This window comes from Centruroides vittatus, unplaced genomic scaffold (assembly GCF_030686945.1).
Source record: "Centruroides vittatus isolate TY-2023 unplaced genomic scaffold, ASM3068694v2 contig_199, whole genome shotgun sequence".
Lineage (NCBI taxonomy): Eukaryota > Metazoa > Arthropoda > Arachnida > Scorpiones > Buthidae > Centruroides > Centruroides vittatus.
The window spans coordinates 1,301,133-1,533,841 of NW_027121224.1; the positions used below are offsets into that span (position 1 = coordinate 1,301,133).

The 232,709-nt window shown below is 30.6% G+C and overlaps 8 protein-coding genes and 1 long non-coding RNA gene across 12 annotated transcripts; 5 read left to right on the plus strand and 4 right to left on the minus strand.

Annotated features, from left to right (window-relative positions):
• The first annotated feature begins 39,638 nt into the window (after positions 1-39,638).
• Positions 39,639-57,253, plus strand: LOC136970487 (large ribosomal subunit protein P1-like). Its single transcript, XM_067264935.1, has 5 exons — positions 39,639-39,832; positions 47,950-48,010; positions 56,769-56,903; positions 57,040-57,093; positions 57,183-57,253. The coding sequence occupies exons 1-5, from the start codon at positions 39,761-39,763 to the stop codon at positions 57,194-57,196; spliced, it is 336 nt and encodes a 111-aa protein (XP_067121036.1). The 5' UTR covers positions 39,639-39,760; the 3' UTR covers positions 57,197-57,253.
• A 12,788-nt stretch (positions 57,254-70,041) lies between these two features.
• Positions 70,042-136,088, minus strand: qtc (quick-to-court). Of its 3 annotated transcripts, XM_067264915.1 has the most exons (6): positions 135,901-136,088; positions 106,468-107,084; positions 92,362-93,002; positions 82,056-82,124; positions 81,515-81,649; positions 70,043-70,747 (listed from the first exon to the last, which is right to left on the minus strand). In XM_067264915.1, the coding sequence occupies exons 2-6, from the start codon at positions 107,044-107,046 to the stop codon at positions 70,399-70,401; spliced, it is 1,773 nt and encodes a 590-aa protein (XP_067121016.1). In that variant the 5' UTR covers positions 107,047-107,084; positions 135,901-136,088; the 3' UTR covers positions 70,043-70,398. The 3 variants fall into 3 exon arrangements, with proteins under 3 accessions (XP_067121018.1, XP_067121016.1, XP_067121017.1); XM_067264916.1 differs by lacking the exon at positions 82,056-82,124 and having other exon boundaries at positions 70,049-70,747; positions 135,901-136,084; XM_067264917.1 differs by lacking the exons at positions 81,515-81,649; positions 82,056-82,124 and having other exon boundaries at positions 70,042-70,747.
• A 6,747-nt stretch (positions 136,089-142,835) lies between these two features.
• LOC136970473 (protein broad-minded-like) lies at positions 142,836-146,664 on the minus strand. The gene has a single exon (XM_067264918.1). It carries the CDS (start codon positions 146,502-146,504, stop codon positions 143,115-143,117), a length of 3,390 nt encoding a protein of 1,129 aa, XP_067121019.1. The 5' UTR covers positions 146,505-146,664; the 3' UTR covers positions 142,836-143,114.
• Positions 146,665-146,820: 156 nt separating this feature from the next.
• Positions 146,821-172,533, plus strand: LOC136970474 (tRNA N6-adenosine threonylcarbamoyltransferase, mitochondrial-like). The gene is made up of 8 exons (XM_067264919.1): positions 146,821-147,139; positions 147,204-147,303; positions 150,297-150,454; positions 152,469-152,598; positions 156,192-156,396; positions 162,872-163,151; positions 163,233-163,301; positions 172,374-172,533. The coding sequence occupies exons 1-8, from the start codon at positions 146,943-146,945 to the stop codon at positions 172,453-172,455; spliced, it is 1,221 nt and encodes a 406-aa protein (XP_067121020.1). The 5' UTR covers positions 146,821-146,942; the 3' UTR covers positions 172,456-172,533.
• A 191-nt stretch (positions 172,534-172,724) lies between these two features.
• Positions 172,725-198,261, minus strand: LOC136970475 (uncharacterized). 2 transcript variants are annotated; one of them, XM_067264921.1, is made up of 8 exons: positions 197,985-198,261; positions 186,355-186,548; positions 185,059-185,266; positions 179,910-180,213; positions 179,496-179,654; positions 176,005-176,090; positions 175,745-175,925; positions 172,725-175,516 (listed from the first exon to the last, which is right to left on the minus strand). In XM_067264921.1, the coding sequence occupies exons 2-8, from the start codon at positions 186,471-186,473 to the stop codon at positions 174,102-174,104; spliced, it is 2,472 nt and encodes an 823-aa protein (XP_067121022.1). In that variant the 5' UTR covers positions 186,474-186,548; positions 197,985-198,261; the 3' UTR covers positions 172,725-174,101. The 2 variants fall into 2 exon arrangements, with proteins under 2 accessions (XP_067121022.1, XP_067121021.1); XM_067264920.1 differs by having other exon boundaries at positions 176,005-176,093.
• Positions 186,996-188,120, minus strand: LOC136970498 (uncharacterized). Its single transcript, XM_067264945.1, has one exon. It carries the CDS (start codon positions 188,118-188,120, stop codon positions 186,996-186,998), a length of 1,125 nt encoding a protein of 374 aa, XP_067121046.1.
• A 13,820-nt stretch (positions 198,262-212,081) lies between the features above and the next one.
• On the plus strand, positions 212,082-212,990 carry LOC136970488 (uncharacterized). Its single transcript, XR_010879992.1, has 2 exons — positions 212,082-212,745; positions 212,818-212,990. It is a non-coding gene; the product is annotated as an uncharacterized lncRNA (long non-coding RNA).
• A 1,990-nt stretch (positions 212,991-214,980) lies between these two features.
• On the plus strand, positions 214,981-216,040 carry LOC136970501 (zinc finger BED domain-containing protein 4-like). The gene has a single exon (XM_067264946.1). The coding sequence runs from the start codon at positions 214,981-214,983 to the stop codon at positions 215,887-215,889; it is 909 nt and encodes a 302-aa protein (XP_067121047.1). The 3' UTR covers positions 215,890-216,040.
• A 6,407-nt stretch (positions 216,041-222,447) lies between these two features.
• LOC136970502 (nucleoporin NUP42-like) lies at positions 222,448-231,419 on the plus strand. The gene is made up of 5 exons (XM_067264947.1): positions 222,448-222,532; positions 227,606-227,864; positions 227,947-228,118; positions 230,788-230,874; positions 231,242-231,419. Exons 1-5 carry the CDS (start codon positions 222,448-222,450, stop codon positions 231,338-231,340), a joined length of 702 nt encoding a protein of 233 aa, XP_067121048.1. The 3' UTR covers positions 231,341-231,419.
• Positions 231,420-232,709: the final 1,290 nt, after the last annotated feature.

Below are 232,709 nucleotides of genomic sequence, written 5' to 3' on the forward strand. Positions count from 1 at the left end.
GCTTGCAAGACAGCTTTCACGGCGAGAATAACTGAATGGTGTAAAGCAGCAAGAGGGCATTGGCGCATGCGCTTTAGAGAGCACCAACTCAGCCGGTTTAGCTGGTGGAAGCTACACACGTGTAACGTTTCCAACGATTCTATCCCTTAGCCACTGTGTAGGGAGCTGTCTGGATAAGTGAATTGTTTAAGATTTAAAAAGTAAAGAGTATTCAATGTTATTTTTATGTACGTTTTTTTGCAAAGTTATATTTAATTATAATTTTCTTTTAATTATATTGTAATTATATTGACAGATTTTCGGACATAAAATCTTTAGAAATTTTATCACTTGTAGATGTTAATAATTTTAATATTATGAAAAACAATTTTTCCAAGCGTGTTTTAATTCTATAAAGTAAGTAAATTTTATGGGAAATTTTTTGATTTATCTAAATTACGTAGTGAATCGTAATATTTATATTCGTGACGTACTAAAACAATTATATGATTTAATATAATTAATTTTTATGGTCCATCTACCAGCGCGTCTATTGAGCGCAGTTTTTCGACCACGAAGCAAATTCATACATTGGCCAGGAACACTCGGTCGGAGGAAAAACTGTGGTCGCTAGCGTTGCTTTCGATAGAAGGAGAGCTTTCAAATACGTTGATGGAGTCGACGACCAGCGACTTGTATGATAAAGTAATTAACAACTTTGCGGAAAATATCGCCGAATAGAGTTAGTTTATAAAAAATTAATAAAACAAGTTTTTCTATTATTGTTTGTATCGTATCAATTTGTATTATATATGTATTATTTGTATTTTAGAACTAAAATACATAAATTGTTTATTTTTGTCATTTCCAGTATTTGTTTAAAACTTTTATGGAAATGTCATGTACCGGACAGATCTGACCTGTCACGAAAGACGCGAAAAAACGGTTAATTTAGAGAAAAATTCATTAGTTTAAAAAAACATAGGTGAAAAGTCGTTTGTAGTCGGACATCCATTGTTTATATCAAACTGCCAGGCAGAAACCATAAATCGCGGAAGGAAGTCGTCCTATGATCGGTGGAAGATCGAATTCGTCTTCGATTTTGACTTTTCTCCCGCTCCAGGTAATAGTCTCGTTACGTTTAGTAACCAGGAACCAACCACTCGGGAAGCGTGATTGAGGGAGAATGGCCAATCAAATGGACGAAAGAAAGAACGGAGATTGATATAATCCCGACAATCGAGGACACTTGGCACTCGGTTAACGTTCCGAATAACCAAAATGCCGTGTGTCAACGCGCAAAAAAAGAAAAAAAATACAATTTCTCGTCTATTGGGCCAACCTGTAACCCGTGCCACTTCGGACTTAGACCGTGTCCCCGACGCCAACAGAGGAAGTCTCCCCGTGCCCTATAGACTTGTCAACGCCACTGTCCAGGGGCCACCTTCGATCGACCATCAAAGAACCACATCGACGCCCAGGACGTCCGAACGGCTGATTGTCCTAAAGCAAACTATTTTGTACATAGTATATGTTTGTTTTATGTTTCTTTTTTATCGGTTTTTGTCAGATACGTCTCTTCCGCCACAACGCACGTACGAATGGGCACTAAGCCATCACTGACGCGCAATTAACTGATTGCCCCGGGAAGTCAGCTTCTTACAGAAACACAGCTTCCCTATCATCAAATGTCACGGCACGCCACTGGTGATTCCATTTCTGTACTTAAAAAGAATATAAGACGCTCAACATGTAGTAAAACAGATTCCATTCGAAATTCATTTTTGCCTTTAGTCTTCATTGGACTCGTTTTCCGATTAGAATGTAGTTATACGCTTTTTTCTGTGCTTTTATACGGTTCCGATGAGTGCGTTGTTGTAATTCACTATTTTTCCAGGAATTTCATATGTCGGTGCTCCGTCTGCATCGGCCAACAAAAGGATATATCAAATAATGTCTTCGCATTACAATAAATTACAAACCTCAAAATACCATCAAATGATTGACAAGAACATGCTATTTCCTCTTCAGCCTCAGTTCTTTATATGCACTATACACTATGTCACTCCCTCTCCACAAATCCATCGTCAATGACCATCCAAATAAAAGGCAAACCACAATATAGGCCTACAAATCTCCTTACACTGTCCTTTACGGGTCAAATAATCTAGCTATTCTCATTTCCGCTACTTTTATATTCAAATCACACTAAAGTTGTTTTCCGTTCTCGGCTTCTAGCTCAAGTTTTTCCTTCGGTTGTTCACTTTTTTGTAAATGGAAGTGAACAACCGAATAGTTTGATTTAAATTTAAATTTGATATTTTTAAACGAAAATCTGGAAAAACTCCAAGTAACCATTACATTAGTCAGACACGAACCCAAAATCAAGTCAGAAGTTAGTGATTTTATACACTTAGTGGACCATTCGTCTTCAATCAATTCGAACACAACCAAGTAATACACCATATTATTCTATTTTCACCAGATTATTCATTATACAAACACAATTCGGAATCAACCCACTATCTCCACTATCAATTTTCATTTTCCACTTCTTACTTTTTTTTTTTTTTTCTCTTAACTCTTTCCGCCCTGTGGGCACTAAGAGGGCCTCTTTTAGTAGGCCCATTATGGGTTCGGCCAGACCCACAATGGGGCGACCGGGTGGTGAGGGACGGGGCCCGACATATCCGAACGGACCACCCCCCGAAAAATTCCTGGGGATTATTCGACCCGTTCGGATTCGATCCCGGGTCCCCCAGAGCAGTAGGCTGCCACCTTTACCGCTCGGCCATCCGGCCGTCCACTTCTTACTTTAGGCGCTCCAGCAATAGAAGGCACGAATTAGTAGCTTTTCTATTACTTTCTAATCGCCGAAAGAACTCCCAGGCAGGAATATAAATTCATGCCTGGGAGTTCTTTCGACATATGAAGTAAATAATCGTCTTCGACCTCATATCTAGACTATCTATATTCCTCTTGTTTCGAAAAATTGACGATTAAATGTTTCCCAAAATAGCAGTCCAATTAGACTTCTTCTTCCTTTCAGAGTTTTATTTAAAGAGCCAACTAACTCAACTAAGATGAAGTCTCTTCCTTGACTTCAAGCCCTCTTCTGTTTTCTCAGTGCTAAGGGTAAATATGGCGATCGGTCAAAAATGACTCCCCAAGATTTTTACATTTTTGGGCTCTTGAAACGTCGAGAAACTAAAAAAAAAGCTGGGATTTCTTCTGTATGTACGGATGTTAGTGTGTGTATGGGCCACGATTTTGTTCACCCTGTTTGAAGCTTAATAACTTCCGTGCATTTTTTCGAATATTTCTGAAATTTTGCAAGGAAGTTTGTTTATTGGGGCGATTAATGCTATTAAAATTTGGTGATTAAAGGTTGAGGTGTGGGGAGATAAAGGGACGTATGTCATATCTCAAGTAGGGTCGAACTTAATGACAATTTTATTCGTTATTAGCATTTACAATTTTTTTATAAAATCCGTCTCTGTCCTCAAAATTAAACTTTTTGCCATTTTATAATAATTAAAATTATAAAAAGTTTTTTAAAATATCATAACAGATGACGCCACTAAACTTCTAAATGTTGCCGGGAAAGTTAAGTAACTCGTTGCTGGAAATTTTTTTATTTTGCAACAATGATAGAATAAAGTTTAGTATGTTTATTTGTGTTTATTTTTTCTTAGTATAAAAATGACTATTTGCTAACTCGTGCTGGCTCGCGATGGTAAATACTAATAAGAAAGTCAAATTTCAGTTCTAATTGCACGTCAATTATGGTAATTCCGTTTTAATATTATAAATATACTGTATTACTTTCCTGGTTGTTATAGAAATACTAGTAGCCTGGGACGCCCCCTAGTGGGCGTTTTAGCAGTATTACAAATTTCTATGAGGCATGTTTAAATGCACTTAATATATGAAAGTTGTGCGCGCTTAATTTTTAAAAGTTTGATGCACTTAATCTTCGTATATATATAACCCATTCAACAGGTGTCCGTCCTTCCTTCCTTCCGTCCGTCCGTCCGTGTCATAAAAGGTTTCTATTATTATATTAAAATATTAGCTTAACTATTTCACTTATTGTTTTATCGTAGCGATTCAAATCGGTTCAAATCTATCCGGTTTTTTCGTTATTCACCCCCTAGTGAACATTACAGGCATTCCGTGACAGTAATAAATTCCTATTACAAATATACTGAATTATTTATATTGTTATATTGACCAAATAATAATGTATTGGCCAAATGAAGAATAATAATTTATATTGTTAATTTAAATAATAATTAAAATTGTTAATTTAATTTGAATGTTTGAAATATGACACACGATAGGGGCGCCTCTAGTGTCGGTTATCAAACGGTTACTGGACGGACGGAAGGACGGACGGACACCTGTTGAATGGGTTATATATATAGATAACAAAGGAAAAGTATGGTAGTATTTTTTCAACCCTCGATTTTTTACATTTCTCCATATTCTGACACTTCAGGAGCCCAAAATATAAAAGGATTTACAAAATTGTGTGAGTGTGTGTGTGTTTTGCGTTACATCTCAGGGCTGAGTGAACCAGAAATTTTAAACACTTAGCAGATTCGTTTCTATATATTGTGAATTGATGGTATTAAATTTTGGTAATTAAAAATTAAGGGGGTGGGAAGATAAAGGGAGATCACGTTTTCATAATGGATAAAATTGTTATCGATTAACCAATGTTGTAATTGTTAATGTTTATGTTAATGAAGCATAATTTTACATTCCTCTTTATTCTTTTCGCTCCGAGAACACTAAGAGATACTCGTCGTGAATTCGGCCGGCCCACTTTAGTATGAAAAATGGGAACGGCCAGATGGTAAGGGATGGGGCCCGATTAGGGTTTCTGAAACGGGATCCCGGGATCCCGGCTGTTTTTTTACCCCGGGAAATTTTTCTCATCCCGGGAAATCCCGCAATTTTTTTAAAAGTTCACTTTTTTCTTATTTTGTGTTAAGATTGAAGAAATTTTACAAATAGAAAGTATAATTAACTCATAAACTGTCAGAATGCCGGAATGCATTTATATTTATTAATTTAAGCCTGCTTATTAGTTTTTTTTGTTTATATGTCTCAAAAATAAATAATTGTTGAACTGCGGGCTTTGTAGTAATCCTCAATTGATACGTTCTGAAGTGATTCCAACAGAGGTTTTAAAAATTTGTATATATATATATATTTACAGAAATTTTGCGAAAAACAATTCCTTACTACCACCTGCAGTGAATTATCTGGCAGAGTGAGAGCTCTGTATTCTCGCGATTATTATGAGCACAATTGCAATTGAATAAAATAACAATGTGGAACGTTTAACCTTTACCATAATACTACACATTCTATCTTTTTCTCCTGGTTTCAATGACCGGCCAAATCCCAATTAATTTCAAATAAGTTATTGCAGCTTTTTTGACAACGCGATTTTCTCGCTCGGTGTTATCGCTGTGCTGTCTCGCGATCATAACACGATAAGAAATTTAATACTTTTGATTCTGATGAAACCGTGTTGTAGTTTACTTTGCTTTTTTACAGACACACTACGGTGACATTATTCAATACTTGGCAGATTATTCATTACTTTATTCAGTTGGGACGCTATTTACAAATTTAATACTTTCAATTTTGCAACAATTAAAATCTATGTTTATTACGTAGCAATACCATTTAGTAATTGTGACCCGAACATTTATTTGGCTATTTTATCAATATTTTTTTAATTATTAAAAACAAAATTATAGACTTCATTACTGTCAATACTAGTTGTTAAATTTAAAAGAAAACATTCCCCCGAGTGCAAAAACAATTTGTTAGTCATTTAACTCACTACTGACAGATAAGGGAGTTTTTGAAAACAAAGTAATAAAACGATTAGCACTTTGTTGTCGTTCAAAGTGGGGGACTAGTAGAATCTATTACTTTCGCGGGAGAAAATAAAAAAAGCTTTACTCCCCTAAAGTTGAAAGATAATACAATCCTGTAAAATTTAACAAATCTGATGTGAATAACTGAAATTAAAATTATTTATAAATTGTGCATATGTCACACTTCCTTTTGTGAATTTGTGAGCTGCGAGTTAACTCAAGGATTTTCCTGTAATCGCCTATTATCTACATTTATACTACGTTATAATTTATAATTTATTTTGTTCGTAACCAATCCCTTTAATCAAGAATGTCAGAATCATTTGTTTGGAAATATTTCGTTAAGGATTTGAAACAAGAATTTGCAACCTGTAATGAATGTAAAACACAGATAAAGTGTAAAGGTTTTTCAACAAGCGGCCTTATCAGACATCTGCGTAACAAGCATAATATTGACAAATTATCTGTCACTAGTACTAAGCGTACAGCCGAGGAAACTGGAGAAACTAGCAGTAAGCGATTAGCCTCTCAACAAACCTTACCATCGCTTTTTATTAAAAAAGAAACGTGTGAAGAAATAGTAACAAAACTTGCGACTTTAGATGGCATCTCTATCAACTCTATTACAAAAAGTGAGTTCATCAGAAAATCATTGACAGACAGAGGATACACTTTACCAAAAAATCCATCAGATGTAATGGATCTCATCCATTCGCATTACAAACAAATCAAACAACGATTATGTTCTGAAATTGATAGCCAAATAAATGGAGGATCAAGGTTTAGTTTATCCTTGGATGAATATACTTCACTAAACAATCGCCGGTATTTAAATATAAACATACACAAAAGTGACGGAACATTTTGGAACTTAGGAATGGTGAAGATTTCCAATGTTCTACCTGCAGAAACTGCTGTCCAAGTAATCAAAGAAAAGTTAAAAGAATTTCACATATCTTTAGAAAAACACGTGGTGGCTTGTGTTACTGATGGTGCAGCTGTAATGGTGAAATTTGGAAGGTTAATTGAATGTGAGCATCAGTTATGTTATGCACACGGAATTCATTTAGCGGTATGTGATGTTTTGTACCAAAAGTCAACCACTTCAGTAGCAGTCCCTCTTTCTGAAGAAATTCAAACTGAAGATGAAGAGCGCAATGACGATATTGAGAAAGATGAAGAAGACTTTAGTTATAGTATTGATTTTGAAAGTGTTTTGTGTGAGCGTTTGGCTGAAGATCCTTTCGATATAGATATTTCATTTGAATTACATGACACACTAGGTAATGAAATCGTCTGTTCTCAAATCATTAATAAGGTTAGAAAAATAGCAAAATTTTTTCGCAAATCACCTTTAAAGAATAACATCTTACAAAAATACGTTGAACAGGAACATGGGAAAAATTTGCACTTATTTCTGGATTCCAAAACCCGATGGAATAGCCTTTTAGCCATGTTAGAGCGATTTATTAAAATAAGATCATCCATATCGAAAGCAATCATTGACTGTAATAAAGATACGGACAATTTTGATCTTGACAAACAAGAAGTTACTGTAATTCGTGACATCGTGGCATCACTGCAGCCATTAAAAGCTGGAGCAGAAAAGCTTGGCAACAGAGGATCGACTTTACTTTCATCGGAAGGTATTTTTTCTTTTATTATAAATGAGTTAAATCAACTAAACACACCTTTTTCAAGAAGACTAAAAGAGTCGTTTATTCGACGCATAGCAGAGAGAAGAAATGTAAAACTGACTGGCCTCATACAATATCTCAATAGTGGAAAGAATTATGGAAAAGTTTCAACTTTCCCAAGTGAAAAAAGTTTGCCAGCCTTACCAACCAAGACTATGTTAATTTTATCAGCAAAACAGATGTTAGATCGTCTTTTTGAAGTATCTACTGATTCTACTTCCGGTGATACAGATCAACTACCAGATGTCGCAAGCTCATCTGCAATGACTTTAGCTGAAAAGCTTGATGCTGCTATCAAAGAAGCTGAGATAGACAGATCAAGAAAAGTGGACAACAAAAGCAGTACTGAAACGCGTCTCGAGAACGAAATAGAAATCTTTGAGGCTACAGGTGAAAAAACACACAACATCTGTCTTCTGTTAAATGCGTTAAAAACGATTCCACCCACATCGATTGAATCAGAAAGGGCATTCTCGGCAGCAGGACTTTTTATTACCAAATTAAGAACCAGATTGAGTGATCGGAGTATCGACCATCTTTGTTTCTTAAAATCTCATTATAAAAATTTACAGTAATATTTGTATTATGTTTTATTTAAATAAAAAATATCATTTTCTAAGTTAGAAGTTTGATCAAAGTTCAGTTTTTTTCTTTAAATTTTTAACTCAATTCGTAGGCAATTTTTGTTATAAGCAGTTTCGAACAAACTTTAACAAATTTTTTTTTATTTGTGAATTTTCTACGTAATTCAAAGGTATTTTTAATACATATTTTACACATCATTATTAATACGATTTTGGAGGTTGTAGAACACTTAAATTACTTTAAAAAATGAAAAATAATGATATCATTCGATTTCAAGATATTTTTTATATTTTAAAAATAATTTATTATATCCCGGGATCCCGGGAAACAGTTCACTTTTATCCCGGAATCCCGGGACAAGCAAAAGACCGGGAAATAAGAAACCCTAGGCCCGATATATTCAGGACTGACCATCCGTGAAAAATTACTAGGAAGTTACTCGCCCGGATTCGATTCAGGATTCCTCAGAGCGATAGGCTAACGTCTCGGGCATTCGTATTCTTGGAGATTACAGTTTAGAATAATTGGCATTTACATGGATCGTCATTTTGATAATTTAAAGTAAATAAAATTTATTATAATCAGATCCCTATTTGAATTGCTAACTCTAATTGGGGATATATAGATTAATCTCTACGGAATTTCGGGACTTTGAGTATATATCTGAACTGAAGGGACCGAGACGAGTTCAACGATACCCTACTTTTGGACCGGAGACGAAAAATAAGGGTGAACTATAGATAGTAATCTATAGTACACCCCTCTAAGTAATCAAAATGAATTATTTTTAATTAAAACCCTTTACCACCGCCATCTTGTTTACGTTTATTTTGTAATCTGTCCTAAAGCAATATAGGTCAGTCAAGCGATATTATTTTAAAAATTCACCAAAAATTAAATTATCATTATATTCATATGAAAAAAAATCACGTACATCTATTAATATCTTTAGTTTTAAATACGATATTTTTCAATACATTTTATTAGAATATTTATTACAACTGACATTTAAACTTGATAATTTGAAACTTTTGCCAAAATTAACATTGTATAATTACCTAGAATTTTGCTGGCACTGAGTCAGAAAGACGTAGAATATTATCTTGTACAACTCTATTTAAAAAGTATTATAATTTTAATAACTAAACTTTTAGTTTATCTTATTAGTATCAAAATTGAATGATTAGCGAGGTTGAGGCCGAAGTTTTAAGCGCGAAAACGTGTACGTCGGACGTTCGGCGCCGCTTTCCTTCAAGCCTAGAAGTTTGACAATGGCGTTTGGAAAGTCAGTGGCGTCGTGCTCGACATTCCGAACGCCATTGTCAGACTTCTAGGCTTACAGGAATGCGGCGCTGAACGTCCGACGTACACGTTTTCGCGCTTAAAACTTCGGCCTCAACCTCGCCAATATAATGTTGTTTCGCATCTTGTTTATACAGTATATTAAATTTCATAAATATTTTCATAAACTTCGCTCAAAGTTTTACGACGCAAATATTTTTTGAGGCTATCTCCACATCTTGTTTATAATATCCGACTTTTAGGCAAAAATAGGTCGAGTTGTAAATGGTTGAAGAGCTGAAGAGCCATTTGTATAGAATCAGTCGTTATTTAAATCATCACATTTTTTATTACCTGGCAAGATTATTACTAATTGATTAAAATGTTTTCAAACGTTCACATTATTCACCATAACTTGCTCATCTGTGTTCGAGTTATTACAAAATTATCTTAAAGAAAAACCTTCACGATCTTTTAAGATTTAAAAATTCAAGTATTTAAGTTTTTGACAATAAAAACGATAACTTTACAGGGGTGAAATTTATAAATTAGGGTCAGTTTTAGTCCAACTGCAGCGTGGTGATGAGGTTAGCGGAGTTCACAGAGTTCTACTATGTTTACTATCCTCAGCTCCGATGCACGTCGAATTATAAATGTACTGGCCACACAACAGCAAAGTTGAACGACATTTAATTTCGAAATTTGATGCCAACGACACGCTGCTCTGCCAGAGTTTGGCTTTGAACCTTGACTTGCTAGCGACCTTGACGGCCGATTGCAGAGACAGAGTTTACGTTTTATTCAGAAGCTGGGAGGGGAAATAATTGTAGAACCGGATGAATTACGAAATGAGATGCCATCGAGTGAGATTTGTTAAATAAAAAAATTTGGTTAGTTAATAAAAATCAAGAAATAATTTTATTACAAAAATTAATTTCCCATCATGAATAAGCAATTTTGTAATTTCTAAAGTGATTCTTAGTTTAAATATTGTTATAAATAATTATGCTAATCGAAATAATCATTTTGATATTTTTCATGATTTTTATAACAATGTCCACGATCTATTTTAGAATATGAAATTCTGTCGAATATATGAAATACCGTATTTATTTTATAATTCAAGTCCGCGAAATTTATTTATCACTCAAATTTTTACAAATAAATAATAACTAATTTCAGTTAAATTTAATTTCGGATGACATGAAATAAAATTACAAGTGAAAAAATCTGAAAAAAGTCACGGTTTGAGTTTTAAAAAACCTTTTACTCGTTTACACTGTACATGCATTTGCTCTAATTACACTTAATCGAAGGGCAAATTAAATAACTAAGTATAAATTAGAATCATTTTAAAAATATTTAAATGAATATATATTAAATTTTCATTCCATATCTAAATATTTTTTGCTATATAATATTTTCTTATTTATTAAATTCAACGAAGGATCCTACAGTATATACAGTAATACAGAAGGAATATACAGTAAACTGTATATTAAACACCAACTGCTGTCCTTCATCAAGCAGTTATTGTACACTGTATACAGAAACACTATTATATAACATTAATATACATCTATATAGTATAGCTTTTACGTATACTATTGATGCGTATCAGTGGTTAATAATAATGCTTACGAAATGATTTCCATCTCATTTGATACTTATTTTTTGATGCATGAAACATTCATCAGAATGACATTTTTATCCCCTTGATATTATATATTTATTATATTAGATTTCTATAAAGAAAATATTTTTTGTTGCACAAACATTTTATAAAGGCCTACTGTAATCTTTTTAACAGAGATGTTTCGAGTTGTTTATTAGAGGGCCGACCGTGACGTAAACAACTGTATAAAAGAATTTAAACATAGGGGTGAATTGGTCCATTGTCACTTTTTGTCTTTGTTAGTATCATCACATGATGCGGTTCCGAATCTTTCTGTTAAAACACTGAACGAATACAAGGAACAAGTGAAAGAAAGACAGAATCAAACAGAGAGAGAAAAGGAAGAAAGATCACGACTGGAAATTAGGAGTAGTAAAAGTGATTATCAGTCGGGATGAGAAGGGGCTGTCATAAATGACGTCACACTGGAAAGGAGGGAGGGGGTTACGACAAGTCCGACAAAGTCGGACAAGGGGGTTGAAATTCAATAAACGTCCGTTTTATTTCATTAAATTTTATACAGTTTATCACTTAATGAATAATAAAATGTATAAAGGTTTCGAGGGGGATCGAGTTTTGTTGGCTGTCCGAAGAGGGGAGGAAGTTATGGAAAATTGGACAAACTAGGACAGTGGGGGGAGGAGTAAAAATTTCAAGAAAACTGCGTATGTAATTTATGGACAGCCTCGAAGAATAGCGATGTAAAGCCTGAAGACAGTTCTCCGTAAGCTTCACAAACGGATAGCAGAGGTGACCGCCCTGCAACGAAGCATTCCTAGAAGACGTTCACCTTGACTATCTTAAACTTAATCTTTCCAGATTTGTACAAATATTTTACGTATTCTTTCTTTTCGACATTAAAATTAGTCGTTAATTTTCACTATTTTCCAATTTTTTTTTTCTTTTTGCAACGCGCTTACTTTTTGGATGAACCAGATTTTTCCTCTTTATATAGTATAATACGAAATGATTTGTTTACGAACGAATGCACATTAAATTCTAAATTATTTTCGTAGTTTAATAACGTTAAGGAAAGTACATCTCATTTATTTACTTAATCCTGTTACCAAAAAAAGATTAAGTAAATAATACCATAACAACTTTTGAAATAAACTGGGTGTATTTGTATTATAAAATACAAATAAATTTAAATTTTGTAAAACAGTTAAATGATAATATTGAATTTATCATAGGAAAATTTTTATCATTTGTAGAGGTAAAACTTCAATTCCAATTTTGTCTAAATTTATTTTTAATATAATACAATAATGGTTTGCCTTGAATTACGCAATTCTGCGTCATATAAAAAGAACAATGCAATGGAATTATTTATACCGCAATGCATCAATTAACAATAATACGAATGACAATGAAAAAAAAAATTTAAAAAACGAGCAATTATTTATTATGACATACCGGGCTGCAATCTTTAATCATATTTTTAATTTACTTCATTTAAAATATATGCTCTCCAACTCAAATTAGTAGTGGCTTCCCCCGTACACCATACGTTTCCTTAACAATAGAGTTATGCCAGTCATCTATATAACACCTTTCGGGGAAAGTTTTGAATTGAAATAACATGACTTCCGGTTTGCATCGGAAGTTCTTATACAATTAATCGGGGCCTCCTGCCTCTAAGGTTTACAAACCTGGTCTCGTCTTTCATCTATCTAATTCCGTTCTCGAGATTAAGGAAAAACAGACGGACGGACATAAGGACAGACAACAGTGGGAATTTATAGGTCTACAATTTTTTCGAGTTATTGCAGCCCAACTAATATGGATTTAACAATAATTTAAGAAATTAAATGAAATTGTCCGCAAAATGTAGTAATTATGAAAGATATAATAAATTTTCTTATGGTTTTTAAACGGGAACATCTTCGAATTTTTAAATTAACTTTGCATGCACTGATGTCAGCTTTATTTAACATAATATTATTATTAAGAATAAATAAGCAAATAATTTTTGTAATAATATAACCTTATTTCAAATTTTTACATAAATTAAATTTATCAATTAAATTTCATACTTATCTATAAGATTAAAAGACTTCTTTTGTATATTTAACTTTTATTAACCAATCTGCTTTAGTAATATAAATATATTGCAATTTATTAAAGTCGAACTTATTGATTTTTTTTATATTTATTCATAAATAAAAAAAATCCGGCAGAGTTGCTTAACTTTCTCGGTAGCATTTAAAACTGCGTGTGTGGCGCCATCTTTTATGACGTTTTATCATTAAACACGTTTTATGTTTTTTTATTATTATAAAATGGCAAAAAGCTTAATTTTGAGGGTAGGGATGGGTTTTATAAAAAAAACTAAATGTTAATAACGAGTAAAATAGTCATTAAGTCCGACCCTACCCGAGATATAACACACGACCCCCTTAATCGCCCCCTCCTTGTAGAACCCTAACCACCAAAATTTAATAGCATCAATCCCCCTAACAAATCTCCCTGCAAAATTTCCCCTAGACAAATCTCCCTGTAAAATTTCAGAAATTTTCGACAAAAAACACAGGAGTTATTAAGCTTGAAGAGGGTGAACAAAACAGGTACACACACACACACACACACACACACACATGTACTGTACATACGTAAATACGTACACACACAAACATACACACATACTAACATCCATACATACAGAAAACAACTTTCCCCCCTTAGCATTTGCGCGATGTTTTAAGGTTTTCTAGGTCCAAAAATGTAAACATCTTGGGGGGTCAATTTTTGACCGATCGCCATACTTTCCCTCTGTATATATAACAGAATGTATATAACAGAATGTATATAACAGAATGTATATAACAGAATGTTATATAACAGAACCGGGAGAGTAAAATCAATAATTTATAACAAATAATTTTATAATTTATTCATAAAACTAAGTAAGTTTTGGGACTGCATCATTAAATTTTATATAATCATGTTACCAAATCCTGATATAAACTTTATAACGTTTTTCTAGTTCTAAACTTTATCGATATAAACGAAAATCGTGAAAATTTAAAACGAAAATAATTAAAATAGATAAATAAAAACTTACAATAGTTCCGATTTCGACACAGGGATAATATAAGCGAATAAAAGAGCTCTTGTTCGAATATCCTGTCATTATATCGATACATCCAACAGTGTAAGGACCCTTTGGCAGGGGAGTGTGCCGTTTCCCTCCATGCTCTAAGCTGGACATCTTTGTCGTACTATATTTAGTATTTACTCGATTCAAATGCTAGTAACAGGCTTTATATCAGAGGATTGAAGGTCACTTTTTGCCGTCAAACTAGCAGCGACTAATGATAAGCAACGTGAATGATATAATTAATTATCATTTAAGATAAGATTTTTAGCATGATTTATATTTATACCAACGTAAAATGGAAAAAATAAAATTATTTTAATAAGTTTAGTATTTATTAATGATCAATGTGCAGACTAAAATCGAAGTAAATAATTATAGCAACACTTTCTAAAATATCGTAATTAAAAAAAAAAAACAATTTCCGGAAAATTCAATAGAACGGTTTGATGGGATACGGTAAAGTCACACACGGATGATATGCTACAGGGGAATGCCTCCCGGGAGGCAGAGATCACCAAACTACGGCCCGCGAGGTCAGCTTACCCGACCAGCTGCCATACTGTGCCACAAATAAGCTAAAATATAATTATTTGTATGGAAATATCATAGATTGTAGATAAACTTACTGTGTAAGAAAAATTAAAATAAGTGTAAGTAAAAATGCCAAAATTAGTCCAATCTTATTTTTGCATCTTACAGTAATATAATTTTTAGGAAAATCAGTGAAATAAAAAATTCGACGACTCTTTGAAACTTTGGATATCAAATCGCTTTTTGTGTAAGTACCTGCAATAAAGTTTCTAAGAAAAGCTCGTAATCGCTTTTCTTAGAAACAACTTACACGAACACGATTGCTGAAACAATCGTCTTCGTGTATTGGTAAATAAATATGTTGGTTGTCTTTATTTTTTGTATGTTCAGTGTTCTGTATTGAACAAAATGGTTAGGCGGCCCGCGCTCGTCATTCTCTGTTATCTGGCACGCTGTGAAAAAAGTTTGGCGACCCCTGTTCTAGGGAAAAATTGGCCTGTGTTTAAGTGTAAAGGGGCCCACACACGTTAAGGAAATCCTTTGAGGAAAACTGTGCAGGCCTGCAATGGCGTAGCGTGGGGGACAAGGGGTGTATCATGCACCGGGCGCCACTCGCAGAGGGGCGCCCAAATGGTCTCCAAGACAAACTATGTGTTTCTGGGGGGAGGGGCGCCAGTTATGTTCACTACGCCACTGCAGGCCTAGCCTTGAGGAATTCCTTTTAGTGTGTGGGGGAAAACTGTACAGTTTCGGCGAACCGTACCGTACAAGCCACCGGAGCAGTGGCGTGCGGTGACATTTGATTGTAGGGAAGCTGGGCCGACCTTGGATAGAATCATTGAAGCGTTATACGCTATTTTGATGTGTAGCATCCACGAGCTAAACCGCGAGGTTCGTACTCTGTAAAGCGCATGCGCGATTGCTTATTATCTGGCTGCTCTACACCATTCAAATATTTTGCACGGGGAAGCTATCCGGTATTCAACAATTCTGAGCTTCCATTGGGAACAGGGCCGGATTTACCAATCCAGGGGCCCTGGGCACAAATTCGGTGGGGGCTCCCCTTTAAGAGTAGGTAAATTTGATGATTTAGAAAATTTACACAAAATACTGTACTTTCAACTAGATTTCAACTAGGAAGTTGTAAATTTCATTTAAAAATAAGGTTATGGTAAACATACATATATTTTATTGTGTAAAACCAATTATTTTAATTTAATTGAAAAATACCTATGTAAATTTTTTCCCGAAATTTTCCGATGTTCCATAGGTTTTTTCCCGGGTTTGGTTTTCTTTGCCTGTGGCCCTCATGATTAGGCCACACTAGGCTATCGCAATAATAGGAAAAAAAAAATTATGTTTAAACATAGTTTTGTGAGGGCCCTGGGCACCGGCCCCAAATGTCCTTATGTAAATCCGGCCCTGATTGGGAATATGCATATATGAATTTATATTCGAATATACAATAGCACTCTTATCATTTTTTTTACATGTATAGAAATTTGTAATAAGATACATAATGCGATTATAATGAAATACTAATTTTAAGTAATTCAAAGTACGTGAAAATATGAAAATAATCGCACAATATGTATTTTAACTCCGCTTTCCTTATATTTTCTAAAATATAAAGAAAGCAGCGTTTCCACAGCTTCCGTGGACGACATGCCACTGCGCCGGAGTAGAGGCTCGGCCGAGGGCTAGCTATCCTTCGAGCTACGTCCCATGCAGTTGATCTTAATAAACCGACCATAATCGTGAACTCTCTGAACAGATAACCTCAAACCATTATTACCAACATCCTCGCCGCCTTATCCTGTAATCATAACCATACCCCGAACATCTACATATGGACTCCCGGGTATGCAGGTATCTCCATTAACGAAGAAGTTGATAAGTTCGCCAAGAGCAATCCCATCTCCACCATTAATACAAATGTCATCTCCCCAGAAGACTTCCTCTTCATCAGCAAACATCCAAAAGAGAAGCTCCTATCCATGGCTGGATAATACATCCGACCCCAGTTACGAAGATCTGGACAGGTATACCTCCATCCTCATCAATAGAGCTCGCACCAACTCTCTCCTCACCAACCACTTCCTGCACAAACAGAATCTTTCCAACCAGGACAAATGTCCCCACTGCCCCTCCAAAACTGATACCTCCCTGCGTAGAGTGGATGAATGTGTCATCTTCGAGGGAATCAGAAATCTCCTTTTGACAACTTCAAACTTTCAAGACAACAACATCAATAAGATTAGAGACGGCCTCGTGAACATTAAAAATAAAACTAGTCTATGTATATTAAAATCCTTTTTCAAAGAATACTCAAAACACTATCGTTACTAGGGAACGTTACTGCTTCATCTATCATCTAATCTACAGCGTCACCAAGTCTGCTGTCCTCATCATGGGAAATACTTCAGTCTTTCATCACCAGGGAGCGCCACCGCTCCATCTGCTAGAACTGTGCTAGACCAAGGTCTGTATAAGAAGGTCAGGACACGCTCCCGTGATTCTATGCGGCAGCGGCCATGTTGGGGCATATCGACAGAGATCACCATACGTGGTTCCTGCGTGAGTCGACTATTATTACGTATATACGTACTCAAAACGTTAAACAATGGGTTATTCTGCGGCACCTAATTGTAAAAGTAAGTCTACCGACCTTCGATTGTTTAGATTTCCTGCAGATAAGCAGAGGAAAGCGAAATGGGTGCAGAACTGCAGACGGGATAAGTGGCAGCCAACTGAACATTCTAAACTGTATGTTATGTATTTTTCTATAGGTACTGTCTGTGAGATGTATACGTGAGCTCATATTAAATTATTTGTTGTTCAGCTTCATTTCGAAGAATCTCAGTTAGAACTGTTAATCTCAACTTTTCTGTCAGTGAGATTACATAGATATGAACAGTACTTTGAATGTAAAAAAACTGTATGGAAGCAAAAGCTCATTTATGCGTACAGGAGGGTCTAATGATGTGTTCACTTGTTTATAATCGATCAGCGCCGCCGTAACTTATCCGTTACAATTCCCAGACACGCACCTGTTATCAAAGAGTTGACCGTTACGATTTGACCGTTACGAGATTGACGGTTGCGATTTGCGCTGATCGATTATAAACAAGTGAACACATCATTAGACCCTCCTGTACTTCTGCTGACTTCCGAAAATGGTGTTTTATTATATTTGTATCTTGTGTGTTTACAGAGAAAAAAGTTATGTCTCAGATAAGCTCTGTTAAAAATATCATCAAGTTGTGTTTAATATTATTCTTTTTGATTAAATTTTATGTAATTAGGAAAATATGACGTTTAAGTCTTTGTAAAGTAAAAAATGTTCATTAAATAAACGTTAGTCCAGTATTTATTTTTTAATGCATTAATATTGTATTGGCAAATGCTTTAAAATAAAATTTAGGATAACTTATCTTATTGCATTACTTTACGAAGTGCTTATATACGTAACTACATCAGTTTTAGCACCTATTTAATCAGTTTTATTCACGACAGCAAATGATGTGGATGATTGTTTCTTTTAAACTATTTGATCGAAAACTTACATAAAATTGGGGTTGCATAATCATCCGAAATTATTATTATAACGTTGACTGGAAATCACTGGATTTATGCAATTTTAGTTTAATTAATGTCGTATAAAACTGACTGCTCGTACAAGTTTGCTTAAAACATGCGACTCAAAATACTCAAAATGGCGGCTCAAGAAGTAGGTCACGCGTGTCCTGACCTTCTTATACAGACATTGTGCTAGACTGGTTCCTTTCAGATGGCAGCGCATAGCCACTCACAATAATTGGTTTAATCATAAGCACTTCGGAGGCCTACCCGGCAAAGGCACTCGGGACTTACTAAGCACCTCATGTTACAACTATATACCCTCCGGAATAAAGGCTACTACATCAACGTTACTATTCTCGATATTTGTAGTGCTTACGATAAAGTCAATCACTCTCTTATTATACAGAAGACCCCCTTTTTTTTAACTCTTTCCGCCCTGTGGGCACTAAGAGGGCCTCTTTTAGTAGGCCCATTATGGGTTCGGCCAGGCCCACAATGGGGCGACCGGGTGGTGAGGGACGGGGCCCCACATATCCGAACGGACCACCCCCCGAAAAATTCCTGGGGATTATTCGACCCGTTCGGATTCGATCCCGGGTCCCCCAGAGCGGTAGGCTGCCACCTTTACCGCTCGGCCATCCGGCCTACGGAAGACCCTAGAAAAAGGTCTAAAAGGCAACTCAATTCTCTGGCTTCAAGACTTCTTGTCCAACAGGCAGATACAAATCAAATGGAGAGGCTACCTCTCCCATAGTAGTACCCAATGCTTAGGAATTCCTCAAGGTAGTGTGATATCCCCCTTCCTGTTTGCCATCTTCATGAATGACATCTTTCAACTAGAAAATGAAAACACTAAAATCTATGTATACGCAGACGATGTTACAGCTGTTACGCATGGTACTGACCCGACTCATTTACACTATAACACGGTCCAATTTCTCACCAATTTTGGCAGATGGGCTCAGAAAAACTCAGTACAGTGCCAGCCACGGAAGTGCACAATCTTGCGCATACCCATCAATATACGCGGCAACCAAGATTTCGTTCTCAATAACCAACAAATCCCAGAGGTCTCTAAAATTAAACTTCTTGGCGTCTACATTACTGCATGTCTAACCTGGAACGCCCACATACAATACATTCGGAACAAGAGCAGAAAGTTACTAAACATCTTTAAAATTTATTGCAACAAAAAATACGGTGGCCAACCAAAGGACATTTTGTGCATCGCCAACAGCACCATCGGCACCCTCCTATCATCGTACGTCATCCCCAGCATCGCAACCTTAACTAAAATCCAAATGGCAATCCTAGAATCCTTACAGATGCAATTCATTAAACTCAGCTACGGTCTCCCTATGACCGCAAACAACATCCTTACCCGCAGAGCAACCAACACCACTACTATAGCATGCCGCTACAGAAAGTATCTTATAAAACATTATAGTTCCTATCTCCAGAAGGCACCGAGGGACAACTTTTCTCGGAAAATTATGCATCTCATCCACAGCAACGAAGGTGCCACCCTTGTGAAAAGTCCTATTATCTATTACATCCGGAACTGGACAAACATGCATAATCAGTGGCGTAGCGTAGTGGGGGCGGCAGGGGCGGCCCGCCCCGGGCGGCACTTTTAGGGGGCGGCAAAATTTCACAATAAATAATAATATCTTGTAAAAATACCTAAATAAGGGGCGGTGAAATCTTCCTCCGCCCCGGACGGCTGACACCCACGCTACGCCACTGTGCATAATATCCCTATCAATAAGCTCACGGCTCAAAACTCTATACTCCCGGACACCACCGTTTTCGACATACATATCGGCGATCTTCCATTCCAGGACTCCTCCCTGCCAAACCCTGTTATTCAATCCACCTTCCACGAGTGGGCAACGGCACAAGACCTCTCTACTTTCCTGGCCACCGACGGTTCCAAAACCGACACGAATGTCACGGCAGCGTTCACCGACTACACCAATATCATCAAAGTCCATTACACCCTGCACCCCGAGACCACCATTTTCACGGCGGAGGGTTTCGCTATCCTATGCGCGTTACAACACGCTACTGAGAATAACAACAACATTACTGTGTGCACGGACTCTCAAGCTATCCTTATCGCCATCAACGCTTACCAGGATAAGTCTTCATCCATCATTTACACCATCATAAATCTCATCAACAGTCGCAACAAAGGTAATCTACGGACGCGTCTCGTATGGACCCCGGCTCATAAAGGGATAACTATAAATGAACAAGCGGACAAACTTGCTAAGAGCCTACCTAATGACACCAAGAAAACCCGTTATATCACTCCGGAGGATTACATCATCATCATAAACACCGAAATCAAACAGCAAATGGACACTGACATAATTTTCCAAGCCACTCAGACTATCACTGGCTCATCATCGGCCGTCACATCCCGGTCATGGATTATACGGACCGATACACTACAATCCTAATACATCGGGCCAGAACCAATTCTCTTATCACTAATTCCTTTCTTCACAAACGTAACGTGATGAATACTGATCGTTGCAGTTTCTGCCCGTCAGAACAAGACACTATGATACATCGGTTGGATAAATGTTATCATTTTGATCCCGTCCGCAAAAAAATTCTAAACAACAACATCAGACGTTGCAATATCTTCAAGATAAGCGATTGTCTAAAATTTACACCCATTGAGATTTGTATACAAAGTATGATCACTTTTTTCACCGTTTACAAGCAGACTTATAAATACTGAGGAAAATAATAGTATCGTCATCTTTCACCACCACCACGGGGCGCAATAGTCCGAGTAACTCATGCCCAACGACTACCTAAAGACCTAAGACTGGTTCCTTTGTTATACTTCCATTGTTACTTAACTAAATATCTGTTAACAATGGGAAATGTTAAGTATAAACAGAACTAATAACTATTATTCTGTTGGGACTCGTGGTGGTCGGATCTGGAACCGTTTTGTCCTGAGCTTGTAGGGTTAGGTCCCGCCACCGAGGTGTCCTTTTTTATTTTTTTTAAATTGTTGTACGTCATTTGTAGTTACATAATTCAGATGTTTCAAGAGCATATAATTTTTAATAGTATAGTACATTTTTTTTCACACACAAACCATTCATATATGTAAATGAGAATGTTTCTTCGCTCTACACTCGTTCGACCAATTGCTACGAAAGTCGGCAGTTAGGTTCACATACGGCTAACTTGATGTCGAATATCGCATTCCAAAATATCTATTGGGTGTCTGTACCTAAACCAACCGATTTCTATCTTCATTCCATTTTCTGGTTTACACGTACGCCATCTATTGGCAGGAAATTTAACAAAACTAAATATAATTTTTATAAAATCCCGAACAACGCCGGGTTTATCTGCTAGTTTATATATAGTTTCGCAAAAACGCGAAAGAATTTTTCGACGAATGGCTAGGGATTTAATGATTTTATCAACATGCTTTGTGAACGTAAGTTTAGAATCGGAAATCACTCCCAAGCCAAAAAAAGATTAATATATTTTGTAAGATTTTTTTTTGGTAACTTTGACCTGTGGGCACTAGGGGTGCCTCTTTAAGCAAGCCTATTATGGGTTCGACCAGGCCCACAAGGGGGCTGCCGGGTGGTGAGGAACGGGGCCCGACATGTCCATATGGACACCCCCGAAAAATCTCCCAGAGTGGTAGGCTGCCACCTTAACCGCTCGGCCATCCGGCCATCTATTTTATAGGATTATCATCAGTGTAGAAAGTGGGTAACGGAGTATTACGAAATAGTGAATAACTCATTATTACAGGTTTTGGGATATTAATTTTAAGAGTAGTATTTTCCACAAGGGAAGTTAAACGATTCCTGTTGGCAGGAAATTTTTAAATCATCAACTGTGAATAACAAATCAGTACTTTTCCCAGTCTTTCGTTTAAAAAATGTGAATGCTCTGCAATGCCCAATGCTATAATTTTATATTTAATGCTATGGTATTTCTAGCATTTTCATCTTTACACCTGATCTGCTCTTTATTTATACAGCTATTTAATTGAAGTCATTCTAGCAACATGACTCTAAAGTTGAATAGTATTTCTGTGTAAGTTGTTACCATGCTATACTGAATTAAGTTTATTACAGATTTGCTTTTCAGGTATAAATGATGACATTAAAATCTTAATATTCTATGCTATTTGTTTTAAGAAGTCTGTTTTTACTACAGAATAAGTTTTTTTTTGAAATGAATAATGTCTTATCTTCAGATCCAGAGCCAAAACCTTACATTCTGGAATCTTTAAACATTAAATTCATACTATTGGTGACTTTGAAATTTCATATTTAAGTTGGGACAATAAATGTATCTTTATTAATTGTCGGAACGTAGTGACGACTAATACTTGACTTCGTGCATTCCTTGTCCGCAGAATAACTCTGGAAAGAGTTGTCCGATCTTGATGAAATTTTCTACGGCGGCTCATCATCACTAAAGGATGAACTGATTAAAATTTCAACTTTCAAAAATGATCCGTTTTTGTAGAACTGGATATAGGTGTTTTTCTTTAGTATTAATCATTTTTGAAAGTTGAAATTTTAATCAGTTCATCCTTGAGTGATGATGAGTCGTCGTGGAAAATTTCATCAAGATCGGACAACTCATTCTAGAGTTATTTTGTTGACAAGGAATGCATGAAGTCAAGTGTTAGTCGCTTCCTGCACGCACGTGTCGAAGCGCCATCTGGTGGTCGGAAAATATGACAAACATTAAAACGGTAATTTTGAAAGGTAAATGTTATCGCTAACTGGACACACAACAAATATAAAGAATCTTTATAGAATAATAAGTTTAAACAAGTCTTCTTTTTAAAACGTGGAGCAGCAGCGATCAATATTGATGGCTTTACGATCCATTCTCTCCTTCGTCTTCCTATCGTTAGTACTAGGGTTTCTTATTTCCCGGTCTTTTGCTTGTCCCGGGATTCCGGGATAAAAGTGAACTGTTTCCCGGGATCCCGGGAAATCCCGGGATATAATAAATTATTTTTAAAATATAAAAAATATCTTGAAATCGAATGATATCATTATTTTTCATTTTTTAAAGTAATTTAAGTGTTCTACAACCTCCAAAATCGTATTAATAATGATGTGTAAAATATGTATTAAAAATACCTTTGAATTACGTAGAAAATTCACAAATAAAAAAAAATTTGTTAAAGTTTGTTCGAAACTGCTTATAACAAAAATTGCCTACGAATTGAGTTAAAAATTTAAAGAAAAAAACTGAACTTTGATCAAACTTCTAACTTAGAAAATGATATTTTTTATTTAAATAAAACATAATACAAATATTACTGTAAATTTTTATAATGAGATTTTAAGAAACAAAGATGGTCGATACTCCGATCACTCAATCTGGTTCTTAATTTGGTAATAAAAAGTCCTGCTGCCGAGAATGCCCTTTCTGATTCAATCGATGTGGGTGGAATCGTTTTTAACGCATTTAACAGAAGACAGATGATGTGTGTTTTTTCACCTGTAGCCTCAAAGATTTCTATTTCGTTCTCGAGACGCGTTTCAGTACTGCTTTTGTTGTCCACTTTTCTTGATCTGTCTATCTCAGCTTCTTTGATAGCAGCATCAAGCTTTTCAGCTAAAGTCATTGCAGATGAGCTTGCGACATCTGGTAGTTGATCTGTATCACCGGAAGTAGAATCAGTAGATACTTCAAAAAGACGATCTAACATCTGTTTTGCTGATAAAATTAACATAGTCTTGGTTGGTAAGGCTGGCAAACTTTTTTCACTTGGGAAAGTTGAAACTTTTCCATAATTCTTTCCACTATTGAGATATTGTATGAGGCCAGTCAGTTTTACATTTCTTCTCTCTGCTATGCGTCGAATAAACGACTCTTTTAGTCTTCTTGAAAAAGGTGTGTTTAGTTGATTTAACTCATTTATAATAAAAGAAAAAATACCTTCCGATGAAAGTAAAGTCGATCCTCTGTTGCCAAGCTTTTCTGCTCCAGCTTTTAATGGCTGCAGTGATGCCACGATGTCACGAATTACAGTAACTTCTTGTTTGTCAAGATCAAAATTGTCCGTATCTTTATTACAGTCAATGATTGCTTTCGATATGGATGATCTTATTTTAATAAATCGCTCTAACATGGCTAAAAGGCTATTCCATCGGGTTTTGGAATCCAGAAATAAGTGCAAATTTTTCCCATGTTCCTGTTCAACGTATTTTTGTAAGATGTTATTCTTTAAAGGTGATTTGCGAAAAAATTTTGCTATTTTTCTAACCTTATTAATGATTTGAGAACAGACTATTTCATTACCTAGTGTGTCATGTAATTCAAATGAAATATCTATATCGAAAGGATCTTCAGCCAAACGCTCACACAAAACACTTTCAAAATCAATACTATAACTAAAGTCTTCTTCATCTTTCTCAATATCATCATTGCGCTCTTCATCTTCAGTTTGAATTTCTTCAGAAAGAGGGACTGCTACTGAAGTGGTTGACTTTTGGTACAAAACATCACATACCGCTAAATGAATTCCGTGTGCATAACATAACTGATGCTCACATTCAATTAACCTTCCAAATTTCACCATTACAGCTGCACCATCAGTAACACAGGCTTAAATTAAATATAAATGCATTCCGGCATTCTGACAGTTTATGAGTTAATTATACTTTCTATTTGTAAAATTTCTTCAATCTTAACACAAAATAAGAAAAAAGTGAACTTTTAAAAAAATTGCGGGATTTCCCGGGATGAGAAAAATTTCCCGGGATATTTCCCGGGGTAAAAAAACAGCCGGGATCCCGGGAACCCGGGATCCCGTTTCAGAAACCCTAGTTAGTACGAAATTTCGATCTCTAAATGGAGAAGCTGCGCAGAGATTCCAAATTGAGATGAAGTCGCTCAAATTCATCATCATCAATGAAATGTCAATGATTGGTGCAAGAATGCTTTACATGATCGAGAGAAGATTGAGAGAGATAAACCCCGGGAAAGATGAGCCTTTTAGTGAATTCTTTATCTATTTGTTTGGTGATTTTCGTCAGCTTCCTCCTGTTAAAGATACTCCTCTCTACTCGAGTGTTTTTTACGATGTAATGTCCCAACAAGGTAGATTCGCATTTGATTCTTTTGAGAAGTTCATTGAACTTAGTAATTCTCATAGACAAAATAGCGCAGATAGTTCCTTCACGGATGTCTTACAACATCTAGCTTCGGGTGATTTCTTTGATACAGATCTGAACATTCTGACGACAAGAAATCAAGCCTATTTATCCAGAGATGAACTTGATCAGTTTCTAACAGCAGCAGAGCTATATCCAACAAACGAGCGAGTTAAACAAAGCAATGAAGACTACTTGCCGTCAACTGGATGCCCTTTTGCTTATATAGCAGGGGTGGGCAAGCAAGAGTTCAGTGGGAGCCAAAATGTAGGTTTTGCAAAATGCATGGGAGCTGCAGTTCTGCACTATCGTGGTGGATAGTATGGTAAGGCCGGAAAGGATAGCACTTTCAGCAAGAGCCGCATGTAACTCAAAAAGAGCCGCACTTGCCCATGCCTGTTATATATCATCTAAAAACACTCCAGATATTGCCCTGCCTTCGTCCAAAGCTGACTCAAGCTCTTGGTCTCTCGGTCCCTCCAAGTTTTTGAATCTCTCAGTTAATGCCAGAATCATTCTGAGAGTCAACTTATGGGTGCAAGGAGGTCTCGTCAATGGTTCACTAGGAACTATACGCTACATTATATATGTTCCAAATGCTCGCCCTCCAACTCTTCTTCTGTTTATTTTAGTGGAATTCGATAGCTATCAGGGACCTTTCATCTATGATGATCTGTTTCCAATAATCCCCATAACACGCACTTTGAACGATGGCAGTATATTGCCATCTCGTAGACAGTTTCTCCTTACCTTAGCATACTTGATGACTATACATAAATCACAGGGATTAACTCTTCCAAAAATCAAAATAGATATAGGGAAAAAAGAAACATCTATTGGTCTTATCTATGTTACATTGAGTACAGTGAAAAAATAACTGACATAGTATTTTTAAAGAGTTACAATAAAGATCGCAATGAGTCAATCTGTAAGTCCAAGGCCTATAGTGAAAGACAGAATTTCATGAGACATTGGCATAGTAATTAATTAATGGCTTATTCTGACCTATTGGATCATTTAAAGGTACAAATATAAATCATATATATTGTTGAGAACGAATGATTCTTTGTTTCTTTTTTCCTCATAATCTAGAAAATAAAGGTGCGAGCAGCTTTGTTCCGACTACACGCTGATGTAGCGTTACTTAACTAGTTATAGAAGGATGCAGATTTTTAATTATGATGATATTTAAAAAATTTATGTATTACATTGAGATTGTTTGTATGATTAATTGATTGTGGATTAATTATGGATTTCATTTCTGAAGATTGTCTTAAAATGTTTTGATTGTTGTTAGGATTTATAAAGTTTTACAATTGTGTTTTATAGTTACACCACCATTATTGCAATGGAAGTTAGCAGCAGAAAAAGCACTACATATGGATGATCCATGGGCTATTTTTTATCTTGACGAATTAGAGACAGAAACTGCAATACATTATTACTACAATGCTTTGAATCAAGATTGGCTGATGGACATTATAAAAGTTAAACCTCTGAAAATTTTCAACTTTAATTTATTTGTCATTTTGATATTTTTATTTAAGAAAATATTTGTAAAACAAACTGATGAGTTTCTCTCTTTCTTCTTTTTTTTCCCTCTGCCCTGCTAATAGCCCTTTGGGCATGGTGCCATTAGACCTACAGATTGTATGTTTTTTTATTTAAAATATTTATTAGAATGTAATTTATTGATCATATTGTAAAGATTAGTATTATTTAGTTTATACTAATTTGTAAGTATTTAATGAAGATTAACTAAACAATTTTTACATAGTTTTGTGCAGATAACCTGTGTTGGCATATACTCCACAGGAAATTGTAACAAAAATGAAAATAATACTTTTGTATCACCCACCCTATTCGCATTTTTCACCGGATGCTCGCCCTCTGGTGTTTAAAAACAAAACTATTCTATCTGGGTCGTTTGATTAATTCTTGTGTATTATCAGCAGTAAATATGAATAACAATAGAAAAAGCAAAGCTTTCTGTTGCGTTACAAATTGCAATTTCAAAGATTTACGGGAGCCTAATATAAGTTTTCGTCTATTCTCACACGAAAAAAAGATGATTATTCGGAAATCGGTCGGTTATATTTATGAGCTTCTCCGAATTGTGAAAGAGTGAATTAGACTTAAGAATTGGCAGTTTCCCGATTGTCCAACTTTACACGAACAAGTTATGCTGTCAATTTTAAAAGATATTTTCTTAAAGTTAAAATGCCAGTTATTTTGTGTGGGACACAGGGTCGGATTTAAGCATTTCGAAGCCCTAAGCTGAATGTAAGTCCCCTTACCAACCCTTCACAATTTTAGAAGTCAATTATAAAAAGAAAAAAATTAAATCAGACTATCTCTCTGATTCAATACGGTTATTGGAAGAAAAAGATGTGAGGTTTCACTAGTCTTCTGTTTTATAACTGAATTTAATTAAATTCTTATACCCATTCCTTTAAAAATCTTTTTTAAAATTGGTTTTATCATTTTTTTTAAAAAAAAGACCTTACGCTAATTCTTAGAAAAAAATTAACGAAATACTTTACTTTTTATTTTGTAAAGTATGTTTTGTTGGTTTGTAAAAAAATGTTTATTACAAAATTCGACTTTAATTTTTTGTTTTTCTTGTACAAATGTTTGAGGCTCCTTGAAAGTCGAAGCCTAAGCAAAAATTTACATAGCTTTTTACTTGTAAATCTAACCCTGATAGGCAATGTCAAAGCTGATGTTTTTAACACAAAGGGCACAAATATGCATAAAACAATCTCGCTCACTTACTTCGATACCACATAATGACGTATCCCGCTAGCAATAATTGTTCTGCTACTATAAAATTTCTCGATAAACAGCTACAAGCAGCATATATCATTATATCGGGCAGTAATATATGATTAATTTTACATTACTAGTTACAAGCGACCCAGATAAAGTAGCCATTTTGTAAAAATTCAGCGCCCTCTATAGTTCATGAAAAACGCGAATAGTAGGTCCTGCACATTTGGGACAGCTGTTGAAAGCAAGATAATTACTGGTATGCAGTTTAGAAGTTATCTCAAGCATTAAAATATTGCCTTTGCTGTTTTATTCCTGTTAACAAACCAATGTAGATATACATAAACCACAAAGTCCATATATTTATAATAATTATATTAATTTTCAGATTATTTGGACAGAACTGTTTGCTTAAACACAAGAAAAACTTTCACCATTCATTCATCACTATCATTTGACATTAATTAATGTTACCTATTTTCAATGTTGTTGTAAAAATGATGTGTAATAATAAGTTACACATCATGCTTTTCCTGTAAACATGATTATTTGACATTTTCCAAAGTGAAAAGTTTTTAACTATTTATATTTTTTTTCTAATTAAAAATTCATCTTTTTGGAATCACTGAATCATTAAGATGATAATTTATCCTGATATTAGTCTGCAACTGTAAAACAATGACTTTTACAAGGGGAGAAAATCTATTTCTAATTAGTATTTATTAACAAATCATGTAATCTGTTAAAAAAGTTAAATTTATTTCTTAATAATTTTCCTGAATTTTATATTAATACACTGGAATAAATTTTAGTCAAAAATTAACTACAGTATTTTGTTACAAATCAAGTTTATTAAAACAAAAATCGAAAAATGATAAACAGTGTCATTTAAATTAGAATAATTTATAAGATTTTGCACTTTATTTTCAGTTTTAGACGTGTTCATTAACATCTGCCCTCTAAATGTGTTAAGTGTAATTGTCAGAGGTTCTGAAAGAGTTAAAATATTTCAAAAAGAAATTTTATTAATATAAAAGTATTTAGGAATTCTCTCAAATTTATAATCTTTTCTAACAGCATTTTTAATCATGAAATGTTTTAAAATTTAAATATGTCAATTGACAATGTACTAGGGGCTCAGTTCAATCTACTTTATTGCATTTTCTGACAACTCATTACACATTGCTGTTACAATAACATTAATATCAAATGATAATGGTGAATTAATGGAGAAATTTTTCTTGCACTGAAATAAATTCTTAAATTTTTTTCTAAATGTGAGCTCAGGCATAAATTATTATGTGTATTTATTTTAACTTAAAAATTAGTAGAATGTTTGTTTATTAATCATTATTTTAATTGTAAAATATTGTATCTAGAATTAAGAACATTTGCTTTAATAGTAAAAAACAAAGAAAAAATATTTAAAAAAAAATTTTTTTTAAATTAAAATTTAATCTTAGATATTGGCTTCTGTTTAAGTTTAGATCAGTTAAATCAATTGAAAATAGACGGGATTCAAAACTAATGAATTAGTAATTTTATATCTGACTTGTGTTACTTCTTAATAAGAGTTACTTCTCCTCTTCTATGATTAAAATATCACAAAAGTTATGAAGTGAAAGATATTTAATTAATGTGAAATCATTTATATGTGTGAAGTGACAATATTATTTCATGAAAATAGAATTATTATGTAGAAAAATCTTTCTTGAGAAAAAGAAATTGTTTTTTTTTTCCTTCTTTTTCTTTCTAAATATAGAATGTCAAGCTTTTTCTCAGACTTAAATCAAGATATAATATACAACTTAGTAACTTTCAATTACTTATATTCTATACTTTACACATCCGTGTATAAAGTAGGTATACAGTTGTTGTTATAGGAAAAACATTTATTTTTATGTAAGTAAATAACATTTATTCGTAATAGGTTTACACCTGTTACAGAGGGGTGATACAGATGACAACCAACCACAGTTGGCTTTACTTTATTTATCACTTATTCCAATATAACATAGTCTCTTTTAATTGACATTGTGTCTTTCTCGTTAACTTAAATATACAGTTTTAATATTATAAACTTAATTATTCAAAACCATATGGCATCTTACACCGTTACAAACAAACACTTGTCTTATTATCATTACCATTTACTATATGGAAAAAAATAAGTACATGATATTTTGATTTAACCGATGCACGGAGGTTGTATCTATCTCCTAACTCTAGATGCCTCCTTACAAAATTTACACCATGTGAATTTTTGACAAAAAGAAAAAAACAAACCCTTAGACCAAGACATCAGCAATTAGTAACCACCAATATAAGAGTATTCTGAAATTAGGTTATACCACACAGAATTTTTAAATATAACAATCAGTGATATCCTGAGACAGGTAAATACCAAGAACGATCTCTAGCGGTAATTAACTTTCAATATAATCATCTCAATAGTATCGTTGATGTTCTTTTCAGTTTCCTGTCATAAAACACTATTGATAAGTATTGTAGCTGAATAAACTATATATATATATTATATATATATATATATATATATATATATTTTTTTGTAAATATAAATTTAAGTTTAGTTTAGTTTATTCTTTCTATTCTTTGTCCTATTTCCTTCTAGAACTTTCTTATTTTATCTTTCTTAACCCGTTGTTGTTAGATCAAAATTTAACACCTGTGTACAGAAACCGTTTGTAGTGTTGGGATCCAAAAGAAAAAAGAACCTGTTCAAAGTGATAATAAATTACTTTGTGACGAAAATAAAATCTAACTCTATTTATTTGTACCATTCTGCTCGCAGGACCTTGTACTTGTCACATGAACTTTACAGTATCATTGTCAGAATAAACAAGTATATCTGTTTCTAAATTTTCTATTTTCCTAGTTTTAAGCTTTCAAATATCCATTGTTTCTAACAGTCCATTGGCATTAATCCAAAATGTTAATTAGTTCCTTCTCACAATACCACTCAGTTGAACCACTTTATTCAGATTAACATCATATGTGTATTTTTGATTACCCTTTATATAATAGTCATCTCAACTTAAAACATACTATTATATACTTAACATACTATTAAAACCTGAACTTCTTTAAATTTTAGTATACTCATCTAAATGTTCTCCTATAGTGTTAAAAGCCTGTTTGTACTTGTTAAAGTCAGGTACTTGGATGTTGTATTTGTTGGGGGTATGACCCCCCGGAATTAGTCAGACATACATAGAAATTAGCTTTAAATTCTTGTATTTTGATTCTTTCCCATTCACTAATCTTAACTTTAATCTTTTCTCCTCTGTCAGATCCAAATCGAATCTGTTTTTTGTTTTCACTGGTGTCGCTGGTTTTGGTTTTGAGGCTCTTTTCTTAGTATGTTTCTTCTCAAAATCAAAGTCTACAATTAGTTTATAAAAAAATTATAATATAAATTAAGTTGGGTATTATTATTATTAAAATAAAATTACTTACCACCATCGGTCCCAACTTTACTAAGAATAGGAATAGATTTACGAAATAAATTCTGAAAAATCCATATACTCTCTGTATTTGTGGTCCGGCGAAATAATTCCCTCTTCCCAATTGTCGTGTAAAAGGAAAATTGTGTTTCCATATCGTTCCTCCTGCCTGATTGCAGTAATAATTTATACAATCCTTGGGATTGAGCTTCATTTTCTACTTCTCAAAGACAAACTAACATTAATAAATAAAATATATAACGATATTTATATCTGTTTAAAAGATAAAACTAATAATGGTTAACAGAAAGTATAGATGCGATTGGTAAACTCTAACTATTTGATCAGTCTTTTCTACCATTACAGGTATAACCCTTAAAAGAGGAGCTGATATATCTCCAACACGATGAGAAGCAACAATATTCAAATAAATAAAAATTTCTGAAATTCCTGCAGACAATTCAATCAGATAGTCGCTCACATATTCACCCCCAGAAAATTTGTGTCTTAAATCCTAGCAAATCTTTTAATTTGTTTCCAAATTCGATTGTTATATTTTCAGGAACTTTTAAAATGATTTTGTTATTAGGTAGTAATGCTAATTTACTATATTTAAAAATTACTAGAAATTTTTCTGCAGACGAATATAGCCCAATGGGAATAAAAATTTTTTCCTCTACATCGATTTCCTCTACAACTTTTTTATTTTTTTCTATTAAACTTATAAATTGATCCTTGAAAATTACAGGACTTGATAGATATTGCAGACCATCTTTGAGCAATGTTAAATTCAAAGTTTGTCATTTAAATGTAGTATCTTTCACAGGCAAATTTAATAAATAAAGTATTTTATGACCAGTGTCTTTTGTAACACGCAACTCAAATCCCTCTCTCACATTTAGTTTTACATCTTTATTATTCAGAGCTAGAATGAATTCTACTGAGTTAGATCCTGTTGACAAAACTATATTCCTGTTTATCCAATCAAAACAAAGCTCTCCCACCTTTCTACCACTCTTAGCTAGAGGAATCGTATATGTTTTATCTTCTATTTTTTCTCTCCTAATTTTATGCTTGGTAATAGTATAATCATTATTATGATTAGTTATATTAAACCAATTTCTAGGAATAATAACTTCAGTCAGACCAACTACCCATTTTCCATGTAAATCAATAGGTGGACTCATTTTTACAGTGAAATGAGACTGGTTATTTTTGGGAAATAAATCTATTGTGGCATTGCTTGTCAGAGTCACAAAAAAGTTTGATTGCATCATTTTGTTACTTCTGTAATTCTTTTGTATAAAATTGTCCTTCTAAAATCTCATTATTTAAATCTTTCAATATATACGTCAGAGGATGAGATAAAAAATGATCGTAAATAATAAATATTTCTTCAGTCCAACCCGGTAGGTATGTGAGGACCGGAAGCCCTCCTGTTCTCCCCCCTTGTATTATGGGATTAATTTAATAATCTACTTATAATTATATATAAGAATTTTATAAAATTATATAATTTTATTTATGTTTAAACTAAGATTTTGTGAAAGGAAGACGTTTCCGTTTAGAACTTCCTTGCAGATGTTAACGGAACTTTCTCACCCACCAATCTATTCCCCCTCACCAACGATAAGCTTAATTATTACCAAATGTTCACTTTAGAAAACCCTTTTGTTTTATGCTATCATATGTAGAATTTATTGTACTATCTGAAGAATGTTATTATATTAGATATTGAAGAATTTATTAAATGAAATAATTGATTTTAGAAAGGAGAGGATTTCACCCCCTTTCAATTCAAAGGAAATAGAGTTCCGTTTTTAAGATCGTTATTGATGACTAAACTGCTTGACATAAAGTGTCTTACCCCTTTGTTTTACCCGTTATGATGTAAGATTGTAATGTTTTGATTGGTTAAGGCTGGAGAATATTATCGACATTTGCACCCAAATTGAGGAGTTTGCTGATAACTTTTGTCACAAGAGAAAGTCATTTGGGTTCTCCAATAGATTGAGCCCACTTAGAAGCTTAATCCCATGAAGAAGTGAACTAAGGTTGGTCTCCAATATAGACCAGGAACTCATCGATAGTTCCGTATGAAATTAATTATGAATTAAGTCCTAAAATTATTAAGTGGAAGATAAAGGCTTAAATTTATGTGCCAATAGAAACCATCTAGAATCATTAATATATGAAGTATTATGATTGTAGAATATTTGTAAACTCTCTCTCTCGGTGATAGGAATTAGATTAAGATAGATATAGATCTAAATCAAATATGTTACATTTATCCTTTGTATTCATTTTTATTGTTTGATTAAATATATAATTGTTATTGTTTATAATGCTGTTCTCTGACTCATATTTTAGTAAGTCTTTCCAAACTTACTCACGTCCCTCCCCCTCATTATTCCGCAAGGATTTAAGCGCGTTAACCCGCTAAATTCTAAGGTTAACTGGTGTCAGGAGAAAACGTCATCCAGGGGTTTTTGTGAACTTCGGATAAATAAATATAATGACTCTAGGAAGCCATCCTGGACATAAGAGAGGCCGTTTAGAATGGAGCCCAGTAAGTGGTGTAAAGAGTAAATTCGTACTTTCTGCACCCTGGCGGCACTCACAGGTATCCTCGACTAAACGTTTTATATATTTTTGAGATTCGAATGAGGTCACCAATATTAAATTTAAATGTATTCCTTCCTTTTATATCGTACAACTTTTCGAAAATTATGCTATGATGAGGGGGGTAACTTCCGATGGAGACATACCAATACTTCTATGAAAGCTATTATTATAACTTTTCACAATATCTGATAATTTATCAATATATTTATAAGAATTACAATAAGTAAATAATCTATATATTTTATTCTGCAAAGTTTTATTTAATCTTTCAACAACAGCTGCTTTTGTATCCAAATGAGTTGAAAATGATTAATTTTAAATTTTTTAAAAAGATTTTTTACTAATCTATTATAAAATTCTTTTCCTTAATCAGTTTAAATTTTTTGGTATGTTTCTTTTTTTAAAAATGATTTGAAAAGCTTTAAAAACCGACTGAGGTTTTTATCATCTTTTATGAGTATGATGTAGCAATACTTAGTAAATACATCGATTATAGTTAGTAAATATTTTATTCCATTAAATCTAGAAAATTGTTTTAATACAATTAAATCAGCTTGTCATAAGTCATTAGGATAAAAACTTTTAGTTTTTCTTTGCAAATATTTAATTCTTACAGGTTTATGAAACGTATAAGTTAATTGAGAAGACAGCCATTTTATAACATCAGATTGCGGTAAATTTGATTTTTTAACTAATTTACTCACACCACCAAAAGATGCCAGAGGTTTAGGATTATAGTATTGATTTCAAAAGTTTTTCGATTCGAGATTTTTCTTCTTCTTAGATTTTTTCACATGAAATAGTGAAGAAGAGAAAATTTCTTCTGGAGTTTCAACTGATTTTGGTTGATAATGTATTTTTTCAGGTAATGTCACCAAACCTTTGTTTCCAATCCACTCTTGCGGAATGTTTATTTTCTTTAAAATACCCCAAAATTTGTTAAAACCAACAGGAGGTAATGCGGTTTTCCTATTTCTCATTACATAGGAAACCAAGTCTACTATATGACTTCTGATAATATGTTTCCTGTCGATTGTTAATTCACCTTTAGAATTCCATCTATTACACTACACTGGAGAATACTGGGATGTGTAAAATACTGCACTCTTAGAACCTATAACTGGCATGTTATAAAAAAAAACAAAGGATGCTTATCACCACAAACGTTTTCGAACTGCTGGGAGCTCTTCAGGTGTGAGACTGAATTACTGATGGGACAGAGCAAACTGTTAAAGGAAAAAATGAGAAACAATAATAAGGTGTTACATGAGATGCATGTGTGTTCGTGTAGTTGACCCAACATGACCTTACAGGTCGGAGTCTATCAACGTCTGCCATGCTGTCGATAGAATCAATTCATCCTTAAAATTGATGCAATTCTCATTGAGGGACGATTTGTAGATTTGAATGGCCTCCAGCCACTTAAGGTGTTTGTTGTGTGACAGTGCAAACGAGTTTCACCTGGTGGAAGGCCGCCACAATGTCCGGATCAACGGTGAGGGCGGAGGTACTTCTGATGACATATGTCCGCTATATGTTCCTGAAGTCAGACTCCAGGAACATATTAGGAAAAACCACATTAGTTCCAGGAAAAACCACATTAGTTTCCTGATTGGGAAGGACCCACAATTACACAAGTACTAGGATGTTTGAAATACATATTAACCAACCTTGTCAATCTTAGGAAATTTAGAAAATTTATAATATTTCATTCCTGGACTTCTATCTCTTTAAACATTACTAAAGTTTTCTTACCGTTTTCTAAACATATTTCTCTCATGTCTTCCGCACACCGTTCGAATGAACCACATAATCCATTACATACTTCATTAATTTCTCCATCCTCGTCAACGATTATAAAACCATATTTTCCTTCTCCTTTCCAAATATCTTTGACATTAAAACAGCAAAGGATAAATGGAAAATTATCAGGAACATCAAACGAGAAATTTTTTGCTGCAGAAACACAAGCATCCAGCATTATATAAACGATTAGAGGCTGAATAATTTTTACAATCGTGGTAAGTAACTACAAAACCATACATCCCATGATCGTGGCTTAAATATAAAACTAGTTAGTTCCCTTTTTTAAAAAAAGTAATTTATATAAAAATACTGGCCAATCATATTTTCTTTAAAAAGACCTAACAGCCAATCATACGTTTTTAATTCTTTAAAAAACTAACACCGATTGTGTATTATCTAGACTCTAGAGATTAACAAGGGGACCTTACGGTCTCGGAAATTCAGTTCGGGACGAGACTTCGCAGGTTAGTAGTATACCTCAAGGGTGTCCACCCAGAAAAATTTTAAAGCGCACTAGCCAGAAGATTCCGAAAAAAAAGGCTCTAAAGTTTTAAGTGCAGCTCATATACTGATCAATTTTACAGCATGGCAACGTAGCGAAATGGCTGAGTCTGTAGAGAGGTTTCTTGCCACGCTGGTGAGCTGGGTTCAATCCTACTGCTGCCTATTTTTTTTTTTTTTTTTTTAAAATTGTTTTAAAAATTATACCTTTTAAAATAAAGTTAATAACCTAAAAATATTATTAATTAAATCATAAATAATTCTACTTTATTTATGAAATGACTGTTACAGCTAATTAAAATGTGAATTAAAGATAATATTTTATTTTTAAAAAGTTACATAATTTCAAATGCATTTTTAATGGAGGTAAATTAAAACTTTAATTACCACTGTAACAAATTTTCGGGTAGGGTTTTATTTATATAAAAATTTGTCAATTTTTTATTTTACATACAATCACCAGAATGATAATTATCATAAAAACATCGAAAACAAGAACTATCATTCTGGTGATTGTATGTAAAATAAAAAATTGACAAATTTTTATATAAATAAAACCCTACCCGAAAATTTGTTACAGTGGTAATTAAAGTTTTAATTTACCTCCATTAAAAATGCATTTGAAATTATGTAACTTTTTAAAAATAAAATATTATCTTTAATTCACATTTTAATTAGCTGTAACAGTCATTTCATAAATAAAGTAGAATTATTTATGATTTAATTAATAATATTTTTAGGTTATTAACTTTATTTTAAAAGGTATAATTTTTAAAACAATTTTAAAAAAAGAAAAAAAAAATAGGCAGCAGTAGGATTGAACCCAGCTCACCAGCGTGGCAAGAAACCTCTCTACAGACTCAGCCATTTCGCTACGTTGCCATGCTGTAAAATTGATCAGTATATGAGCTGCACTTAAAACTTTAGAGCCTTTTTTTTCGGAATCTTCTGGCTAGTGCGCTTTAAAATTTTTCTGGGTGGACACCCTTGAGGTATACTACTAACCTGCGAAGTCTCGTCCCGAACTGAATTTCCGAGACCGTAAGGTCCCCTTGTAAGAATGATTCTAAACTTTTGAATAGAACAAAGAACATAGTTCACCCCTCACGTTTTTTAATTCTTACAAATACTAACGCCAGATCGTATATTATCTACAGATTAAAAATATATATTGCGATAACTTACAATATAGTTAATGAAGAATGATTCTCAGCTTTCAAATCGAGCGCCTGTCTTGTAACCGTTACTAAGAGACAAAGAACAGGTACTGGTCTGCAATAGTTAGTTCACGGGTACGAACCGTATGGTAGAGGGCGCGAGTGTAATTTTTTTTTTTAATATTTCAATTTGTATCATTACATTAAATTCTATACAAATTAAATTTTATTGGTGGGGAGACGATTTTCTAATTATTTTTAACCTCAGAGTAGAGTGTAATCTATTCTGTATCGTCTTTATTTTTTTTATAATCCAGTTTGTATCATTAATTTACATTAAAATCTATATGAATTAAATTTTGTACCCCCAAAGTGCATCCAATACATACTGCGATGCTTAAAGTTTGATGGGATCAAAAATCCCGCTAAACACCACCTTCAGAGTCCTTACCTACCCCCCGTCGCAGTGACGAAGAATAGGAAACCGGGATGAAGGATGATGCCCGCAGTTTCAAACATAAGTCAAACGTGCTGCCAACAAAAGCTCCAGCGAGGCTCGGGTCCCTAGCCTTACATACTACTGACGCGCTTATATATCGATGATGTAATAGAAGTAAGTGAGGAGCGAACGAAAAGAACCGAGTTGAATTAATTAAGTCGGAAAAAAAGAAAGTGTGCATTATAATCGAGAAAATGCGAGTATTGTATTAATCTTTAAAATATTTGTATTAAATCTGTCTTATAAAATCACGACGACTCTGTAAATCGAGTTATCGGATAAGAATAAAATACCAATATAGCTATTTCGTTGAAAAAATTCGCTTATTTTTGCTCACCTCGAGTTTTGCTTAGTAGAAATGGCTAAAAAGTGCGCAAAATACGTATGGAAATACGATATTACGGTATTACAACACCACTTGTAATACTGTATTGGACGACCACCTGTCTAAAAGACCGCTTTTTGAAGGAACCGTGGGTGGTCGCCTGTCTACAGCGATCACCCACTTTTACTATATTAACATTTATCTCCCCACCCCTCGACCTCTAATCATCAAAATATAAAATCTATCCCCTAATCTATTTATCCCATAATAAACAAACCTCTCTGCAAAATTTTAGGAATTTTCGATAAAAGGAAGAGAAGTTACTAAGCTTCAAACGGGGTTTACAAAATTGTGCCTCCCACCTACACACACACAGGAAAACCTCGATGTTTTTTCTTTTTTGCATTTCTCGACGTTACAAGGTGTAAATAAATAACGACTAACCCGTTACAAAGCTATACATCCACAAGAGCCGAATTATCGGGCTAGAGTCGGCTATAATAAATAAATAAGGATGTATAGTTACAAGGTGTTTTGAAGTCCAAAAATGTGAAAATCTTGGGGGATCGATCATATTTGACCGATCGCCATACTTTCTCTCATATATAACAGCCGGGAAAGTAAAAAAAAAAAAAAAAAAAAAAAAAACTGATTTATAGTTTCGTTTCTTTTCTCATTACTAGATCCAGAATGTGTTTATATTGCAAATTGTGTAATATCGAAATGACATTGATATAAAACTGTAAACAGAAGACAAGTTTCTTTATGTAATCCAAACAACCTTTGTATAAAAGGTTTCGCGATTTCGACGATATTTCTTTTATAATAATCTATTAAATAATTTTATTACTGAAAATTTTATCATCAAATCTATTAAAAAAATTTGAATATTAAAATATTTCTACTAATTGAAATATAGAATTGGCGATTTTTTGGCTATTTTGTCTATCGGACTCACTGTATTTCGATCTGGCAACAACGAAATCTGCCATTTTCTGTTCATTCACTCCGGAAAGTGCATAGTTCTCTGTAGAGCTTAGGCCGGCTGGCGACGTGCACTTAATTATTTATCAAGGTACCAATATAATTTATAACAAGAAGTTAACACCATGAGTTCCAACGACGAATTAGCCTGCATCTACAGTTCGTTGATTCTGCAAGATGATGATATCACAATTACTGTAAGTAACATGCATTTGCGACTAAGCCTAAATGATCCACGTGGACTATAATATGCTAAAAATTGAAAAAAATGTATTATGAGTTTCGATCTGTTCTTTGAAAAGTATGATGCTGTATTTTTTTTATCAGAGTTATTCGATTTCAGTAAGAAGTTTATCGTTTCTAAACTTCGAAATTTAAATCGATTGTAATTGTTCATGATTCACGAATCACGTACTATTTCGATTTTTGTAATCAAATAAGTGATATATTACTGTGATTTTACTTTCCCGGCTTTTATGTATACGTAAGGGAAAGTATGGGAATCGTATCAAATTTAACCGTCCGAGCTTTTTTTCAAATCTCCCCGTTTTGAGACCACCTAAATCCAAAAAAAGGGCAAGATTCTAGGACCGAATTACGCGGTGGGAGGGGGGCAAATTGTCGACCCCCCGGGGAGCAAAAAAGTCAAAGGAACCATACTTGTATATGTGCGCGTTTGCAAGATATAGCCCTTGAAAGTTGCGCCTACGTTATGCGGGTTCGCGAGCAAAAAAGCCGGGTCACGTGACCCAATATTTCTTTAACGATTTTACGGGAGTCCCGTCGCTTGCCGTTAAAATTGCCTTTAGTAGACATTTCCCCAATTTTTTTACTTTGTTCAAGAACTACCGTGAATCGATCACTAGTTTAGCACATGGCGGCGTGTGGTGGCGCCCATACGAGAGGTCAGTCGGGCCGCCATGTTCGCTGCCATATAGTCATTTTGGGGGGCCTATATCTTGCAAAGGCACGCTCGTACACCCATGGTTCATTAGACTTTTTTTGTTCCTATCAGTATGTTCTACAGTTCTGTTGAAGTCCCAACCGCGTCATTCGGACCTAGAATTGTGCCAAAAAAAGGCAAAAAAAAAAAAAAATTCATGGATATGTATGTATGCATATCTATTTTGCTTAATATCACAGGAGAGGGTAAAGATTAAGAAATGGAATTTGGCATGGTGACTTGTATATCAAGGTCGGCTCACCAGTGGCCAAGTGGTCTTCGTACCCTGAACACTGGAAGTTTGGTCGTGGGTTTGTGCCTCGCTTGGATGGGCTGGCCACATGGAGTTTTCGGGGTTTTCTCCACGTCTGTAATGTCTAAATAGTGGCCAGTTTCTCTCAAAAAGACCTCCTAGAAGGCATCCCCTAGGCAGATCGCCATAGTGTTGCATTGCCATAACTTAACAAACATCAAGGGCATTGATGCTAGTAATTTTTGGTGGTGAAAGGTTGAAACAATGGGCAGATAGGGGTAGAATAAAATCTTCATTTGTAATTTATAAAACACCTTTACCTCAAAATTAAGGATTTGGTACACATGTGATCAGTTTATTGACGGGAATACGAGTATTCTGTTGCCAGTTTATAAGTACTGTTAATGGTAGGTGTGCTGTGAGAAAACTGACTGAATGCAATAGATTTTACAGCATTTATGATTGACACTTGATTTGTAATTTTATTTGACTTTTATCTAATCATATTCAGTAGATATCCTGTATATAACCTAAAACACAAAAGTATAAAATAACAATTTTGATTAACATTTATGAATAACCACCATTTTTTACTTTATTGGAGTAATATTATAGAAGTGGTATAGTATTGCTTTTTCTCTCAATTTATCTTTAAAAGATGTATGATTGCCCTTTGCTGAAAGCAAAATTTAGTGCTATAAAAAATCCAGCAGTGAGTTGCTTATCTTTCCAGCACTGTTTAAAACTACATGTGTGGTGCCATCTGTTGAGACATTTTATTGTTAAAAACTCTGTATTTTTAAATATTATAGAATGGCAAAAAGATTAGCATTTAGAATTTTTTAGAAAACCTGTTTTCTAAAAAAATGTAAATGCTAATAATGAGTAAAATTGTCCATAGTAGGGATACACGAGCCCTTTATCTTCCCACCCCTTCAACTCTTAATCACTGAAATTTAATAGCATCGATCCTCCTAATAAACATACCTCTCTGCAAAATTTTGACAAAAAGCACAGGAGTTAAGCTTCAAACAAGGTGAACAAAATCATGCTCCCCACAATAAAAATGCCAAATTTTTGTGCATTTCTCAACATTTCAAGGTTCCAAGTCTAAAATGTAAAAATCTGAGGGGGTCATTTTTTGACTGATTGCCATATTTTTCCTGTTATATATAACAGCCAGGAAAGTAAAAATAGTGTAAACAAAAATATCATAGGAGTACTTACTGACTTCACTATTCAGGCTGCCATTGCTTAAGCTTGTTTCTGTTGAGGAGTATCACATTGGATGGTGAATGAATACTAAACTTGTCATTCAGTCATGTGACTACTGTGAGATGTCACTTTCCTCAGCATGTGACATTTCTGATGTTTCCTGTCAACATATTCTTGTTGCAGAAGAATTTGTTTTTTTGCCTTGTACAGGTCTTTGGAGGCATCACATGATAGAGTAGTGATGTCATATTTTGTTTTGTGACTGCTTAGTGGACCACATTGAATTACTTGCGTTTCTGATAAAATCATAACATTCTATAGTACCACCGAATAAATTATAATCTGAATTTTAAAGTATTTTATTTAGGATTATAAGCATTTAAACTTATGTATATGCATATTTGCAAATTTAGATAATTTAATTATCTGTTTATGTAAAAGAATACTTTAAGTGTTGAATTATTATATAGAAGTACAAGGATTATCTAGAAAGTAACTTCTGTTTCCATGTGGTGTTGGTGTAGTGAAATCTGTTATAATAATGCTACTATTTTTGAGTTAATTAGTGCTGGTTTAAGGCATTGGTCTTTATTTACAAAAGTAGTGAAGATACTCTATACCAAGGGTCGGAATGAGCGGCTCTTTGCATAGACATTTGTGGCTCTTCGGACATAAACTCCAATCTCACCTCATCTCAAGCAACCTTAGTTACTTACAAGTTTATGAGATAGAGCCTTACTTAGCACTTAAGAGTTTGTGAGATAGAGCCACCGAACAAACTTCAACTTGTACGGCATACTCTCTACCATTCTTTAGCCCATCCGCACATGACCACTCACGTTGATCAATATGAATTGCATGCGAGTGGTAGCATTTAAAGCATATGTATATATATAACCTATTGAACGCGTGTCCGTCCATCCATGTAATGTTATGCCAAAAACAGCCACTAGAAGTGCCCTGTTGTATGTCGTATTTCGCACATTTAAATTAACAATATAAATTATTATTTACATTAACAGTATAAATTATTATTAATCATTTGGCCAATAGCCAATAACAATATAAATAATTTAGTATATTTGTAATAGGAATTTTATTATTGTCACGAAATGCCTGTAATGCGCACTAGGGGGGTCCTTCAACACAGTTGGTCGGTGATCGGTCAAGCAATTGAACCTCAACCTTAGTTGATGTTTCTTGTGTTTCGATTTCGTCTGAATGTGTGTACTTACCACGTTGTCTTGCAATTGTTTAAAGCTTTTGGCAACAAGGACAAATCTGCAGTAAATACTTTTTTAAAATTTGTTTGTTTTTTTTATTTTACACGTATCCAGAGCCATAACTAGCGTATGGCCAATGTGGCTCCCGTTATAGGCGCCAATTTAATAAAGACACCAACGAGAAGGTTTCGGAATATATATTAGAAATTAATAACACCAAAAAACTTCTATAATTATATTTATATAGTATTTATTATTTGTAATTTCTACGAACATATATTTCAGAAATAAACTACCATTTTTATTTTTATATAATAACAAAAATTAAAAAGGCGCCATTTTTATTTTTGGCCATAGGCGTCCAAAATCCTAGTTACGGCACTGCACATATCACTTTAGATTTCAGAAGAAATATTTATGTAACATTTTAACATAAGAACGTTCATAAAAAGTTCTCATAGACATGGTTCTTATGACAGACCAGAAATTATCTTCCACTCCTACCATATTAATTTTTATTTTTTCAGATTGTGGTTTATTTAAATTTTTATGACTCAACCCATGGACAAAATGGCTACAGCTATATTTAAAAAGAGAAAAATAGTTGATGAAAATCATGCCTTTAATAAAGAATGGACCGAGTCATATGCATTCATTCAAAATATGGATGGTCTTCCGACTTGTCTCATCTGTCACAAAAAGATTGGAAATAATAAAAAATCAAACTTAGAGAGACATTTCTTTACAAAACATAACACATTCATGAGCAAATATCTGGCAGGTGACGCACGGAAGAGAGCTGTTACAGAACTTAAGCGTCAAAATCAGAAGTCAAGTTCCGTATTTGACAACTGGACATACAGTTCAAATATCGTCAGTCGTGCTAGCTTTGCAGTCTCTCTAGAAATCTGTAAAAGAGGAAAACCATTCACAGATGGTGGTTACATTAAAGAGTGCTTTGTGAAAGCATCAGAAGAGCTTTTTTACAACTTTAAAAATAAAGAAGCAATCACAAAAAGAATAAAAGAATTGCCTCTATCTGCGAATACAATGCAAGACAGAATTTCCAAAATGTCTTTGAATGTAACAGAGCAGCAAGTCAAAGATATTAAGCCGGCTTCCGCAATACCAATTTCAATTGATGAGTCTTGTGATATTACTGATACAGCACAAGTAACCCTCTTTGTGCGATATATGTCGGCACAAGGTCCTAAAGAAGAACTTCTTGGACTGTTGCCACTCAAGGGACAAACACGCAGAGAAGATATTGTGAATGCTATAGAAACATATCTGGAAAGACTGGAATTGACCTAAATAAAATAATTTGCATTGCTACTGATGGAGCTAAAAGTATGACAGGTGTAAACAAAGGAGCAGTTTCAATTTTAAGGAGAAAAATTGACCACGAAATTCTCAAGTTCTACTGCATAATACATCAAGAAATGCTTTGTGCCCAAACATTTCCCAAAGAAATGGTTGCGGTAATGAACTTTGTCACCAAAGTAACTAACAGCATCTTGGCCAAACCACTCTATTATTGCCAATTTAAGGTACTCTTGAACGAGATGGATAGTGAGTACCAAGATTTACTTCTGCACAATAAGGTTCGCTGGCTTTCCAGAGGTAACGTACTGAAATGCTTTGCTTCATGTTTAGAAGAAATAAAATTGTTCCTATGCAAAATAAAACATCAAACATCAAGAATTGGAAGAAGACACATGGCTACAAAAATTACATTTTATGGTCGACATTACTTCACATCTTAATGCTTTGAATACATTAATGCAAAGGAAAGGAAACATCGCATATACATTATTGGAAGAAGTAGAGTGCTTTGAAAATAAATTACAAGTTCTCATCGGAGATATAGAGAGAGGTAAATTACTTCATTTCAAGAATTTAAGACAGTATTGTGATGAAAAAAGCAGTTGTTTTGATGCGATTTATTTCAGCAACGTATTAGGAAAAATGAAGAACAGTTTTGGTGAATGTTTTCAACAATTCAGAACAAATAAGGCTACACTAGCTTTCATCGTACGTCCTCTCAAAATAAATGTCAATGAACTGAACTTAACACCTTTTGATACAGATGCTGGTTCACTCCAAATGCAGTTAATAGAGTTAAAAAGCAAGGAACTGTGGAGCAGCAAATTCACAGATCTGACCAGTCGCTTGGAAGAACTCGAAACAGAGAAATCTAATTTAATTTCTCAGCACAAGTGGACAGCTATAAAAGAACTGCCTAAAATAGAAACAATAATATTTGATACATGGAATAGTTTGCCTGACACATATGACGCATTAAAAAAAACTAGCATTTGTATTCTCACAATCTTTGGCTCTACATATATATGCGAACAAACATTCTCAACTATGAACCAAATAAAAAATAAACATAGAAGCAGAATAATGGATGAAAATTTACAATCATGTATTCAATTAAAAATAAGTAGCTATATGCCAGATATAGTAAAGGTATCAAAAGCGATGCATGGACACTGTTCTAATTAAATTTTTGAATAAAACATCTCGAACTTTTTTCCCTAAAAATCTATATCCTGTACATATAATATTTATATTACATATATGCGGCTCTCTGGTCCCTTATTTATCCTGTTTCCATGACAATTTGGCTCTTCTCACTTGACAAACTGCCAACTCTTGCTCTATACCAAGGGTTCCCAATCTTTTAATGGCATAGGCGCATTTGAGATTGCTAAAACTAGTAGTGGGTGCAAATCGGATTTAAAAAAAAAGAATTAAATATTACATCGTTTATTATAACATATATTTACTATAACATATATATTTATTATAAAAGCAGAATTAGTATGATCTTTAATTGCATTTCATTTGCTAATTTCACACATTAGTAAGTTGAGATCTGATTTTTGATTTTATAATATTCTTGGTGGGAAATAAAGATCTACACAAATATATGGAACCAAAACAAAATTTGATTTTGAAGGCTCCTTTTTCAAAAGATTTTACTTTTTATGATCAACTAGGTTCCAAAAGTTTTCATTCGTATCATGAGATTTTAATATGATGTCATTTTGAAAATTTAAAATCTCTTCTTTAATTATTGATGCTTCTTCTTAAAGAAGTTCTGCTGTAGATTTAGCAGTTTCAGCAATGTCTACTTGTGTAGTGAAAGGATTTACAAAAATTGTAGCCATGGGTTCGATAATGGTAAATTTCTGGAATTTACTTTCAAACTGTTCCAAAAGGTTTTTGAGTAAGAAAAAAATGAGTAAGAAATAATGTTAGGTGAAAATTTTTTTCACCCTTGGAAAGTGTACAAGAGAATTTTTTGACAAATAATTTATCCAAAACTGTATTTTGGCTTTGAATGCTTTTATAGAGCTAAACATTTCAGCTAATGTTAATTTTATTCCTGGAGATCCAGATTTAAACTGTTCAATTTTTCACATATGTCAGTTAACCTCATAAGAACTGCGATTGGTTTGTAATGATGTTTGACATTGTTTTTTTTCCACTGACACAAAACTGTTGCACATTAAGCAAATACATTTCTCCTTTCTTTTGATAACAAAGTAGTCTTCTTCCCAATCTTTGTTAAAATGCTAGGTTTGTTGTTTTTTTACTTGGATTACTTGATTTGGGTAAAATGTTTATATACAAAAAAACACAATACAATGTTAGCATGTGATGACAACAGTACAAGTTTACAACTAATACAATATAGATGCCGTGGAGACGTGATTATAGGCCTGATAGACATGATAAATTAGACAGGGTCAGCATAGCCCAATTTAGTGAATTTCTCACCACATCTAGCAAAATTTTAAAACTGGGTAACTTTTTATTTTTTGTATTTTTAACATTTAAATTTTTTTCATTATTTCAAAACATTGCTGCGGGTGCATGTAAATAGTTCCACTGGTGACAGCCACCTGTGGGCACAAGGTTGGGAACCGCTGCTCTACACCAATGCCAAAGTTTCTGCCGAGTCAATATGCATCCAGCTGTGACAGAGTACAGGCCATGCTTTCCATTGTCTTGCCACAACTGCTGTTGAAAATTTGTGCTGTCATTCAGAATTTTGCCAGCCGTGGTGTTTACTCAATGATAGGTGTCTGTTAGTCAAAAACTGTAAAGTTGAAATCCATCATCATCAGTACAAAGTTTATGGTGAGAACATAATGCACAACTGTCTCACTCCACTCATTATGTTCATAAATGGGCAGACGAATTTCCATGATGAGCAGCGAAGCAACCAGCCATCTGTGGTACCTGATGTACCGGTACAGAAGACTGATGAAAACATTGGAATTGTAGTCACAATTTTAGAAATTTCTAGTGATTTTTCCACAGGCTAGCATCACTGCTTTGACAACAATGAGGAAGAGTTGCAATCAAACACCCAGATGTGGCAGAATTCTATGGTGATATCACAGCAGATTACAAGTATTTGTGTTTCAAATGTTTAAATTTAGTTGCACTATTTTTCATCATAGTTTTAAGTTGTATATAATATAACTTCCTTTCACTTGAGGTTTTTTAATGACCAAGCAGAAGTTACTTTCCAAATATCCTACAGAATTTTTATTTGATAAGAGCAAATTAAGAAAATGATTGAAATAAAATATAGTAGTTTATTAAAGATGTGAAAATGCTTTTATTATGAAATATATAAATATTTTTTGTTTTGAACAGGCTGAGAAGATTTGCACTTTACTGAAAGCAGCTAATGTTGATGTTGAATCATATTGGCCAGGTATTGAAAAAATAACTATTTTATGAATTAACTAATTTGAAGTTTTTTTTTATAATTTTGTTTGAATTTATTTCTGATAAATATTTATTTAAAGAAAAGGTTAAACTGTGAAGGTAGGCTAATATATACACTCATTTTTTTTCTCCCAACTGAAGAGCAGCATGTCTTAGGTCAGGTTTTAAAGATGAACGAGAATAATAATCTTGTATATAAATGTCTCTCTAATCCAAAAACTTGTTCGGTAGACTATCTCACAGCATTTCGGTTAGAAACATTTTTATTCTAAAAATTGGATTACAAATGCATTTTCGGATTGGTTTACACTTCCAACCCCTCTTCAGTGCTGTATGAAAAAAACATAAGTACGGTACAACATTATCTAGATATCGTGGAAAGAGGATTTTTTACAACCTTTTACATACCATATAAAGGTATAAATTTCCTTTATCACAATTATATCATCCATAAACATAACAGTATTCTACATAAAAAACTGTAAAATTTAAGATGGTGTAAAGTTATTTAATTCCATAAAAAACAATTTATCTAAAAATTTTTAAATGTTTTCAAAAAGACTTACAATTATATTTTCATGCACTTAAAGTGGGTGGATATTAGTAAACTTTAATGGAGACTTTATGGTTGTTAATATAATGTGACATAACAATTGTAATTTAAAGATTAAATCACTATACAAATAAATCTTTTAACATTAAAAACATATAAAAATTTATTGTCGGTATGTCTTGTCTTGTACTTCTGATTCATTCGAACAAACAGCAGAACGTATCTTGCATTGTGGTTTTATTATAATAGATAATGTAGTGTAAGTCTTTTTTAAAAAAATTTTTAAGATAGAATTATATATTTTTTTTATGTACCGTATTTACTTGCATATAAGATGAGGTTTTTATTGATTTTTGCTTCAAATTATTATTTCAAAAACTTAGATTGTCCTATATGTACGAGCAAAGGATTTTGCATTTTTGCAATAATTTTTGTGAATTGTGTATTCGCATATTTTACTGGATGCTCACCCTCTGGTGTTTAAAAACAAAAGTATTTTATCTGGATCGTTTCAATCGTTCTTGTATATTGTCAGGAGTAAAGATAAATAGCAATAGGAAAAGCAAAGCTACTGAATTGAATTCCAAAATCACACGAGAGCCCGATATAAGTTTTAATCCATTCTCACATGAAAACAGATGATTATTCAGGAATTAGAATTTGGAGAAACTCCTAAGTGTAATCTACGGAAGTGTAACAAATTATGTTGTCGATTTTACAAGATTTTTCCTTAACCTGTCAGCTGCGCATCTCAATAATCTGAAACAACACCGCTGTTGCACAACATTTTCTCGTTTTTATAGTGATTTTTAAATTTGCAATATCTTGCTTAAAAATTGTTGTAGATCTGATCTGCTTTTTGTTTTTTATTACTCACATATCAGACTTTACAATTGTTCACTTTAAAAAATTTTTAAAAAAATGGTCTTTTATAAATATTTCATTAATTCGTTATATATGTTACTTAGATATGTCTATATTCTGTCAAATAAAAAAAACTGCAGCATTCTAAATTGATATAAAGTGATAATATGACCTATAGTATATAACGCACATCGTTTGGGGGTATTTCCGTTTTAAAAATTTAGGTCAAAGACCGTTTCTGCTCAGGGAGTGGTTACTTCTTGAAAATGTAGGTCAGGACATTTTTGCTCTATATATTTTATATTATGTAGTATTTACATATCATTTTAACAAAACGGATATTTCATACATTTATTCACTGATAAAAATGATATAAAACCATAATAGTATAAAAATACTGCGATAAATAGAAAGCAATAAACACACTAGTATATAATATATATCAAAATTGTAATCACTCATAGAAAACTTTGAAGACAATTGTAAGTATCTATACAAAACATTTCATTTTCAAGTGTAATTACTAATAAAAACTGTAAGCATCTATACAAAACATTTAGTGGAATAGTAACTACAGCTGAAATTTTAATCTCCTGTGTAAAACATTTCTGATTACCAATTGTGTAGCTTATTTATGTGCTTTCCTTCAAATAGGTAACATGTAGAAATTTAGTTCTGAATTTTTGCAGTGAAGTTCTTAGTGAATTTTTTTAATATGCCGAAAAGAAAGGTGAATGATTCGATTTAATTTTTTAGATGATGTTTCCTCTGATGAGTCTCTGTAATTTGGACTCAGATGATGATAGTCTCTCAGAATGGAGTGCATCTGGTTCTGACTCCAAATCAGATTCTGTATTGAATACTGGTCCCAGCACATCATTGGGAACAACATCCATCACATCATCGTGGATGACATTGAGCACTCAAAGCAGAGAGGAATTTGATTTCACTGGAGATGAAGGCGTTAAAATTCCAGTGAACAATCCAGAAGAAATTTTAAAAATCTTTGAGTTTATTGCAAATGAGGATATAATCAATCTAATTACTGCAGAGACTAACAAACATGCAGAAGTGATATTGCACACAACAGAAAAAGGAATAAAGAAAAGAAGCAGAATGAATGACTGGCATTTCAAGGTATTTTTCTCTTGAGTACAGTAAAAAAAACCTGATTTACAGTCATACTTTTCTAGAATGCTGCTTTTAGATACTCCAATATTTTATCAAACTATGACAAAAGACAGGTTTATCTTGTTATTTAAATTTCTACATTTTTCAAGCGGTACTGATAAAACAGATAAACTGTATAAAATTAGAGACTTATTAGATTTATATAGAAGTAGTTTTAAGAGTGCCTACATACCATCTAAAAAGAATATCTACAGACAAAACTCTTCTTTTGTGGAAGAGTCTGCTAGGGTGGAGGATTTATGTTCTGCTCAAGAGAGCTAGATTTGGAATAGTGTGTTTCTTCCTTTGTGAAGCAAAAACGGGATACGTTTATAATTTCGCAATGTACACAGGGAAGGGAACACAATTTCCCGTAAACCTGACTGATGTCGATCCATCAAAAAATTGTCACTCAATGAATATTGTCCTCTCTCTTATGGAAGATTTATTAGATAAAGGTTATCATTTGGGAGTGGACAATTATTATAGTAGTGTATACTTATTCGAGTATTTGGTACGTCATTCAACTGATGTTGCTGGTACTGTAAGGAAAACAAGGAAAGAGTTGCCGAAGGATGTTATACTAAGTAAATTGAAAAAAGGAGAGACATCAGTCAGGTACAAGGATAAATTGATGATGAAGTGGAAAGACACCAAAGATGTCTTTGAGTACTCAATCTTCCTTGCACACCGGTGATTCAATCAAAAAATACACTTATGTAAAACCAGATAACCGGAGTGGTTAGTATTCGGGTCGCAAATGTTTTCGTAGCCTCTTCTAGGCTCTTCTTCAGGCTTAGTAGTAATAAATTCGAATATATTCCTTTTTGAAAGAACCGAGTTTCGAATTCCGTCACGTGAAAACGTTCCAACATATTTTTTAAACGAAACGATGGAACGTTTTCACGTGACAGAATTCGAAACTCGGTTCTTTCAAAAAGGAATATATTCGAATTTATTACTACTAAGCCTGAAGAAGAGCCTAGAAGAGGCTACGAAAACGTTTGCGACCCGAATACTAACCACTCCGGTTATCTGGTTTTACGTAAGTGTATTTTTTGATGTCTTTGAGTTCAGTGTATGATGATACTGTGAAAACTATAAAAACAAAGAACAAAAACCAACTATGCATTGAGTACAAATATCATATGGGAGGTGTAGATCTAATGGATCAAGTTACATCAACTACCCCTGGTACATGGACTCGTCTTAGAAAATATTATAAAAAAATATATTTGAGATTTCTGGATTTATGTATACTCAATGCACACATTATCCATAGAAAATTAGGTGGTAAATTATCTATTAACTTTAAAAAATTTCAAAATAAAATTAACATTTTCGCAAAATATGGAGAAAGCACAGTCAGTTCCATCATCATCAGGAGGTGCAGCCTATCTTCTCCTAGCTGACTGACTGGATGCCACTTCATTGGAGAAACTGAAATTATAGGAAAAAGAAACAATTGTGTTTTGTGTGTGTGTCCTTTTTTTGGCAGAACACACACACAATACTTTTGTAAGCAGTGCAATGTTTTTTTGTGCCCTGCAAATTGTTTCGAAATTTATCATACTAAGCTAAACTTTGTGTGATAGCAATCACTGTATATTTTATAAATTTGTAAATATTTGTTGAAATTTTTTGTATACTTTTCTCTCTCCATTATTTGAAAATAAAAAATAATAAATTACTATGTTGTTTTTTTTAAAAATAAAAACATTCAAAGCACAACAAACTAATTTATTATTTCCATTGTTACCTGTACATAATATTTCTGTAAGAAACCAAAAAATAACTTCAAGTAGAAACAAAAATACTGTATTTTTACTTTGACTTATTTTTTAATATTTTCTTTCAATCAACGTAGAAATTAGCCAACAACTTTATATGGCAATCGTTTATAAAATTGTTTCTACATCATCTCTTATAAAGTAAAAACAAAGTATAGCTTATGTAAATTTCAAATTAAAAAACAACAAAAATAACTTTTTTTATAAAAATCCGATTACTGTAATATATGTTACTTAGATATGTCTATATTCTTTCAAATAAAAAAACTGCAGCATTCTAAATTGATGTAAAGTGATAATACAACTTATAGTTTATAATGAAAGTTGTCTTGCAGGGGGTGATGCTTCAAAATCTAGGTCAAGTGCCATTCTGCTAGGGGCATGGTCCTGACCAGAAGTACTTCGTTTTTTAGAAAGATTTACAACTGAATGGTCCTAAAAACACTATTATTCGTTAAATAAGATAAATATATGTATGATTTTATTAAATTCAAGCTAAAAATTAAATGACAATAATGATTTATGATTGTTTACGTTTGTAGCTGACAATGTAGCTTCGAGAAAAAGAACTTTTTCCAAGAAAGTTCCTACCACACAAACCCAAGTCGATGCTTATTTGTTAAAGGATAGTCAATTAGCTATAATATACCAATTAGAGCTCAACAGGTTTGCGAACAAGGATTTTGTCATCCAATGAACAAAAGGGTCTCCCATAGACTTAACATGGAAAGGAGTTTTGTGCATAAATTTAAAACTATGGGGTGGTAACTAAGTCTGTTTCAATGAATAAGATATTTGTCTATGTAGATAAAAGCCAATCAGTGCTTAAATCGCCACCAACTAGTTAATTACGAAAAAAAATTGACACTCCAACTGGAGTATTGCGCAACAGTTTAACGAAAACCGGAGTACTCCTATGTGAGTACTCTGCAAACAACTGGTTAAAGTTTAAAATGCCATTAATTTTTGTGGGACAATGTGTGCATTTAAGTATATTTGATATTTTATTTGCGATTAGATGAAATAAAATTAGAATTGTATTAATAAATCTAATTTTCTTTATTTTGTTCTTTATAGTCAAACCTTGTCCTACATGTGAGTAAATATGGTAATTAAATATCTTATGCCATGTTGAATTTTACAGTTTTTTTTTAAATGTAGAATACTAGGCTTATGTATGTTTATGGATATAATTGTGATAAAGGAAATATAACATTTTACATACTGTATAAAGGCATAAATGTCATGTAAAAAATCCTCTTTCTGTGATATCTATATAATGTACAGTACCCTACTTATTTAATAGTTTTTTTCCTACAGCACTGAAGAGGGGTTGGAAGTGTAAACCAACCCAAAATGCATTTGTAATCCAATTTTTAGAATAAAGATGTTTCTAACCGAAATGCTGAGAGATAGTGTACCGAACAAGTTTTTGGATTAAAAATACATTTATATCCAAGAACCAATAGACAGCAACTATATTACAGTGTGAAGAATAATGTTATTGTTACTTATATTCACTGGATATTTTGATCATAGACATACAACTACACAACCTCAGCTGTTATCTAAAATCATTATTTTGATTTCTTCTTATGGGCAGTTATTTATCATTTAACTTTCCAACTATACTTCTTCCTGTAGACTGGATGAAACTTAATTCTTTCTTACACGAAAAACCTTGACGATCCAGTGTTTTTATATACAACTGCTAACGTTTTCAACCCCTTCGGGGTCTTCATCAGGCACAGCACAAAGGTAGTTTCAAATGCCCGTGAATGGAACCAAGAAACCAAAGCGAGTTCTATTCCAATTTTTGAAATCAAAGAAATTGAAATCTTCCAATTTCTTTGATTTCAAAAATTGGAATAGAACTCGCTTTGGTTTCTTGGTTCCATTCACGGGCATTTGAAACTACCTTTGTGCTGTGCCTGATGAAGACCCCGAAGGGGTTGAAAACGTTAGCAGTTGTATATAAAAACACTGGATCGTCAAGGTTTTTCGCGTAAGAAAGAATTTAACTTTCCATTTGTATACTTGAGTGAATTTATAAATTTCAAGCTGCCAGATTTTTCACAATGAGCTTATCTCATAAATTTCATTTGAAACAACAACAATGTGGACCATATGCACTGAGTATTACTTTAAGTCCTGTTAATAATTCATTTGTCATTAACTACAATTTTACAAATATAGCATTTTTATATTGGAAATGCATTTTGTATTGTTTTTCAAAAAAGATTCATTTCATACAGTACAGGGTGACAAAAATTAACCTGTACAAAGTTTGTAGCAATGCTGCACCTGAACTTTTTTACTGTCACCAATTTACATACTATTGTTTAATTCTCCGTGATTTCCTGCCCGTGTAGATGTACTTTCGATGTAATAAGGGTTAGTTCTTTATTTTTTTAATGGTGTCGAACAAATGTTGTGCAATTTTGGAGCTATTCCGGCAAGGAAAGCATCAATGTGAAATTGTTTGTCTGCTCGGTGTTCCAAAAATGACAGTCTCAGATGCAGTTCGGCGATTCAAGGAGCTTGGCCACAATGGTGACCGTCCCGGATGTGGAAGAAAGCGCACTGTCAACACGTCTAGGAACCGCAAGATCATCACAAAGCGAGTTGACTGACATGCGAAGGTCTCCATGAGAAAAATTGCTCGTGAGATCAGAATCAATCGCGAATCGGAGCAGTTAATGGTGAAAAAGGAACTCGTACTCAAGCCCTACAAGTTCCAAAAGGTTCAGCTCCTCACCGATGAAAACAAGTGCGTGAGACTCCAAAGATCCCGTTAACTCAAGCGTCGGGCCGCAGGTCGACAATGGGAGTGCGTGCATTCTCTTCACAGACGAGAAGCTTTTCTCTGTACAATCATCAAAACGACAGGAACTGGTCTGCGGGGGCTCCTGGACGCTCAGCCGTCATCGAACATCACAAAATCCAATGTCAGTCATGGTTTGGGGTGGAATTTGTGCGAGCGGCAAGACACCCCTTGTTTTTGTCGATCAAGGGGCCAAAATCAATCAAGATGTGTACCACCATGACATTCTCGAGGCTGTGGTACTTCTATGGGCTCAGCAGCATTTTGGCAGTGCGAAATGGACGTTTCAGCAGGACTTGGTGCCGACACATAGGGCGAAGAAGACTCAGGAGTGTGCAAGGCTCATTTTTCCGATTTCATCTCGTTTGCGGAATGGCCACCGTACTCGCCGAATCTGAACCCAATGGACTACAGTGTGTGGTCCATTTTGGAGGCCAGGGTCTGTTCTAAGCGCCATGAAAGTTTGGAGTCGCTGAAGCAATCCTTGCGCTGGGAGCGAGACAAACTGTTGAAGAGTGTGGCCCATCGCTGAGAATTTCAAAACGCATTTGGGGCTCTGCATCAAAGCAAAAGGGGGCCACTTTGAAACTGGCTGAATATCTGATTAATACGTAAAGTATTGTCACTGTTATATGCTGTTGTTTTGCTAATTTTCATTTCTTTAATAAATTTACGATACAAAAAACTTGTACGGGTTAATTATTGTCACCCTGTATATCAATATATTAAAGAGAGGATTAATTCCTACTACTTCATGCATATATTTATTGTTGTTTTTCACACTCATACTGATATTCTGTTCTTTCATTTGTTATATCTATAGTATAAATAATAGAAATTCATGTTGGTTGGACATGAAGAAAATTATTATGTAATATTAGTTATGCAGGGGAAAAGTTTATACTTTGATGACATTATAAAACTAAAATACATAGTTAATAATTAAAAGCAATGAATTGATAAATCACACCTGCTGATATTTTTGAGTAATAATCATTACTATTATCTTTCTAAATGGTAAATTTTCATAAAAATAGTAATTGATAATGTTATCCTATTTTTACTAGTGCTCAGTTTACAACAGCTCTCTCAATAGTGTCATTTAGTTCATGTCTGACTAACATGCATTGGCACGAGGTCTACAGTGATTATTATTACTATATTATTTCAAAAACTAGGAATTTCTTTGCCTACAGAAAAACTTATCATTCAGGATATCCTGAATGGGGTTTATTATAGGTATTCCATTACTGCTGTTATTTTTCAGTTCATCTGCTGATTTCATTTATCTTCCCATAAGTAATATTTTTAGGATATTCTGAGTGAATAAAGATTTTCTGTAAAATACTTATAAACGATCAAAAGGATAAAATTTATGATTCAATCCAATAAACTGAAAACATTTTATTATAGTTTTTGAATTGTTAAATAAGATAAATTTAAACAGAGATTACTCGTTGTTAGTTGTAAACAGATTTTTGAAATTTTACTTTCAGTAAACTTTTGTCATACTTTTCTACAATTAAAATAATTTTTCATGTAGGCTTGTTTGCAAGAGCATTGGATGGAATAAATGTGAAACAATTGATTACTAATGTAGGGGCAGCAGGAAGTGCCCCTGCAGCATCCTCAGCTGCTCCTGGTGCACCTACTGCTGCTAGTGCCGAAGAGAAGGAAGGTAATAATTTTTTTAAATTTGCAAATTAAAAATGTGTCTTACATTAGATGCAAAAAAACCTCAAAATTGTACAAAGCAAATTAAAAATTTTCTTTTATTTTAAAATAATATTGATATTCAATTATTAAATTCTTAGAACCCAAGAAAGAAGAACCTTCTGATGCTGAAAGTGATGATGACATGGGTTTTGGTAAGACATTATAGCATGTTATAAGTATTTTTTCAGTGAAAATAAGTCATAAATAACAAGTAGTAATTTTTATATTTATTTATTTTCAGGCCTTTTTGATTGAAGACTATACTCTTGTATTTGATAAAAGGGTCCAATAAAATTATTTACGAAAAAATGATTTATTTTATTTGTAAGAATTCAATATGACATTGACCTTCATTTTGATCTGGTTAAAATTTTCTTAAATAGCATAACACACTACTAAAATTAGCAATTACTTGCGTGAGAAATGGAAATAATTAAGAATTTAAAGAACATCTTTAAATTCTTAATTAAATCATGGAATATCATTTTCTAATGATTGATTTTGATTAAGCAGTAGTTTTTATCTGTACTCAGATTATTATTGATTCAAATTTTTCAGTTGTATCTAAAAATAATATGGAGGTTTTTGGTGTCAGTTATTACTTATGGGTAGTATCAGAAACATCTTAAAAAAATATTTTATTGCTTGTCTTCTACTTTTCAGTACATATAATGGTCTTTATTTTGTTCTCTGATAGATGCCAGTGACTCAATTTCATTTAATTTGTAGATTGCTTGAAACAAAACACAAAAATCAAGAATAAAATTTTAAGTGACATACCAAAAAAAGTTTCACAAAAAATAAGTGTTAAGAAGTTATACTTACTCAGGTAAGCCTTAATTAAAAATTGTATAGAGAAAAACAATTGCCTGCTCACATCAAAGTGGATTCCGAAAGATGAAAAGTACTGCAGATAATCTAAATAAACCTGATAATGTGTAAGAGACAGAAGGAAAAAAACTTTTGGTTAAAATAGCATTAAATATTGCCAAATAAAGTACCTAATACTTTTCATGGTGTAGTTTCAGATACTCAAAACATGGATATCAAACATTACATCTTAAATTTAAAGGACCACTGTTTAAGAAATTATGTGTTATTTTGAGAAAACTAAAGAATGTAATGTTTAATGGTCAATTATTATTCTTACCAAAGTAAATATAACAACATTTTGAACAAGCCAGCAATCTTGCAAAACTAATAACAGCAAAATTTGTCTTCTAACACTTAAACCACGGTGGTCTCAATTTATTAATTCCTACTTTTATGAAAAATTTATCACCTACATGTTGGTTGGTTTTCTTTGATGTCACATGACTAATTGTAACAGTTCTTTTAAGTTTATTTTTGAGTTGTGATTAAATACTATGCCAGGAGGTGAATTGGAAAATAAATCCTGAAAAAATTATGCTAGTTCTGATTACTCTAAGGGCCATTTGCTGGTCTCCTTAAAAACAAGAAATATTCAATACAAATTATTACTAATCCAAGATATTATAGTGTAAGATAAGAAAATAGAATACAGTATTTGAACAGTAGTGTGGTATATAAATTTTGTTGTAATTGTAAAAATCAGAATATTTACATAGGGGAAACCAAACATCAACTAAAAATCCATATACAAGAACACATTAAAGCTATACAGTATAATGATTTTTTGACAATCAATCAACATTGCATTAAATATGGGTACGAAATTAATAAAAATAAAGAATTATTTGAGCATATTGCTGTAATAAAAGAAAAAAACAGAAAATTTGATAAATGACAGTGACGGTATGAGAGTAGACAATAGGTGACACAATTACCTTGGTGTTAATACCATAAGTAGTTCAACTATCCAACCACTATGCTGAGGCTCCACAGCCTAGTAGCTGAAGCCCTACCAGCTCATAACCAACCATAAGTGGTCAGTGCAGTTTGTGGGTTTACATACAAGCAAATTTGATATGGTAATAATCAGTAATGAATGATAAGTGAAAGGTTATTAACTTTAGTGAAAAGATTATACAAAAAGTTAATTATAAGATACATTACAGTTAAGCCTTAAATTTTAAATCTAGACTTGTGCATGGTGCAACTAAAATGATGATACTGATGTGTATCATGCATGTTCATGCAAGTATTAAAGTTCAATACACTCCTAATGAGGAAAGATAAAAAATGATTTTATAAGATTAGTTGCAATTTAATTAATCTTAGACTAAAACATATGATGATTAATAGGTTAATGTACAGTACAGTACTGAGTCTGTATATGATCATTTGGAAGAGGTAGTTGGGGCTCAGTGAAGTATGAGAAGTAATAACTGACAGCAACATCTGTGAAACAACACCCCTTTTAGATAACTCACTATGTTGCATAATATATTGTCAAGATGTTCACAGCACAATTGTAAAGCTAATTGTACAGTTTTTTAAACATTTTGATGGTTAAGTTTTATCATTTTATATGAGAGTCTAGTAATAAGTTGTTTAAGATCATATGCCTTAGGTGAACTTCTTTTAAATACTGTATAACTCCTAAAATGCTCTTAGACATTAATTGTTTCATGTGTATGATAACCCTTTCATTGTAATAATGTTCTATGTATGCAGTGGTGATATTCAGCGGGTTCGCACAGGTTCGCCCGAACCTGTTATTGAAGTTTTCAGTTTCCTGAACCTTGTTAAACACACGGAACATTTCTCAGTGGGTTTGTTTTTTTTTAAAAAATATATTAAAATATACGTATTATACTCTGTAATACTACTAAACTAGGGCCTTATACCCCGTTTGCACCGAGCATTTCAATCTTTGTGAGCGAGGTCGGGGACTATGTCTTGGTGCGATCTCTCTCGACCGAAACGCAGTTTAATCGCAATCGATTCGAGAGAGTTCTCGAAACTAGATCCAGTCATAAGAGAGATCCCACAATCTCACGCGCCTGAGATAATACAAGATGGTCGTGGAAGACGTGTCTGGTTATGGACAGCGAAAGAAAAAGGATACTGTATCTCGAGAGATGATGACATCTGTCTATTACGAAGAGTGCCGTCCATTCCGCGGTGAAGAATTTCTCTGCCTAAAAAAAAAGGTTGACAGCACTAAAATACTATTGTTACCTGGTCTTCGCCCAGGACTCGTTACGTTCCAAATACGCCACTGATTGTTAGATATATCGCGAGAAAAGGTATTGTGTTTATTTCTAGCTAAACTTCCATTTCGTTTGTCGGTGGTTGTCAGGGAATAATTTTCTGCTAGCGAACCCCTTGTTAAATATTTCGAATATCACCACTGTATGTATGTGTAACAAAGTATATTTGTATTAAATGTTCTTAAAAAAGGATTAAAGGGTTATTGTTAAAAGAAATATTCAATTCGTTATGCTTGAATATTCACAACAGATGCATTCTAAAACAGTTTAAATAAAGAACAATCTGTTATTCTTTCATACACCAAAACATTGCTGGTTGATATAGATTTAAATACATATTAAGTATGTTCATGTGATACTGATGTGTATCATGCATGTTATATATGAGTTTTAATTTCTCTTAAATCCTATCATGAAAACTATATGCTCTGATCAGTTTACCATAAAAATGTGTGTGATTATATCAATAGGATTATTATCTAGAAACTAAGTTTTCTGCCAAATCAGCTGCAAAATCAAAAATTTATTTTACCAAGACATTACACATTGATAAGAATAGTAAATTCCAGAAACAAATCTTGTATAAATAAATGCTCAATACAATCCATAAATATATATATAAAAAATATTTGCTATTTTTAGAAACAGAAAACATTGATATGTAAATAAATTTATTGTAAACATCACATAGCTTTATAATATCTGTTTTTATAAAAGCAATCTGTATTCAACATTAAAATATTTTCATATCTAGGCCTATATTTATATATATATATCGTTTTTTTCCAACTTTGAAAATGGTTTTATAATAATATAATACCAAATGATAATAAGTCAGCAGCATACGTATAGAATATTCTTTTACTTTCCATTAAAATATGTTACATACTAGTAACTTCTCTATCACGACAAACATGTTGCACTCATAATTCAGCCATAAAAGAATTTAATCGTCATAATAAAGTATAAGTATAAAATTAAATTAGAAGCAAATGTATTCACTCCCCTTCAACAATCAGAATACAATAATCTTTTATTGTTTAAAGCTATTCAAAGTATAAAAATTTTAAAAGATTTCTTTGGGTGCATTGCCAGGTAAAGCACCTTTAATACAGCTGGATAAGCAAAGCATATGACAATTTGGCTTGCTTATCCAGCTGTATTGAAGTCACTTTATCAGACAACATGCCCTTTATGTCACAGACTGAATATATTCAATCAATTACATTATTATTTTTATTAAAAGAAAAGAATAAAAATTTTTAAATACTTATCTTGATAATTAGATTGATTTAGAATTTTCATCTTTCTCGTGAACTATGAAATTTTAAAATATGATTTGGTTTATAAATGTGATTTATTTTTTTATTTATTAATGATGTTTAATTAAAAAAATAAAATATTGTTTAATTAGAAAAAGTTCTTTGGCATTCAATCCATTTCTCAAAGTCAGAATGATTTTAATGGAATTTTGAGAAATCAATGTTTAATAATATAATAATATAACATTATTAAGAGCAAAATGTGTATAAATTTCTAAATATCATTACTTAATCATCATTGGTTTACAGTTTGAATCCAAAGTTTGTATATTTCTTTTGTACTATTATTTTAAACATTGAATTTAATCTTTAAATCAATCAAGGATGATCCTTGATCGGAAACATTTGGATACATTAGCTCTTAATAAACTTAAAAATATTGTTTTACAAAAAATTAGCACACTAGTATTTTGGGAAAAAGCTGCATTGTGGAAAATGAATATATATAAAAATTAATAAAGTAATTTATGAAAATTAACATCAAATTACAATCTTTCGGCATTAGAATATTAAAAAAATTTTAATATTTCACTCCAAATTTTCTAAAGTAAAACAAAGATTCCTAAATATGTTAATTTACTAAATTTTTCCATCAATTGTCACTACAAATTCTGCAAAAGTCTATAATTAGTTCCTTTATATTGAGAAACAATTTCAATTTGAAAAAATGATATTCCTGAGAGGTCTTAAAAGATAAGATAAGCAAGAAAGCAAATTCAAGGTAAAGTTCTCATAAATTACTTTATAATTTATGAAAAATTTCTTTAACATGGAATTTTATTAAAGTCAGTTAATTTTTATTTCAATAGAGTTACTACAAACAGTTTTCTCAATAAATACTGTAGATTACACTATTAGAGTTTATATAATTTATATTTTTCTTTCTTCATAAAGTAACAACAGGAAGTGATAAGAATTATTTGGGAGTGGTCATATAAATTCATTGTAACAATTCTAAGGCAGAGGTAATTGTTTATAACCGCACTTTTTTGGCTGCGTCGTATCTTAATAGGACGGTCAATAATATATTTGCGCTCTTTCGGGCAGATGTCTGATGCAAAAATCACAGAAACACTCACAGAACATTGATAATGCCAGTTTAATTTTCAAGTTATATTAACAAGTTAATAGCTGTTATCAATACAGCCTGAGAATTATGGGAAAATTCAGAAAAAAGGTATACAGCACTTTAGCATACTGCTATAATGCAGTGCTGTTAGGTTAGCTAGACGTATTTGGTTCCTTAACCAACAATGTTGTAATAGTGATTCAGAACTCTGAAGCATAACATGAAACATTTATACACGGTAATATTTCTGTATTTTTAATTTTCTTTTGTTCTTCCACTTCTTCCACACTTATGGTTCTGATGCAGATGTGTTCGTCAAATTTTAAATTTACATTTTCACTTGCTGATTTTTAAGCACGACACAGAACAAAAAAATGTGCTGTACTAAAGCACTTTAATGTAGCAGAGTAAATATTTACTTGAACAATGGCAGAGTGCTTCAAGAAACTGCTGACAGAGCGACATCACGTAAGACTAGTTTAGCCAGCCACTTCACTAAAGCATTACAGCACTGCTGTTTGCTGAATGCATTCCATGCCTCTACATACATATATATCACGTCAGTCCATAAGTCCATGTGCATTTTTATGACCTTGAGAAAAATCTTGTTTTGCTGTTAAAAATGTCAGTCTAATGTGATAATTTTTACACTGAAGTGTTAAATTGGATCTCATTCATATAATACTGTTCAGAATTGTGAACATTTCAGTTCTTTATTTTCATTAAAATGGAAGTAACCAACGAATATAAAAGACATGTTTTATACTTTTTATTTTTAAGTGGTGAGAATGCTACAAATGCAGCCAAAAAAATAAATACTGTACATAATCAAATTGTAATTAGTGCAAGGACTGCGCAGAAGTGGTTTGAAAGATTTAGAAACAATGATTTTAGTGTGGAGAATAAGGCTCGTACTGGAAGACCCGTTGACTTTGATGATGATGCTCTCTCTGCACTAGTTGAAGCAGAACCATCTTTAACAGTTGATGAAATTGTGAAACGTTTAAATTTGTCCCATGGAACTGTTCATAGACACCTACAACAAATCGGAAAAGTTTCAAAGTTAGGAAAATGGATACCACATGAACTGTCAATAGCTAACCGACAACAACGTGTAAACATTTGCACGTCTCTTTTATCCCGTATTGCTTTAGAACCTTTTCTTGGTAGGCTGGTTACTGGAGACAAAAAATGGATCCTCTATAATAATGTGACAAGAAAAAGACAATGGATGGATTGCGACAAGCAGCCAAAACCGACTGCAAAAGGTGGGTTGCATCAAAAAAAAATTCTTTTGTCTGTTTGGTGGGATATGTCAGGTGTAATTCACTTTGAGCTGTTAGAACCTAATCAAACAATTACAGCTCAAATGTATTGTGAGCAATTAGAGCGTTTAAATGAAAAATTGAAAAAAATCGACCGTCATTAGTGAACAGAAAGCAGGTTCTCTTGCAGCACGACAATGCCAGACCACACGCTGCAAAAATAACTGTACAGAAACTTGAAAGCTACAACTGGGAAATTTTACCTCATCCACCATATTCGCCAGATATTGCTCCCAGTGATTATCGTCTTTTTCGCAGTTTGCAGAATTTTTTAAAAGGGAAAACTTTTGAAGATGAGAACAATGTAAAAAAGGCTATTTTTGAATATTTTGATTCAAAACCAAAATCATTATGAAGACGGGATTAAAAAGCCACCATCAAGATGGCAAGAAATTGTACAAAATAATGGTGAATACATTATAGATTGAAATAAAATTTAATTAAAATTTTTTGCTGCTTTTTTTGTAGATAAAAATATGCATAAACTTATGGACTGACCTGATATTTTCAGACATTTCACTAGTAATTAACAAAACTGTTAAAAATTAGAAAGACAATTAGAAACATTGCCTTCAAGCTCTTTTTCTTGATATTTTATTGAATTTGTCTGTTTTCCAAGCAATGAAAACATAAAGCAACCAAGATTTCTTTTTAAACTAATATGCTCATATTACAAAAACCAACAACATATGACAATAGATCAATTTCCAAAAACAAACATAGTATATATAAGTACATATATCATGTAAATAATCTGCAGAAAAAAAAATCAAAGTACCTACTGTAAATTGTAGAAAAAAAACACAGAAAACTTTAACAGTAACTATGTACCAAAATGAGTACATGGTTATAGTGAAATAAATGAAATCAGACTGAAAAGCTTGTTAAAAAAGACCACTCCCAAATAAAATAATAAAGTCTTAGCTACTTACAAGTTAACTGCATTTTTGTAAGTATTTATCAATGAACAACATGAAATCTAATTGCTATGATCGGAATAGATCAATTTTTTTAATGCATAATTTAAAAAACAATTTTTATTTTATATAACAGTTCCTAGAAGAATGCAGATATAGAAATTTTGAAATATTTCAAAACTAAGATAAGCATATCTAATATGCTAGTATTTTAGAACACTCAAACTTATTCATACACACACACACACTAATTTTAAATTTACATAAAAAAGGAAACATTGCATTGATTTTACTGTAATATTTTATGCTGTTTCACTTTTTAACCTATAACTTAAAATCATAGTTTTTGATTATCTTATTTGTAATGTTATAATAATATGTAAATTTTTAAATGACTCAAAATTTACATTTGCAGAAAGAGATGATTATAACTAGGCCCTTGTTTCTTAGCCCTTATGGATGTCATATGCTTTGAAACATTATTATTCTGCTAATTCAAGACTGAAGCAAGTGATTCAAATTACTGAAAATTTTTTAATTTATACACAGCACAAAGCAAAAATTTCACTTTAAATGAAAATAAAGTTTATTCGGATATACAATAAAATATTTTTTATATAAAGTTGTATTGATCTAGTTCCAAAGTATTAGTAGATACAGTATTGATATTGGTAGATGTAGTATTTATTTAAAAAAAAGAAATAGAGATAAATGTTTAGAACTGTAGATATTAGAATAATAAGATATTCAGATGTAAGATATTGATTAAATTATTAACATTTCTGGTATGTTAAGTATCTCTGCTTGGCTAGATTTCAACCAAATAAGTTGATACAGATACATAACGTTCTAGCAAAAATACTAGAAATCTTTTTAATAAAATACATCTTTCTATATAATTTTAATTGTAATTAACAATAAAATCATAATAAAAATATACTTTTTCTAATAGTATTTCTTAGTATTTAAGTTTCAAATACACTCAAGCTAGTCAAAAGATCATAAAATATCAACACAAATTGTTCGTTTCCATATCATAATCGGACATTTTTTTTTATTTCATGAGAGATTCGATTTCAAAAAAATTTCATTCATGATAGAAACATATTAATTTTAGAAATAAATTCAAATTTTTATAGTATAATATATCATATATATAAAGTTTTTCATATTTTATTAGTAGTAATCAAACTCAAAGAGAAAGAAATTCTCTTTGAATTTCATAAAGTCATATTTTCATTTATTTATCAACTAGAATTATTTGTTCTTACATATAAAAACAAAACTTTCACAATTATCCAAATTTATTAAATTTCTATATATCAAAGAAACGGTTCAGAAATTTTTCTAAGTCTCGTCTAAAATCTTTCTCGGCAATCGATATATTGTGATTACATATTTTATAATAAAAAGTTTTTACCTCTTAATACATTGATATGCATCTAAATTTTTGTTTTTCTAAGCACTTTCAAGATATATTTAGAAAATTTAAATATTGCAAAATAAATTAACATCACCACTAAAAGAGTTGATAAATATCAATATTAAGACTTCTTTATATTTCATTCATTTTGTTATCATATCCATTCATTAGAAGCATGTGATAAAGTTAAAAAAAAATTCGAGTAGTCTAAGACTTAAAAGAAATGAAGTTTTATGATTTCTGTATTAAATTTAACTAAATTTACTTTACTATAAACTGAATACACTTTGAATATTCTGGTTAATTTCAAATCTTTTTTTGCAATATTTAGCTTCTAATTAAAAATTTGAATTATTGATATTGTATTTTAAATGGTTGTTATTTGTACACAATGTTATAATTTATAACTTACATAATATTATAAGGTTTAGAAAATCATTTAATAAGCACAAGTAATTGATTTTTACTTGAACTAACTTTTTTTTTCTTATCAAAATTACTAAACCTTAGGAAACTGAATTAGTATGTGAATATACTACTCACTTTTCTTTCTAGCAAATAACTGCAGTTTTATAAGACAGGCCTAGCACACATTAAAAATTATCGTTATCTAACTTAACTATGATATAAAAATTTACTAATTTCTATATATTTCCTATTTAAAGCCAATTTTTTTTACTTTCTAAGCTAATAAAACTATTCAATTTTTGAAAATATTAAGAATTCAAAATCAAACACAAAATTTGTTTTTGACTTCTTTACATCATTCTCAAATTCTAAACTAATTCAATATGTTCACAAATGCCCAAAATGGCTCCCAATTATCCATTTAGTATCATAATATTTTTATAAATGATTATCAGTAAAGAGTGCAGTCACAAAATTTTTTCCATTTTAGATTTATATACAACATTCAGTTTAGCCAAATACTGTTTAAAAATTACATACTGTACACATCAAAATGCTTTTTTTTCTTTACTTTAGAATTCATTTAAATGACAATAAAGGAATATTTTCCTTGCACATTGATATGAATATCCATATGAGATTTTATCTTACTTCCCTTTAATATGAGGATATTGTAATATATGAGTGCAAAAACTTGGAAGAGCTATATTTTAATTGGAAAAATTAAATATTCTTATGAACATTTTGATAAAAATCACACACAAAATTTAATGTAAGCTAAATATAAAGCATTTTTTACATGCAATAAATTACCAAAATGCACCATACACTAACTTTCAAAATCTAATACTAAACTTAATAATACTGCATAAACAAACACTGAGTTTGTAGATATTAGAGAAATAATTATTTTTATTTTTTGAATACCAGATCTGGCATATGTCATGCAACATACCCAAGATGTGCTTATATTTGGTTACTGTGAATAACATAAAACGAGGACGTCACTCTCCTAGAAACATCACTTATCAAGTTACCTCAGCCTACATGAAGGAGTCTCAGCTCCAGTGGTATAGAGGTAAAGTGTTTGCCTCTCACCTATCTGATGAGGGCTGAAATCCTACTGGAGACAAGATCTCTGAGTGGATGTCTACAGCACAGCTTTCTTGTTTTCCAGATTATCAGGTCATTTCAAGACCTTGTTAAGAAATATCTTGTGTTTTGTACAGTTTAGCACAGTTTCATTTTTTGCAATAAAAAGCCACATGAAATTATGCAGTGCAGAGGATTTGCACTTGCATAATAGAGTAATAGTAAAAGGGCATCTTTTGCCAAATGTTGTTCAGTTAGTCCATTGGACTCAGTACCCAATACAATTTTCAAGTACTGCCATATTTGTATAGTTACATGGGCCCATAGGAAGGAGCTAAGTTTCCCAAAGTATTTTGCATTTTCTGGCTTTCTTTGCTGTTCTCCGGAGAAACTGTAGAACAGCAAAGAAAGCCAGAAAATAAACCTATCTGTATGATTTATTACTTGCAGTTTTCCTACTGTAACATAGAAACTGGACTGATACCGTTTGTGTTTAGAAAAAAACTTACTTTTTCATCTCCAGAATATTTGGAAGATTTTGTGACTTGCAATTGAATTAAATAAAAGTAAACTTTTTACGGAAAGTTTTGCATGAAGTTTTTCATTTCAAAGTGCCATATAAACCACCCATATTACCCATAACATACAACTACCAATATGATAATTTGGAGTCAAGTGTATTTACAGAGTAAAACCCTAATTTTATGCCGACTCCAAATCACTATTCTACCCCTAATCATTCAAAGGTTACTTTTCCTATCACAACACATCTTGGTTATGTTGTGCAACATATACCAGACCCAACATATTCAGATATATTAAAATATTTGCAATTAGTTAAATCAAATTTAATTGCAAATGTTTTAATTATTTGATTAATTAAATGTATAAAGGTATAGTTTAATACATATAGAATCCATCTGTTGCAACACAATTTTAACAGATCACTAGATTCAGTATATTTTAAAGTAAATGGTATAGTAGTAATAAACATTTTGAAAATTGTTGACAATTATAAGGATATAAACATGACAGATTTATGGAACACTAGGGCTTACTTTAATATTTTGTTTCAAGAATAAAAAATTCTATATTTTTTAAAACTAAATACATATTGAACAATAAACTAAAATTATACGAGTTTTTAAGATTAAAGACCAACAACTGCCGAATTATCGGGCTAGCAAATGGCTATAGTAATAATGGCTATAGTTTTTAAGATTTCTATGAATAAACAAAAAAAAAATGAATTTTACAGATATAATTTGAGGAGAATAAAAATATGCAGTTTAGTAATATAAATTAATATTACATAAACATTAATATCAATTACTATTACGGTAATTTTATTTTTAATAAGTATATAATGAAATACATAACTCCAAAATTTATTACAAACATCAGAATTATAATTCTCTCTTGTATAAATTGTTTTAATTAATTTATAAAAATAAAATACTTGAGTTTATTGATAATTTCTAATTCAAAGAATGGAAAGTGGAAAAGAAGTAAAACATTTCTACAATAATATATATACCAGACATGGGCAAATGCGGCTCTTTTTGAGTTACACACGGCTCTTGCTGAAAGTGTTAATTTCTGCTTTTTATTATTATTTTGACAATTTTATTTCCACAATTTTGTGAAAATATGAAATTATATACATGTAATATTTAGTAATTTATTTCCAAGTTGGTGCAATAAATTAAATTGACATTTCAAATCTATTCTTTTAAAACAAGTTCCCGACCCGGATGGGGGACATCCTATCCTTCCCTGCCTTACCATACTATCCGCCACGACAGTACAGAACTGCAGCTCCCATGCATTTTGCAAAACCTACATTTCAGCTCCCACTGAACTCTTGCTTGCCCACCTCTGATATATACGATAAATATATATAAAATTAAATTTGCACATTTTTAATCATTCTAAAAAAGCTTAGACATTTAGTATATTTTAATGTTCACATTTTTAGATGGAATTTAAAGATTCTTAGTTAGAAATATTTTTCTAAAATCAAATTTTTCAACAGGATATTGTTTGTTTATAATTCAAATTTTAGAAATAATTGCATATAAAATTTTGTATTATATTCGATAATTAGAATGATAAATATTTTTTGATTATCGCAAATCTCAAATTATATCTGTAAAATTTTTAATTTTAATAAAAATAAAGTAAGAAATAAATCAATAATTTCTATTTTCACATTTAAAGTGGAAAATTTTACTAAATTACGATATTTCAAACAAATAAATCTTATTGTTTTATACATATGCATACATATATACCACTTATAACGATAAAAATAATGATGTAAAGTTATGTATTTATATTTATGTAAATTAATCCAGAAATGTTATCTAATTTTATTGCAATAATCTAAAATTATAATTAATACAATAAGGTGTTGATGTTTGAATTATTAGATCAGTAATACTGATTAATAATCATTTTATTAAATTTTTAAAAGCAGAAATTAATAATGCAGTTTCTGAAATGGAATGCAATAAAGTAACAAAAAACAACAATAGTATGTATATTTATATTAAAAATAAAGAATATTTAAGTAATAATATATCTAAAATATCTTTGTACCTTCTAAAATTATATAAAAATAATAAATTTGTTCCTAAATTAGCATCTTGAATTAAACAAACAATTTAACACACAAATATGTAAAGTGAATAAGAAAAATAAGATTTTCTTAACTGGAAGATTTTTTCCCCCTTTGGAATGTATTTTTATCACTTAAATTATATCACAAATTTTTTGTTTTCAAGGCTTTTGATACAGCTAATCTTTCTGAATCAGTAAAATCTAAAATACTTTCAATTGCTTTCAAGTGACCTTTGTTATCTTTCTCTGTTAGAAAATAATACATTGCATCTTTCAAAAATTTTAATGTGTATTCTGAATGACGATCTCCATTTCCTTTAGCTGCCTGTTTGTAGAGTTCGCATCGATACAGTTGTTTTGTCCTTTCTAATTCGTGTTCGGTATGATGCAACTGTTGTAATAATTCAGGAACAGAGACCCGTTTGGGTGCCGTGTGGGCAAATTCAAGTACTTCATCAGCATGTTCGAATTTTGCTGCTTCTTGTCCTTTCCTTTAAGCATTAAAATTTTTTATATTAATTATAATATTTTAAAAATTAATAATTTAATCATTTCATATATTTATACTGTAAGTAAGACATAAAGGAATCATTTAAAATTAAATTATTTCTTAATATTTCTTCAAAAATAGAAGTACAGTCAAACCTTGGTTTTCGAACTTAATTCATTCCTAAAAATTATTCAAAAATCAAAACAAATTTTCCCATAAGAAATAATGTAAAATGGATGAATCCATTCCTGTAAAAAGGTAAAAAAAAATTTTTTTTTATAACCTTTTTAGCCATATTTCATGCATAAAAATGCCTATAAAGGCAATATAATATATCTCTATCTATTCTATATGGTATATATATTAAAAGCAAAATGTTCTGTCACTTGCCAACTGAAAACAAAACCAACACTTTACAAAGAAGTGCTATAAACAGACTCAAACTTTGACTGCCAAGATGAAATATAATCAAATCAATCAAGATGGACAACAAGTAATCTACTTTATCCATACTTTTTGAAATACTGTTTCAATTAATTTGATTTCAGTTTTAATTTAAATTTAATTTATTTATTTTCCATGTAAAGGCCAGTTTTAATAATTATTTTATTAGATTTAGTTTAATTAACTGGCTACCTAGTATTAATAAATATTAATATTTACAGAATATAATAAATTATTTGACAAAAGTTTATTAATATAACTTAAGCATATTTAAATATGAATTCTTGAATGCCATTTATATTATGCGAATGTCAATTAACTCAGTTTTTATTAATTAATTTGATTTAAATTCAACTGCGATGCATACTGAAAAACAAATAGTATCCTTCCCACATGCGCATTGAAATGTAATTTAAATAGCAATGTCATCGATGATTTGTATTGTGATGCAAGGCAATCTTGGTGCCACTAACTTCTGAATTGGTAGTGTTGGTCAGTTGACTTTCTTTAAACAGGAAGTATAGGAAGTTGATCATCGGTGGCTGGCTCTGCCGAGTAGGTTGTTTGGCAACAGAGTTATCATCCAGCAACTGGGGCAAAAACGAGTTCAAAATTTTGTTTGTAAACCAAATTGTTCGAAAGGTGAGGCATTCAAAACCCAAGGTTTGACTATACTCAACTTCATAAATATTTTAATTTAAAACCCACTATATTTTATAGAAGTCAAAGCTTTATTTCTAGATTAAATATTTGTTCATGCTATCATTTGTTTCTAATATGTGCCATTATTATCATAATATAGGAATTATTATTCCTATAATTATAAAAACATTCTTATATTTTATTTATTTCTTTTGTAAATTCTTGTTATATAGGATGACCCAGATCACTCGTACACTCCTTTTAATTATGAAGTGAAACGAGTTTTATCAAAAATCCTAAAAACTTTAATAAATAAATCAGGTACACTGTGTTGAATGGCAATATTTTGAACTCCCAGCACTAGTCAGAAATGGGCTATCCAGGCCAAAAGTCAAATGTTTTAAATGGAACATGTTACTTTTTTATTTTAGATTTGGATTAAACTAAAAAAATAAGACAATTTTGTCTCAAACACTTTTCTGAAAACACTCTACTGACCATAAAATGATCTTGAAAGTGTTATGAACTCTTCTTGACAAAACATTATTACAAGCTGTTTCATCACAATATTTTTCAGCTGGCTGAATATTCAGTGTCAATAAATGTGTTTACATTTTCGTTTTCAGTTATACACCTATTAAGGTATGAGTGATTTATGCAGCCCTGTCCTACAAAGTTCTTTTTCAAGAAGAGTAGATGTTTGCATCGATTAGAACAGTGTTCATTTGAATAATAGTTAAACAGTGCCAAATAGGTTATGCCAGAATAGTTTATGCAAACAAAAATATTATGTAACAGTAGTAACAATTTTTGTTTGTTCAGCATCAATTAAATATGATTATTGAACTAACATTCTTATTGTTTTGACTAAATTGACAATCTGTTAATAAAAATATCTTGTAACATATGATACTTCATTTTTTTCAGTATCATTTTTCTCTGTGCATCACACTTTCAAGATAATTTTATGGTCAATGTAAGTGTTTTCTGAAAAAAATATTTGATACAAAATTGTCTTATTTTTTTATTTAAGATTCAGATAAAACAAAAAATACCATGTTTCATTTTAAAAATTCAACTTTTAGCCTGGAAAGAGCATTTCTGACCAATACCAGAAGTTGAAAATATCACTATTTGATAGAAATATCAATTTATTTATCCAAAATTTTTAGAATTTTTGATGACACTCACTTCCCTCCATTTTAAAAGGGGTGTACAGCTGGTCTGGGTCAACCTGTACATTAAACACAGTTTAAAAAACCTTTGTATATCAAGAACAAAACTTTAATATCAAAAATACTGTATTTTACGGACTATAAGACACACTTTTTTCTTCGAAAAATTGCCTCCAAAATTCAGGTGCGTCTTATAGTTTGTAGCGTCTTATAGGTATTTAAAAAAAAAAATTGCTTAAAAGTTAAGGTGCGTCTTATAGTCCGTAAAATACGGTATATATGTTATGGACAAAGTGATTAATATGGGCATTATAAATAATGACCAACAAAATTGGGCATCGTAATAAATTTCAATAATTTATCAAATTGACTGGTCATTATGAATACTGCTATCACCTAGTCAGGCAAAGTGATGATAATACGTTGAGCAATGGTCATCTGACATACGCTAACCAATCAGAGCTTAAAATTTGGTACTAAACACGATAAGCATGCGCAACTCAGAGTGCCAATTGGCTAGCATATGTTGGATGATCACTCCTCAACGTATTATCATCACTTTGCCCGACTGTGATAGCAGTATTCATAATGACCAGTCAATTTGATAAATCAATCAATATTTAATCACACTGTGTGCCCTTTTTGGTCATTAGTACTGATCTTCAAAGAACATAAATGACCTGATGTATATTAGTATTAATTGAAAAATGTTAGTTGGCATATATGTTATGGACAAAGTGATTAATCGGGCATTATTCATATTGCCCGATTAATCACTTTGTCCATAACATATATGCCAACTAACATTTTTCAATTAATACTAATATACATCAGGTCATTTATGTTCTTTGAAGATCAGTACTGATTCAAAACATTAGTCAGTACATATCTTTTTCAATGTTTTGACCCAAGGTTTGGATATAAAATGGTGTGTTTACTGTACTATTATCCAGTGAGTAGCAGTTGTTAAGTTGGCATCCTGTATATTTTTTAAAAAGTTGTTCTTTGTTATTCTTTTTGAAAATTTTGAATTTTAATTTTTTGTTTAGATCTGAAGAGTAAAGCAACTCCGAAAATGTTTAATCCAGAAATAAAGCTTTGATTTCTACAAAATAAGAACAGATTTTTAAATTATTTCTAGTAATTATTCTAAAAAATATTAAACATAAATATGATATCAGAAAATATAGAAAATAAAATTAAACAAAAAGTTTATGTAAAAATAATTCTTGAAAACAATTGAGAAATTAAATAGCAAGTTTTCTATAATTACAAAATCAATTGATCTCTTTTTAAAAACCAAATTTTTCTAATCAATTGTTTTTTTAGATTTCTTGAAGAATCACCAACATTTACAAGAACTGTTCAATTAATTTTAATTCATCTAATCAAGAATATTTACGGATGGTATTCATTTATAATTCATCTTTTATATAAAAAAAAGCATTCCAATCATTTATGGTTATCAGTGTAGGAAACTATTCTCATTTTTATATTTTAGTTCAGTTTACTAAGCAACTTAACTATTTCTTGTGAAAATATCCAAATAGTTTTTACTATAAATATTGAAATTTAGAATACATTTGTCAATGAAAGCAAGCTACTTGTTTTCTATATTATATTTGGTTTTCAAAATTCCAGATATTTAATGAAAAATGAGTAACATTTTTTACATATTTATTTATTTATTTATTAGAAACCATTAATAAATTGAAAAAAAACCTATATACTACTCTGATAACTGCACTTGTACTAAATCATCACACTATTACTCAGATCTTTAAAACACAGAAAAATTTCTATCTATTCATTCTAGGAGTATACAAAATACCAATCAAAGATAGTAAAATTGTTCTTCATTGGAGCTACCAGAAGGTTACTAAAAGCAAGAGTATAAGAACACAAAGACAGAATTCAGAAAGTTGACCCTAATACTGTTTTAGCAGCAAATGTGATTTCTGACTCTAGCTTGGTTTCAGTTGGAACCAAGCACAAATAATTCAGAAAGTAAGAAGTTGACAGCAAATCAGATATAAAGAAGATTAGCAGATTTATAAAACAATTTGAAATGAAAGCAATAAATTACAGAGAATGTAATACAATTTCAGTTAAGGGGTGTTTGGAAATGAAAGAATCACTTAAGAAAGCAATATATAAACATAGTTATATGATGCAAATCATGATAAAACCTTTAAGTATACTTGTCGGGATATACATGCACCTACAGATATCACCACTTTAGGTGGGAGAGGAGAGGAGAGTTGTCAGTATGCAGAATAAAAGAAGTGAGGCTCTTGTTCTGTATATATGTCATTACTATGAAAACATTTCAGGAAGAGATCAAAAGGCGACTAGGCAACATTTTATGCCTGGAAATATCCAACAATCAACTATTAATTGGATATTTGACAATTTGAAGAATGTGTAACTGCGGAGTATCAAAAATCTAAAGGTCAGTCTGAAAGCATAGAAACTGGTAGTTACACAGGCAGTGGAATACCTTTTCAAGCAGGACCCTGAGACATCATTGAGAACAGTGGCTGCTAAACTTGATCTTGCAGCAAGTATCCTATATGACATAAAAGTAAATAAATTAGGCATCACTGCCCACAAAATGGAACCAACTCCAAAGTAGAATCAGGAGCAGGAACATAAAGCAAAAACAAATCACTGAAAATATGTTCAGCTGTGTACCAAATGGAGAATAAGAGTGCAACTATGCAGATGCGAACGAGCAAGAATATGTGGCGAGAAGCGATAAATATCAAAATGAATGTGCGAGAAACAGAAATTTGCTCTCGCCAGTGAAAGGAAAACACGCACAAGCGAGAAATATTTCTCGCTTGTGCATGTTTTCCTTTGCGAGAACTATATCGCTTGCAACCTCTTGCTCACTACTAAATTCACATCTGCATAGTCACACCCTAAGTAATGTAAAGTAGCCCTTGTAGATGGTGAGACAACTGCCCTGAAGACTTAAAATGAGTGCCTTGAATAAAATTCTACAACCACCAAATTACATTGGGCTACTTTTCTATGATTATATTTAATTACTAAATAATTTGTGACTAAAGAGAGGTATTAGGCATCATATACCTCAGAGTATATTAAAAAGCATTTGATTTTTTTTAGTTCTATGTGTAGTACTTATATTATTAGTTGATGTTTTAATGACATTCTCAGTTTTTATATCACTAATTATTATTATAGCCACTCCCTGACTTATGCACTATTTGACTTATTTAAATTTGATTTTTATATAAACCTTTGCTGGCTGATGCAAACTTAATAAAAATAATAAAAAAGCTACTTTTACTCTTTTTTACTCTTTTGATGCCAAAAAATATTTTCTAGTTTTTCAAACAATCTTCAATAGAAAACATTTACAAATTTCTTTTATTTTTGTTTTGTTTAACCATGCTGATATACTGCTCCACACTTAAATGGCAAATACTGTCTCCTCCTCATTTTGTTTGATTTGAAAATCATTAGATCGTTAATTAATTTTTGTAAATAAATTTAATTTTATTTAACTTTATTTAGTAAATTAATTCAAAATATTATAATTTAGAGATTTCAACAGCCTATTAATCCTTAACTCCTAAATTATACAAGCTTGACTCTGAAAATTGTTAATATGAATTTTCGATAAAGCAAACTAACTATTGTTCCCCCAGCAATTCATACTAATGAAAGTTGACTATTTTGATTACAGGATGTTTGTACTGTCTCTTGCTTTTTTAATTATACATTTCAAAGTACCCTATTATCATTTTTTCTGCATAAGAAAAAATTAAATTAATAAATCTGTTTACATGTTCAATAAACAATGTTTTTGTTTCAATCAAATTCAGTATGCATAGTTTTGAGTGTTGTTTAAGCATTTAAGACAACTCCAATTTATGTAAAATGCCGTGGAATGCAACCTTTACATAAGTTGAGGATAACAGCATTTACAAATTTCCTTAAAAGGAGATTTAAAACCTTGACTTTGTCAAGGAGCTGTTAAATTATCTAATATATTGAAAATAAAATCTTGAGTTCAAAAACATTTCATAAAATAGAGATAAAGTTTTAGAAATAGTTTAATATATCTATTATATACAGCTAGTTTATAATTTCATACAGTTGAAGAAAACGCAATAAAATTTTACATTTGATTTAATTGTATAGGACAAAAATATTAATATCATCTTGACAAATTTCTTCAATAAGATATTTATATTTTATATTTATTAAGATTTTTTTATATAAATAACAAAGGCAAATATTTAAATGCTATTATTATGAAACAGATTTTGTCTTTGCCTTCATTTTTATATATAAAATTGTCATCCTGAAGATTTATCAAAAATTATCATCATGTTGTTGGATTGTTTCCTACACAGCATTATATACCAGTGTCTAGTGCTCTGCTGGACCAAGTCAAGGAATAACTACAAGAAAACAAATGTTTTCTTTATTGTTGTTTGTGTGTATATCTGTGCTTAAGAATTTCCTATTTAACATGTGTTTAGTATGGCAAGCTTCTGTAGTATGATGTATGCGCTTCTGAAAATCCTAATGTTTTGAGACTTGTAAAGGTGTATGTGGGATGACACTTGTACAAAAAAGGACTATTAGTATAAGTATCTTATCCATTCTCAATAGATGTTTTACTTTGTGGGTGAGTTCAGTACTTACTAATTTTTTCAGTGTATGAATTTTGTTTGTTGTAAATGTTTGGAACAACTATATCTATTATGTATATGATTTTGTTTTGTTTGTCAATAAATGTGATGCCTGTCCTGTTGTGATGTATTCTTTTGCTTGTTATTATGAGTCAGTCACAGTATATTTTGTGTTGTTTTCTACGACCATCTGAGGTGTGTATTTAGTAATATGGTTCCTGGATGATAGAAGTTTGTGCTTGTGTACAAGCTTTTGATGTATTATATATGCTGTTTAGTAGTAATGTAACTAAGATGTTGCTCTGGGTGATCTGGGAGGATGTGTTTACTGCTCAAATTGTCCAGTATTAGACTGATTTGTAAACAAATGTTCTAGAATGCTCCCAATACATCTAGGACAAAACTTTGATAACAAATTCAATATCCAAACTGTAATCTTTCTTCTAGAACAATTCATGGTCATGTAATATAAGTGGTTGATAGCCGAGCATTCATTTTATTTTAATAAAAAATGAAATAATTGATTGATATTGAAGTATTCATCTTAAACAAACCTAAAATGTAATTTTAGATTTGTTTAAGATGAATTTTTTTCAGTTTAAAATTAAATTTAAGAAGACAGAAGCTGTGCTTGGATTGGTGGTACTATAATTTCATTCATTTATTTTCAGTTTAAATATGGTTCTTGATGTGTGGAATCACAAACCATTAGGGTCATTCAAATATAATAGATTACAGATCAAGATACCACTGAAAAATATACTAGTAAATAATGTACAGTGGTACCTTGGTACTCGAACATAATTCGTTCCAGAAAGATGTTCGAGTACCAATATGTTCGGACTCCAAATCATTTTTTCTCATTACAAATAATGTAAAATGGATTAATGCGTTCCAATCCCCAGTTGATTCGCTAGTATTTTTTATTGTTTCTTTATTCTTTAAAATAGTCGATATCGTCGACTTAGCCATAGAATATTGGACAGCGAGATCCGAAACACGCACTCCATTTTCGTGTTTAGCAATGATTTTTTTTTCAGTTCGATTGTTGTTCTCACTGTTTTCCTTTTCACTTGACCACTTTCACTTTTATTCTTCTTGGGACCCATGTTTAAGGGCTAATAAATCAAAAGAAAAGGATGCTAATCCAAAAAATATAGCACAGCGTAAGTTAATGTTCATACGAAACAATGACTGTCTCGTAAAGACCAACAACTGCCGTATTATCGGGCTAGCAAATGGCTATAGTAATATTAATAATTTAAGATAATTTGGTACTAGAGTTAGGCGTTAGGCATCTCTTGCAAAATTTAATAATTAGAATTTTAATTAAATAATTTAAATAAATTTAGGTTTAACTGGACTGTCTCGTAACTGACCGCGTCGGCATCGGCGTCGACTTGGCGGGCTTTCCCGTTCGAGTACTAAAATTTTGTTCGGGAACAGGGCATTTTTATTTCGAAATTTTTGGTCAGGTACTGATTTGTTCGGGCTTCGAAACGTTCGAGTACCGAGGTATGACTGTATTTTATCTTTAGTCTAGGAGTTACTTAGTACAAGGTCACCAGATTCTTCTCTGGTCATAGGCAATAAGAAAAAAAAATTCACCAATTTTTTAAAAATTTGCCTCACCTTGGCCCAGAAAATATATGAACAAGCATTTTTGCAAAATAAAATTTAATCTTAATGTCACAGTGGCAGATCAAATATGACATCAGCATGGGAGTGTCTAAAAACTGGTGACAAAATATGGCATGAAGGGGTAATAGTCAAAAGGATTTAAAATTGGTGACATCATATATGAATGACCTCCTAATGTATGTTTTTAATCTTTGCCATGCAAAGCTTATGATTTGTCTGCTTTGATTGTGCCTGTAATGTACTTTCTGTTGTATGCAACTGCATTGCATCAGAATAAATTAATGTCTGAAAGTGTTGATTCTGTTTGAATGCATTTTGGCAATGTGTGATAGTGTAAGGTTTTTCCTTTGTTTTGATGCACATATTTTAGATATTCATAGTCTTTGTATGGGATGTAATCCTATTTATTTAGTGAATGTTTCTTAAAGATGTATGAGTTTTATTATTATTAATAATAATAGTACTAAGTATAGAGATTTGTATTAAATTATTAACTTTCAAATAATTATATGTATTTTAATCTCAAAAACCGTTTTAATTATATTTGTCTTATATATAAATAATTATGTATTCTAATTTAGTATTTAAAACATTTTCAATCCATGAACTGAAACCAAATTAGCATTAGCAAATTAAAAAATATAACCCTAATAATCTATCTTCTTATAAAGATAACACTGTTTTTAATCTAAAAAATAAAACTAAATTTAAAAAAATTATTTGCATTTCAATTAAAATATATAAATGAAATTTCAGAACAATATAAAACGTATTTTTTTTTGACAGAAGCAATTTTAAATTATTTCTTTTCTCCCAATAAACAAACTACACTACAACAAAAATCATTAACTTTTTTCAATAACAGTTTAACTAAGAAGCAAATATATAAACTGAATAAATTTTTATCATATAAAAAATTTTGTTGATATGTTTCCTTTAATAAATTGTAAGTAAAATTTATGTAATTTTTGGTCAATAAAAATTTTCCTATTGAATTTATTCACTTTGTAACACACTAATGAATACATATATAATATTAATTTTAATTTTAAAAACTCATATTCCAAAAATGCTTTATTTGAAATAAAGCAACATTTCTCTGATTTCAGACAACAGACAATTATTATGTAACAATTTGCATATTTTATTAATTTTATGGAGTATCTATAAAATTAATAAAACATTAACACAAATAATTCAACAATTAACAATAATTAATTTAATACAAATATTATTTTTTTAAACAATCAAAATTTATATACAATAAATATTTCTGATATATTTGTATTGACAGAAGTTACTAACACTTGCTAAAACATTGTAGCAGTTAATATTAATTTATATATATTTATATTTCATTAGCTAAAATATTTAATCATTATTGAAATAGTCAATCAAGTTTAAACAATATTCATTTATAAAAATTTATAAATTTCTATATTCTTTTGGATATAATTGAAATATTCAAATGGTTTATATGATTAACTCAATCTGTTATTTATTCCAAAAAGATTTCAATTTTTTATGCAACTATATGTACAGATAATATAATTATACGACTGTGTATTTTCTAATTTTAGTTCTAAATAATCGTATTACAATACAAATTAAACAATTTTTACTACAAATTTTAAAGATAAGCTAGTTATTATTACTTATATTATTTAGACTTGACACCAAATAAATAAATTGATGAATCTCATTCCATTCAAATATTTTATGTAGAGCTTTATATTATACATTGTTATAATGAACTATTATTTAAATTATATTATCTGATAATGATCACTAAAAGTGATCGAAAATGTTTATTAAATGTATTGCTGTTATATGGGTTGATTATTGACAACAGCCTGTTTGAAATTAATTATACATTTCATTGAGAGAATTAACTAAATTCAGACATAGTTCAATGCAAATTATGATAATTCAGTCAGTTAAATTTATGATTTACCAATAAATTAATTTGCATTTTTAAGAAAAAGAAACACAGAGAAAAGAATTAGTAATTACAGTATATATTGAATTAGAAATCTCCCCTTAAATTATTATTGAGAGAAGCAATTATTACAAATAAAAAGATTTTAATTATTTAATGTTTTGATTTGTTTTGTTTGCAATAACCACTTCTGTCAAATGAATGTGATTAATAACTTATAAGTGAATATTGTTTTGCTTACAAATAAAGTTTATTACCTATACATTTTCAAATACATTTGACTATGCCATTCTTCTTGAGCAGCCATTTCTTTTTTAAATTCTTCTAATTGTAATTCTAATTGTCTTATTTTATCTTGGGCTCGATCAAATGCAGGTCTTAGTTCCATATATCTAAAAGATAAAAACAAAGAAATATTTATTGTTGTCATTACAAGCAAGTTTTATAAATATATTTATAAAAGTTTTAAAACTTTAAAACCACAAAATGAAATACACAGTACATCATTCAAAAGAATACAATTTTATATCTATCTTTAGAATACAGAATACATATCCCAATTGTCATGCTGAAATTTATCATGCAATAAATAGAGTTAAAAAGGATGCAGCTACTATATATTCAATGCAGGAAAAAATTAATAATAATAATAATAAATTTTGAAAATAAATTAAAATACTTTCAAAATTCTACACAAATTAAAATTTATAAACATTGCCAGGCATTCATTCATAATCATCAACAATAAAAAACAGTAGATGCTTTGGATAGGTAATGCCATGCAAATTATGTACTTACTGGGGAAGAGGCGACTTGTGCGGCTGTGTTGTTGATTCTATATGTACAGTTTTCTTTCTGCTTGCAAACCTAAGACGAACACAGTCCTAGCTGTCAACATATACTTTACACCTACAGTACATAGCCATCAAAGCCTATTTTGTTTTTAATCCATTTAACTATAGTACAACCCTGCATATCTGGACTGAATAGGAACACATAACTAGATGATAAATTTTAAACAGCACAAATTTATATTCATAATTCCAGATAAAAGAGTAATTCAAAACTTTCACAAATACATTTCAGTTTTTATTATTATTATTATTATTATTATTATTATTATTTATAGTTAACTGATAAAAGAAAATGACTAATGATTAAAATTTTAGATCTGAACTTTAAATTTTACAAATTTTTAAAATTTATTCTTTCATTAAATAAAAATAAATAAATTCAGATACAATTTTATCTTCACTGAATAATAAATTCCTATAAAATAGAGATGCAACTTTGTTCAGTTAAAATTTTTATATAATTGTACAGTTTCACCACTTTTCTAATAATTAGTTTATCAATGTAAAAGATTTTATATCATCAGAGTTTAATTTATGCATATTAATTCTTTAAGGATGAAATTCTATGGCAAACAATTGCCAGATTTTGCTATTAATATATGTGGTAGTCACAAAATAAAATTTTTCATAAATTTATATTAAAATGTAATTTTTAAATCTTGAAAATATCTATAATTTGGAAAATCATTTAACAATTAAATCTTTACTATAATAATGCAATATAATTTAAAAATACATACACATGCACACTTTTGTATTCAATATAGAATTTGATACAATATTTTATGGTCAGATTTAGTTAATCATATCTATGCAAGCATGTATTGAAATAACTATTTCAAAAAGGTTTATATTTTTCTATATGCATGCTAAATGCATAAAAACTATGTTATGAAAAATTCTTTAATTTGTGAAAATAAAGCTAATGATAAAACATTAAAAATTATGCTAAAAATCAATTTTCTATTGCTTTGAATATTTAAATGTTTATAAAACACAAAAAGTTAATTTCAACTTCAAAATTAAAGGTATTTTTAATATCATTTAAGATTTTAAAAAGTATTTTCTTAATTTTTTCAAATGTAATTCTTCTCTATTTATTTATATACTGTATTAGCATTGTAATTGCATGTGCAGAGTGTTCCAAACGGAAAACGAAAGAATTTCTTTGGCAATTTTTAAAAAACTTTTTAACGTTCGGTAACTCCGCCGGTTTGGAAGATCTTAAATCTGTGCGACTGGTGGCGTGTGTTGAGGAGCGAATGTGCTAACTGTGCGACTCTCGGCACGTTTGGTTGTTTGGACGCTGGTACAAATTGACCCATATTTAGGGCAAGTCCAGGATGGGGACGTTGCATGTGTCCGAGGTCATTGTGAGGAGCGCTTCCCAATAAATGTAATCCTCCTATTATTACAGCGCTTGAGCAGCGTTGTTTCTGACCATAGTGGGATGTAACCTTGCTGTAGAACTTTTCTGGCCAACTTTGTGGTTTGTCTTCATTTATATCCTCCTGATGTTCTGCGAGACGGCAAACGAGCATTCTTGTCGTTGCCCCTATATACGTCTGTTATTCTTGTTATTGGATTTCCTAGTCACACTGCATAAACCCCAGATTTTTCTAAGACACTGATTTTATTTTGGTCGTTACATATGCTCCTCCGTAAGCTGGGTAGGGGGTTAGGGGAAGCACAAAGCCGTACCTCCAGAAAATACGGATTAAGATAAGAAGTATAGATAAGAAGGATTACATTTATTTGGGAAGTGCTCCTCACAATGACCTCAGATGCATGCAACGTCCCCACCCTGGACTTGCCCAAAATATGGGTCACTTTGTACCAGCATCTAAACAAGCATTGTAATTGCTTGATAATATTGAAATGAAATGAATGCAACTTCTAAAAATAAAAATAAAACCAAAAACAGACATTACACTTAGTGTTATTAGAAATAATAATAAATGTATTAATAAGTAATTACAAAATTGGCTTTAATTGTGATTAAGATTAATCAATATTCTTGTAATTAAAGTCAAACAGAACAAAATTATATGCGTAATGCAATATTTTAGCCAATTCCAATATATACAGATTTTAAAAACTTTATAGAATAAAATATTGCAACAGTAAATTATCTAATTTACAATCAATATATATATTTAAAATTTCTAATAAAGTAATATTAATTGAAAAATCTATAATTTTAATAACTGTCTTCAAAAGAAATTATAATTAATATCTAGATTGTGAAAAACTACAAAAATTACACACAGACTAGATTTATGTCTAGACTGGCATACAGTTTAAGTAATAAATTTTATGCATAATATTTGATATTTTAATATTTTAATTTTAGTAATTACTATTCTATTTAATTGCTGGATATTAAGGAAAAGTATTTCTGAATGAACTAAAATGAAAAGCTTTTCTATTCCTAATTATAATTTTTTCCAGATGCAGCCAAAGCATAGAGAAATATAGTTTTGAATAATTTACAGAGATAATTTTTTAAACCTTACTACAAAATATCATTTATTTGATATCTGAATTTAACAATTTCTTATATTTTATAATGAGTGAAATCTTATATAGATCAAAAATTCATATATTACTGTATATACAATTTATCATTTAGCAAGAAGTGTATTACAATGAATTGTAATACACTTCTTGCTCAGTGACATAGCGAACATAACTGGCGCCCGGGGCACGACACTTTATTGTCGCCTCCTATCCCCTCCAGAAGCACATATAGTTTGTCTTGGAGACCATTTGGGTGCCACTCGCAGACGGGCGCCCGGGGCATGATACACCCCCTTGCCCCCTCGCTACGCCACTGATCACGCTGACAATTTTTTGTGTTGATGGCAATGGCATAGTGTGGGTGTCAGCTGCCCCCTTATTTATATATCTCAATTTAAAAGACTAAAATATACAGTAATTCTAAAGAACTTTTTGGCAAGAACAATCATCATTATTGTGTATTGTACAGGTGTATTGTATTATTATTATTTATTGTGAAGTTTTGCCACCCCCACTACGCTATGCCACCGGTTGATGGTTTGATCTTGAATCATAATTCCTTCTTTCTCAAGACAAATATACACATACAAAGAACAAAATATTTCATATTTAAATTCAAATTGTTGAAGTCCTTTAGTCATATTCCTGTAACTAGTTTTTATGATGTGAATAGTGACCTCTAATTAATTTGTCATCTGCATATCCAACTATGTGACTAAGGAATAATGTGATGAGGAAAAGCATTCCTGAAGTGTATCTGTTTATTGTTGTATAGGTTCTGTGTGTATATAAAAATTCTTTTCAACCGTAAGCAAGAGAAATTTAATCTCTCAATATATTTTTTATATATAACAACATCAGGAGTGTTTCTATTTTCCTTTATATACTACAATAAACTCAAGCAGATTATATATTCTTATGAAGTTATATTATAAAAATATTTTATTCCTTTCCACTTAAATATGTTCAATATTCAAATTATATATATGAAGATCATTTAATAAGTCATGGTAACAATATTTTTTCTTCAAAATATGACAGATTCTAAAAGTAAATACAAAAATTTAATTGATGTTGTCTCTAAATCTTTGCACAAATTTGACAAAACTAGTTATAATAGGCCTGTCAGTGATGTCATGAAGTTGATGTTGCACATACATTTGGCTGGCCACGAGGAAACTAAAAATTACGAAGCAATATGAGAAACTTAATGCCAAATTATAGTATGATGCAATAAAATGACAACTCACCTTATCAAACATCCTTTAAAGTAGTCTCTCATGTATTCCATACATTTTCTCCAGTAAAATAGTAGGGCCATAATTCTGTGGGCCAATTTTTCCTAGTCATGATAGTAAATCCTGATGACAACATGACTAAGAAATAACTTAAGTTTTACGATCATAAACAATTACCAACACTTTCATGCTTGAAGGGTTTTATAAAACTTTTGTTGGTCTTGGTGGTGCGGGATGATGCCATTCTCCCGATTGCCATTTTAATTCTGACTCTTAAAGCAGTGACCATTCATAACAATTTAAGGCAGAAAGTTATCTCCATTATTATAATATTCTAGAAGATTCTAACAAGTCTCAAGCTTGCCATACACATACTATCAGATCAGATCAAATTGGAATGGTAAGAATTTTTTAATAATAAGTATTTAAATGAAATTTGAACATGCTAATTCAAATCAGATTGCAAAATGTCACATCAATCAAATCATATCAGAATCTATTTTCAGAGGAGGAATATTTTGACTTATTCTAAAGGAAGTTGTCAGGCATGACGACAACTTCCTTTTATTTGCATTATTCATTGCACACACATGCTTGTTCCTGTTTGCTAAAAATTTTTTGTTCACAATTGGTTGTGTTTTATTATTCAAAATGATTGATGACAAGTTAATAAATTTAATTCAGCAGTATCCAAGTATTTGCAATATTTTACCACAATTAACACTGTCAAGAAAGAAAATGCATAGGAGGAAATATGTGAAACTTTAAAAATGGAAATTATAATTAATAATACTTCCGACCTTAATGTGCAGACAAAAATTCGTTTTTGTTCATAAAAATGTTTCAATTCTGCCATTCCAAACTGATCGAATGTAATATGTGCAGCAAGCTTCATAATATGTTCACTTCTGCATATTCATCAAGATTTGAGAGCAAACTTTTTTATGTGATATTTTTGTAAGAATGTGATGGACTGTATTGATAGTAAGATTAATCTTCGCTTCTAAATTAATGCAGCTTTATTACTGATCAATCTCAAGGCACAATGATTGCAATTGACAAACTGTTAATTGTTGTCAGGAGACACTATCTACATTGCTCATCTGCCATTCAATATCTTTCCCTTTGAAAATATTGCATCATCATGCAATTGTTCAATATGGAAAAGCATTGTCATCTTTGGCTTCTACTAGTTCCTCATTATACTGCTTTGCAGTTAATCTACATTTAGCGGCAATTTTTAGATAGCTTTTCTTCTTCAAACAAGATGATATTTTCAGACTCAAAACTCTGAGGTGTTCTCAAGAGATGCTTCAGTTGATCATATCATTATGACATTACTGTTGTATGCAACAATTTCAAATTCATCTAAAAAATTTTGTAATAGTTATTTTTGCATTTATGCTTCTAAAATATCTTACATTTTTTGAGATAAAAAAAATAGTTGCCATGACTTATGAATGACTCTTAAAATACTTGTAACTTAAGTCACACAACTAAATCTTAAGTAACATGTTTTTAATTTGTTTATATTCCATATATTTATAACTACAAGTATTCGAGATTCTAGTAAATATTTCTTCTATATATTCAACAATGAATTCATTTTAGAATTAAAACTTTTACAATCTGCAGAATTTATTTTTTCCAGAAAAGCAGTGAAATTTTTATTAAAAACTAAAATATATAATTTACATTGCAATCTGAAGCTTATCAATGAAATATTTTAATTATAGTGGAAAAGTTAATGTACAAGGTTTGACAATAAAGTTCCAGGACTGATGCTGGTACTCTGTTACTGCTAATGACAGAAAAATGTTTAACATGTCAGATTAAAGTTTTGATATTCCTCTAAGTAAAGATTTGGTAAAGAGAGCATCAGTGCCTTTCAAAACATCAGTCATCGAAAGCACCCTTCTTCCCATTGTCATGAATTCCCACCTGGAACAAAGAGCAAGCATCAAGTTTTGTTGTAAGTTAGGGAAATCAGCAACAGAGACTTATGAAATAATCAGAACTGTTTACCATAAGAATGCCCTATCTCATGGTCATGTATTTTTTAATGGTACACCCAATTTTGCAATGGACGTTTGTGATGACCCAAGATGTGGATGTCTGTCAACCAGTCGTTTAGAGGAGATTGGAGCATATTTACAAAGTTCTTGATCAAATACTGAAGAGCATTCATCGTGTGAGACCACACTTGTGAGAACGCAGCAGCTAGATCCTCCTGGATGATAATGCTCATCCTCATTCAGGCTTAATTGTGACAATTCTTAGTGAAGCATGGGGTCCCCAGGCTCAACCATCCACCTTATTCCTCAGATTTGGCTCCTGCTGATTTCTTCCTATTTCCCAAACTTAAACTGGCACTGAAAGGACAGCATTTCAGAACTGTTCAGGATATCAAGAAACCCATAACAGTACAACTTAAGCACATTCTAGAGAATGACTTCAAAACCAGTTTTGGAAACCTTGTGAAGTGGACAAAGCTGTTCATTGAATATAAGAGAGACTACTTCGAGTAATCCTCACCACAGTTTGTTGCAGTAACTTCAACTTTCAGGTACCAGCATAAGTCCTGGAACTTTATTGTCAAACTATGTATATATTAGCAAAAACAGATTAACTTCATATTTTTTTATGGAAACAATATTTTATATGCTATATGAAGAATTGAATGGATTAAATTTATTCAAATAGATTTGCATATTATATTGAACATATTTTTACACTTATTTCTGTATTAGATGTTTTACTTTTTCAAATAAGCAAGATTAACTTAGAATGTTACTGTAAATTTAAAAATTTACAGTAACATTCTAAACAATTACTTAATATATTTATATATTTTACAAAAGATTATTTGTAAAGAACAAGCTCATTTTTATTTACAATAAAAATGAACTGCTATAAATTCAAAATCAAATAAACTGGACACTGAAATATAATTCAAACCTTTAACTGCTGATAAACATTTATAATTAAAAATTTAAATCCTGTAGTTCTACAACAAATAAGCTTGAATTACTAACATGTGATTTAGTTTTAAGTTAAAAGTTGCTCATAATATATCTATTATATTTACTTTATACTTAATAAAATGATTAAACAATCCACCTATATTTAATAGACAATACTGATAGAAAACATATTTCGATCATATATATATATAATATATATAAATAAATATTTCTTTTTTAAAAAGTTTAAACATTTTCATGTCATATGTTAACAGGTCAAACCTTGAAGTTCTAGAATTACAGGATTTAAATTTATAAATTAACAATAGCTATTAAAAATAGTTGAAAATGTTAATTTGTTCTAAATATCTTTTTTTCTGGAAATAAAAACCTGAAGTCATAAATTTGAATCTTTTGTATTTGAAGCAAGAAGTATTTTATCAATTAGGATTTTTAGAATTTATTAATCATCTTCATGTACATCAAAAATTCCTGTTTACTAGAAAATCTAAAATCAGTTTCAAATTTTAAAATATTTCTTTTTCCTTAAGTTCTTTCTTAGAATTTTTAATTATTACCACCAATTATAATATATTTAGAAATAAAAAATTTTAAAAAGAAATTCCAATTAAAATCTGAAACTGCTTTTATGATTTATAATAAAAATTGTCTATGTACGTGAATTCCAATGAAAGTAAATGAACAATAGATTGCATACAATACTAAATGTTTTCTTCAAAGTCTGACATTTCTCACCTACTTAAGCAATTTGTGTGTTCACAGCAATAGTTGCATAATTTCAGAGAATTATCAACTAGTGGAACAAATGATTCTGACTAACAATCAAAAAACTCTTGCAAAGTTTCTTTAAATAATTACATTGTAAAATTTAGTTTAAAAAAAATTGTTTTTTTTTTTTTTGTTTTTGTTTTCTATATTCTTAGCTATAAACTTCAAATTAAAACTGACATTATATTCAGTTTACTTGAATACTGTTATTTTTACCTTCAAACCTGTAACTTTTTTATTGCATATAAACTGCCAATTTCAGGTTTTCAGCTATATTTTTGACTTTATATTATTAAATGTAAAATTATAAAAGTTAAATAAAATCATCTAAAAATTAAACTTAAATCTATAACAAAATATTCAAAAATCTAAAATACTATTTTAGAGAAATACAATAAAAACAAGTCTTAATGACAGATTTTTTATTAAACTAATTAAATTTAATTTTTATGCTAAACTCTTACTGATATATTCATAGAATTTCATTTTATTACATCATATTCTAAAACAATTTGAACTTATAATATGTAATAAAATTAAACAAATTGATGTTAAAAGCTTATATCTAACATTATATTGAATTTCAATAAAAATTTAATTTTTTGCATAATTATACAATATCATCATTGAAATATAATTATGCAGTTATACATTATCATTATAATTATGCTGTATAATTATAAAATATCACTTTGTGATAACCAAGTGAATTTCAATTATAAAGCAATTTTCTTCCGATTGTTATATTTTAAAAATGAATGCTTTAATCAGTGAAGTTAGTTTGTTGTCACATTGATAAATTTACATTACTTAATATATATATTTATATCAATAAATATAATATAATAAAAAACTAATCAATAATCAATTCATTTTATGCTAGATGGATTTTAAATGATTTAGTATTCTTACTGTTTGCTCTATTCTTTTAAATAGAGCATTTAACTTCATTTCTGTTTATACGAAGTAGATTTTAATCTGCTGAATAAAAAATACTCATATATATATATTTTTTTTTCTTAATGTCCTCCTTAAAATATATACTCTTTCCAACTAATGAACTATTAAGAAAAACAGAAAAGAATTTTAATAGAGCAAATTTATTCTTTATGGTAGACTACAAATAATTACTATGTATACATAAAAAACTAATTTTAGTTAAGAATAGCAATTAGTATATATTAGAAAACGTATAATCAAAAATACAGTCAAAACTTCAATTTGGTACTGCCATTTACTTGTATGTAAAATTGGCATTAAATCAAGTTTGGAATGAAGCTGAAGTACATGAAACAATAATCATTTGTAATAATGAATCTAAATGTAAGTTCGAGTGCAAGTGTTTTAAGTAACATGACTCGATACAATGTCATTTTCAATGGAAACAGCATTGTTATCACCAACAGTTAACAATTTACAGATGATAAAGGATTCTCTAATATTAAGGAGAAAAATTCAGTTACGTATTCATTGGTACTTTATAAGGAAGGCACTACACTTGAGGTTTGACTGTATTTATATCAGTATTCCAAATTAAAATGATGTATTACTTAGAATTAAATTTTTAAAAAATTATGAAAGAATTTAAGAATCATTATTCTTTATCATGCATTTTTAATAAATAAAAATAGAATTCTGACTCAAAAACTAAACTATTCCAAAAACAGCAGTCACACAAAAATATGATACAATTTATTTATTAAATCCACAAAATTTTACTTCTACACATTAAACTGAACATTTATTTAAAAGTTATTAAATTCCATCTCCATTATTTATGAAAACTGCAAAAATTTAAATATGAATAAAAACTAACTTAGTAGTAATTCACATTATAATTATATACTCTTCAAATGTAATGCAAAATACACACACTCATTATTAATTACATCTATGAAGATTGCAATGATAATCTATTCATTTATATTTATACTATATGCAAATGATTACTATAGGACTATCCATTGACAACTTTCATATTTTTTAATCTGTAGTATAAAAAAAAACAATACCAAAAAATTAAAAAAAAATTATATACCAGTAATTTGAATATAAACAAATATTTTCAAATTATATATATATATCAGTATTTCAAATCAAATATATAATGTGTACAATCAAATACTTTAAATAAATACAATATTACAGATTTAACAATAACTGACCTATTTTAACAAATTAACAGGTTCTCTTACTTATGAGTGGTTTTTCTTTTGAAATAAATGCACAATTTATTATCTGGATTTTGAGTCCAGACAAATGGGGTTGTACTGTAGCATGGATAAGAATTTTAAAAAAATCTACAGTATCAAAATGAATATCATCCAAAGAAAAGTTACTTTTCTGAATTATTTTCAATTAAATACACATTTCTCAAGTTTTTAAAAAGTATAATTTTAATAATGAATAAATAGTAGCTGCTCAATCCAGTTATAGAAGTTTTAAAAAATACTTAAATTTTTTCCAATATTTTAAAACATTTTTTAACAAATTTTACAGTTCTTGGATATATACTTATATGAAATTATTTTGCATAAGTTAAATTTTAAATTATTTATTTATTTTTTTTTTTACATATTTGCAAACTAAAAAAGCTTTTATATTTAAAGTACAAAGGAATTGCTACAGTGCAAACAAACATTCAGCCATCATTCAAACAATAAATGGAATGAAATATTCATTTCATTTCCACCATATATACATTACCAAGCTTACCATAAAAACATGCACATGAACAAACCTTGCATTAGCATCACTTAATTTCTGCAAAAGATTTTCCACTCTGTCATTATATTTCTCTTTCATTTCTTGATATTCAAGTGAATGTAGCCGTTTCATTTCATCCATTTCTCTTTGATGATCAATTAATAGATTTTCTCCTCCATCAAACATCGATATGTGTTTTGCAGTAAAACTATTTGATCTTCTAACAGAAATATTTCTTTTCTCAGCTTCATTTGATAACATTTCATTCTTAGTTTTTGGTAAATGAGTGCCATCTATTCCATTATAAAATGCTAACAATTTCTGAAATGCTGCTTTACTAATTTTCTCTGCATTGTGTGTTTTTAAACTTTCAGGCTTTGGTGATTTACAGGAATTTAATGAATTATCAATAGGCATATCAGAATTTATATTCTCAGAATTTAATCCTTTTACATTCTTATTAATTGAAAAGTTATCATTTGGATATTCGGAAAGATCAGTCAATATACCACTATCCTCTAAACAGTGATCATCATTTTGTGATGAACTAGATAAATAATTTTTGTCTTCAGAATATCTATTACAATTTTCATTTATGTTTGACTGTTCTTCAATGACTTCTAGATTTGGTTCATCTTCAATCACTGTATCCAAATGTAAATCTGAAAATTTAACCTAAATAAAAATAAATTTAATAATTATTCAAACATTGATATTTCTTTAAAAATCCTAGTAATTTTATTTAATCTATTACATGTATATAATTTTCACACAATATAAATTACAGTTATAGTAATTTGACTTGCATTTATAATATATAATAATTTGACATGCAGAATCCTAAGAATAAATTTAAAAAGAATTTTCTGTTTAGAGCCTCTCTCAAATATTCATTTAAATAATTATTTGTCAATATCATTAAAATACTATATATAGATTAGTGCTAAATACTAGAAATTTTCATATCTGGGTACTCATGTTTTTTACCCAGATACCACAAAATTTGGATAACAGTGTTTCTCACACTGTGATTTGCAGATCTCCCAGGATCTGCAAATGTTAGTGAAGGTCTGAGTTCTCAGAAGAAAGAAGCATGCTTCTCTTAACACTTACCTTTATTAAAACTACCACTAAAATTTAAATTTAATATATAAAAGCCTTTAAATGAAATTGTAATAATTGAATTTTACTCTAGAGGTCTTCTAGACAGTAAAGTTTGAAAAACATTGATGTAATACATGTCTTAAGGACATTTTGTACTGAAAAGCATGCAGTTTTTCCAACCTTTTAAAAAATGTCTATAGTAAATCCTGTGCAAACCAGATTTTCATGGTATCAAATAGTTTTTTCCAGTTTGACAGGTTTATATATTTTAAAAAATTAGATGGAATCAGTGTGGGTTCTGTAATAGGCTCACACCTAGAAGAATTAGTTGTTAGGCTTAGATGAAAATATTGCAGAGTTGAAGGTGATAATTTAGTATGTCCTCTATATAGATGTGTTTATGATAAATTCTATTTTAGATTAATGATAAAATAATATAACTAATAAAGACAATGTGAAAACGTGGGCTAATGCAAATTAAAAATTAGTAAAAACAAAATAAAATTATAAAATTAAATCAAGTTAAAAACCCATAAAGGAGAAAAATTCCATGTCCCAAACACAATCAAGGAACTTTATAAACTTTTCCCATGGATAGTACTTCCTCCATGAATGACACAATTTCTGAATAACTACTCACCGAGGGAACTAGCAACAAAATCGCAAATTGGAGCAATCAGCAACTTCACCAAAAAAGGGCACTAGAATGCCAGGGGAGGACCTCAAATAAAAGAAAAAAGGATATATGATGACAGAGTTTCCTTGTCAAAATTGTGTGCACATTTATCTCCACCGTGCTCCACTGCCTATCTTCTCAACCTCCCACCATTTTCATTGGACCTTAGCCTCATCAAACTATCAATCAGCAATTAGCTGTAACAAATAACCAATCAAATTCACTGTGAATATTGGGATTAAATGTCTGTTGGATTCAAGACCCACCGTAGTCATCAACAGACTCTCCCTCCTTCCCTATAGGACATCCAAAACAGACTCACCGATCCAGGTATTTACTGACATGCATCCAATCTGTAAATGCTCTCTGTTCAACATTCTTGTAGAATAAGTTTTTCCATTTATGTTATGCTTGCAAATTAATGATGAAACTAATGTTTTCGACCATTATCATGGTCTTCGTCATGCTATTGACCAGTATAAATTCGAAACTGGAATTTGAACAATGTGTTTAAAATAATTTTAAATTTGAAAATATTTAAACATTAGAAAATAATTTTTGGCATGTGTGCTACAAAAGTGATAAAAATATCCTTACATCACCACAAATAAATATTAAGATATAATTACTGGTGTAGAAACATTAGCTACCTGCTAGTGTTGTTCCTATTTTTATTCATAGCAACACCTCCATGCATGCGAAATATTAGCGGCATCCTTTGCATTAATACAGTTGCTGGCCAGGCCAGCTTTGTATATTTCTAATGCTTGCAGGTTGCGAAGGTGTTCAAACCTGACCTGACATTTTCACCAATTTGGCCTTATGGAAGTTGGCTTGTATTTCAGGGTCTGTAGCATAGGCAGCTAGGACGGTGATATGCCTTTGGTTGGCGATATCATACCTGTGTTCCTGTATCCTTTTGCTTAGTGAGTGCTTTGTAAATACTATGTATACTAAATCTCACTGGAATCTGGTCTCTGAGAGGAACCATATAGACACCCAGTGCACAACTTTCCTTTGTCCTGTCTTTGTCATTGCACAATAGCCCATATACTGTAATAGATCTCTTATATGCAATCTTTGTGCCTTTATGGGTAATGATTTCTTTATAAATGGAGCTTAGGTGCTGGTTGTATCTAGCACAGTATATGGGCTGTTATTCCTGTTTTGGTTTGAAGTACAAGTAAGTCTGATACTTTACAGTGTGTCTGGACATTTTTGTATGGTCAAAAATGTTAGTTTCGTCTAAATCTGTTCGTACTGGGATATAAAAAAGATTTTACCTTGTTGATTTATCCTTTCCAGGGATTGTGCAAGAAGTTGTTTTAAATTATTGATGACCTTTACAAATAAATTGTTGATTTTTGATGTCTGGAAATAGTGCACTACATTGTGTAGTGCACTATTTCCAGACCTCCCTGTCTCTCTAACTTTCCCTCCTCCATCCACCAGCATTCATCCCCATACGTAGCCACTTGCACACATTCCACAAATGTGCAGAGAAATATAATCCAAGGTTTCTGTGTTTTCTGGAAAACACAGTGGAGTCAGAAGCATAATAAGGGGCGCTTCAGATTCCACACCAATAATTTATACCTTTGCATAGAGTTCAATGGTAAAAGAATTAGATTATTTTGATATCACTATCAAAAGAGAAAATTAGGAAATAGAAATCATTAAGTATAAAAAGGCTTATAGAGACCATTCATAGCAAAGCATACTATCCAATGTCCCTCAAAAAGAACACATCTTATGGAACTGAGGAAAATAAAGACAAAAGCCACTAAATAAAAGCATTGAGCTTTATCCTCCTCTTTAGTTGTCTTGCAAGTAGATGGATAATTGAAGTTTGTTTATTGGTCATAAAAGACAATTTAAAAAGGGTCATGTGTTACTTAATCTTCAACTTAAAGACAACATAACCTAAAATAAATGCAATGAGGTTTTACAACAGCAAAAAGTCAAGCAAGCATATTTTATTCATTTACCTTAAGTATTCCTAAACTTTGCTGTCAAACAGTACTGGCAGCAGTAAATAAACAAACAAAAGGAATGAAATTGGAAAGCAAAATAAAATGGCTACTAACTGAATGTAGCCCTTTCAGTATCTGTTTAAAAAAAAAAAAAAAATCAAACAATTTAGACACCACAAATGCCAATTACATTGTTACACTTATAAACAATTTTTGTAGTTTATGTAAAATCAAATTTGTAGTTTTACGAAGCAGTAAAATTTTTGATCCCACAAATTTGATAAGTGGAAGAAAGAAAGCTATCCCTGGTTAAGATACTTCCATTTCTGTAAAGCTGGAGATATAGAAGATAGAAGGGAAATTCTCCCCTTAAAATTACATCTTGCACTTGTATCTGTCTATCTCTAAGTTTGCTGCATGCTCAACTGTATTAGTCCAGACACTTTTTATGCACCAAACTGTGTAAAGTGGCTACTAACCATCTGCTATAGACATGTCTAATTGAGCCTTAACATATAATATACCATTTAGTAATAGTAAATTGATACTATCTGATTTTGTTAATTATATTTTAAATCAGTATGGTTGAATCTCTTATAGTCTAAAAAAACCTATCACTTTACAGATTTGGTATTATGTAATCCTCAAAATTTACATAAAATAAAATCTGTTTCTATCAAAATACTATCTTTTTATGAGATTCGTGCTTTAATCTATCAGATCCAAAAGTGAATACAGTAGAGCATCGTTTATCCGAAAGCCAGTTATCCGAAATGTTGGTTATCTGAAAGCTTTCCAGTCGGACTGTGTCGTGCTGAATCGAACATTTTTGATACCAGATCAACTTCTAAAGTATAATTTTTTTGTTTTTATATTTTATAATATATTTATTTTGTTTGTACAAAATAAAGAAATAATTTTTAACAATACAATAGCCTCGATTATTATTATAAAAATTTTCATTAGGCTTAAAATCGATGAAAATTCAACACGATGCGACATGCAACAGAGAAAAATTTCAATATTGGATAGGTTAATATATTTTTTTGTACATATTTGGTTATCCGAAAAAATCAGTTATCCAAATAACTCCAGTCCCCAATTGATTTGAGTAAACGATGCTCTACTGTATTATATTTGTAAAAAGCACTTTATCTAAAGTTATGTTCTAAGTCAACATAATCTGTTTAGCATTATGTCTGTTAACACAGACATACAAAAATTAATGTCATTTAATAATAAATTAAAAATTCATTTTAAGATATTCTCTTCAAGGTTTTCTACTAAGATTTAAAACTATATTGTTTTTTGTTATAACCTTTATTATAAAAGTTAATTCAATACTTACATTGTTATAATCATAATAATAAATTATGATAGATACAGATACACACTAAATGCCACTATCAAATTAAATCTAAATTTAATGACTAAAATAAAAAATGATTTAAATGATAGCATTGTTTCTTTCTACATCATTTTCTGAGAAATTTATTTGTTATTATATTTCAGTAAGATAAATGAAACTGGTTCTGAATAAACTTATCTGAATATTGAATGTAATCTAATATCAAATCTCAAGTTCAAACAAAAGGTAAGAAAAACCTGAATGATTACTTGATTGCTTTGAAATTTTTAATCATTAAAAATAAACGAAAAAGTTATAATAAACCAAAAAATATCGTACATTGGTATTTATACAAAAGTAACCTAAAATATTAAATTCTATTCACTGAACCATAACTGCGCCATGTAGTAGTATAGTTAGTTTAAAAAAATTAATATTTTGTTATTATGTTGTACATATAACAAATACATATTAACGTATTGTAATGTTAATATATATGTATGTGTGTGTGTGTATTTTAATATTTTTACCTAAAGGTCAAAAAATTCTATTTTTAAATCCTATTGGAAAACCTTGAAGAGACTAGTTTATTAACTGACTGCATTATTTGATAATGAATGTATCTGTGCACTTATATGCATGCATATATTAATAAAAATTATATATATATAATCTATAATCATGTTCCATATCATTTCATTTAAAATATAAAAGTGAAGTATAACCAGTATTCCCAGTTTCTTTTCGACCTCTAATATTCCAATATAGATTAAAAATTATTAGTAATTTCAATCAAACCAGACATTACTAAATGAAAACAATTTAAACTGAAAAATTAATTTCCATTATTTTTATTAATATACTAATAAAAAAAAATTCTGTTCACTTTTATTGTATTAGATATATTAATAATTAATAATTTGAGTAATTTAAGAATAATCATATAACAACAAAAGCACTGTAAAAAACTGTATGTAATGACTTTACTATAAAAAATTAAATTTAACAACAGACTTAGCATATCATATGCAATTTTAAATTTCATTTCCTACTTCTATTTCCCAAATATAAAATTGTATATAAAATAAATTCTAAAATTAACACAATTAAAACAATCTTGTTTTTGTTTTGTAATTTAAAATTTTAATGTGATTCTTAAAATCTGATTTTCAAAATTGATTCCAGAAGAACAAATTGCATTTGTTCTAAATAGAGCTGAAGCTATTCACAAAAGAACAATATTTCTCTAAGGGTAAATAAAATTTTGCATTTTGCAAATTTTGTTCCTGAATTAAGCACTCTGTTTAGCTAAAATTAACCTTACAGAATAAATTTATAATTAGCTACATTTTCCTAAAATTGAATTAATTTTAAATTTCAGAAAGAGTTTGGATTATTTGGAAAAAATATTTGAAGAGCATATAAAAGAAAATAAAATTATGCTTTTAAAACTAAAATACTGCTATTAATATATATCAAGACAATGTGATATTAAGTTATTTGTGAAAAACAGCAGATATAATGATGTAGCAAATTTTTCCTGTTCTTATATGACTTCTTATAGTCAAATAGTACAATGAACAATGGAATTTAGTATAGAGATTCAATTTTTAAATGAACAACATATAATCAATTTGTAGAAAACATTTGTCGTTAGACATTTCTAATTAAATGTATAATAAATAAATAAGTATTTAGTTTTTTTTTAAATATATATTCTTTCTTTTCAACAAACGTTTTGGAAATATTTCAGTTTCAGACAATTGTTTAGAAAATAGAGTTAAAAGAATCTGTTAAAATAAATATTCCAAAGATGCAAAAGTGAATAGCAACAACTGAGGTAGTGATCATAATGTGGCTTAGTCTCTGTAAACCTTGTAGACTGGTAGACTTATCTCACAGCAGACTGGTCAGCAAACTATTTTTATTTTTTTGAATGGACTACAAATGCATTTCGGGTGATACCATACAGCAAGCCAACTATATATTGAAAATTATGAAAAGCAGCAACACTTGATGATTATACACAATAAACAGAAGAACAGTATTTTCAGACCGATGATTCTGGATGTACTTGATATTTTATTCAACAAAAAAGGAAGATGTTCAAGAAAAAAAATTTTTGTAATTTTGTTTGATTTAAATTTTTAAATCAAACTAGATGACATTTGACATATCATGCAGACTATCATTATTGTCTTGTCATATATGTATGTCAGTGCAATCCACTAGGCTTTCATCATTATTTCCAAACAGCATAAGGTAATTCTAAACAGATTTATACAGTGTTTATATAGGATTTTTGTGCTTTAACAGTATGTTGTCTAGAATTTGTCCTTTGTTTATTTATATTTGTTTTGTACTGTACATAATGTAGAACAAAGTTAAAAAAAAATGGAGTTTGTTTATATTTTTAATGAAAATATTAGATTAGATACAATTAAAAATCTGTGTGCATTTGAATTTTTATATTGAAAACATTGAATCTAAATAAGCTTTGAATAATAAAAACAAAAAAGTACTCATTAATAACTAAATCAGAGTTGCCGTGCAATGATGATAAACACACTCAAATAACTTTGAAAAAACAGCAGAAATTTAATAACAAACATTTTTGGATGTTTTTAACAACTTTCTTCAAGTAGAATATGTAAAAGAATGCCACAACAGTAGTTTGGATAATAATATTCTAAAATACAAATTCAAATTTCACTATCTGAACATTAAAATATCATAAAATGAAGATATAAGTTCAAAAATATTTTAAAAATTCAAAAATGATTGCACATAAATAAAATAAAATAAAGGAATACTTGAAAATAAATCAATAAATACACAATGAAACATTAAAATTAATTAAATACAAAAATAAAGTTGTGTATTTAATTAATGTTCTCTTATAGTCTAAAAAAAAAACCTATCACCTTACAGATTTTGTATTATTTATTTCTTAAAATTTACATAAAAGAAAATCTATATCTATCAAAATACTATCTTTTTATGAGATCCATGCTTTAATCTATCAGATCCAAAAGCAAATATTATATTTCTAAAAAACACTTTAGATAAAGTTATGTTCTAAGTCAACACAATCTGTTTAGCATAATATCTGTTAACGGATATACAAAAATTAATGTGGTTTAATAATAAATTAAAAATTCATTTTAAGATATTCTCCTCAAGGTTTTCTAGTAAGATTTAAAACTATAGATTATATTATTTTATAACCTTCAGGTATAAAAGCTAATTCAATACTTATGTTGTTATAATCATCTACTTTACAGAGATAGTTTTTTTTTTCTGTAGGTGATGCTGCAACCAGTGGTGTTGCCTAACTTTATAGGTTATTAAGAAATGATAAGGATTCCCAGACATGGTGCTGGTGTTTACAACATACCCTTAATGGACAACAGACTCATGAATGATCTCTACTACACTGGGGCCACCCTGAGATCATGCAACAATGCTTAAAGGAATACCAGGATGATGTTAGGAAATACAACTCAAACACCACCTTAGTGGCATATGCCATCTCTAATAAAGATTCTACAAGTATTGAGAATTGAGACAAAGCTCAAATCATAAAAAAATAAATAAATCGTTGACACACATGGTATGCAGAAATATTTCACATTTATAAAGCAGTGTGTGCAGGACATTCTATCAATTACAAGAATGTTAACCATTTAATTTGTTAACAAGTACAGTATAACAAAATATTATTGTAATTTTTCAATAATTTTTACTTGTTCTTGTAAGATGTACAAAGTTGGAAAAGGAACTTCCTGTTTGGTTAAAGCAAAATAACAGTTTCTTCAAAATTGATAGCTTAATGTGAGATTTCACACAACTTTTCCGCTAAACTGCCCAACTTTTGTCACACATCGGAAAAGTAGAGGGCTTATTTTGACACTTCTAATTGGAGGAGATTTTTATTTAGAAGGAAAAGGTCATCCCTAAACAAGTGGTCTCTTCTTAGTGTTCTAGTCCTTCCATGAGGCAAGTTGGTCTATCCTTATCCATTTGCTCTTCTAATGAGATATGACTGGAATTTTCAGTTCTAAGTCATTTTAATTAATAAAGTTCATCTAAAGTTTAAAGAAACCTTCATTGCAAAAGAAACTGTTCATCATTTTAAGGTAGTGTAAATTATGTATGCTCTCTCTCTCTCTCTCAAATAGAAAATGTTGATAGTAGTCTAATAGGTCATACTTTTGATTTCTCCTTTGTAGGAAGAATTTTAAGATAATATATATATTTCATTTATAATTCTAAGTATCTAGATCGTGTATAATTTTTCTCACCTCTTAATCTTATTTTGAAATTTGTTCAATGTATATAAATGTTGTTATCTAATTTTTCCATTAAATTTATTGCTTTGATTAAATTAGTTATTAATTGTCTATTGCCTAACTCTGTTGTCTTGCCCATGACTGAAATGTCCCTCCTATAAAATCAGGAAGTTAGCTACAAAAATTCATTCACTTCCTAGCCCATGTATTTGACTAGGTAGTGTCAGGGATCTTGATTAAAAGATTAAATGAATCATTCAAAAATAAAAGACCATCAAAAACATGTGGTGGGGTCAACCAGAGCCCCGGAAATTCACACTTATTTTATTTCATTTTATTTGTGTGTAATCACTTTTGGATATTTTCAAACTTATACATTCATTTTACGATATCTTAATGATCAGATGATAAAATGTGAATTTGTATTCTAGTTTATTATTTAATTTGAAACCACTATATGTAGCAGCAATCAAAATCTTGTTTGCTCCGAAATTATTTTTGTAGCTATAAAGAATGCTAGTCTCCATGGTAGACGTAGCATTCTTTACAGCTACAAAATAATTTCAGAGCAAACTAGATCATCATCATCATCCAAACTACTACTGTGGCATTGTATTCTACTTGAAGAATGTTGTAAAAAAGTCCAAAAATGTTTTAGTTATTAAATTTTTACTGTTTCTTCAAGGTTATTTGACTGTGTTTAGTACTCCTTAATTTTTGGATTAAGGAATTTAAGAAAAGATATAAATCAATGAATCTGTAAATCATTAGTACTGATATTTGCAAAGATTACAAACTTTAGAAATGAATGATTGACACATCGGTGCTGCAGAGTTACAAACAGTGATTTGTAATATTTCACATGTACTTGCGAGCACTTTCAACAGCTTACAGCTGTCATCTTCAGGCGAAAATCGAATACTGTAATTTCCGAACAGTATTCGATTTTGTACAGTATTCTATTTTGTACAGTATTCTATTTTGTACTGTAATACAGTATTCGATTTTCGCCTGAAGATGACAGCTGTAAGCTGTTGAAAGTGCTTGTGAGTACATGTGAAATATTACAAATCAATGTTTGTAACGCCGCAACACTGATGTGTCAATCATTCATTACTCTACATTGGCGTGAAGTGTAATAATATTATACTTTAGAAAGCTATTTACTGTGCATTATATTTTCATGTATGGTTAAATTGACTAACTTTTGTATTAACATAATTACAAATAAATATAAATTTCTAACAATTTCAAATTCACTAGTTTTCATATAAAATTATTTTAAAAATATTTTTATATAAAGCTAAATAGTAACATCTAAAAAATGACTTGTTTTTGATAAAATAAAATAACTAAATGTTAAATTCTTAGTAAATTCTAATGTTATAGAACTTGAAGTAATAGAAAGTTATACAGAATAGGGTTTTGTTTTATGTGGGATGTCACAGATGACAAATAGGTTAACCCTTAAATGCAAAAGGATAATGCACATGATGATTACTTTTACTAAGAAATTCATTGTGGAACAAAGTAATGATATAAAAGTTAAAAGCAATTTTCTAAGTCTGTCTGTGAGAAAAAATTATCAAGATGAAACGAAAATAAAAAAGTTTTAATGAGGGCACAAAAAAAGCAGAAAAAAATGTAGGTGTATGTGTATGTAGCATGCAAGTTGTATTAAGCAAACTGATGATGTTATGTAACAAAACAAACCATAATCAGGTGGTATGCATGTATTGATATTTTATTATATATATATTGTACATATATTAGGGTTTCTCATTTCCCGGTCTTTTGCTTGTCCCGGGATTCTGGGATAAAAGTAAACTGTTTCCTGGGATAGAATTAATTATTTTTAAGATATACAAAATATCTTGAAACCAAATGATATAATTATTTTTCATTTTTTAAAGTTATTTAATACGTTTGCAATCTCCAAAATCATATTAATAACACTGTGTAAGATATATATTAAAAATTATCTTTGAATTACATCAAAATGTTCACTAATAGAAAAAATTTATTAAAGTTTGCTGGAAACTGCATACAACAATAAAAAAATGTGACTTTAAATTGAGTTGAAAATTTAAAGAAAAAATGAATTTAGATCAAACTTCTAACTTAGAAGGTAATTTTCATTTTTTAAATAAAACATAATATAAAATATTATTGTAAATTTTTATAAGATTTTAAAAAGCAAAGATGGTCAATACTCCAATCACTCAATCTAATTCTTATTTTGGTAATAAAATAGATAAATAAAATAATATAAAATAAATAAAATAAAATAAAATGTCTTGCTACCAAAAATGCCCTTTCCAATTCAATTGATGTGATTGGAATCTTGTTTAATGCATTTAAAAGAAAACAGACATTACATGTTTTTTCACCTGTAGCTTGGAAAATTTCTAGTTCATTTTTGAGATTGTAGTACTTCTTTTGCTCTCTAGTATTCTTGATTTGTCTACCTTGGCTGCTTTAATAGCAGTATTAAGCTTGTAGCCCGATAATTTGACAGTTCGTTTGTCTTTAATAATTAGGTTTATGAAGAAAAACTTCATACTTGCAGACTTCGTACTTGTTTGTATCCTTGCCCAATTTGCACAACCTGGCGTTATGCAGTTATTGAAGCTACTGGGCATGGTTAAAAATTAAGCAAATTAAGATAACATAAGCACAATTATTCCAGATATTACAAGTTCCCAACAGGTAAAGAATTTTCAGAGTCCTGCCACAAATAAGCTACTCATTGATTATTGACCATTTGTAATGTGCCATAATGAGCAAAAATTTTAAAAACTAATAAGTAGGTTTAAAATTAATAAATACAAATTTATTCTGACAGTTTAACTCATACTGTATAATTAACTCATAATGTACTTTCTATTTGCAAAATTTCCTGAACTTTAACATGAAATAAGAAAAAAGTGAATTTAAGAAATTTGTGGGATTTCCCAGGATAACAAAAATTTGCAGGGTTAAAAAACAACTGGGATCCCATTTGAGAAACTCTTATATATATATATATATACACACACATATACATACACACACACCAAATTGTTATTCATTATAGTAAAAATTTAATTAAAATGTTTTAATCATACTAACATTTTCCTGTTAATTATAAGTGGTAAGCATCAAACTATTTATGGTAAAACACAAATTTACACAGAATTTTGTTTTATGCAATACCTGCTGGCAAACATTTTCCATATAAAACAAGACATAATCTATATATATATATATATATATATATATATATATAAATGGACGTGTGTGTGCCTATATCTCACTCTGCAGCCAAAACTACACATCGCACATGAATGGTGTTTGGGTGTGGTACTAGCCCCAAGTCTCCCATCATGCACTATGGTGGTTGCGTCTCGATAGCTATAAGGATGTGGAAGATATAAGGGTTGAAAGCGGTTGACTACAAAAATGCATGACACTTCAATGAGAATGTTCCAGTTATTTCTAGAAAGTTTCAGAATTTTTTGGAATATTGTAGAATTCTCACACACATTTTCTGTCCTCACTCTCATTCTTCACCCCTATAACCTACACCCTCTCATTTGTTTTTAAATTAATATTACATTATAGTACATTTTTTAAATAATCAAATAATTAAAAAAAATTAAATGATAAAAACAAAACAAATATTCTGGAAAGTTTTGGATTACTTTAATAATTTTTAGATCTTTCAGGAATGTTCCATAATATTCTATATTATTTCAGAAAGACTTTTGGACGTTTCCAATAACAGAGTAACTGACGCAACCACCTAAAGAGGTGAAATTTGGTACACAGAGTACGCCATGAAAACGCACACTAAGAAAGGATTTTTCGAAATTCCCCCGCGGGGAGAGGGGAAAAGCATTAAGTCTTAACCTGAAGAACGGCTTCTACTGTACTATTTTAGATGTGATTTTTCATATTTAACTACGTTTAGTCTTCATTGAGTACTTAGGGGTACTAAATTGATAACATTTCAGACATTGTTATAAATATTTTTATATATTTTGATTTTTTAACCAAATGTTCAAACCGTTTTAAATTCTACTTTTTTTTTATGTTGGTTGGATTATAGAATAATTGTAAACATTCCAGAAAATTAATCAAATTGAAAACAATTCATTTGATTCTCAGCAATTCTCATCATTCTCAGTAGTAGGAGTTATATAACAATTTACTATGGTTGTTGAAATATTGAATGTAAATAGGGTTTGCTTGCAAAATCCACATGAACGCAGTCGCAGATAACAGTTGAGAGATATGTGGGTTGAAAGTGTTAAGAATGGAAATGTTAAGAGAAAGCAACAAACAAGATTTACAAGCACAGATGCGGTTTTATGCGTTTTTGCAGGAAATCGAACATATTTTTAGACCCATTTAAAAATTCTCTAATTAGTCTCTGGAAACAGGGGAGCCTAATTCTTGCATTCTATGAAAACGGGTAAGGTTGGCTATAACATAATAATCTTAATCTTCGCTATTGTTACTTTTTGCCCGAGCAATGCTGGACTTATCTGCTAGGAAAAGACAAGTTTTTTAACGCATGTCTTTTATATTAAAAAAAACTATATATAAATGTACGAACAAAAAAAACTCCAGTGAAGCAGGTACTTGCAGCTAGTTTATAAATAAATAAATAGATTTGAAAATATTTTACTTATTAGTTAAAATTATGTTACAATACTACAACACTAAGAAAGCATTAATTTATTAAATAACTATTTGATCTTACCTCTGTCAATGCCAGATGTAAACGATCTATTTCTGATTTAAGTCTTTCTATTTCTACATCTTTTTCTTCACATGCTCTAGTAGAATGAATCAACGCCGCTTTCAGATGTCGAATTTGACGATCTTTTCGTTGTGTAGGTGTAAGATATTCTGTCTGAGTTGGAGCATGACGTTGACAATGAAGAACATATTTCTTATGTTGTCCTCTACTGGTATGTCTTGTTAACGATAAATCTGTTCCTTGCTGATTTGTTGTTATATCACAGGACATAAAGCTTGCACAACTACCAAAACTCTTAACAGAGCTTTTATCATCGACATCTGGAGTAGTTGGTTCAGATGGAGTTAAACCTCTAGAATTATCTCCACTGTAATGCTTAATTCTATCTTTCCAATTTGGAAAATTTTGTGGTTTTTGAGGAACATGATTATCAATCTGATTTGAATTGTTTGAACTGTTAGAATTGTATGACAGTCTGCTTTCTCCACTTAAACGAAGAGATGATGAACGTTGTAAGCATTGTAATTTGGGAATATTACTTTTTGTTGGATTCTGATGTAAGGAATTTGATCTTTTCATTGTCTGATTATATAAATTCTTGCAATTTTATAATAAACCTAATAAAATAAAAATGTCAATAAATTATTTTAAGTATAAAGAATAAAAAAAAAAAATATATTTATATAAGTTTAAAAAGAAGCAAAAATATAAATATATTATATATAAAAAAATACAAATTAAATTAAGTATAATTCTGTAATTAGTTCAAATTTAACATCTCAAATCACAAAAAAAAAAATTCTGAACAATTATGTTTTTTGAAATAAAACTACATAGCCTAAAAGTAATATCTATTTATAATCTATTTCTTTTCTTCTTAGAAATTCAACTTAATAAATAAATCCAGATTTTTATCCTAAAATACATTTTATCATAACAAAATGTTCTTAAAAATTTCAATTACTTCCTTCACATTCTTCTAAGGTAAAAACAAAGTCTAAGAAATTTTTTGCAAATTATGGTACATAAAGATTGAATTCTTTTTTTTACCGCTTTGTCCTTAACTTTTTACGAGAGAGAAAATCTTAGTCAAAAGTTAAAACAAAGTGTTTTAACTTTTGACTAAGATTTCCTCTCTTGGCTAATCAGAAACTACACCAGTATGATAAGTCCTATTAATAAACAAAGTCAAAGTAGACAATATATACATAGAAAATGTATAAAGATTGAAAATTAGTGATTTATCAAAATTAATGTAATTTACAATCTCAGATTATTAATCTCAATATATTTTGTTTCATCCACATCAATACTTTTTCCTTGAATTTCAACAATAAATTTTACTGAAATCGTAAGAGATTGAAAGTTTTGTCCATAAATGATCCCATAACACTTTTAGGCAAATTTGTTGAAGTGTTATAGGTCATGTATTTTTAAATATCTATTATTTTGAAAAAACATTGCAATATGAATGTAGGTATAATAAACCAATATGTAAATGAGAGTACTTAAATATAAAGGAATGCATACTGATTTTCTCTGAAAGAAATTTATAGTTACTTTTACATTTGCTATTTTTTATTGTTACAGTTATTTGCTGGAAAAAATAATGGGTTCTATTTCTTTCATTAAAAAATATGATGATAAAAATAATAATAAAATAATCAAGAATAAATAATTATTAGCCAGTGTTGTTCAGGCTTTTCAGAGGATAAAGAATTGGTGAAGTGAGTTGAAGAGGGTGATAAAAACAATAGTCTTATTAACTAAATGTACATTCATTGACCTCAGTATTTAGAATAATGAAACTGGAAATATATATATTGCTTGGGGCAGGGCTAACAAGGGAGTGGAACACCAACATGCTTGGTTCCACAGACTTAGCACTGTACTGTACATTTGTCACTTTGCTATGCCCAAACCATTGCACCCTTCTCAAACCTCTCTTCAGCGGCATCATCTACACCAAGGATGGCAAACCTTTTTGAGTCTGCATGCCACATAGTAAGTGCATTAAACATACTTTTCTTTAAAAATGTTTATGCGTGCAGAAGTTTCAGACTTGGAGTAACTATATTTAAATTTGGCCGAATAGCCAAGTGGTCAAAGTGGTAGCTTATCGCTCTTGTGGAACTGAGATCAAATCCGGACAGATCGAAAAAGCCCCAGAAAATTTTCAGATAGTGATCCGTTCCTCACCACCTGGCTGTCCCATTGTGGGCTTGCTAGATTAAAAAAAAAGAGCCTTCTTAGTGCCCACAGGGCAAAGAACGTTTTAAAAAACTATATTTAAATAAATAAAATAATATGCTGTAATTAGAATAAATGTAAAGAAGTTGAGTGAAAAAGGTGATAAACCAAAATCGTATAATACGTTATGTGCCGGATGATTTCTCTGATGTGCCACGTGTTCCATAGGTTCGCCACCTCTGTTCTACACAATAGCAGCTGTAATTTGATACCTGAACATTACTGTTATCCCTAGAAACTACTCAAACTAAATCAGACAAAAAGAAACAATCTTTCAATTAGTATGCATTAATAGATTCTAAACTCATTTTAACAAATAATAAAATAGTGACTTTTTCATATTTCTCAAAAATTTTTTAAATGTATAATTCATTAGTGATAGTTTTTATATTTTTCAACTAGGCTATTATCTTAAGTGCAAATTAACAAATTTTTAAATTTCTATTCCTTTTAATTTACTTTTATTTTATTATACCAGTTCTTTTCAAAATTTCCAGTTCATTACACTTGAATTGGTTTGTCAATTCATCTTTCAATAAAAACAGAATTTAGCACAATTTTAAGTAGAATTGATCCAATTTCATTAAAAAACTAAACTAGTTAGAAAAAACAAAATCTTGCTTATTAATTTGCTAAAGTACAAAGAAAGTCTAGAAAGAAAAAAAAAATTAGGAATTATTTCATTCTATGTTCATTTATCTATGTTCTAACCATCAAAAAACATTAATAAAAAAAAGCAAAAAATTTAATATATGTTGATATTTTGAAAGACAAATGTAAAATGTATTAAGCTTATGTGATACTAAAGTTCTATCAGAATTGATAATAGAAATAATAGACAAATGAAAGATTAATAACAGACAAAAATTAAATAAAAAAGTCCTAAAAAATATTGAAATAAGATGAAAATGTCTGTTGAGATTTTAAAAAATGTTAATGCATTTATTATTAGTTTACAAAATTTATTAAGTTTACAAAATAGTTTTTTTAATTACTATTTCATAAGTTAATATTAACTTACATGTTATAGAAATAGGAAGAAAGAATTTAGAAATTTACTCCTTGTTCAGATAAAAAGTAGTTTTTCATGAAGCAACTTCTTTTACCAGGGATTTACTCTATTCTCATCAATAACACCCAGGATTAAGTCAACATTTGGAGTACATAGGAGCAACCAGTTGATCTCTGAATATATGTCTGAAATAACATTAAGTGTCCATAGCAAAAAGGCCAGTCTGACATGGCTTTATCTGTTTTCTTTACAGACAACTTGGTACAGGTACATTTTGATAACATACACAGTAGAGACAAAACACAGCTCAAAACTTTAGAAAAACTATTACTTAATCTATAAGGCCAATAGAGGCAAACCTTCATAAATTTCAAGGACACGATTATTATGTAGGATGCACAGTAAACTCCCATACAATGTGCAACTAGTACATATGCAAAATTCAAATTTTGTCATTCGAAGACCTGTTTTTTCCCCATTTTTAGGCCTAGGTTTAAACTTGCATAAATTGTGTGATAACACAGGTTTTGATAACGTGATTTCCTATGTGTAATGTATCCCCGCTTTGTACGGAACTCCACTGTAGTACACAATACTCTACTACAAGCTTGGAGATCGCACTTTGAAATCTTATAAATAAACATTATTTTGTGGAAATTGCCAATGACATTAGGAATCTTATTGGATAAGTCTTATATTCTAATTTTTAAAATATTTGTGTTTGAATTGTTATCCATTTGAACACTTAAAAACATGATGATGACTACTAAATGTAGTTGAAAATGTTCATTATTTATTAAAATTCTTGCTGAATATTATTGATGTTGAGTCTGTTGCTTACTATTGCATCCAGTTTTTTTTACATTGGTGAAAAAATATTTTTAGAGCTGAATTCAGTCCTCAAAGTCAGTTATTTTACAATTTCATATAGAAATACTTATCCAGTTTGAATGAAACCAATGTGAAAGTGCTTCTTATAATAAATGATAAAAGCAAATACATGTGGTGGTACCTCATACTTTAAATGACTAACATTCCAGAGTTCAAACACTAAAATCAAGAGGAGAATTTCTACCCAGAGTTTAATGCTTTATGACTGAACTGTGCATGCAGTGAAAAAAATGTGCTAGCTGCATGAATTAATTATATATAAATTTCACTCTAGAGGGAAATAATGTGAAGTTCCCATTACCACAAAATAACTAGTTTAACAGTAATGTGGCTTAACTCATATGATCTATTGCTAAATTGGAGGTCAGAATTTGACCCCAGTGCACCAAACAAAAAGTAGGTTAGTCTATTTTTCTGTATGAGAACTATTGAATCATGTGTCAAGTTACAGTGAATCTTCTCTCATTTACATTGTGTACTGATAGATAACAATCTCTGTGAAAATAAACTTGTTGCTATTGCAGAACTGAGTATATTATTTCTTCACCCAAAGGAAATCCTACAACCAAAGTATATATAGAAGAAAGAGATGTAGCTTCTTTCAAAATGTTTGGCCATTCTGTTATAATCTTTATGATTAAACAATAACTTTTAAACTAATGATTAAAAAACAATTAAGTCAACGTTATTTATCACAAAATGACTAAATTTATAACTTAATAGCTTAACCTGCTGACTGATCTTTTTCTCATATTATAGTCAATTTCTTATTATATGATTAAAATATTAATTAATGATTGATGTTGGTATATGAGAAATTTTCATGAAAGTATACAGTTACTGTAAGTGCTCTCTAAATTACTGGCTCAAATTAAATAAGGGTCTAAATGTTTAGATGCTTTAAAAGTATATTTCTGAACAGAAATAAGAAATCTTATTCTTAAAGTTAAAGATATATTTTATTAGATAAAAAAGATTTTAGTTCACTGGCACCAACTGTAAGATTGAGTTCAGTGACATGATCTAAGCTGCAATTTGTTTCCTCCATCAGTCAAGCATATACTAATTTTTCATTATTTCCTTCAAAAGCATTTTATTTTTATATATTTTTCTGGAATAAAACAAATATCTTGCTCTGCTTAAAACCAATATCCATTACAAATATTTATTGTGGTAATAAATAAGGACAAATTTTTTTAAACTTGAATAACTGAAGTGCATTTACTAAAGTCATAATAAAACCATCTTACAGAAGTTATTTAAAAATGTATATAAATTTTCTAATTATAAATTACATATGATAAATATTTTAAAATTCGTTAATATATATTTATGAATTTATGAAAATCATATAAAATTACAATATAGAAAATAAATTATAAATGAAGTATAATACTGATTTATAAACAAAACACATTGTAGTCAATAATAATTTCTTTTGAAATTACATGCTACTGAAGTATGAATGGATGAATTATGTATCTCAAAAATTAAAAAACCTTATTTTCTGCTATAATTTTCATTACACATTTGTTTTTTTCCAGAAGAGAACTTATTCCAAAAGAATATTTTTTAATATTTCATTATTTATTCAAGCCACTTTTCATTAATTACATAAATAAGATATCAAACATCTTATTCTATTATAAGAAAAAACACTTATGATTAAGTATGTTTTATTGATAGTATGTAATTATTTTACTAAAACTAAATCCTTACAGTTAATAAATACACACAGTTAGTCCTCAACTCATGACCATTCTTAAATACAACCGAAACTAGCACAATACAAAGTATTTTTGAGTTGCATTTGCTGATTTTACTGAATAATAATTAAATGTTATTATATACTACAACTATTGTTACACTTAACTATGTTCAAATATAATTTGGGTTTACATCATTAGTGTCCCAAAAAACAAAAGAAAAATTAATTTTCAGACCTGCTTGTTCTAGAAGTATCATTCTAATTTCAATTTTATAACAAGGTTAAAGTGAATCAATAATAAGATATAGAAAAATTAACGAAAAGATATAATCTTCACGTAAAATTGATTTTAAAAGTCTAATTTTGAATTCCTTCATACATGAGTAACTACCTGCATGTTTCCAAGAGTCTTTTTTTAATAAAATACTATAATTAAAATATAAAATATTGGTTTAAATTACACCTAAACAGTCAACATTGTTGCCATATACCATACATGTACACACAAATTTCATTGTTGCATAAAACATGGCAAATTAATGAATGTAACAATCCAATGTACAGAATGTTTCTTTTAAAGTTTATTTATTATTTAGACTAAAAAAATTAAATTCATTTTTTGATTTAAATCAATTTAACATAACGTACAGCACATTTTTAGTGTAAATAAAGAGATAAGTGTGACGACCGGGTTAAACCGGCCAGTCTGATTTTCAAATTTTATTGTTCAAACCTCCTCGGGAGATAGTGATCAAGATTCAAAGGATGTGCAGCCTTCCGCTGTCAAACTCGCTTCCCTCCTCTCCGGATCCGACCTCTGAGTCACGGAGATCGACTCATCACCCACCGTCGCGATTGGTAATCGCAGCGGACTAGACCTGGAGTATATAAAGGGGAAAGATATCTAAGAACGGGGTCACTGAAGGTCCGCATAAGACACCCGGCCCGTAGGATCAGTCCCGAGAATCGAGGGCCGAACCCCCGAAGCCACCGAAGCCCGCCAACGACATGCCGCCCCAACCGATCCTCCTGCTTACCTCCACGACCGGAGATCCGAGACGATTTCACCTTCAATTCCAACCGAGATATCAGAAGATGAGGTATGATCCCCCAACATGTGTAAACTCTCTCTCTCCCGCGATTAGGGACGGGACGCGTTAGATTTCTGTATTTTGTTTGTCCGTCTACACAAATCGTCATGTGTTTTCATCCTGGGTCCGTTTATTCGAATATCGCCGTAAACTTATCGACGAACCCACACACTTCCTCCACTCGACCTGACAAATAATTACCCAATCCCGACGAATCGGGATATCATAAAAAGTTTGCCATCCTTGACAGTGGGGTGGGTCTTGCCGACCTGTTCACCGAAAAAAAGGAGGTACGACTCCGTCCTACCTCTCGGCGTTCCCACATAAGCAAACAATGATAACTGCTTTTGAGCTAACCCACTCATCTTCAGATCAAATTCAAATGTATTGAACCATAATATAAGAATTTATTTTAGTTTATTTTACAGATTTTTGTACGTATGTGTGATTTATATTGTTTTAATTTGTATAAGAGAATTTTCTATTAAATTTTTAGTTACTGATACTTATGTTATTACTTTTATTTCGATTAAAGATATTAAACGTCAAAATTTAAAATATGTTAAACAACAACTGCTAACTGGATATTTCTGTATTGGTTATATTAGTTTGAATAATCAAGATAAAAAAGAAAACCATATTCCATAAATTAACAAAATTAAAAAACTGATTTATTTTTTTCAAAAAATTCGTTAATTCTTTAAAAAATTTTATACGTATATAGTTTATGTAAAATACTTTGTAAAAAGAGAAATAACTCAATCTTTTTTGCAATGAACAAAGTTCTTTAATTATAAAATTTGTGAATTTTTATTTGATGATTATATTATTAGTGTGTGTAAAAGATAATTATTGTAAAACTAATAAAGTGTTCATTAACTGATCTTTGCTGGTCAGTTATAAATATCTTTTATCTATTACATTGTAAAATATTTAAAAGCTTTTGTTTGAAGATTTTTCTTTTACTATATTATTTTCCCTAATCTAAGGTGACCAGACGTCCCGCTTTTGGCAGAACAGTCCCGATTTTTAACAATTTGTCCCACATACCGTGGTGTTTTAAAAAAGTCCAGACTTTTTGGAAGGATTAAATTTTTGACAATTGTGTGTCATAAACTTGCATCTTATGTTTAAGATTCGGTAAAGATTGTTTCATATTGTGGCTATATGCCATATTAGATATATATTTTGTCCTTTGTAGAAATTTCCTTTCCAACCTTTCCTACTTAGGTGGTTGTGACCAATACCTTCAGAATAAAAGAGAGAAATGTGACCTTGAGGGCTGTGTGTGTGAACAATGGGCATTCTTTGCTGGGACATTACAAAGATATTGAACATTTTCATTGGGTCATGTTAAAACAAGAACTTAACTGGGAAGATGTGCAAAAATCATTCAATCACATTAGTCAACATTTTCCAGATAGCAATATTTCCGAAAATGATCTTTTTAATGAAGCATCATTATTAAAAAAATACATTGATAAGGAAAAGATTAAATCTTGGGCATCAGCAAAAATCTCAACAGAGAACAAATGGCTAGAAATATTTCATCATTTTGAAAAAACTATGTTCCATGCAATAAAAGCATTAAAAATTGTGGAATACGCACTGTCCTTACCAGGAAAAATGCCCAGACTGCATTTTTTCTACCATGAATAAAGTGTGGACATCTGACAAATCACAATTAAGTGTTGAGACTATAAAAGCAGTATTATGTGTAAAATATAATTTAAATTCTTGTAAAAAATTTTGACATTTTAAACAACGACAGCAATTTATTAAAAAAAAAAAAAATTCACTCAAATGAGAAATATGTAAAAGAATAAAGAGTTTTTAAAAATTTATAATAGTATATATATTTATTATATTTGTAAATTTTACATTTGTTGAAATTAAAAAAATACAATACAATTTATGCATTATTTGATGATAAAATTTTGTTGCTCTAGAACAATTCTTTTTAACAAGACAACCCATTCCCTCCTCATGAATTTTGTCCCACTTTACCTATGTTAAAATCTAGTCACCTTACTCTAATCTGCATAAATACTACAATAGTAGTTAAATGTTATCACTAATCATAACTTTGAAATTACAGAAAAATTTTTAATGTTTTCTTCTATTAATCAAGTGCAAAGTCCAACTCTTGTGTAGCAAATGGTTTTTTTATTAAATCATGTGTAGCAAAAAGTTTAATAAAATTACTTTTAATGAACTCAGGTGCAAGTAACTTTTGTTCAATCAGATCAATTCTTGCAAGTTTAATATTTTAAAATATATCAAAACTTTTCCAACAGATTTCACTTATAAATTGCCAAATTATGTTATTGTGGGAATACACTGTGTGTATAAGCTTAAGTTGAATAAATATGTTAAAAAAAATCTTGGTTAGAAAAAAACCGAAATGAATTGGCTATTGCTGTAACTCTCATTTTCTCTAAATAAACTCTATTTTTCTTGTAAAATGATTAAATTTTGAAGAACAATAACCTCACTTTTAAATTGGGAAAATTTACACACAATGAATCCCATAACATAGTGCATGATTACAATCAGCTGTATTGTGTTGACTACTAGTTGACCTTATACCTTTCTATACTTTAGTTATCATTCACTATAAAAAGGAGAAATTTAGCCAATTTTAGCTTTCTTTCATATTGTTTAAGATAATAGTCTAAATTTACTACCATATTTTCAAGAGATACTGAAAGTAGTCAAATTATATGTCAAAAACAACAATGATCAAAATCATCCTCAACTAATTAATATCCAAAGTATCTGTTAAAACGATTATTAAAAAACTTATTGGAATAATTATTAAAAGTATATACTTTCCACAAACACTAATAAAAACTACTGTATTGCTTTTCAAGACACTAAGATAATGAACTTTTTTTCATCTATAGACCATTTATACAGATAACAGATTCATATCAATAAATTATTTATACATTTAAATGACTATATGAAAACAAAGATAAAATCTCATTCACTACTATTTCAATAAATACAACTTTTAATAATTATTTCACATTGCAAATTTTAAGCTGCTTAAGTTACACACGTGAAAATACAATACTATTAATTTTACAAACATAAATCAGTAAAGGCCAGCATATATACATAGTAAATTATTCCCCAATATATTCATATTGATGAAGGCCCTGGTAGTGGCAATGCATTTGCACAGTAAGTAGAAGTTGCAGGTTCAAGTCCCAATCTGGGCAGAGTCTTTTCTTCCAGAATATTCTAAATTTAAAATTAATTCTAATTATTAAATTTATCAAGAGATGACAGTTTAACTGCCTACCTCTAGCCAAACTGAATCTTATCTAATTACTTATTAGCCTTAAAATAGTCTAACAGATAATTTTGCAGACATTTTGCAATCAGAAATCATTTATTTCACTTTAACAGTTTGAAAATTTAATTGAAGTCCAGTTAATGAATTATTTCACAACAGTTTGGGTTTTTTTTCTAAATTTGAAATTTGGAACTGTAGTAATAAAATCTTACATTCTTCTATTACTATATTTAAGATTTTAATCATAATAAATATCTTATGTTTTAGTTTTTAAATGTCTACACCACAATTTACATAGTTGCCAACCATCAGTGTTTGGTGCTAACTAGCAGCATTTTGTATGGATCCATCAATGGACAGGCTGCTTTTCCTTTTGTCAGCATTTCTAAAGAATTTGATATTATCACAAACACTTCATTTAACCAATGTATACCAATATATACATCAGAGACATTATGTATTTATTACAAACAACTAAAGCAAACCAGAAAAATGTTCTCAGATTCTTTTAAATGAGAAAGAACAAGAGATTGATATTTTTATATATGTATATAGGTATATGAATGAGAATTTTAGCTCAAATATGATAATTTTAAATGGCAGATAAGGGGCAATCCATAAATGACATTTACACTAAAAAGAAGGGAGGAATTATGACAAAGTTGGCTAAGACGGATTGATCTTCAATGGACATCCAGTTTATTTCCTTAAATTTTATAGTTTATGCATCTTATTATATTTATTTCAAAATTTCTTATATGTTTTGTTTCTACTTATGGTATATATTATTCATAAAGTGATAAAGGTTTTAAGGGGGATCAGTTTCGTTGGACATCTGAAGAGGGGAGGGAATTACAGAAACTTGGACAAAATGGGACAAGAGGGAGGAATAAAAATTTCAAGAAAAATGCAGATAGTATGGACAGCCCCTAAGATAAATTGCATCTTCAATTCTGGCAACTTTAGTGCTATCATGTTGGCAGTTAAATCAATTATGGCCAACTCATCAGGGAAAGGAAATGAGTTACTTTTACAGTTATACCAAATTATTAAGTAGTGCTACAGTTTCTCTGCTCAAAAGAAAGAAACATCTGATTCATCACAAGAATATACAAACCATATGGTATGAACTTTCTGGGGGGAAAAAAAACAAACACTAGATGATTCTTTAAGATTTGACTCTCCTACATTGCTGTGTGGCAAAAGGAAAAGATATTCAGTATGGTAAGAAAAAGAGATAGGAAGTAAATCACAACCAGAAAAATTATTCTCCTTAATAATTGCAACGAAAGTCAATAAACTGACCGATAGAAACTGTCATTAGTGATATATATTGTACTGTAAGAAAAGAAATTATTAAAAATGCAAAACAGTGCACAAAAACATAACAGGAGGCACTCATCATGAAATATTCATGACACATCAAGATGGAACACATCATAAATCTACACCTAGATTTAGAACATGTCCCATAAATTACTTGACCTTTTTAAATTGAGATATTAGAGTATAAAATTATTGCCATATTCTTGATAGTGTTTATGGCTATAGTTTTATAAGACATTATATGCAGATTAATAAAGAAAATTTAATGTTATAAAGCATTTAGAATAAGCACTCTGCAATATCAATATCAATAATTTGTTTGCTTTTTATGCTGTCAGTATTTTTCTACCAACGTCCCAGCTATTTCCCATTCTAAAGGTTGGCAAGTATAAATTCATTGAAATAAATTAATTGCAACTATTACAGCAGTATTTTAAATATAGATTATTTTTTCAGTTTTATTCTTGGATTTCTTTTCTGTGTTATAAAGTTTGTGAAATATTCCCTTTAAAAACGTTTGTTCTATACTTAAATAATGATATATTGGAATTGTTCTATTTTAAAAAAAACCAGTATTGTAGAATATTTACTATTTAAAACTTCTTATGAAGCCTTTAAAAAATTTAAATATATTTGATTTTTATATGAATATAAAATATTTGATTTTATAGTCCTACTCAAAGTGCTTTCAAACAGGTCATCTGAAGTTTGAAATATCAAATAAAAGTATTTCATATTTCTATTTTTCTGATACATTACTGAATTTATTTTTTGCTGTTATTTATAACAACATCAAAAGTAAATAAATAAAAAGTATCTATGTATAATCTCATTTAAAATAACAGGCACACAAATGCAAATAGCACAATAAAAATTTCAGGATAAAAATTAATAACTAAAAAGAAATACAATTGCAGATACACATTTAAAAATAATAATTAAAACCTTGGATATTAAAGATAAAATAACAAAGGACTTAATTAATGTACTTGTTCTTTAACAACAATAAAATCATTTCTCTCTTTTTTTCAGTCTGAGAGAGACTGAAAAAAAATTAAACATTTAAAATTTTCCTCAATTATTCTATGAATTTGTTATAAAACTTCAAAATATTTTATAAAATATTAAACTAATATATGACATAATTTATTCTATTTTATACCCTACCCTATCCTATCCATTGTTGTTTCCTCCAAGAAGAGAATAGTGCATGATGAACAATTTTCTCTGTTCCTATCGAGTGTGACCTCCATCCTGTCTAATCCTAACCGACATTCTCAGACCACTCTTCTTGGACAACTTCTTCTTTTATCATCTACTCTATTAAATAAATCATTTTAGTTATAGTTTCTGAGAAGCCTCTCAAACTGAACTACAAGTTTAACTTTATTATTATTATTTATTTGATTAAGAAGCTTTCTGCTTTCTCTGATTCATTTTCAAATCTCAATTTTTAGAATTTTATCAGCTTGGCTTATTTTCTCCATCCTTCTGTAGCATCTTAATTTATTGGATGCAATAAAAATACAGTACAGCGTCAATTATCCAAAACAATTGGGGCAGGACAATTTTGTTAACTGATTTTTTCAGATAATCAATCAAACCTGGTAGTAAAAACATAAAAAGATAAATATCTTAACATGTTAACACTTTTTTATGCTTCACTGTGTTTAAGCATAGTGAAGTATTAGAAGCCTGTGACTCAATCATGCTTTTTCATTTGTACTGTATTAAATAAACCTTAACACTAGTGTTGATAATGAGATAGCTTAATAGCAGGCCTATGGAAGATTGCTGACTCATTATATATAACAGTGATTCTCAAAGTGTGGGTCGCAACCCCCAAGGGGGTCGTGAAAAATATTTGGGGGTCGCTGAAAAATTGATGCCAGATCAATTTTTTTTCAAATATTTTATAAATTTACTATAAGTTCATGTTTAGAAATAATAGAAATAAAAAATATATAAAATAATTTTTACTTAAATATATTGCACATATAAACAATAAAACAATAAATATTTAAATACGAGCCTAAATATAATATTCATAAATTTATGCGCTATTAGGGAATCCCCGAGTGCCACTCTCCGCCTAAACTATAATAGAACAGCGTTGTCATTTGGAACGGTGTTCGCTAGCAGCGTTGCGTCTGTAGGCAAGTCAAGTTAGAAATACAGTACAGTAGAGCATCGTTATCCGAAAATCGATCAACCGAAAGCGTTTCAGTCGGCAAATTCTAATTTCCGCTAATGCTGTGGCACTGCAATATTTGGCTATGTCTTGGGATGCTCCGATATTACTTTAGTTTATATGCGTTTTTAGCTGGCAGCACTGGCACGATTATGAGAGGGTACTTAAGAACGCGGCAGTATTTGAATGAGACTTTTTTCTCATCATGAGTGGTAAGGTTTGCTTGTTTTTCTGAGGACTGTGTTGTGCTGAATCGGAACGTTTGGAGACTAGACTAACTTCCGAAATATAATGTTTTTTGTTTTTATATTTTTCAATATATTTATTTTGTTTGTGAAAAATAAAGAAATAATTTTAAAAAAATATTTTATTAGCCTTAACATTGAAAAAAATTCAGCGCAAAGCGACACGCAACAGAGAGAAATTTCAACATGGTATAGATTAATTACACAAAAGAAATTAACTCCTCCTGAATTTAAATTAACCCCTCCCTCCGGGATGTTTTTCTACACATACTCATTCTTTGGGGTCCTTTGAAATTTTTAAGTGCAAAAGGGGGTCGCGGACCAAAAAGTTTGAGAAACACTGATATATAAGAACTTCAGAGAGTACTAATTATGAAGTCAATTTCGTTAATCAATTTTTCAGATAATCGACACACTACTATATATTACATTAATCAATTATCAATTTTTTCCCCAGAAATGGCAAGTGTTGGTTGTAACAAAATTAATTTGAATTATTTTTCTTTAGAACTAATCTATATTTTTATAAGATGAACTAATCCAATCTAGCTATAAGCTATTCAATAGGAGCTAAGAGATAAAAAGCTTTCTAATGTCAAAATTAGCATAATCATTTGCCACTGATAGTTCATGTCAGCTCAAACTTTTTAGTGATTTCAGACACCAACATGTAGAAGTTATTTACATATCTCAGACATGTGCAAATGCGGCTCTTTTTGAGTTACATGTGGCTCTTGCCGAAAGTGTTAATTTGTTTATTATTATTTTTACAATTTTATTTTTATAATTCTGTGAAAATATGTTTATTAAAAAAATTCAATATTTGTTTTATGTTATATTTATATTATATAATAAAATCGCGCGCCTTACCATACTATCCGCCACGACAGTACAGAACTGCGGCTCCCATGCATTTTGCAAAACCTACATTTCAGCTTCCACTGAACTCTTGCTTGCCCACCCCTGACATATCTATTGTCATTTCAACAATCATCATCAAGTAAATCTTTGTTTGAAAAAGTTTTAAGCTTAGGTAAAATGTTTTAGCTTAGACAATCAATAATAATCAATAGTGTCCAATTGACAACTGATCGAGGGCAGTGAAAATGGTGTGACTGCATAAGGCTGCATGATCCTGTATGATTATTTTGTTGTTTGAAACTGTTTTTTTTATTATTAAAAGGCCATACACAATAACTTTGCACTGGGTTCCGCTTATTCTCAGGTCTGCCCTGCAAAACTCACACTTTAAAACCGCAGGACTGTCTTCTTCACATAACATGAGAAAACTCATTTTCACTATTATGGAGAAATTTGAAAATTTTTTCTAGTAATGATCCTAGAAGTTCTTTTAGATGGTTAATTATATTTTATTAACCCATTTCAGATACCATAAAAAAACTTACATTCTTGGTACCATAGGGTCAATGAGACTCCCATGCAAATAAAACAGAAATTATTGTTTATATTCTCACAAAATTTACATTGATATTGTTACTTTAACATTTTTTTTACATTTACAAGTATTTATAATCATAAAACCTATTTGTTAAATAATTGTTAAACTTCTTAGTAACAATTTTATGTCATGTAATAACAGTTCATTTTCTGTCCAAACACAAACTAAAAATTGAGCTGAAGCAAGTCAATAATACTGTTTTGAGGAGATATCTACGACAGTTAGTTGCCACTATCATGGCAGTGACATCACCACTGGCATAAAAAAAAATAAAAAAGTATTAAAAAATTGTACACACATGCTAGTGGCCTTGGACATTATCACTTTGATCCCATTGTATCTCAAAAACAAAACTATGGACCCCCAATTTTTATTTCATTTTTAATTTCCTAATCTCATATAATGTAAACTGTTTAATGTAATGATATAGTTTAAATCAAAACTGACTGATCAAATTTTGAGAATGAATTCAATTCTATAAACCACATAAGAAAATTCACACCAAAGGTGTTAAGGAGTGTTTTAAGTAATTTTTTATTTCCGGCTAGTACTTTCGACGTAGATAAGAACATCGTCCTCAGGCAATAATTTAAAACGAACGAATTTTAAGCTATTTACTATTCCTTTTTCTATATTACTTCTTTAATATTAAAGACATTTTTGTTCTTGCCTATTTTATCTGATTTTTCCACTGTTCACAACATATTCAAAAGTTTCAAAAATGCATTTCAAAATTTTAACATGTTTTTATTTAATCTATTTATTTTAATTCATATAGAACATTTATTTTCCCAATCCTCACAGATTATTTCACTGCAAATACTGCAAACATAGTTATTTCATTCATTGCACTGACTAATTGTCTTCTTGCTGCAATTACTTCTGAGACTTAAGTTGATCTCAGTCCCTTTTTACAGTTGTGCTGTAACTTGATTAACTGTTTTAATTCCATAAGATATTCTTAAACAATGCATATCTCACAATGCTTGATAATATATGAATTCATTTATCAAGTGAAAAAAATCCTACAATAGTATGAAACTAACAACTCTCATAAGAACAAACATAATTAGGTCCACATTGCAAGAACTAACGAGTCACACAAATAAATTAATACCTATTTCTAGTTTTATTCTAACAAATAACATAAGGTCCACTTTAAATGCTATATAATACCATAGGTATCATTAACACACAAAAGTCATGAAAGAGCCTAAACCAATAAAGCAATGCAAGTCATCTTCAATCAGCATATATATTAAAGTATCAAAAGAAAATGCATGAAGCAATAACCCTAAAAAATTAACCATTTTTATTTTATAACACTGAAAGGTGTTTGGGTTCAAAATGATCCTGTGGTATCCAACACAGATTAATGAAACACCAAAAGGACAACAATGTTAAAGCAAAGATTTTAGTTCTCCTTCTCAAAACAAAAACCAATTGTTTTATTCAAAGAACATGCATACAAAAAGAAACTAACAACTGGGCATTGTTAGGAGCTGTGGGAGAGCAATCATCAGGGTTCTACACTTACAGAAGTTCATTATTAAATGGAAAACTCAAAAATCAAACATTAACCACTTTTAACATTCATAAATCAAATGCCTCGCTCAATCATTTTCTCTACAGAACATTCATACATCAAACAGCTTCTAACTTAAGTTTAAACTCGGCATATTTAACAACGTTCAAAGCCACGAAAAAATAAATTGAGGTATATTGTAATTTGAGCAAAATTAATTTTATTTTTATCATTAATTTTCATTTAATTTATCATTACTTCACCTGTATTACAGATCTGAAATTAGAATACCAAGACAGAATTCTACAGATAGATCAGTTTTAATTTTTTTTTTCTTTTCAAGTGCTGCTGGCACAAACTCAAGTTGAAGTTAAATACAAACAAATTTACAAATTATTGCTGTATAAAGTGATTTTTTTTTACCCATTTCAGCATTATGGTACATTTAACATTTCATTGTACCATGTAATAATAAGCATAATCAACTGTTTGGATTCAAAAACATTTTAAATTCTGGATTTAAATTTCCATTGTAGTATTTTAAAATAAATTAATCTTTTTCCTTGATTCAACAACACTTCATTTTGATTATTACATGTTCTTATCAAATTGCTTCATTTTCCATTGATGTTCGAAGAAACCTTCTAACAATAAAACTTCTCTTTGTAGATATTATATGGATACTATTTTGTAAATGAAAAATTACTCCTGTAGATAACAGATAGAAAATTATGGTACTTTTGGAGATGTGTTTCATCAAATATTTGTAAATTTCTAAAGCTCTTTTTGAGAAATTAATATAAAGATTTAAGTGTACACTAAATTTAAAGAAAATGTAACTATGATACTTATAATATTTTAAGCAATTGTAGACCAAGTTAAAAAAAATAATAATAAAATTTTTAGATTACTATTGTTTTTTCATATTATAAAAAATTATTTATTAATATTAATGAAAGATTCAGAAAAATACATTTATATTGAAAGTGTAAAATTATCATAGGTATTACAAATCTAAACAAAAAACAGATTAATGCAAAAACAACTAACTTCTTTAAAAAAAAAAAATAAAAAAAAATAAAAATAAAAATAAAAATAAAAATAATAATAATAATAATAAAGGGTGCTTATTGTACCTGTTGTTCTCTCTTCTACAGGCGTCATACCACACACACTACACAAAAGCCTGGGCACATTACAATTGAATAGAAACACATACATCACACTACAGAAGGCCACTATATTGAATACATGTCATATTGTGAGAAAATTCCTGAATACAGACACACACACTGATACACTTCTTTAATTTCTGTTTTGGTTACTATGCCTTGACTTTGGTCCGGCATAGTACACAGCCACCGGTGTTAACCGAGTATATCTCACTTAATCCAACACAATAATAATAATAATAATAACTGCTTTTCTGACACTTGCTTTTATTTACAAATTACTCTTAACATTTTTGGACAACCAAGTCTGTCATCAGGAGACATACAAATATCAATATATCTCTTGACAATAGCCTTGGTTGTCCAAAAGTGCTAAACAGTAATTTGTAAATAAAATTAAATACTAGCAAAGCAGTTCATTTTTGTTTTGTTAATTTTAAAAAACAGAAAAGAAAATTTTTTTATTATATCAAGTCACTAATGTCTACAATACAATTAATGTAAAATTTAATTTAAGATTTTTTTAATACAAAATGAGGACAAGTTCATTCGAACATAAAGAAAACTATCATTAATTCAATTGCTCACCGATTTTTTTTAAGCAACAATGACTCTTAGTGCAGATTAAAATAATTTATTTTCTTTCATGTCAACTGACCCACAATCATTATATTTAATTAATATTTAATTAAACACAATCATATAATTTTATTAATTCAATCAATCAAAATATTTTATTAAAGTTTTTGCTCTAACAACTAATAAAAACAGAATTTCTAAATACAATTGAACATTTCTGATACTTAATTTTAAATAAATTTTCAGCTTTGAACTTTTAAGGACACATACAATTCATTAAAACTTAGAAGTGAAAAACTGCTTTAGTTTAGTAGTTTTTCTTTACTTTCAGTTTATTGCACTGACCTATTTTTAAAACCTAGAGTTATATTGAATTTAAGCTATTTACTATTCCTTTTTCTATATTACTTCTTTAATATTAAAGACATTTTTGTTCTTGCCTATTTTATCTGATTTTTCCACTGTTCACAACATATTCAAATTGAAATTGGGATTAGCATACTAATTAATAATTCAACTACTTTAATTAATCTATATATAACAATGTCTCAATTATCTGAAATAATGAGGACCAAGAATACTTCAGAAAATCAAAATCACAAGTTAACATGGGATGTTTGATAAATTATTAAATAAACTAGATTTAGATGCATATGTACTCTATTTTTAAGTTGAATGTACAGTACTTATTGAACCTAATAATTTAAATTATATAATAAAATATCTTTCATTTTGTTTAAAGCTGTATTTAATATTTATTAAAACAAGTATAAATCTATAATTATAATTAAAAATTTCTTTAATCTTTTTGAAATTCGTATTGTTATGATAAATCACCAAAGTAAATTCTTTTGAAAACTTCTACAGATCTTTTCAATTATCAAGCATATCACCTGCCAAAATTCCTTAAACAAATAATGGTGAAATTAAAAAATTTTGTGATTGGCGAGGTGGCACTGTGGACACATGCTAAACTTGCACATGACCAACTATGCAACAGACACCTATTTACTCAGTAATGAATATGGCCCCCATAGTTATATAGGCTGCTATATGGTAAAGCATACTATCAATGAGGCAATTAATGGTTGCCTGAGATATTCCTTGCCAAGCTGTATCCACTGCAGTGTGCATCTTGTCTTCAATATGTGGCACCTCATGTCAGACTAGGTCCCATAGGTTTTCAATGGGAGTGATATCTGGCAAAGGTGTTGGCCAGGAAAGATGTGAATTCCATTCAGGCCGGTGAGAGTTCTATTTGCAATGTTCGGCCGGGCATTGTCTTGCTAAAACATAGTGTTGAGTGCAACCTGCATCAATGGCCGAACCACAGGCTCCACAATTCATGTGACTTGCTGGTCAGCTGTGATAGTATTGGAAATGTGCACCAGAGCTGTCCGCTTATCAAATATGATGTCTCCCCAAACCATGATGTCCAGTGTGGGGCCAGTGTAATGCTTGGCAAAAAGGGCTGGCACATAGCATTCCCCAGGATAAAGCCACACCCACCCATGGCTGTCATTCCGCCACAGGCAGAAGCAGGATTCATCCATAAACAACAGCTAGTTCCATTCAGTGGTCAAGTTGCAATGACTATGCCAGACATGCAGCCCTGTGTCAAAAGGTTAATGGCACCCCTGGTTGCTGTATGTTCAGCCCAACTTCATTCAACCTGTTGCAAATGGTTTGAGTGGACACAGATGCACCCATTGGTGGCAACAGATGGCTTTAGTTGTCACATGCTGTGACAAACTGGTCCTGATATGCCATTTAGCAAATCTGCCAATCTGTATGCTCTGTCATGAGCCGAAGTGATCCACAGCCTCTTCGTAGTGTTCGCAGATGTTCCTGCGTCTATTGTGTCACACATTGCTGGATAATACTCACATCATGCCTAACATGTGGCAGCTATGTGCATCGACAAACCAGGGTCACGCAGCTCCAGGATATGGTCTCGTTCCCTAGCCACAGACTGGTGGTGTTCAGCTCACTGTCATCTCTGAAGTATTTTTCTATGCTTCTTCAAAAGTTTAGCAGTATTGCCAATAGCATTTACAGCCTGAGCTGGCTGCTGGTCTTTATAGCCTAAAACTGGGTATCACATGATCTGACTGATGCATATGAAAACTTAATCATTTGCATATCTCTATCACCTCTACCAGTCCTGCAAGTTGCATGTGGCTATTTGCATTCATTTGTGGTGTTGCAATTTCACTTTTGAGAAGTGTATATATTTACATATATACACATTTCTCAAACATACATACATATATATACACACACACACTATCTATACTGTAGTTCATTTAAAACTTCTAAATGGTTTTTTTTATAGTTTAGAATAGTGTTTTTCAACTGCCAGTCCATGAATCACTGCTGGTCTGCAAAAAAATTTCATCAGTCTACAGAAAAACATTTGACTGTACTGAAGCTGGTGCAGTTGATTATGGGTGACATTTAAATAGTGATCTAGAGTTACTGTATATACTTTGTTACATATAGTAACCCTTAATAAGCATACATAAGCTTAATAAATAAACTTAATTGATAGTTACATATAATTACTTGGTCTACATAAAATTATTTTTGAATTATCCATGTTTTCCAGTTATCTGTGCACACTTGTGCATAATTTACTTGGATAATCAAGAATTTGGTGTATTTGAAAGGTTAATATTTTAAATAATTTTTCACTTATACTCAAATTCTATATATTCTAAAAAGTCTAAATTTATACCTCCTACTTATTATGCTACTTCCTAACATAATTTGCACATATTCGAAAGATCATCTACATGAAGAATGAAGGAACATGTATACTTAGTGAAGAAAAGGTTATCTATAACAGCCTTGGCAGCATTTACAAGTGAACAAGAAATGCACGTGCAGTAGAAACAAAAATTATAAAACATATATGTAATTTTGCAATTTCCCATAACAGAAAAAAATCAATTTATAAATCTGACAAAAAAGGGGAATTCATCAATCACAGAGATGCAAATAACTTTTAACTTCACAGAAATCATTATGTGTAGACAGGTTAAATTTAAAAATGATTGTGCCACTTGTTCAATTAATATTTACTTTGCCTTGTATGTAAGAGACTATTCAATGTTATTAAAAAATACTAGCAAGATGAAAAAGTCAAATATTGTAACTAAAACCAGTAATGAATGTGAAATTTAACAAACAATATGAGGAATTTGGTCTGGTAATAAATGATAATGATACTATACTCAAGAAGGAAAAATCAACACAGAAGTATAAATGAATTAGCTTTGTGCAGTATGCATAACTAATTTAAATCTTTATCCCTGTTTTAACAGTTTCCAAAGCAGCAGTTATCAAGACTTTCTACTGTAATCTTTTACTTATTATTGTGATAGCACCCCTTCAAGATCAGTTAATTGCACCATGTATTAAACTGTATTCAAAATATAAAGTTCAGTTGTTCAAGAATCAAATTGTCTTTATCAGATCAACCTAATCTCAGTCAACACTATATTTTGTCCCCCCCATTTCTGAGTATTCTTTTAGTTCAAAAATTTTTGAGCCAAAAGAGTACACAGAAGTGTATTTAGTTGCAAAATTCAGTTGCATTATCTCAAAAATTTTAAGCTAATGCAACTGAATTTTGGCAAGAGTAATTGCTCTTGCCAAAATTTTCTTTTAGTTTTTACAATCACTTGCTAATGCTAAAGATATATCAAATAAAGTTCTTATTGGTAACTAAGACAACTTCAGCCCAACTATGTTTCAAACTAAACAAATGTCCATCCTTTATGAGACTTACATAATTCAATATGCCAAACGATTGCAGGATTAAATCGGACTAATTTACCACTATCATTTTAAATTAAATTCTAAATAGGCATTAGGCATTATCTCTTATTAAATTTAATAAGACATGGTGCCTAAGTAGTATGAAATTATTTAGTATTTAATTAAAAATAATAGTCCCAATTTAATCTGGAAATTGTTTGGCATATTACTAAAAAAGCAGGCTTCAGGATGTCCATATATTTACATAATTCAAGTTATCTACAACTATCTACTACAAGATTTTAATTTACTAATTCAGAAAATCTAATACAAATAGAAACAGCTACATTATTTGAAGATACTATTTTATACATTAATATTAATATTTTAAGTAAATTTCTTCATGCAGTTAAAAACTTAAGAAATCACTATTTAGTATTTTTTTGATAAAGTGTGCATACTATTAATACACAGTATCAAAAAGATACTGTGTATTAATAGTATGCACATTTTATAGAGGTAGATCACAATATTCATCTATATTTTTATCCCTTTTTCATTCACACATCCAGGCACATGACTTGTCATCATTAAAACATAACCATAATAATAATAAAAACAAGTTACAAACTCAACTGTCAGTCTAAATAGTTTTCTGGAATGACATTATATTCAGAGGAAGAACGAAATTTATCATCTTTCATGATACAAATTCAAGAATGTCTAATAATAATTACAATGTGGATTGGCATGCAGAAAATGAATGGGAGAGAACTAAATACAAGGGATAGGTATATTTATCTTCAATGGTTTCAGGAAAAATGTGATAGTGGATGAATGTGTCTTGCACATAAGTTTTCTAAAAACACTCATGATAACTTCAGACAAAGAAAAAGCTGTTTAATGAGTTCATTATTGCAATTTAAAATCAGTAGATAATCCACACCATTTTCAAACTGACTTGAATACAAATAGCAAGTTATCCACACAAAATTATATTGTGACTAAAGCAATAATGTAAAGATCAAGAAAATCTATTAAATATAAAATTAAAGTTATTTTAAATTCTTATGATCCATGTTATATATTATTTATTTATGCTATTTTACAGAGTTTTCTTTAAAATGTTATTTTGATTTCATTGCTAAAGTCATTTTACATGTATTTACACATACAGATAAAAATGCTCTTTAAAACAAAAATGGTTTTTATATCTAATATTTCCAGATAGTCTTACATTCATTATCAGAATACATTGCTCATATTCAACTTACTACACATACCATCCTTTAACAGAAATATATTCCTTTAAAACATTGATTCAGTTGGATATGTTTATTTCTGCTGAAGTATGTTAAACCTAAATATTGTACCATGATAATGGATACTAAAGTACTTGATCATCATCAGATAGAATAAATTATTTTGTTTTAGAAAAACAACATTTATATGCTTTTTCTAATTTAACAATTGCTAAATTTGGAATATTTACATTATGATCTCAATAGAACATATATGAGGATAATCCCAAAAGTAAGGTCTCCAAAGTTTTGGGGATGCAGGAATACCGTTCACATGGCTGTCGGCAACACTGTTGTGTTTGTTGTTCCCCGTTCCCAAACAAGCCTGCATGCACCTTGCTCGGATGCTCAGTCTTGTTTGGCAGCCATTTGTAATAGAGCTTCCATTTGGCACCACCACCAGTTATTTGGTTTTTGAATGCAAAAGGCGTTAAACTTATTGACAGAAGTGTATGGCAAGTCGTGCATGGATGTCAAAAACGTCTGCAAGTAGTGTAGGGAGTTTGCCGCTGGTTGTACTGAAATTCCTGACAAAGAAAGAAGTGAGAGACTGTCAATTTCTGACGAAACAGTCACAAAGGTTGAGCAAACCATGAAGATAATCTCTGCATTTTGGTTCCTGAGATTTCTTGAAGCATCATTCATAGGATTTTAACGGAAAAGTTGCAATATCAGAAGGTGTGTGCAAAATGGACCCTGCAAATGCTCACAGAAGGCCACCAACAGCAACAAGTTGACACTTCCTGCAAATTTCTTCACCTCTACGCAGATGAAAAGGATAACTTTTGGATTTGATTGTCACAGGTAATGAAACCTGGACGTTCCACTTCACACAAGACCAAACAGCAATCCTGAGAGTGGCAGCATTCCTCTTCTCCCAAGCCGTAAAAATCCAAACAAACACAATCTACCAGTAAAGTCATGGCAACTGTGGCGTCCAATTTGGAATACGTCCTGTTTGGACAAAACAAATTTTGCTCAGTATACGATTTAATTCAATTATACGCACCATCTATGAACAAGTAGCACTATCGTTGTACTAGACCAGACTAGACATTCGCGGTGCCACAGTCTATAACTTTGTTAAATTTTTTCTGGTTTTAATTTGTAAGTAAAACTTTATTATTTTTATTAATCATGAATTGCAAAAAGGCAAATGAAAAGCAACAGAAAACTAAAAAAATGACTAGAATCACAATGGAACTGAAAAAAGAGATTGTTGAGAAATATGAAGGTGGCATGCATGTTCAAGATTTAGCTGTTGCATACCGTATTCCAAGAACAACGACATCGACAATCGTGAAAAATAAAGACATTGTTAAATCTGCTAACGTTGCGAAAGGGGCTAAATCAATTTCTAAACAGAGATCGGAGACATTAGATCATGTTGAGAAATTGCTTTTGCTTTTGATAACTGAAAAACAATGTGCTGGCGACAGCGTATCAGAAGCAATTATTTGTGATTATTACAGTAATAACTTTAAAAATCTATAATAAAATTTATTCTTTTATTAATATGCTCAAACGGTGTTTAAATTTTTAAAAATCAATTTCTTTAAAAAAAAGGTCTTTCTTTTTTTTAAAAAATAATTGATGAAACTTCACAGTTAAGAACGATAAGTTCAATCTTTGTTATTTTATCTGGACTGCATTTCATCAGAGACAAAGACTATTAGGTTTTATTTTTGTTAAACTTTATCAATTATTTTCATCAATTTTCATCAATTATTTTTTAAAAAAAAGAAAGACCTTTTTTTTAAAGAAATTGATTTTTAAACAATATAAAGAAGCCGCCCCGCTGATATTACATATCTGCTACTTATAGCATTTAAATTATTTTACAACCCCATTAATATACCATATCAAGAGGGTTTTTTTTTTACATGAGAACGGATTAATCATTTTTACATCACTTCTTATAGGAAAGGTTGGTTTGGTATACGTCCTATTCGGGTATAAGTCCAAACATCAGGAACGGATTAAGATCGTATACTGAGGTTCCACTGTACTGAAAAAACCCAGACAGGTGATTCAGAAATGGAGAAGAGGAATGTTTGAGCAAGGGCGTAAGCATTCTCCACACAACACTAGCACCCACATCACTTGTCAAACTGTTGCTCTCCTGCAACAGTTTGGATGGGACATCACCCACTTACCCTATAGTCCAGACTTGGCACCCAATGACTACCAGCAGTTTCCTAAATTGAAAGGACATTTGGCTGGAATGCTTCAGCAATAATGATGAGGTGAAAGATGAGGTTCAATGCTTTCTCAATGACATGGCGACGAGATGATATGACACGGACATATAAAAACTGCCACAGCGCCTACAAAAATGCATTGACCGTAATGGTGATCATGTAGAAAAATAGATAAGTGTTCAAGCTTTAAAATGATGTCAACATTATTGAAAATAAACATTACTTTGTATTTCTAAAAAATAGGAGACCTTACATTTGGGATTACCCTCGTATATCCAAAACATTTTATCAATCCTTGGAAATACACAAGTTATACCGAATACAAGCTGTTCCTAGATTTTGAATTTACAAACTGACTTGTAAAAAAAAACAAAAATATTCATGTAACTTTGCAAACTTAGCAGCAGACTTTTCTATATCTCAGATATGTCAAAATAAAAAATGACTATTATATATAGATTTTAATTATTTTCCTTACAGAAATCAATGTCATTTAAAGCTAACAGTTACTTTTTAATATCTTTGATAATTTGGCTTTTATTATTTTGAATACTTTGAAATTGGAAATTTTTTTTTAATCTAAAGTAATTTTTACTTTGGAAAAAATAAAATACAAAAAATAGAAATGTGATATTGATTTAATTAAAATTATTTGTGAAATTGAATAAATAATAAATAAATATTAAAAAATAATTGACAAATATCTAATTATTAAGAGAATATATAAAAAGAACAAGAGGGGAATACAGAACACAAAAACTTATATGCAGTCACAAAGGTTGAGCAAGTTATCTCAGTTATATAACAAATGACAAAGTCTAAATCAATGACTATATTACTTGAAGTGTAGTTATGGAGGCTTGTACTTACTGGGCTGCAATTTGAAAAAAGTGTGTACCTAGAAATTTCCACTGTCGTCCATCCGTCTTTCCTCAATCTCTAGAAGAAAATTAGGTAGATGAAAGACAAAACCAAATATGGAAATCTTAGGGACAGGAGGCCCCGATTAACTATATACAAACTTCCAATGCAAACCGAAAGTCACATTATTTCAATTCAAAAATTTTCCCCTGAACGGTGTTAGATGGATGACTGGCACGACTCTATTGTTAAACGAGAAGTATGATGTACAGGGCAAGGCAATCCACTACTAATTTGAGATGGAGAGCATATATTTTAAATTAAATAAATTTAAAATATGATTAAAAATTGCAGCACATATATACATATAATAACTGGATAAAATAATCACTGGTTGATTAACAGTACAACAGAAATAAACTTCACTATGTAACATTAATTATTTCTCTACTACCCAGTACTTAAAGTTTTCTTATATAATCAATCTGGCTATGTAAAATAAAATTAACTTATAAATCACTACTATTGGTCATTTTATAGTTCTGTTATTGAAACTGTCAAATATTAATGTATACATCATTATATTCCAACATTCATAAAAGACATACATATGATTATAGCTTCTGAATACTGGTAGTTCTTTTCATCAGCCCTCTGCATACAGAGATACATGTAATTAATGATTTTCTTGGATCAATTTAAAGCAAAATTAGACTTCAAACTTGCATGGTAAATATTTTTCCAGAGTATTTTTGTTTGTTCAAGAATCAAACTGTATTTAGTTACAAGGAATACAATTGGTTAAGGAAGCTAAAAGTAGGAATTAAGAACATTTTCAACCCCTGCTGCTTGGCCTTACAGTAGACTGAAAACGTTCCTAGCATATCCTTATTTTTGGCTTCCTTCACAAACAGTTTGAACCTCCTTTTTTATTTGTTTGAACAACATTTTATAAATTTGAAAATGGAAATCCACTTTCTTCAAAAAAACAAAAAATTTATTACTACTCATGTTTACATATTACTGGATAAGCATTATTTTCTAGCAAGATTTCTCTCTCTTAAAATGTTTAAAATAATAAAAATTTCCCTCCAACTTAGACTGAATTGTTTGATCATCTAATTTAAAATTTAAATGTACTGGTAACACATTTTTAAATTTAACAACTTTTTAAACATACAAAAGTATTGAAATGACAAACTTTCATTTGTTAATCAATATTTTGTTATTCTATCAAAAATATTTGTACTACAATATTTATAAATTCAATATTAATAAATTTACGAAATTTTTCAGTTTTAGTAAACCTGTGTTTATTTTTAATACTGACTTGATTAAAAAGTCAAGAAGTCAATTTCGAAAACTATGTCAAACCATTCCCAGTTATTGACCCATGTTTGATCAAATTTTCCTCAAAAAAACTTCAATCTTAAACAAAGAAAAAAAATAAATAAAAGTTGGAAAATTTTTAATTCAACATAATTAGGTTTTATCACTCTCGTATTGAGGAAAAAAGTATCGAACAAAGCATGACAGCAGTCAAAGAGTTAGAACTTATAAAAATATCAGATTTTAGTTCGAGTTTTTTTTTTAATCAAAAAAGAAAAAGAGAACAAATCTATTATTATTCTCAATATTTCTAAATTTAATTAGCATCATATATATTTATCATATACTAAAACAGTATATAATTTTCTGCTTATAAAGGAGATTGGAAAGATTAATTTTAATGTGATTTTAAAAGGCAAAAAGAACGTTCGTCGACCCAACAGAAGAGAGGTTTATACCCGAAATGGTAGAGTCTTGGCAATTACTAAGTGGATATATCGATAGTCTATTGCCCTATAATACCACTTCATCGTGTGTAAGAGAAAGTAAAACAATGTATAATTATTAAAAACGGTATTTATTTGAAACCAATTGCAAAAACAACTTTGACTACAGAAATGGGAAGTAAAAGAAAGAAAAAAAAAATTCATTAAAATTCTATCCACTCTAATAATAACTTAAATTTTTTTTTTCTTTTTGATAAATTACTTCATGCAATCATCTTTAAAGATATCCATCACATCACCACATACATCTTTAACTAATTAAGTCATAGCTTAAAATGTAACTGTAGATCATAAATATTCAAGGCAAGAAGAAAAATATTCTATTGTTTTTAAAGCAATTAAAATATAAAAATAAAAGTTTCACATCACATCATCAACAATCATTTGCAAGCTGTCATACCTTATGCATTATAAAAACACTTATTCATGCAAGCGTGAATGTAAAGAGCAAAGTAAATAGGAGTTTTTATTGTTATCATTACAGTTTTACTTACAAAATTTAATTAAAAACTATTCTACTAAACAATTATAACAAGCGAGGTATAATCTGAATTACACACAAAATGCCGGGTGAAGTATCAAATTATAAACAATGTCTGCATCGTATTTCTTTAGACGCTACGAAGCCGGTTTTAATTCTAACTGTCAATATTTATCTTTCTGACGGAATATAACAAACGTAGAAGTAATTCGGCATTTATAAAGACGAATAAATCTTACCTTACTCGAGGAGGACGAAAACGACTTCCATACCGATCAGTTACTCGCTACGCAATGCAGGACCATTCAGCTTCTTTTTCTTGTGTTCACATCTAACATCTTCGTCCAATCAAAGAACACCAAACTGCTTGTGACGTCTAACTGTCAATTAAACATTACTCTAGCTGTCGTTAGAGGGAGTAAATCGACGTACTGTACTGTACAGGAAAAATAATTATTAAAAATGATATTTTATATATATTTAGAAAGTTTTAATGAGTGGAATCATTATTAAACATAAAAGAGTGGAGAAGAGTTTTTAGGAAGTTTAAATTAAAATGATTTCATTTTTTGTTTCTTTTAAAAGTTGCGTGTTATATTTACGTGTTGGAAGTTTTAATTTTATTTTATGTCAACTGTGCAAAGATAATAAATAATATAAAATAATATGTTCATTTATTTTTGTATTATGAGTGAAAGATGTAAGAAATTTCTCGTATTTCTTTTCCACTCAATTTATTTATGGCGCTCTTCACGTATACGATGTTCTTTGCACGTTCGTAGTTCTAAAACATGCTATTTAATCGCAGTCTCAAATTATAATTATACTCAATTTAAACAGATAACTTTAAAAGCGTTCTCAAAGCGTTGAATTTCATATAAAACTTACATAAAAATACTTGAACTACTTTTGAGTTTATAATATAAGTGGATTATGCTTTAGTTATTTATGTATATAAAGCGTAATAGTGTTAAATTTAACATGTAATTTGCATTATTATTTATTCCTTTAGTCGATATATGACATAAATTTTGAAATCACGATTGAGAATAGATACTGTTGCTAATTGCTATTTTAAAACGAACAAGGTTACACCCATGCGAATTATGAATTCTCTGGCAAGTTTTAGAGATTCCACGGAGATTAACTCGTACCATCTCTGTCTCCCCTGTAATAAGCATTCGTGAAAATGCTGTATTTACACCTTACAAAATTTAAAGACGCAATGTTTAACCATTCCCGCGTTGGTTGTTTCTAAATGCTTACTTCAGATAAATATTATAAAAAATTATATAAGCTTATTTTTATTTTTAAAATCTTCAGTATTTAATTAACTAATAGAAAATTACAACTGATCGAATTTCGTAATTGTTTTAAAAACTGTAATTAAATTTAATATACTGTATTAAGTAATTATATTCTTCATTTATAAGTTTCTAAGGAAAAAATACCCATTTTACACTACTTATTTATACAGTATTTGATTTCATTATCTATTTAACATATTTATTATTATTAATATAAAATAAACTTATAATATTAATCTAGAAATTTGGTTTTTATTGAGGTAATCCGTCTTCTACTGTAAATAGAAACTTTTTTATTTTGTATTTTTTAAATACATAAAAGTAAAATATTTTTATTTAATTAATAGGTTACATGTTGTAATTAATCAATGAGGCGACTATAAAATAAATTGATGATCTAAGTAGACATCTGCTCCAAATAAAATTTAATTTAAAATCAATCACCTAATGACATTCTGTCGTAGTGATTTAAGTAAATAGGATAGAATTTAGAATTTACAAATTAATTTGGATCAAGTCATGAATTATAAACCGAATTCATTTAGTTATTATTATTTTTTGTCTGTATTTTATTAGTACAATGTAATTAAAAATATCAAACATATAATGATCACATTTTATATCAGAATAATTACCTAAATTTGCTATCATAACGAATATATCAATACATAAATTTTTTTAAAATAAACAACTGATCATCAAATAATATTGACATCTTATGTGACATATCAAAACTTATTTTGACATTTAAAATAAATGTTTATTAAATCAATAAAAATATTATTTTATGGACAATTCCGAATAAAATAAACTGTATTATCATCATTATTATTTTCAGCTTCGATATATTGCGCATTCTTGTACTTAAAATTGTAACATTGAAAGCTATCTTTCTGATCTTTCTTGAAATAATTGCATGGCAGATTCAATTTGAATTATCGATTAAAGGTTATTTTTATTTTTGTAATAAAGAGTTAACATTCAGAACCATGTCATACTGTTCTGATAAATCATTGCACGATGAATTTTTCTTTTTCTAATCACGAAGCACTAGTGCATTGTTTGATAATGGCTAGTGTATTTTATCCATCAGCCTGTAATGGAATCCGCCATCATGAAAACGAGGAAGAAATCTTCGATACAAATTACAGTTACGAAACAAATTTAGTTCTTTCAGACTAGGAGTAAATGGAATTTATACATAAACTAAATAGCTATAGTTCAGTGCCTCACACTTTTAAATTTATTATTTTTTAGCAGAGAGGAAGGGCCTCCTACTGTTTAAAGTCATAAGAAGTCTAAGTCCGGCCCTGACTTGGAGAATCTCATGCAACCATTACTATTAAATGACGAGAATCAATTTTATAGAACGAACTAACGAAATAAAATATTTATATAAGAATTCTAAGTTTATAATATGATTAATTTTACAAGAACTGAAATACATTTTGATTTTTTTTTTACAGTGTTTCATTTAAATGTTGCATGTGGAATACATTAACCGTAATATCGGTACTTATTCTTATTAATAATTATTATAATTATATGGACAATTACATAAGTTAATCGGATATATAATTATTAAAAGTTTTAACATTATTATTAATTAAAGAAAATTAACAGTAGGGCTACGAAGTAAGATGTTTTACCACAAATCTATCAATATACAGTATGTATAGTACAGTACTTATATTATTGAAGAAACATAAGAAATAAAGGCCTTTCCAGAAAATTCTATATTAAAATATTTCCAAGAAAATTCTCGACGTATTGTTAAGACACAGTATTTGTTTGGAACATGATTGGACTAAATATCAATGTGATTCAGAAATTCAGTCACGCGTTGTATATTTGCTTCAGTTGTTGCTATTATTAATAAGAGAGAGTGAATGCTCTGAATCTTTATTTTTATAACAATCATATACGGAAGAAAGAATTTTACTATAAAAGGAAGTGATAAAAGATTATGTTCATAAACATATCGAAAACAGAACCCGGATATAATTTTTTTAATCTAAACTTAGAAATTTTGAAACAAAAAACCATCATGCTGGACTGTCCGAGAAACATAATCATAGGTTCTCAGCAATGCAAATTAAACTGGTTTTAAAGATAAATGTTATAATTCGATATAATTTTTTTACATTAAATAATTATTAATCCCGGTATCTTCAGAAATAATCTTACGTAACCTACCGTGACGAAGAATTTGGCTACGTTTAATTTTTTTATATATATTTTTAATGTTAGCAAAAAAATACATTCAATTCTTAATAACTTATTATTTGATTATAGTAAATATTTGCTCTGTCATCAAACATCTATATGCAAATAAAAATTAACTACAATTTATACGTAGAATTAATTTTAAAATGACTTTATATTCATTATACTTACAATTGAAAGTTTATAAATTTAAATGAATAACTGGATTTATGTTTCTGTCGAATGTTCTAAGCTTTTCATCAGGCAAATCTAAATTGTAGACAATTGATTTGACCTTTTAATTTGTTTCCGTTGAATGAGAAACAAAATGTGAGGTCATGTCAATCTAGGCTTCAATCTCTTTATTTTCAATGATTGAAAACATATTAGTTAAAATGAATGTTATTTTTATTAAAGGAAAATTTCAAAAACTATAAATAACAAATATAACTATATACATATTATGCATTAATTCCGGATGTTGTAAATTATAAAGTAAATAAAATGAAAAAGTTTAATTTTCATGCATCAGTAGATTATTCAGTAATGCGTGTAATCAAACGCCCTAGAACCGGATTGTTGATGCATTGTCTAATTATAATTTTTAATTAATTAAACCTTCGTGGTTTAAACGTGTCAAAATAATTAAAAATATCAATTTTGTTTTTTCGGTATAAAAATTGATTTCTTTGGTTTTTATTTATATTAATTAACTAATTAATTAATTAATAATTTGTTTATATTTAATTATATTTATAACATAAAGAGACACAGTTATTTTTTCTTTTTATAATTTAGATTATTTTATTTAATTTTATCTTTCTTATTCAAAGAATTGAGTAAGTCACGCTCAGAAGAAAGAAGACACAAAACCGGGTTCTCGTTGATGAAAATCATTTTGATTTTGCCGTTCTGACTCGGCTAATTTCTATTAAGCTCGATGCAAGACTGTCCAAACTACGTTGTTTAATAAACTTTTCTTACTTAACAGTGATACAAGTTTTTGTTTTGTATGAACGCATGCATGATTCATCTTCTATCTCATTTTCTCTTCAATCGTTCGGACTAACATATTCGTCATGTTTTTATTTTTTACCGCAGATTTTGGTATGGCATGGAAACAGCAGCGCCCTAGACTATAAAAAGGGGCACAAAGGACATTATACATTATGCAAAAAGCTTCAAATTATGATTTAAAGTCGGATCAGCGCTCCTGCAAGCTGGCACTGGTTACAACCAAGACTGACTTAGCCATGAAAACAAGGATTTGTTTTCAAGGCGAAAACAAAGTTTTGGTCAGACAATAGACAAATATCGTTCGTTAATTCCTTTTATATTTGCAAAATAGTCTAAAAGTCACGAAATTTCTTTTTGTTGATAAGGAAATTTAAGGCACTCCTTGGGGATTAGTAAAAGGGAAACACAGACGAAGAGGAAATAAGAAAATCACCAATTCTAACAAATCAAAATTAAGACGTAAAAAGATTAGGCATGGAGCTAAGATGAGCATTTTTAATTTTTGCTTTTCTGCTTTATGTGCACTAAAAGGGCCTTTTTCCATCCACATCGTAAATTCGGCCAGGCCAACAAGTCTATAATGGGGGAGACCGGGAGGCCAGGGACCGCATTCTGACATACTTGGAACTTGGGTCCGTGAAGAATTCCTGGAGTGGGAAACTATCTCGGGTCCCTCTAAGTGGTGAACTACTTCGACCATCATAATAAAGATGGGAAATCCATTTCCGCTTTTGGAAGTGGAACTGTTGGAACAGATTCGAGTGCAAAACTTTCGACGGAACCGTGAATAAAAATTTTATTTAACGTCATAAAACAATTAAATCTACAGAGACTTCTTTTTCGCTAAACAGGAAGTAACGTCACAATTTTTCAATTTCATTATCTATATGCTTTAAGCGTAGGGAATAATAATAGTAATAATAATGCCAATGATACTGTAAAATAATAAAATAATTATGTTACACGTAAAAAACTAAAATCGCGAAGGATCGATCCCATAGCTTAGTACTCAGTATGTTAAGATTTAGAAAGATTATCACAAATTTGTGTTTGCTACTATTGAGTGTTACCTTTGTCTATTGCATCAGGTAAACACGCTTTTAGTAAACTCAAATTAATGAAAAGTTGGTTGCATTCTACAATCGAAGAAAATAGAATACTTATTCTATTTGTTTTTGTTAAATATGGAACATGATTTAGCTAAATCGACTGATTATACAGAAATCATCAATGATTTTGCCTGAATGAAAGCGCAAAAAGTACGACGAGTAAGAAAAATTTCTTTTTATAGAGTTTTGAGTAGATATTTGAAAAATCCAACAATGAATTGTTTAACTTTTCCGGCAACATTTGGTGGCGCCATCTGTTATCATATTTTATTATTAAAACTTGTTATATTTTTAACTATTATAAAATGGCAAAAATCTTAATTTTGAGGGTAGTAATGGGTTTTGTAAAAAAATTTAAATGCTAATAAAGAGTAAAATCGTCATTAAGTTCGACCCTACTGGAGATACACACGACCCTCCTTATCTCCCCACCCCTGAACCTTTAACCACCGAAATTTAATAGCATCAATTACTCTAATACACAAACCTTCCTGCAAAATTTCAGAAATTTTCGACAAAACGCACAGGACTTATTAAGCTTCAAAGAGGGTGAACAAAATAGTGCCTTCTCCACACACTAACATCCATACATACAGAAAAAATATATGATGACTGAGATCATTAGGAAAATATTTTTAATATGCAAAATATAATCAGTAAAGTTATTGTGTATCTTATAATTAATATTTATAACATGACCACGAAGTCTGCTAATTGAGGGTACTTATATGTTCCCTTCTCTTTATACAAATTTAAATTTATCCACTGTTCTTCTAAAAATTATCTTTCACTTTAATAATTGGAAATCATTAAAAGCAGTTTCAAATAGCTGTTTTTATACTTCAGCAATTGTAAGACAGTTAAGGAACTTTCTTTTTCACAGAGCAAATTGATTATCTTGCATTCAGGCTTACAATTGAATCTAAATACAAACAGACTCTACATATACTGGAACCACATCAAAAAATAAAACCCAGGTGGCTAGGTTACAATCTCATGAATAAAAAATTTGCAGCCATTCCATATAACCGTCATATAATCAATTTTGTATTATTAGACATATATATCTTTTAGCATATGTTTGTGTACATCAACCTTTATTGCACATACTTTTATTACTGTACTAATAATCAGTGACACATCGAGAGAGGGGTAGGAGGCCCTGGCACCCTTCAAAGGAAAACAAATATAATACTAGAAAATTTTCCAAAAATCTTTATTAATAATTAAAATTAATTCTTTATTTATTATTGTATTCCTGACCTCTATTTCTACTACTTGTGAATTACTAGTCATATAAGGTGGGAATTTTATTGAATTCTCATTAAAAATTTTTTATCTGTTCAACTTGGCTCCCCTAAAATTAAATCTGAGTGCACCACTGCTAATATTATTTATACTTTTTATAATTTGGAATAGTTGTGTACTCAAAACTCTAAGTATAACCTAATATAAAATAAAATTTTGTATATTTATGATTATCATAAATTACTTTTACAGATAAATTTATTCATTTGTTCGATTATTCTACAGATTTATGATTCAAAAATTAATTTACATATTACAAGATTAACATTAGATACATTTTCTTTAATAAATTATACATTGTTTTATCAAAACAATAATATGAAAGGAATTAAGCCATCATTAGAAAAATTTTCCTCTAATGTACTGTACTTATATAACATTTACAACAAGCATTAGAAACAATAAAATTTTTGTACAACAATCTAGTTTTTCATTTGTGGTAACTAATCATTCTTAATTAAATTAATATATAGAAATAACAGGGGAAAAAAATTTGGTATTAAACCTTTAATTAATTAATAATATTTTGTGTATATTTTCTTTTATACAATGATGATACTTTTCAAACAGTTCCAAAATAAACATTATATGATTGCAAAGTTTAAAATTATGAATAGCACTTTCTCTTAAATAATCTAATAATGAATTTTCTTGAGCATGTTTTAAAATATCTTGTTTTAAATGTCTCAAAATGGCAACAGAAAAATATAAAATGCAATCACCATTACATATAGTAAATATTAGCCAATGACATATTTCATTCCAATCCAAATAATTCCAAAAGCATTGACTTGTCCAATTCCAAAGTATAATTGATGGTGGGATTCCAGCACTTTGAAAAGCAGAATATATAAATGGTACAGTTTCTTCAAGTATTACCTCAAAGTATTGTGATAAAAATGCATGAATTAGCTGCAATTTTGTATCCTGCTCTAAAGCCTGATCACTAGCCAATATCCAATTATAAATGCAGGATTCACTTTGAATATACGATTTACAGAACTGATAGCAAACATCTCGATTACCTTTTAGTGCTAAGAATAGCGTAGCTAAAAAAATATCAAATTCTTCACATTTTTTATTGTTTATTAACAATCTACATGATTTAAGAATATATTCTAAATTTTCTCCATTATTTTCTGAAGTAAATAAGTTTAAGTTGTTTCCATAATGTACTGTAAGTTCTACACCAAATTTTTCATCTTCAGTTAAATCTGATAAAGATGAATGACAATCAAAATTTACATTAGCATTGACAACAGGAATATATTTTATAATTTCTTCTAACAATAAGCTGATCTGTTGACAAGACATATTTCTATTTGTTTTTAGATGATCTAAAAATACATTTCTATAAAAATTCCATTTGTCATCTATTTGAGTAACTGAAAGAGATAACTGGTTATCTATACAATTTTCTGAAGAAGCTATCCAATATTCTTTATCAACAGAACATGCATTGAAAAAAGGCCAAACGTTATTTATTGATGATATAGATGGGAGTTTTCTTTCATTTGGACCACCAATTAAATGCAATCTGATTAAAATGTGATTCCATATTAAAGAATTTTCATCAATAATAATATTACAATCTGAAGAAATATGATTATTCAACAGTTCCATTAAGAAATTTGCAATATCAAATTTTTTCTGAAGAAATAAACTTGTTTTTATATTGCATATTAAAAAGGATAAAAGATGTAAACTGATAATATTAATATCAACATTTTCATATAGAGTATCATGTGAATAAAAACAAATTGATTTCCATATATTATCAGCATTTAATACATCTACTTTTGAAAATATATCAGAAAAAATTATTTTAAAAGTTGAATGTGTAAATATTAAGCATTTTAAATGATTAACAGTAGGATAACCAAGTAGAGATTGTTGATCATCAACGTAATTTTCCTGGTTGACATCTTTAGATATTTGCCACATTTTGTTTGGAAATGATAACAATAAATTTTCCTTATGCAGTATTTGCTTACTCAAAGGGTAATATGCAAACAAAAATAAACAAGCTTTATAACAGTTACAGCTTTCTGAACATTGAGAATTGTATATTTCTAAATAATTTTCTATTAAAATATCAATAGTTTCAATTAAAAAATCAGCTTCTGTAAGCAAGTAGACACCTAATGGAAATGACAAAAATATATACACAATCCTAAATATTTCTAACTCTGTTTTATCTTTGTCAAAAATTTCAAATGTTGACGTGCAACAAGGTGTAGGAGTATGACTTTCATATTTCCTTAATTGCAAATTTCGAACAGACTGTATTAATACTGGTATAATAGTACTTGCATTTGCCCATAACATTCCTTGTGGTAGAATTAATATATTTCTACATGTTTTTAACAAATGAATTAAAATTTCATCATGCAATATTTGTAAATTTCTTTCTTCTGATTCTGAAAATTGTTTCAAATAATCAAATACATAAATAAACTGTTTATGTATTTTTAAACATTCATTCATTAAATCCTTTTTAACAGAATTAATAGCACTAATGCTGTTTATCAATTTTACTATATGATTTAAGAAATATATAACTTCAGAATGTTCAACAGATCTCAACTTATCAACAGAAAGCAGTAAATGTTGCAATATTTCAATTTTATCTTCAATATTCCATTTGTAAATTTCATTTTCCCACAAACAATAAATTGTTTTACACAAGAAATTCATTCCAGACTTTAAAACATCATTGTTCATTTTATAAAACTTCCACATATAGTTTATTAAAGAGTTGCAGATTTTTGTAATCCCTGAAACAAAAGACATATCATAATAGACACTAAGAATTAGTTTGCATCCTTCAGAATATTGTAATAATCTTCCAACAAAATAAATTGAAAAAAATGTTTCAAAGTTATTATTAAGTCTTTTCTCATTTGAAGTTTCAAATACACTTAAAGCCCACTCAATAATCTTACTATATTCCTTCAATTTATCTATAACATACTGTCTACTTAGATTACTATGCATCCAATTTTTTAACCAGTTTGCTCGAGGATCAACAATAATAAAAATTTTTAAAAAATTATAATTTCTTTCCTCTTCCATCAATGATTCTAATATTTGTCGAAATGTATTTTGAATCATTTCTTTGATAATATGCTGAGGATATCTCAACCAACTTTTTACAATATATCGTTGAAACTTATTTACCATTATAAAAACTTGAAGAAAAATTTCTTTTTTAGATAAGAAATACACACTTTGCATTTCCTGACTTTCTTCAATAGAATGTAACGAGAGAAATTTAAGAAGACTATCGTAACTTTCTTTAACTACTTGTGGTGAAGAACAACTCAACATTTTTATATAAACATTTAAGCACAATTCACTAACTATTGATACTGGATGCAATAGTGTATTTTGTAAAGATATCTCTAAAGGAGTCCAAATTGATGGCAATATCAACTGATCCATAGAGGAAATTCGATTGAGTATATTTAAAGCTTGTAACTTCGATCGAACCAATGAACTCTGCAATAACTTTTCTGCATTCTGTAAATCTTTAACATCGACAATTAAATAACCACATTGGTTTAATGTACTGCTGAGTGAAGAATTAATGGATACAGAGCTATGATTTGGATTCGTTTCCCATTCACAATGACTTTCTTTCACATTTTGATCGAAAGTTATTTTATTTTGTTGGACTATATCCATTAGAAATGATCGTCGAAGCTTTTTAAAAACATCCGATTCGCAAGTCGATTTACTGACTTCGTCCACTATTTTATCTGTCGGCACAGTTTCGCCTTCAACATCAAATTTAAATTTACGAATTAAAGTCGTAATATAATCTTTTAAATTTTGATTAAGTTTACTTCGAACACTTTGATAAAGTTCTTTTTCTTCGTCCGATTTAAAATTCATTATATGATTTTAAAACGTTAAAACTTCTTACTAAAATACCATTTAAATAACGAAGTTATCGATCACATGTATCAACAATAATCCCAGCTGATACAACGATTCGTTATTAATCCCTCCTCTCATTGGTCTATTTAATAATTTGTGAACTTATATGTTATTGGTCAAATGCATATCTATTAACTAACATATTGATTGATAAATCATATATTCTTAATATTTATCATAAATTGTTTAGATTTTTTATAGTATAATTAATATATAAAAATAAAATATTATAATTTATGATTATTATTATTAAATATGAATCGAGCTGGAGAGGGGGCGCTTCGTGTTTATTAATGGCGGATTACAGAGCCGCGTGCGTTTTGTTTACAAAGATTTAAATCGTGTTTCCGTTCAGTTTATATACATATATTCCATTTAACAAAATATATATTGATGTATAAGATATTTCGCTGCCTATTGCCAATAAGATATGGGAAATTATTTGAATGTAAGATTCAGAATAAAAGATATTTGGCGAGAACTGTTTTAGGTATTGAAACGAGTTGTGACGACACAGGAGCTGCTGTAGTTGATGAATTTGGAAATGTATTAGGAGAAGCTCTTAATTCACAACATCAGTTTCATCTCGAGTATGTTTTATAAATTAAAAATCTTTTTTATTTAATAAACTAAATTTCTGAAATTGTTTCTTAGTAATGGAGGAGTTATTCCGACGTTCGCAAAGTATTTACATAGAAATGAAATCAGTAAGATTGTCCAATCTGCTCTGGATAAAAGTAATATCACATTAAAGGTATAGACATTATTATTTAATTAGTCACTTAATTTGTTCTGTTGAAGATAAATTTGACAAACTTTTGTGGACTGAACTGGTTGGCTGGAACCTTCATTGACTTTGCAGTGTGTCATCACTTGAGCCTGGGTCACCTTTTGGCATTGCTAGGCTCTGGGACGAGAATTTGGCCGATGTTGGAGTCCAAAAAAGTAAATATAGCATGCTGACTGACCACCACACATCCTCAAATAATGCAACCCTGGGAATGCATATTTGGCTTTTCAGTGGATGACCCTTCCAGGTTCCCAGCTGCACAAAGGCTGTTAATTACACCCAGCAAGTCTGTCCTAGATAGCACTCGGCCACTGGCGCTCGCAGACTATCAAAAGGGGCACATGAGCTATAAAAAAAGGCATCACACATTATACATGGTACGATCCAAAAGTTCGGGGAATGCAGTAATCTATGACAACAAAAGCATGTATTTGAAGTTACAGCATATGAAATGGATTCTACCAAACCACCTCTACGTGTTCAGGTTAATTCACCCGTCATGTGATTAAACCACGAGCGCTGCTGTTTTTTTCCGGAGATAGTTACCTTTGCCCTGCAATGTAATCAAAGTGGAGTTTCAAGAACAACCTCCAACATTAAATTTTGTCAGCATTTAGGTAAAACACCTACGGAGATTTTAAAATTGCTAAGAAAGGTGTACGGTGATTCTACGGTGAAAGTCACGGTGAAGTCGAAATGTTGGAGGTTGTTCTTGAAACTCCACTTTGATTACGTCGCATGACAAAGGTAACTATCTCTGGAAAAAAACAGCAGCGCTCGTGGTTTAATCACAAGACATGGGTGAAATTAACCTGAACACGTAGAGGTGGTTTGGTAAAATCCATTTCATACACTGTAACTTCAAATACATGCTTTTGTTGTCATAGATTACTGCATTCCCTGAACTTTTGGATCATACCACATATAAAATATACAGTATTTGTGTAATACTACTGTATATTTTATATATATACAGTTATCCCTTGATTAATCCAGTTAACCAACCCCTAAATGCTATTGCATATATCAAAATTGCATTAATCAACTACAATGGTATCTTTGTATTCAACCAAACAATCATGATTGCTAGAACAAATTTTCTAGTGGTTTTAGCAGTTAATAACAAATATTTTTAGTTTAATTTTGTCATCGGTAAAAAGTTTTCTGTGATGAAAATGAGTAACTAATTTAAAAATAAAATGAAACCTTAGAGCTTCCTTATGTGATTAAGAAAAGGACAACCGGATAACAAAGGAGTGCATGTGCAATGTATAGACACTCCTGCACTTGGCTATCTCAGGAGGGAAAATCCAGATAGGAATACAACTTTTTGGTCAAGCCTTGTGACCTGCTGTGGGGGTGTAGCACAAGTGGGAGGAGGCATACAAAGGGCAAGCAAGCAGGCTATGTATTTCAAAGTCAATGTGGGATCCACTGAATCAGTCTGGCCCAATCTTTTGATATATGATCTGTTGCTACAGTATATGCTAACATATGCATAATATATACTTGGTTTATCCATAAGTCAGTTAAGATTTTTTTGAAATAATCTTAAGATGTATTGGCTAACTGACTTTTGACCACTTTGTTCTATACAATGCCTGATTTGAAGAAGAATAAAGAGAGGTGCATCTTGTTAAATTTTTTGAAGGTCAAGTAGAAAACAAGTAGGAACTGTACTCTGTTTATGGTCAAGTCTGTATTGGAAACTTTAGCATTTGTTGTTGTTATAGTATTATGTAATTTTATAGGGGTCTAGTGAATAGCATTATGATACATTACAAGGAGGTGGGAGGATGATAAAATTGTAAAAATCATTAATTTATGGACGATCCCTACCTTTTTATTTTACTCTTTTCATCCTGTTGGCACTAAGAGGATTTTTTAAAATTATGCCCATCTTGGGTTTGGCAAGGCTTGCAATGGTGATAGTCAAATGATGAGGGACAAGGCTTGACATATTCAGAACAGATCACCCATTAAAACTATTGTTTCTGACCTGGAACAGAACTGAGTTTCTTAAGTTGGCAGGTAGAAGCCTAATGTGTTATCAAATCTATTTCTACGATTCACTGTTCTAACTGTTTTCTAGTTGTTACTTATATAGTAATATACAACATGTGACATACTTTGTGACGACTTTTATTTTTTACAGTTATTTTTAGTTTTAAATAACAATCTGTTGTTTTGTAAAATAAAAATTGAAAAATAACAGGTTTTCAAATAACAACATATCACTATTAATTGCCACATCGGATCATGGCCATTGAGAGGGGAGAATTGGATATGGCTTCTCGGTCACTACAATAAAGTAACTTACTGAGTCTTGTCTGCCATATAGAAGCATGCATGATGCAAAAAAGTTATTTTTTGACAGAAAAATGAACAAATCAAATAAATCATCAAGTAGAATATTTGCTATCAAATTAAATCAATAATTGACTATATATTTCTTAAATCTTGCAACTCAGCAAATGTTGGACTTATCATTCCTATATGATAAGTCCTACATTTGTTGAGTTGTGAGATTTAAGAAATACAGCAAAGAATAGGACAAGAAGCTTTGAGCACAATTTGACTTTAGTTCTAAGGGTTATTTTAACTCAAACTACATTGGTGACCAATGTATTAAATATGATGCCAAGTTTCATTCATTTTTTCACATAATCCTATTGAATATAATTTTTATATAATACAAAATTGTACTACTAGTTTGATAATGCCAGTTTTAAGAACTCTAATAGTGTCAAAATTTATTTATTTAAAAAAGAATTAACTAATCCAAACATTATTTTTACTTATAAGTAGTGATTTTATAATTTTGTACACAAATGACTTCACTTTTTAATTGTGGAATTTTGAAAAGCAAAAATTCAATTTTATTTAGGATAATAGTTCAAAATTTAAATAAGATATTATTGTAAAAAAATCTTTTACTTAGAAAAAAATTTTTATAGGATGTTTCTGCTATTGCAACCACAGTAAAACCTGGTTTGAAAGAATCTCTTTTAGTTGGACTTAACTATAGCAAAAGCCTTATACAAGATTGTAGAAAACCATTTTTACCTATTCATCATATGGAAGCACATGCTCTAGTAATAAGGATGATTGAATTGTAAGTATAATCTTTAATTAAATAAACAATATACATGTATACCTCAACTTACGTCGGTAATTGGTTCCAGGAGAGGCGACGTAAGTCGAATTTACTTGTGTAGGTTTCCTCCATTATTGGCATTTAGTTACGACGTAAGTCGAAACTACGACTTATGTCGTAACTAAATGCCAATAATGGAGGAAACGCCAATAATGAGCACTTAAAGACCGCTAAATAAGACGACAACACAGAAACACAGATGTTTTCATGGTTCGTTCCATAGGATTTATGATGATTGTATTAACATTTACTGTAAATGTACATATTTTCATATGATTTTATGTGCTTTCAACGCTTTTCTAGTGATATTACGACTTCAATGTTTATGGCGGACGGATTTAAAGTCGAATAAACTGACTTAAACTTGATTTTTATTTTTCCATATACTTTTTTGACAAACGACGTAACTCGAGAGGGACGTAAGTCGAGGTATACCTGTATTTATTTTTTTAATTTGTTATTTAATTTTTAATTGTTTTGTAAGATGGAGCTGCCCATTAATTACAAGTACAGTTTAAAACAGAAGAGAGTGGTAAAAAGTAAATCATTGTACAGTACAGTACATAACAGGGGGGAAAGAGTGAAAAGTGGCTCAATATGTAATCACAATGCACTTAAGTTTAGTAGTGTCTTGTCCCTGTACATTATACTTTTCCTGTTAACAATGAAATCATGCCAGTCATGTATCTAACTTCATTCAGAAGAAAATTTTTGAATTTAAATAACGTAACTTCCAGCCCAAAGTAGAAGTTCATATATAATACATCAGGGCATGTTGCCCCTAAGCTTTTCATATCTGATCTCAACTTTCATCTGTATAATACCATTCTTGAGATTAAGAAAGGACAGAGATGGACGATGGTGAGAATTCATAGGTCTACAATTTTTTCAAATTGCAGCCCAATTAGTGAGTGACCCTGTGACCCAAAAGTGTTTTGAATGGATAAGATATTTTTTTAATAAAAATATTGTTATTTTCCTTTGTTGAATCGTAGGAAATTTCTTTTGGAAATAAGTAAATAAATGATATAATTGTTTCAGAATCAAAAAAAATATATAAAAATTTTTCATGATATTAAAATTATAATGAATATTTACTGTTTTACATTTAAAAATTTGATATAAGTTCATAAAAATAATAGTTTATATTATAAATATTACAAAAAGTATAACAAAGTTATCAAATTTTCATTTAGTTTGTGAATATATATTTAAATATTCAAATGTTAATAACTTCAAAAAAACACATTTAAATGATTTGATCATTAAAAATTCAGAAGCTGAAGTATTCCAATCATGGCTCTAACTTAAATTTATTTATCTTTTAAAAATAAATTTCAAATAAAACAGTTTTTTTATATTTTATAACTCTATAAGAAATTTTCATTTGTTGAGAATAGATCTTATTATCTTTTATTTTAATATGTTTTTGAGTTGTAGATCATTTTGTTTTAATTGGAAACTCATAAAGATAACTTTTATGAAATTCTGTTATTTTTTCAAATATTATTTTTATAAATGATTATGAACAATAACTGTATTTAAAGTGAATAGAGTAGTAATACTTTTTAAAAACTTTATTTTTCAATCAGTTTTATCATATTATAAAACCTTATCTGAAACTCCATGTGACAATACTGTATTGCAACTGCTGTATATCTAATGTATCTCATCTTTTTCATCCATCTTCTTCCAATCAAAAAAAGACTAGAGGAAAGGTGGCATAAATTACAATATAACAAATATGAATGAGGCATTTTTTATATCTTATATAATGTATATATTCTACTGAATTGAATAATAGATGACAGTAGTTTTTAAATTTAATTGCAATATAATATTCTAATTAACATTGCATGTTTAAAATATATTGTTGTATAAATTATAAGTTGAAAAAGTTCAGATATTTTTCTTTAATCAGTTTTTATATTTATTTGGTTTATGTTTAACTCAAATGTTGCAATTATTTCAGAGTAGAATTTCCTTTTCTTGTTCTTTTGGCTTCTGGTGGACATTGTCAAATTGCTCTTGTCCAAAATGTCAATAAATTTCTTCTTCTTGGTACAACTATTGACTGTGCACCTGGAGAAGTTCTTGACAAGGTAAAAATTTTATATTAAAATCATTGTAATTAGTATAATGTAAAAATAAATTACACTGTGCAGAATTTGGAATTTAAGAATTCGAAGATGTGGTATAATAAATATAATACATAAAAGAAAATACTAAAGATAATTAAATTTCATGTAACTTGTCAATTACAACATATGCAAAATGTTCATAATTTTCAGAAAATGTATCACATCATTCTTTTATTTGTAAAAGTTATATTGAGAAATAGAATATAAATGTAAACAGAATTAAAATATGGAATTTTTTAAAAATAATTATTAAATATATTCAATATAATAAAAATTAACTTCTGTTTCTTTAAATTGTTTTTTTACAGAAGATATAATGAGCATAATATATATATATATAATAATGTAATTTTTGATACAAATACTGTGGGTGATCAGTTAACAAACTGTTTGGACAATGAACATTTTTGCAAAAGATTTTTATGTTCAGACAATGAACAGTTCACAGAACAAACAGAAAAAGAAGCGACATAAAATAGTGAATACCAATTGGTCTTCCTTTGTCTCCAGGTAACAATTCGAAACCTTTCAGAGTTCTGAAGATGTCGACATCGACGCTCAACCCGAAACTGATCGGATAGTATTCCTCCGAATTTTGAAACTCTCCCTTGTAATTCTAGCTTTTTGTTTACCTTTCTGACAAATAATTTTTTATAGTCTTCGCGATACTGTTGGGTGGGTACTCATTAAGTTTTGTGTTGGTTTATATTTACGAAAGGTAAGAGTTTAACTCTCCCATCAGATATTCATTAACATTTTAATACCAAATTCAAATTTCATCTGGGCCTTGCATTTAAATAATGTTTTGTGCACTAGTTGATTTCTGTTCTCTGAGTTTTTGTAAGTCTTTTCTGAACATTTTATTTAAAAAAGAAACTGACAATATTATGAAGTCTAAAAAGAGTGGAGTGTCAAGAACTGTGCTCACCATAGAAACTAAGCAAGATATAATAGCTAAGGTAGAGGGTGGGCAGATGATGTCTGATGTTGCTAGGCAGTATTGCTTGAATAGGTCTACAGTAGACACAGTCTTAGCTATGAAAGATATATTAAGAAGTCTCAAGCAGCTAAAGGAGTAATGAAAATCAGAAAGAGCATTGAAGAACTCAGAATGGAACCTGAAACTGATGTGACGACAGAACTCCAAGAACTCTTGAATGAAGAACACCAAGAAACTCAGCGAGATGTGTTTTTTTTTTTTTTTAAAGAGGAAGACAAAAGAGGACCAATGTTGACATCTGCTATTAAAGATCTTTAGAAGAAGTGGGAGGCTGTCAGAACATTGGTCATCCAAATGGCATCCAAACCAAAATGAGGTTAATAGGCTTAGGGATCTCTACAATTACAATGCTATTAATTACTTCTGAAAAATCCTGAAGAAGAGAGAAAAGCAATTGACATTCGACAGATTCTTTAACCCCCACAAGCAGAAAAAACATGACTAATAAAAATGCAAGACTGTGTATATATGTACTTTTACTATTACATATAAATAAACATAGTAAGAAAGTACATATTTTTTATTTTTGGAGTCTCCAGAAAGAATTAATCAAATTTCCATAAAAACCTATGGTAAATCAATAATCGGTTAACGAAAAATTTGGATAGTGAACAGTCTTGGAACGGATTATGTTTGTTAACTGATCACCCACTGTAAATCAATGTATAAAAATCAGTTTTGTAATTTGAAGAAAGATACAGTGAGTATTCATTAATCTGGTACCCAATAAATGGAGTTGTCTGATGATGACCCAGAATGATAATATTTTGCAGACTTTTTATAATTTAAAGCATATTTCTTCTTGTGCCCCACACAAGTATTACACAAGACTTACGGCAGTAAGTCATGAGATAAAAACAACAAGAGATGCTACTTATTAAAAATAAAAGAAAGAAAATCTAAACTGTCTATTGGCATTACTAGTAAATACATTTAATTAATGAGAATTTTCAATAGTATATAACTGTCTTCTTCAGGTAATATGACAGATGGGATGTTATAAAATCTGGAGATAGAACACATTTTCAAGTTGCTCTTAATGCATAAGCATGAAACATAACAAATTTGTTTTTTTTTTATAAATAAAAATACAAACTTATACATCATTACAAAATAAACATGATAGCAATGGCTAACAAAAATTAACAGAATTAATATACACAGAAATAATTGATAAGAATATAAAGAAAATTTAAACAAAAACACTGGAGACACATTGTCACCAGTATGTTTTTTCACATAACTGCATGACCTATGATTTTAGCAAGTTCAACAGTGCAACCCATAGCTCTGGAATATCAAATATGAAAGTGTTGCATGGGAACATTAATGTAATAAACAAAGACTCCCATATGAACAAGATTCTCCTATCTCCACAGCATTTTACCAGCAAAACTTGTGGCCAAAGATGATCAAAGTTATATTCCATCACTTAATACCTTGTTGTACGATGCTCTCTAGTTGGACACAGAGCATTCTGGCAGTGGCACCTATATATAATAAATTTGACCCATTTAGTGGATTTTGTAAAGTTATAGCATAAACTCCAGACTTTTCAGTATAACCCCATCTCTATCATTGCAAAGTATCCTATGCAATGTGGGCTGGGGACCTAGTGGCAGTATAAAACCAAATTTTCTAAAGGCTCAGATATATATGTAAAGAAGGTGGACCTAGATACAAGATGCTGATGACACAAAGACAAGTTCCTTCTTACAAAATAAGTAGATCATGGAAATGATGCATTTTTTTACCCAATTGACTAAATAATTAAACTTTGTGAGAGAATAACCAGCTTTGCACACTGCTAATTTAATCTGCTAATGATCCCAGATGGAAATTGAGGAAAAGGTGGTAGGTGCTATAGTAATTGTATTTGTAAATGTACAGTTTTATTGGAACTAACAGATATTTAGTATTGATTATTATATGTGACTGATGTATTTTCTTTCCTACTGGACATTGCAAAGTCAATGTGCATAAGAATAGGTTTCTCATACTCATAGCATATGTAGTTTTTGTGAGTTATATGTATACAATACAAATCTGGAAATACAGTATATGTACAGTACACATACATGAATCATTTGAATGTTGATTTTGTGCAATAACACATTTTTTAACGTTTTTGCAGGTTTTCACTCAATCTTAATTATGTGCTGTAACATCTTGGGACATTAGAGAGCATTCATAAAACAAAACAGGAGCATACAGCAATATATACTGTATAAAATTTACATCAATGTCTACAATGTTCAGATCAGATATAATTTATTGAATTTTGTAAATATATAGAAACATCCAGTAATCTAGCACCACAGAGATCCCAAAGGTGCTGGATCAATGAACTTCTAGTGTGCAAGAAAACATGCAATCTTCTGAACCTTTAGTAAAAAAGAAAGGCAAAAGTGCTTTTCTTTTTTATATTTTCCTTCAAATTACAATGCTGATCTTCATATACTCATTTTATATTTTGTTTACTTAAAGCTAAACTCATATTAAAATATTAAAACATTTGTAACTAAAATTTTAACTATATTAAATTTTAATTTAGATTGCAAGAAGATTAAAAGTGAAAAATATTCCACAATATTCACATATGTGTGGTGGTCAAGCCATTGAAGTTCTTGCTAAACAAGGAAATCCAAAAGCTTTTGAATTTAAGCTTCCATTACATAGATATAGAAGTTGCAATTTTTCATTTTCCTATTTAAGATCTTATTCATCACAACTAATAGAAAAAGAAGAAGAAAAATATAGTAAGAATTTTATTGTTTTAATCTATAATACAATCATTAAACCGCTTCCTGTCTGGACCCAAGATAACTTGGGCATGGGTGTTAATGGGCAAAAAACTTAATACCAGTTTTTTTTCCCAAAAAAACAAAAGAAATTTGAATGTTTTTTTAATTCTTCAAATTTTTTCAAAAGTTTTTACCTGCGTGAAAAAATTTTATAGCGATTTTAATTAAAAATAATCATGAAAAAATTTAATATATTTACATAAATGTAGTATGTATTTCTATAGGGTAATTATAGGGTTTGAATGCAAGTCAACTTTCAAACAGGTATATTATATTAAGATATGTCTAGTTAGTAACCATTCTGATATTTCCATCTGTCTCAACCAAATCATAGTAGGCAGTATGATCCAGAGGTCTAAGCATGTGACATTTGGATTTTTCTATGCCATTTTATGCAAATTATTACCAAGTTCTGTTCCATGCTTTTGAAGATTGCAAACATTTCCTTTTCAGAATGTGCCAAGAGTTTTACACAGAAGTTGCAAAATGTGATGTCATGCACTTTCCAACAATTCGTAAACAAGCTTGGTCAAGCCGATCTGATAGCACACTCCACCAAAGTGAATCAAATATTAATTTTGTTTAAAATAAATTTTATAAATTCTTGGAATCAAGTTCAGAAGAATTTTTCACTGAATATACAGTAAGGGATGTGGTTTATAGATTCCAGAGGAACCCTGTAGTTTTTACTATAGTTTATAGTGACCATAAACGAAAACATTCAGTTCCCTTTTGCTCATGTGCATGGACATACACAATGAATGTATTAAACAGAACACGACACTTACGTAATGAAAATGAAGTCATTGCGCATGCACAGTAAATGGATTGAATGGAACATGCGCATGCACATCTGACAGACACACAAAAGTCCTAACATAAGCACTTCACCACTATAGTGGAGCATGCTAAAAAGGGAAGGCAAAATCAACTAATTACGACATCATTTGAAGATATGACAAAGCTGATAGAGTGTAAGAAGATTCATGGTCTTCCACACAGAAGATCAACTCCCAAAGTAGTGAGGCAAATTAAGAAACTTTATCAGAAAGTACCAAAGTGTCCACACTGCTTCCAGTAGGTTTCATATTCCATGGACAACTTTGCATGATATCAAGACTAAGGTCTTAAAGATGAAATCCTACATCAAGCATAAAAAGTATTTAAAAGATTAAGCCAAATGAGCCAAAAGTGGATGTTGGAAGGTTGTAATGAGAGAAGTAAAGATGAAGTGAAATATGAAGACAGTTCAACCAAAGGTTAAATTTATGAAGAAATTTATGATCTGGCAAGCAATAATGAGTTGGGAAACATTTCAGAATCATTCATAACAGAAGGCAAACTTAACTCAAAGATCTATCTGGATGAATGTTTGAAGAAACGGCTACTTTCCTTTCAACTTCAACATCATAAAATTCAAGATATTATGCAAAAATATGTATAGTAGCTACTTACAGGCAAACAATATTGAATATGTGACCAAGAAGAATAATGCTCCAAATGTGCCTCAAGACAGAGGAATCGAGATTTTGGGCATTATGCAAAAGAAGGTACTCTGCTTGAAAATCAGCATTCAAAGAAATAATTAGATTTTGATGTGTTTGGAAAAACATAAGCCAGAAAGTGGCACTGCAGTCAGGAAGTAATGTGATGAAAAGTGGTAAAAGAGTGCTTTGAAAAATTGTTTATGATGGAGTGTCAGGTGCTAAGTAATATGTATAAACATTGTGTGAGACTTGTTCTACACATATTGTGTAATATATGAAATAAAAATGTTAAATAAATAGAAAATATTATAAATAGAATTCAGAATGGTTACTATAATACACTTCTTGTCTAGCCTTGGTATATACTTGTGAGCATTATGTTAGCCTCTTTATTCCTAGACTTATTACACTGTCAGTGGACACAGATCAGCCTTAGAAAATAAGTTTATTTTCCCTATCTTGAGGAAACCGTGTTTTGTATTTTCGTTTCTTTTCTTTTCTTTCGAAGACACAATGTAGTGACGTAAACTTAAACACTGGGCGAATTTTTCATCCTTTTTATTCGGTTGGAACGCTTTTTTATTACATAACGCGTTTCGGGCCGATGCCCCTCTTCAGCCAACTAAACATTAAAAAGTGAGAGATGACTATATACAAATATTTAAAATAAATATCGTGACAGTATACATAATTAGTTTTTTAGAGGTTGTTACCTTCTAAATCCTGGTAAGAGCTTGTATACCGTTAAAAGCTGGTCCGTACCTCATTCGGTAGTTTAGACGGATGTAATAGTCCAAGGGTACGAATCTTGATAAAAATTCCATAAAAAAGGAAGGTTTAGTATCAGTCTGTAGAAGTATACGGGGTTATTCTTTCACAAATCATATTCGTGAAACCATACCTGAGATTCGTCTTCCGGTGTGTTGTCTAACACTGAGCTCGTACTCCTCCACCTCAACTGCGGAGCACGATCTATTTTTAATTTGCATATGTCTGGTCGAGCATTAGCAGGGGAATGTTCCTTTTTTTTTTTTTTTAATAGGTTTCTTTTCCGATAAAATTATTCGGGGGGTTTAGCGGTGATTTTTTTAGAACATAGCACGTGGCCATTGCTATTTTTTCCCGCTTTTAGTATTTTTAATATTTGTCGCTATGCAAATGACGTAACAGATCGTAAAACAGTTTTTTATTTTATAGTATATTTTATAGTAATTTAATCCAGTTTTCATTGATTTTTATGCTTAGATTAGTATTTATGCAGGTCTTATTTTTATTTTTAATGATTTCTACACTTTCTTTGAATTTTCTGTTGTATGTCTTCTTTTCTCTATGTAAAATGCTTGTTTTAGTATCATCGATTTTACAGTTATTTAACACACAATGGTCATGGAATACTGAGTTTAGTCTGTTGTACTTTAAATCGGCTATATGTTCTTTCACTCTTATTTTGAGTTTTCGTTTTGTTTCTCCTATATAGAAGTTGGTATTTTTGCAAGTGCATGGTATCTTGTAAACTATGTTTTTCATATCTTCTTTTTTTATCGTCTGTTTCTTTTTTCTTTGTTTCGCTTTAAGTCTAGATAACAGGTTTACGTATTTTGGGGCAAGTTTTATATTATTTTTCCTCATATCTATGTCGATTTCTTCATAAAGGTTCCTAATGTGTGGGAAGCTGGTATATTTTGGTTTCGATTCGGTTTTTTTATCTTTTATTTTTGTTTGGTTATTAGTAATTTTATTTTCCCATTTATGAATCAGTCTGGTTGGGTACCCGTCTAGGGCAAACTTTTTCTTCAATTCGATGATGTGTTTGGGTTTATTAGTTTCTTTACTAGTTCTATTCTGTATTTTTCGGTATTCCATGTTAAAGATGTTTTGTTTTATATACAATGGTATATTTGAAGTATATTTTATTGTGGTGTTGATTGAACATGGTTTTTTTAAAAGGTTCAAAATCTAATTCGTTTTCGTTTCTTGTTATCATGACGTCTAAGTATCGTATACTATTATCGGCCACGTTTTCTTCCTCTATTTTAAATTGGATATCCTTATCTATATTGTTTATTATATGTTTTATCATGTTAGGCTTTACTTCTGCATCATTATATATAATTAGGACATCATCTACGTATCTTTTATAATATTTTATACCTGTTATATTATTAATTTCTTTGTCAACGTCGATCATTATTATTTCAGCTAGTTTCGGGCCTATGACGGACCCCATACTAATACCATTATTCTGTGTGTAGTATTCTTCATCTATCTTGAAGTTTATTTTCCCAAAAATGACCTGTTTTTGGGAAAATAAACTGATTAATTATTAATAGTAAAAAATAAATAAATTATTACAAGTAATTATTTATTGTGACTTCGTCACAATGCCTGGCTGCAATTTTTAATATTTTTAATTTAAAATATATGCTCTCCACTTCAAATTAGTACTGTAGGGTCTTGCCCCTGTACGGTACATCATACTTTTCCTTTAACAATAGAGTCATGCTGGTCATTTATTAACTACTTTCAGGAGAAAAGTTTTGAATTGAATAACATGACTTCTGGTTGGATTGGAAGTTTATGTATAGTTAATTGGGGCCTCTTGCCCCCAAAGTCTTCATATCTGTCTTATCTTTCACCTATCTAACTCCATTCTCGAGATTCGGGACAGACAGACAGATGACAGTGGGAATTTATAGGTCTACGATTTTTTCAAATTGCAGCCCAATTACACAATAAAGTTTAACAAGTTTATGGCTTTAAAAACATTACCCAAATTTATTAACGTTTGAATCAACTAAAAGATATTGGCAAATGCAAACCCTTAAATATTTCAATGAATGAATAAGTGGACTTATGCTACTTTCAAAAACAACAGCTCATATGTAACATGTGTGTGTCTGGAAAGTGGGTTAGTATAACCTGACCTAACTTTTACAGATATATCCAATAGCTTGGAAAAAAGGAATACAGCAGCGATGATAATACTGATAGAGAAGGAGCAGAAGTTAAAAATTATCACTTTTTTCATTTTAGCAATATTTTCAATTAATTCCCAACATTGTTTATCTATTATTGTGTAAGTGGGAGCTTTTAAAAGTCAAATGCACTTTGAAAAATTGTTTAGCTATGTTTTTGCATGTCTAAGTGTAGAATGTACAAGTTTAATTGCTGCTGCTTTTTAAGCTAAAGATAGTGAAGTAGAAAAGAGTATGAAATGTTGCCAAACACTAAAAACTTGCAGAAAAAATTGTTTAATTTTTGAATAATGGATAATTTGAACTCTTTTTAATATAGATACAAGGGAGAATTCAAAAGAGTTTGACTGTATTCATAGTTTCTCTAAAAATTACCATTAATTGTGCAAAAATGAAGTTGAAATTGTGATTAGTTTCCTTTGGATTAAGAAAAATGAAAGAGGAGGTATTTTTTTTATCATTATTATTTAAAAATACAAAACTTTATTAGAAGTTTTGAAACCTTTTTATTATGTACAGAATTTCTTTTATAATCTCCAATATTCTTGTTTAAAGAATAAGTTATAATTAATTAGGTTTCCATTACTGGTTTTTTGTAGACTTTAAAGAATTAAAAGCTAGTGGCTTTCTTCCTCTAGTAAGTAACATATCACACAAGGAACAGTTGATTTATGTATTTTTTATTAAAAGAAATGCATTTTGAGTTTTCATGACCCCTCTTCAGTCCTTAGACTTTACAAAAAAAGGAGATAGATATGGGTTACTTTATACAGAATGATACATATATTTTAACAAAATTTTTTTAAAATAACTTACATGGTTGATTGTTGGTTGGGTAATTGACTTGGTAATCAGTTTACTATAATTTACAACAGGGATGGGCAACCTTTTTCTACGTAAGGGCCACATTTCAAAACTTTTGAACCAACGCAGGCCGCACACGAGAGAAAAGAGGGGGGAACTGTCGGTAAATCACAATTCTTTATTCATATATAATTATAATTTAGCATAGGTATACTTAATATAGCTTCTGGCACCGATTTAAACGTAATATATCAGAAATATTTGGTTAAATATTAGTCACCGCTAGTTTTAAATTAGTTTTGATGTGTCCGTTAGTCGGTTTCTTGTTTTAATTTTTACTAAATTCATTGCGAAAAAACTATTCACAAATATAAGTTGTAGAAAATAACGTTTGAATTTTTGTCAAATATCTCATTAAGCTGGGAAATTGATATATTTATTCATATTTTATGCCCTGCGGGCCGCAAAAAATATTACTGCGGGCCGCAGGTTGCCCATCCCTGATTTACAATTTGTTCAAAAATAGAGCATTTGAATGATGTCACTATTTTGTTTATTTTCCATGTATAAAAAATTTTTTGTTATTACTTTTGATGATAAAAATTGACGTATAATAATTTATTCTCCAATCTGTTTGCTTTATGGATAGTCCACAGTTAGACTGCCAATGGTCAAGGTTAGTTAAGGCATCAGCCTACCACTCTGGGTTAATCTAGGATTGAATCTGAGTAAGTAACCCTAAAAATTTTTCATGAGTGATCTGTCCTGGAAATGTTAGGTATCTTGTTTTAGGCTGGCCAAACTTGTGATAGGTGTGAGGGAAAAGGTTCCATTAGTGCACACAGAACTGAAGATTTTTTTATAACTTTCTATGTGTTACTATATCAAAGTTGAATTTTAGAGAAGCTTTGAAAAAATATAAACTGATTTTTTTGCCAGTGGAAATATAAGAAAAAATTTTGAAATTCCAAATATATTTTGAATTAAAATTTTATAAAATTAATGAAATTTGTTTGAACTTAAAAAGAAATGTGGCAGCTGTTACATTTTGGATTAATATCTAAATTTAATAAATTTACAATAATATATTTTGAAAAACCAAATTATTCGTAATATTTTCATCAATTTAACCATTATTATTATTTAAAAAAATTTTTTTTATAGATATTGTTGCAGATGGAATTATACCCAATGTATCAGATTTATGTGCTTCTGTTTTGTATATTCTTACAAAGCAATTTGTAAGACAAGTCCAACGTGCTATTATGTTTTGTAAATATAATAATCTGATACCAGAAAATCGTCAGACTTTAGTTTTTTCTGGCGGCGTAGCCTGTAATGAGTACATCAGATCAGCACTGAATAAATTATGTAACTCCATGGACTGGAGATTTACTTGTCCTCCTCCTAAACTATGTAATGATAATGGAATCATGATAGCTTGGTATGTATGCTAAATTAATAAAATATTTTATTTTGATTATAAATTATTAACAATTATATACATTTTATCATTTTTAAACAGGAATGGGATGGAATGTTTAAAAGCAGGAATACAAGGAACTGATGCCAAAGAAATTGGCATTGCCACAAAGTTAGTTCTTACACATATGTTTTATTTTAAAATTTGTGAGAATTTATTTTACTAATTGTCTATGTAATTGATTTTATAAGGTAGCCCAAAAGTCACTTGTCTGCATGTTAACAGTTGCTAAAAATATATCCTAGTGTTGTTTCAAACTATTATTTATGATTCGGTTAATTAAGTTACCACACACTATTCAAAAGTATTGCACCAGACTACATTTTGCTTTTGCTATATATTTCTTAAATACAAGTGCATGAGAGTATAGGTAATCAATAGGGGGCTGTTTGATGGCATAATTGCCATGCACCCTTGACTCTTTCTCATGGGCCCAAATCCTATGAAATATATTTAAACTGTACCACTTAAAGTCTTAGAGCATTTCAAAATTAGTACTAAAAGTTTTTCTCTGATTAAAATACTCAAAAGAGAAGCAGCTGGACACTACCAAAAAGTGGGTGAAGGAACTACAAGACTTCTCTGCATAGCTGCACATGCTCAAAATGCCAACTACATAAAGCATGGCACATGCTCAAAATAGCCAACTGTATAAAGGAAGTAGGCTCTAGGACATGATTTACTGTGGTTTATTTTAAAAGAATAGTGTTTTTAATGGAAAATACGTTTCAAAACTTGTAGCTCTTCAGAAGAATGAAGTTGCTTGTTATGAACATTTGGGGCCTTTCAGAGATGCCTCACATAGTTCTCCAGTTAGTATTTGGATGGTGTTCAGCTACTTCTCCTTTGAGTACTTTACAGCATTTTTTTTGTCCAGTTATTCTATAATTTTATATTTAAAAGATTTTGAGTTGCTCTATGAATTTGTAAAATGACAGTTTAAATAGCTTTGTTGGGAACAAAGACAAGAGTCAAGGGTGCATGGTAACTATGCCTTTGAATAACCCACTATGGATTACCTATATACTCATGCAATTGATTCTGCTACAGCTTGGTGTAATATTTTGTCTATACCCTATACACATATATAGATTGTTCTCTTTTCAGTTGATGAAAAATATTTTACCATTATCTAAATGGTAAATACATTTAAGATGCATAAGCAAGAAACGAGAAAATTCACATCCAGGCGTTAAGTGTTAACGAATATCGCTATAATCACTAGCGCTTTCGACGAAACATTTAAGATGCATTTTCTTGAACATATAGCTAATACTGGAAACATTTAAGAATAAACACACCTCAGCAGTTACAGAATTCTTAACATTCCCTGAATATTTCATAATAGTTTTTTTTATTTCACTAACACAGATTTCATTTGAACACTAGACTTGCAGAAATTTAATAGAATTTATAATTTAAATTATTTGTGCTAATTACACAACACTTCAACTACGTATCAGACAATTGAAATGTTATAAAATTTACATTTATATAATTTTTTGTGTTTATTCAAATGTAAATTTCCAGAAATTCATTAGTAATAATTATAATTTAAATAATTTGTTTCTTGTCAGATTATGAATTATTTGAAATTCACAAAATCTGAAAATAATATTGAACCAACAAGTGCCTATCTTATGAAGTTTGGTTAATTTATAATGCAAAAGTTAGTAAAAATCCTGAACAGTTTTTTTAGTTGATCTACATCAAATCTACAAAGTATAGTATTAACAACAATTAAATGTAAAAATCTTTTCATCAGTAAAACTCATCAAAATGTATGCACATTTTAAAAAATCAGAGCATCATTTACTATTCATTTACAAACAACTTTACAAGATTCTGCTATATATTTTACATAATGGAATTGCTTATACTGATGATGATACCCTATTAATGTAGATAAAATTATAGTTAGTGAAAATTCTGGTTTTACTAACTCTATTAAAAGATCATGTTAAAATAAATAAGTAAAACAGCAAAGCCATTCTTGGGACGAGACTACGCTCGGAGAGTGCGAGCAACACATGCACAAATCTCGCACTCACGCCCATTTGTAGAAATAGTCTCAGCATTCTGTATTTTGACCCAGTTCTCGGTCCCCTGACTACCTACAAGTCTGGTTTATTTTATGTGCGCATGATTTGAGCACCAAATACTCTGTGCCAAATTGCAACTCCTGACATCTATAGTACTCCTTCATACCTCTAAGGTGTGCAGCTGTTGACAGCAATTTTAGAGATGAGAAATAGTCTCATCAATTATTTATTAATTTATGCTAAGTCATATAGTTAGCCTGCTGGTTTTTGCAGTACCATTTTTTAACAGCAACTAGCATAAAAATATCAATAATTTAAATAATTGGTGCTTTAATAATTATATAATCACAGTTAAAATTGAAAATTATTGCACTTTATAAGCCACATATTAGGCCGACAGGCATTTTCAAACTGTCTTTTCAGAGTATTTGTGTGAAGATTACAACTGAAACACCGATGAAAATAAAATATAATGTTAAGTTTATGTTTGGGGTTATGCTAACAATGTCTTCTTAATCTTGAAAAAATTTTTGAGACTTCCAAGTTTAATTCTAAGCTCAGAAAATTTCTTATTTCTATGCATCTTAGAGACAAAATTGTGTTTAGTTTTCAGGCTGAGGGGAAATTTGTATGGCAAAACCAGTCAAACAACTTTCCCTTTGGCCAAAATTTTCTGTTTAAAGAGATAAAATAGACCAGTGATTTTCAACCAGTGTGCCACAAAAATTTTTGAAGGTTATTAAATAAACCGTTTTGGAAAGAAGTCCAAAGAACAATAAGTGTACATGTCAAAATTAAAACCTCTTTAAATTGATTATATGAGCTTTTCATTGTTATAATGAATAAACATATACATGTAGTAAAAACTATATATTCATAAGCAAAATTATATGTGCATAATAGAGTTATTTCATTTAAAATGAAATTTTCTTTAAATCAAAAATGTATCTATAATTGTCTATATTTAATTCTTAATTAAATATTTAATTAACTTAACTTAGAAATAGCTGAACATTGGGCAATTATCTAAATTTCTAAAGGCAATTATCATGTCACTTTTAAATGCAAATTAAGACAATGTAAATTGCTTTTCTGATATTTAAATTAATAATTTTTATTTATAACTATTATTGTAACCTGCTGCTATTTTAAGGAACAACAATACTGTTTTATTTGATTCACAATAAATACAGACAAAAAGAATTAGGTTAAGTGGCAATAATATGGCGATAGAATGCTTACAAACACAGCTTGAAATCACGCAATTTTTTCCATAATTGTTATAGGTTCAAGTATGCCATGAGATAAAAAAGGTTGAAAACACTGAAATAGCTAGTTTTTAAAATTCTCATTAATTATTAATTGTTTAGATTGGCATTTCTGTAATAACATTTTTTATTTTTTACAATAAATTTCAAGATTTAAAATTTTTAAAATTAATATATATAATCAATTATAAATTATAGTTATTTCTAATTCTCACAAAAATCATAGTTTAAATCTCTTTGTAATATAATTATAAATAACCTACTGTCTTATTAAATATTGCCAGATAGCCAAGCTGTTGTTTCTATTGGTTAGAAGTTTGTACAATAGAAAACACCATGTAGAATGCAACTTCATCTATTTATGATTTGAATTATATATGTAAATTACATATATAATTCAGTAAATTATATATATATATATATATATATATATATAATTTACTGAATTATATATGTAAATTAGCCAAGAATTACAGGGTTAATATTAATGCAATTATCTGCCAAAGCAATACACCCCGCACAAAAAGTACTCCACCAGTTATCGAGGAGTTTACAGTGATGGAATATAGGGCTTCACTATGTAACATCTTTAGACGTATCGGAAAAGCCGCGAACAAAAGAATTATATTCAAAAGGAACCCTACCATCTACCAGCTCTTAAGATCTGAAAAAGACAAGGCCAACAGAAACGCACTTCCTGGAGTCTACAGAATCCCCATCACAGACATATGGCGACAAAATAAACTGGTGTATATCAGAGCCACAGGAAGATCTATCAAGGACAGGATAGCAGAACACCAAAGAAACATAAGAAGTGTACAACCATGCACAGCGCTGGCTACCTACGTGCTGGCCGACCCCCAAGAGGTCAAAGCAGAATGGGACCAAGCCAGGCTTTTACAAGTAGTTCGGGACAGTAAGTACTGCCACTATGCAGAGGCATGGCAGATCTGTAAAGCAAACCATAAGGGTCTCTCCATCAACTTCCGGGAGTCCACTAAAGTTTCGGCTGCCTGGCGTTCAAGCTTAATTTAAACCCATGAAACCGAAAGTCCAGAATACGACCTTCTGTAATACAGAAAGCGCAAAGGCCTTTAACCTTATTTCTTTATATTACCCTTCACTTGTTCAGCTCAAGAATCTTTGTTTGTATATTTTTTCATCCCGATCCAGATCTTTACTGTTATTTTTATTCGTATTTTTTTCTTCCTTTTCGTTAAGTGTGCAAAAAAGGGAAGAAACATATCGTTATATTAGTTATCTATTACGATGATGCATGTAATTTTGCAATGGAATATCGTTCAAAAACATTCTAAAGCCGTTTCGTTTTTGTTTCTGTTTTCGAACTTTGCAACATATTTTTCTTCTTGAGAAAGGTCTTTTAACAAGACCGAAAATGTTTGAAGTTAATAAATTTGGCTGCAATTTAAAGGGTTTCGAATAAGTGTTTCTATTAAGTTATATGCAGTCTCAGAAGAATTATAATCAAATTCAATTAAATAATTAAATCCAGAAAGGAGACCCATCATAATCTCCCCAGACTATTATACTGAAATGAAGAATTATATATAGGCAGTTTCTGAGTTACAAAGGAGATCCATTTCTATGGCTTGATGTAAGTCGGATTTCATTGTAAGTTGGTTCTTAACATTAAATAATTTATAAAAATAACACACTGCCATCAGTAGAATCGATCTTATGCTTGGGAGCCATAATAAAGAGCAAAAAGATACGAAGCACTACACACTAACGTGAGAACAATGTACCACAATGGTGCTCGATGAGGTCTTCCTCGCTCACTTTGCTGTATTCCTATGATGTACTGAACAACAATAACAAAAAGTAGTTCCAGCTTGCCTGTACCTATACTGCTAGCACCTGCTATGCTGATATCGTGTCATAACTTCGGGTCACCATTGTATGTCAGAACCACATTTATTATGAATAGTGTCATAAGATCAAATTGGCATAAGCTGGGTGCATCATAACCAGGGAACCATCTGTATGTATATATACAGTGTATATAGTGTGTACACTTATTTTTAACTGATTTAGACATCCACTGAAGCAATACATGAAGTCAGAGGATCAGATATTTCTTATTTTGCCTTAATTCTGTATGTGAACAATAAAAAATTGGCAGGATTTCTATAAAAATTCCCCGAGACATTCAGGTTATTTCAGACAGACAGACAAAAAGTAGATATAAGGTATCTACTTTTTGGTAAAAATATTTATGATTCCAATAAGTAGATTCTACTATAATTGTATGTTGAAACATAACCAAAATGTATATTATTACAGTAATAGAGAATGATAAATAACTAGTATATCTAGTCTTAAATCAAAAGCATACATTAAGACCTATTTATACTATCAGTTCAGGCAAGTAATGATAATGTTCCAATAATGACATTGACATGACAGACATGCATATATTCCGGTCTCAGACACAGGCAGTTTCTGTACACATTTTTGGCCTGCGACTGTTTTGCAATATTTCAAGATTTGTATGTAGTAGAATTGCTATTGGATTGAGATAGTGAGAAAGAAAAGCAACATCATTGTTATTGTGTCATAAAACATTAAAGAAAATGAAAATTTACAAAAAATACTAGACCCTCTTCAGAAAATTGGTTGCTTGTTCCAACAGATTCAGAAAAAAACATTCTAGCAAAGAATGGTGGAAGCTCCTTGTCTGAACTGGCATGCATCTAAACAAAATTAGGCTGCTATATATAAATACTTGCATTTAAAACCACTTGACACTTTTTGTTTGATTGGAAATGAAACATTATGTGCCTGACAAATAGTATAAACCTTTATTCTGATATTCAATAGTAGCACTTTTAGTTCATAACCAACTACACACAAAATTCATATGAAAAACCACAAATGACATGAAAGAACATTTCTTGTCATTTGTGGTACAAGAGGAAGCGAGATTTGATCGTAGCTAAAGTTATAAAGGAATAGAGATGACAATGTGGTTAAATTCTTGGAAACTTTGAGGAACACGTATGGTTGCATGAATAGTAGAATGAGGATTTGTTATTGACAACAAAGTAATTTTCATTCACAGTGACTTGTTCATCTATTATTTTATTTAGTGTTTTTATGCAAAGCATTTTGTATTTTGACAGAAATGAATGATTCAAATTTGACAACAACTTATTGTAAAACTTTCAGATTAATTAATAAGCCCAGTCTGATAAACTAAGAACAATACTTTATTGCATATTGTTCCTAGTTTACCAGAAACTAGTTAAACTGTCATATTGGTATAGATCAGTGATGGGCGAACTTTTTAAAGAAGGGGCCAAAGGAAAAGAAAAAAACTTTAGGCGGGCCAATATAATTTATTAAAAAAATAACAATGATACATTTTACAAAATTCTTGTATTTTTTGTGATACTAAGCCCTATTAATGACTGAAAGATTACGAAGGAGAATGTGATGAATGAAACTGTGACTGCATTTCTAAAAGTTTTTCATAATTTGGTTTGAACTGGGATGCACTTATTCTTAGAAGAGAAGTTAAATGCTCATCTGTCAGTCTGTTTCTAAGGCAACTCTTTCGAAGTTTCATTGTAGAAAACACCTGTTCACATATATATGATGAAGCAAACATAGCAGTAACTTTCTGGGCATGAGATATCAGATTTGGGAAAGTGGATTTCGAGAAGGACTTGTAGAACTCTAATTTTGGAACATTAAGAAACAACTGTTTGAGTTGAGTGTTACATTGTAATTCAATCAATTCAAGTTGCATGTCCGGTTTCACTGTGTCACAGTTCACATTAAAAGGCATACCGAAAATTTCAAAGTCTTTTTCAATGGCACTGAAGTCTTCAAATCTTTGTTCAAATTCACCATGGAGCCTTCTCAGACTATCTTCGTAACTCTTAAGCTTTTCCTTCATCACCGGGGCTATTGAATTCAACCTCGGGAAGTGAGACAAATCATTCTTAGCAAGCTGATTCGCGAATAGAACAAGTTGTAGTTTAAAACTTTTGATATGGCCCCAGGTATCATCGATAAATTGATTTTTGCCTTGCATCTTGACATTCAACTTGTTCATGTGGCAGAGAAGATTCGCAAAAATACTGCATGGCTTTTGGATTTTACAAAAGCCATGCAGTATCTTCCAGGATTTTATGCTCTACAGACCCCTGTTTCTCAAGGAAGAATGTCACTATTTCGTCTTTCAGCTGCCAAACTCGCTCGAAGACGCGTCCTGCACTAAGCCATCTTACTTTCGAGTAGTACAATATATCAGAGTACTCAGATTGCATGGATTCTAGAAACTCCCGAAATTGTCTGTGAGCAAGCCCACGAGATCGAATAGCATTAACCAACTTCACAATAACTCACGCACAGGTTTCATATCCAAAGTAGATTTACACAGGGCGTCTTGATGTATGATGCAATGTAGAAATATAACATTGTTATCTGGCTATTTTTCATTAAAGATCCCAACGAATCCAGATTTTTTCCATCATATTTCTCGTTCCATGTGTTACTATATAGTACAGTATATAGTTTACAAAGTACCTATAAATTGCATACACTATATATGCAATTTATAGGTACTTTCAATGTTGAAATTCCTTCCATAAATTCATGAAAAATATCTGACCCTGTTGTAGTTCCCTTCAACGACCTCATGCATGCTAGTTCCTCTGTAATCCTCTGTAATACAGAAGTTTTCGTCAACACCTCTTATAAATATTAGCAACTGTGCAGTATCATTTATATCAGAGCTTTCATCCATAGTAATTGAGCAGAATTTAAATTGGCCAATCTTTGATTCCAACTGTGATAATATGTTTTTATCTATTGCTTCGAATCTAGAAGTCACTGTTTTCCGAGATAAGCTTATTGTTTCAAAATCTTTTCTTTTGTCAGGACATAAAATATCACAAACTTTGAGCATCCAATGTTTAACAAACTCTCCATCAGAGAGAGTTTTGTTACTTTTAGCAATATTGTATGCTACAACATAACTTGCATGTGTAGCTGCTTGCTGAGAACTATTTCCTTTCTTAAAAATACTTTGCTGACCTGATAGTTTTTTTGCGTAAATCTTCTGCTTTTTGTTTCCTTTCTTCTTCGGTCATGGCTCCAACCTTGACATCGTTGTGCTTAGAGTTGAAATGTCGTGAAATGTTATATTCTTTGTAGACTGCTACAGTTTCGTTGCAGATGAGACATAGTAGTTTATCCCTAAAAACTGTGAAAAAGTACTTCCAAGTACATTCATCTTTGAAAACACGACACTCAGAATCAACTTTACGTTTCTTAGATAACGTCTTAGGGCTAAAATTTTTTACCATATGCAGAGAAAAACTAGCAAACCACAACACTAAGACAGGTCTGAATCAAGATATGTGTTTCGATATCTAGCCCCGTTGCCAGTTTTACTCTTCGCTACAAAGTTGCCAGCAGCCAGTGCCTCTCACTCTCAACATAACATTCCAATATCTAAGATAAGTCAATAAATTTGTATGTCGTCACTGATATAAAACGAAAGAGAGGAGAAAAGAGGAAAATATTTATTTTTCTTATAGCCTGAATTCTTTTTTATTCGTCAGATTAGGAATAATGTCACGCGGGCCGGATAGAACATTTCAGGGGGCCGCATCTGGCCCGCGGGCCGTAGTTTGCCCATCACTGGTATAGATGATTGTCATTTGGAGAAGCATGCTGAATATTCTGATAGAACTACTGATATGCCTTTGCATATTTGAGTTGTTTTTAAAGATATTGTTTAAATTAAAAATTCAATTGCACACACACACACACATCTATTACTGATAGTAATAAAATATCAATAAAAATACTAAAAGATTAAATTGACTTTTTATTTTCAGGTGTCCATTGGGAACAGACATAACCAAAGATGTGACTGATGCAAACATCAAAGTGAAGTTGTTTCAGTTTGACAAACATTAACAGTTGATGTGTGTACAGTTTTAAAATTATTTTTATTATTATAAAAATAATTAATAAACAAATTTCTGACTTTGAAAATTATTTACAAAACTATAAACAAAAATTTTTAATTCATGATTCTATTATGCAAAAAAATTTCAATTTTACACAAAATTCATTGTTTAAATAATTTTATTATAATGATTTTAATTATTCCAAACTGTTAAATAGTTTAAATAAAAAAAATTTAAATCTCTTATACAATACTTCTGTTAAATAAATTATTTTAATAATTTCAGAAATTTATAAAACAATTTCCTTGATATACAAAGTATATTATTTCCATAAAATATCATTTTATAAATAAAACTGTTGAAAAGATAATTAAGATTCTCCATAATAGTTCCATAAACCGTAAATATTCGTTATTTATTCTTATAGGAAGCTTTTAAAACAAATATTTGTACTATAATAATACATTAGCTTGTTGTCGTTTCATATATAAATTACAATATTCTAGCCATTTTGCACATTTTTCGATTCAATATCATAAAAATTTTCATTGGCAGACAATTTTTTGTAAATATAAATTTGATTGAAAGACATCACACACAATGAAAGTAGTCTGGAAGCTGATTATAAATCATTATAATCAACTAACCATTCATGTAATGCACAAATTTAACTAATAATACATGAATCTTCATTATATATATATATATATTTTTTTTTGAATAATAATTTATACTTCCAAAAACACCAATTCCACTGAGAAAGCATTCAAAATTATAGGACAAATACCTTAAAAGATATGTGAACACACAAAAATCGATAACTGAAAATCTGGCCTTGATTATTACAAAGGAAAAGTGTTAATATTTTATCATGTAAACTTTATCACAACATGATATTAACAACCTTTTAAGGTTTATAACAGTTGCACTAAATAGATGTGTACAGTACATAATAATTCACATAAAACATTTATGCGAATACAGTGAATAACCTGAAATACAATTAGTTGTTATATATAGAATTCATTGGATTACGAAATTAAAATCTTATATATTTGTACGATTTACATTTTGATATTCACAGGAGTGTATAAAAGTGAAGTGTTTAAGATTAACAATTGCTGAAATGCAGAATTGTGTTACCAGTACTCGAATTTCAGGTAGTTCACTGTAAACAATGAAATGCATAATTTATTGGAATAAAGTTATATATTTAATTTTCTTTACAAAACCAAACAGACAAAAATTATTGCCACATATACAGAAAAAAAACTACAATAATTATATGCCAACTTACTATCAAAATAATATATATATATATATATATATATATATATATAATGGCACAAAAATTAACATTTAAAATATAAATTATTATAATGTGTAACAAAATGTGCATTTGATCTGTTATTATATACAAGAAATAATTATAAACAACTTTTAAAATATCTGAATCAAATGAAACAAGGATGTACAAAACTTACATTTTGATTACTAATGAAATGATCGTTAAATCCTGATGATAATCTCTGGAATTACTTTTTAGCACCAATTATCTAGTTTAAATCTTTCTATATGAAATTTATAATAATACAATTATGTAAATTCTTGCAAGCTCATTTGGAATTAAAAAAAATCAAAAGATATTTCATTTTACTGAAATGCATCATGGGTTAGAAATTTCTGGTCGTCTATGACCTCTTCATTTTTATTAATTATCACAGATGTATGTGTGGTGGATGATAACTCGGTGTGATTTTCGTTGGAAATTGATATACCTTGTTCGTCACTGTTAGTAAGCTCGCTGCAACTGTGTGTTCGAGTGTATTTTGAATATATAGAAACTTCGATCCGTCTAGAATTACAATCTGTTGAACTGTTTGGAAAGGAATTTGGCCTTGTGCTTGTATCAGTTTGTATATTTTCTTGATCATATTTTACAGTTTCATATCCTGGTTCTGTGAAGTCAATTTCTTCCCTATCTATTCTTTCATAATTTGGATCACTAAAGTCACTTTCACAATGCTGGACTTTCTCATAATCTGGATCTTCAACATTATGTTGACCTACTCTTTCATAACCTGGGTCTACCTCACTCTCTGCTCTGTGAACTCTCTCATAGTCTGGATCCTCGTCATCTGGTAAGTTTTCATTATGTCTAACACTTTCATAGCCAGGCTCCGATTCATCACAGGATGATATCCCATTAAAATCTACAGTTTGTGTTATTTTGTAATTATTTGGGCCATTAGAATCTATGTTGTTATTCACTTTAACAGATTCATAATCTGGGTCATCACAAAGACTTCTTTTCACAGCCTCATATCCTGGATCAGTAGCATCACTATCTGATCTTTGAATTTTTTTAACTTCCTCATATCCAGGATCAGAATCTTCTAGAGATCCAGAACAATTATTGATTGATGCATTGCTATCAATTCTTGATTGTTCTATTTCATCTGTTTTCCTATTAGTCCTTTGTTTTAATTTTTCATATGTTGGTTCACCATTTCCATTTTGTGGTTGCTGCCTTATTTTTTCATAAAGAGGATCATCACAATCTTCCCTTACTTTTTCATAATCAGGTTCACTTTCTTCTTTTTTCTGATTTTTAATAGCTTCATATCCAGGTTCAACATTTTCATTCCAATCTTTCGGTGGATAATCTGCTTCAATAGAATGAACTGGAACCGCAGGTACATAGAGATTAGTGTTTGGGAAAAATTCTTCTCCATTTGGACTGCGCGGTATCCATACAGGAGTTGATACATTGAACACATCATCGGAAACGCCTTCAAATTTATTACTGTCATCTGCGTCGGATGAACATCTCACTGACTGCACTCGCTTTTTTCGCACTTTAGCATACATATCTTCTATTTTGGTCCCAGCTTCATTAAAATTTAATAAGCTTGCACCCTCTCCCAAATGTATGGTTTTTCGTTGTTTATTTGATTTATCAACAACTGAGTACAATCCATTCATATCTGTTGGAGAAGGTGCAGATGTCCCTGAGGTTAATACATTTGGCACACAACTTCCACTGGATGATGTAGATGCTATTGATGCTATAAAAATATTTCAGTTGTTAAAATCAATTGTCATTATTCAACATTTTTATGAATAACAAACATATTCCACAATAATGTGAAGAAGGAAGCAAAATATACATTTGTTCTCTAATGATTCTTTAACTTTATTAAAATATAAAATGTGTTACTAATTAATGTTTCATAATAATAATAATAATATACTGTATAATTAAAAACTATTGGAAATTTTTTTTATCTGCCTACCTTGTCTTGAATGAGCCTGAGCTACAGATTTTAAACTTTCTACAGTCGGTGGTGCTGGAGGTAATTCTAAATTTCTTTGATCTGAAAACTGTGCAGTTTCTTGCGCAGAATTTATTTCTGCATACATCTGTTCTTCTTCAGTAACTTCAGAATAATAATTTTCATTTTCATTGTATTTTGCCTACATAAAAAGAAAAAAATTATTATCCTAAATTCACAGTTTATATAAATATTTCTCAGAAATACATAAACATTTCAACCTGATAATCCTGAACTCTTCCTTTTTGCTTAGTTTGTTGTCGAACTTTTGCCAAAGGTTCTCTCACACTAATGATTGTGTAAGGAGCTTCTTAAATTAAAAATTAGAGAATATTTAAATATTTTTAATTGTAATAACAATTTATTAGTAAATAAATTTTGCAAATAGAAAATTTTGAACTTAAATAATGAATTTTATTTTTAAAAATAAATACATAGAACTTTTATAATTGATACATGCAAAATCCTTTATAAATTTACATTAGCATTGACAGTCCAGATTTTTGTCAAATTTAATTTATTTTGTAATAGTAATAATTCTATGGAATAAATTTACACAGCAAAACTTTTGGTAGTGACAAGAATGATACTTTTATATATGAAGACACACATTCTGCATCAGCTGGGCAAATCATAATAGACTACACATTCAGTTCTCCAGTTACATGAACAAGTACTATCAAAGTATTTGTTCATGTATCTGTACAATGAAAAATGGACATAAATTGCAATTGCCTATCAAAGGAAATTGGAATTTATGTCCATTTTTCATTGTACAGATTAATTTTTATTACTGTGAATAAGCTTCTCCATATTGCAAACAATGACCTTAAGATAAAATTTTAAGCATAGAAGAATTCTGGAAGTGGTTAACCCAGGAAAACATTGTAGATAGAAAATTATTCAGTTATGTAAAAAAGTATTATTTTAAAAACAGTAATGTTTTTTATTGTTTGGAAATTTTTATTAATAGTCTCATCATTCATTTATATTTTTTTGAACAACTGGATTATTTATACAATAGCACAATTGCTTATAAAGAGCATATATACATTGATAAGTTGTAATTTAAATTTCTGCTTACATTTGTCAAGTCAGCAGGTATTTGGGTTAAAAAGGATGATTTTGAATTTAATATGCTCCATCAATTTTTTATTAAAATTAATAGAAACATCACTATTATTATACAAAATTTTGTTTCACAACCAATTTCATGAAATGGATTGTACTTGAAGTGCTGGCACACACAACCAGTTACAGGTATATCCACTTTTGGCTAATTTAAATAAAAGTGAAATTTCTTAGAGGCACAAGTGCACACTTTTTAATTGTATGGACAAAGAAAATAAGAGACTATATGAAATTTATTTTCTAAATCCTAATGAGTGATTTTTGGATTTAGATTATTTTGCATGGTAAATGAGATTGACTTTTTCATACTATAATGTAGTATAATCACAAAAAAATTTTTTTTAAGAAAAAGACAAAAATATCATGGCAATAACTGTAAATGTATTAATACACTTTCCCTTCTAGTGAAGAAGCAATATGGCTATAAATTGGCCTTAGGAGTAATCTAAATTTTGTTAAGTGTGTAAAACTGATAATTATTTTTGCTCACCATTAAATTTTTGTAAAAATAATAATTTCTCTTATTATTACATTAATTTTAACACAATGCATTATAGTTAATTTTAACCTAAGCCATGGCATCAGAAGTAATTGATTTTCTTCAATGTAAGTGAATTGAAACTCAAAAATTAAATCTTGAATATAGCATTGACAAGATCCACTTGATATTATCATTGATAGGGGACAACATTTTCCACCCAAGTTAAGTATATTACTTTTACTAGATGGTACTGTACATATCCAAATTCATAGACTGACAAAATAAGGTAAATTAGATTATGATGCTACAACAGCAAGAACTTAGAAGTTTATATTTTAGATTCAGGATGACAGCAAAATTATCAAGAGCTGACACGGTCTTTAGGAAGAATGTTGTGTAAAGAAATTTTATAGTTCAAATAAAGCATGCATAGTTTTCAGTATAACTTGATTTTTCATTTCTTCTCCTATCATTTTTGACAGGTTACAAATTGTTAATAATAATAAAAATATGGAAAGAGAATAAAATTTAATATGTCAGTGAAAAGTACAACATGAAATTCACAAAATATATAAAATTACAAAAATTAAATATCTATTTTAGTATAACTCCTTCTCAGGCATAAAAAACAGATTTCAGTTTATTACAAATATATATATGCTAAGGAGTGGAGAGAGTTCAAATGAAATTAAAAGACATTTTATGATATTAGCATTATTTCCTACTGAAGAATGATGACAAACTTTGCCACAATTATTACGATACACGAACAATTGCCGTAAATCATCAAAGCCTAACACCTTCCTTTAGTGTCAAATTCATTTGTAATTTCCAAATTATTACCTGATGATTTATGGCAGTTGTCAGTGTATCATTGCAAAGCATCAGGTTTCAGTATAAATGTTTATATGTATCCACAATTATTATTTTAAAATTTGTTGCCAATTCAAAAATATTGAAAATAATAAATTATACATTATTATATTAATCCAATAAATTGATCATATTAACATATATATTTTGATAAATGTCAATTTTTGAATATTTCTCTCCATTTATCACATGTATTTTCATAGAATTTATTACAATTGTATTCATAATATATAGTTTATAACTTGTTAAATCACAATACTCATCTATATATATAAAAACGAATGTATGTCTGTCTGTCTGTCTGTCCTTCATGCATTACCATACCATTTTATCTGATTGCCATGAAACTTTGGGAAGTTGTTTAATACATTCCCGCGAAGGTTTCTGGCATATGTGAAGACCACCATTTCCCCCCTTTCAAAAATATATTTATATATGGATTAAGGCTTTTATGTCCAACAGATGGCGCTAACTTCCGACGACCTAAGTTTGCTTTTCTGTGAGGCATTATGCTTTTCTGTGAGAATTGACTAAAGCAGATCATTTTCTATCTATCTATATAAATAAAAATGTAATGTTCGTTTGTTCCTACCGATTCCTTTGAAATTTTGACACCACGTTGCATTCGAATACGCACGTGTTTTATATAATATACATGTCGAAATTCCCCCCACTGGGGAGAGAGGGACAGGATTAAGGCTTACTGTGAAGAACTCTGCTTCTATTTATACTATTTTGCATGCGGTTTTTTGCGTTTTTAATTGCGTTTTAATAGGCTACGTCAACAGAATATACACTAAAAAGGGATTTTTCGATATTCCCCAGCGGGGAAAGGGACGGGATTAAGGCTTACTGTGAAGAACTCGGCTTCTATTTATACTATTTTGCACGCGGTTTTGATTGCGTTTTAATAGGTACGTCAAGAGAATGTACACTAAGAAGGGATTTTTTGAAATTCCCCCCACGGGGGAAGTGTTATACATTTATAATAGATACATTTTGAGCCACAGCAACGCGTGGCCGGGTCAGCTAGTATATATATACTACACACATACACACAAATATTGTGATGCAGTTGTAAATTAAATTTGGATGTTACCACAATAATTACTTACATATACACATAATGATATGATTGTGGCAACATCCAAATATGGATAGAAATAAATCTTATTTTATGAAAAAATTTTCTAGATACATATTTCTTTATGTAAGATGAAGTTATACCTTGAAAATTATTTTCCTCTTGAGATGTTACTATTGAAATAATATTAGACTGAGATACAGGTGGAGTCATATAAGGTATTTCAGCAGAAGCAACATTTCCAGCAACTGCTTGGCCAGCTATTGTATTTGATAAATCTTCATCTTGTTCTTGATTATGTGCTGAAAACAACAATTAGAATTTATATACATTTTTTATTTTTACATTTTACAATTTTATTCAATTTCTATTAAATATGTAATATTCTAATATAAATACAGTATAATTGATTTATATTCATCTTATATTGAAAAATACAGTATTCATCTGAGAAGTTCTCTTGATCAATTTTTTGATTCCTGAAATTTTTTGTGAACTAAGAATATAATGAAAAATTTTAATTAAAACAAATTATCAACATTTAAAAATATATTTACATATTTCGGGAATAGATGCCAAATCATCATCATAAATATTTTGCTTTTCTGGAACTGGAGGTGGTTCATATAAATCTGACTGAAAATTTGGCCATTGTTTTCTGTTCCTTCGAAATTTATCCGGATCATCATATTCATCAGTATCGTGATCTGAATCTGACTGACCTTTTAACTTCTCGTATGGATTTTTAGGATGCCTTTGAACTTCTGCATACATATGTGATATGTTAGGAGAACTGTACTCAATAGATGCATTGTTTGATGAGTTAGGAATAGAATTAGTTGGAGATGAGGATACTTTGCTCTAAAAATTACAAATTTTATATATTATAAGTAATTTTTAAATATTTATATAAGTTTATTCATCATGCATATGAATTACAATTATAGAAGTTATAAATCTCATAAAGATCTTTTTGTGATCTACTTTTTCTATAAACTAAAATTCCATGTATGAATCTACAATTGAAATCTTAACAGGATATTTCATAATTTATTATACAAAGTAAAATAAAAGGCAGTACTTTTTCACACATATATCAAAAAATTTGTATAAATATGAAATACTAACTACTTCCTTATGTTTTAAAACTTTTGATTAAACTAATTTTATACAATTTTCCAGTACTTTTTCAAATAATTTTAATTTTAGAACATTAACAATAAATTTATTTTTTTGAATAAAAATAAATGCTCTTAATTATAATCCATCTATGGCAAAATATTATTTTATACAAAAAAAACTATTTTACGTAAGTAATTTCAAAAATAATAAAGTTTACTGCAAAATTTATAATTTGTCTGTAGTTTTATCAAGGTGCAAGTTTTATCTGTATAATCATTTTGTTTCAATTTGAAATCTAAAAATATAAAAATTATTTATTAATCACACTTTTGAAATAATTTTTCAATATCTAATCTGATATGATTTATTTACTGAAGCTTAACTAGGTCTACAATATGCCAATATAGCAAAATTTTTGATACAATAGCATAGTTTCAATGATTTTATTTTGTCTTAGCACATTAACTGATAATTCAGATTTACAGTATATTTCTTAATCTTAACAAAAAAAAAAAATATATATATATATATATCCTACAAAACTATGAAATTAAAATTCAATTAGCCATCCCCAGAATACTTTTATCGTTTAAGATTTAGAATATTTTGATAAACTTAAATACAAAATATTCAGTACTGGTAGCCAATGAAAAGTAACCAACAATAATTTGGCACAATAGTTTCCACAAACTGAAATTTATTTGGACACAGTGCACCAAAGACTCTAGGCAGAAATATAGTAATTCTGGAAAATAATTATTATATGCAAATCCTGTTCTTGCACATTGTTTATGATAATTTTGTATAATAATACAAGGCATAAGTGCTAATAAAAGTTGGGAGGATGAACAACAGCATAATAATTTTGATGCAGATACTTCCAACCAGAGGCAACAGTAATTGTGACTGGCAATACTGTTCATGTATGAGAACATCACCAGTGTTGCTAGTCACACAATTGATCATGATAGTGTATGAATAAAATGGCAGTACCCTTCCAGCATTGCATGAAGTAAGAGCAGTGCAACGTTATCCGATTTTTGACAAAAACCAATCAACATCTATTGGCGCATGAAAGTACAGTAAGGAGACGATTTTATGAGTTGCACACAAGTGTACACAAGCAGAATTCTAACATTCCAAAAACAGCCAGTTTTGTGGAAGATTATGACTGGAACTACAGTGAATGCCATGGAGAATATTCCACAGAACTGTGGCTGTTTTTTTGTCTCTGATTGGATGTGTCGTGTCAAAATTACTACATTATTGCTCATCCTGTTGACCTTTATTGGCATTTTCCTGTTTTCTATTGAATGTACCCTGTATGTTTATTAATGTTTTTGCAGGATTTTTTGATCAGTCTTAACACAATATAATCATACATTACATCATCTTCAGACTGATTAAATAATGTGTGTAAATAAATTAAATATATTTAGTAGCATCCAATAATACAAAATGTACAGCAATGTCTGCAATTTTCAGATCTCACACAATTTATTGAATTTTGAAAAATACAAAGATTTCCAATAATCTGCAATTTTTGATAATCTGTCACCACTCTGATTAACAAACCTCTACTGCTGTTGTAATTTTAAAAATTTGTAATATTTAATTCAAAAATTCGATATACAAAAAAGTAATTGTAATTATTAAAACTTCTTGCTGATGACTATTTACAATAACCATTATTTTAAAGTTCTTATTTATTTCTATTTTATCTCAAAACTTTAAATTTTTTTTTATTCTATCTTCAAAATACTATATTTTATCCACAGTCATAATTAATAGTACTACAGAAAAGACCAAAAACCCAACAATAGTCTAGTGATGAAAATACCAAGAAAGGTCACAAATGTTTTCAGATTCCTTCTGAATCCTGCTTCAAGTTAAACTTGTTCTACAAATGTAATGTTTCAAATTTTGAAGCATTCCATTTTTGGTGTTTTCTGATGTACTGTAATGTCCGGTTTGAGATAGTTTGTATTGATAAGATTACATTAAATCTAAAACTTTTTAAATCTTTTATAGTAATTTTTCTCACCAATCTCTCTCTTATATAAATTAATTTAATGAATAAATTCATTAAATATTATTTTTCTCATTTACAAATACTCAATGAAGAAAGTTTATATATTGAAGTAAATTAAAGCTAATTTATATTTTAAATAAAATTTATTAGATTCTATAATTAATATATATTCAGATTAAGGAAATTTTTAAATCAAACAAACAATAAAAAATATACAATAGACATAAGAACCACATAATAAATACTCTCAAATAAATTTTATTGTATAATATTATGGGATTTTGCCTGTCCTTTTTGGCTTTTATATCATCTATGACCTGAGCAGTGACTGGACAGCAAACCCCACTTTAAAGACAAGCATGCGTGCACATACAAACACCTTTGTAAAATGTTTAGCATCACATGGGTTCAGACTTGCCACAAGTAATAGTTACCAGAATAAATGGTTTCTTTACAGATATCTTGAGGATTTTCCTTGCCATTGCTTCATTGATGTTGTTCTTTTTTGAAAGGTTTCTTGAATGGTCTGGTCCAAGAGTCCAAGAAGTTCTTCTATATATTTCCTGTTAGAATCCAGCCCACACACACATTTCTTTTTCATTGGAGTTCAGCAAAGAATTCTTATATCCCCCATTTAAAATTTGGCAAGAAAACATTTCTTTCCCAAAGGGAAAGAAATGTTTCCTTATAGAGAGGGCCTTATAGAGATGTTTCCCTTATAGAGAGGGTCTTCTGCAAACATCAAGCAGGAATTGCTTGTCCTTTCTCTTCTCTGCCTTTTGTAGACTCTGGACTCATTGATTATAGCCAATTGTGTTTATTTGAATCATGAGAATGTTGATACTTTGATGTGATGTTTTATGGCAGAGTTATAACTACCTTACAGTGCCATTCCAATCAGGATCTTACAATACAATGACATAAGAGAGAGAAATTGATGGAACAAATACTAAGAATGAGCAATATGAATAAGAAATATGCAATTAGAATGAGAAGAGATTTTTAAAATTTCAGTGGATGTCTGTTATTCTATACTTGATTGTATTGCCATAATAAAAACTGCTATATTAAATCAATTACGAAAAGAATCAATACTAGAATATAGTAGTATAAAAATAATGCAAAGTGACATATGCAACATGTACTGAATAAAAATAAAAAGTTAAATTTGAAAATATGAATTATTAACAGAGATTATCAATTTAAGATTAAATGAAATAACAAACCTTGTAAGAATTAAAAACAAAAATTAATTACAGAGATAGTTAATTTCAACAGTTGAACAATTTATTAATGAGAAACTTCATTCAATTTTATTTAATTTTTAAAATTAAAAAATTTTATCGTACTATTAACTTACTTTAATTAAAAATAATTTAATTAATCTAGGTTAATTAAATTATTTGAACTCTTTGAACTTTTAAATAAAAAATTAAATTGTTGTTATAGAAAATAATTATACTGCTCAAAATTATTTAGTAGTAATGATTCTAAAACACTACCAATAGAATTTTAATCTTTAATATTATTTAGAATTTATGAATCATTCATGAATAAATTCTGAACAGTCTTTTTTTTCCCCCCATGCCAGTATGTCATATGCTCTACTAGTTATTAGCGAGTTTGAGGCTGAAGTTTTCAACGCGAAAACATGTATGTTGGACATTCACCACTGCTTTCCTGTAAGCCTAGAAGTTTGGTAATTGCATTTGGAAAGTCAGTGGACATTTTTGTGTTGAAAACTTCAGCCTCAGCCTCGCTATTTTGCACGGAAAGAAAATTTAAAAAATTGCTGAAGAGAAATTTGATAGTTTTTTTTCTATTATACGTCATTTTCACATAGAACAAAACTATCATTTCTATGATAAGGTTAAACCAATAATACAATACTTCCAATTTTCAACAATGTGAATTTGTTCTTTTAATTAATATATGGTAAATCCCAATTTAATGGACTGAATTTAATGAACAAAAACTTTATCCTATAGCAAAAATTTAAAATCTTCTTTATTTGCAAATGGAACATGCTAAAAAGTTAGAAAAATAAGTCAATGAGTATAAATTACTAAATGTATATAATAGTATTTTTTTAAATTCATATTTATACACCATAACATTTTAATACATCTTGCAACATTATTAATAAATGTTTTAAAGCATATTCAATTTAATGGACTTTTGGCAATAACAGACACCCCTTTCCACCAATTAGTCCATAAATCAAGGGGTTACTTTATTATTGTTTAATGCCTAGTTTAAAAAATAATCCTCTTTTATTTCTGAAGATTACAATATTTGATCCAAAAACATTAAATATTTCTCCCTTTATAGTCCTGAAGTAATTGCCTACTCAAAAATTAAATAGTAGTAATGAAACATTTGATTTGATGATAGTATTGACTTCAGACTTTAAAATAAAGTGTATATGTATATAGTAAATTAAAATTTAAAATAGAATATCATTAAAATTAATTGAAATATTGTTTTAAAGCATATATAGATGATAATTTTCTTTTAATGTTTTTCTTTATTATAAATTTAAGACTACTTACTGACTGGGAGGCATTTGCTGCCACAGGAGGAGATGGAGCATGAGGTTTGTTTGGATTATGTGCTTTTGGTCGAACTGCTTTAGTAACAGGAGCATAATAACTTGCATTTTCAACAGATGTAATATTATTCTCATTACCTGTAACTTCCCTATTCAAGTCATGAATGGGAATATCAGGTAAAGCACGTTCATTTATTGCATGTGAATTACTGAAATTAAAAAATTATAAAAATGAAATGAGAAAATATAACATACCACTATGAAATGTACCTTCTGTAAAATTAAAAGGGGAAATAACTGCAATAAAGATAAGCTTTCAAATTTTATTTCTTAATTAGCTTTAACTGCAGATTTAATAAAAAACATTGTTTCTTTTAAAATTACTTGTACTGGATAAATTTATATTCTTTCTTATTATTTTTTTGTGTATTTATGTTATAATAGAATATCTAGAAAAAATCTTAAAGTAATTTATATAATTATTATAGAGGGTGATCCATTTTAACCAAACCACTGGAATAAATCAAAAAAATACAAATACTACAAAAATAACATTAAGCCAAAGTATTAAATTTTAAACAGCCCACAAGATGGGACTATCAATTTCATCACAGATGCTATAAATGAAAACCCACTTTTTACTGCATATGATGATTCTATATAAATAACAAACAAGCTTCTATTTAAAATAGTTTTTCAAAAAATACACCTATCAAAAGTTACAAACACAAACTTTTATGCAGTCCCCATGCAACCTATTTACATTTCAATGGACATCTGTGAAGTCCATTGAAAAACAAGGAAGAAAATTTATAATAAAACTATGACAAAACCAATAACCCCATCTTATCACCTCCTTGAAGTATGCAAGCCTCCTTGAAAAATATGCAACCTACAATTTTTGTAGGTTGCATATTTTTCAAGTTATTTCAGTCATTTGATTAAAATGGACCACCCTGTATAAAACATTCAAAGACATCAAATTTCAAGTAATTGGAATATGTACACAGTTTCCACAAAATTGAAAATTATAATAAATAGTTGATTATATTCATAATTACAAAAAGTTTTCTTACACAAATCAAAGAATATTTCTATATTATAAGAACTGGGCACTTGTTATTGTGTGTTTACTTTTCGTATCAAAAATCATAAAATATGAAGATAAATAAATGAAAAAAAATGCTAAAACTATAGTAAAATTCTTCTGTCACTAAATTTTTCAGAGTAACAGATTATTAAAATTACAAAATAATTTTAGTGATAACATTTAATAACAACAAATATTCTAATTTACCTTTCCTTTCTCTTTTTACATGCACATAAAATTATTAAAACAACCAAAGTAGTCAAAATGGAAATGGATATAAACCAAGGTAATACAGTCTTAATTGCCTCAGAAGGCATAATGTACATCACATTTAAAGTCACCTCAGCATATTTAAATAAAATTTCAGAGAAACACACATTGAAAATCTTCTTTATGTAATTCTGTTAAAAAGAAAAAAAAAATAGTTTTAAAATAAATTTAAGACAAGTAAAAATTTATAAATAAATATTTAATATGTTAGAAACTATTTACTAATTGAAATATATGAATTTCATTATATCACAGTATTATAAAATGTAATGAATGATTGACACATCGGTGCGTTACAAATGGTGATTTGTAATATTTCACATGTACTTGCAAGCACTTTCAACAACTTACAGTTGTCATCTTCAGGCAAAAATCGAATACTGTAATTTTCAAACAAATTAGCTTTTTAACGGACTATTTAAATTACGTAAAGCACGTGGATGGAATTCCTTAAACATATTAAAATCGCGATAACTATTATAGACGTAGAAACATGCTGTGATGACGTAATACCCCAAAATATATAAAATATAGATAGTGGTGCCGTATTTGGCTGTGGTGTGCCTGATAAAGACAATTTATAATTTAGATTGTTTAAATAATGATATCCATAATTGCGGGATTTCTAATGTTGGTGCATTGCACAGTGTTAAAGTGGATATGTAAAGGCTCTCCCATATGAACACCTCTCTTCGATCATCGCAACGTTTTAGCAATTTTGTATGTCCCCAAAGTGGAAGATAATCCTGATTTAGCACTTTTTTAGCTAACTCTGTTGTTGGTCTGTTGTTTCTGATGTCTTCTTGGTGTTTGAGAATGCGGGAGTGTAGCATTCTTGTGGTTGCTCCTATGTAAATAATTTCTTCCTCTGATAATGTGTGCTTTAATGGGATTTCGTAAACTCCCGATTTCTCATTCAACGTGAGAGAATCTCTATCATTGCACAACATGCGTCTTAAAGTTGGTTGTGGGACTATGTGCAACAGAAAACCCTGTTTTCTAAATATACGTGCTATTTTTAGGGATATATGGCCAAAAAACAGTATCGGAGGCTGTACTAGAGTGAGTTCTTCTTTGTTGCAGAGGAAAGATTTTGGAAATAATTTGTTCCTGACTCGGTTAAAGAGATGAAGAAATCTGGAAGTAGAATACCCAGCATTATGTACTGCCTTGTTGATAAGGTGTAATTCTTTATCTATTAATGTTTGGGTGGATGGTAAGAGGAGTGCTCTCCGAATGAGAGAAGTAATGGCAGAATTTATAAAATTTGTAGGTTGGAAGGCGGTTGCAGGGGTAATATGTGGTATGTTGTTGTTTTTGTGGTGTACTGAAAAAGTTAGCTCAGGAGAGCTACATATTTCAAGATCTAGAAAAGAGATTTTGGCATTTTGTTCCTCTTCCACAGTGAACCTGATGGTAGGATATATAGAAGCTAACATTTGAATAAAGTTGTCTAATTCCTCTGCAGAGCCATCCCATGCAAGTAATATATCATCTACATATCGTAAATACATGATTGGATAGTGGATTGCTAATGGGGCATGGAAAATGCGATATTCTATATTCCTCATGATGATCTCTGCTAAAATGGGTGACGGGGAAACCCATTGGCACACCTTGGGTTTGTTTGTATATGTTACCTTTAAACTGAAAATAATTGTTTTCTGTGACGAGTAATAGGGCCTCTCGCAAGTGTAACACATGTGATGTTGGGTAACCAGAGCTCAGTAGTAAGGCATTTATAAGCATGACGGCTTCAAAGTGTGGAACCGATGGATATAGGGAAATTACGTTTATTTTATACCACCGGTAGGAATAACTGGAAAGGTTATTCAACTTAGTGACTATGAAAGCTTTGGCATCCAGAACGGCTGTAGTTACCAAATCGGAGGGTGGGACTAAAGATGTAACGTGTTTTGCTAGTGCAGCCTCAAGGAAGTATGTTGGGTGGGAGCGTTTGTTAACTAGGGGTCTTAACAGCCATGCAGGTTTGCGTGTTTTGCTTCGAAGAATAATCTTGGGCACGCAACATTAGTTGGTGGATTGAGAGGTCCTGCTAATGAAGCTGTTATTCCTGGGAGTGCTATAACCTTTTGTGTTTTCCTTAGTATTGATGTTATCGGGTCCTCTTTTAGTATAATCGACTTGGATTGTTCAAGAAATTCATTGGCTTGAAATTCTCATGAAATTCTCAAACAATCTAAATTATAAATTGTCTTTATCAGGCACACCACAGCCAAATACGGCACCACTATCTATATTTTATATATTTTGGGGTATTACGTCATCACAGCATGTTTCTACGTCTATAATAGTTATCGCGATTTTAATATGTTTAAGGAATTCCATCCACGTGCTTTACGTAATTTAAATAGTCCGTTAAAAAGCTAATTTGTTCGAAAATTACAGTATTCGATTTTCGCCTGAAGATGACAACTGTAAGTTGTTGAAAGTGCTTGCGAGTACATGTGAAATATTATAAATCACCATTTGTAATGCCGCAACACCGATGTGTCAATCATTCATTACCATAAGTTGGCGTGAAGTGTAACATTATTATTCTATTATAAAATGTGATTTCCAAATCTATGCTTTGCAAGTAGCAAACTTTTTATACATAGGTTAAAACTCTTACTGCATTGACAAATGACCCAACTAAACAAATTTTTAAATAGGCTCATATATTTGATCTATGCAAAAATGTTAGAGTGAAAAATGATTACATTGCTAAATAAATATAAATGAAATGCAATTAAATTAAATATTTCACTTATACTTTCATCATACTATAATAATTTTGATATATATATATATGATGAAATGATTTTGAAGGCCTGTTTAGTAAGCTATCATATTCTAGTTTAAACATATTTCATGATAAAATGTTTGCATTCATCAAATTAGAGCTCAATGATTTCTTGTAATAAATTTCAGAATCAGATAAACTCATTCTAAGTTTGCATTTTTTAATGTCTTCTTTTACATATGTTTTAGAATTATTTATATCTACAGTTATGATTTATAACAGAATGAAAAAAATATTAATTTAACTGTTAACAATATTTTAGTCTCCATATATATGTGCAATACGGGACAAGAACTACCAATAAGAAAGGTTTGTAAGTCTGCATGTAATGCACTACAGATGGTACTGCTTCAGAGCTGGCAGTCAAAATGGTGTTCATGGTGCAGAATTCTATTGTTATTGGTGAGCCAAAATTAAGTTTTCTGTGAAAGTGCAAAGAAAATTCTGAAAGTATACCAACAAGAACCACCAGAGAGAGAGAGAGAATAACAATTTGACATAAAACACTGTGTGAAGATAGCTCACTTGTAAGGAAAAATGTAGATGTAAGAAAATGTCCAAACAACATATAGATGCAATTTGTGGAGCAATTGAGTACATAGAACAGATTAAGTATGTTTCTCATATCAGTAGAAAACTAGATACCAAAGTCAACTATCCATGGTGTTCTTCATAAGAGGTTATGCAACTCTACAGAGACTAAAAAACACCAGGGAAAAAACTGAATACCATCTAGATAACTTGTGCTACATGAGGAACAGTGATTAATTTATTTATTGCAGATTTATTGATATCCACAAACACTTGAATTCCTTTGTATTTTACCACAAATAGCATTTTAATAAATTTATTATGAAATTACTAAACTTTCTTATTGGTAGTTTTCACCCCAGACACTGTAAATAAACTAATAATGCTACTACATAAGATAAAGGCTGAAGATTATTTGATTAATCTTTGCCATATCAATTTGAAAATTTCTTCTTTGTCAGATAATTATTTCTAAATTTTATTCTTTTTCCAAGTTTGTTACGGCAATTTTTTATTTTTAAATTATAAGATGCATTATATTGATTATTACACTATAAATTGAGTTCAACAGACTTCTACTTTCTTCACTAAAAAAATTACAGCTTTGTTCAATAGCAATTATCAGATTAGTCAAGAATAAAATAATAATAATAATAATAAACTACAAACACTAAATTATAAATTATGTGAAAAGATTGATAAATTAAATTTAAGATATTACAAATGTCTATTATGTTTTTTCTTATCTCTATAATAAATACTGTAATGTTATGATAAGACTTCAGTGCTTTTTAAATTTAGTCATTCTCCTTCATCTTTTTGCCTTAATACCTTATATTCTTCAGCAAATTCACCACAATTTGAAATCTAGACTTATTCCAATACACTTCATTTCATTATGAGTTAGCATATGGCAATATATAAGCTATACATCCAAATCATTGCATTTGAGATTAAACATATAGCTGACATTTGAAAAGGATAACATAGCATAGTATTATCATCAGCATTCTTATTAAACATACATAACTGAAGAGATTATGAAGAAAATAGAGTTCTACTGGATAAAAAGTAAATTCATTGTAACTTTAAACTATATTTAAAAAATTTTAAATTTCTGTCTGTCAAATTAGTTTATAGTTGCAAAATTGATTATATCATAGTAAAATTTGTCATTATTAATTTTAGAGAGAAATTGTTAACTTCATTATAATAATACAAATTATGGATAACAACAAAACAAATTTCAATAAAAACTGATAGATAAACATTCACTGTAGTTATTTGACTTCTGTTGTTCTATCATCATATTGTAAAATTGCATGATTGTTTTAATGAAACTAAAAATGAAAAGAAACAAAATGTTACCAAAATATTAGCAATAATTTGTAAGTTAGTTTGTTTTTTAATATTTTGTGTTTCACATTTTATTTATCTACATAAAATGCCATCATTTATTATGATTATTTCTAACAAATATAATTTAATCAATTATTATATAGGATTTATTTATTCTCTTTGTTAGTATGATACTATTGGAAAGCATTGTGGATAAGTTTTCTACAAGATTCCTTATACAGAAACTTATCTTATATTTTCTGTAGGATACTAAATCAAATGATCACTATCATTAATTGGATTATTATTTAGCTATTATTAATTAGATATTAAGTATTTTGGTATTAGAGGTAAACATTAGGTGCCATATCTTATCTAAATTAATAATAATTTATTAAATAATTTAAAACAGTCTGGAAGAAAAAGACTAGCCCAGAGCTAAGTAACCGTGAATGATTATATATAGGTTTAAATATGTCTAGTAGTGAAGAATTGCTTGGAAGTCCAGATGGTGTAACTGGCAGCACACTGCACAATAAGTGGAGGTTGCAGATTCAATCCCACTCTGGGTTAGTTATTTTCTTCAAAATGATTCTAAATTATTTAATAAATTATTATAAATTTAGATAAGAGATGGCACCTAACCTCTAATTCTAATACCAAATTACTTTATATCTAATTATTAATAATAGCAAAATAACAGCCCAATTAATTACGGTGATCACTTGGTTTAGTATCGATGCATCCGGCTTTGGAATTTTTATTATATTTATTTCTATGGGATATATATAATTTTACTTTTTTAAAAAAAAATGCAAAATATGTAGAATATGAAAAAGTATAATTATCTGATATGACAGCTTTGAGATATGGAAAGGTTGTCATACCAAAAGACTTATCTAAGATAACATTGTTCTTTTAGTGTTAGCCTTGATGATTGAATCTGTTGACATTTCTATACATATATTAACAATAGGACAATTTTAAGTGTATGAATATTCTTTTCATTTAATTCAGTATTAGTATTTTTGGTTTTACTTTGAAGTTATAATCCTTTTCAATATTTTATCAAATCTATTTATAATCTTGAAAGGAGATAATCTTTCCAAAACTGTAAAGAATATACAGGGTGATTCAAAGTAACAGATAAAACTTTATGGAGTGATCAATTATTTAATTTACAGTAAAAAATGTTAATACATTCTTGTCTGATTATCAAAGATAACCAAGTTATGGAGATAAACCTTTATTTCAAATCAGTTTACTATTTCAACATTAACTAGTACAAACTACAATAGTTTATTATTCATTAGTTAACTAAATGTAACTTGTTTCTAAACTAACACTTAAAGAAAAATTAAATGTACAAGAGATGTTCAAAGTGATTGTCTTCACTAATTATATATAAGCTTACCAACTACAGATAATAGAAGCATGCAAATTATGACATTGTTTGGGTCTTTGACATATTTTTACAGTAGTTTCATGAATTAAATGAACAGAATCTGAATTGAACTGTAACAGAATACATATTTTCCTTTGTTGGTTTTCAGTGATAGCTTAAAACTGTGAATGATTTGAAATGAAGATTTTACACCGTAACTCTATTATCTTTCAGAATTGGACAAGGGCGTATTAACGTTTTTTACTGTAAATTGAATAATTGATCATTCCCCAAAGTTTTATTCAGCACTTTTAAATCATCCTGTATATACAGTCAAACCTTGGGTTTTGGACTTAATTTGTTTCTAAAAGTTGTTCAAAAACCGATTTGTTCTAAAACCAAAACAAATTTTTCCATAAGAAACAATACAAAATGGATTAATTCATTCCCAATCCCAAAACAAAACCTTTTCTCTTTTTTTAACCTTTTTAGCTGTATTTCATACATAAAAATACCTATAAAGACAATATATTATTATTTTACCTATATCTGTATGTATATTTTTTCTGTATATATATATTAAAAGCAAAATGTTCTGTCATAGCCAATGGAAACAGAAACTAACACTTTATAAAGAAGTGCTATAAATAGAGACTCAACTCCCACTGCCTGCATGAAATATAACCAAATCAATCAAGACCAATAACAAGTTCTTTATCTACACTTTCCAAAATATTTTGTTTCAACTGATTTGATTTCAATTTTATTTTCAGTTTCAGTGTAAAGGATATTTTTAAATTTAATTATTATTTTTAATTTTAACTGGCTACCTACTATTAATAAATATTAATTATTATTACTACTAGCTGTTACCAGTGACTTTGCCTGTGCAGATTTTGCAAGCAAACACCATTTATATTCAGTATTTCAACAACCATAGTAATTGTTATATAACACCTACCGCTGAGAATGATGAGAATTGCTGAGAATCAAATGAACTGTTTTCAATTTGATCAATTTTCTGGAATGTTTACAATCGTACTATAATCAAACCAATATGCAATAACAAATTCAAATTTAAAACAGTTTGAACATTTGGTTAAAAAATCAAAATATATAAAAATATTTATAACAATGTCTGAAATGTTATCAATTTAATACACCTAAGTACTCAATGAAGACTAAACATAGTTGAAAACAAAAAATTGCATCTAAAATAGTACAGTAGAAGCCATTCTTCAGGTTACACCTTAATGCTCTCTGTGGCGGTTGATGCACCACTTAAGTATTTGTTAAAGATTTGGAACTATCCGAAGCCAAATTTCTTTCCAAGGAATTTATTTACAGCTATCTACAATAACTCGTTACACTTGTTGAGTAAAGATATCTCAGCTACAAGATCCAAGTTAGCACCGTACAAGTCATCCGCAGAGAAGTGAAGAAGCTGGAAAGGAACAGGAAAAGAGAAGTGGCAGGCAATCTGCACAAGCTTTATATTCTTGAGACAGCGCCTCCTGGATTTTCATATGCAGTGCCAGGTTACAATTATTCAGTCACCACACTTCCTTCTCCCCATGGGGAAATTTCGAAAAATCTTTTCTTAGTGTGCATTTTCATGACATACCCTAACTGTGTACCAAATTTCACCTCTTTAGGTTCAGCAGTTTGCTCTGGGCGATGATGAATCAATCACCCAGTCAGTCAGTCAGGACAAATAATTTTATATATTTACATAGATTATATTAATAAATTATTGTCATTTAATTTACCTTAAGCATATTTAAACACAAATTCTTGAATGCTATTTATATTACATAAATGCCAATTAGTGCAGTTTTTATTAATTAATTTGATTTAAAATCAACTGTGTGCATACCAAAAAACGGAAATAGAATCTTTCCCACATGCACATTAAAATGTAATTTAAATAGCAATGTCATCAACAATTCATATCATGATGCAAGGAGATCCCAGTGCCACTAACTTCCGAATCGGTAGTCCTGTCATTGATTGATTGGACCATTGACTTTCTTTAACATAGGAAGTATAGGAAGTCGACCATAGGTAGCTGGCTCTGCCAACTAGCTTGTTCAGCAACAAAGTTGTCAACAGCAACCAGGACAAAAATAAGTTCACAATTTTGTTCATAATTCAAATTGTTCGAAAAGCAAGGCATTCAAAACTTGACATAATCATACATAAATCTGTTCTGTTTGACTATACATAAAATTATATCATTTGATAATCTAAGATTTGCACTAATGTCACTAAGAATTTCCAAATCCAATAGTTTTTCTTTAGGTTAATTTAGTATTCTATCAGTCTTAAATATATAAAAACAGCAACATATCTCTGTAATGACAACAGTTGCTTTTTTACATTAAATTAATGACAATAAATTCCTCATATCATTAGTTTGTGTAGCATTCAGACTAAACAAACTAATGATCTGAAGAATTTATTTCATATAACTTGCCTTTAAGACAATCTCACATTTCTGACTTATTTAATATTAAAAATCAAATGTATAAGGAGTGCAACAGGGTAGAATTAATAAGTTAAGCAATTTGGAAGTTATTGACATAGCTGATATTATTAAATTGAAAATTTTTCTCAAATCAACACTTATTATTATTCTTTCATAAAGTATTTTATTTAAGAATAGTAAATTTTAAAAAATTAAAATTTAATAAATAACACATTTAAATGTGTCAGTACTGCTTAAATTCTTTGTGGTTTACATATTGATAGAAATTTTGACGAGATAAGGAGTTACAGATTAAATCTTGTAAATTATAAATTTTCAGTTGCAGCATTAGAAAACAAATTAAATATGAAAACTTGGCCAAAGTTTACATACAGATATTAACAGTGTTATATATGTTAATTCAAAAAACAAAATTAACTGATGAAATTATTATTTGTTCATATATAAAAATTGGAATTAAATATAAAAATTCAAGAGTTTTATTTCTGAAATTAAGCAAAATTGTAAAACAAAACTTGATGAAAATTAAGTGAAATTCATATCATTCAATATTAAATTAAAACTATGCTAAATTTATTAAAATGAATAACATTGTTACACTTTACACTGTCCAATTTCTGAATTCAAATACCAAACATTCTTTTAGAGTGACAAAACAACTTTTGATGACTCAAAAATGATAAGAAACAGTAGCATGCTATGTCTTGATTGGTTAGAATGTGTTAATGTTTTAGAAAAACTACGCATTACAACTGTATATATTGGTATTTTTTTTCTGATAAAACATTTAAATCAAATGTATAGATTTAGATAGAGTTAGATAGCCTAATAAATAGGATTTAACAATTTGGAGGCTTATCACACCAAGGCCGACAGAAAAAAAAACCAGATCTTTTACAAAAAAGTTAGTCTTTAATAATCTTATATGTTGGTGCTATGTTTGTAAGCTGATGAAGGGTCCTTGTACCCAAAATGCATCCTTACCTAAATTTGAAAGTGATTATTAAAGACTAACTTTTTTGTAAAAGATCTGAGTCTTTTTTTCTGTTGGCCTTGGTGTGATAAGCCCTCCAAATTGTTAAATCCTATTTATTAGGCTATCTAACTCTATCTAAATTAAAATCGTGGGCTAAAAGCATCATGTATTATTTCAAATGTATAGAGTTCTATATATTATGAAAAAATTTCTTAATTTATAGAATTCACCATAATATTTTTTATGAACAACAAAAATATAAAATTCTTAAAAATTATGTATTAAGATTAAATAATATAATATAATGGTTATTATTTTATATATACTATATATTAAAAAATGAATATATATATAGTATTCACTTTTCTTTACACTTTTAATGGTACTATCAAGATTTTTTCAAGAAGCTAAACTATTTATGAATATTTCAAAGTTATAGGGAGATAACCTATTTATGCAAATTTTAGCACTCAAATCATATAAGAACCTAACTTATCACATTACAACTAAAAAAAACTCTCATATTCAGAACTAGAACCTTACATATATTTTTATCAATATTCATTGCTTCAAATATTTTATAGATTTAAATATTTAAAACATACAGTAGAAAATGCAATAAGAACAAAAATATACTATAAGTGAAATAGTAGTTAAATGATTCTATTTTCTGTTGACAGAAATTGTTGTTGAACTGGCTTCAAATTTTTATATTACTGTTTTCTCATTTACAGTAATCGAACAGAATGTAATTGAATATAAATATAACATCATTTCCCTCTACATATTTAAAACTCCAGAAACATAAAATCAGATAACAAAGAAAAATTTTTCTAATTTCTAAATATTCACTCGCTTTATCACTTGAATCTTTTGCACACTCAAATAAAGCCTTCATCTATCTTCATTCAATACAGTAGATCCTTGATTTAATGAACAAAAAAATCTCTGCCCTAAAGAAAAAATTTACAATTTCTTTTTTATTCTTGGACAGAGATCACTAAAAATTAAGATCTACAAGTAAAAATTATTCAATACACTGTACTGTACATTATAATACTTTATTCATAATTATACACAACATTTTAATACATCTTGTACATTTTAAGTTTGTTATTAATATATATTTTTAAAACACATTCAATTTAACAGACTTAGCAATAGCAGACATCCGTCCCCAATTAGTCCATTAAATGAAGGGTCTATCATATTTTAATTCTAACGTATGTTTATTTCCAGCAATTTCCAAAGCTGCATTATCCGTAAATTCAAAGTAAAGGAATCTTTACATTGAATGCTACATAAGCTTTAAGACCGTCCACACCGAACGGGAGGGAAAGGGTTACGACAAGTCGAACGAGGAAGGAGTCAAGCTATGGCAGAGATCAGTCTCGTTAAATTTTACATAGTTTACGCATTTTATTATATTCATTTCAAAATTTCTCGTACATTTCATTTCTATTTACAGCATCTACCATTCGTAACGCAACAAAAGTTTTAAGGGAGGGGATCGCATTTCGCCGGACGTCCAAAGAGGGAAGGGGGTTACGAAAACTCGAACAAACCAAAACAAGAGTGGAGAAGAGTAAAAATTTCAAGTAAAATGCAGACGTAATTTACAAACAGCCCCTTTATATTATTGCATGTTTATGAAGTTTGTAAATGATAAAAGGTAACAAATGCATACAAATAATATCTTATCTGAAATTTATTTTGCTTTCTAATAATTAACAACGCATAAGAATAAATGAGATAAGATAAAATTTCGAAATAAATTTTAATAAACTAAACCGAAATTAATTCATCTACATATATTTGTAACGAATTTTCATGTCGTTTACGTAAATTACTTTAATTAAAAACAAAGTCTGTTTTGAAATTAGTTCAATTAAAACCCATTAAACAGATAGCAATTAAAAATGAACGAGAGTGAATTATTTACTTCTACGTCCATCTCCGTGTAATGGATTTAAAGATTATCGTTGATATTTACCGTTACTGAATTAATATAATATATTTATTATTAAACGGAATCGGAACTTACTTAGAAGAAACGAATAATTTCCTCTCAGACTTCCATAAAATTATGACTGTAGAAAGTAACATTACTGTAGATTTACTCGGCCATTGAGTGAAAGTTTGAAGAAACAGACTAATTCTAATTCACATTTTACACGGAGAGTGAAAATGTCTTTTCATTCTAGTACATACAATATACTTCGTCAAATTATATAAACAAACAAACCTAAAACTGTATACATTCCGACATTCTGATAACTTGTTTAAGTTCCAACACCCCCTAACAGAAGTCGGCTTCGTTAAGTGTTTTTTGAAAATATTTACCAAATTATTACCAATGTTTTATTTTGTAAATGAAAAAGAAATTAAATAAAATTAGCGTGTAATTTATTATAAAATTTTTTAATTTGTATTAGTAAGTAATCGTATAAAAAATTAAAATGATAATAAGTTGTATTATATATATTACGTATTACGTATATATTCAAAAATTACGTATATATTATATATAATATATACGTAATTTTTTAAATTATCTGTGTGAAATTTACAAAAATGAAAATTTAATAGCGCGATTAAAGTGTTTTAAATGTTAAATTGTTCATTTGTTACATTATAATATTTCTTAATACGGCCGGATGGCCGAGCGGTCAAAGTGTCAGCTCTTGAGGACTGGAGATCGAAGCGGGTCGAAAAATCCCCAAAAAATTTTCTTGGGACAGTCCGACCGGATATGTCGGGCATTGTTCATCATTACCCTGGCGCCCCATTGTGGGGCTGCCCGAACCCATAATGGGCTTGCTAAAAGAGGCCATCTTAGTGCCCACAGGACGGAAAGAGTTAAAAAAAAAAAAATGTTTCTTTTTTATAATAAAGTGTCCTATTCTAACCAGCGTTGTCGAGAACTTGTATGGGACATGGGAGTAGAACGACACCTTTTGTCTTTTTGAACAAATAAAACATATTGAATGTTTCTTAATGAGAAGCAATCTTAAAAATTTTATTTTTTGTTAGTAAAAAAACACATTAATTTTATAGGGGTAGAAATCAATACGGCCCCCCGAGTTTTCTCTGGGTCGGGGAAGAAAAAAATCTTCAGCTTTCCTCTCGACGGCCCTGATTCAAACTATTATTCAGACATTCAGTTGGCCGAGATGATTAATAAACTGTATTCTTTTAACTATGCTGTATAATTCTACGAATTGCAAGTCACTCAAATTAACGGTAAAGTGACTAGCTAAACAGCTTAACACATGCGTTAACTGGGTGAATTATTTGTAGAATATATAGCGTTATTTGCACAATATTATGATTCTAATAAACTCAAAGTTTTGTTTTTTGTCGTGAAGAATCCTTTCGAAATCATAATGATTTTTCATAGATGCCTCATTTATTATTCTTCATTAGTTCTGAAGGCAGTATAGATCAATCTTCCAAATAAAATATCGAAGAGGTTGTAAAGCTCAGTATGTTGTTGTTTCCCACTATAAATTCAATTTATTCTATTTCATCTTGAAAACTAAAACATAATTTATTAGACAGCTGGGTGGCGCGAGCTACCGCTTTGAGCAACGTGGGATCGAATTCGGATGGGTCAAAAAACCTTAGGAATTTTTTCGGGTGTAGTCCATCCGGATATCCCATCTCTCACTACCCGATCGCCTCATTTTGGGCCTGGTCGAAACCATTAAGAGCTTGCTAAAAAACTCCTTTTAGTGCCCTCAGATGGAAAGTGTTTTAAAAACAATTTATTGAAGCCTGACTTATAATAGATACAATAGTAATTTGGTTTATCTCAATTTTAATTTCGTGTTTCGCGAGGGAAATTATCCGAACTTCAACACGATAAAACTCTTAGCTTATAATGACTATATGAAAAAATTTTCTTTATTCCATTTTGTGAGCACAAAGAGAGTCTTTTGGTCTACTTTTTGCGAATTCGGTAAGACCAGTAGCGTAGCGTGGGGGTCAGCCGCCCGGGGCGGAGGAAAATTTTGCCGCCTCCTTATTTAGGTATTTTTACAGGATATTATTATTTATTGTGAAATTTTGCCGCCCCCTATAAGTGCCACCCGGGGCGGGACGCCCCTGCCGTCCCCATTACGCTACGCCACTGGGTAAGACCCACAATAAAGACCACTAGACTGTAAAGGACAGGCACATGTGTAAATTTAATAAAGAATTTAGAAGTTGATATGGTAATTTTTTCCTAAAATATTCAAGATGAATTGAATAGAGAGTAATAGTTTTAATTTTGAAATTTAAATAAAATTTTTGAATAATAGTTTTTTTTCATTTTTTGCCCTGTAGGAACTAAGGGAATAAGAGAGCCTTTTTTCCATACCTACCCGAGGTTCAGCTAGACCCACAACAAGACGATTCGGGCGATGAGGGATGAGGATGACACACGTATTTAGGACTTGCCGCCCATGCAAAACTCCTAGAGTTGCTTGCTCGGATTCGATCCCGAGCCCTAGAGTCATAGCTTAAAATACTTTAATTCTAGAAAAATAATCAACTTAGATAAAAAAATTGATAAATTTTAAGTTTGTAACATTGTTAGATTTATCACTAACAAAATTATATCAAATATTAGCGAGGTTGAGGCCGAAGTTTTCAACGCGAAAACGTGTACGTCGGACGTTCGGCGCCGCTTTCCTGTAAGCCTAGAAGTTTGGCAATGGCCTTTGGAAAGTCAGTGGAATCGTGCTCGACATTCCAAAGGCCATTGCCAAACTTCTAGACTTGTAGGAACGTCCGACGTACACGTTTTCGAGTTGAAAACTTCGGCCTCAACCTCGCTATTGTATCTTGATATGACGGCCGGATGATCGAGCGGTTAAGATGGTGGTCTACTGCTCTATGGAGCATAGAATCGAATCGGATGTCGAAAAACCTCAGGAATTTTTCGGGGAACGATCCGTCCAGATGTCGACCCCAAAGGTTTTTGCCTGTGGTTTTCTTGAAATTTTCTATGCCCCCCCCCCCGATTGAAAAAATCGGCTCTAAATAGGAATTCCTATAGCCTAATAGAAATGTCCTCTATTAAATTAAAGGTCTTGTCATGTTTTAATTTTAATCCGAATTAGAAACTCATTATAATAAATCATCAATAAACCAACATTGTTATCCAGTCAACTTAGAATTTCATGTAACTTTATTACGGAAAATGATGTCACATCTTATAATTTCCAATGTGGCTATCTTTCAACAGGATGGTACTCGAGATTGATAAAATTTAAAAAAGTGCTTAATAGTTATTGCTCACTAAAGTTTCAGAATGGAATTAGCAAGTATAATAGCTGATAATGCAATAAGAGTTGTGGCTATTTTAAAATCATTTTAAAAACGGGAGGGAAAATTGATCAGCACCAATAAAACAAAATATACTTCTCTGCACTCACAGCTAGAACTACTTAAAATAAGTAAGACTAAACCTTTCAGACTTTGTTTTTAGCAGTTTAATCACTAAGTGCAAACGTTTTCGGCAGTTTTGAATGGCCTTCTTCAGGTAGGCCATTCAAACAGTGACAAAGTGTGAAAGGTTTTGTCTTACTTATTAAAACAAAATATAAACAAGTGTCTATCAAATCTGTAGTTTCTAACACACTAAAATATATTTTGGAATTAGTGTTACCACCCGTCCGGTTTTCACCTGGACAGTCCGGGAATTGACTCACTGTCCGGGTGAACTATTAATTTTGTGCGAGAATTTCGTAGAAATTGTGAAATTACGATGAAACAAAGTTCTTGCAAATATTGTTATAAATTTACACCATTTGAACAACGAAAGACCTCTCACTCACAGAAACTCATCTGCCGTTCCGCCATGTTACTCCGTTTATCTGACGTGTGACGCGCAACCTGCCTGTCCACCTTGGTTTTTTTTTTTTTTTTTTTTTTTTTGCTTGTATGTTACTCCTACGCAAGTCCTTAGTCCCTAACTCAAGAGGCCGGATGGCCGAGCGGTCAAGGTGGCAGCCTACCGCTCTGGGGGACCCGGGATCAAATCCGAACGGGTCGAATATTCCCCAGGAATTTTTCGGGGGGTGGTCCGTTCGGATATGTCGGGTCCCGTCCCTCACCACCCAGTCGCCCCATTGTGGGCCTGGCCGAACCCATAATGGGCCTACTAAAAGAGGCCCTCTTAGTGCCCACAGGGCGGAAAGAGTTAAAAAAAAAAGTCCCTAACTCAGTGATTCTCAACCTTTTTTCGTCACGGTACACTTTTAACAATTTAAAAATTTGGCGGCACACACGGTTACTTCGGTAAGTACCGCAGGACAACCGGTGACGTCATAACAGTGATTTTTAAACGCAGTTAGTTATTTAGGTCGCATTTCCTAAACACCTTGGTAACTACTGGCGGTTACTGGTAACACCGGTTACAATTTCCAAACGCGTCCTAGGAAAGTAGAACCGATTAAACTACTTGTCTGACGTCGCTTATGTATGGATATTCGCAGTGGCGGCAGACTTCAAAAATCTCGCGGCACAGTGGTTGAGAATCACTGCTCTAACTGTAACTGACTTAGAACCAGCATGCACGTTATTCTTCGCATTGTAAAATGACATTGCGCATGCGTCAGGAACTTCTGTTCGAACAAATCTGACCTGCCGTCCGGGTCAGCGATTTTGTAAAGGTGGCAACACTATTTGGAGTAGTGTTGCCATCTTTACTCCAATGCAAATTTGAATAAATCAATCTAATACGTAAATTCAAACAGGCTGGTCAGTTGAAACACATTTTTATAATTTCTTTAGAACAAATTGATGCATTTTTTAATTTATAAATTAATAATACTATTAAGCAACATTTGTCTCTTAACATATCAATATTTAGATTTTCACAGCTATGGTGAGAAACGTTTAAAATTTACAACAACCCTGTCGCGTTCTTTGATATATACTAGTAAGCGACAAAAGAGGCATTTGACATTGACCGGTACTGGCACCCTTGGGATTTGGAACGCACGCACTGCACACCTACCCGACCGTCTCTGATTCCATCACTAGCCACTCGTATCAAGCTATTTGACTAAGTGGATTGTTTTAAAATTTAAAAAGTAAAGAATATTTTATGTTATTTTTATGTACGTTTCTTTACAAAGCTACATCTAATTATAATTTTCTAAGTATACTAGTTGACGGCCGGATGGCCGAGCGGTCAAGGTGGCAGCCTACCGCTCTGGGGGACCCGGGATCGAATCCGGACGGGTCGAAAAATTCCCAGGAATTTTTCGGGGGGTGGTCCGTCCGGATATGTCGGTCCCCGTCCCTCACCACCCGGCCGCCCCATTGTGGGCCTGGCCGAACCCATAATGGGCTTGCTTTAAGAGGCCCTCTTAGTGCCCACAGGGCGGAAAGAGTTACCAAAAAAAGTATACTAGCTGACCCGGCAAACGTTGTTTTGCCATATAAATTATTTCTAGGTAATTTCTAGCTGACCCGGCCACGCGTTGTTGTGGCTCAAAATGTATCTATTATAAATGTATAACATTTCCCCCGTGGGGGGAATTTCAAAAAATCCCTTCTTAGTGTACATTCTCTTCACGTACCCTATTAAAACGCAATCAAAAACGCATCTAAAATAGTATAATAAAAGCCGAGTTCTTCACAGTAACTTCCCGTCACTTTTCCCGCTGGGGAATATCGAAAAATCTCTTTTTAGTGTATATTCTGTTGACGTAACCTATTAAAACGCAATTAAAAACGCAAAAAACCGCATGTAAAATAGTATAATAGAAGCCGAGTTCTTTACGGTAAGCCTTAATCCCGTCCATCTCCCCCCACTGGGGAGAATTTCGACATGTATATTATATAAAAACACGTGCGTATTCGAAAGCAACGTTGTGTCAAAATTTCAAAGGAATCGGTAGGAACAAACGAACGTTATATTTTATTTATATAGATAGATAGAAAATGATCTGCTTCAGTCCATTCTCACAGAAAAGCATAATGCCTCACAGAAAAGCAAACTTAGGTCGTCGGAAGTTAGCGCCATCTGTGGACATAAAAGCCTTAATCCATATATAAATATATTTTTGAAAGGGGGAAATGGTGTAGGGGTATGAAAAATAGATAGTAGCCGATTCTCAGACCTACTGAATATGCATATAAAATTTGGTAGAAATCGGTAAAGCCATTTCGGAGGAGTAAGGTAACTAACATTGTGACACGAGAATTTTATATATAAGATTAATACAATTGAACAATACATTGTACCAGGTATATATATATCCACCGCACATTTTATTTCACCGAGTAAGTTTTCATAATTTATTTTTAATTTTAGCCCTTATATCGTGGCAATCGATTCAGAATGTAATTGTGATATTAAAAATACATTTAGAGAAGTCTACAGTTTTTACTGGCTTATCGAACAAATGAATACGAATGGAACCTAGACCTGGGATGGGCAACCTTTTTCTATGTAAGAGCCGCATTTTAAGACTTTTGAACTGATGCGGGCTGCATACAACAGAAAGAGAAAAAAAATATTGGTAAATCAGAATTATTTATTCACATATAATTATAAATTAGCATAGGTATACTTAATTTAGCTTCTGGAACTGATGTGAACGTAATATATTGGAAATATTTGGTTAAATATTCGTCACTGCTAGTTTTAAATTAGTTTCGATGTGTCTGTTAGCCGGTTTCTTGTTTTAATTTTTACTAAATTCATTGCGGGAAAAACTATTCACATACATAAGTTGTAAAAATAACGTTTGAATTTTTGCTGCATACTTTCTTAAGCTGGGAAATTGATATATTTATTCACATTTTATGTGTCGCGGGCCGCAAAATATATGAATGCGGGCCGCAGGTTGCCCATCCCTGCCCTAGACCATCACTGACGCGTGATTGCCCCTGGAAGTCGGCTTCTTACAGAAACGCAGCTTTCCTGTCATCAAATGTCACGGCATGCCACTCAGGGCCGGATTTACATAAGGGCATTTGGGGCCTGTGCCCAGGGTCCCCACAAAATAGGGGCCCCCACAAAACTAAAACTTTTCTATTACCACGACAGCCTAGTGTGGCCTAATCATGAGGGCAACAGGCAGAGAAAACCAAACCCGAGAAAAAGTCTATGAAACATCGGAAAATTTCGGGAAAAAATTTCACATAGGTATTTTTCTGTTAAATTAAAATAATTAGTTTTACACAATAAAATATATGTATGTTTACAATAACCTTATTTTAAAATGAAATTTACAACTTCCTAGTTGAAATCTAATTGAAAGTACAGTATTTTGTGTAAATTTTCTAAATCATCAAATTTGCCTACTCTTAAAGGGGGGATCCCCACCGAATTTGTGCCCAGGGCCCCTGGATTAGTAAATCCGGCCCTGATGCCACTGATTCATTGAAACTTATAAGGCAAATCGATTTATTGACACAAAGAAAAAAGAAAGAGCTCTCTAGCAATTGCATGGGCTCAAGGATACCAGCACATTTCATCGTAACGCAATGACGTCACTGCTATTCAGCTTTACACTTTTATTCCGCTCGTCAAACAGTCCGTGTTTTACTTCTTATATTCTGATGACAATCGTATTAATTTCTACTGTACCCAATTTAATGTTTCATGGATAGGAAACTGTAAAGAGATTTATTCCAGTTTGTATTTCAATACAAAAGGCAACTTTGTACTGTTGGTGCCAAGATCTTTCATCCAGGCCCATTACGAGACTGGCTGGGGCAGTGAAAGATGCATTCAATATATCGAGTACAGACTTCCCCTGAAAAATTTCTGAGGTTGCTGACCCAGGCATGAGCAGCAATACATCATATTTACCCCTTTGTCTGCCTACACCATATACAAAACCTATTATGACAATCTATGTAGGCTGTCATAATAGGTTTTGTATTATAAGAAATCTACTGAAAGCCAGATAGGTTTTCAGTAGCGTGGCATAAGCGATTTTGTACATTGTCCATCTGTTGAAAGTCTGGTCCATGTTTTAGTCTACTCTGTAAAACAAAATAAATAAAAACAAATATTAACACTATTTTTGAATTCAAATATTTCTGAGTGTAAAGTTTGAAGTAAATCCAGAGAGATTTCATTAAATTTAAAATGTGGAGTTTAGAGGAAGTTTCTGTAGTTACTATAAACATAAACATTGGATAAATCCCGTTTATCCGACACTCCTTTAAGAATTCTAACTTGGCTACTATAAATATATACCGAATTCTAGTCTGTAACATATGTATAAACACCTGTTTTTTTTTTGTTTTTTTTAATTTTAGGTTAAAAGCATAAAAATTATTGATGTCTACAGATTTTAAATATAATTTAATACATTTTGGTAATTTTTTATATTAAAACGTTTACTAGTCGAAAGGTTAGAAATGTGCAAAGGCTTCGGGAAAAGGACGGTAGTTAACTTCGAGGAGACAGACTCTATTTCGTCAGGCTGGAGAACGTATAAAAAGTTATAAGTGAAGGTTTCTTCTTCCAATAGTGAGGCTAGTAATATTTATCACGTCTTTCTTAATTATGCACAACTAGCAGAGACCGAGATTTAAAAAGTTCTCTTTATTTCGCCTATTTAAGAATGCATTTCGGATTGGTAATTTTCTAATCCCTATTCGGGCTCACGGCTTCAGTGTCTCCAACATAACGAACAAAAGGTTAGTTCGTCTTAATATACTTGTGTTATACACAATGATGGATATAGTGCACATCTTAATGGCGTAGTTTCTACATATCAGTCTCTTGCACTTACTGGCATGCTTCCTTCGTCTATTTTTGATGGGCAAATGCAACGCTTCTTCCATTTCCCACTCCTTATTACCTCTTAGAACAATTTTAACTTCAATATTGTGGTTCATAACACGACAAAGGTCAAAATGTGCTTATTCATTCTAAATATTTTCACAAGATAAAACCAGTTTTCACAAACTATAAGTACGAACAATTATTTATTGTGACATGGTCACAATGCCGGGCTGCAATTTTTAATCGTATTTTTAAATCATTTAATTTAAAATATATGCTCTCCACCTCAAATTAGTAGTGGCTTGCCCCTGTACATCATACTTTTTCTTTAACAATAGATTCGTGCCGGTCACCTATTAACAGCTTTCGGGAAGGGGGAGTTTTAGATTGAAAAACCATTACTTCCGGTTTGCATCTAAAGTTCTTATATAGTTAATTGGGCCTCCCGTTTCTGAGGTTTCCATATCTGGTCTCGGATTTCATCTAACTCCGTTCTCGAGATTACAACAGATGGACAGAGGACAGCGGGAATTTAGACGTTACAATTTTTTCCAATTGCAGCCCCCTGAGGTTACGGGTCGACGCGAACTAACGGTGTGCAACGCCGATGGGAAAAATCTAGCTTTGACTCTGACTCTCGTAGACTTGACAAAATTTCTAAATAAATGTAGCATTCCTTTAAAGGCGAATTGTCGCGTTGTAAGTAATGAAGGCAAAAAAAAAAAAAAAAATCCTAGCCGTCAGAAAATAAAATATCACGGCGTGAGAGATACGAGCGAAAGTTTCAAAGTTGGATCAACACTCGCGGACCAAGTCGAACGGAAGTGTCCAATTGATTAACCCATCAAATTAAGAATTTAGGGGACAGATCCTTTAAAAAGTCAAATATATCAAGGAGAAAGAATGGTGGCTTCTCCCCCGGCTCGGTCTGTTTTCCTCCGTGACGGTTTCCCCTTTGTCTCCGACCCGACTTTATTTTAGTTCGGGTGTATTCAGCGCCGGATAAAGGGGTGGGCAAGCCGGGCAACTGCCCGGGGCGCCAAATTTTGAGGGGCGCCGATATAAAAATAAAATATTTTTTTACATTCATTATTTTTTTAGATTTTATAAATTAAAATTGATCATTTTTCATGAGACATCGATTTTTTTAGCAAGCAATAAATTGTTTTTTCTTTAATAATACCAAATAAAGGTCACAACGCTAATTATTTTATTATTGTCAACAGATATAAATAATATTACAATTATTCAAAGAAAACTATTTGTATAGTCAGAATTCATAATAACTCAAAAAAAGATTAATAGACAAAAACAAAAATTTACTAATTAAAATAATGAAACCTAAGAATTTTTATGGCTTTTATCACACAACATTGATGCAGACAAATGCTTTTTAATCTCTAAAAAGTTTATTTTTATTTATTTTGAAAAGATAATTTGTAATCAGTATCACGTATCACAACAATCTACTCAAAAAATGGACGAGATCAAATTTATAAATTACAAATATCAACAAAATTATGAATAGTCAGTGATACTGGCGCCTGTCATACGCCTTAATGGTTAAATAACTTTGTCTTTCCGTAAACTTTGCATTAACAATACTTGCCGTGCTTTAAATAAATAAATTTTTTACACAGTTCTTTATTGTGTAATTTTGATTTTTTGCCTTTTTTTACTTTTTTTAATTTGCAGTAAATTTGTATATTCTTGTATGAAAAGGCGCCAAATTTTGTTTTGCCCGGGGCGCTCAAAACCCTAGAACCGGCCCTGGGCGTATTATATAGGTTTTTCGGTGTTTTTAATATTAACTTTATCCAGTTTGATGTCGCACTAATACGCGAAACCCGCAACCCCGACGGCGACCGATGAATTTTTCCGTAAACGGCGTAAAGCGAAATAATATTTATTGGGCGAAAGAAATCGAAATCCTAAGAATTTGATTTATTTCATCCGATGGCCGAAAATGGACGAAAAAGATATTTATCAAACGAATTTCGGGCAATTTTCGGAGATAATCAAGCCTCAAAACGTAGAATTTAAAACGATCGTCTTTTACCTGTCCACGGTGGACATTCTGCACCACGTAAATGCAGAAGATAATTTGTTTATCAAATTCCGAACACAAGAAAATGATCGAAGCAAAATTTAAAAAAGAAAAAACATTAAAAATTAATTTAAAAAAATAAAATTGATTATTTTTAATCTTTATTTTTACCGCAAAAGTACACTCGCCAACGTTGTCATCCATAACGGAGAAATGCGAAATTTACAGAGCGGGTTTGTCTGGCAGATGTTTAAATTATAAAGATGCGACGGGGTTACCGTCATCATGGAAGTACATGGTAAAAAGTAACACACATAATAATGCTTATACAGAGGCTCAATAGATATATGCGTTAAAGGATAAAGAATTTTTCCTTAATGTTTACGGCCAGTCACCGTATTTTATTTTCATTTACATTTGTATTTTATTTGGATTTTCTTATTTATTATTTGGTGGTTATACTTGTTCTATTTGTTTAAATTTAAAATGTATGTTCTAATTTAGTTTAATTTTGAACGCGTTCGATTTTGTATTAGAGTCGAACAACTGTAACCTGAGGATGGCCCATAAAGTGGGCCGAAAACGTTAGTTATACGTAATAAATGTATGTTCTCAGCAATAAGGTGTATTAGATGTAACTAGTATATTTAGTAAGAAGGCTGAGTTTGAGTTAGTGCTTTATTTTTACGTAATTCGAACATCTTTTAACGTTTGTTCGAAATTCGTCACGCATGACGATTCGCAGTTCGATTGTGTTTCTTGTTGTGCTCTTGGATTGCGTTGCTTTTTTTGCTGTTTGAAGATTTTGCAGAGAAGATTAAAGATTTTTCAGGTAAGTCTTAGTCCCCATTGACCCTAGACGTAAGAATTTATTTAATATTACTTGGAGAATCGGTCCCAAAAGACATCTCGGCGCACCGTCGGATTCGAATCTTTCAGGTTTAAAAAGGCAGCTGCCTATGCTCAAGCAAACTTACGCCTTCACGCGATTGAAACGCGTGAAGGCGTAAGTTTGCTTGAGCGTAGGGAGAGTCATCTGTAAACATTCGAAATTCTTTTAAAGATCTTCGTGTTCATCGTATATTTCATCACTTCGTAACTAAACTATAACACGCATATTTCATATAACCAACGTCCGAAGACGTCAGGTAATCGCTTTTAAAATGGCGTCGGATAAACGAAATATTACGAAATTTAGTAAAAATTGCAATCGGAGAATACTGGACGAACGAGAGGAATGATTTGTTCTAGTTTTGGGGGTGGAGACGTTCGATTATAGAAAATCTTGCTTCTAACCCCTTGTGGAGAATGGAAACCGAAGGCGTAGGGTGGTAGGGAGTCTCTCGATCCCAATCCGTCGTCATTCGGGGAATAGAAACGTAAAAAATGCAGATATTTAGCCTTAAAATTCAAAAAGAATTCATTACGTCAATCGCATTCGAATTCGTTAGGCGCTTTCTAATCTCCATAGAAACGGCAACAATTGCCGTTTCTATTGTTGCAACACGATTTTGCGTCACTTTGCACGTTTTTCGCTTGCCGGACGGACGTGTGCGCTCTGTGCTCTTGTTTTCGCTGTGTTTTTTGCCTTTCGTCAGTGTTTTTTGCTACCGGAACGTGGTTTTAAGAAGACTTTTGGACGCCTACATTATACCAAGTAAGATTTTAATTAGAATTTAGCTAGCTGTAAGATTTTATTTTCGTTTCGTTTAGTCCAACTTTCAAAGACGACATCGGCCGGCGTATTTGCGTTTAAATGTGCCGTCGCTTGTGAATTCTTCTTCTTCTTCCTGGTTTATATGGAGATGTTAGCCTTGTATGCTCTTTCTCCGAACAGACGTCGCTTGTGAATCAGGATCCGAAATGACTTTTAAACGAGCCGCCACATTGGAAAGCGACCGAAGCGCCGGAAACGGATTAAGTATTTGCTCATTGGTTTATTTTCGTAATTAATTCTTTTATATTTTATAAACACGGTCAAAGAATAAGGATTATTTATAGAAATTCAATTAAAAATTATTTAATGCTAACTTTAAATACGAATTCCATCGTAATTTTAACTGAAATATACTCTGGTAACATTGATGGACGGAGACCGTATTCCGAAGCATGGGATGTTCCTTGGACAGGTCAAAACTTTCGCCCTTTGACCTCCGACTTCTCCATGCAATTTATGTACTACTTACAACGCTTTTCAATGGCTTATTTTGTCAGAATTAAATTGTCTGCAAACACATCTAATACTAATACACTTAACAGTTATCTATACAGGCTGGACACAAAGAATTCTTTTCCTTAGGTTCTTTGTCTCTTTCCACGAGGTGGTCTTTTCTGAGTGCAGTCGATCTGACAATGCTTTGTGCCAATTAAACGTTCGTGTCCCGAATGGCGAGTTGGGATGTGGGCGGGTTTCGCTTCTTCGTACGTTTGTCTTGTGTTTTGGTCGACTCGTTGGCAATTTTTTTGCACGAAACTCTTTTAAATGCCGTCGTTGCGTTTATGTGACGTACACGTTAGGTAAATTGCTCTAGAACGAAACACTTGTTACGACTCGGGCTCGAGTGCCTTTTCCTCATGGCTACGTGCGGCGTGTCTTTAATTTACTGTCGTACAAATACAAATTACACGTAAGAGAGTTTCTTCGTTCCGGGTCGGTCGTCTCTACTGCAAATACAGTAGGAACGTTCTAGCAATTTCCGGTAGGATCTAACGCGAGCTATCCGAATTCCGATTCGTCGTGAGTATAATCTTGAACTTTTTCTGCGTTAATCGGTCCCAGAAGACATCTCGTCACGTCGTTCGATGGTCGGATTCGAATCTTTTAGATTTAAAAAGGCAGCTGCGGTGAGCATTCTGCTTATTCTCGGAAGAATTTAGACATTAATTTAAGCTTTTGTTTTAATCGACTAATTGCAATTTTTTTTTTTTCAGAATGAAGATGTTGGAGCGGTTTCGCCGGAGGTTCCGACGGAAGAATACGGTGGCGCCGGATGGAGGGGGTTCCTCGGACGGCTCCGATGAGACGTTCGAGGATCCGGGGGTGGACTTGGTCTCTGCCGAAAGTTCGGTGTCGTTGGAGACCGTCGAGCGAGAGGCAGCGGGTGGTGACGACCTTCCCCCAGTGCGTGTGGCGTGGGACTCTCCCGGAGGCGGGAGAGTTCTGAGTCCATTCCACTTGGCCAAGGTCGTCAGGGATCAGCCGGCCACAGGCCTTGATGTGGAAGACGTAGGGAGTGACAGCATCTCCGAGTCCTCTTCTTGGAGTACGTCGTCACTTCCTATTTTCGCGAGATCTGCCTCTGGCAGATCTCGCGAAAATAGGAAGTGACGACGCTTGCCTCGTCCGCGCTTGCGACGGCGGCGCCATTGTCTTTCCGAAGTCGGAACGGGGAAGAATCGGAGGAGAGCGCCGCCGAAGTCGAGGAACCGCGGTTTTGTTGTTGCGGGTGGCTGCGGTTCCCTTGGCCTAGGCGGTGATCTTCTTCGGTTTTACCCAACTCGTCTTTTGCACCCGGATGCGAAATTCTGACCGGATTCGACACTTTTCACCCGGACATGACACCTTTACTCGGACGTGACCTTCTCTTACCCGGATGTGACCACGGACTTGTCTCCCGAACGTGACACTCGGTCGACGACAACGGATTTGACTCCCGATTGTGACCACCCGGACGTGACACGTTTCTTCACCGGACGCGACATTCGGCCGACCTTTCTTCCCAAACAGCTGTTACGAGGATTGAGCTTCCGGTTAGGTTAGGTTAGGTTAGGCTAGGATAGGCTAGGTCAGGTCCTTCGCTCTCCTCATGACACTGTTCGGGAAGAAAGACTATCTGATAAAGGTAATAATTTTGACCTTAGATAATAAATGAATCAACTTCTCTTTTCTCACTGTCTTTGTGTTTTGTAGGAACATTTGGGAGGGAGAAGAATCTCCCTCCTCAACTTTACCAGGAAGAGGACCAATTTGCCATTTATCGTACAAGTGAATATTTGCCGAAATCTCTGATGGTAAGAACTCTTTCGTTTCATTTTCAACACAACTTATTCTCGTATCGTAATTTACTGATTTTCTGTTTTCAGACATGCCGAAGATGTTCTTCGAACACACAGACACACACACACGCACGGACATAACATCACTGTACACGAAGATATACACCGTTTAACCTTTACTCGAATCCTCGCACTCACGCACTTACACGTCAAGCGCCTCGTTTTGCGTAATTCCACACAATGAAACAACCCGAACACTCGCTTCCCACAAATCCAACCCCTGGGTCCTCGTCCCGGGAAGTGGAAACGCCAATTTTAAAGATTAAAACACTTTAAATTGGCGGCCGAAGGGGCTCTGGTAATCACAACTTGCATGGATTAAATGGAATTTTACACATTCGCATCAATAATTGCTTTGTGATGAATTTTTCTGTTAAAATCTCTGTAAATTTATTATAGTAAGAAATTATCTGCGCATAAATCTCACTCGTATTTCAATATTGCTAACTCTTACCTAACATCATTAATTAAAGATCTTCGTGCTCATCGTATATTTCATCACACTTGCAATATGGCAGCTGAGATATTATCGAGAACTGTATTAATCTTATTCATTTCTGGTTTCTTAAGAAGGACAGGCATGCGGACGGACGACAGTGGGAATTTATAGGTCTTAAGTTTTTTCAAATTGTAGCCCAATTTAAATAAACAAAGAGGTGCGCACCAACGTTGTTAATTTAAATAAATTTTTATATACACATATTCATATACTAAATGAAAAATATTTCATTTTAGTTCTATTTCATGGCGGCGCAGAAAAGCGCCTATTATCAACGAGGAAATTTGATTTGAATAAAATTAAAATTAATATATATCAAATATTTTAACTGATTTTTTACCCCCTGTCAACTACACGAAACTATCGATAGTACGCTCTCATGGGTTGACTTGGGTTTTGAATTTACTCGCGATCAGCATTGATAGGGGCGGTCAAATATGTGTAGCACGCAGGCGGCTAACAGTCCAAAACATGTCCTGGGTGGCGTCGACAAGAAAAAGAATTCTACTTGCAGGTCAACATCCGCCTCCCACATATTGTAGTATTATCCATTATCAGAAATTTCTTCAACAACAGCTACCGTGAGAAACTAAATTCATTCCACATTAAATAAATGTTCTAAAAACTGAAACATGAGAAATAATTTCCTCAGGCTACAAAATATTAATTAATCATACCATTTGTCTTTGTTCTAAGGTCACCTTAAGCAGGTCCTACTGTATTTGTATTTTCATATAAAATTTCACATTATGCCTGTAAAGACTTCAACTAAGTATGAGTTTATTTAACATTAACTAAATATCTGATCAAAAATATGCTTTTTCCGAAATTCGTTAAAATTTTATTTTAAAAAAATTAGTTTATTTTTACCTAAAATTTATTACTTTAAATAAATAAAATATTAATTCTTGATGTATTCATTAGCATTAAGATAATTAAATGAACAGGATTAACTACATACAGGATTCCTACTCAAATTTTTCTTTTAAATTCCATGACATTCCCTGACCAACGTTGTACAAATTCTCCGACACTGACAAAATAAAAGAGCATAAGACAAATATGCTATTGCTTCTTTGACCCTTTAGTCAGTTATTTTTTCTAATTAAGTTACATAATTTATATAATTGCTAAATAATTAAAATTAAATACAAAATGTTTTATTAAATTAATCCACGACCATAAATCTATGTGGCTTTGAAAAAAAATAAAAAGCCATTATTTATTGATCCATGTAGAAAAGTATATATTTATTGAATTTATCTCTTAAGAAATTTCCTGAACTTTATAAAATATTAATAAACGGGGTAGAAAGATCAGAAATTGTTTTTATAACAAAATCACGTAACAGATGGCGCCACACACGATTGTATTTATTATATCGTAGTTAAAGACACAAGTTATTTTCTAAATAAAATCTCACAACAGCCGAGAAAGTTGCGCAACTCGTTGCCGGGTTTTTTGACTATAAAAAGAAAATTAAATCGTTCGTTTCGAACAGTAGGCCCATCATTTTTCTCCATTTTCGTACAAGAACAACTATAATATTTTGATTCCTTGGTGTAGAATACGTACACGATATTTTCTTTGTGGCAGGTAAACTCATAAGCGAATTTTATTTAAATTAAAATAAAAACAAACGTGGACAAAAAAGTTTAGTAGTGCAATATGGAAATATTTTACGATTGTAAATGACGAATGTGCTAAATGTAAAATTTGTGAAGGAAAGTATTCCCGTAAGGGGTAAAGGTACAACATCGTCAAAAAATTCTTTCAGAGGGAACATCAACAAGAATATGCTTTATTCTAAAGACTCCGCTAAAAAAAGTGCCGACGAAAACGTTCAGCAGGGAACATCTTTACAAACGGTAAAAAGAAAATTTAGACAAACATTTTTTAACGAATACATAGAAAAAGTCAAAATGTGGGATAATACAAACCCAAAATCAATAAAAACGGACTATTTAATTGCAGAAATAATAGCTTTATCTGATTTACCATTTCAACACATAGAAGGATTAAGGTTCCGACGATTGATGGATTATGTTGTTCCCAATTATGTTGTAAAAGGCAGGAAATATTTTACGGAACTTGTTTGCAGCGAACTTTACGATAAAGTGTCATCGAAAATAAAGAACATGTTGAAGGATTTCGAGAAAGTTTCCTTTACATCAGATATCTGGTCAGATTCTTCGCCAGGAGTTTCATTATCATCCTTAACATGTCATGGCATTACAAAAGATTTTATAAGAAAAAATATCGTTTTCAAAGCGGAGATTCTTGACGAACGCCACACGGGAAATTACATTTCGCCAATATTTCAACGTATGCTTGAAGAGTGGGGAATCCCGAAACAGAATGTGCACAGCATGGTAAGAGATGGGGGATCCAACATGAACCGTGCCTGCACTTTATCTGACATAAATAATACCGACTGTACAGCACATCAGCTTCATCTAGTAATCAAAAAAGCTATTAAAAATGTTGATGCAATATCCATGTTATTTACAAAATGCAGAAAAATTGCAGGACATTTCAACCATTCTACAATGGAAAAGCAAAAATTAGAAAAAATACAAGTTCGACTCAAAGAGTTTTAAGTTTTGCAAGACTCGCCGACACGCTGGAACTCCAGCTATTATATGCTGGAAAGACTTGATTGCATTAAGGATTCGCTGTCGCTTTATTCTACTAATAATAAAATAGAACAGCTTGATGCCGAAGAGTGGATTTGAATTCAAGAATTAGTGAGAGTACTGAAGCCTCTGGAAGATACCACAAAAAAATTGAGTGCACAAAACATATGTATATCAGACATTATTCCTTTAGTACGAGCGTTAAATAAATTGTATTGTGACTTGGGGTTATAATATCCCACTTCACTGACACCAGTGTGAGGTTAGCCGATTGGAGTGAGAAGTGGTCTCGACAGCCGAGCGGTCAATTATTGTCGTGTGGGCGCAGCAAGACTCGCCGAGACAGGTTTACCGTTAATAACCGTTTAATAAACATAGAAATTTCCTTACAATTTGCTCTTGTTTGATGAGGTAGAACCACACAAAGCACGAGAATAATTGTCCAAAAAAAGAGTTCGACAAAAGTTCGTGTCTACGTGACTTGTAGTTCGACGAGGACGGCAAAATATCCGTGGGCCCCGGGGCGTATAGCACGTCCTTCGGCTGCTTTTCTCCGGGCGAACCGACGATCTGGAAATAGCTAGAAGACAGCAATTGACGATGCTTCCTCCAGGTCCGAAAGGGGTCCTTTTTTCCAATGTTTCGAAGGCACACACGACCAAGAGAGGAAACTCACGCATCCAAGAACCAAAAATGTCCTTGAAAACGATAGTATTATAATGTTTTTCCCCCGAGTCGCTTCTCCATTGGTCTCTCATTGTCACCTGGTGCCAATTCGAAATTTTGACAACGGCGATTTATTTTTTGATGTTAACTCCGTAAAAACAGAACAGATGAAATAATAAATAATCGAATTACTTTAAAATTCAGATTAAATGCTATAAAACTATAAATTTAAAATTCTAAATTTATATAACCATATTTATATAACCAACGGTGACGCTAAGGGTTTAAATTACAAAAAACCTGTAGCTTTTAACACTAACATGTAAGTAGCATACAAAAATAATTCAGCATTGAAAGAAATTAAAAGTAACGCCATCAACAAAAAATTGTCAACCGAAAGGGAACTGTTGGAGTGTCTTTTAATATTAATAAAGTTTAGTTAATAATTACGTTAAAAGTATACAAACTCTATATATATATCTATATACTACTTCAACAATAAAATATAATATAAAAGTAATGATAAAATAAATATAAAAAAATAATCGAAACGTAATAAGTAAATACATTTTATTAGATGTATTTAACAGAAAAGTAATTACATTCACAAATTATTAGATGGGCAACTATTTAAGTAATGTTTTTCAACAAAACAAAATAAATAAAGAACTTGTTGACATCGTGCACATTTAACAAATCAAAAAGTTTGGCAATTATTCTTAACACAATTTAAACTGTCAGTGTCTAAAAACTTGTTTTACATTTAAAAATTCACATTTTTCACGTATGAGTCTAGAAGCAAAACCATCCATATTTAATCAAATTATTAAATATTGGCGCAGGTAATTAATGAAAAGCGAATGTAATTTCATTATGCCATAAGTTTTACTTGTCTACGAAATCCAACATCTAAAGATGGACGTACACTTTGGTGGAATAATTGGTACTTCGCATGAATTTTGATTTATAGATGTTTGAAATACTGTATTACTAGCTGACCCGGCCACACGTTGTTGTGGCTCAAAATGTATCTATTATAAATGTATAACACTTCCCCGTGGGGGGAATTTCAAAAAATCCCTTCTTAGTGTACATTCTCTTCACGTACCCTATTAAAACGCAATCAAAAACGCATCTAAAATAGTATAATAAAAACCGAGTTCTTCACAGTAAGCCTTAATCCCGTCACTTTTCCCGCTGGGGAATATCGAAAAATCCCTTTTTAGTGTATATTCTGTTGACGTAATCTATTAAAACGCAATTAAAAACGCAAAAAACCGCATGTAAAATAGTATAATAGAAGCCCAGTTCTTCACGGTAAGTCTTAATCCCGTCCATCTCCCCCCCACTGGGGGGAATTTCGACATGTATATTATATAAAAAAACGTGCGTATTCGAATGCAACGTTGTGTCAAAATTTCAAAGGAATCGGTAGGAACAAACGAACGTTATATTTTATTTATATAGATAGAAGATAGAAAATGATCTGCTTCAGTCCATTCTCACAGAAAAGCATAATGCCTCACAGAAAAGCAAACTTAGGTCGTCGGAAGTTAGCGCCATCTGTTGGACATAAAAGCCTTAATCCATATATAAATATATTTTTGAAAGGGGGAAATGGTGTAGGGGTATGAAAAATAGCTAGTAGCCGATTCTCAGACCTACTGAATATGCATATAAAATTTGGTAAAAATCGGTAAAGCCGTTTCGGAGGAGTAAGGTAACTAACATTGTGACACGAGAATTTTATATATAAGATAAATATTAATATTTGTTTGCCCACTCCAAGAGTCAATTATTAATAGTGAATACATTACCTACAACTCGTCCGTTAGCATTAATTAAATATTAAACAGTGTAGGAATGTGTAATTTTATTGCTTGGAGAATGTGCAAATCAAATAGTATTTTATCTCCTTTATACGAAAGTGTTCTTGGTGAAATCATTTCGTATGAAAAAACCACACTGATCTGTATTGAATATAAGGTTACACGAATAAGATGGCAATAAATTGTTTACTGTGGTTTGAAATTTGCGCTGCTTTTATTAAAATATCCTTTTCGTTTACTCTATTTTATTTACAAGTTTTGTAGTTTTACGAGATACTGATCTGTATTCTTTTTTAAATTTAGCATCCCAGGAATCACTAGCTGTAAACTTAATTATATTCTTATCAGCTTTTTCATAATCATTTGAATACCCTGATTCACAGTCGGTGTTTGCGTTATCGACTTCTTTTTCTTTAAGCAGACAAGTGTTTTTTTTCGTCTGAAATAACTTTAGATTTTAATCCAATTATTGACTTCCATTCGACAAAATTCTTCGTCATCTCAACTTACGTAATTACTTAAAATAACGCTAAATGCATTAAAAGCATTTTAGCTACCTGTTTATCAATGTCCAAAATAAAAGGCATATAAATCTGTTCTGTAGACCAGACATTACCACATAAACGTTTAAATTCTGCTATAATATTTTGAATATTTACATTTAAGTCTTCTCCCATTTTCGAAAATTCTAGAATTTATTCTAAATTTAATATCGTTATCTTCCTCCACGACCCTTTCACTACTAAAAATTTGCTTTTTTTTTTATGTTAAATTAATATAAAATAGTATGACATTTGATTGCTATTAACCCTGATTAATAGTTTTAGTGAATATTACAAATTTAATATGGTGTTTGTATACTTTTAGCGTAATTATTAACTAAATTTTATTAATATTTATTAAAAGACACTTCAACAGTTTCCTGTGAAATGTATTTAAAGAGTGAATAACAACCATTTTAGATATCTACTCAGATTCTTAATGTTTAAATTTAACAAAAACGTTTACTTAGTAAAAATTTTGTGCTGGAGATCTACAAAGGTTTTGTTTTATATTTTTTACAGATGCATTCTTTATCTTCAAACTTCCCATTACATTTTGCCCGACTGTTTCAGTCGTGATAACAGACTGTTCAGTCCGTTCTTGGAATGAAAGATGGATCGTCGCTAAACACGTTCAACTAAGTCCTAAAAACAGTTAACTATTAAACTTTACTTGCGGGTATCGCAGCCTTAATACTTTTCTAAGAAGTTACTCTTTAGAAAGAGAGCTAATTTCTAGAATAGGAAGTATAATTCTGACAGCCGCGTTTTTGGGCCAAATCTCAAATTACGAAAAGCAAACTAATAAACTAATACATAATTTAATTGGGACAACTTTTCGCTTAATTGGGAAGGTAGCAGAAAAGAAATTTAGCAATTTTTGATATATTTTAGGGAACTTCCGGAAATAATCGCTAATGTGTAGGCCTAACAGATGGCGAAGACAAAGCAATTTTGTCTTTCGATTGAACTGTTCGGTTTTGCCGGAGGGGGTTAGCATAGCGGGACGTATCTCGCCTGAAAACGACTCGAATTCGAGCTCATTGTTTGCTCATTGTTTGTAGTGGCATAATTCAGAATAATTGCTAATATATAAACTAATGATTTTACAAGTCTAATTATCTAATTACAGTCGCTATTCGAAAGTAGTCGTATTATCCACTGAGAATTCTTTTATCTTTTGCTGAATATAACTCCATATTTTTAATGAAGAAATATTTATCCAATTGTAGTTATGAAGAAATGTAAACGATCAGTTTTAAATTAAAAGCTTATACATAAAAACAACATATACATTAATTATTTAATAAAACGATTCATTCGATTTTTATAATAAATCGAATGTATAGTCTTATTAATTAAATAACCAATAAAAGTTATTCTAAGATTTATAAAAACTGTTTTAATAAAATGTATTTAGTAAATACAGTAAATTAATACAACAGCGAATCAGTAAATAAATAAACAGCTGAAAAACCATCATATTGCTTTTGGCTGGTTATTTGTCATCCTTAAATCTAAAAACTTTTATTGCTATTTTCATACGTATATCCATATATATATATATCATTAACGTCATATTAAGGATCATAAACAATAAATTAATAATAAAGATAAAATGAAATATGTGGTATATACTGTTTAAGAATAGAGATAATACAGTACATAGCTGTAACGGAGAATTTAGAATCAATAATAATATCAAAGACTGACAATAACTGACAATAAATAATGACGCTGGATATGATAAATTTAAACTAGAATGTTCACATTAAACACTTCCGATATGACCAGATTTATTGGTGCATCTAAGAAACTGTGTAATTATCTTAAAAATATAGCAAAACAATAAATTATAAGGTCTGTATAGACCGGAAGATTACATTCGGAATAGTTATTTGGGAATGCGCTCCTAATTACAAGATACAAACAGTATAAATATTATTGAATAATTTGCGCCATTATGATTCTGTGTCTGCCTATTATCTACAAGGATATCGACAGATCGGGTTACGTTAAGCAACTTTCCTTAGCCATGTAGAGTAGACTACTATTATAACTATTACTCCTTTCCGCCTTCTGATTTTTCTCCTTTGCATCGAGAGGAAACATCTGCAATTATTTTGAAACAGCTTAATGCAGTGGTTTCCAACTTGTGGGGCGCGCCCCCCTAGGGAGGCGCGAGACTGTTGCAAGGGGGGCATGCAGCTGTTTCCAAAATACCATTTTCGAATACAAACCAAAAAAGTCGAATAGGTGTAAAAAAATGAATCAGCAAAATAGGTATACGTAATCTACAATCCTCGCCGCGAATTTTTCGGGTACAAATGCTAAAACACCCATCCATACTCTTGCTGGAACGAGAACATCTCGCTTTCGCGTTTGGAGCCGAGCGCACTTTGAGTATTTATGAAATTAGATTGTTAGAAAAATTAAGGGGGACGCAACAATTTTTTTAAAGGGGGGCGCAAGTACAAAAAAATTGGAAACCACTGGCTTAATGATTAAACCTTAATAATTCTAAATCGAAAAAAATGAAGTTAATTTATAAATAACATATTACTTCTGTTTGATAATTTTTGTGGATAACCTTTTCATCAGTTTAGATTTGAAAAAATTTAAATCTTTGTATCAATTCAAGAATGTCGATTATAACTAATGTCAACACAAAAAAATATATCTGTTTTATTTCAGTTAATCTAAAAACAGTTTTTCTGAACCAAGTCCATTATTAAATAATACATGACTAGACATTGTTTGGGAATAAAATAAAGTTTACCCCTTTCTGTCCGCAATCGAACTCAGTTCGATCGGCTTACATAGCGTTACACCGAAATTGGATTTTTAGACCCTCGGGAGAAAAAAAAATTTTTTTTTGATTTTTCGGATGTTTTTTCAGTCCCCAAATTTTTTGAAAAATTTTTACCCGCGCGAAAAAACTTTATTGCGATTTTATTTAACCTTTAATGACGCGCGATTAACGCTTAATTGTTTTTTTATGGGATTTTTTAATGGAATTTCATTCATCGTTCTAAAGTTCTAGTGCGCAGATTTTACTTCGGTAAAGTTATTTAAAGCTACTTTCTGATGTCAAAAACGACATCCAATAGTTTTTTAAGTTTTTTAATTAATATATTTTATTATATATATGTTTAATTAAGTCGGGGGGTCGGAAATTGCAATAAAAAACATAATTTTTGAAAAATGTTAAGAAATATACGGCCATCTAGTATTCACCCTACTTTTTACCCTTCTCTTTCTGAGAGTTTCATGAGAATGTCCCGCGAAAGACGACACCTGCTGTTCTCAAGGTTCATTGTTCCTTCCTATAGCTCTATACGATAGATTCGACCAATCACCAGTTTGAAAGGAAAATTGCTGACGTCAGTGTTGGAGGTTCTATTGTCTGTCTCAATAACTACCATCTATTTCGTGTACAGTGGTAGGCGAGATCGTGTGTTTAACAAAGACAGGACAGTAACAAAATGGCTTCCATGACGATTCCCGTTTGTCGATATTTTCTTCAAGAAAATTGTAAATACGGAAGCAACTGTTGGTATCAGCACCCTGGTAAGTTTCAATGGGTTCTTTTTATACATAGATCAAGTAAAAAAACTATAGGTTTATGGAACCGATTCACGATTGAATTTTAGTCGTGCCGTACTTAGATAGTTTCGAGTGGAATACTCGAAATTTTTTGTTCGTATTAGCTGGAGTATTTGTAAAAGTTGGCATAGATTCAAAGTATTTTGAATACGAATTGCGATAATGAATATCGTCCTTTGTTGATTGCTCGTTTCATTACGTTATGGTATAAAGGGCCGCGTTTCTTTATGTAGCGAAAATGGCGTCACTGAGACTACTACTTTTTGAACGATTCGTTACTATAGGAGGATGCACACATGAGGCGCGGCAGCGAAAAGCGGTGTCACGAACGGGTCTTCGCTGTGCGGCAGCACAACCACATAAGCGGCAATCCGCTTACATTTCGGCGCATGCGTTCAGTATCCAAGATGGCGAACGATACCGACACTGCCGCTATCCACGCGTTTACAAATTTTGTCTTGTATGGCGCTTGCTTTATTTAGCTAGAAGATTTTGTCGAAGATTCGAACAAAGATTTTGGATTAGAGATATTTTCTTGGATCGAGAAAAAACTGGTGTACAAAATAGGCTTATTCCTCGATTAAGATCTCTGAATAAAGAATACTATTTCGAGTAAGATTCGGTTGTTTTATTCTTTGAATTAAATTATATATGATTATTCGTGTGGAATTTGTGTTAAATTTATTAGCTTTTCCTCTTTATTCTGATATTTGTTATCTCGGTTAATCGCGTCGAACTTTCCGCCATTAAAACATCACATGGTTGTATTTTCTCACGTGACTACCAGACGAACTGTTATTGGCTGATAGAAACGCGTCTTGGCGGCGACCGCCGCCAAAGATAGAATTCAAGCAACTTTTGCGGCACGAAAAAAGCGTCACAAAACCGACTTCTGCGGCGAGAAAAAGTGACGTCATTCTGCCTCTTTTCCTTGCCGCATGTGTGCATCCTGCTTAACGCGTATAACTCGTTCGACTTTACGAACGTACTGTACCCTAAATGGTCAGGGGGTCGTGTGAGAAATCATTTACAGTGTCGCCAGTGAATAACGATAACTTATTTCGATTTGTGAGTTTTACTGAATGTCAATTTTCTGGATCTCTACATTATAGCAGCTTTAGAATTTAACGAAATTAGAAAGCGCGGGATTAGAAAATAGTCTTTGTTGCGAAAAAGAATGCTGGTAGTTGCCTTTTTCGTATTATTCTGATAATGGGATTAGATTAGTTGTCTAACCCTTTGTGATTTTAGTTTTTAAATTCGAAATTATAAAATCATCATATAGAGCAAGGACGACGCCAGCCAATGGGCCAGGGTGGGTGCAAGATAATGTAAATGGATAGAGGATATGAATTGTATGTAGGTAAAATAAAAACGATTCATAAAGTTTTAACCATTTACTATGTATGTACTGTACCGGAAAGAAATATCTTACCGTATTTTACGGACTATAAGACGCTACAGACTATAAGACGCACCTGAATTTTGGAAGAAAAAAGTGCGTCTTATAGTCCGTAAAATACGGTAATTAAAACATTTTTTCAACTTACAAGAAGCCTAAGAAGATTATTTTAATTAAAACTTAGCATTTAAATAATTTTTTCGAATTTCTAGGTGAGGGCAGCTGTCCCTCCTTCCCCCCCTCGCGACGCCCTTGATATGGAGTATGAAATTGTTACTTCTATATTATTGCGATTCCTTTATACGATAGATATTAGCTTTCCTAACAGTGCTATGAAATAGTGTTCAAACATTATATTAAAAATTGTATTATACAGTCATACTTAGATATAACGCCACCATTTGTTTGACTTTGAAATCGGTACTTAGTGGCAAACGTTATATTACAGGCAAAAACAGATATAGAATGCTAGAACCTGAGGTAGGTTGTTCCTGGTCGGAACTGTTCCGCATCGATTGTTAAAACGGTTTCAGTTGGAACTTCCAACGCGTTCTTCATTAATAAATTCAAAAATGAATTTTCTTCGGCTTTCAAAGGCAGCGATGACATTTTGAATAAAATAAATTGTTTAAATAACAGTAGTGGTAGGCATTATTTCAGACATTCTAAATAAATTTTTATCAGAAAACCGATAGGACGAACCACTTGCGAACAAACAGTACTTATTAGTTAGGTAACTTCAATAAATTATAAAATTTTGCAGTTTATAAATAGTTCAACATACTCATTAATTATTTTGACTTATAGTGAAATACAGAATATACAAGATTTACATATATAATAATAAGTGTAAATTGAACATTTAAATATATATATTAAAAGCAAAATGTTCTGTCCAGCCACACACAACGTAAATTTAAAAATTAATTTGATTTACAATTTGAAAATTTTAAAACAACTTTTAAACGGTTTTATGAAGATAATTTTAAATTGATTTGATTTTACTTTTAATTAATTTTATTTTATGTTTTGGTTTTTGTGTTTAATGACAGGGTTTTAATTATTATTATATTATTTTTAGTTTTAATTTATTTAGTATTATTTTATATTTTATTTTGCATTAAGTTTGTCACCCTTTTTACACCCTTGATTACAGGTTTTTCTAATTAATTGTGACTCTTTACTTTCCGGACTGTTATACAGAGGGAAAGTGTGGCAATCCGGCAAAAAATGACCCCCCCTTTCAGATTTTTACATTTTTGGGCTTAGGACACATTGAAACGCCGAGAAATGCAAAAAAAAATTCGGGGGTAATTTCTGTAATTAAATTTTAGTGGTTAAAGGTCGAAGGGGTGGGGAGAAATGGGGGTCGCGTGTATCTCCAGTGGAATCGGACTTAATAACGATTTTACTCGTTATTAGCATTTACAAATTTTGTATAAAACCCGCCCTTTGGCTCAAAATTAAGCTTTTTGATGTTATATATTAGTAAAAAAAAATCTAAAATTTTAAAAAATAAAATATGATAACAGATGGCGCCACCAAACTTTAAATGTCGCCGGGAAAGTTGAGCCACTGATTGACGATTTATTTTTTTGCGACACGCGATAACTATAGAAATTGTTTGTGTTGCTTCGCATGAAAGTTAATCAAATTTAAATTTATTTTGATTGTTTTAGTAATTTCATTAATGTTTATTTTATAAATTTGTCAGTTTTTTTAACAGTTTTAAAAAATTTTAATTATAAGCGAGTTAGCAGTGATTGAATTATCGGGTTAGTATTAATGTTTACTTGATAGTAAACATTAATACTAAAGATACAGTAGCTATAAGCTTTAATAAATGATGATTTTTTCAAACTCAATCACTACCCGGTACCGTATTACATTGGTTCTCAATCCGTGGTCCGTGGAACAAGGGTGCTCCACGAAGCCATCTCAAGTGTTCTGCGAAAAAAACAAATATACAATTAAAAATTGTTTCAAAAGAAAAATCAATACAATGTAAAATTTTTGTATAGGAATGTAATTAGCAAATGCCAATGTCGTCATCTACTACACCCAGTGCGCTTGATTTCAAAGAGGTTTGCCACCCCTGCTTTAAAGCTGATGTATTGTAAGTGTTCCGAGGAAAAAAATGTGAAAGTTTAGTGTTGCCCGACTTCAAAAAGATTGAGAATTACTGCTGTAGTAGACTTGCTCTCAAAATTCTTGGTACATCAAGTAGTCATTATGCTGAGGAAAAAAAAAGATTATATACAGGGTGTCCCAGAAAGATGTACTCACTCTTTGATTGTCAAATATATAAATATTTTTTTGTAAATAGACGTGTCTTGACAAACAAACAGTCCTAAGAACTTAAATCAATAAACAAATAAATAAATACACATTAATTTAAAACCTATTACTGAATGTAAAAAACATATTATTAATCGTCTATCAAAGAGTGAGTACATCTTTTTGGGACACCCTGTATATGTATATATAGATATTTTTCTATTTGTGTATAATAAAAAATAAATATGTAACATAACATTTTGTACTTTCAGTGGAAATCAAAAATTAAACTGTAAAATTAAAAAAAATTACATAAATATATTCTTAGAAAGTATTGGGATCAGCCTTGACCCCGTGATATTCAGTGTAACAATAAAAAGTTGGTAGTACGAGAGTTAAAATATGTCACATCTTAAAAGGTTCTGGGTACGTAATTTTTTGAAGTACTTCTGGTGGGGCGAGTGTGAGTTAGTTAAAAAATGAAAGGTATTATAATTAATATCTTATGAAACAGATAGTAATTGATTTTCTGAACAGATATTTCTGAAATTTATTTCAGTAAAATAATTAGCAAATTATCTGTGAGTTATATTATAGAGCAAAATTGTGTATCTACAAATAAACACAATTGTTTGTATATATTTGTGATAACCATATATTCTTTATTTCATTGCCCTGTCCTTTAGATTAATTTTTTTCCCCTAAAATGGCGATTTTGTTCTTTATGTTGTAAATTGAAGTAATAAATATATTTATTCCAGCACACAACACCAATATTAAATTTACCAGATTTATTTTATGCAATTTATAAATATTAATCAACCTGAATGGATTACTTAAATAGCTGGGCAGCTCTTTTTTTAGAAATGAAAGTAATTGATTGGGTAGTACTATGAGAAATCCCTCTAAGTAGGAATATGGCTGAAAACATTTTGTTTATTTTCAGTTCTAGTTTTTACATATATAAAAATCTAAGATTATAATAAAAGTTCAGTTACATAATAGGTGCCAACTCTGTGGTATCTTCAAGTTAAAGGATAAAAATAATTTTTATCCTTCACTTTGGGGACCTGGCTCACTTAAAATATTATTGGGTGGACTCTCTGGCCCATAGAGTTGACACCCTTGGTTATATGTATATTTTAATTATCTTGTAAGTCATGCACCATAAATTCATCATAATGAAACAAGTAAGACCTATGAAGTTTTGTAATTCATTTTTATACAGTTAAATAAAATTAAAGAAAAATATAATGTATATATTCTTTATTATAATGGATTTTAAGGTTTAAAAATTAAAAAAAATTGAAAACATTTATTTGAACTTATTCAGTGCAGTTTTTTATATTTTGTTTAAGATTTATTGCTTAAGTTAAATGAATTGAATAATTTTTCTGTTACAGAAGAAAGTCCTAAGCATCGATTTGGTCTGAATCATTTTAAAAAGTATCACTATGAAAATGAAAAACCTTCCACTATGCAATTGCCATTTTATATGGACACAAATAAAATTTACTTTGGCTTCAAGAAAGATGAAGTGAAAATAGATCCCAATAGCAAATTTACATTAATATTACCTCCAGGATCAGCATGTAAAGAGTATCAACCTGAAGAACTGTAAGTAAATTTCAATTTGTAATTTTTCACTATAGATTATAATTTTTTTAAAGCAGTAAGTAAATATAATTATTTATATTAGTAATAATATTAAAGAAGATGTAACAGCCTGGGATCAAGGAAATATGTGGTCTTTTACATGTTACAGTCCAAGAAATAGAATTTGTTTAACAAACTGTTTCAAAGATATATCTCCAGAAGAATTACAACAGTGTATGATCGGAGCTGAATGTTATGCAACAATACTTCGATATGTAAGTATTATATTTATAAATTTTTGTTTCGTTAAAATATTTCTTACATTTTAAAATATTTTAAAAGATCAAAATATTATTTATTGACCAAAAACATTTGTACATAAAACTAAATTTTGCTGAAAGTGTAAAAGTGGTATGGCTATATACTCTGATCTTCCTATTCCAGTTACATAGCACATAGGTTAATGTGACTAAAACAGCCATAATGCAGTGCTGACTAAAATGTTAACCTGATTTCTGCTGAAAGCAAGTTCTTTACTTTGCTAAAAAAAATGAGCAAGATTTTTTTATTTTGCTATTTTAAGTGAGAATTTTCTTACATTGACTGAGATAACTAGAATAAGTCTTTATTGAAGTTCTAGAAAATTATTAAAAGAAAATACTAAGAACTTGTTCAGATTGAAAAAAGGATTATTATAATCATATTTATTGTTTGATTAACAAATCGCCATGAGTGCTCTCATGCTCTGGTGCTTACAAGAGAAATACAATACAGCTAGTTCAGGGAGATACAGAAAGCATTTTCAAACAAGTAGAGATGAAATTCAGAATTGGTTATAAGAAATGATGTAGAGAGTCTTATTAGACAGATAGTGAAACCTCCATTAACGATCACTCCCGAATAGCAGACATCTCTACTTAACGGACATTTTTACTATCCCCAGACTTATCAAATAGGACATTTGTTATATTCACCTCTAAATAATGGAGACATCATTGTCCGTAACCAACCTTACGAAAATGCAATGTCCTGCCTTTAATATTCCAAAAGAACGAAATATTTTAAAACAAAAACAAAGAATCAGTTCAAATATTCTTTCGGACAGCAAATTTTGACTGTAGGGATCAAATAAAGACTGGCTTAAAATAGGAATAGAAGAGGAGGGCAGGTTATAAAACATTGAACAATATTTTTTATCTGTTAGAGAAGTTTAATCTGGTTAAGTTGTTAAATACCATTTATCATCATATGCATTAATGTTATTAAACTTCTGTCTTGTTGTTGTAATTAAGCTTGTGATACCAAAAAACTATAAAGTTTTCTGAAGTTTCATTTGACAAGAACCATATTATAGTAGTAATGAAAAAGAAACTTAAGATCATAAATGATGTCATAATGCAAGAAAACTGAATATCTTGCCGCATTTTAAAGTGGTTGGCCAATTGCCTTCTTAACACAACCTTTGAACTTTCACCAAACAAATGCTGTTGTCATAACTATTTTAACAGCTCTGTGGTTGCCTAAGTGTAATCTTTAATAAATCAGTTACTGAAAAAAGCAAAAAATGTTTGAAAAGTTACACCTACTTGATAACAATAAAGCAGACAAATCAATTTTTATTAGTTGCTTAGATCATAAATGATATTATAAATGTAACAATTTCGAATACATTTTCCACTCCTTGAAGTGGATAGCAAATTGCCTTCATAACTCGACATTTAAATGAGATTCAATTAAAATGAGATTTTTACAGCTGAAAAACTAAATAATATTATATATATATATATTTTAATTATATATGCTACATATACTTTTTGGTATATTCACATTCCTAATGCAAATTTGATGTTTTCGTAATCCTATTCTTCACTTTATAATGACCAAGTTAAAATACAGTGAAGCTGCACTTGAGTATTAAGCCAGGGATGGGCAACCCATAGCCCTGGGGCCACATGCATTAATATTTTTTGCAGCCCACATTGCATAAAATATGAATAAATATACCAATTTCCCAGCTTAAGGAAGTATGCAGCAAAAATTCAAACATTATTTTCTACAACTTATGTATGTAAATAGCTTTCCCCGCAATGAATTTAGTAAAAATTAAAAGAAGAAACCTGCTAACAGACTCAAATCAAAACTAATTTAAAACTAGCACTGACTAACATTTAACCAAATATTTTTGATATATTACATTTACATCAATTTCAGAAGTTAAATTAAGTATATCTTTGCTAATTTATAATTATACATGAACAAATGATTGTGATTTACTGACAATTTTTTTTTTCTTTTCTGTTATATGTGTAGGGCCGCAGTTCAAAAGTTTTGAAATGTGGCCCTTACGTAGAAAAAAGTTTCCCTCCCTATACTAAGTGAACTTCCCCCCTACCAGAATTTGTGTTTGAATACCAAATTGTTTGAGGACCAAGATACCACCATATTTTGTTATTCATTTTTATGAATGATTGCTTATTTACAGTTAAAAAAAGCTTAATAACACTTATCTAAAAATGTTTAAATAAATATGAAGATTAATCTATAAAAAGCAAAACAAAATTTTTTTTATATTTTTCTCATAAAAATTGTCTTGTTGAATTGGCATTGACAAATTCAGATAATTTTTTAAAAGTTTGAATCATTTCAAGTAATTTAAAATTACATTTGTTCTGTAATTAATGCTTCTAACAAGTCGCTTCCAAAATTGAAATTTATAGAATTAAAATATGTTGAATATATGTGTATATTATTTGCTATTTCTGTTAAGTATAAATAATGAACAAAGGAAACCTACTTTATTCAAAAGAAAAAATTAAAAATAAAAGCTGGAGGTATTTAATTAAAATGTAACTGTATAAAATCATAATTTATTCAGTTTAGAAATTTATTAATAGATGTAAGATATTATTAAGTGAATTTTAAAACTTTTATAATTTTATTTTAGATACAAACAGTTGAAAAAATTTTAGCTCGCATTCGTGACAGAAGGAAAGAGTTAAAGAATCCAACTTCTGAACTTCTGAAATCACTGGTAAGAGTAATAAATTTCTAATAAATGTAACTTAACTCATGAAAATATGTTTTCTATGAAATTTATACAAGACTAAATTTTAATATGGATTTTTGTTCTGTAATATTTGTTTATGTTAATATGATAGAATCCCACACATGAATTTATTTAATTATTAAAAATGTTTCATATTAATATTTGAATTAGCAAAGTTTAAGTTTAGTTTAATTATCAGTTCCAAATTTCTTTAGTCAAACATGTTTTGTACATGTTCTAATCATATATTAACAATATCTTAATAATTGTAGTACTTTACATGCTTTTAATATAAAATTGCTTTTATTCAATTTTATCCTAAATAAAATATTTATTATTTACACTTTTTTAGAGCCCTAATGAATCAAATGTATCTTCGACAAATTTCCAAAACACACAGAACGTTCTAGCTCGAACATCTTTCAAACTTCCAGGTAAGAATATAACATAATTTATATTTTAAACTTTATGCTAATGTAGTTCATTTAAATCGGGAGTTTCTACTCTGGTCTCTAGTAACCCTGATAGGTCAATTGAGAGATCCAACAAATCACTAATGATTATTTGGAGGATATTGGACAAATTTACTTACATTTTAACATAAGTAAATTTCTCCAATTAGATGATAACTAATATAACTAAATTCAAATAAAGCAAAACACAATTTTGATTCATGTTTAGTGAAAATTAATAATTCTTATTAAGCATAAAAGTTATCTTGATTTTTTTCCTCCTGTTTTAATTTGTTCCCATTTTGTATCAGTATAAGAGATCAGTGAATTAAATCTATGTTTGGAAAGGGATCAAATAGCAAGAAAAGTTGGAAACTCCTGATCAAAATGATATTGAGAAAGAAGGCAATAAATGAAATAACATGTTGAAAATAATAGACTGGTTTTAATGTATTCAACAGATAATTTAGTATAACCATTCCTGTCATAAAGAATTTATGAAACATTCACGTATTCAGAGTTTTGCTTTTTATAATTCATTCTCATCAATTTGAAATGAAATAAATTCAAAAACATTTTATAGGTCAAAACAAAATAAATACAGCTGTTTGATTTTGAGTAGGTACAATTAAAAACTTAAGTACAGTAAATTTCCTCTAACTCAAATTTTTTGAAACAGTAATTAAAAATCTTTGTGGCAATTGAAAAATTGTAATCAATAAGTGTTATTGATATGTTTGCAATACTGTGCATTATATCACTGTAGTCAGTTAGTAATGTAACTAAAGATTATACATTGTTGTATACTATACTATCATGAAATTTTTTGAGCTCATTTCTTGTAATAATAAATTAAGTAGTATAATCTTGGCTCAGTAAAACTTCTGTATAGAATTGATCATAAAAAATGACTGTGTAGTAGGGCTGTAGAGTCGGAGTTGGAGTCGGAGGAATTCCTGGCCAGAGGAGTCGGAGTCGACACATTTTTCCTGACTCCAACTCCAACTCTAGAATTTTAAATTTAATTTAGTTTTTTTTATTTAAATGAAAGAAAATTTATTTTATATTTAATAATTTTTAAAAATGTTTTTGTATTTTGTTATAATTCATTTATTTTAAATACAAACTGCAACAATTTAATTTATTAAATATGTATCAATAGTTTTCTTTGTAGTATTTGTGTTTAGTAGTTAAATTATTTTGACCCAATTGAATTTGAATATTTTTGATTCATTCCTTTATATCCCCGCTTTAAATAAGTAGGGCAAAGTGGGGCAAGATGAGGACTTTAAGGTTCAAAAAGTCATAAGATGGCAATCACTTTGATGGGAACAATAACTTTTCATTCTGAGCAACTACATTTGATAA

Excerpts from the sequence above, each read along its gene's own strand:
- LOC136970502 (XM_067264947.1), top strand. The coding sequence starts at position 222,448 with ATGGCTTCCATGACGATTCCCGTTTGTCGATATTTTCTTCAAGAAAAT. Across the intron at positions 227,865-227,946 it reads GAGTATCAACCTGAAGAACT|TAATAATATTAAAGAAGATG; the intron begins GTAAGTAAATTT and ends TATTTATATTAG. Across the intron at positions 230,875-231,241 it reads CTGAACTTCTGAAATCACTG|AGCCCTAATGAATCAAATGT; the intron begins GTAAGAGTAATA and ends ACACTTTTTTAG.
- LOC136970474 (XM_067264919.1), top strand. The coding sequence starts at position 146,943 with ATGTATAAGATATTTCGCTGCCTATTGCCAATAAGATATGGGAAATTA. Across the intron at positions 147,140-147,203 it reads CAACATCAGTTTCATCTCGA|TAATGGAGGAGTTATTCCGA; the intron begins GTATGTTTTATA and ends ATTGTTTCTTAG. Across the intron at positions 163,152-163,232 it reads AATGGAATCATGATAGCTTG|GAATGGGATGGAATGTTTAA; the intron begins GTATGTATGCTA and ends ATTTTTAAACAG.
- LOC136970501 (XM_067264946.1), top strand. The coding sequence starts at position 214,981 with ATGACGAATGTGCTAAATGTAAAATTTGTGAAGGAAAGTATTCCCGTA.
- LOC136970473 (XM_067264918.1), bottom strand. The coding sequence starts at position 146,504 with ATGAATTTTAAATCGGACGAAGAAAAAGAACTTTATCAAAGTGTTCGA.
- qtc (XM_067264915.1), bottom strand. The coding sequence starts at position 107,046 with ATGAAAAGATCAAATTCCTTACATCAGAATCCAACAAAAAGTAATATT. Across the intron at positions 93,003-106,467 it reads TACATCTGGCATTGACAGAG|GTTAAATTTTCAGATTTACA; the intron begins GTAAGATCAAAT and ends ATTTTTATTTAG. Across the intron at positions 82,125-92,361 it reads TTAAGTGATGCTAATGCAAG|GTTTGCAAGCAGAAAGAAAA; the intron begins GTTTGTTCATGT and ends TGTTCGTCTTAG.
- LOC136970475 (XM_067264920.1), bottom strand. The coding sequence starts at position 186,473 with ATGTACATTATGCCTTCTGAGGCAATTAAGACTGTATTACCTTGGTTT. Across the intron at positions 175,926-176,004 it reads GAAGAGTTCAGGATTATCAG|GCAAAATACAATGAAAATGA; the intron begins GTTGAAATGTTT and ends CTTTTTATGTAG. Across the intron at positions 175,517-175,744 it reads TCAGGCTCATTCAAGACAAG|CATCAATAGCATCTACATCA; the intron begins GTAGGCAGATAA and ends ATATTTTTATAG.
- LOC136970487 (XM_067264935.1), top strand. The coding sequence starts at position 39,761 with ATGAGTTCCAACGACGAATTAGCCTGCATCTACAGTTCGTTGATTCTG. Across the intron at positions 39,833-47,949 it reads ATGATGATATCACAATTACT|GCTGAGAAGATTTGCACTTT; the intron begins GTAAGTAACATG and ends TGTTTTGAACAG. Across the intron at positions 56,904-57,039 it reads TAGTGCCGAAGAGAAGGAAG|AACCCAAGAAAGAAGAACCT; the intron begins GTAATAATTTTT and ends TTAAATTCTTAG.
- LOC136970498 (XM_067264945.1), bottom strand. The coding sequence starts at position 188,120 with ATGTGTTACACTTGCGAGAGGCCCTATTACTCGTCACAGAAAACAATT.